This window comes from Astyanax mexicanus, chromosome 19 (assembly GCF_023375975.1).
Source record: "Astyanax mexicanus isolate ESR-SI-001 chromosome 19, AstMex3_surface, whole genome shotgun sequence".
In the NCBI taxonomy this organism is placed as follows: domain Eukaryota; kingdom Metazoa; phylum Chordata; class Actinopteri; order Characiformes; family Acestrorhamphidae; genus Astyanax; species Astyanax mexicanus.
In genome coordinates, this window is record NC_064426.1 from 32,432,501 (window position 1) to 32,642,500 (window position 210,000).

General features: G+C 38.5%; 6 protein-coding genes and 1 non-coding gene across 7 annotated transcripts in view; 4 read left to right on the forward strand and 3 right to left on the reverse strand.

Moving 5' to 3' along the window:
• The window catches only part of helz (helicase with zinc finger), a 77,590-nt gene extending 30,588 nt beyond the window's left edge, over positions 1–47,002 (reverse strand). The window contains exons 1-21 of the mRNA XM_022673172.2: positions 46,912–47,002; positions 39,912–40,118; positions 39,387–39,423; positions 38,579–38,703; positions 37,604–37,660; positions 36,970–37,018; positions 36,735–36,810; positions 34,056–34,254; positions 31,841–31,948; positions 28,473–28,773; positions 27,258–27,525; positions 22,311–22,650; positions 19,573–19,703; positions 17,844–18,023; positions 16,580–16,681; positions 16,249–16,427; positions 12,624–12,742; positions 9,359–9,504; positions 7,412–7,559; positions 7,073–7,256; positions 2,799–3,027 (exon numbers count right to left, since the gene is read on the reverse strand). Coding sequence (XP_022528893.2) covers positions 2,799–3,027; positions 7,073–7,256; positions 7,412–7,559; positions 9,359–9,504; positions 12,624–12,742; positions 16,249–16,427; positions 16,580–16,681; positions 17,844–18,023; positions 19,573–19,703; positions 22,311–22,650; positions 27,258–27,525; positions 28,473–28,773; positions 31,841–31,948; positions 34,056–34,254; positions 36,735–36,810; positions 36,970–37,018; positions 37,604–37,660; positions 38,579–38,703; positions 39,387–39,423; positions 39,912–40,100 — 3,167 coding nt within the window. The 5' untranslated portion in view covers positions 40,101–40,118; positions 46,912–47,002. The remainder of the gene's footprint in view (positions 1–2,798; positions 3,028–7,072; positions 7,257–7,411; positions 7,560–9,358; positions 9,505–12,623; positions 12,743–16,248; positions 16,428–16,579; positions 16,682–17,843; positions 18,024–19,572; positions 19,704–22,310; positions 22,651–27,257; positions 27,526–28,472; positions 28,774–31,840; positions 31,949–34,055; positions 34,255–36,734; positions 36,811–36,969; positions 37,019–37,603; positions 37,661–38,578; positions 38,704–39,386; positions 39,424–39,911; positions 40,119–46,911) is intronic.
• Positions 47,003–49,877: 2,875 nt separating this feature from the next.
• trnag-acc (transfer RNA glycine (anticodon ACC)) lies at positions 49,878–49,949 on the reverse strand. The gene has a single exon. It is a non-coding gene; the product is annotated as a tRNA-Gly (tRNA).
• A 9,250-nt stretch (positions 49,950–59,199) lies between these two features.
• pitpnc1a (phosphatidylinositol transfer protein cytoplasmic 1a) lies at positions 59,200–161,170 on the forward strand. Its single transcript, XM_022673167.2, has 9 exons — positions 59,200–59,921; positions 112,244–112,392; positions 123,843–123,931; positions 125,089–125,096; positions 141,691–141,762; positions 147,489–147,584; positions 154,332–154,487; positions 156,070–156,133; positions 159,095–161,170. The coding sequence occupies exons 1-9, from the start codon at positions 59,874–59,876 to the stop codon at positions 159,406–159,408; spliced, it is 996 nt and encodes a 331-aa protein (XP_022528888.1). The 5' UTR covers positions 59,200–59,873; the 3' UTR covers positions 159,409–161,170.
• A 1,418-nt stretch (positions 161,171–162,588) lies between these two features.
• On the forward strand, positions 162,589–168,209 carry dxo (decapping exoribonuclease). The gene is made up of 6 exons (XM_022673158.2): positions 162,589–163,463; positions 164,513–164,739; positions 164,866–165,085; positions 166,299–166,434; positions 167,258–167,352; positions 167,443–168,209. Exons 1-6 carry the CDS (start codon positions 163,030–163,032, stop codon positions 167,576–167,578), a joined length of 1,248 nt encoding a protein of 415 aa, XP_022528879.1. The 5' UTR covers positions 162,589–163,029; the 3' UTR covers positions 167,579–168,209.
• A 1,814-nt stretch (positions 168,210–170,023) lies between these two features.
• On the reverse strand, positions 170,024–185,290 carry LOC103021541 (peroxisomal membrane protein PMP34). Its single transcript, XM_022673163.2, has 9 exons — positions 185,024–185,290; positions 182,677–182,737; positions 180,944–181,010; positions 180,217–180,371; positions 179,551–179,667; positions 178,256–178,401; positions 175,692–175,787; positions 174,578–174,660; positions 170,024–174,104 (listed from the first exon to the last, which is right to left on the reverse strand). The coding sequence occupies exons 1-9, from the start codon at positions 185,096–185,098 to the stop codon at positions 173,957–173,959; spliced, it is 948 nt and encodes a 315-aa protein (XP_022528884.1). The 5' UTR covers positions 185,099–185,290; the 3' UTR covers positions 170,024–173,956.
• A 2,477-nt stretch (positions 185,291–187,767) lies between these two features.
• On the forward strand, positions 187,768–193,292 carry anks4b (ankyrin repeat and sterile alpha motif domain containing 4B). The gene is made up of 2 exons (XM_022673153.1): positions 187,768–188,065; positions 191,716–193,292. Exons 1-2 carry the CDS (start codon positions 187,905–187,907, stop codon positions 192,839–192,841), a joined length of 1,287 nt encoding a protein of 428 aa, XP_022528874.1. The 5' UTR covers positions 187,768–187,904; the 3' UTR covers positions 192,842–193,292.
• A 5,052-nt stretch (positions 193,293–198,344) lies between these two features.
• On the forward strand, positions 198,345–209,838 carry si:ch211-256e16.3 (kelch-like protein 20). Its single transcript, XM_022673142.2, has 11 exons — positions 198,345–198,432; positions 201,222–201,508; positions 202,809–203,135; positions 204,186–204,329; positions 205,485–205,671; positions 205,875–206,021; positions 206,246–206,374; positions 207,229–207,405; positions 207,506–207,652; positions 207,753–207,918; positions 209,046–209,838. The coding sequence occupies exons 2-11, from the start codon at positions 201,239–201,241 to the stop codon at positions 209,215–209,217; spliced, it is 1,866 nt and encodes a 621-aa protein (XP_022528863.1). The 5' UTR covers positions 198,345–198,432; positions 201,222–201,238; the 3' UTR covers positions 209,218–209,838.
• The last annotated feature ends 162 nt before the right edge of the window (positions 209,839–210,000 follow it).

Below are 210,000 nucleotides of genomic sequence, written 5' to 3' on the forward strand. Positions count from 1 at the left end.
TTGTTCCCATATTCTAAAGTATGCATATCAGTTGATCTCGCATTTCCTTTATGTCGTCCCATGTCTGTCTGTTTGAACGTGTTCATGGCAGCTCGTGGTGTGGCGCAGATTTATGTTCAGTTAGCCAAGAAACGCTATTCCAGCAAGCTAGCTAACGAGCCAGATGCTACTTTCCTCTGCTTCATTTTCCTCCAAACTGTCGAAACAGCGTTACTGTGCTGAAGGTTTTTTTTTAGATCTCAGATCTTTCTCTCTTATACACACACAGGTAATGGCACATTTCCGCAGCTACACTTTATTTAGTTAATTTCCTTCATTTAAGCTCACAGGTAAACTCAGTAACACAGCACATTACAATATTCTCATTTAAAAAGCACTAAAACTGCCCTGAGGAATTAATAATTAATATTAATCCTAGATTTTTTTTTATTAATTATTAGATGAACTGAAATAAATATGCTTTCCCCTCAAGTAAATAGAAAGTGTGAAAGAGCCTGTTAAGTAGCAGGATTCATTATGGATCATTATAGATACTTTATTTGAAAGTACCAAGCAGTCATACAATGAGAAAAAATAAATGCTGTATAGAAAAAACAAGATGCATTAAGATGCACTGATAATTTTATAAATCACATCTCAAACCTTTGAATAATAATCCAAGCGAAAGGTGCCTAGAGACAACCACCCCTAGTTAATAAACTCTGTTGGATATCGCAGAATTGATGTGAATGAGAATCCCTGTTAGTGATGATCCTAAACAGGGATTCACAAAAAAAATTACGTTTTCCGGAAAAAAAAAAAAAATCTAAATGACAATGTGTTTATCCAGAAAAAACGATGATACAATAAGATAAATTGCACATCCCTACTTGAATGAGAACCTGTATAAAAGCTTGGTCTTGTGTCTCAGTTTTGATGAAAATACGGACACAAAATCTCAAATCTTGCTGCCAGTCAGCAGCAAGTGCAAGTATCTTCACACCATCTCCCTCCCACGGCACCCTGGGAAAAGGTGCCAAAGGCGTTCATGTTTTCCTCGCTAGCTCCTGACGCTAAAGGGCTCAGTGTGAGGCAGGCTGTAGCGTGCCAGGCCAGGCTAAAAGCTGGGACGGAAGCTGAGAACACGCGGCCCTCTTATGGCTGATGCCACGGCACAGACTGGTGCCAAAAAACACCCTGCAGTGGGAGGAAAACACTCGAGAGCTGCCCGCCCGCACTGCCCCGCCAGCTCCAGCTTCCTGCTCTGGCTGCCCAATAATTACCACAAACAATAAATCATTAACAACCAAATTGCTAGAATCCTGAGGGTTCCTCCAGAGATGTTGGGGAACTACAGAGAAACAGCATCCTGCTCTGCCTGCCCAATAATTAACCACGATTAATAAATTACTATTAATAATATCCTAATTAATAAACTGAGTAATAATTAAACTCACAAGCTGTACTAAGAATAAATAAGCCTGCTTACAAAAAAGTGTAGATAAAGCAGTACAATCAGTTGAGTGCTGATTTGTTTCTTTGTTCATATAAACAATTCTAGCCAAATACAGCTCTGGAAAAAAAATGAAGAGACCATTTTAGATCTTTGTTTGAGTAAAATGAACATTGTTGTTTTAGTCTATAAACTACGGACATAATGTCTCCAAAATTCCAAATAAAATTATTATTATTTAGAGCATTTATTTGCAGAAAATAAGAAATGGCAGAAATAACAAAAAAGATGCAGAGCTTTCAGACCTCAAATAATGCAAAGAAAACAAGTTTAGATTCATAAAGTTTTAAGAGTTCAGAAATCAATATTTGGTGGAATAACCCTGGATTTTACAGTTTTCACACATCTTGGCATGTTCTCCTCCACCAGTCTAACACATTGCTTTTAGATAACCTTATTTCACTCCTGGTGCACACCGCGGAGCTTTAGCTCTCCCTCGTGTAACAGTCAATATAACTCTAGATACGGGTTTTGGAGGAGTTTAGAATTGCTGTATTTCTCTTCTCCTTTTGCCTGTACTCTTAACGTTGTGTAGATTCAGCCTGCTGAATTTGGCAACCCAAATAAGTTTCGCGGCTGGGGAGGGGTTGGCGGAGCAGACTACTCTCTGTGGTGTTTTGAAATTGGACTGCTGTAGCCATTTCACACACTCGCTCATTTTTTTGAACATAATTTTTAAGTGGTCTCTTATTTTACCGATTCAGAATCTAAAGTGGTCAAAAACTGAAAAGTGAATTTCCAGAGAACTTCTGAGAGCTTGCTGGAGTTTCCTGCTCCAGCTGACCAAAAATTAACCCAATTAATAAATGACTATTAATAGTATCCCAATTAATAAGCTGGGTGCCAATTAATTCCGCATATTTTGCTTTCCTCAAAAAGCTAGCTGGGAAAAGGGTGCAGATCATTTAGGCCAATTAGCTTAATGCCAGCTGCATCGCAATCAGCTGCTTCTTAGTTACCAAACAGCACATCACATGACCCCTTCAATCACTCACAGGACTTTTCAGTATGGGCCCTGTGAGCTTGCGTACTGATCAATGGCAGACGATCAGGGAGAAGCCTCCGCACAGGTGTTCAGGCAGCTTGACAAATCACAGCCGCCCCTGTGCCAACAGTGTGCTGTGATTATTAATCAAAATACACTAATCGCTTGCACTCGCAATTAATAACGGCAATCATAATACTGCTCAAAAAACAGCAGCAGTTACGCAGCGTTATCAGAAACACACTCCAATCACTCCAGTCGTTACTCATCTATAGAAATTGATTCAGCTTCTACACCGGCTGATTGATCACATCTGATTACCTGCAGCGGCCCACTGAGCACAGAGCGATGGGGTCTCCCACGACGGCCACCAGGGACTGGGCGCGTGTGATGGCAGTGTTGAGGAGCTTGTAGTTGGACAGGAAGCCGTAGTCCAGGTCCTCCGTGGAGTCCTCCACCAGCTGCTCCTTCCTCTTGATGGCGGTCTGCTTGTGCTTGCAGGTGTGACGAGTGCGAACCGTGCTCAGGAACAGCACTCGGAACTGCTTACCTATAGAAATACACATTTTTATTTTAACGGAGTAGTATCAAACAGTAGAGATGGGTATTATGGGTGAATTACTGAACATAAATTTTATACAGAATATTAAAGTAAACAAAAAGAGTAGGGACGGCAATATTAATTTATTAAATTAATGTTTAAGATCACCAAAAAAAATACCACAATACATTAGAAACTTTTTTTTACATGTGAAAAATATAAAAGTAAATAAATATATCTTTAAAAAAAGTAGAAAAAGTTGAAATGCTTTGTTTAAAAATATAAAACAATTTAAAAGCCACAACAGTTAGATTAGTTTTAACAATAGATAATAGGTTATGAAATGTATTTTTTTTTCCTGAAATGAAATGTAATGGAATGTTAGTGATGTGTTGATTTTTTTTTATCTATTTTTTTATGCAAACTGTAACATGTATTTCATAATGACAACGATGTATTGAATTACCCAGTCATATGAGATACACAAAACACAATATTGATGAAAATTAACATTCATGGTAACCAAAATATTGCTGATGTGTAAAGCATATCATTAAAAAATGCTGCACTAAAGAGAAAGAAAAAAAAAAGACATTGCTGTATATATTTAGACTGCACCATATTGGAAAAATTGTACATTGCAAATGTCTTTTTTTGACGATATATCACAATATTGAACAATTCAGTGCCCATGACATCATTTGCCATGTCCCTACCCGCGTGCTGTCTCGCGTCCGGACTGATCAAGAGCTGAGTCAGCGTTGAGAGCTCAAAACCCGAGAAAACAGCAAAACAGCAGTAATCTGCTCTTTAATCAGGCATTTAAATGAGTTTTAAAAGAGGGTTTTACTGGTATTAAAAGCGTAAATACTGCTGTAACTGGAAATATCTGCACAAAACTGTGCTGGACTGGGGTGCACAGCTTTCCACCTGTGCATGTACAAGCACCTTCCCAACCATGTGGATGGAGGCCATGCAGGTTACCTCGTGTTTATTCCTATACTCCCACCCCTTTCCCTTGCACTTCTTAGGCAGCAGCAGACAATCACTTACACAGACACAGAGACAGTGCTGTGTATCTACTTCTTGTGTCAAGAATGAAAAACTATTGAGCACGCGCACATCGTGATGACTATGCTTAAATATATCGTGCAGCCCTAGCTCTGATATATAATTAGCGATATTATAAAGTACAGGAGCATAGACAGTATGCATCTTTCTAATTTGCCTGTAACACTGCACAGCCTGCGATGTGACTATTGTGTATATCGTCGCTGTCCTATGAAAAACACTTATCTCCATTTTTGTCGATTTTCAGTTTAGTACATAACTTGAACAGACAAACTGTCTTTTACACTGTGTCAAAATTTCTTGATGAACGGACCAATAGAAACTCTTCAAAATTACCTGAAATAAACTGTTTTTACATTGACTTCCAATGAAAGTTTACAAGGTTTTTTCCCTCTCCTGTAAAGTTGCTGTTTTGGAGATAAGTGTTTTTCATTGGACAGCGACGATATACTGTAGTTGAATTTCAGAGCCTGAGTTTGTTGTCAGTTTTATTAGATATGCAACGAATTTGACTTTGCCCTCATCACTTCAAGACAAAAGCAGAGTATTTTATCATCACTGCTGGGAAAGAGCACCTGAGGACCCGCACTCATTCAAAAGGCAATTTCAGCCCCAATAGTGCAGGTAGTCAAACATCTCATCAATTATGCACAAATCAATCTAGCTCTTCAACCAGCGCTGCTCCTGCACGCATGTGAAAACTCAAATAGTACTTAAAGGGTTTGAAGCCATCCCTCCCTCCCCCTCTCTTTCTCTCTCTCCCTCACCTCAGCTCTTAACTCTGGTGTAACATCACTGATTTTATTTAGCTGTGCTGTGCTGTGCTCAGATACTCAGCATCAAAACATTGTGTTGTTTGTGGCAGCACTGATGAGAAACCTGTAAAATCCTTATGTCACCATTTGGCATCATTTAGACTGCCATCTGCAGCATTGACCACATACTTAAGCTAACTTGCAATACAAGTTAAAAAAAGGAATAGGCAATTATAGAGAAAATTGCACAAAATTAATTTATTTATTTTTGTTATCTCCAAATGCAGCAAAACAGACAAGATATGCCTTTTTATCCAACTGTGCTGCTTCTTTTTTTTTTTTAGCTTTGATGCCTCAAGGCAAGTTAAGACACAATTAGCACTATGAACCATGTCAATAAAAAAAAAAAAAAAAAAAAAAAAAAAGAGTAAATTAGGCCCAATCCCATTTAAAGCAGCACTAGGTAAGATTTCCTTGATTTTTGATCTTTTTAAAGAAGTGAAATTGCAGCTTGAAACTCACTGCAGCGCTGCATTGAGGTGTAATAGGAGGAATAGCGGTGCTCTCGTGTCTCGTGGGCCGGAGCTCCTCTGAGCTCAAACCAGACTCTGTAAGTTTTCCGAGGCGGCCGCGACCAACGCTCGCGAGAACTGCGACCTGCTTTCCGACCTTTAGTTCTACAGTTCTACAAGAACTACTGGTTCATTCTTTACAAACTAACATACATACACTCTGGCAGAAGCTGGAAAGGGACTGAATGTGTCTGTGAAAGCCAGAAAACGAGAAAGAGAAACTAATCCGCCTGAAACATTTATTACACTCTACAACTGTAGGGGGAGCCCACAAGCACAAAATCTCAATCCTACCTAGTGGAAATTTAACCCCTTGACCCTACCACTTACCGCTCTGTTTTGCGAAGTGCAAGCCAAGGGGTAGGGGTGTCCCAATCCTTGTTATGCTGGAGGGGTAGGTTAGGGGGAAGGAATAGGGCTTGTTAGCCCTTCATACAGAGATATTCAGATGCACCCTTCAAACCAAGGGGTATGAGAATTACTGGTACCTCCAAATATAAGCATTTGCCTGGTTAAAAGTGTTGATTAGCAATATTACACCATTGTTATTTCATTTTGTTTGCGTTTTGTGCCATATGAGCAATATATTGGCCAGTTTATGGCATCGACAATGTTCGTAACTTGAGCAACAAACTTAAATCAGTTTCTTCATATAAAGGACTTTCAGAAAATAAAGTATTTTAGCTGGTGATTTTTTTTCCAGTTATTTATATCTGTAACCTATATCACTATAGTTTAATGTGTAGTTTCAATGTTTTATGGCCGAATTCTTCATACCAAGCATTAAAAAAATTATCACTAGTAGTTTGTCTCAGTAGCTAGCTAGCCAACTTTCCCATTCCACCTTAAATGGTGCAACAAAAAGATCGGGACTATAGCATTTAAGGCAAAAGAGAAAAAGTAAAAGCTAATCAAAGCTAATTTCTGCCCAATCACAGAGGAATTAAGAAATGGACAATAATAATTAATTTCTGCACCATCTCACCCCTTTCTGAATAAATACAATGCCTTAAAAGCGACTTAAAAAACAGCTAGGTTACTGAACTTTAGCTTGAAGGGTTGTCCCAATTCTTAGGGTGAAGGGTTACACTCAAAAAGAAGGGGAAAGGGGTATGTGGTAGAGCAAAGGGGTGAAATTGAATTGGGCCCAAGTGTCCATTACTTTACATTACATTACAAACAAGTTTTAATAACAAGTCACCTGTTGCACAGAGTGGTGCCATAGAATAAATCATTCATATATTTATCACCAACACAAAGCAAGACTGGTTTGCTAAATAAGGTCACACCAATCTGCGGAATCCTGGCTCCATGATGACGCTTGGTGCTTGGACCCCATCAATTACCAATTTTAATTAAATAAGTTTGTCTGTTTTTTCCATAGAAATCAACATGTTGCATATTAACCTCATATGAAACTTTAATATTAGCTGAACATTTCATTTCTTCAGTTCATCTTCGGTTATAAAACATACTGAAGAAAGATTGTGAGAAACATGAAGGGCACGTTTATCATAATTTTTGTTTAGCAAATTTAGCCAGAAGGTGAAAAGTTTGCATGTATTTCGCTATGTTAAGCACAACACTATGAAGTTTCAATTTATTAATGGCATTCAAGTAAGGCAAGACTTGCTCTGCAGGGGTCTCCACACTTACCCTGAACATTGAGCACTCTCTCCACGCTGACCTCGTGCATGCGCTTCTTGCGGAGTTCAGCACGGATGCGGAAGACCTGGTCCGCGTAGGGAGACACCACGCCGATACTGCCCTCGTCCAGTTTGCCCCAGGCCACTGGCCACTTCTTCCTCATTTCCTCCACACGCTCCACAATCTCAAACACCTACACACACAAAAAGCTGTTCTTGTAGGCATATGCTTAAAGAGTTTACGTTTAAACTATATATATGATTAAATATAGCGATTAAATATATGATTAAATATAGCGAGAGAACATTTCTCAGCATGACCGTATCAGGCCGGTGAGTGGGACGCTACCTCGGCATTGTTGTAGTAGGCCGTGCTGTTCTTCTCCTGCACATCCTCCCCACGGGCCGTGAAGAAGGTCAGAGGGTAGAAGTCCTTGTGAGGCGGCTGCTTGCCGCTGGCCATCAGCTTTCCCTCGTAAAACAGCTCCGACGTATAGCTGCAGCCGCCGGGAAAAAACTACACAGTCAGTCTTGGTGGCTTCATAAAGGTCATTTAACAAGCTTACATCCCTTTTTTTCTCAGCTATTCAGAACACATTTAACTACAGCTACAGGCTTCACTTACCCACTACTGCCCTTTAAACAGGTCTGCCACAGATAATAGACTACGTACTACACAATTTATTATTATAAGATAAGAGTCAATCAAATGTGATGGCCTTCAGTACAATTAATGAGCTCTGTAAAAACCAAATTCTTAAGTTTTTTAAATTAAAGTGCAAGGAAAAATTAAAAAAATTATTTAACAGGGCAGTACTCGAGACAGGGGCTTTTAAACCCTCAGGCAAACGATTTGTAAAAAATGAAAGAAATATCAGCATCAATTTCACACCTTATGCGTGATTTACCTTTCTCATTAAACACACAAAAATAAAACCTGCCACAGCACAAACTATGTTGATTTTATGCTAAAAGATTCATCCTAAACAGATGCTACGTGAATTTCGCGACAGATGACACTCAAGGTATTCATTTTAATTAACATTTCAGCATCCAATGCGCACCGATCAAGGACAGTTTGCTAATATTCATCTTCATTAAAACTTCCAAAAACAATGAAACACTCAGAAGATATGAGAATGTAATGAAAAAAAAATAAAAACATTCACTGTGAATCTGTTCACACCTGGCACTAAAATAGAGAGTCCTGAATGATTCAATTACAAGTGTCTAGCACAAAGTCCCAGAAAGCAAAGCATTAACACATTAATCACATCACTGACCCCACTGAAACATCTTAAAATAATAATAACAATAATAATAATAATAATAATAATAATAATAATAATAAAAATGCATTTCCTGAACATGGTTATACATCTTTTAACCAATAAATTTCCACAAGTTTTTCATGACTTTTCAATGCCTTCATTGCACATTTTCACGACCATACAATTTTTAAAACATCAGTGCAGACATGGAGAATAAAATCAAAAATCAACTAAAATTATATTCAAAATGAATTAAGTATAGTAGGCTTAAAATTGTGTAGGGCTAAATTACTGAATTAACTCTGAGCTGACGCATTTGCTCTATAGCTCAAAATAGATTTTCTCCATCAATAAACAGAAACACATTTGATATGTAGACCAAATTTCCATCACTTTTCCAAAACGTTTACAGGGCTGGAAATTGCTCTTTACAAATTCCATGACTTTTCCAGGATTTTTTTGACTGTATGAACCCCCCATGAAGCAAATACACAGCCGAATGGGTGGAATAAGGGATGTAAAAACAACAAACAAATAAAGTGCAGGTCAGTATTGCTGTGGATTAGAGTTAGAATTAGTTTACATGAAGTTTACATTCTCACCCAAAACGCATACTAATGTGCTAATGCCAGGGGTGAACAGGGAGTATGAGCAAGATATAAGAATAAGGAGGCAAATCTGTCCATCTATGGAGCTAAAGCTCCAGAAGAATGAACTACACACTGCTGTGTTTTGTCTCTACTCACTCTTAGCACAAATCACTGGGAGGAGAGCCAGGGGACTTGTGACAAAATGTGTTAAAGCGGATACTTGTAGTGAGTGTTTCACTCTGTGTGTGTGTGTGTGTGTGTGTCAGTTAGAGATGACTATAGGTAGAGAGAGACAGAGAGAGAGAGAGAGAGATGTAGTGTTGTTTGTGTGTGTGTTTATGAACATGTGTTGTCTCAGCACAGCAGCACGCCCCTGGCGCTGTGTTTGCATGTCTGCCTCCTCAGGAAGAGTGATGTGAAAAAGTTCACACCTACTTGATGATTGCCTCATGGGAGCGGTAGTTTTCACACAGCAGGATCCTACAGGGGTACTCCGAAGGATAGTGCTCGTACAGCCGGTCCAGCAGGGACACATGCAGGTTCCTCTCCCGCGCAAACTCGCTGTACACAAACGGACTCAGCTGGAGACGAGAAGGGAAATACAGACAGATTAAGTCAGACAGATTAAGTACCGGCTATTGTTCACTAAAGCTTTAAAAGCACTAAAGCGCTGTCTCGATCAATCATTTTAGAAGCTAATTTTAGAACTAATCTCTTCATTTTGAAGACGTACTAATATCATAACTGAGAAACAGAAAAAAAAAGTCAGACAAAGGAGATGAGAATTAATGTGGACAATAGAACAATAGTAATCCATTAATAGTCAATCAAAGAGTCCAAAAGACTACAATAAAGCCTATAAAGACTTATAAAAACTATTTAAAAACACACACGCACACACTACTTGGAACTGTACGAAGTATAATATATATATATTTCTTTCTTTTGTGTCAGAATTTCATGATGTGGCACCAAGTGGTCCAGCAGTCTAAAGCGCTGCCACTATGAGCAGGAGGTCGCAGGTTCGAACCCCCGCTCATGCAGCTTTACCATCAAGCTGCCGGCGCTCAGAGGGAGCAAAATTGGCCCTTCTCCCTCTGGTGGGTAGATGGTGCTCTCTCCACACATCACTCTTAGGGTGATGTCAGCAGCACAGGGCTTCTGTGAGCTGATGTACCGGAACCGAAAAGAAGCGGTGGCTGACTTCACATGTATCAGAGGAAGCATGTGTTAGTCTTCACCCTCCTGGTGTGTTGGGGCATCACTAGTGTGATGGGGGGAGTCCTAATGAGTGGGTTGGGTAATTGGCCATGTAAATCGGGGAGAAAATTGAAAAAAAATTAAATTAAATTACAAAAAAAAAAAGAATTTTAATGATGTACAGACGAATAGAAAGGCTCAATAATAACTTGGCATACTGACCACTGACTAATTCTGGGGTACTTTGTTTTTCTATAATTACAGACTACAGTCCTTCTGTGCACGCTTTAGCCCAATTCCATTTCTCTTTTGTACCCCTGGTTTCGAGTCAAACACTTGAGGTAAAATCCTCCCCCTTAAGAATCGTGAAAACCCTTCAAGCACATGATCTATAGCAGCGAAGAGCTAGAGTTCAGCGACCTAGCAGCTAGCTAACTAGTTCACTTTAGGGCTTTGTACTAGTGCACCTCAAAAAAATAAAATAAAATAAAATAAAAAGAAGAATATAATTGTAAAGCTACTTTATTTCAGTAATTCAGTTCAACATATGAATCCAATGAATAACCCAAAAATCAATGTTTCAGAAAATGAGAATATTATATAAGACCAATTGGTACTTTTGGCAGTGTGGTAGTCCTGCTGGAAAATGAAATCCACATCTACATAAACGTTAAGGGTCAGCAGAGGGAAGCATGAAGTGCTGTAAGATTTTGTGGGAAAACACTGAACTGACTTTAGACTTAAAATAACACAGTGGATCAACACCAGCAGATGACATGACTCGAAACAAACCATCACTGATTGTGGAAACATCTCACTAAACCTCAAGCAGCTAGGACTTGTCAATGATGGTTTATAGATGCATTTCATCTGCTAGTGTTGGTCCATTATGTAACTGCAACTGTAACTACACATTGAACTATGGGAATAGTGCTCATCATTTTTATCAAGGAAAATACTTTATTTCTGGGTTTCTTTAGTCGCTTGTGCCTGTTTAAACGGTCATATAGTCCTAACACTTCACATCACCAGGCCACCCAAAAAATAATAGCTGCTCTATATTGGTCTTGTGGGGTCCTGATCTTTGAAATACAGGGTAAAAGGATGCAACTAAATTATGTATCATTTTGTATATACCGTTACTGTGCATTTGTTTCTCTGAACACTCAATGGAAGTAACTCTATTAACCGTTACAGCCTTACCATTCCACGCGCCACAATTTCACAATACTATATAGTTCTATACAAACCTAACATTTAGATCTTCAGTGAAGTCTCCAAACTATTCAATACTTTTTTACTACTTTTCCAGTTAGTACTCCACTACAGTCTACCTTCATACTGTACTGAAGTGTTGCAGAGCCTCCAAATTATCCAGTTGGAGATGGTCTGAGGCAGAGGCATATGAGAGGTAAGAGCTGAATAATTAAGGCTGGGGGGAAGTGAGGGAGGATATGAGGATTTTATCTAAAGGGCAGTTCATTAGCAGACTGTTTGCTGCCCAGTGTCTGCTGGGACAGACATACCCCCCACCTCCCCCAAATCTGCCATTCAGGAAGCTAAGGGTGAATGCAATATCCATGAATCTAATATCACTGATAGCCTTAAATTTGTAATGACAGCAATAGTGTTCGTCCAATCCACGGAAAAAAACAAAAAAAAAAGCTTCATCATTTTCATTTTTCTTCTATTCTCATAGAAGTGTGTTCATTTTAATTTCAAACTCCTTAAACTCAATTTCTTTGTGATAACTTTGCATTTATTGTGATTTTCTAAGCATTTACTACTGCAGACTAATAGTTTAAATGTTCTGTATATGATTATCCACTCACACTGTAGGTTAGCAAACCACTGCTAGCATAGCTACTGCTAAAGAAACCACACTGTGATCACCTTTAACAAACATTCAAACAATGTGTACAGACATCTTCACCCCATACCCCTTCCTTTCTGCTATCTGTTGCTCTTAATGTAAATAAATATAATTGATTTACAGTTTTTAGGAGAGAAATCTGTGTAGGTTATAATGAGACACCCTTGTTCCTTACTATTGTCGCTTAAAGTTCGACATATAGTCTTTAAAATACGGTAAATTAAAAATTAGCTACATCTGTCACTAAATTCAATATATATATATATAAGCTATTGACTGATGCTACCCAGCTAGGAAATATCTGAGTTCCATTTTTCCAGTATCAATCTAATATTTAAAGAACATTTTTATTAATACATTAATTCTCATTTTCAAGAAGTTTCCAAGAAACTGAAAACTGTCTCTAAACTTCCAGTTTAGAAAAATGCAAAAACGCAAAATGCAAACAGCACTGATCACCACAATACAGACGACAGGTGCAGACAGACAGGATGGGCTGCAGTGCTTGTCATGTCATGTCACAAGGGATTCTTGATTCTAAACTGCTTTACTGGTCACATCCAAACATGGAGGGACCATTTCTGGGATAAATCCATTCTCTGACCATCACACCATCCATCACTGTACCTGCATGTGATCTCCAGCCAGGACAATGCGTGTGCTCTTACTGGCCAGCGCCAGCGGCATGATGGTCTCACACTCCATGGCCTGGGCAGCCTCGTCCAACAGGATGTGTGTGAAGAGCCCTTTGGATAGATGGAAAGACACACACACACACACACACATCATATGAAATATTCATTAAAGAGCGCTTCACAGGAGTGGACATTAATAATCCATAACTGCTGCCCATGAGCACTTACACACACACACAAGTGTACATATACATAATCATTTCACCAAGCTGTTATTAACCCAAACAACTCTTGATCAAACATTTCTGCAGGAGACACTCATCTACGCTGGGAATCACATGGCTAAAGACATTCATTTCAAATTTACCTTATATGTAAAATATATTTCTGTAGACTGTTTGGGAAAAGTCATGTATGATATGCATTTCTTTTTTTCTTGCTTTTACACAACATGTCAAAAGTTGAGTTGATGTAAAAAAAAAAATGTCCACATGACTGGGCAGCGTAAACAAGCCTTTACACATCTTTACTAGAAAAGAACAGACCATTTTAATAAATTCTATCTCTGAAAACATTGTCCTTTTAGAAGGTTTTAGAGCTGTAAAACTGACTCTGGTTGGAGGCAGCAAGGCGTTCTCAGCTGCAGTGCTGTTAGCCAATTAGAAGCGATATATTTGCATGTATAAATATTCATGAGCAAGAGCCAAAACCTGTCTTTCTTCAGAGAACTCTAATTCGGCGATTTAAAGCAGGGCTAAACAGAAACACCTGAGCACTTCTGTTTTTTCACAAAAAAACAGCTCACATGGCATTCATTCATATTAGAGACCACAACTAGACTGTTTAAAATGAATGAAAGAAAACAAAAAAAAAACGATAGAATGAGACCTTTAAAAGAGCCATTATCTGAGCATCAGCATTTTCTGCTCCTTCCCCTAAGCCACTACTAAAGGGCACACTTTACACATGCATTTCAGGACAAGCTGAGAGATCCACAACTGACAATGAAATAAATTGGAATAACCTTGTAGATGAACACGGTAGAGTAATATTAGGACTGTGCACTGGCAAGAACCAGGGGATATGATATCTGTATTATTTTTATAGTTGTGATTCAACTTGTCCTGCCTTCTGCCCGATGCCGGCTGGGATAGGCTCCGGCCCCATCCCCGTGACCCTTAACGGATAAACCGGTTGACAATGAATGAATGAATGAATGATTCAACTTGTTGCGATACTGTAGGTAAGATGATTTTGCAGTTTTTCTCTCATAGTAAAGAAAAAAAAGCTGGCGCACAAGTGAAACAACTGAAATGTCAGGTGTAACCAGCTATTCTTTTGGGCAATCATTTGAGATTGGGTCCCCCAGGATACGTTAATGCTCCAACTGAAAGGGTCTGCAATTATTACATAGGAGATTACAGAGTCGCAGAGAACTTTACATAACCAAAGCAAAATTGACTGTTATGTGCAGCTTTGATTGTTTTTTTCAAGCATGACGTGACATGACTAATGCTACCCACTACTTTGCTAACAAGGACCCTAATCAGAAGTGCTGCCTGAGGCTTTGAGTGTTCCCGTATTGTGTCTGAACTGCCCTGTGGAGCGAACAAGTCCGCAAGAACTTGAGTTGAGTGAAAGTTTCACCATGTAGAGTCATCCTTCTAAACAGAGAAGCGCAGAACTTGTTTTCTTGCTTCCGAAGTCGATCTACAGTCACTTCACCCTGTGTACACTCTGCCGCCCACACCGTGCCGTCCCCTGTGCTTCCACAGCACCGGTGCCATAGAAAAAAATAATCCTACACTGAGTAGGTGATATGCCACTGTGCTTTCTCCACCTCTGGCTAATACCGCAACTCCAAGAGCTTGTTTCAGTCATGTTTCTCCAGCAGCTCTGACTCTTCCTCAGCGGTTAAAGGACGAAAAAAAAAAAAAGCAACAGCAATAGAAAGAGAGAGAAAACGGAGGGGGGAGAGGACGGGAAAAGAGCCGACAGTATAAGCTAATGATGCTGAGCGTGTTAGACAGGCAAGCTGGGTCTCTTAGCAACAGATGATTCTGCAAGCAGACACATACAAGGCAGGAATTAGCCTCTCCTAATAAACTGTTACAGACCCCAATGCTTCTGCTTTTTTTTCTGCCTTACTCTTTAAGCTAGAGGGGACTTCTGCTGTGTGCCTTTTTTTGGTGAGCATCTCTGTTATAGGTTTCGGGTCGGTACAAAATGTAGTAGCAGTGTAAGAAAAAAAAAAGAGAAAATCACAGACTTAACCACATTCATTTAAGTGCAAGTATGAAAAGAAGCTCCAGCATCCAGCTGGATGAATCACACGAATCAATACATATGTATCAGCCGCACATTTTCTCTCTAAATGTGTCAGTAGGCAGCAATATATGAATATATGAACTGCTACCGATGTGCTGTGTGCATGCACGTGTGCACAGTCATGGTAACAAGTTTATATATACACACACACACACACACTTGAATGTCATGGAAATAATGAGCTAATTAAATTTTTTTGGGCAGAATAAGGGTAAAATATACGCTGTCCACACTGTTGTAGTGAACACTAAAGCAGAGACCAAGACTTTTAGAAGTCCAAACAAAGATTTCTAGTAACTGAATCAGATACAAAAGGAAGATATATAGTAGTCATATTTATGTAGTCAAGTTAAAACTTAAGACTTTTTGGAGATCTAAGTCAAACCAAATCAAATCTTTACAAAGACTTTTAGTAGCAGTCTCTCAGTCAAAACCAAGACTTTTAGTAGAGTCTCAGCCAAAACCAAGACTTTTAGTAGTAGAGTCTCAGTCAAAACCAAGACTTTTAGTAGTAGAGTCTCAGCCAAAACCAAGACTTTTAGTAGTAGAGTCTCAGCCAAAACCAAGACTTTTAGTAGTAGAGTCTCAGCCAAAACCAAGACTTTTAGTAGTAGAGTCTCAGCCAAAACCAAGACATTTGGTAGTAGAGTCTCAGTCAAAACCAAGACTTTTAGTAGCAGAGTCTCAGTCAAAACCAAGACTTTTAGTAGTAGAGTCTCAGTCAAAACCAAGACCTTTAGTAGTAGAGTCTCAGTCAAAACCAAGACTTAGTAGTCAAATCAGAGTCAAACCTCCATTTTTGGAGGTCTAGGTCAAAATCAAAACTTTTAGTTGTGGAATAAGGTCAATACCGTTATATTTTTAGTAGTTGAGTCAAAACCAAGACTTTTTTGAGGTCTGAGCAATTTTTTTAATTGTTTAGAGTCAGAACCAAAACCTTTAATATTCAAATTACTCAAAAAGTCAAAAAGTCTCCGCCAAAACCAACACTTTTAGCAGTCAAATCAGAGTCAAAACCAAGAGTTTTATTGGTCAGATTATAGTCTGGTGTTTTCCACTTTGTGTGGAAGTTACCCATTCCACACCTGTAGTGTGGGGTTGTGTGATTGCTTCATTATGTAACATAACTGTGTCAATTTATCGCGTAACATCCCTGTCCATCAGTATATCCTAATAAAACCACACATAGATGCTAAAATGAGTTAGATGCTAAAATGCGTAAATCAAGCCACCTCGTGCATGACGTTCTTGTGTGTGAAAAACAAACAAATCTGCATGTATGCCCTCACCAGGTTCCAGATCAAGCTGACAGAGGTACTGGGAGGTGCTGAGGGTTACTACCACCACACGGTGGCGCTCTATGTCCTGCCGAGTGGGCATCTGGAAGGTGAAGTAAGCTCCAGAGATCAGGCAATACTGCTGCACCACGGGGTGCACAGTCTTTACCCAGCGGTTCCTAAAGTAAACCCTGCATACACACACAAACAACAGAGAGGAAGCTTATTAACATACATATATGAAAAACATGGTTCAGTGGCTGGCAAAGGTACTGCAGATCTTCGTCTACCATGAAGAACATTGTTATGAATACTATGAATACTAGCTCCTGTGGGGGGCTACCTGAGAGGTCTCGCGTGTGGATTGCCTGCCTCCACGTATGGATGAAGGTAGTCTTTTATGTACAGATCAGCGGCGCTGTTTGAATGGGTGCAGATGAGGACCCTGAAAATACACAGAACACTGCATTAATAAACTCAAAATCAAACACTCAAACATAACTCACCGTCTAATCAGAGAATTTATATACAGTACCGGCCAACACTTTGGACACAGCACTTTTTTACTTAATTTAATATATGCTTTTTTCTTTGTTTTTAAAACTATGAAGAAACACACATGCAATTATGAAGTAATCAAAAAAAAAAGTGCAGTGCCAGTGCAAGGTGTGAAAGCCATCTGCTCCAGGTGCCACATGTAGGGTTGTGTGATTGGTTAATTTTGTAACCTGACTGATGGAAAGGGAAGTAACATGATTAGTTAAAACAGTGTATCCAATTAAACCACACTTTGATCAGACTGGAGCGAGTGTACTGCCGTAAGCTAAGCTTTCTGGAGTCTCAGCAAAAACCAAGACTTAGACCCCGAAAAATTCTGAGTTTCGACTACTGTGTCGAAATCTAAATTTTAGTTGTGGAATTAGTCAAAACCAAGACTTTTAGTAACTGAATTAGAGTCAAAACCAATATTTTCAGTAGTTGAGTCAAAAACAAGACTTTCAGTAGTCGAGGTCTAGGTCAAAATCTAAAATTTGGATAGTATTTGCAGTGAGTGTGAGTACTGAATGATAAACGCTCGTCTTGTAATATAGGGAAGTGTGAAATTAAGCCACAGATCAAAGTGCGTTACACCTGTGTTTAAAATAAATGTTTTCTTTTTAAAATCATTTCCTACATTTAAAATATCAAAACTATGAAGAAAAAATGCAATTAACAAGCAAACAAGTATGAAACAAACTAAATTCTGTTTTATGCTTTAGATTCTTTAAAGGAGCACCATTTACTTTGATGCCAACTTTGCCCACTCTTGGTTGATTCTCTTAGTCGGCTTCATGAGACAGAACCTGAAATGGATCTACATCTGTATTAAAGAAGTTCCAGAGGTGCTGAGCTCTTGTTAACTGCTATTTCTTCAGTTTGTGCTTTAACTCCTCCCAAACCACACTTTTTGTCTGCTACCTAACTGCATGCGTGTTCATTCATAGTTGAAATTGTTCATATTAATCTGCAATGCAATAAATAATACAAAAATGTGTGTTTTGACTGGTACTACAAGGATGGTAAATGTTTTAAAAGCTAATTTTGGGTAAAATAAAGTGAGTACTCACCGCGAGTCGGGCTGCTTGAGGATGTGCTTGACAGCCTGGGCTAATGTGAAGGTCTTGCCAGTGCCGTAGGGTCCGATGATCAGCACAGGGGGGAGGTTGATGGAGAGGGGTGTGGTGATGGCCAATATGGCTTCCTTCTGCTTGGCGTTCAGACGAGGGTCCAGCTGCTCGTCCCATTGCCTGCAGCAAGAAAGAGATTTTAGATTTTTTTAAGTGTATATGCACCATTATTGCTTCGTGAATAATAAGAAGCTGTATTTAATAGGGGTGTATGGATGCACTCTCACAATTCGATTCATGACTGGATTTATGATTTAAGTTTCTCTGATATTTGGAACACAATTTTGTAGATTACTTAACTGTAAAAGCAATACCAAATTCACCCTATGTAAATGCTCTATGTATAATATTTCTTGTAATATAAGTGCTTTTTATTATTAAGTATAATTAGTAATGATTTAAGCCTAAACAAAAGTACTGTGCTGTTTAATGTCTTAATTAATCACAAGTGATCTACGGTAAAAGTACCATTGTACAAGAGGTCTAAGCTAAACACAGTAGTGAACAGTTGTTAAGTTAACGTAAATACTCTACATTAATAGATTTTTCTTGCATCTTAACTGAAGTATTCACATTTTGGTGACTTTAATTCAATTTATCTGCAATTAAAATTAATAGATCTTGTTTTCACTCTAATATTAACTGATGAACGGGCCCATTTTCATACATAGGGCACACAGGATTATATGGCACATTAAGAAACCCTACTACCCTATTAGGGATGCCTACATCGAAATAAACAAGGGTGTCGCTGTGTTTTCCTGATGTACTCAGCCAACACCTTATTCTACTGTCACTTATTTCTACTGTCATAAAACATTATTTTAGTGTCGCTAACAATGTTGTAAATCTGCGAGAAAAAAACTGTGTGGCGTGTGCACTTCCGTAGCGTGATGGCTATTTTTCTCAACTATTTATGTTGTACACTACTTAGGGAGCCTAATTCTAAGTGAACAAGGATGTCCAAAAATAGGGGTTTTGCAGCAAAAAAAAAAACTAAAAAAAAATAAAATAAAAAAAGTAAAACAAGCTAAAGCTTAACGAGCGCTGGATAATAATCTACATCTAGAAACTGTTTATTTGGGTGATTGAAGCAATTAGATTCCTCCCAACTGGAAAGAGATGCTGCTGTTGACTAAGTTAAACCCAGTTACACTACATGGACCTTATTCAACCACTTAATTCTTTAGACCAACACATCCCCAACCTCACTTACATTCACGTACCTTTACCCATGATTGGGTATTCACATATTCACTTTACAGAACCATATTTGTTACATATACATAATTATTATTATTATTAATAATAATAATAATAATAATAATAATAATAATAACAATAACAATAACAATAACAATAACAATAACAATAACAATAATATCTATCTATCTATCTATCTATGTATTGTTTATTTACAGTAAGCTTAGATTTTAAATTTTTGACTAAAATAGCTGATAGTAGAGGCAACTACGCTAAGTATTACTACACAAGGCTTCTGACTACTGTAGCCATAATGCTCCGACAATCTATGAAGCGGTGTGGCCTAAGTCATACTAAAACTTTGACAGATTTTTGAGTGTATCACATATCAGTTTAAGATCAGTAAGTTCAACCAGAATTACACCCTCCAAAATCTTTTGCTGCTTTCGGCTTGTAAAGGCCTTACCTGTTGGGGCTCCAGGGGATTGTGGGGGTGAGGCCGGTGTCGGGAAAGAGGATACTGTTGTCTCGGAGGCGATCCAAAGCATAGTGCATTTCACACAGCGGCAGCCTGTTAAGCTGGAACTGTAGCTCCACCTAGAAGAACACACAGGAAGCTGATTAACACTATTTCTACACGTGCTGGTGTTCCTCGGCCTGCTGCGTCTTTGTGTTCCTGTACTGTATCCCCGTCAAACCCATGTCTAGATCTGTGAGGAACTGAAAAAGAGCAATCATCTCCGATTCAAGCTCATTTATACACATCGTCATAGTCTGTTCAACGAGCTCACTAGCATAAGCAAACCCACAAACACTCCCCAGCCAGAGGCTCATACATAAACCGGCACGCATTATAATCCACTAATGAGCCTTTTCAAATTACGCCAGGCAGCCGTGAAGGATACTACGGGGATTCCGCGCGACAAAGCGGCTCGTTTCTCTAGCCTTAACGCTACTTAAGTACAGTTAGCGGATGCGTGAAGCTTGAAGCTGCTGGAGTGAATGAGATCTCTCTGCTGCCTTTAAGGAAGAGGCCACGGGTAATTTAGGACAGAGCCTGTTGTTTGGAGGCCGAGCTGCCAGGCGTAGAGGGCTCGCCTGTGACTAAAGAGCCCTGGGACTCTGCCATCACAATTCAATTAGTGCTTCAAGCGAGGCCGGCTGCTTCTGGAGAGGCAGCAGAGCTTAGATTCGCAATGCCAAAATGTGCCTTAAATGCATGATCTGCACTTAAAAATAAGCAGCAAAGAAGGGAGATTAAACGGTTTATACAAGGAAAATTCATTTTCATTGTCTTTTAAACCAAAGGGGACCATGTTGATGCTCCCCCCACTGATTACCACTGTGTTAGAACAGCAGAGTCATTTAAGGTCCTCAAACTCAGACTGAAGACTCACCTTTTCAAAGAGTTCCTAAACTAACAATTTTCTTTTAGGCGTCTAAAAACAATCAAAACTCTCTTGATTCTAGTCTCTACATCGGGGTATTTAATTAGAATTCCGTATGGTCCAGTTAGAGAAATTTACTTGTGTTATAATAACTTGTGTTATAATTATGACTATATCCTGTCAGGTTGTTTGGACTATGATGAAAAAAATAAGTAATAATAATAATAATAATAATAAAATGCCTCTCCGGCCAGATTTTGTATACATTCCTCGCCTGTCTCTCTGTCGCGCTGGGCGTGACTTTAGCTTCCACCTGTTCTCGTTTTTCCACCAGTTCTTCGGCTTCCTCTCCTCATAAAGGCGTTTTTTTCATGGGCGCGTCCCAATTCAACAGCAGGAGCCAGATGGACCACGACCCTGACAACACGGGTTCGATTCCGCGTGATGAGCAGTGTTTTTTTTCTTCTCCTTGCCGCGTCTACACAGATCTATTTGGCAGAGGAGAGCGTTTGGTGATCTTACCCCACACGTGATTGGTCTGTGAGTTTACTGCGTCGCAAAGAACGTATACAGTTAAATACTTCTCAGTAGGTTTGGGTTCGCATTGGACAACGTTTGTCCGCCGATAAGTGACCTCTGCTCTACATATTAGGATTGGATATTTTCGAAGTAAAAAAAAAAAAAAAAAAAAAAGGATGTCTGCTAAATACCCGACCAGAAAAAATAAATGAATAATAATTATAATAATAATAATGATAATAATAATAGCTGTACAGGAATAAAATAGTTCAAAAATAGTACAGAATGTAACCTTTCCATTTGTTTCTTTATCATAGTGCTGGCAGTATAGATTAAACTTCCTAAAACTCTGGATACGAGTACACTATAAAATAGATTTTAAATATATTAATACTGTAGACTGAAGTATAATATTAAAGCACACTGAATTAAAATGTATTTGTTAACTGGAGAAAGAAAGGAACTGTGGTTGATTTTAATACTGTAATGCCTCTAATGTCTTCAGAAAAACATTGTAAATTGATATTAAACATGTGTCTGACTTGTGCAACAAAGCTTTTGAAAAATCTCTTTTAAATACTTAATACATTAACACAGCTTCCTTTTTAAACACTATAAATGGACCTGAATTACTTAAAGTTGTTGGCATATCTTTTTTTTCTAAGGTCTATTGTTTACGTTCTTCAGCTGTTTTTCTGTTAATGAAGTCTGAAGTAGCCCAGCACTACTTTACCATATAACTTGCTGCCTTCCTTTGTCTAAACTCCAGTAATATGTTATCCTGAGACCATTCTCTAGTCCCAATATGACTTTAATTTAAATGTAGTAATTTCCTAAAGCTGAGTGGCATGTTTTAACATACTCAGTGCTTGGAAAAGGCTGTTTCTTTGGATCTATAGTCACAAAGCACCTCTACACATCTCCACTTTCCATTCCTGTCAAGTTGAATGAATATCTCTCTGCTGAGTTCTGTAATAGTGATTTTATAACAATTTGAATCAGCAGCAAAAGCAATCATTTTATTGTGAACGTTGTAGAAAGGCTGCTGTGTATGACATCCATGTGACGTGTCTTTTCTACGTTTCTAGCCCTACAGCCCTACACTGAACCTTACATGGGTTAGGGTTAAAATATTTAATATAAAAAAGGCCCTCAACATGCCTTGTAAAGCTGCATAACATGTCAATCATTCAGGACGCCAAACTCTTTGGATGTGTATCCCCCAAAGGATGATTAGCTTGCTCACAAATCCTACTGACAGACTGACGTTTGAGTGGCATCCTAATCAGTCCCTTACCTGTAGCTCCCTGTCAGGGGCCAGACCGAGCTCATCACAGCATTCTTTGCAGATTCGCAGGAAGATGTAGTCCTTAGTCTTCTCCTCGATCAGAGCCTCGTAGACACGCTCCTTGCTGCTGGTGGGATGGCCTTGGCCCACCCGTTCCCGGCTCGCTGGCAGCAGGAGCACAGAATTCACCTTGGTCATGACCAACCTTCCCGCCAGCGTGTCCTCTGACAACGTCTCCGTCAGTTTGAAACGGGCAAATAGTTGCCCATTTTGAGCATACTTGGCGCCCCCAGAGATGCCAGTCAGCATGAAACTGGACACAAGCTGTAGATTCACCTTGATGTTAAACCTGGAAAGACAAAATCATAGGCTATTAGTATTGTGCTGCTGAAATACACATCATATACAGATGTTTGGGAACATCCCCGAAGAACATGCTAATGCAAATAAACAGCTTGTCTAGTGCTTGTAAAGAAGGAGAGTAGAGGACAAGCTGGGGATGAGTTGGGAAGGAGCTGGGGACAAGTTGGAGATGAATTAGAGAGCTGGTGTAGAGTGGAGCTGTGGACCAGTTAGACAGATGTTGAAAGAAGAGGATGGGTTCGGGTGTTGGGGACGAGTTGGAGGAGAGCTGGGGACGAGTTGGAGGAGTTTTGGCGAAAGCTGGGGACGAGTTGGAGGAGAGCTGGGGACGAGTTGGAGGAGTTGGAGAAGAGCTGAGACGAGTTGGAGGAGAGCTGGGCACGAGTTTGAGGTAAGCTGGACAGCTAGGGTTAGGTTCAGCTTTAGAAGAGTTGGAGAGGAGATGAGAGTTCGGGAGTTGTGGATGAGTTGTAGAGCTAGGGACGAGTTAGAGGAAAGCTGGGGAAGAGTTGGAGGAGAGCTGAGGACGAGTTGTAGAGCTAGGGATGAGTTAGAGGACAGCTGTAGACAAGTTGAATGGGAGCTGGGAACGAGTTGGTGTGGACCTGAAGATGTGTTTGTGGGGAGCTGGGGACGAGTTTGTTGGGAGCTGGGGACGAGTTAAACAAGTTGGTGGAGAGCTGGGAACTAGTTTGTGGGGAGCTGGGGACGAGTTAAGACAAGTTGGTGGAAAGCTGGGAACGAGTTTGTGGGGAGCTGGGGACGAGTTTGTGGGGAGCTGGGGACGAGTTGGTGGGTAGCTGGGTACAAGTTATACAAGTTGGTGGAGAGCTGGGAACAAGTTTGTGGGCAGCTGGGAACGAGTTTGTGGGGAGCTGGGAACGAGTTTGTGGGGAGCTGGGAACGAGTTTGTGGGGAGCTGGGAACGAGTTTGTGGGGAGCTGGGAACGAGTTGGTTAACGAGTTGGAGAAGAGTTGAAAAAAGAGGATGAAATCAGTAGCTGGGGATGAGGTGTAGAGCTAGGGAAAAGTTGGGGAGAATTTGGAGAGAAGGGCATAAGTTGGGGAGGAATGGATTTGAGTTGGGGAGGATTTAGGGAGAAGTTGGTGACCTGGGGACGGTTTGGGGCGAGTTGGACCGGAGTTAAAAGAAGGGGATGGGTTTAGTAGTTGGGTATGAGTTATAGAGCTGGAGACAAGTTGGAGAGAAGGGGAGGATTTGGAGTGATGGAGATGAGTTGGGGAGGATTTGGTGAGCTGGGGATGGTTTGGGGAGGAGTTGATGCTGAATGCACCTAAATCCTCACAGAAATGCTTCAAAACCATGGACAGTAGAGACAGTTCCCCAAACAAACGCAGAAAAAAACACAAACCATAAACAAGCAAGTATCTCAATACTTTTGCCATATTGTGTACTAACATCCATCACATGGTTAGACTGCAGCTGCCATCCAAACATACAAAAACATAAAGCAAACAAAAGACCAAAGGGTCCATGGTAAAAGCTGGTGACTGCTGTTCTCCTTATTCGTTGTGGCATTCCTGTCACAGAACGTCAAAATACCTAGCTCCCAGCAGCCTGGCATGTTCTAAATGCCATACCTCATCTGTGCTCCAGTGACGGCTCAGCAAAGCCTGCACAATGCCATTGGAAAAAAAACAGGCACATTTCAACTCAAAGTGACTGACATTCATGCTGCATATTTTTGGCGTGCAAGAGCAGATCTCCTGTGCTACGCTGCTACATCTCTGCTGTCCAACAACTGACGTCCACATTCCTGTAGAGCGATTTTCCCTACAATAACATAACCGTAACTATGTAGAGACCCCTGGCAACAGGAAAAATCACTAATACAGAAGGGGTCCTGCTGTTAAAAGGACCAATCACGACCTCTAGTGGTTAAGACTGGGAGAAAGTCTTCTCCACTCATTAGAACTTAACAAAATAATGAGAATGGGATCAATAAGCAGTTTTGTCCTAAGAAAAAACTGCATCTCTTTAAACCATAAGCATATTTAATTATACACTTCTATGCATGTGTGCAAAACAGCTTAGTGTATTATTACAAACTATTTATCCTCACAAGAACACACCAGATGCAAGAAAACAAATGCATAAAGAAACAAGAATTTAATTTGCATTGTGAGGAAAATAGTTGAGGTACTTTGAAGGCATAAGCTTGCTTCACATTTCCCATGAAAAAGCTACAAAACCGGAATATACAGAGCGTATGGAGATTAAAAGCTTACAAATATTTGAATCTGAATATATTTGAATTGGATTTGTAACATAAAATATTCCAAAAGTCGAGTAAGTCCTAGATTTTGTTTTTTGTTTTTTTAGACTTTGTGTTCTGAACTTGAGGTGAACTAAATCTGCTGTTGAAAAGAAACAGATTTCAAATTAATTTAATATTTTCAGATAAAAAAAAAAATCAGATACATCAAAGATTTAGATAAATCAAATTGACAACATATTGAATGTTTAATGTTTGGCCTTAAATATATCTGAAATCCGAATTAAATAGATTTTAATTTACAAACTGAAATATATATATATTTTTAACAGCATTGTTCATACGTTTAAAACACAAAAAAAATACATTTACTATTTATAATTAACCCATTAAGTATTTCAAGTTTATTTAAAAGTCAAGCAAACTTAAATATTAAATGTGCATTTTGTATGTTTGAATTATGTCAGCTGTGTACATAATTAATATCATGGCATGTTGGATCATTTATTTCCTTGTATTTTTATAAGGATACATCAAATATTTGGCAACTGGGAGGGTAGAAAAAAAATTAAATATTTTTTTTTTCTTTCCTTTCTGTTTCCTCCATAAGTCCTGTTCCTGATTTTGCCCAGCCTGGCTCTCCACTGCCCTCTGTGATACATTCCTGCTCTGCAACCCTGAACTGAATAACATCAACACTGAGCATATACCCATCACACCTACTCACACTCAGAACCTCTCTCTACATGAGCTATAGCTCTCCATTATCTTTCTGTACAGTTGATTTTGTTCTGTTATTTGTTTTTACTTTCTGGGTCGACCAGAGGGGGGGGGGGGTGTTCCTCTTCCTCTTCCTCTTGGTTCATCTTAATATAAGGAAGTTTTCCTTCTCTTGCCACTGTTGGAATCACTGTGGTGCTTCCTCATTAGAGGCTTGAACCGGTTTCTCTGTAAAGCTGCTTTGTGACATTTGCTGTAAAAAGCATGGTGTAGATAAATTTGAATAACAAATATTGTAACTAAAACTCTGAAGGAGTGTCAGCAATTAGCAGATACACCTACTCTCAAAAGGAGAGCTTTGTAAATGCCTTCCTGGATACAAATGTAAAAATGCAAATTTGTTGAATTTACAGTAATTATTCTAATATTGCTGTTTTACAGAGAACACTTACTGCCCAGGTAAGGAGCTTTCTTGTTTGTATATTTGTAGGTGTCCAAAGCCTTTGCACAGCATTCCTAGACTATTTTGGTGACCAAAGTAGCAGGTGTGAAAGGGGCTGCGAACCACGGATCTTCTGAACCATGGCCCGGTTCGCCTGCAGTGTGAAAGCGCTTTTCTGGATGGTTCGAACTTTCGGACCAGGTACAGGAAGCTGAGCAGGCGTTCCTCAACAACGGCAGCAGAAGAAGAAAAATAACCAACTACTGACTGCAGCCTGTGTGAAGGCGGAGTTGGACGTCCAGGGCGTCCAGTCCCACCCAGTTTGTCCACGACACGTCTTGTCAGTCTCGCAAGCTTGTAGTGTAACACAGTATTTAAGCCGGACGACGTGGCACATTATATTTAAAGTCCGCTAACTGCCCTGTACATTGTTTACTTTCGTTCAGAGGCGGAGCTAAGACATGATGCTGACAAAGTGGGTGGGACTGGACGGCATGACGCTAACAAAGTGGGCGGAGTTGGACGTCCAGTGCGTTCCTGCAGGCTGCAGTCAGTACCTTCTCAAAATAACCGGAAAGCAGGAAAAATGAGTTTGAACTAACAGAGTACTGTGCCTGAAGTTGCTGCTGCTGCTGGTATAAAAACCACAATAGCAGCACTACTATGGAGACGAAATGAATCTGTTCATTCATTTTATCCTTATACTGGAAAGGCTTTCCACTGAATGAAACACCCGCTGAATTGTCAACACATGTCGCAACGCATGTCCTTCTAACCAATCAGCGTCAAGTTAAGGAAAACGCATCAATACGTAAGTGATGATATCAGGATGTAGGAGTATCACAAAAAGGTGTTTGGTGCGCTCCCTAAACTGCAGTGTGAAAACAAAAATAAGCAGACCAAATACATACAATGTAGCAAACACATGAACCTTTGTTCGGACCATGGTCCGGACTTTCAGGTGTGAAAGCACTCTTGGTGTACTTGTTTTTTGTGTGCTTGTTTCGGTGTACTTGTTTTTTGCTACTTTCTTCTTTCTCCAGCTGGACCGTTTTTGTTGATGTGACTTAATAATATGTTACATTATTAACCTTTCTTTGTCAAACCATTATGTTTTGTCTGGAAAAAAAGCTCAATAAAAATTGTCAAATCATAAAAAACAGAGCTTCCATGATAATGGTAAAATGTGCTCACTTGCTGACTTCCTTGTACTGAGCGATCTCCTCGATGTAGAGCAGGTCGTGGAGGCGGGCCTGGTAGTTATCACGGGTGAGGGACTTGTCCAGCACAGACTGAGTGAACAGCTGGTCAGCAGACAGTGGGATCTGATAGCGGCTCAGCAGACTTCGCTCCAGCTCCATGTTCTCACCAGGAACAAACTCCACGATGGTCTTACAGGACGAGTCCCAGCGCTTTGCTGTCATCAGGAGTTGCTGGCGGGCCTGCATTAAATGCTCCAGGTCTGCAGGGGGCGCAAGAGTGTCAACAAGAATTACACACTGCTTACATCACTAACACAATAATCTACTAACCTACTAAACTTCTCTACTGGAATGTAAAACACATAAAAAATGTCACAATGCAGGAATTCCTGACATCAGTACATACCTTTTAGTAATATTTGATTAAAAAAAAAAATCCATAAGGTAAAAGATGGTGCCAACAACAATTTCCATTGTCCAAAAAAATGAGAAAAAAAAAGATGTTCATTTTCTAAATGAAAGTCAGTCAACAAATTCTCTACATGAAATGAACTTAAGTTATAAAAAAAAATCAGCACTTTCAAATAAATGTTTTCTTTATTCTTAAATATTCATATTTCAGTTCTATTATATTTATAGGCAGGACAATTTACATCTTTTGCTACTTTTTCATGCAGATAGTTAAATTTCACATATATCATGTTATTTCTCATCTAATTAAACAATTTTATCATATAACTATTTTTGAATGTTTTAAATATACAATGAGCAATTATACATAATTTTTTATTTATTTTATGTCCGCTTAGAAAAAAGAAAAAAGAAAAAAAAATCTAATAACCAACCAAGACTTTCCCCTTTTGTAACTAAAAGCCAATTTCTACACCGTAGGGTGTAGTCTATGCGCCCCTCCCTGGAAATGTAACTATGGGTCACGTGACAGGGACTTTCACAGCTGTGATTGGCCCTCCAGGCCCTGCGTTCCCGCCTACATATTCCCGCCTTTGCAGTTAAAACTGCAGAGCCGCTGATACACGAACACAGAAGTATAAACAAGCTCCACCATGGCGTAGGTAAGTTGTGCTTCAGAATAGTTGAACACAGTTGAGGAACAACACAGTAAAATAGTTCAAGGCTCAATCCTCTAAAAAAAGTGCTGCCTTCCCTTTAAAACTTAAGGAGAAAAAAAAAAGAATAACAGAAATACCTTCAATAGATGCCGCGTCCACCATCACTCTCTGCATCAACACAGGTTCTGAACCAAAGTCAAAGACCACCGTCTGCCGGAAGGTCCCGAAGATCTCTGTGTTGAAGGCCACTTCCACGGTGTAGAGGCAGTGATCCATGCCGTTCTGCACGAGACCCGCTCCGCTCCACTCCTGACAACCGCTCTCACACCCCTCCTGCTGCACCTGGCTGGACGTGTCCCCCGCTGACACGGCCATGATGGAGAAGTGTGGCCGGTTGGCGTCGTAGAGCAGGGCGATCCGGTGCAGGGTTCGGGCAGGCTGGGAATACACAACAAGTACATGATTTTTGAATCCATATTTTTTTTAGCACTGATTTATTAAAATAAGGCCTGCAACTAATGATTATTTTGGTAGTTGTCTAATCTGCCATTATCTTTATGATTAGATAATTAGTCAGCGATCATTTCTGCTTTGCCCTTAATCTCTGTTTGCGGTTCTAGCTTTCTCTGTCTTTACTTCAAATCGATAGAAACAGCTAAACATGGGATTTAAATGTCCTTCAAATGTCCAGAACATTGTCCTTTAAAGTGTAAAGTGCTGACATTTAACGAGGATATAAGTAATTTGTTGTGTTTGGGCAAGTTTGGAGACAGAGTTGAGTGTAAACTGCAAGTCTCCCCAATCCTTTGTGTAGTGCTGCAAATGAATGAATGAATGATTTGATTAATTAATTCGTAGACAATGAACATTTATAATTGGCACTGTCAATTACATCGACCAATCGTTGCAGCCCTAATGAAAACAAAATATTTCATTTGATTTATTTGTGATCTTTGTGACTGAATTAAAATTTTTGCACTAAATCTATATCCATTATTCTGATGGACAGGTTTTTATGCATTTGAGTTGGAAAATCCCATTATGTCCCAAAACCACAAGTTTAGACACCTTCTCATTCAAGGTTTTCCTTTATTTATACCTTTATTTAATGTATTTTCAACATTGTAGATTAATATAAAAAAACATGAAAATAATTAAAGGGACACATTAATCCCATAACCTAAACCTCAAACTGAGATGGTGATTTGAGGTGATTTAATTGGGATGAGCTGGAGATTCACAGCGTGAAGGAAAAGCAGTAACTATTGTTCAGCACCTCCAGGAACTCCTTCAAGATGCTGAGAAAACTATTTCAGGTGACTCTCCCTCATGAGGACACGGAGATTAAAATACCAAGAGTGTGCAGATCTGTCCTCAAAGATAAATGTGGCTACAGTAGTTTAACACTTTCTGGTTACAGAATAATTAGGAAGGTGTTCCTGTATAGCTTTGTCTTTAGTATTAACTTTACATTGATGATAAAAAAAAAAACACATGAGAATGAGAAGAGGTGTCAGAACTTTTGACTGGTACTGTACATGTATAATATCGAATTGCGGCATCAGCTCAGAATTCCCAAACTGGTAATATTTGCACTTAATCAACTTTTGCTACAACAGGTTCATGAAAAGTTTTCATTTGGGTTATAAAAAAAAAAAAAAACTAATTTTACTGAAAATTCTGAGTTCTACAGTATACTGAGTTCTACAGTATCAGCAGATCCCCGTCTCCCTGTTCCTTTAACAGCATTTTTTTATTGAGCTTTACATCAACTTTATTCACAAGGTATTATCAGCTATCATTATTGACCCAGATATTCTATATTACTGCATTCGCATGCAGAATAACTCAACAGTGCTTCTTTTACAAACACAGACTTTTTAAACCATTTGCGAACACCACGTCAAACAAAACCTTCCAGACTAGCAACAGTCAACAGTTTGTGAACTTAATCGCATGAATGCTCAAACCAACAGACAAGGAAACGCAGGGTGAAGATTATAAGGATTCATTGTTGGTATAGTAGGCCTGCCTGAGCTCACGTTCCTGCTCTTCCTCTGCTCGCTGTGACTGTAGCTGCTGCAGTTAACTCCAAACCACTAAAGGAGCACTATTAAACTGTCCCTCTCTGACCACCAATGTCTGTACAGCAGGCAGTTTAGACTTGCCTATGGTAGATCATTAATTAATTGTCAAGGAAAGCAAATCCACAGTAAAAAAGGCAAAAATTCCTTCAGACAAAAGCAGATCAAATTAATATAAAAACATTCTGGCTAGTAATGTGGCATTATTATATATTTTTTAATATAATTTCATTTTCAACGGGATGAGAGTTCTCTAAAGAACCATGTGCGTAATTAAGGTGTGGGAGACAGCATTTACACCTGGCCACTTCATGTGACTAGTAGAAACAATAAAACAAATCCATATCAAACTATATTTGTTCGTATTGTACTGTAGTTACTGTGAAAATTTAAGGGTATTTTTTGTATTAAAAAAAAATAAAAAAAAAATACTACTACTTTTTTGCTACTCAATGTAAAAAGAATAAAAATATTTTTAAAACCCATTCTTATTTTCCATCCCTTCTCTAGATGAGGCAACATTAGAAATACACAGACACTATTTGGCAACTAAATTTAAGTCACAGCACTGAATCATATTGATAATTTCTTTAAAAAGCACAAAAATACTTTTAGACAAATACAATTATGCATCAAAAAAACATTAAATTAAGCTAGATTAACTTAAAAAACGGGCAAAAACAGTGTCATTACTCAAATGTTAAATTCCATTTTGGCCAAAATTTTCATTTTAGTGCATTCCTACCCAATTATAATTTTACTCAGAAACTGTTCATACCATAACATGTTATATCACAGACTTCTGGTGAAATCTGACAAAAAATGTCCTGCATTTTTTTAATATATATCTATCACAATAAGAACCTGTACTACAAACAGGCTGAGGCAGAGCTTCAAGGCAGTGTTTTCTTACTTGAACTGTGTGGTGGTACATACATCAAAGTAATCTGAGTAGGTTTATCCTCCAAATCTGCCTACTGCAATCCCCCAGACCAATTTCCACACTCAAGCAAACAGTGTCCTAAAGCCACGGAAATAGGCAAGCTGTTTTTTTTTTTTTTTTCTCCTGAACAACCACTGTGTCTTGGGTGTGACTTCACTTGCATTTTTGTGTGATTTGGCCATATCCAGATATAATCCTGACACTCAATATGAATCCAAATGACCAGATGTAAAGGGGGTTTAATAATGTTTTATCACTGTTCAGGGACCAGGTTAAGCCCAAAATATATTTATTAAGCTTCAGACACTTAAATACGCATTACATATACTGGGTGCATTCGCACTTAAGGTAAAAAACCTTTTTAATTCTGCTGGGGACATCACTCATCCTTACTTCAGGCTCAAACTGAGATAAAGTGCTCACAAGTCAGTCAATTTAACAAAGTGTGTGCCATGATGGATAATTCTAAAGCACTTACCTTGCAGTAAAGTGAGAATGTCCAGGAATGAGAAGACTTTTTGGTGTTGACAGTGACTGACAGATCTGAGCTATGTTCCACTGTAACTCCATCCACACAGTCATTGAGCTACAAGGATATCAGAGACAAAAAGGACAAAAAAAATCAATACAGGAACATTAACTCTCACTGTGCGACACCAACACATCATCTTAAATGGCAACAGTGCTAACAGAGTCTGTCCACATTGATCACACAGGATCTGACTGCATTTCTTTAAAGAATTGACATTAGCCATAGCGGTTGCATACAGTAGCAGTTCAGATCACAGCCCTGGCACCAATTTTAAAATGTAGACGGTACATTAACATGTACATTAACATCACTTAGGACATTTTCACACCTGTAGCTTGTTTCTCTGGTCTGAATCAGTTGATGAGTTTGTTTACTTGGAGAGTTCTCTCCCTCTGTTTAGTCTGGTTTCACACAGACTTAAATGTATACGCACCAAAATACGCACCAATAAACCACGCAAGCAGGCTGTGCCCTGTGACTGGTCAGAGCTGTCTGGCATGGGAGTAAATATCAGTGGTGTGCAGTGAGGACCTTCTAACCCTTCAGAGAAAGGGTGACAATAAGTGCATGTAAATAATTACATAATTTTTTAATCAGGAAATATATATTATAGTTATTGTAAGTGTATGGACTAAAATAAAAAAACAGCAATTAATTCAAAGCATTAGTCTGTGTTTTTTATTTGATACAGGATTTTTATATGACTGACAGCTGTTTTAACCAATCAAAGCTTTTTAAAATGGCTTCTGCTCACATGTCTGCTTGGACCCTTCTCCTGATTTTGAGAAGGGTGTAGTAATGAGTCATAGGACAATCTAACCAGTCAGATTGATGATTTTCACTCCGGGGGCGGGGCCATGAATGTCTAACCCCTTCTCAGTGCTCTGCTGAAGGGGTACGCGCTGATTAGTCGTAAAACAGCGTGTATCCTGTCTTATTTAAGTAGCTAGTAGGTGGATTTGATTTGCAGAAGGGGTACCCACTATATTCACTGCACGCCACTGGTAAATATAATATACGGAAAAAGAAGATTCTGTGTTCCAGCGTGAATATCTGTTCTTTAACACTGAAATGCTACGCTTTCAAACACAGTGTTTCTTCGTAAAGCGCAGATGTAAACATAGTAAACTGAGTCACACGGCTGTGAGCAGTGAAAGCAGAACAGACCGCGCGTGCACGGACACAGCATTTATTTCTAGTTATGGTAATCAGCGTTATCTGGCTAATATATCAGTTTAAACTGCGCCTTATCAGCCGTTTATCCAAAATAAATGGACTACATTTAATAGCTGGGTCGGATTGTTGATCGCTGTTATAACTAATACATTTTTTTCTTTGTTGAACTTTGATCCGATCCACTCCATATTCTCCACAGTCTGGGTTGCCAGGTAGAGAACAAAATCGCAGTCAGTCGAACTATGTGCTATAGCCTCAGCATCCTTCTAAAAAGCAGCATGACCAGAGAGAGTAAAACGAAAGTAAATATTGGCAAGGTGTTTGCTAAATTTAAATAGATTGAGACAGATTGGAGCCCAGAAGGACTACAAGACATCAAAGATGCCAAGCTGGCTAATTTTCTCCTAAAACACAAAGCTAATCACTGAGCTTCAGCTAAGATTAGTTAACTCAACCACTATTGGGAATGAGCATTTTAATTCATTTCATTACATTCAAGAACTCGCATTAATGAAAGGTAGTAAGTATACGAGATAGGTAACGTAATCCACACTAGTACTAATTAACAGAGTCATGCTACACACTGCTCATTAAATCAGTCAAAACAGAGGAGCAGATGGACCACAGCTGTCTACTATCTAGAAAGCTGCAACCAGCGTGACAAAAATATGTGGCAGAAACCGAAAGTTGGACTGTGCATACAGCCTTTTTTTTTGGTAACGAAGACCTCTGCATCTGTGGAGGTCGGAGCAGGGCAGACAACTCTCTCTGGTGTTTTGAAATTGTTCTGCTGTAGCCATTTTACACACTTGCTGCCATTTAGTACATACTGTACTTCAACTAATACACATTTAATTAGGAAATATGCAATAATATATTCCCACAAACATAAGATAATATAGTTGCAAGAAAAATTGACTTGCATGACAATAAACGATCTAATGAACTGTAATGAGCAATAACTAGTCTTTGCTGCACAGCATACCACTTTCTCTGGAGAGAGGGAGTTGATCCACTTTTCTATGAGCGCCTCCATGTAGTTCTCAGTGTAGTGCTTCCCTTCCTGCTGCTGCTTCAGCCGGATGAGTCTGGAGGCATAGCGCCGCTGCCACTCCGTCAGCTCCTCCTGAGAATGGGCTGATGTGCACTGAGCCCCGTATCGACACAGGCCCTGCTCCAGAAACCTACAGGGAGATAAGAGGGGTACATTAAAGCTCAACCATCAACAATCCAATAATATTACAAGTTACATCCTTCATTACAATAGTTTTTGGGGACTACGTATTTTTCCAGAAAATCGTATTACACACTTTTTTTCTAATTTTTCCCATTTTCCCCCCAATGTACACGACCAATTACCCAACCCACTCACTAGGACTCCCCCTATCACTAGTAATGCCCCAACACACCAGGAGGGCGAGGACTAACACATGCTTCCTCCGATACATGTGAAGTCAGCCATCGCTTCTTTTCGAGCTGCTGCTGATGCAGCGTTGCCGAGCAGCCAGCGCGCTTGCGACTCGGCTCCGGTACATCAGCTCACAGAGGCCCTGTGCTGCAGACATCACTCTAGGAGTGATGTAGGGAGAGAGCACCATCTACTCACCCGGAGGGAGCAGGGCGAATTTTGCTCCCTCTGAGCGCCGGCAGCTTGATGGTAAAGCTGCATGAGCGGGGGTTCAAACCTGCGACCTCCTGCTCATAGTGGTAGCGCTTTAGACCGCTGGACCACTCGGCACCGTATTACACACTTTTAAAGAGTAATGCATTCTTAATTATTATGTGTATCCAGATATTGAAATTGTAATAAAAAAAAAAGAAAAAATGTGAGTTACACAGTGTGAGAGCATGTGCCGTTCTGTGCTGTGCTGTTATTATACATTTCTGGCAATCACACCAAGCTCAGAAAACTGGACTGTGTTGTAAAAGAGTTTTTAGGTCACCAGCACAGCCACTTTTACCTGGCACACACAGGACTCCCATTAACGATTTCTCCTCAAATAAGTAATTAAACGTTAAGCCAAAATGTTCCCAAACTAAAGCAGGTGAATGCAGCTTTTAAACCAAGTCATTTCTTCTCATCTTCCGAACTTTCTGGCAGAAAATCTTTGGGAAAACAGCCACCAGACTCGTAAAAAGTGGTCAACTGCCACAATCTGCTCTGGGTATTCATGGCTACGGAGTTACTGATAAGTTGGTCACTAAGTATTTCAAGTCTCACCTCTGATCGTGAGAAGAGAACAGAGAGATGAGACTGGATTACACACTGGTGATGCCCACTCTGATTTAATTAAAACACAGAAATAAATCTATTGAACAATACTGCTGTTTCACCACTGATTTTCCTGAATCGATTAGATTCTGAATTACATGGGTCCAATTTGATTTGATTTCCAATTCAATATCTATTAATTTAGGGTTATTTCATGTACATTAACAGGTCTTGTTTGGAAACTAATGTTGGAATTTTACAAGCACAAAGCCTGGTTTTGCAAAATCACCACTGGCAACATAGAATATCAATGGCATTTAACATTTAGGGATGCAGTAGGGATGCTCTTTATTTTGAAAAAATTGCTGTTATAAATTTATTTATTATTTCATATACTGTTTTGTCTGAGCTTTAAAATGTAGATCATACCCTCAATAGTTTAAGTGTTTTTCCACACATGTAAAGGGACCTGATGAATATGGCTTTGCAACTGATGTCCGATGTTGGGGTAGCAATGCTAACATCACAGTAGTGATGCTGAGCAAGGCAAGTGGCCAGTGCAGGTGCTTGAAGATTCACATTTATGCTGGAAAAACAGGCTAATTAATGACTGATTCAACAATAGACAGTAGATAACTCAAATCGTGATCAATTTGAAAGCGAAAATTGATTGAATAAATATTGAGGTTAGCAATAATTATTGAGACCATGCTCATACACTATATGACAAGTTGTAACCGGTCTAGTTATGTTGCAGTCCTGCTCCTGAATCTATTGCCAAAGAAAGTCTCATTTAGCCACTTTAATTTACGATGCAAAGTTTTTTAGGTTTAAACTAGTGATGGACAATATGGCCACAATTTTGATTGCCACAAATATGATCACAATTGATTTGTATTGTGGTAAAATATGACATCATTTCTATATTTAAATATCATCCAATTTAACCTCTCTCTAATGAAATGTGCAGTTAGATCAGTGTTATTCAAGCACTGATGATATCCTTGAAAATTAATAAAAATTGATATACTACCTCTAGCTGAAACCCTGCATAAAAATGTAGGCAAAAATATAACGGATCAGATCTGGTTCTTGAAATTTTAACCACTTCAAATTCCATAACAAAAAATCGATTTATTAAAGAGAAAATTACACAAGATGTCAGCTCCTATATCCTTCGTTAAAATGCTTAATCCTTTGGAACCCTTTAAATCCTGTATGTAGGCTCACACTGTTTTATTACTATTATCAACTATATCCCTTTAATAGACCCTTAAATAAAACCTTGTGGTACTCCACAAAATCATGACTTACAGCTATACAGTAGCTGTATTATTATTATTTTTTTATTTTATTTTATTTATTTTGCTTTAACATTAATAACAATCCTCAATTCAGGGTCTAAGGGGTTAAAACATAAAAACAAGAGCAGGTCAGAGAGGTCAGGTGTACCTTTTGCACAGAGTGTACTCCTCACTGCTAGTGACTCCTCGAGGTGGAGGACGGAACTGCCACCCCTCCAGAACATCTGCTCCGAGCGCCATGCGGACGGAGCCCCAGAAAGAGAAAGAGGAAGAGAGCGAGAGAGACATAGAAAAAGCACGTCAGTGTATACGCCCCAGACCAGAGCTGAAAACGGACTTCTGATTTTTGTTGTGCAACTAAAATGGCCTGAGAGGAAACTCACCCTCCTCGCTCTCCTCCGGCAGCTGCGTCGTCATCTTACTGTTTATGGCCTGCCAGTCAAACAAGCTTCATGACTCAAACTCATATTTCACACAAAATTTCCCCCAAAACACCCACAGTGCTTCACTAAACTGACAAAACACCCAATTCTAACACTGCGTTAGATAGTAACGTCTCTCTCTGCAGGACTGAAATGAAAGCGGAGAGAAAACATCACAGCACTCAGTCTGAGACTTGTTTAGACATGCCTCATTTGGCAGAGTCTAATCTCTAGTACAGGATGCAGATATGTAATGAACAGGGCTGGGTATCACTACTGGATGACTTTTTAAATCAGTTGAATTCTGATTCAACAAAGTGCCAAACAGAGTTTGAATTGATTCTGTATCAAATCATGTAGCGATATTTAATTTACAACAACAGGATATGAAAATATATGTTCAAAAAAAACTAAAAGTTGTAACTGCACAAGTAACACCTTTATTAAACAATTACTAAACACATAAATAAACCCAAATTAGTTATTCATTTTTCATATAATTATTTCAGCTTTGCTGCTTTTTCAAAATAAGCTCATTTCAAAGCTAGATCTGCACACAAACAAACACAGGAACTAAAGTAGCGTAAAAACCTACCTCAATTTCAGATAGAAGTATTTTCAGTCTCGTCATATCCTTAGCCATCATTCCATTCTTAAACAGAAACAGGACCAGATTTAGTTTTACTTATTAAACACCTTTTGTTTTTAATATACTATTTTAAACATTTTTAGAAACTTTTAGAAACATAACATTATTTTCATCACCATTATTTTATTACATTTCTAAAAATAAAAAAAGAACATTAATTTTATGTGAAAACTTATAAAACTTATTTAAAACTTATTAAATAAATAAAGGTTTTCTGATTCAGGAATGCACAGACAGTAGAAAATTATACAAACCCATTGTCTAGCCAATATTTAGTTTGTTATTTTATATAGTGGGAAATTCTTAACTTTCCCAAACCGTTATGGACTTTCATCTCAAAACTTTTTAAAAAGTATTGTATTTTATTGTATTGTATGAAGTATTTTAGGTGTTAATTTTGTCTCATTTTACCTGCATATACCTACTCAGATGTAAAATAGTATGTGATCTTTGTTGTTGCATTATTTTTTTTCTAAATTCTTTCTCAGCTGTATCTTTGTAATGTGTGCAACATGTGCTTTGAATTGTTCTGTAAAATGCAAATCCTATTTCAATAATATCTCATGCATTACTTCACAAACTAGAGATCCTCTGCCATCTTTTCTATTCATAAACTTCTATAAATTCTGCTTTAGTACCAAATCACGATTACACTTAGCTTTTGACATCACCTGTTTAAAATACCATCATTATGTAGTTGGACAATTATAAGCCCTGTATTCCAACTGTATTTGGAATGTGTAGCAGGCCTGGCATGTAGGAATAGATGTATATTAATAAATACAATGAATTTCACCTCAAACGAGAGGACTGATATGTTATGATAATAATTTTATTCACTGACCTGCTAATAATTCCTACTGTTGGTTTAGTAGTGAATCTTGGATTATAAAAAAACAAAAGGTTTATTGTTTTATTTACCAGCGGTTCTCCATACAGAGCTTTGGAGAGAATGCTAAAGACCTCCTGTAGACTTCCATCCAGCAACATGTTCTGAAGTCCAGCTCGAAAACTTCCCTCTGCCTTCCCCAACTCTTCAGCAAGCACTAAACACACAAACAAAGAAACAGGATTACATATGAACATCTAGCCTTGAAGATTAAATTATATATTCTTTCTCATATTTATTATTCCACTGATGTAATATCAGCTTTCTAAATAAAGTGAAATAAAAATGTCTTAGTGTCTGTTCTTGAAAAATTACAAGTTTGCCAGCATTCACAAATAATTAATGGGTAATAAAATAGTTGCCCCTTGAGGTTGGTATTAGAGATGGACTAATAAGTGGTTTTGAGTTGCTTTTAATCACTGATCAAGTTCCTATGCTCTGCAATGTCTTTCAATATATAACAATCTACATATTTGTAAATCAACTACAGTTAAACCTTGTCCAAAAGCAAGCACCAGTAGTGGAGCTTATTGTAGTTAGTGGTGTTTGTTAGCCCTGCTGTGTTTTAATACTCACTGTACTGGGCTAAGTGATGTACTCTTAAGAGGGATATCTGGTTAATGGTTTTACTGCAAGTGTTCTGAATCTAAAAATGCATTATCGTGCTTGCCCAACACGTTATCCTGCAGCAACGTCCTAAATATGGATCATGTACACTGCCTAAGAGCGCCTAAATTATTGGGCCAGAAATATAAAAATGGGGATGAAAATCAACCAATACACAAAACTGTGCCTTCCACAAGGAAGATTTTTTGTCATTTTTGAAAAATGTGCACTCACCATGCTTACAGTCTTCATCAGCTTGATCATACTCCTTCTGTAAAAGTAAGAAACACCAAAAGTTACATTTTAGCTTAGCAATGGCCAATTCCAATTTATATTCCACAGACTTTTCTACCCAGTGTTTATCATTCTTTAACAAAGCTGACTCAAATTAATCCTCTTAATTATGAAGCACTGGAAAAAGAAAGCTTTAAACTATGTTCTGGCGCTCTAAGAACGGACGCCAAGTCTTTGCTCTGGCTTACTCAGTCAACATAAGGAAACATTCAGCATCTGAACTAATACCAGCTGCTAAATTATAAATGAGCAAATAAATAAATCAATTAATAAACAAATTTCCAAATATCAAGCATAAATGTACGTGAATCTCTTATGTAAATCTAAGGCATTGTCAATGTGCGCAGGACCAGCAAGCTTCTAAACATAAAAGGCATTCCTCAAAAGCACATAGTCCTTTCTTCAACCAATGAAAAATCCACAGTAGTAATCTTGGGCCATGGAGCTGGCACACCAGGAGCTCACCAGCTGGAGCAGGCCTGCAATCCGGTAGAGCAGAGCACGCTTGCGGAGGAGGGCCGTGTTGGGGGTGGGGGGACACGGCCCCAAGGCCAGCAGGGCCTCCGTGCTGTGGGCCACCGCCGTCTCATACTCCCGCCTCACTAATGATCCAATGGCTTCTTCACATGACTTCTGTGGTCTCCTGTCCTCCATGACTCTGGGACAGAGTGTCTGAGGAAGAGATTATAGGTTAGAGAGGAGGAAAAAAGGAGAGATGTCTAAATTCAGTTCAGCTATGCCACAGACCTGCACAGTTTGGTGGTGTTACTCTAAACTCTATAAAAGTAAGTTCTACAAGTTCTTAAAAGAGTCACGTCATCAGCTTTGTGGGCTTCATTTATCTGACATCACGAGACATATACATATACATATACACTAGGGGTGGGCGATATGGCTCTAAAATAATATCACGATATACTTGGCCATATAGGAAAACAGAAAAATAATGAATTAATTTCAGGAATATAGTATAAGAGTATAACAGCATAATCATAATGTGGCAAAATAAACACACACACACACACACACACACACACACACACACACACACACACACACACACACACACACACACATATACATATATATATATATATAAATATATATATATACACATGTTATGTAAACTATACATTCACCATACACTTATTTATACAGGACTGGGTTTTGAGTGAAAGCAAGTTGGAGTGGAAATGCTTATAAATATCACATGTGCCAATATTTTAAACAAACATTTACACCTGGGTCACTTTATTCAATAATTCAGGATTGTAATAGTCCAAACTAGTGCTGTTCGATAACTGGAAAAAAGTGACTTTGCTATACGTTTTCTTTTTGCAATATGTATATATCGCAATATAAAAACAAAAGTTATGGCATTAAAATGCATTGTGTATGCAAATTTGGAGTAAAAGTATATTGGGTAGAATTTTTTTAAACTTCAGTTGGGCAATATCAATATTTTATCATATCTTAAAAAAGGTTACGAAAATGTACAAATATCGAAGATATCAGTGCTTAAAGAACTCTGACCCAACTGTATCTCTCATTACAGAGTGCATAAAAAATCCTGTTTAACTGAATGAAGTGCAGCAAAAATGTATTATTTTGCACATTTTGTAGTATTTGAATAGCACATCTTCCACTGCATGATTAGGTACATCAAGGGAGGTAGCTATCACATTCATATAAATATTAAAATTATATCATTTCTACCAAAATTAAGAAATATATTGTAATAGATTTTGGCTCTATCGTTCAGCCCTAGTGTAAATTAAACAATTATTATAGTATTTGTGCAGGTTTTGGTTAATATTGACACGTTCACTTTTCACTTGCTTTTCAAAGAAATTGTTACTGTTTGGTATAATTCAACATTATTATTAATTCTTTTACTTAATTCTGGTTTCCCAATATAATGATGAAAACATTAATCGGGGTAAATATAATCTGCCTCTGGTAGATATGTCACAGAAAATGAGAATAATCTTTAAAAATATTCTATTCTTTTTGATACCGAGCAGCAAAAAAAAATAGTCGTATGATTTTATTTTACACTGCACATGATATTGCACACCCTTTGCAACGGTGATGCACACTGTGATGGTGATATATTGTTCAGCCCTAGTCCAAAATACAAGTGTAAAAACAACCAAGAAGAATATAAAACAGAAAAATATCTGATCATTTTAACAAACTACTCCAGAAGGTGATAAACATATGAGACACATTTGAGCCTCTCAATGATAGGTTTATCATACCAAAACCCCATGCAGTATGTCACAGGTCACATGATCTGTCTGCACATGTCAAAGCTTTTAACTTGCCTCAAGTTTAAAGAAACACACACAACATAATGTAAAACTTCAAATTATTTTTTAAGTCAACCATCTTTAAAAGAACAGAAAGAGGCTGAACAAACAAAAAAGCCTTATAGCCACAATCCCTGACTGGCATAATAATAATAATAATAATAATAATAATAATAATAATAATAATAATAATAATAATAGATTGACTTAATTGTATATTAACACTGTAGCCAACAAAAATGCTAACGCAATAACCTGATAAAAATGTATAAAACAGCAACAAATACACAAATATATAATCTGTGAGATTTTTCTCTTAAGTCATATAAATCAGAAATTTTTCCCCCTTCACACTTATATTATTAATGTCACAGTATACAGCTGATGAGACGCCTCGAGGCCTCATGGTGGTAGGTGCCTTGGACAAAAGACTGAAGTTGTTTTTCCTGTTGGAGTTTCAGATGGAGTGTTACCGTGCCTCTCCAGCTATTCTTCCATACTTCCCTGCTTGGAACAGCTCAATCACGGATGCTTTACAAATCACACTCCCATTACCTACCACAACAGAACATCAACATCACCCTATTCATATATCTATTCAGTGTTGTTTAACAACTGGTTTGCATACGCACCTGTGGGCCAACAAGACTGAAACTCAAAACTATTGTTATATTTGTCTTACCGGCTTAAAATTATGCCTCACACAGAATTGCAATTGTTGAAGCAAAAAACTATTTTTTTTTTAAATACTAAATTCATTTTTTGTAGATTTTCAACTGTTTTTTTATAGGTAAAATGAAGTTCCCAGCAAGCACAAAGATATCAATTTTTTTTTAGACACCAAAGTGCAAAGAGTTAGCTAGAAACAGCCAATGTGCCTGCAACACTGATATTCAGTACCTCGATATACAGGCATGTAGAGAGTGTATCGTCCAGGCCTAGACCAACAAACCAGAACATCTAAAATCAGTGCCAATTACACCAAAAATAGAAAAGACCAAAAATAAAAAATATAAACATTTTTAAAAATGTTAATAATTTTTTAGGAAAAAAAGTACTACTAATTTAGCTTTTGAACTATTCTATAAACATTTACCTGAAACACCCAGAGTACTCGCAGTCACACGCAGAAAAGTGCAGAAAAGTGTACAATAACCATTCTGCAAGAGGTCCAGCTTTATTTTATGGGAAATAATGGTATTAAAAAAAAAAACAGTATTCACCAATCACCAGTATCTGCAACACTGATACTGAATATTACAGTGTACCTACATCACAACATACCAGTACAGACAGTATATCATCCATGACTAAAACAATAAGCTAAAAGAACGTGGCTATTTATTTAATTAATTCTAATCACACCAAAAAGGGAACAATAGCAACTTAGCAAGCACCCAGATAACTGTCAGCTTCTGACTGACGCTAAAGTTCAGAAGACTTGTTAGAAACATCCATTCTGCAAGAGGTACAACTCCACTTATGAATGACAGGTTAAAACTATAGGTTATAAGGTTAAAAATAAATTAATGTCTCATGCCACTGATATAAAAAAAGCATAATCATGCATTTACGCCTTTAAATAGTTTTTAAAAAGTTTAATAAATGAGACAGAATAAAATAAAATAAAATAAAGTTTTTAAACAAAGGGCACTATAATATGGGCAACACTGAGGTCAGCTTAAATGACCGGGACAAGCCAACACTTATCAAAACCTCCAACACTGATATCCAACACCACAGTGTATCAATATCACAATATACCAGTACAGAAAGTGTAATGTCCATAATTCCAACATAAACAAGCCATAAGGTGGCTATCTAATCAACACTGATCACACCAAAAAAGGCAACACAAGAGACTTAGAAAAATATAAACAGCCTATGTCTGGATTCCGGGTCAGTTAATAATAGATGTCCCGTCTGAGTGCATGTGTAAGTGTGTGTTGCATGTCCATCAAGTGAGAGGAGGAGAAATAACTGCCGTTACAGTGGGCTTTATTGTAGCAGGACACAGAAAAGGAGAATCCACTTCAAGAATTCAGATCAAGGAACTGAACAACAACACTAGTCCAGAATCACCATACACACCAGCTAGCTCACAACTACAACCACACACAACAGCCCCGCTGATTTACACACTTCCAAACTTCTATTTGTGCTGTAACTTCACTGTCCATCAATTATATGGCAAGGTGCTTTAGCAAAAAAAAACACACACACAGTGTAACTTTTGTTTTAAATGTTTAACTTGTGTAGTATAAAGTATATATTTTAAAAAGCAGGACCTTTGTAATGCTACTTCACTAGAAATATCAGATATTTGAATCCATTTAGACTAATCCGAACAGGACAGCCTATGCTTAATGAAATGTTGACCAGTCACATGAAACCACTGATTTCCATGCATCTCCCTCTATCTTTTCCAATATTGCATTTTTACTATTAAACGTTCTTACCATTTACTATGAAAAGATGCAGATATCAATAATTACTGTTTACTAGTAGGAACTGTTATTTAAGATATCTACATTAAACTGTGACTAGTAAAAAAATAATAATAATCAAGCTCCACATATCCGTGTTGAAGTTCTTTAGTACAAATGCTGACTCGAGCCATGAGCATTATATTAATATTCAAAATTTCAATGTCTGAATACTCCAAATACATAAATTTTTTGTTAGTGCATTAGTAGTAGACAGTCTAGTAGCTAGAGTGTAAAATTCCTTAGATCTGTGGATCTAATATCGCTAGTAAAGAATGATCTCCGGAATGAGACCTACTACTACTAAAAACAGCATTAATGAGATTTATTTGAGATTTCCTAGTTAAAACTAAGTTAGGACAGGTTGTGTCATTTTAGTCTCAAAAGGCCTTTAGCCATATAGGAGTTCCCCTTTTGAGTCTGGCCTATTTTCATGTGGTGCTGATCTGGCTTTAAAGTTGTTTTCTTGAACACTAGCCAGCTAGGTTAGCTAGATAGTAAGATTTAGAGTTATATCTCCCACCTCAGTGAAACGGGTCTGGACCCAAATTCTTGTAATTTATAAGGGTGCTTTGGCACAGTCAGTGCTGGTTCACAAACAAAAACAAAAAATAGATAATTGATAGGTATGCAACTAATGATCATTTTGGTTGTCAACTAACCTGATTTTTTTTTTCCAATTAGTCAACAATTATTTTTGTCACGCTCCACATCTCTGCTTCCTGTGAGCTCACTTCCAACATGTGTTTAAACTCTTTCACAATAGGACACAGGTTCCTATAACTATTTGAAAACACTAGCTAAAAGATATGTAACAGTAATACATTTATTAAATGCATTTAAAAATACAAATGCAAGTAATCTTTAAAACCTGAGATTTTTAAATCTCAGTCTGCTCTAGTGTCTGTGGCAAGGTTACAGTGTACACATTTGGTCTGGCTAGTTTAGTGAACAGACAAGCTAAAGAACTTTCTTACATCCCGTCATCATTAGTTCTATGGGCTGAGTCTCTGTATACTTCACATTAATCGTTCGTTTGTAGAACACTGTCAGCTGGGCAAGTTGCTTTTGTCAACTTCATCTAAAAGTGTGTCTTTTGGTAAAACTGGATCATTGTTCAGTAGAGCATGACTGAGACCACCACTTTTTGTTGGACCCAATTCTTGGTCATTCTGGTCCAGATTGTGGTTTGCATCTACTCTAAAGGTCTCTGCCAAGGTTCCAGTGTTTGTTATCCAGTTTATACATTTGGTCTGGTCAGTTTTGTGAGCTGACCAGGTAAAGAACTTTCTTACATCCTGTGTTGTCAGCTATATGGGCCTGTCAGACTCGGCAGGTTGCTTTTCCAGGTTCCTTAACATTCTCTAAATGGTCTAAAGGGCTGAACCATGTAAAAAATATATTTTTTTCCATCCTGGCCTGCAGAAAACTGGGTCATGGTTGAGTAGAACTTGACTGAGCCCCATCTCTTTTGTTTGATCTAAATTTTTGGTCATTTGGTCCAGATTGTGATTTTGCACATAATATATGTTTGGTTCAGACCAAAGTGAAAAAAGGGAAGGCATGACGGTCTAAACCCTAAAAGTCTAAAAAGTTAGTCATGCATTAGAGTTTATCAGAGATATTGGCCATGGCTTTTAGGATCTAGTCTTTTATTCAGAACATTGTGTGAACAAAATACAGATAAAGATTTTGGCTCCCTCAAATTTGCTTTAAAACGATAGAAACAGCAATGAAACATGATAGTTTTTTTAAAATGCTCTTTGTGGTTCAGAAGATATTTAAACTAACCTAGTTAGCAGCTAGTTAGATCGTTGCAGTTACAAGCGAACGATTAGTCGAGAGTGAAATTTGCAGTTATTCGAATATTCGATGGAGCCTTAAAATAACGGAGAACCTAGTTAGCTAGTTATACACAGTTCCTCCACTTTTTCCGCTTCCCCTCGGAGCCCTAACGAGCTACATAACCTAGCTCCGGTTAGATAAGCTATAGCTAGACCGCAGCCCTGCTCCAGCTTTGGCTTAGCTGGCGTTAACTAAGCTAGGTTAGCAAACAAGTTAGCTTAGCTAGCTAACCGCTATAACCGAGGCGTCGCTGGCTGGTCGGTGGGTCTGCGGGCTGGAGCAGGCGGGAGCTGGCTGGTTCTCACGGCCTTGAGAAGCCACCGACGCCCCCGTGTCTAGTTAAGCTAGCTAGCTAACCTACCTAAGTTAGCTCGGTCGAATTCACACAGCGCCAAACACAAAGCCTCAAAATGTAGCATGGCTAGACGACATGTACAAAATGTACAATCTCTACACGCCGTTAAAACGCTTAAACACAAAACTAACAGAGCAGCGACGTAAACGCAAGGCTTGTAGGGCAGCGGAGTCAGCCAGCAGACATGTAGGCTAAAAGGCTAACAAGTTAGCCAGCTAGCACCGTTAGCGGCTGAGCTAACGCATATAGTACCCTGGCTGCCTGGCTCCGCTGCTCGCAGGGTCGCGGCCGAGGCCCTTATTGTGCCGCGGAAGGCTGCTCCGCAGCACCGCAGCGCCCGCTCCGGCTCAGTCTCACCCACAACCGGCCACCCCCCGCCATTTCGCCCAGGAACCGAGGCAAGTCAGCGGCTCCTCGCGTCCGAAAGACGCACGAATAAAAAGGTGTAGGAGGAAGTCTGCGCTTACCTAGCTTTACTTTCTACGCCATCTTGGATCCACTTGTCAGCCTATCGCACGGCATGATGGTCAAATAGTTCTGCGCCCGGGGGGTGTTCTGTCGAGTTGTGCTACCCATCGATTTGTGCTACTTAGCGGCTCTGCGCATGCGTCAATTCTCCCGCTTAAAAAAAATCCTGATAATATATATATATATATATATATATATATATATATATATATATATATATATATATATATATATTTTTTTTTTACAACCGTGTAAAAATCGTTTTGTTCTCTCAATGGACACACCCTCACCCTCCGAGATGCCCTATTAACGTTATTATATTTTTTATAGTTTTACCCTATTCTGCACTACTAGTTTATTTATTGTCCACTGTTTCACAAATTCGTTAAATTTGCACTGCTAAATTATGATATACTTGCGTACTTGCACTGTCTATACGGCTGACATCAGTTCAGTTTTCTTCTTAATATGCACAACAACTAGTGTACACTATACTGTGTTTACCTACACTACCTCCATTACACACACTAAAAGACTCCACTTTTATACCTTTTTTTTATTTATTTTTTATTGTATATATCTATCTGACAAATAAATATAAACAAATATATAATAATACAAATATAACAAAAAAAACTTCTAAGCACCTATATTGCCTTAATTTTATCCTGATAGAGCGATACCCTGATAGAGAGGATATTCGAATATCATATTGACACTTTTACAGCGAGCATACTCCATTTTTTTGTTTGTTTTTTTTTCCCTTTAAATACACTAGGGTAGCACGATTTGACAAGGTAGCACAATTCGACAGAACACCGGCTTCCTGGAACTGCCACCAACACAACACAGCTAAAAGCTAGCTGACAGCACAAGCTCTGGAGTTCTGGCTTATGGAAGCAGCTTGTTTTAATTAAACACAGATAGTTAATTTTTCTCCACACTCGTGTATTATCTGGAATAAGCAAGATATTTAGAGCAGGGGTGACAGTTTGTACATTAAAGGGCGAATATGTATTATATTTAGTGTACTAGTGTAGCTAGCTAGTTAACTAACTAGGTTAGGTAGGTAAAGTTAACTCATAAACTGAACATTTAAAGGACTTGTCAGCAGATATTAGTTAACTAGCTAGTTAGCTAGCTAAGATTTAGAAAACATGTAAAGCTTAATAAGCACTTATATCTCTTTCAGAGCCGTATACCTAATTAACCTCTATGTAATTAAGCAGTAGATGCTCTGCACTGCCACTGGGTTTGATGGAGCTTCTCATCTTTATGTGAATCAAACTGATCTTATAAGAAGAATGAGCTGCTCCTGTCCTGCCTTTAGCACTGCTAACTTTCCACTGTTTTCTGCTACATAACACAGTACTATACTTTTACTTTCAGTACTTCAGTACTACATTTTACAGTAAACCATTTGCAATACTTATGTACAAAGAAATGTTAAAGACTTTAGTACTTCCACTTAAGTCTGAGGCCTAAACAACACTTCAACTTCTACTCAAGTCTCTTTTTTGACAAAACACTTCATTGTATATCATTAACCTAGTTCAGTAGAAAATGATTATAATATACCCGCATGATCCATTTATATTGTTTGAGTTTAAGTCTAGAATTAATAGAGTGATGCTGTGCATCTTGACATACCTTCTTTCATTCTTTATCATCAATTTCCATCTGTATGTCTCTTTTCCATGCTATTTTTATTTTTCCTGTCTGATGATTCCCATTACAATATTTCATTAAAATATTATATAAATAGGATATCTGTCCTCTGTCAGAGGAATATTCCAGAACTATTCGTTTTAAGTACAGACAACTGAGGCTAATTGTCAAGCTTTTTTTCTGAGCTTTTTGTGTAGATATTTATAACAATGTTTAGTATGAATATAAACTTTTTTACCAGTTTCTTCAAATCTGTATAGCATGTTTTTTTCATCATATAGATCTATCACTTTGCTTAATCCTTTATTCACCCAAAGTTTGAATCTATTTTTGAAAATATGATTTCCCCATATTGGCCTAAAAGCTGACATGCTACCTCAGTATGCCTGGACAACACTCCAAACTTTAATAGTATTTTTGACAAATGGTTTACGGCCTATGGTTTATCTTTTAGTAAATGAACCAGTGGTCTTGAATAAAGAAAAGATGAAGTAGCAACTCTGAGTTGCCCAATAATACCAGTATAAATTTGGATTTGAGGACCTCCCCTGTCACATGGAAGACACAGCATGGTAAATCGAAGTCTAGGCTGCCTCTTATTCCAAATTAATTTCATAATAATCTTCTTTATTTATTTAAACAGATGTGATGGTGGATTAAGTAGAATAGAAAAAGAAAAGGAAACTGTGGTAGAACATTCGTTTTAATAATTTTAATATGTCCAATTAAAGAGATAGGAAGATTACTTAGGAAGAAGTGATGCCGATACGGATGTTAAGATGGGATCATAATTTTGTGACACAATTTTATCTATATGTGGTGTCATTTTTATTCCCAGGTAAGTGAAGCGATTTGGTAATTTCCCAAAAGGGGAATTATCAGGTGGATTGCTCCTTTCAGGTTCACTTACATACAGAATGTTAGATTTACTGCTGTTAACTGTCCCTAAATGTGCTATACTGCAGGGTGGAGCCATAAATGAAAGAGATGAATTTACAAACAAAACCAAAACAAATTTAATTTATTTTACTTTATTATAAGTCTATTTTTTTATTTTTGTGACCCAGACATTTAATGCCATTTATACCTTTGTTTAGTTATGTTTAGTGAGTTTTTAATATATATGTTAATATGAAAAGTGACAAATTTAGCATCATGTGGCAACAGGCCGTAGGAACTTGTGTTTATAACGGCATAAACACCAGTACATGTGTGGATATAATGAAGAGAGTTCAGATTACTGTGTTTAGAGACATGCAGAGGTTTTAGTAGTTTAGGCCATTTAGTCAGGAAGTTCTGCGTTGGCCGGGATTCGAACCCAGGTCAGCTGCTTGGTAGGCAGCTATGCTCACCACTACACCACCAACGCTGGAGAACATCTGAAGTAGAAAACCTACTAAATAAACACTGTGATCTGTAGTGGCGGTAAAATCACTGGCTGCGTCTGAAGTTGCATACTTCCATACTAAATAGTATGCGTGAAACGTCACGCGTGACGTCATACAATGTTCTATATCATGTAGTAGAAAACGTGGCCATCCCGCAGGGTTTATAGGGGTGTCGGACTCCACTACGTGTGATTGGAGGATACGGGCGTCGATCCCGTTGCCTCTCGCATGCTAAACGAGCGCTCTACCATTTGAGCTAATCCCCCATATATCCATGCAATGGACTTCAACAGCCATATAAAGCTGCGGGATGGCCACATGTTCTACTGCATAACAAAACGTTAAGTATGACATCACGCGTGACGTTTCTGCCTGAGAGCTTGTTCGTATTCTCTCCCAGATAGCACAAGGACGTTGAATCAACATGAATTTTTGTATCTGTAACGCATTGACAGAAACGTCAGATCTGATTTATTTGTAAATTATAGTAAAAGGTGCGATTGGAGGATGCGGGCGTCGATCCCACTACCTCTCGCTTGCTAAGTGAGCGCTCTACCATTTCAGCTAGTCCCCCAATGTGCACCACGGCTGAAGGGAGCTATTTATAAATCTCAGGCTGAAACATCACGCGTGACGTCATACAATGTTCTATATCATGCAGTAGAAAACATGGCCAAGCCTCAGCGTTTATAGGGGTGTTGGACTCCACTACATGCGATTGGAGGATACGGGCGTCGATCCCATTGCCTCTCGCATGCTAAACGAGCGCTCTACCATTTGAGCTAATCCCCCATATGTCCATGCAATGGACTTCAACAGCCATATAAAGCTGCGGTATGGCCACGTGTTCTACTGCATAACAAAATGTTAAGGATGACGTCACGCGTGACGTTTCTGCCTGAGAGCTTGTTCATATTCTCTCCCAGATAGCACAAGGACGTTGAATCAACATTAATTTTTGTATCTCTAACGCATTGACAGAAACGTCAGATCTGATTTATTTGTAAATGATAGTAAAAGGTGCGATTGGAGGATGCGGGCGTCGATCCCGCTACCTCTCGCTTGCTAAGTGAGTGCTCTACCATTTGAGATAATCCCCCGACGTGCACCACGGCTGAAGGGAGCTATTTATAATTTTAAGGCTGAAACGTCATACAATGTTCTATATCATGCAGTAGAAAACGTGGCCAACCCGCAGCGTTTATAGGGGTGTTGGACTCCACTACGTGTGATTGGAGGATACGGGCGTCGATCCCGTTGCCTCTCGCATGCAAAACGAGCGCTCTACCATTTGAGCTAATCCCCCATATATCCATGCAATGGACTTCAACAGCCATATAAAGCTGCGGGATGGCCACGTGTTCTACTGCATAACAGAACGTTAAGTATGACGTCACGCATGACGTTTAAGCTTGAGAGCCTGTTTGTATTCTCTCCCAGATAGCACAAGGATGTTGAATAAACGTTTAAATGTACCAAACGTTATCCCAGATAGAACCTTTTGTTGTTGTTGTTTTGTTTTTTGGGGGGTGAGTGTGAGTGAGCTGTGGACCAGCATTAACACAGCACCATAAACACAACCACAGCACAGCTCACCAGAACAACACCCACCTCAACCCCCAGTCCCTTTACCTATTCTCTATCCCCTCCCTTCCTAAAATGTAGTGTAATCATTGAAATGACAGAAACAGAAAATTTAACTAAACTACAATTGCTAATACTACACTAGAAATTACAAAACCAACGCCACACAAAATGCTTAGCGCCCGTTCTCTCGCTAATATGGCCCTATGTTCAGCCCAAAGTTCCTGTCTCCTCTTTTCCCTTCTGAACAGTTCAAATACATTTAACACAGGCGCCTCTTCTCTGGGCTTTTCCCTCGCTCTCTCCTCCCGCTGATACAGTTCCTCAGCAGTAGAGGGCTGGCTACTCTTCCTCAGCGCCATAGACATAATGGCCATAGTTGACAGCATGATGAGATTTTCCTCTGCTTTATAAACGCTATGTAGGTGAAGTCTCTGAGATGATCGCGTCTGTACGAGCTGATATTTATAGACATGCGCTGCGGTGACGTCACTCGCGGTTCCATGACGTCACAACTTGGACGGGGCAGCCGTCTATGTAATCTACCCAAGATGGCGGCGCGTTAACACGCAGCGGCCGCCCCGGGTCCGTTAAATGGTACATCGGACACCCGTGCACATGTTCTACCACCGCCAGACCCTGCTACAGTGGAGAAATCAGCCAGAAAACACGCTACCGGACGAAGTTCTGCAGACGCTACTTGAGCTTAGCCTGCTAAGAGACCCAGGCCGCCAGCCCGCGGTGTTTCCTGACGCCGGAGCCCAGCAGAAGTGCCATCGCAAGCGGTGCGAGCGTAAGCAGAAGCGCGGAAAGAGAGCCGGGAACCGCGCAAGGCTAAGGGCTAGTCCTAGCCGGCCGGCTATACCATCGCTCTTTCTGGCAAACGTCTGTTCCCTTGACAATAAACTGGACTACATCCGACTCCAGCGAACAACCCAGCGTGAGTTCAGAGACTGCTGTGTTTTGGTTTTTGTGGAATCGTGGCTGAACGACAACATTCCGGACAGCGCCATTCAGCTAGACGGGCTAACCGCGTTCAGAGCGGATAGGAGCGCGGCTCTATCCGGGAAGACCCGCGGTGGAGGCGTGTGTGTTTACATCAACACGGAATGGTGTAACAACGCTGTGACTGTCGCCAAACACTGCTCTCCGCTGGTGGAGTTCCTGATAGTCAAGTGCAGACCTTTTTATTTAGTACGGGAGTTCTCCGCCGTGCTAATAGCTGCTGTCTACATCCCACCCAGCGCTAGCATTGGTGCTAATGCTAAAGAGGCTCTGTGTGAACTCTATCGGTCTATCAGCGATCTGCAGAACAAACACCCAGACGGACTGTTTATTATCGCCGGAGATTTCAACCACGCAAATCTCAAGTCAGTGCTCCCTAAATTCTATCAACATGTGGACCTTGCAACGAGAGGAGCGAGCGCGCTGGATCTTGTTTACACAAACATCCCCAGCGCGTACCGGGCGGAGCCCCGCCCCCACCTCGCTTTCTCGGATCACATGTGTGTTTGGCTGACTCCAACATACACACCACTCATCAGACGCTCCAGACCAGTTCAGAAGCAGGTGAAAACCTGGCCGGCAGGCTCCATCTCTGCCCTTCAGGACTGTTTTGAGTGCACTGCATGGGACATGTTCAGGGAGGCTGCTACAGAAGGCAATCGCGCCATCAGAGAGGCAAAGCGCGCACACGCCCAGAGAATCCACAGCCACTTCAAGGACACGGTGACGCGCGGCATATGTGGCAGGGCATCCAGGCAATCACCAACTACAGGACAATCCCACCGTCCTGTGAACGTGATGCCTCCCTCCCTGATGCCCTGAACAACTTTTATGCACGGTTTGAGGCACAAAACAACACGATGGCGAGAAAGACCATGCCCAAGCCGGCCGAGCAGGTGTTGTGCCTGACTGCAGTGGATGTGAGAAACACTCTGCGCAGAGTCAACCCACGAAAAGCTGCAGGACCAGACAACATCCCCGGCAGAGTGCTCAGGGAGTGCGCAGACCAGCTGACAGATGTTCTCACGGACATCTTCAACATCTCCCTGTGCAGCGCCACTGTCCCAACGTGCCTCAAGTCCACCACCATCGTTCCTGTGCCGAAGAAGTCCACAGTGTCCTGCCTCAATGACTACCGTCCCGTTGCACTTACACCCATCATCATGAAGTGCTTTGAGAGGCTAGTCATGAGGAACATCAAGACACGACTGCCCTCTTCACTGGAACCCCTGCAGTTTGCGTATCGTCCCAATCGCTCCACGGACGATGCCATCACCACCACCCTTCATCTCTCCCTCATCCACCTGGAGAAGAAGGACACTTACGTCAGAATGCTGTTTATAGACTTCAGTTCAGCATTCAACACCATCATCCCACAGAACCTCATCAGGAAGCTAAGCTCGCTCGGCCTCAACACCCCCCTCTGCAACTGGATCCTGGACTTTCTGACGGGGAGACCCCAGTCAGTCCGGTTCGGGGGCAGCACCTCCAGCACCATCACACTGAACACTGGGGCCCCCCAGGGCAGTGTCCTGAGTCCTCTGCTGTTCACCCTGCTGACTCATGACTGTGCTGCAAAACACAGTTCTAACAGCTTTATCAAGTTCGCCGATGATACAACCGTGCTGGGTCTCATCACCAAAGGCGACGAGTCAGCATACAGAGAGGAGGTGCAGCGGCTGACAGACTGGTGTACAGTCAACAACCTTCACCTGAATGTGGACAAGACAAAGGAAATGGTTGTTGACTTCAGGAGAGCACAACACACCCACTCTCCACTCAACATCGACGGGTCCTCTGTGGAGATTGTTAAGAGCACCAAGTTCCTTGGTGTCCACTTAGCAGATAACCTCACCTGGACCCTGAACACCAGCTCTACAGCCAAGAAAGCCCAGCAGCGTCTCTACTTCCTCCGAAAGCTGAGAAAGGCCCGTCTCCCTCCACCCATCCTCACACTCTTCTATAGAGGGACCATTGAGAGCATCCTGAGCAGCTGCATCACTGCCTGGTTTGGGACCTGCACCGTCTCTGACCGCAAGACCCTCCAGCGTATTGTGAGGACAGCTGAGAGGATCATTGGCGTCTCTCTCCCCTCCATCACGGACATTTACACCACCCGCAGCATCCGCAAAGCAACCAGCATTGTGAATGACCCCACCCATCCCTCACACAAACTGTTCTCCCTCCTGCCTTCGGGAAGAAGGTACCGCAGCATCTGGTCCAGCACGACCAGATTCTGCAACAGCTTCTACCCCCAAGCCATCAGACTCCTCAACTGCAGAGACTGAACTGATGGTTTTTCTGTACATGCACACACACATGCTCCCCTTGTCCGCGTGGGTTTCTCAGGTTTCCTCCCACGCGGACACGGGGAGCATGTGCAAACTCCACACAGAAAGATCCCGGTCGCCCCAGCCGGGAATCTAACCCAGGCCGTCTTGCTGTGAGTTGACAGCACTATACCATTATGTTTTACTTTTAATAATATTATAATATTACTAATAAGGATTTAGGAGTTGGTATATTTTCTGACACTAACTTTATTTCTGTACACCCAACCTTGAAATTCTTTTGGTAACAGACATTTAGATAATTAAATAATTCAATAATTGTATACATATCATGATTATAATAATATGGTAGCAGTATTTAAAAGGTGATAGATTGTATTTCTTATTATCTTTTTTCTTCCAATCCATCGCAGGGCAGACAGACACAGACGGACAGACAGACACGGTCACTCACACACTCACACCCAGGTGCAATTTCAACCAATATCCAATTAGCCGGAATGTGCCGTCTCTGGATATTGGTTGAAATTGCCCCTGGGTGTGAGTGTGTGAGTGACCGTGTCTGTCTGTCCGTCTGTGTCTGTCTGCCCTGCGATGGATTGGAAGCCTGTCCAGGGTAGGATATGTCCCAGTTAAGAAGTGAATAAATTACACTAAATTTGCAAATTCATGTTGTAAGTAAAATGGAGAAAAAAATGCTTGAATATTGTGTATTTAAGATTTAATGACATTTATATATTTACAATGTTAGTAAACAGCTGTGCTACTTTCCTTCAGTATTAGTATATGAGGAGTTTAATATAATCTGTGCAGCAGCATGTTTGTGTGAACACTCCCTTTAGTTTACTGTTGATCAGTGAAGCATTAGCTGTAAATATGGAGCCACCTTCAGCCAGGTAACACATGGTTGCGAATATGAAGCCAAACAAATCTGGAGTCGCTGAATATCGAGGATAGAAAGAAACAATTATTTTCTTAACATGATGACCCCCTGATGTCCCCTATTTTTGGTCAGATCTATAATACACAATGAAAATGTCAAATTCATCATTTGTGAAGGTGAAAATTGTTAAAATATAAGTTATGTAAAGACATGGTATGATATTTACTGAATAAATCAGTTTCAGTTAAGCTTTCAATTAGTGTAAAAATGTAATGGTTGTTGAACAAATTATAATTGACTATACTTAAAATTATTTAAGTGTTTACCATGTATACATATTTTTATGAAACACTAAACATTGCAATGAAACCGATGTCCTTTTTTTTTCAAATACATCAAACTGACTTTTTTTCAATATAGAAAACAGCAGAGCCTGGACAGCTCTGATCTTCACGGTGGCAAAGTCATTCCATTTGAAGATATTTCCAAGCTCTTTTATCCTTTATGTGGTGAATGACAGTCTGTGTCATACTTCTTTTTTCTACTGTTAAATCTCTCTGTCGTTAATAATTGATCTAAGCTCTCCATCCTTATGACAACTTTACCATCAAGGATAAAATAATATGTCTTTCCTATTGTCAAATATATGCTGTAGTAAATGTCTGATCTTATGCCGGATTATAGTAATTTTGTCTGTAGACACAGAATTGGAAGGAAAGGAAAATTTATTTAAAAGGTACACTGGTACTTTCTTGTTGATCAGTAATGAGTGCAAGGGTTTTATATTGATACATTCAAAGATCAATTTATAAGTTTCAGGAAACAGATTTAAATTTAAATTTAGGCCAATAGTAACTCTGGTTTATAAATAAGAGGACATTTGGCAGCACGCTGGTTGTCCAACAGAAGTTCATGATTCTACAGCAAAGAAAGATTCATGAAGATCAAAAAAGGTTGGAAAGTGTTACAAAGCAATTTCTAAAGATGTAGGGTTCCATTGAACTACAATCAGAACCTTTCTAAATAAATTTGGCATTTTTTGTTTAAATGTAAGGAATACATTGTAAGATTCAAGGAACAATTTCTGAATTGAAGAAACAGATTATTAAATCAAAGGAACACATTGTTATTGTGAGGGAAAGGATTTTAAAATTCAGGGAACAATTTATTAAATCAAAGATACAGACTGTTACAAGGAGAAATATGGTGTGAAATGGACTTGGGGTGTAATAAAACATGGTAACAACTATTCAACAAAAATAGAAAAATGGGTATAAATCTTGGCCAGTGTAACGATTATTAATTACAAGTTACAAGATACAAAAATGGACAAATCTGAAAATCATAAGAAGATTCAACTTTTTATTTTTCTTAAAATTCTGTTTGTGAACGGCTGAAATGAAAAACTATATTATTGAAATAAATGGATTAAAACATGTTTCTTCTTTACTATACTGAATGGAAAAAATCAATTATAAATAAGTTTTATACTCAATTTTCTATTTGATATGATCAGAAAATTAAACTGCTAAACGTTACACTGATCAAAACCTAGCCATTAATTTTTCTCCATTCAGTATAGTAAAGAAGAAATGGGTTTTCATCCAAATTTTCAATTATTGATTTTTTTATTTCAGCCATTCACAAACAGAATAAAAAAATAAATAAAAGTTGAATCTTCTCTAGATTTTCAGATTTGTCCTTTTTTTGTCTTGTAACACAAATCGTATTTGCAAAATGCAAAAATGGGAAAATCAGAAAATAAAAAAATCATGAAATTCCGAAAGTGAGGGGCAGAGATAAAAAAAATAATAAAATTGGGACAATGAATAAAACGTATTTCTTGTACACTGCACTACATCAAAAAAAATAAATAAAAGGAATAATCAGCTTTTGAATCCCATTTTCTATTTTTGCATTTAGACTCTAACGGTCAGAAAACATACCTGTCAAGTCTCCCGTTTTGGCCGGGAAACTACCGTATTTTACTCTACTTTCCCGCCTTCCTCCCGTATTAGTATTTTCCCGTAAATTTCCCGTATTATATTAAAATTTTCAAAACTTTATTATTGAGGAGACAGGGCACTGACCGCTCTGTGTCTCTTAACCAATCGTGGTGCCGGTTCAAGGAGAAAGTCCCGCCTTTCAGGAGAAACAGCCAATCAGCTTGAGCTTGCTGGTTTTGCGGAGCGCAAAGGAGGGTCAGTGTGGGGAAGACCCCCCGCCCCCCGCTGTGAGTTCAGGCGGCTAGTCGGAGCAGCTGATGGATATACGGAGATTTTTCTTAAAGAAAGGTAACGGTAGGCTAATCATGGAAACTGTGATGAGATTTTTCTGATAGCTGGTTAAAAATACTCGTCTCCGAATCAAAACCCACAGATTAAATCTTTTAAAAATAAAAAACTACAGCTTGTGACTCAGCTTAACTAGAAATGTCGAGAGGTTAACTGAAATTAACTGAACTGATCAGGGGTGGAGTGATCAAAAGAAAGAAGTATTAATTAAAAAATATTAATTGTGTAGTCCCCTTAGGACAAATTTTTACTGATGGAACATATCTAGTCCACGTCCTTTTTGTAAAAGCTCATGATACTATTTTTAGGTCACCAACAGTCATTTTGCAGAATTTGTGCACCCTTTGTTAAATAAAAAATGTATTAAATAAAAAAAAATCATATAAAAGAGTACATTTATGCCAAAAAAGACATTTTTTTTTTTTAAAGAAAAGGGATACTGAACCTACGTTGGGCTGGTGGGACTGCTTTAAGCGGACGGAGGAAAATATCCCTTATTTGTAAATCTAAAACTTGACAGGTATGTCAGAAAATTGAATTAATAAACGTTACCTTAACATACAGTTCACTATTACACTACATTACACTGCAGTGGAGAATGGGGGAGTATGGCGTCGTCTGGCGTTTTTTACAGGTACTGCAGCAATCAGGAGCAGCAGCTCTCACATCCATCCAGAGTTGCCAGGTTCGCGGTTTTCCCGCAAAATTACCGCGGCCGCCAATACGGCGGGCAAACGTGTAAAAGTTGACACTAAAACCAATCTTTCTTGGATGATTGATTACAACAATACGAATTCGTTCATTTATTCATAAAGGAGAAGAGCGGAAGAGAGAGAAAGAAAGAGAGAGAAGAATAGAAATGAGTATGTATAAATCAGTTCTTCTTTTTTTTGCTAATTATGCTACTATTAAATGTTGACTGGGTTATAAAAGAACTAAAAAACACTAATGTTACAATATTATTAATTACTTTAAGATAGCTAGCAATATTAATAATGTCTATTTTAATCTCTTAAAAACAATATACTAAGTCGTGCGCTCTTAGTTGTTTTTACATTTGCTTCAAACGTGTGACAGACATGTATTTTGGGCTAGTTTAAGCTTCTGAAGGGCGAGTTTTAGACTGACTTTGGGCTGGATGTTTTCATTGGACCTGGCAACCCTGAGCAGCGTGTATTGGATAGAGCAGCTCTCCCATCCATCCACACAAACACACACACACACACAAACCAACCACACAGTGCGAGCATCCCAGCACACTTCCCAGGAGGACGGGCTGCTGTTCCCGCGTGCACTCGCTGCGGGGCCGCGGAATGGGGATTATTTAACTCGCGCGAATTAAAAGGGAACTCCGCGTGCTGCTGCTGAGTTCGCCTGTGTGCGCGCGCTGCTGCATTTACTCTGAAATGTTGCTAGCGCCGCCGCTGTGTCTGGATTGGGACAGGTAGAGGCTCGGTCCGTACAGTCCGTACTATTCGTACAGTTCGTAGTCATGAGAAGGAGCGCAGAGTGGAGTCCAGACTGGGAGACAGCTGCTGTGAAGGGGTTTGAAAGATGACTCAAACTGTCCTTATATCAGAAAAAAACGGATTTTTCACGCTGTGTGTGAACGGAGAATCCTAGCTAACGTTACTTTTTTTTCAGCTGAACGGGAGCGTGCAGTTCGCTGTAATTAACAGCAACTGTGTGAGGATTTAGGACTTTGGGACTTGTTTGACTGTTCTAACGTGTTGTTTTTATTTTTGGAGAATAAATGTCTGAACTGATTTGAGTACAGCAGCACCATCCAGCCGGAGAACTCATTCATCACTTACGAAGTGCAGGAAGCGTGCTGCTGTGGAGAGGACCATGTTGATGAAGGAGTACAGGATATGTATGCCACTCACAGTGGAGGAGGTAAGCTAAACTAGATAAACTAGTTAACTATCTAATGTGTGTGTTCTTAGCTAGTTAAAAAAGCTACCTTACTAGCTAACTCTAGCTCATTGACTGATGTAAAAACACTTTTCTGAGATTTTAAACTGATTTAAAAGCCTTATGTGTGTTGAACTGAACTTGTATATTTTATATTTTCTTTATTTTTAAGCCTATGTGGTCCTGTATTAGCTCTAACTTAGTAAATTTGGGAGATGGATTGTTAAATTAAGGAAAGAGTTGATTTAATAAAAATAGAGATTGTCAATTGAGTGTTAAATTGGGAGAGGTAAGATATCTAGCTTAGCCAGAGCCTGTAAACTGCTTTAAAAGCCTTATTTGTGTAGAACTGATTTCTTTTTATATTCTCTCTTATTTTAAGCCTGTGTGGTCCTGTATTAGCTGTAGGGGGGGGGGGGGGGATTGTCAATTGAGTGTTAAATTAAAGGAGAGATATGGTTAGTTAACTAATGCTAGGTTAGCTATACCATTCATAGTGGGAGAGGTAGCTAAGATATCTAGCTAACCTAGGTTAGCTAGCTAGCTAACTACTAGTTAACTGGCTAACCTAGTTATCTAGCTAATGTCTATGACTGATAAACAAATTATCTGAGCTTGTAAACTGCTTGAAATTCTTATGTGTAGAATTTTTAGAACTTTAGAATGGAATATTTTAATCATATTTTAATAATTAAACCTGTGTTGCCCTTTCCCAACTATAGCTAACTAACTAGCTAGCGTTAGCTAACTAATGTTTGTTCTTATCTAACGTTAGCTGCTGTCTAACTGACGGATAAAACCACTTTTACGACCTTGTAAACTGCTTTTAAAGCCTTATATGTGCAGAACTGATATTTTAACATTTTCTGTCATGGATTGTTAAATTGAAGGAGACATGGTTTGTCAGTCACAGTGGAGGAGGTAAAATAGCTAGCTAACTAATCTAACAAGTAGCTAACTAGCTAATTTATGATCTTAATTAGCTAGGTAACTAACTGGCTGATAAAACACATTTTCTGAGCTTGTAAACTGCTTTAAAGGCCTTAGCTATATGTAAACTGAACTGATATTTTAATATTCTCTGTCAGGGATTGTTAAATTAAGGGAGACATATGGTATGCCATTCACAGTGGATAAGGTAAGATAGCTAACTAATCTGTGCTTGTAAATGGCTTTAAAGGCCTTGGCGATATGTAAAATATTTTATACTTATATTTTAGTGTTTTATGTCATTTTTAAACCCTATCTGGTCCTGCACCAGCTATACCTTAATTTGAGGGGAAGACATATTCATTCGATAGTTAATATAACTACTAGTTAGCTAACCTAACTACTTAATTGACTAGATAGTTAATGTTTTTTACTCAACTAGCTTAGATAAATGATGGATAAAAACACATTTCTGAGCTTGTAAACCTATTTAAAACCTTTGATGTATGTAAAAGTAAACTTATATTTTCATAGTCTCTGACATTTTTAAGCCTGTGTTTTTCCTATGCTAGGTACAACCTAAATTGAGGAAACAATTCATTAAATTGAGGGAGGCAATGATTAAATCATAATACAGATTAGCAAATAATTCTTAATTTATTAAATTGAAGGGGAGGTATGGTATGTCAGTCATAGTGAAGGAGTTAAGCTAACTAACCACCTCATCCAGAGAGAGCATGACCAATTGTGTACTCTCTCGGACTCCGGCTGCTGATGGCAAGCAGAAGAATGACCCAGGATTTAAACCAGCAATCCTCAGATCACAGTGACAGCTCCTATAAGTATGAATTTAACTTATTTTTTAAGATTATCTGTTTTACTTACTGGACCAACCTGACTCAAATCAAACATAACATTTGCTATGCTGGTCAATAGCTTGTTTACCAGTTTACAGTGTTTTTGGCCACCAAAGACCAATTTAGACCATCTAAAACCAGCAAAAACTGGTTATGAGCTGGATTTTACAACAGGGATGTGTTTGCCTCTCTCTCTCTCTCTCTCTCTCTCTCTTTATTAAGGTAATGGACTAGAACGTTATAGTGGTGATTATAGGCTTTAAAGCTGCTGCTCCTCCTATAGGTTTATATGTGCCTTTCCTTAATCACAGGTCTCAACACGGACCCACAACATAAACAGTCATTATTACCTACCTTGCTAGTTCAAAACAGGCAAATACCTCTCTTTAAGGCTTAACTTTATGACTTGAAGTGAAACTCTTTAGCCAGACTGAAATCCACATGGTGGTGCTGTTGGAACTTCATGAGGTACCCAGTGCAAATTTGGATGAAAGTGACATTTTGGCCAGTCACTGTGGCTTCAGGATGCTGCCCAGTTTACGTACCAAAGTGAGTATAGCGTAACTGGGAGGCAGAAAGTTTTGTCCACAGGCTCCATGTGAGCAACACATATGGATACCCACCAGGGTCAAGTGATGGGACTGGGAGGGGTTAAACATGGGCCCCATCTGGGATGTTCGCTGCACGTGGGTCCAATAGACAAGACCCATGTAAGATTAGGGAAGGCCGTAGTGATTTAACCTGTATGGGTCTCCGAAACAACACAGTTAACACCACTTAGAGCCCATGTTTCATCTATGTGTGAGTCCCACAGGAGTGTTTTGGCTAAATGGTCAGCCTCAGTAAGTTTGTTGAAAGAGAAAACAGATCTGTCAGATAGTTTGGTCTTGTTTGTTGTGCTTAGCATCAATTTTTAAAGGCGCCCAATGTTTTTTTTTTTTTTTTTTGCAGATGTTGTGGATGTGTTTGTGTGTTTCTGGGTTAAAATACCTATTCGATTCTAAGCATTTTTAAATTGTTTGTGTGAGTGTGTGAGTGGATCCATTCCAAAAGGAGTAGAATATGTTAAGTTATAGGGTGTCTCGATAATTAATGAATGTTAGTTAATGATTAATGTATCACTTAAATAGTGTAAGCCAGCAAATAGAATACTTATGCAGTATAAGACCACATATGAAAGTGACACAATTCTGTGTCTAATTTGGGAAGATCAGACTTGAAAATCCACACAATCCAGAAATATAACACATTTTTGTCACAATAAGGCAAAAAAACAGATTTAAACCATTTCAGTCTATTAATTTGAACATACTTCAAAAAGCACAGCCTGTGCTAACCGCTAAATAGGCAAGCTTAAACAGGGTGACCTTTTAACAAAGATGTTCCGTGTGTATCAAACCACATCATCTTCCCATAAACTGTAGTCTGAATATAAAACTAATTGTGTAAATGCGAATTAAAGCCTCATGAAACTGAGCTTAATTGTATTACTTGATTGATTTGTTGTTTATCTGTCAGCATTAGCCAAATTAGTTCTCTATCTGATCTGATCAGATGTACCTGTTATTCTGTGCTTGGGAAAAAATCTTTCTGGAACTGTTTGAATATGTGAATGTAATTCTTTCTAAGGAAAGTTCAGTTTTCCACTCAAAACTTCTTAGCTGCTTAATGTGCTTTTGAGTGATGTCTTTTTTGAGTGAAAGATGATGTGACTGTTTTTTTTGGCTCTGAAATAACCTCAGCAATGGCAACAGATCTCCTGCAACATTTCTCATAAAATGAGCAAAACTGGCAGCCGTTTCAGAATTACAATAGCTTTCTTCTCTTGCAAGCCATCTGCTGAGTGACACCACAGATGTACTGTGTTTTTGGTGTGTGTGTAGCCTGTTAAAACACATCATTGTGAATGAATAATGCAATTTTGTGGTAATCAAGGGTATTAATAGGTTGGTGGGTTTACCCTCCACCCTTTTTTGTTGGTTGCAAAAATACATAAATGTACTTATTTTGCTTAAACCTTGTATCTTAATTTTTGTAATATTTCTCTTTCCGTTATTGAATCTGAGTTGTCCTTTATTGTTAATTTTGGCACTTTTGTGATGAATGAATGGTATATATCTTTTTACTTTTTCTGTAATTCTCCTGTAAATTTTGGTTTCTCTTTGTGACAGCAACACCATACAACCTCATGCAGTATTATTATTTTATTATAATCAAGCTTTTTCACAAACTATTTTTGAGAATAATTGTGTAATATACACTGACATAGGTAATGGGAGTTTTGCCATGTCTCTTTTATACATAATTATACTTTATTCCTATCCAAAGATAAAATTTGCAAATTGGAATTATGCTTAGAAGTAGAAAAGATATAGAACACAGTAGTTCAAAAGAAGGTGTCTTCTCACCTTAAAAGCGTAGTTCTGCTGTTAGCTAGCATGTGGCGCAGTTTTACTGACAATATTGCCGCTTTTGAAGCTCCGCAGTTGACTGATATGGTGATCCACCAACCACAATGATTTTCTTTAGTACCTTTCCCTACTCATGCCACATTTACACTCCTCTTGCACAAGCTGATTGGCTCTATGTTAAGCTGTGTGATCTTTAACGTAGAGACTCTTTGTTAAACATTAAAAAACTCTCCTCAAACCTTCTTATAACTGGTTTATCACATGCAAATTCTCTGTCCCGAAAGAGTGTTGTTCTCATCCCTTTCAGGATTAAAGCTCTTTTGGTCCCATTTCAATGTTTTGTAGTTCCCAGGACAGTGGGGAGATGTTAGTCTGGAGCTCTGTTAAATATTGGAATTGTTTTGAAAACTATGATACTGTGTTTTATGATCGCTGTTAAATAAGCCCCAATGATAATACGCTTTTTGCATTTGAAAGTTTTTAATTATGTGTAATTTAAACACAGCGTGAATAATGCCACTGACTTGTAAGTACTTCTGTGTGATTGCCTGTGTGGTTAATTAGCTCAGGCGTGCTTTTTTTAGCATCATGTAAATAGAATAAGCTAAACCTAATATTATTGTCAGTGAGATGTTTAATGCATCCTGAGCCTGAAATCCCACGAGGCTGAGATGTAATGGAGTCATTATAAAACAATTACCATGTTTATAGTGTGTGTTGTGTGAATGTCACGGATAGGTCTAATGCATGATAGCCTGGACAGGCTGTTTGTAAATTTTATGGAGGCTTGACCTGCCTGGCAACAGCACTGTGGAAATGCAGTTTATTGCACGCGCGTGTGTTATGAAATAGCAGAGGACATAATATCAGGCACAAAATGTCCAAAGAGGACTTCAGTAACAGTACTATAAATCCCAGTTCTATAAAATCATAAGTTTATATTATGATCCATATCGATATTCGAAAACTGTTGAAATTCAGAGCTTCATTATAGAAAAATGCAACGATATTGTTGAGCATTCTATTCTAAATCCTAAATTTATGTAAAAAGAAATCTGTAATGTTTTTATGTCTTTGGTCTCACAGGCAAGTTGTAATGAATGAGTGCTTAGATGCTTATGTAGTTGAGCCCTTCCAATGAATAACCATATGTCGTTTTCTTAACAATTGTTAGTTACTTTATTTTAAAAACCTTTACAGTAGGTCTAAATAAAGCACATTTAGTTGTTTTGTTTTTTTTTACTCTAAGGCTTCAAATGTTTTGTGGGTTAAAGTGCACATTTCGTAACCACACATGTTTTCCTTTATCTAGAGCAGTTTACAGTATTCTGCTATTTCGAGGGTTAACTTAAGGTTTAATTAAGAATAGATCCCCCTGCTTTACATGGAGTAGCTGAGTTGTTGGCGTGTGTTAGCGTAGTTAGTGCCCAAAGTAGTTGTTTGCAAGCTAAATAATGTTGATGATGTGCTGAACTTGGTATGATCTGTACTCTGTTTTGGCTAGTATTCTTGTCACATTTATTTTCTGTTCTTTCTAAAGAAACAATTTAAAATTGTGTTTTTTTTTTTTCATCCTTTATTCGTCACTGGTGTGTGCCTTCTCTCTTACAGCAGTTCCAGGGATATCGGTATTGTCGTAGCTTCGGTTCATCCCCACTCTGAGATCTGGTACTTTTTTAATAGAAATGTAAAGCGTTTATTGATTAAAATACATTAACTATAGTGTTACTGTAAAATTGGGTATGAATGTGTTCTGGGTGTGTGTTCAATCAAGGATTCAAGGAGATTTTTATTGTCATTTGCATCACATGTGGTACATGAGGTGGAACGAAATTGTGATCTCACGATCCAGTATACACCCAGGAGCAATTGTTAAAATAGATAAATATAGATAAGATAAAATAAAATAAAAATAAGAACACAATAAAATAGAATAGAACAAAATAGACATCAAGATAAATACACAAAAAATAGGGAGAGTAGGCAGGTAAAGTAAATAAATATATATTTCATTATAACACAGAAAAAACATGCTTCCAACAGTTATTGGTCTCATCAAAAAAAATCTGCATCTTGCACATTTGTGGCATTATTAACCTAAGGTTTTGTGGTTGTGAATCATTACTTTTTAAAGCGAACCTGTAATGACACTACACTGATTTGCTTTCTATTCTCTATACAAACATCATAATACTCCCATGTTCTTTAGAAATAGGGAAGTGTGTGGCCTCTCAGGTCAAGTGAGTTGAAAAAAAGTGGTTTTAAAGCCAGCAGCCTTTCGTGTAGTACCTTTAATTACTGTATGACAGACAGCCAGGCCAAGGACTGTAAGTAACTTCAGCTCAAGCTGTTGGTTTGTGTTGTGTAACTTAAGGGTCTGCACATCATGCAGTTTTTCTGTGCTTTTACACCGTCAAGGTTAAGCTTTCAGTCAGTGTGGTACAGCGCATAATTAATGTTGTTTATGATTGATCATTTTATTTCTTTGTAGGCAACCCAGGTCTAGGTTTGACAGAGTATTAAAGAAATTCCGCAAAATGGGATTAGGGCTCTTAGAATTAAGTCGAGTTGTTTATTAGTGATTTACAAGAGTAACATTTGCCTGATGTCTTTTTTTTTTTTTTTTGCGCTCACATTTCCAGCATTTGTTCTAATTATTAAATAAAGTATCTATCTATCTATCTATCTGTCTGTCTGTCTGTAGCTACTCTCTGTTAGTTTAGAGCATATCCACATTTTTAAGTATAAGATATGTAACCTGTGGTTTAATTGACATTTGCCAGTGCACTGTCTGCAATAAACTATAACTATAATCCATAGCATATAACATAAATAGTAATTTAAATTTATCGACTAATCCAAAAGAAAATATTGCTAGATTAGCCCACCAAAATGATCAAGATTTACAGCCTTACTGTAAATGCCATCAACTTCCTTTCTGTTTTTTTTTTTTTTTTTTTTTTTTTTTTTTTTACAAAATATTCTGGTATTTAAAGAAGTGTAATGCAATTCTTTTTTTTCAATTTCTATCATCTGTCCTTCTGTTTGGTCTGGTAGTAGGATATGCACTTTGAACCACCCCTTAAGAAAACCACACTTTACACATGCATTTCTGGACTTTTGATAGACTAAGTATTGCCACTGTAAGCAGGCGAACTGAGGTTGTAAAGTAAAATTCCAAGATTTATCAGTATGACTCTGTTCTGCAGTGTTCTGCAGTTTTCACAAGCCTCGCCTGCCCAAATCCCCAAAGTTACATAGTGCAGTTAGCATCATCATGCCAAGCAAAGATAGAGACACTACCCTCCTTATTACAGGGCAGAGGAGCATTACTGTGGTTTTGAATCCGGTCTGGGTCCTAGTGAGTGGGTGGATTATGTGTTTAACTATATTGGGGAGAAAAATTTAGTTACTGGTAGGGTTGTGCGATATGGAAAAAAATCTGATCACGATATAGTTTTCCATATCAGCTTATATCGATATGTGTCACAATATGAATCAAATTACTTTCTGTTACACTTAAAGGTTTCTTTTTACTCATAAGTGGCAGATGTATGGCCCTTTAAACAAGTACAAGGGACAAATATATAAACTAAAAATACTGCAATAGCACTTGGATTTTTAATAAAAATATATTTAATCAAATGATTATTCCCCTCCCTAAATGCAGGCAGCTACATAAAGCAAAATACAATAGTATATCACAGTGTTCATTTTGACAGGTGATTTTGATTTAGTTTTAGTCTTTAGGGCTGTTCTGGGCTGCTGTGCCTGTTTGCAGCGCTACTTAAACGGGAAATAGAAAATAAAGTTTATCGAATCCTATCGTCCGGCTTATCATAGCTATCGCGATATGTATTTTCCTCGATAACTATCGATATCGTTTTATCACCCAGCACTAGTTACTGGTATTTGAGAAAAAAAAAAGAATTTATATTACCAAGAAGTATATGATTTCCTGACGATTAGTCATTGCTTGTGTGTGTAAGAGACGTCCAGGAAGTGATGAATTCAATAAAATCAGATGGCCCTGAGAAGAATACTAAAGTCTTCAAGTTGTCCTGATCCAGATCCTATTCAACAGAGATGAGGCCACTAGTTAAGGTCTCAGATTGAAAAGATCCATTAACCAGGCCCATCAGCCTGGCAGATTGGTTTGACTCTACTTGAACTGAACCCCAGCTTGAATAAACTTTTCTCTTTCTTCCCCTAATTGCAGTCCCTGCTGCTGTTGAGAAAGGGGAAAGTCAGCTTGTACCACTTTGTAGCCATGGCTACACTTTGTTCTAATAAGGCCAGGAAGCTGCAGAAAGCCTCTGTTTGCTTGTTACTGCAAGGCGGGTACTTTACCAAGACTGTTTCTGATCTGACTGAACAAATTGATAGACAGTATTAGTAGTGTGGTGACATTTACATGATGCTCTCTGTATTAAGATGTCTGTATATAATTGACTTTAATTATTATTAATCATATAGTTTGATCTGATTATTTGTTGTGTGCTTAACATATACAGCTTTGTCTTTGGATGCACAGTGTCTACGTAGCGATTAATTTTTACAGATTGGAAAAGTGTTGGCTCTTTTTAAATGTTACAGTGATCGAAAATACACTAGAAATATGCAATTAGGATTGTAAGCAAAGTTAGCAATTACCTGGGAGTAGCCACTTATCACCACCTATAGCAACTAGGGTTGTCACGATACCAAAATTTTGACTTCGATACCGATACCAACTGTAGTATCACGATTCTCGATACCAAAACGATACTTGGAAGAAAAAAAAAAAAGATAAAAATATCTGAACATAAAATGAACACTGAACAATCGGTGCAAACGTTTTTATTCTAAAATGAAACATTTGAACAAAAAACAAGTTTCATTATTATAACCTTAACTATAACATAATTATCTAAACACTTCCTAAAAACTAAAACTAAAACCAGAGGTAATGGTAGCCTGACTATGTGAACCTGACGGGCGGGCAGAAGTTAAGTTCTGATTAAGGAAAATAAATAGACAGAAGAACATTACAATGTTATGTTCATTTCAACACTCACTGCTCCGTTTTATTAACCAACCGTTTACCGATTTTAATAAGCCCATGTTCAGTGTAACGATCAAGCAGGCTACGTGAATGACCACAGATTTGCGATGGAAACGCGAAAACGTGAACATCTTAAGTTCATGTTTCACAGCCAATGGGATAATGGAGAAATAGAGAAAACCACGGGTCCAAAACAAAACTCCTGCACACTCCTCTCCGTGTTAACGTGATTTATTGGCAGTCGCTAGTAAATCTTAGTAAAGCTACAGACAGAGTGTATCTTGACTAACTCCACAAACCTGTCGACTTCTCAGCTCTTTGTAGAGATCAGGGTGCTTGTCTGCTAAATGAATGAGCGAAATATGATCAGAATTATGTTAAATAACACAGTAACATAGAAGCATAGATCTATTATTTAATTAAAATGATTTTTAAGAACAGCTAAACACAGTGCTGCAGGTCAAACGCGGAGGCACGTGCGAGAGACAGAGAGAGACACAGAGAAAGAGACACAGCGAGAGTGAGAGAGAAAGAGATTTGCGTGTTCTGATGTGAGCTACTCACAGGTAAAGGTTCTCTTTTATCTCCTCGTGCTCATATTCTAGTCCCACACATAATTCTGCAGCTCCCTCAGTGTTTTCTGTCGTATTTTGGGGCTAGCGCGAGCGCTTACAACTAACACCGCCACGAGGTGCCGCCGCGCTTGTGCCGAATCCGCTACTGAATCCGACTCCCGCTTCGCGGACAGAATCGGCACAACAGCCCCCGCTGTACAACTGCGGGAGTGAAAACAGCGCTAATAAATAAAGTAGTTTAGTTTCACTTTCAGTTTTCGTTATTTTCGTTATTTTATTTACAAATAAAAATATAAATAAAAAACAGATGCCTACATCTCAGACTATTTTCCCACACTTCACTCCTCGCGCCCGTTTTGTCCACAAGTCGCGGACGAGAGACATCTGTTATTTTAGCCGTCGCCATTCTACACTCGCTGCTGCTCTGCTGGCTTGCGCGTGAATCGATTCATTTGTTCAGAACACTAAGTTTATCTGAATCCTGCCACACCGACTGCTGCGGTGTGAATCAGTTTTCTTATGAACTGAATCAAATCGCGCCTACTAATTTGACTCATTTGAAGCTACTGACTGGGCTATATACAGTATCGAAAGCATCGAACGCTAAAGAACCGAATCGTTTGTGATGACGTAGTATCGAAAAAGAATCGAACCTTCGGTACACCACACCGTGCAACTCTAATAGCAACCACCTAAAGCAGCAACCTAGCTTCACCTCAGCAACCACCTCAACACCCTAAAAACACCTAGCACCAGATAGCAACACCATGTATACCACTAGCAGTACCACCACTGCCACATAGCAACAGCTTAGCAACTGCCTGGAAGCTGTGCAGACCCTCTGTTTTTCTTTGAAATGCTTTAAACGTAGATGGTTTTTATTTCCACTCTTATTATTTTTATTATTTTCTAATCTTTCCATACTATTATGGAAAGTGTAGACCATAACACTACTAAGCATTTAGCAGTATGTTACAGTAAGCTATATGTTCATTGTGAAAAGTACATGCAGCATCAATTGTACAGTATTTGGTTTTCACACACATACTCAATGCTGGTATGTTTAGAGCTGTGTCAAAAGTTCACGGCAAACAATAAACAAATTCTGTAATAAGTTAGTGACCCTCTGTGAGATCGTTATTTGGAAGGATCAATATTAATGAGGGCCATAAAAAAAAAACACAACAATATATTGTCCAGCCCACTAACCTTTATTCTAGTGGCTAAAGGTTGCATAACTCAGAGAGCTCTTGTATTACAGTGCAGCTGCTACCTGTTTCATAACCCACTAGGTTTGCCACCCTCGTATATCATTTTTTAGGGATCATCAGCAATGCCCCGGTCACTTAGGTGGACAGGGGTCAGCTGGGCAGCTGTGGGTCATGCAGTGGGTGGGGATGCATTTGTTCAGCGCTTCACTGAGGAAAAAGTTCTTGAGTAGCAGCATCTGTGTGCTGTCAGCAGCCCCACAGTCTCTCTGAACAGCTGACAAATCGATTTCAATTACCCTCGCGTCACACTTTGCCAGGCTGCACTCCGGCTGCTGTGCACACACTGCTCGGCAAGAGCTGTTCCATGTCACTTTCACATGAACTCCAGATTGAAATGCTCTATGACCCATGATGAAAGGCTGCCACTTGGCAAAACGTTCTCTGGGGGATTTGAAAAACCAAATAGGTGCTTGTTTTGTTGGAAATTTGAACTCTGGGACCTTATTTCATTTAATTATGATTCTGTTAAAAAAAAAACAACAATTCAGTGCTTCTGCAAATTTCATCCCGATTTCATCATGATTTGATGTATATGGTTGTCACTGTATATGAGTAAGCAAATTGAAGTTGTAAAGTGTTATTTCTGACCTTGCACACTGTCCACTGTGCTCATGGCAAGGTCTGATTGATGGGACATTCCCTTTTTGAGCCCAAACGGAGGCCCTAACCAGTATTAGGACTCCTGTATTAGTAGTGGGTAAGTGTAAATCATAGTGTTGTCTTCTGGCTGTAAAGTCTGTACAGCATTTGACAAAGAGGGTCACGTTTTATCCTCTAGCCAGCTTATCTCTACTCACAAGCACTGTCCCCTGTCATACCAGATTCCTGCTGAAGTGTCTGTGTTGAAACCTTCTCTACCCGGGCTCGGTTAAGAACTGGTGACCGAGGCCTTGCTCAGCATTCCCACTGCCTTTTGGAAGCGCCTCCTCTCACAGGTGGTGTTGTCAGCATGGTGTTTTCATCACGGACTGAATCTTGCCTACTCGGACATCTGTTGCTTTTGTCTGCAGGGAGATGCTGTCCATCCCTGGCTGACAAAACCGTGATAATGAAGGCTGGCTTGACCTTGTTCCTGTGGTCAGGCTGATTGAGTGAGCCCTGCATTCCCTGCATGCTGGCAGGAAGAAACGAAGGGGACCAGTGGCCTTTAGCGTTGTTTGAAAATATGCCACCATCTCTCTCCGTCTGCTCTCACGTCACCTCACGACTCAATCGTTACATATCTCCAATGCAGGCACAAAAAAAGGGCAGCCGGTCAATGGAGGTTGTTAACGTGCTGCAGTCCTAAAGGAGGAGTAGTGAAAACGGCCTGTTTAGGCTAGCATGGTAAATTGATCCATCGCTACCACTGTGGACAGTTTATTTTTTTGACGTGGGTCTTTTTCTTTTGGGTTTAGAAAAAAAACTTTTCGTTTTGCAGAGTATTTCATGTCATTCAGTACTCTAGGTCTACATTTACATTGACAATTCAAGGTATCCTCTTACAACCTTCAACCTTCATGTATCCTGTGTCTGTTTGGTGCATTGGTTGAGCCCATCCTTAGAAATGAATGGAAAGCTACGCAAGGTGCAGTGCACACAAAACTGTAGGGGCAGTGCAGGCACTGAGCTGCTTCAAAACTCTGGCGCTCGGCGTGACTAGTTTCCACCCACTCTCATCTTTCTGCTCGTTCTCAGACTCCTTATATCCTTATAACGGCAGTTATAGCTGGGGCAGTGGTAGAGTTATTGGACTGCGAGCCTGACGACCCAGGTTGGATCCCGCATGAGGAACGATGTGTTTTTTTTTTTTTTTTTTTTTTTTTTTTTCCCCTTCCAAAATCACCTCCACCATGTGGCCCACAACGTGAAGACATGGAAAATATCTGGCCAAACTTAATTGCCGAACCCTGCTGTAGACCCTGCATTGTTCTGACAAATAAATAGCAACATCTCTCGAGCTGACCATCAGTGAGTCACGCACTGCGGAAGGAACACACTTACAAGCTGGTGTGTGCGACACAGAGCAACATGATGGCACTTGTATTGTTTACCAAAAACAAAGCTGAGTTAGCTCTGTTTTTCATTTCTTTGCAGAACCAGCACTGTGCAATCCCAGGGCTAACCCCCTAGATTGAAGCACCCACCGAGGGTGAGTCCACTTGGAGGAGAAAGGCTTTCTCTTAATCAGTCCGGTCTTAATTAAGCATCTAGTAAAAGCTCTGGGACACCTCCACTGGGCATGCTGAATGCCATCAGCAGGACTCCCCTTGAAGTACACTACATACACTTAGCATCACATTAATACAGCAGACGCAGAGAGTCCGTGTGAGAGAGAGGAGCAAGGGCAATCACAAGGCTAAATTTTACCCAGACCACAAAGCTGCAAATTTGATGACGTTAATTTGGCATTAGAGTCGACTCTCTGATTGAGCCACTTCATTAGCTGGCCTTGTATGGGATGGCACAAGGCCACAATGGACCCTCAAGCACATGCCAAGAGCAGGCTGACTCATCACCTTCAGCAAGGGAACACTTGCTTAGCCTTGCACCAGCTTGATTGTCAGTTTAGTACTGACATGTGTCAGGAAGTCTAGCAGGCATTGTGCTTGTTTGCTCTTTGGCTTGATTAGTCATGAACATCAGGTATGAATGCTAATCTGCTGCCTGAAGGACAACATGAGATGGCAATAAGTAATAGGCATTTTCCTTTTCATCACAGTCACTTAGTGCCCACCGCCTGGTCTGAAATCAGTGGTGGTTAGTACATACAGTGACTAAGTTTGAGTACTATTCAAAAAGAAATTCTGACATGTTTCCAATTTCAGAATAAGAAGAAATGGTTCACCCTGCATGGTCAGTATCTTTAAATGATTGGAATTTGTATCATGATTGATTGAACATTTTACCTTGATTGAAATCAGTAAATAACTGACAGCATTTTTCGTGGGCACAAGCTGCTGGCGTTGCTAGTCTATCCATGTTGGCAGTGATGTTCGTAAAGTAAAGTAACTGTTACTGTGGCATTTTTATAATTACCAGCCTCATTCAACATTGAAGTAAGAAAATTTGATTAGGCCAGTAAATGGTTTACTAACATTGCACTAGCAGTGTTTGCATACTGGCCAGCAACACTACTTTGGCATTAGCAAATCAGCTACTGGCTTCATCCAATGCTACCATATTTATCTATCACAACCACAGCATTAGTATGCCAGGTTAGCATGCCACCTACCAGCCTTGCCCAACAATGCTACCATGGTGTTGGTGCACCATCTACTAGCATTCCATTCTTAAGCAAGGAAAGCCCCTTAGAACCACTTTTCCCCAGACCCTAATCTACACCATGGATTGCCCAGGATGTTCTTTAAAGAAATACATTTTATTTTAGTCTTGTCTTGATATTTTAAGGAAAGAGTGAAAAAATACCCCAAACTGGCTTTCCCTAGACTAAGACAGGAAACGAGTGATATTCACAACACTGGTGAAGCATCCTATTGACAGTTAGCAATTTTGCTGTATTTTTCTGTGTAATTCCATGTAACATATATACACCACCACAATGAAATTGAACAAAATATCACCACCGTTTTAGCCTGTCTACAATTTCCAATGACAGAAATTACCCCACATTTCCCCGGGGCTTCCACAATCTATATTCGCATCAAATCATCTCGGGTCCACATTCCACTCGCAGTAGCTACAAGCAAAAGAGAGAATCTACAAGAACACAATGTTCAAATTGCACAACAGTGTGTGTTTAGGTTTCGCAGATATGCCATTAGATTAGATTAGATTGCTGCTCTTCAAGCTGTGCTGTGATATATTTGGCTTCACGCAGCCATAAATGCGGCCCACCTACATTTGCAACCCGTGTTTTCCTGTCAGCCTGCCAGGAAGTTCCCTGCACTGAAGGTTTTAGGGTAAATGCTTCTTGACGGGAGACGCAGAGGGATGACATGGACTTCCATGCATAGGACCAACTGCAGCTGATGGAAACTGCCTGGAACCCCCCACAAACCCTACCTCTTTTAGCTTTAGCTAACCTTCTTAACCTCTGCAAACCAGTTTGTAGACCCAGACTTCCAATCCTAGCTTCCTATTTTAAAAACAGCTTGAGCTGGCAAAAGTGATGTTAATGTTCAAAACATATCATAATTCTTTATATAAAACCATTTTCACCCTTTTCTTTTATCTTTCTTTATATTAAAGATGTATAGACATGCCTAATGTTAAGATCTAAACATAGTCTGAACCGAACTGTGAGTTTTTATGTGTCACTACTCTCTTGTTGTCCATGTGCATCCGTTTAAATGCACACTATGAAGAATTGGAACTTCTTGCTCTTGAACTTGAACTAGAGTTGGGATGTCTGATTTGTGCTTTGAGTCACCAGTAAAGGAGCTGAGAGAAACAGTGCTGTCATTTAAAGACAACAAAGCATGTAGGCTGATGTTGTACAGCAATATTATCAGATTATACACAAATATGACTCAGATAAAGCAGTATTAAACACTGAATTTACGTGTTTTCCTGCCACTTTACCAGAATTACACACTGCACCGAGGTCATGTTAACAACAATACCGATGCTATTTTAAAATCTGCAGAACCTGCATTACATATATAAAAGAAACTGATCTTGGATCAAAAACCCGGACTACTTATAGCATCCTGAGTAAATTGCTTCCAATCAGGATGCCTCTGCTAACAATCTCTGCTGTCTTCCCATCCCCAGACAGTCAGACCTGCCTAATGATTTGTCTCTCAGCTGCCCAATTAGTCACAGTAATGGCTTGTGTCCTTAGCCTGTGTTGAGCAGCCACTTTGTTTGATAAGTGGATTTTATTAGAAGCTTGTTTGCACCTGATGAAAAGCTCAGACTACCTTTATGAATATTCATCCTCATAGGGGAGTTTGTGGTGTTTCACTTTGCTCTTTTTGATGGTCGAGTAATAAATGGGAATCGAGAGCCTGTCAGCAGGAGCAGAATCTTGAGCGATGCTTTGGCTTATTTTCATGGCGCACCATCCTTTGGAACCGTGTCCATGGAGCTTTACATTCAGACCTCGTGCTGTGAGGTACAAAGTGATTGTTGTCATTAGCATTGATTGGGTTCCTTCCATTGGCCCCTTATTATTTCATGCATATGTTACCACACCTGGTGTGTGCGTGTATGTGCATGAAAGAACACTGTAATCAGTAGCTTACTAATGCTCACTCACTAACCTAGGAAGTTTTTGATATTTGCAACCAACACAGAGCATTCACTTTCTGTTCTTTTAAAATTTTTAAAGTTTTACACTATAGTAATTCTGCTGCTCTGACAATATCTTAGTCGCACAGGAAATACTGTATGCTGCAGTAATACATTTATTGCTTGAAGAAGGTGTGAAACTACTAACTTCACTCCCTTTTAAAAGGCTCTCAGTAGTTGTGCCTCTTCAATGTACTCATCAGATATTTTGCCCAGTTTGACAGACTTTGAGAGGGTGTATATTACTGGACTCCTTAAATTAGAATGGAAGTGGGTGGGCTGTTTGTCAGTCAGCCACCATCTTCTTGATTTAAAGTGGTGTTGGGACTGAGAAACCAAGTCTGCTATGGACTGAAACTGTATCGTCTTTACCAATTAATCTTGTCTCTGTCTGTGATCTAACAATGGTCACGTTCAGTTTTGGATGCCTTGTGATGAGTACTTCCATCCTGCCTTTGCCTATGTGTTGATCTGGGGAGCCATTGCATATGACCCTTGTTGGTCATCTTTTGTAGTGATACGAGAGACAATAACCGCTCAGGAATATGGGCAGGACATTCTGCAGCCACATGTGATTCCTCTTTTGGCCGTCTTTTCAACTGCCATTTTTTAACACACAGCAAGCATATCATGATACACTGATCCGAATTCCTGTGACAATTTAACGCAAGTTAAATTGAATTGATGAACAGATGTCACAGGAATTCGGATCAGTGTATCATGATATGATTTGCTAATGAAAGTCCTATGTCTTTACAGGGCCTTGTTGATGTATTTGTCTACAGGCAATAAACATCGTACACCAGTGTATTATTATCTGTGTGGTCATAAATCCTAAATGCCTTTGAATACGTCCATAAGACAGTATTCACAAAGTTGGTGATGGCCTTGTAGAACTAAATTGAGCCGTCGTGTTGGATCATCCCGCTGTCGAGATTAATTTTCACAAGGTGTGTTAGCGAAGTCCTACAGTGCGCCGTCACAGAGTTTTCCATCCATTTTTTTTTTTATGTGTCAGCAGGAGATTAGAACCGGGGTCACGGTCAGGAACTGGGTCAGAGCAGGACAGAAATAGCAGGCTGTTTCATGGCTGAGGGAGCTGCATGCTGATAATACTACATTATAGACAGGAAAATGGCATTCGGCCCTGACCCGAGTCATAAGCCTCTCAGCGGTGCAGCTTCTACGTTCATTTTTAAAACGCCTTTGTCTGCTGATCTGGAATCAGCTTAGAGCTAGAAACACAATATATATCCGTCTTTAAAAGAAATAGTAGCAGCCAGATGAAAGTCTTGGGTTTCAGTCCTATTTGGAATTAAGATGAAAGTTACCAGAAACAATAAATGTTTAATTTTTTTCCCATTTTCTCCTCAATTTACACAGCCAATTACCCAACCCACTCATTAGGACTCCCCCCATCACTAGTGATGCCCCAACGCCAGGAGGGTAAAGACTAACACATGCCTCCCAATACATGTGAAGTCAGCCAGAGCCTCTTTTCAAACTCTTGCGAGGCCAATTGTGCTCTCTCAGGGCTCCGGTAGCTGATGGCAAGGAAGAAGGTGATGTTTAAACAGGTATCTATGTGCGCATGTGAAAAGTTTCAGGGCCAGATTCGTTCATGGAGTGTTACCTCAGTTGACAGCTTGTAAGCATCCACTTCTGTGTAAGTTGTGAGGTTCTATCTTGTGAGTGAGGTTGAATACATGCCAGGAAAGTGCAGTAAATGAAATTATTGACTGGCTAGAATTGTGTGCAAACAGGCAACATTATCGGGGACCAAAAGTGGTCCTTTTATAGCATCGCTAAAAGAAGCCTTTGAAGCAAATGTAGCATGACACATTGCAAAACGTAGCAGGTGCTATTTGGCATTTTTTCCATATCTGTGGCTTGACTTTGAACTTGTTGCCTTTTGATGCTGGTGATCAGAAGCTTAACAGGACAAACCAGTTCTGGATGTGTACTGGTGGCCTGCCTTTAAATGCAGCCATGCCATCAAGAATAACAGTATAGCATTGGTGGTAATTCCCGTTCCTTGGTAACAGCGTTCCTGTAGGATTTCAGCAGATCTCCGCTTGACAGACAGGCAGCTCTATATTTGCACCGCTCGCTTCTCTGCATCTGCCTTTGCCGGGAAACTGACAGTGTTTCGGAAACACAGCGAGCATGACGCAAGGCTCGCTGGCCTAGGAGCTAATGCTGTCCCAGTGGAGCAGCCCAGATGCCAGTCTGCTTCCGCTCATGCTGCTGCCTTGTCCATAAAGACAGAACATTGTGGAGCATACATTCTCGATGAAGCCGTGCTTCTGTATTCATTATCATCACAGCTGGTCGCTCAGGCGATGGGACATGTTGGGAGCTGTGAGTCCCCACAATACAGCTTTATAAGGGCCAGAATATGATTGTGTTGTAATCTTCTGGGTATTGAGAAAAGTACCTGAGACAAAACTAAACTGTGTAGAAAGTATCAGGGCCTATTTGGATAAGATTAGTTTTACATAGGAAGGTGGATTAGTGTAGCTTTACTACAGGACTGTAAAATATATTACCGATTTGAACGGGATAAGAAATCTCGGCATAAATGACAAAGATGGGAGTGGCTACTTGATTTATACACTGCAGTCACCCATGGAAACATGACGACAACCAGTGTTAGAACACACTTGTAGTAATAATTGAGTCCTTTATTCTAATGAATTTAAGTGCTGTATATCGTTTGCCACTGACTTGATGGACCTGAGGTGTTTGTGCCATGCAAAACAAAATTTAACCCCCTGAATGCAACAGCAAAGCCACAACAACTGTGATTATTTATCCATATACTGATTCATATGAATTTTTACAGCCAGAAAGTTTTCCAGAAGGTGAAAGGTTATTGAACCTTTACAGATGCAAGAACATTCAGTCCATGAAACATCACATGTGGTTTTCAAATTGGACTGAAATTATTGAGAACTTGGAGGTAAGCGCAGCGACTTAATTCTGATACCTCAGCTCACAGACGCCTTGTGCTGATCGACATCACCCTTTGGAGTGATGGGGGGGGGGAAGAGCGCCATCTGCCAGCCCCAGAGAGAGCAATGCCAATTGTGCTCTCTCAGGGCTATGGTAGCTGATGGCAAGCTACAGGAACAGGATTCGAACTGGCGATCTCCTGATCATAGTATATTTCTGCACTAAAATGTAGTAATTCTCATTTGTAAAAGTTGGGTTTAATGTCACTTTGAAATAAAGTTGAATATTATTTTGTCATATTTTTTGAAGAATAACAGAAAACATACTTAAATGTGATATATCATGATGTATATCGTTATTGTATATTGTATATCGTTACCAGCACTAGTTATGAGGTTAATTTACTCTTCCTTGAGGGAAATTACTCTTCCTTTTTCACCCCCCCCCTCTCTCTCTCTCTCTCTCTCTCTCTCTCTCACACACACACACAGCAGCTGTTGACTTCAGTCTGTTTATGTAGTGAGACTCATTACAGGCAGCACACAGCAGGTCAGAGTGCTGGAGTTGACTGGTGGAAGCTGGACTGCTCTGCTGACAGGCTCTCTCTCTCTCCTGCTCTGAACGAATCATTTAAGGAGGCGAGGGGGGGTTTGGGGGAGGGGGGGTAGTTGCAGTAAACACCTAAACTGTTATTAAATCAAGACTAAATGTTGGTCGCGTTTGATGATGGAGAGATCAGTCTAATAAAGTTGTGAATGCTCCAATTTCTAATTGACTGTCAGATCACGAGCTCTGCTACGTCTGAACGCTATCTCACTGAAGCTTTCCAGCAAATTCTTCTCATCACGCTCCTCGCCCGGCCCTGAGAATGCAGCACAGTTATCAGTACCTTATTAAAGTCTGAGAGAGAGAGAAAAAGAGAGAGAGAATGGGCTGATAACAGGACAGAAGTGATCAAGTGAAGAAAACAGACTCTCAGGATAAGGAGCTTTATTCTACCTGTCTTTTCTCTCTCTATCTCTTTCTGTTTTATTCTCTCTCTCACATACTCTTGTGGTGTCTCTCTCGCTCCTTCACTGTCACACTCTTTCTGTTTCTCTCTCTCATGCCTTTGCTCTTACACTCACTCTTTCCTTTTCCCTCTCACACCCGTGCTTTCTTTTTCATCCTCACTTCTCTCACTTTTTTTTCTCACAGTTGACATCACACTTTCTATATGGCTATGTTTGTCTCTCACCCTCTTTCTTTATCCTTGTCTCCTTCACTCTTACTATTCCTCTTTTTTCTATTTCTCTTCTGTCTCACTCCTTTTCTATTTCTCTTTCTCACCCTCACTTTCTCTCACTACTTCTCTTTTACTGTTGACCTTACATCTTTCTTTCTCTCTATCGCTGTCTCTCTTTCTCTCTCTTCTGTCACTGTCACCATCTTACTGTCTATATCTCTTTCTCTTTTTTTTTACGATTGCTCTCTTGCACTATTGCTCTCTCTCAATCTGTTTCTCTCTCTCTCTTATCCCTTTTTCCCTTTTCTCTTACTCTATCATACTTTCTCTTACTCTCACTCTGTCTCTTTCTCTTTCTCACACGCATGCTTACACTCAAACTCTCTCGCTATTGCTCTCTGTCTCTCTTCCTTTCCCTATTTTCTTTTTCCTTGTTCTCGTCAGCACTCTCTCTTTCTTGTTCTTACTCTCGAATGTTGTGTATCTATTTCCCTTTTTCCATCTCTTTTTTTCACTCTCTGTTTTGCTTTTCTTTTTTCCTGTCTCTTTCTCACATACAATTTTTTTTTGTTTCTGTTTCTATTTTTTCCTCATCTTTCTTTCTCCCACTATTGCTCTCTTGCACTGTTGCTCTCTCTCAATCTGTTTCTCTCTCTCTTATCCTTTTTCTTTTTCTCTTACTCTCTCATGCTTTCTCTTACTCTCATTCTGTCTCTTTCTCACACACATGCTTACACTCCCTATTGCTCTCTTTCTCTCTCATCCTTTACCTATTCCCTTGTTCTCATCTACACTCTCTCTGTTTCTTGCTCTTGCTCTCGAACGCTGTGTATCTATTTCCCTTTTTCCATATCTTTTTTTCACTCACTGTTTTTGCTTTTCTTTTTTCCTGTCTCTTTCTCACATATTCTTTTCTCTCTCTGTTTCTGTTACTTTTTCTTTCTTTCTCCCACTATTGCTCTCTTGCCCTATTGCTCTCTCTTAATCTGTTTCTCTCTCTTCTCCATTTTTCTCTTACTCTCACTTTCTCTTTCTTTCACACATGTTCACAATCACACTTTCTCGCTATTGCTCTCTTTCTCTCTCTCATCCTATTATCATTCTTGCTCTTGCATGCTGTGTATCTATTTCCTTTTTTCCATCACTTTCTCTCACTCTATCTGTGTTTTCCTTTTTTTCCTGTCTCTTTCTCACACTAATTTTTCTCTCTGTTTTTGTTTCATTTTTCTTTTGATGTATTTCTCTCTCTTTCTCCTTGATAAAGGGAAATTATATGGTTTAGCATGCCGAGTGAACAAGTGTGTTTGGAGGACAAGGGGCTGGTGCAGTGAGTGACGGGGGGGGCGTGGCCAGAGCTTTGTGGGGTGAGGTTGATGACAGTAAGGGTACTGAGTCAGTGTGCCCTGTCTCAGTAGTATTATTAGGGTCGGAGAATATAGAGCACACCATTCCCCACAGTGAGCTCACATTTCATTCCAGCTTGGTCCCTGTAAAAGCCCCTCCATAAGCACAGCGACCTTTCCCCTGTCTGGATTTAGTGCAGGGCAGCACATAGCCCTCCGTGTATTCTGGGCTTAAAGCTGACCGTCATGCTTCACTTTATGATGGGGGGCACTAGAGGCACTGTAGGACAGACACTGGGTAGCAGTTTTTGAGCAGCAGCTACTATCCTCCTATAGCCCTGTACAGCTTGTATTTGTCAGCTGGAAAACAGACAGTTTTTGAAAAGGCTTTAAACAGGATGAACTGATACCATGTGTGATAAGGGCTGCTAAATGTTTTATTTTACGTAAGGATTTACTTTAACCTCTTTAAGCTCTCTCTGCTGGGATTATGTGTGTTTTAAACACTTTGTGCATTAAACAATGCACAGTTGATGCAGCAAATTGCTTGTCTGATCATTGATTATAAACAAAGTGCAAAATTCAGAAGTTCTGATGTGGTGGTGGTTTGGTGCTCTCACAGTTTTTTGGGTCATCAGGAAGACCCATTGATCCAGCAGCTCAGACAACCTTATCTTTGACTGCTGTCTGGGTCACAAAAAACTGCTCTGAGGAAAAATAGTTGGAAGTGCACATGGCTCTTTTTTTTTTTTTCCTTTCTTTTTATCTTACTCTCTCTTGCTCTGACGTTCTCTCTCTCTCTGAGATGCTTTCATCAAAAGAGTTCTTATCCTCCCACTCTGACCTTTCATTGTTACACACTTCGAATTTTCTCCCTTTATATATCCACTCTGACTGCGTGTCCTTCTGCAATTTCCGTGGCCAGTGTACCATTTCCTTACAGTGTACATTCTGTAGTAAACTGTGCTCATTCTGAATCTCCACAATTTCCAATGTCTCGCTTTAAGGTGAGATAAGACTCAATATTGGGTACACGAGAAAAAGAAATTCACAAAATACAAAACTGCAACTGGATTTTTAGTGATCGTCTTGTAATAAATGTCAGGTTTTGTTCAAGATTATTAATTATGTGCGATATATCATGTGCAGTTAAATATAGAACATTATGCGTGTACTGCAGCTGGTTTAACCATAAACCCAACAGCCCATCTCTTCAGACCTTAGAACTATTGTCAGAATCCCCCCAGTGATGATTTTCTATTCACTTCCAAAATCCACCTTGAGGCTTCAATACAGACCTGGCAACCTATGACCGAATCTCAACGCGTGCCAGCGATTCCACGTTGCTCTGCAGTTCAAACCATCAAGTCGGGAATGTGTGGATTAACCATGGATTAACCAGCCCTGCTGTTTGTTGCTCAAAATGAACAAGCATTTAATTCCTGGCAAGAAATATTATGCACTTTTAATCTTGTAAGATCTAATGAAATTAAAAGGTTCAATAGAGTCAAGTGGCAGGATGACCTTTTTTATTCAAACTACTTTTGCCATGCAAAGCTTTACTTACACAGCTCTGGAAAACATTAAGAGACCACTTCAGTTTCTGAATCAGTTTCTCTGATTTTGCTATTTGTAGGTACATGTTTGTGTTAAATGAACATTGTGGTTTTATTCTATAATCTATGGACAACATTTTCCCCAAATTCCAAATAAAAAATATTGTCATTTAGAGCATTTATTTGCAGAAAATTAGAAATGGCTGAAATAAAAAAAAAAAGACACAAAGCTTTCAGACCTTAAATAATGCAAAGAAAACAAGTTCATGTTCATCAAGTTTTAAAAGTTCAGAAATCAATATTTGGTGGAATAAACCAGAATTTTAATCACAGTTTATGTATCCTGGCATGTTCTCCTCCACCAGTCTTACACACTGCTTTTGAAAAACTTTATGCAACTCCTGGTGCAAAAATTCAGGCAGTTTAGCTTAGTTTGTTGGCTTGTGATCATCCATCTTCGTCTTGATTATATTCCAGAGGTTTTCTAATTGGTAAAATCAAAGAAACTCATCATTCTTATTTTATTCCAGAGCTGTACTTAACAATACCCTTAACGTTGCAACTATACAGCCCCAAGATTTAATCACTGAAGTGGCCAGCATGCTCATAGCAAGGCAATGTGCTTTAGCAGATTTAGAGCAAGTACTAATAGTGGTTACCATATAAATGGGACGTTTCATTTCTCAGTCTACAATGTGACGTGTCTGCTGTGAATTCATCATAGTGGTACCTAATGTTTCATGCTTATTTGCTATAGAGTGTAATTTAAGTTAACCAAATGCATTTATTAGAAGGTGTGTCCACAAACATTTGAACATACAGAATAGTTTATATCCAGATACCATATAGGTATGAAACCGGTGTTAATTCCAGGTGTGAACAGGCTCAGAAACACATTTCCTTCTACCTACAGATTTCATGGAGATTATCGCTATCATCTGTAAATTCCCCCAGTCCTATGTCCTATATCATGCCTGTCCTGCCACTCTTCTACACTGCTATCTACAGACACCAGTAACACCCTCCCTTAATGCGGAACAGAAAGCATAAGTGATACAGCTAGATCTTACATAAAGCCTGCTGCAGTGCAGCACTTGAGTTATTTTGCCCTTCATGGGAGCAAGAGGTGTGCTGAGAGGGCTCTCCCTCTGTGCTGGGTTTCGTGAAGTTGTATAATGCAGTGCATTATGCGCAGTCTCGTATGCCAGGCTCAGCTCACTGAACTGGGTGATTGAATAATATCATGAAAAATGGAAATTGATGGAAAATGAATCAGGTGACAGCTTTTCTCTTAAATGCATAGCTCTGAGAACGAGGTAGTGGCAGCATAACAATACTCCTAACAACCTTTCATTGCGTCTGGGTTGGACCCTCAGTGTAATAGACTTCTGAGGTAATTTCAAAATGTGAATGGGTTAAAAATAGTCTGGAAACACATTGTTTCAAATATGGCTTGCCCAGAGGGAACGCTACAAGATTATAGCCAAAAGCCATTTCATAACATTTTGGTATTATGTAATAAGATTAATCTGTGTTCTGTTTTTTTTTTCCATCTCCTCTCTCAGCACAGGGCTTTTCCAGTGTTGCCCTATTTGGTAAAGGTGGGTGAAGGGAAGATATGAAATATGAAAGTTTTTTTATTTTTTATTGTTGATCAACTTAATTTAACACTAAAATAACAAAACTGAAACTAAACCAATGAGCCAAGCCTAATGTGACACTAGTGTTGCCATGTTTTCCTTCTAATCCTTGAGGTCTCTAAGCTGGGTGGTGGTGGGGGTAGCTAACTAAGTTAAGTAAAGCTAAGCTAAGTAAACAAAACTGTAATTATATATTTATATATATATATATATATATATATATATATACATATATATGTATATATATGTATATATATATATATATATATATATATATATATATATATATATATATATATATATATATACGTATACATGTGTGTGTGTGTGTGTATATATATATATATATATATATATATATATATATATATATATATATATATATATATATGTATATGTATATTTTTTACTTTTAAAGTCAAACAAGCTCTGGATGTTAATCTACACAGATTTTATTTAGATGACTAAAACGCTTCAGTTTATTTACAGTAAGTTTAGATTTCCAGATTTCTACTAAGGCTGGGTGCAGCAGCATTAGCGGCTAACTGCTAGCACTACCTGCAGTTGGCGCTAGTAAATGCCGCCTGACAGCGCTACACTAAGAACCCTGAGTGTTCCTGATAAGCCAGAGGCGAGCGGGCTACAGTCCGATATATGTACTTTCCTCTAAACATCAAAATAGCTAGCTCTTAACATGGTTAGCGTATACTGTGGTTAGCGGCTGCTAGCTGCTAGGGTTAGCAGCAGTCTACAGGCCAACTATACTCACCTATGAACGGTGAAAAGGCTAGCGGTTAGTGGCTAATGCTAATACTCATACTGCCTCAGTCTCAGTGCTGGAGTACTTTATACATAATGTGCACTGGATTATAAGACACACTGATCATTTTGGGGAAAATTTAAGGATTGCGTCTTTGTAGTGTAAATAGTACAGTAACTTAAAACTTGTCAGTTTTTCTTAGCAGTTATGATAGTGTGGTAAAGGAAAGTTCTGCCCAAACCATAGATTTATTATTCAGCATTAATCCTTGTGCAGAAACTGTTTTGATTAGTTTGGCCACAGATTGCATTTAGCATATTTTTCTGGTGTCCCACATGGTTTTATTTTAGGACCTATGAAACTCCCAGAAAGGCCCCCATCAGAGTCTGTACTGGGATCAGGACAGGTTGAACACGGGTCTCATCACCCTAGAGTCCACTGATTCATTTAGAATCAAAGATAAACAAATATCTATGCAATGAATCATAACCAAGAAGGCACAACCTTCCCCATGTTTAAGCTAGTGATGGGACGATACACTTTTTTCAGCTCCGATCCGATACCGATATAAAACTGATATAAGATTGCCGATACCGATACAAATACAGATACTTTTAGTTTATTAATAGTACTATGATTTAAGGTTAAATAATGAGGCTGAAACAGACCACACAGCCCTTTTAAGATTATCCACAGGTGTATTTAATGTAAATGCATTCAAAAGTCATTTATTTGACACACTTCATATGCAATTACACAATAGTTTCCTTTCAAATAAAATGTTTGAATTTTTATTAAATATAAAAAAAAGTAAAATATTAAATACGTTAAATATTAAATTCAGGGCATTTTTTGCAACGGTTGTGCAGGAGACTTTTATTTTGACAGGTAGCGTAGAGGATTAGCTGCAATAGCTAACTGCTAACTGGCGATGCTAACTGTATTTCCGAGCTAAATTAATCACTGTTTTTTAATAACAGATTGATTTCTTAGTGCTGGTTAGGGTTGGTAGGATCTGTGGTTTGATATTAGATGTGGATTATGGCTGTAGTTCACTTAAGATAGTTATTTATTACATTCACAATGCCGGAATGATTTTGCTAGCTAGGCTAACAGACTGCAGATCTTAATGGAGATGGCTAACGGCTAAGTGGCAATGCTATAACTGTATTTCCGAACTAAATTAATGTCTGTTTTTTAATAACAGATGTGTGTGTTTGTGCTGGTTAGTGTTTGTAGATGCTGTGGTTTTATAGGATATGTGGATTATGAATATAGTTTACTCCAGTCTGTAGTTCATACCTTCACAACACCGGAATGCAGCTGCTGTCAGTTCAGTGCTAGCTAGGCTAACAGACTGCTGGTGTTAATCTGTTTACCTCTCAGATGCTGACTTTACGTGTACCGTTCTGCTGTACAGCGTTTCCAAAGTGAAAACTCTCCAGATAATGGACTTTTTTTGTAGATAAACAGCTAAAGTTACTCAGTCAGCCGCAGACTGAAGCTGCTGGGGGTTCAGGGTAACTGGTAAACGTTATGGCGGATTTATAGTTCAGCTCAAGCTTTGGACTGGAATATGGATCGGTAAGTGGATCGGCAGCGCCCGCCCGATATCCGATTCGTCGGATTACGTCAATATCGGCCCCGATACCGATATTGTATCGGATCGGTCCCATCTCTAGTTTAAGCCCAGAGCACAAACTGTTCCAGTGCTCAACGTTTCAAGGCTAACTCTGACAGTATGTAATTAATGACCTGTGGACAATGTTGCAGAGTCCAGCTGCAAGGCCCTCAGGCCACAAGACATTTCACATATGTCTGCAAGGTTCTACCATCTGGAGATCACTGAAGAGACAGCACAGGCAGCATCTGTGCAGGCTTCTTTTTTGGGATTGCCCAGAAATGCTCAAGGACCTTTTGGTAGAGTCTTCCTAGAGGAGCTTCTGATGCCCTGGAGCTTTGTTTTAGCTTCATTAACTCCCAAACTCTAGTAGGAGGTGCTCTGAATAAAGGTCTTGGTCCAGTCCATATATACAAACATAAGAACTACTTGATAGAGGTTTAAATGTAGTCTGTGATGCTTGGCAAAGAAGATGAGGGTGCACAGAGTTTGAGGTCAAATAAGGGTGTCTTTTTTTCTTGAGGTGATGGTCCATGAGATTTATTAGAAGTCTATTAGAAGTCTATTAGAAGTCTATTAGAAGTCTATTAGAAGTCTATTAGAAGTCTATTAGAAGTCTATTAGAAGTCTATTAGAAGTCTAACAAAGACAGCCATTAAAGGATGTGCAAAATGCTTGTTGGGACATCAAAACATTAAATTATTAAACTATACATAAATGATACAATTCAAAATCTGTATTCTCTCAAAGAGGCTTATTATTATTATTATTATTATTAACATTTCCCCTGAAAGTTTGATTTTTATGCTTCCTATTGATGAGAAGGAGTCTTGTATAGTATATTGTTTTTTTCAAAAAGTGCAATAATATTCTTACAGGAAGCATCTGAACAAAACTATAGTGTCCAAAACATTCCCATAGGTATGCATTTAATTGCCTGTAAACTTTTAAAAACCTCTCTATAGTGGTACATTTTTTGAGCTACATACTTGAAATTTGGCACAATCGTGGAACCAGTAGCGTGAAAAAGTAGTGTTTTCATGTTTTATACATTTTGAACCTAATTTTTTAGTACATGGAGGAGCTTTTGGACCAACCTGGTCATATGTTTTCACACCCCACACTTTAGCATAAAGCTTGTAGACAGAGCTGTATTAGTCAAACACAATTATATTCTACAACCAGCAAGCAATACCTTACCAACTAACAGGTAAAAAGGAACAACATTAGCAATTACCTAGTAGCAACCAACGCTTTAACACATAATAACCGGCTAGCAACACCGCGGCATCCATTAGCTAAAGTACACACCTTTTATTACCACCTTAGCAACTGCCTAGCATCGCCTTAGATTTTACCCATCAACACCTCAGTACCTTAGCACATCTATATGATAGCATCATCTCAGCGGCAACCACCTGACAACACCTTAGGAACCAGCACCTATACCACAGCAGCAGTTTAGCAGCCACCTATTAATGCCTTAGCAAATAACAGCTATACCATAACCAACACCAGCACCTTAGCAACCCACACCTATACCATAACAAATGCTTACCATCATCTTAGCAACCATCAAGCAGCTCCTCAAATGCTTAGCATTTAGCATCACCCTAGCAACCATCTAGCAGCACCTTAGCAACCAATACTTATATCATAGCAGTGCCTTAACAACCACCTAGAAAGACCTTAGCTGCTAAAACTAAACTAAAAAGAATTTTACAAAGTACTTAGCAACACCCACATTGTTGGTTGCTACCAATTTACCAACAATATATGATAGCAGCACCATAGCAACCACCTAGCACTACATCAGAAACCGCACCAAATTAACTATTTACCAGTTTATCCCATTTTTAATTTGATTAAATTATTATTGAAAATGGCCAAATAAACAAAGCTGAATAAATAATCAGCCGTGTATTGGTGATGTCATGGGAAAGTAGGCACAGTAATCTCAGAAACAGGCATGGTAATTGATCTTGCTGTGGATTAAGGCTTGCTTATTGGTGGCTTAGAGAGGATAGGGCGTCTCTGTTTTGCAGTAGGCTGCTAATCCCTCTGTTAACATCTGCCCTGAGTCAGCGCCTTCACCTGCTGTCATGTATGCGTTTCACTGTCGAAACTGGCCTCAGACCAGTGACAAAGAACCTGAAATGTGCCTGATCAGTACTGACATCTGCTCTAGTGTTCGTTCTACACTCTGCTAAAGAACATCATGACACAACCAGTGAACACATGTCAACAGATACTACCACCTTTAAGTGTGAGACTAAGCGTTGAGAGATTGCATCCCCAAGACATAATCTTTATACGAGAAGTAAATGTGCAACTAGTATATTTTAACTCATTTTGCGGCATTGCTCTTGGTTAATTTTGTGGTGAGCTTTGGACACAGAGTAAAGAACATTAGTCTATTTAAAAAAAAATGAAGAGGTGCCAAATTTCTGTGAGAAAGAGACAATGATGTAATCATAAAGCAGCATTTGGCAGCCAAAAATGTTTAGCACATTAAATAACTTTTAACTTTATAAACAAACCATGTGACCAGATAAAAACAAATCCACAGCTCCTTATGAAGTCTTTGAGTTAAACATATGCATATAAGAGCAGCATTATGCAAGAAGTGTAGTGTTAAGTGTGAAGTGTAATTTATACTTTAAACCATGCCTAAAGGACACACTTTACATGTGCATTTCTGGACAAGCTGAGAGATACAGAACTGTTGCTTAAAGGGAAAGAAATATGTGTACTTATGTTCTAGAGTAATGTTACTGAATTCTACAAAAATATGACTAAGATAACAACACAAAGTTATTTTGCATGCTTTACCAAGCAGTGCTGCGAGCCCAAAGCAGCAGTTATAAAGTTGCTATTCTCTCTATTACAAGTCAGTGGAGCATCGCAGTGATTTTAAAGCTGTTTTTCTAAGTTTACATACACATCTCCAAATATTTTTTCTGCAGTTTTTCCTCAGGTGCTGTGAGTTTGTTTTGGATTACCACCTAGAAAACCTGTCTGGTCCATTTATGCTCATGCTGGAACCACCAGAACAATCCTTGAGGATATATCATTAAGCATTCTGAAAAATTCATTGGCTTTCATCAGTGATATCCTTGTCTTTCCCTCTGTGATATATTTCATTCTGATCCTAATGCGTCAAGATTAGGTCCAATTAGCAGGCTACAAAGTGAATTAGAATAAATCCATCCTCCTGCCCCTGGGTAATGGTGCTTCCAGTACCTTTACCCTTGAATATCTCCTCTGTCAAGGAAGGTTTCACACATCCTGCTGATGAAATGAGGTCGTCACGTACCGAGATACGCGCCGTCTTTCGCCTGTTTGAAATCGAATCCTCGTGAACACGCATGAAGAGAACCAATAAATGCATGGAGTGGTCCTCATCTAATATGGATCATATTGATTCTTATGGAAGTCCATAAGGTCCATCGCTTCCCTTACTTGATGCGCTTCTCTCTCTGGGGGTCGGTTGACTTTAGCGAAAGGATGGCGCCATTTCGCTGTGTTTTTACCACTCCTCTGGGTCCTATTTTGTCTTTCATTTTCTCACTCTTTCCTTCTCTGAATGCCATTAAAGGTGTGAGTGCTGAAGGAGAGAGGGAGAGTGGTTTAGAATGTACAGCTCCAGAAAGATGATAACCATGATGAGCTCATCTCGCCTCTCTCCGCCTCAGTTCCAGAGGTGAAATAGGAATATCAGGAGACTTGCTGAAGCATTTCTATGCACTTACAGATGCTGACCCTGTTGAGGTCTCTGCACGTGAAGTCATTTGGCGGATGTTGATAATATTTATAATGTGTTGATGGGGCGACTCTGGCCTAAATGGTATATGGTTGAGAAGCGGAGTGTGGATGGTTGGTGGGTTGATTCCATGAAATAAAGCTAGGAAAACTTGTAGTCTATAGGCTAGAAGACTGGCCAGGGTCACCAGTTCAATCCCCTGAACTGACAGGACATTATAGAACTGTTCTTAAAGTAACAGCATTTTCTCTTTCTTCTAAATTCACACCTTAGGGACAGCCAGGTCACCCATTTGATCCCCTAAACTGACTTTAAACAAGGCATCTAGGGGCACATATGGGTCCTTTATAAGGACTGTCTTGTAAAGACTCCTCAGTAGCCGTTGATCACACACATGAAAAATTCCATTGAAACTTCACAGTGACTTTGTGTGAAAGTCACATGATGTGCTTTTTTAAATACATTTTGATAATACCTTTACATTCAATGTTTAAATTATTTTTTTCCCTACATTGCAAATTAATACTGAAATCATCCACAATATGAAAGAACACATAATGAGTCATGTAGTACATTTAAAGTGTTAAATAAACCATAATACTTTTTAGTAAGCATTTAGGTGGCTCTTATTTGGGGTTTTGTTAACTTGTGGTTTCTGAGGCTGGTAACTCTGATAACTCTTGTTCTTAATTTCCTGGGGCGCTCCTAATGATAGCCAGTTTCATCATAACGTTTTGGTGGTCTTTGCAACAGATTTTTTTTTCTTTACTTAGTTGAGTTGTTTTTGCCATAACATGGATTAGAACATAATTTAAATAGAGCTATTCACTGTATACCAACACTTAGGGGTGTGCCATATTGTATTGTACACGATAATATCGCCAACATTTTTGAATATTGTGAACAATATTATAACCCTAAAAATATTGTGCCATATCACCCACCCCTAATCACATCAGGGTACTATTTTTTTTTTTTACTGTTTTAGCAAAAGAAAAATTTACACTGTTCTTATTTTCCATTATATATCTACTAGAGACTAGAGAGATTATATCTGTCCAGCGTTGTTTATTTTATTTTAATCCTGGATATATGGGGATATTTGGAGTGCATTATTAGTATCATGACATTCTGTTACAAACCTGATCAAATTCTTGTATCTCAGGTAGGGGTGTAACATAAATCGTATGCAATAATACATTAAAATGTTTATTTTGTTGCAGTAGTGTATTCCTGAAAAAAAATCATTAATTTATATTGCCAAGAGTATCTTTATCGCGAAAATACCATGAAATATTGTGATATGGGCCATTTCGCCCACCCCTACCAACACTACCTATTCTCAACTTTACAACTAATGGTATAATTAACTTGGTGGTAATTAACTTTAGACAAGTTCAGCACAGCTGTTAACTGAAAGACATTCCAGATGACCCTTACCTCATAAAGCTGACTGAGAAACTCCAGCCAAGATGTGCAAAACATTTAAGCAGGAATCTAAAATATAAAACATATTCTTGTTTTTTGTTCTGTTTTTCATCATAGTTGGGTGATTTAGTATCTACAATGCATAACTTTTTTTTTTTTTTTAATAATGCAAACAACTAAAAAAATAGGGTGTGTCCAAACTTTGATTGGAAATGCATGATAATTGTAAAAAAAATATATATATACTTTTTAAAACAAACTCTTCTCTGAAGTTTGTGGCTTATTTTTCCACCATTTTCACCCAATATTTGTGATGGTGTCTTTTTTTCTTCTTTGCACTGTACGTGTGACTGGTATTGTAGGTAACTGAGGACCACAACATTATTTCAAATGTTGACTACAGTTCTTTCTTGCTGTATATACAGAGGGACCTCAGATGCAACCTAGGCATCTGGATGTGGCCATTGTATGGGAGTGTAATTTACTGTATTTAAGTCCAAGACAGCATAAATTAGCTTAACCCAATCTCTTTGGGTGGGTTAGAATGCCCTCCTAGAATAGTGGGATATCATTTGTGGAAATAAATTTGGAAATAGATTTGATGGGTTTAGTACCCAAGTGTTAAGAAGCCAAGCATTTGGAGTTCCAATATACTTTTAACTGTATGTATTGCACACAGCTATTATGGGTCATTTTCTCTCAATCAGAAACCAATTTCACTTCATTTCATTGTGAGCCCAGGATTCTTTCGATGCCTGCCATGCCTTTGATTGTGAAGGTGTTGATAAAAATACATCATCAGTTTTATTTCTTTCTCATAACCACACTCGCGTGAACGGCAGTGGAGTGGGCCCAAGCATGGATAGTCCATGTAAAAAGTGGATTGTTTTCCTTTCAGTGGGAAAGTCAATAAATTCGATCTTAGGCCTTAAAATAAACATGCTTCCTGCAAGGCCAGGGGATGGCGACTGGTGCGCGGGCCGCGCTGCCTGGCTGCTGCCAGAGTTAATGACTTCATTAGAGTCTGAGTGCAAGGCCACTTGGAGCAGGGGAGCGCTGGCCTCTCCGTCTCCGCGCCCGCGCTGAAATGAAATTAAAATGCATGCGGAGTCCAGCGCTGCTCGCTTCCTCTTCTGGGGTTACACACTAACGAGAGAGAGCGTGCAGGATCACTTGTAGAACCTTATGTAAGAATTGTGTTTGCTCTCAGCCTCCGCAGTCCCTCATTTAAAGCTCTGCGGAGACATCCACCAGACACTGCGAGATCTCGCTTTTTTCCCTCATTTCTATTCAATTAAAGCTGCTTTATTGGCCTGGCAAATGACTGTGCACATGTATTATTAATGCTCGGGTCACAGAGTTGAAGAACCGCGTAGTAACAAACAATAGCAGGCAATAGTAGAAAAAGCTGCAATGTGATACAAATAGCAAGTATAATTACTGATACTACAGCCGCACACATTCCTGAAACATTCTGCGCCCTATCCTACACCCTGCACAAGGTGAGTAGTAGGTGTGGGCGATGTGGCCCTAAAGTAATATCACAATATTTCATGGTATTTTCGCGATATTTATACTCTTGGCGATATGACAAAAAACTGAATAAAAAAAATATATTCCAAGAATACAATACTGCAACAAAATAAGAAATTGATACTAATAATGCGCTCCAAATATCTTTATATACCCAGGATTAGAGTAAAATAAATGAAACTGGACAGATATAATCTGTTCTTGTAGATATATAATGGGAAATAAGAACAGAGTAAATTTTTCTAAAAACAGCAAAGAAGTAGTACCCTGATGTGATGATAATCAATATTTTAGAGTATAATATTGTTCCCAATTTTTTTAAATGTTGGTGATATTAACACGTATGATACGATATTGCAAACCCCTAGTGCGTAGCGATGTTAATTGCTATTTTACAAACCAACAACAGTCTATTTTCACGGCTTGCACGTGCACCATTTAATAGCAACGGTAGTTTAAAAAATACAGTGGCGTGAAAAAGTAATTTCCCCATACAGATTTCTTTTGTTTTTGCTTTTTTTGTCATACTGATAATATCAGACGAAGAAAACCTGATTAAATATAAAAAGCACTTTTTATTAAACTACCCAAACCAGTTTAGCCCTGTGTGAAAATGTATACAGTGTATTTGCCCCTAAACCCAATAACTTGGTTGTGCCAGTCCTGGCGCCAGCAACAACTGCTTCAATCAAGCTTTACCGACAACTGGCAATGAGTTTTTCATCTCTGCGGAAGACTTTTTGGTCCACTCTTCTTGTTTGTGTGCTTTGGATCATCGTCCTGCTGCAGAACCCAAGTATGTAGTAAGCTTAAGCTGACAAACAGATGGCCGGATATGTGCTTTAGGATGGTCTGGTAAAAAGCATAATTCCTGGTTCCTGGATCTATTACAGCAAGTTGTCCAGGTCCAGGTCCAGGCCCAGGAGCAGTAAAGCAGCCGTAGACCGTCACACTACCACCACCATGTTTTAAACATTTTCCTACATGCTTTAACAAATCTACATAAAGCAGGGTTTTTTTTGGCATACTAACGATATAGAGCTCATCTTGTCCTTATTAAAGATGAAGGAAGCATTAGCAAGATTTGATTTTTAGGTATTTTAAAGTAAAACGGCTATAAAATGCTTTAATGCCAGAATTGTTGAACACTGGGGCATTTTGGCACTTTGCATCTGGTTATTTCTGACACTTTCTAGTTATTTATTCAACAGTCTCGGTTTTGAATGTGCAAATGAGCCTCCTGCTCAAGCTGGAGATTTTTTTTCTGTTACATACCCAACACCAGCCAGCTTCATATTCACACAGAGGGTGATTGAATAGAACAGGCAGTATTTTTCCACACGGACTCGGACGTCAGTAAGTGCACTTGTGCGTGTGAAGTGAATGCTGTCTGGTACCACCGATACCACAGTGCACTAGGGGAGCATGGAGCGCACAAGTGGCGCAAAACCCACTACTCAGGCTACTTAATCCCACTGAGATTTTGTGGCACTGTTCACTCCCTCGGTTAACTCTGCCAAAGCGTAGCGCGTAGCTTAAGAATCAACAAACCGTGTCTCATTCTCATGGATTTTACCCAGAAGTGTTCTTCACAGCCTACCTGCGACTGAGGCCGAGTGGCGAAGTTGCCGTGTACGATTGCCATGCAACAAGCCCTCAGAAGCAAGGCGGCTGCAGAAGGCTGTAATCCAACAGATGACACTTGCTGTGGCTCTCTTTGAAACTCATCACTTTTAAATCACCTTAAATGAAAATGAGCGAGTCCGGTTAAAAGGTGCAGGGAGCTTACCAGTAGATGTTTTTTTCTTTTTTGTCATTGCTGCCACAAATGGACCAAAATCACATTCAAACTCCCAATGTATTCGTTAAGAAGTGTCACAAAATGAGTTTCTGACACTAGCGGGAACAAAGAGAATTGCTTTCCCGATCTGGAGCACACAAGCCATTTCTCTGGAGTCTCTTAGTGAATCTTCCTTATGAGTGCTTGCCTCCCTCTCATTTATCAAACAGCAGTAGAGCATGAAGTGGCTGCAGTAATGCTCTCATTCTAATACTCGTACTTACTATACTTGAACTGACACAGTTTGTTTGACTTTAGTATGAAAGCTTTTTGTTGGAGATCTTTGTGGCATGCAAAGATTTGTATTTACTGTGTGTTTTAAATGCTGAGTTTACAATACAGTTTTACTCCCAATTTGAAAATCACTGGCTGATTTTTGGGGATCACCAGCAAAAAGTCAAAGCAGTGTTCGCTCGGTCGCTGTCTTCAAGAGCTCACTGAGTAAGTGTCAGTGCCTTGCAAGAGATACAATTGAATTGCCGCCTTAAGAGTGATGCATCAATGCCTTTATACACACATCGTAGACACATGCACGCACACACATATACACACACACATGCACTGGAAAAGCAGTTTCTCACTCACACACACACAGGCAGATACACATTCCTCGCTGTTTGTGCTGTCTGCAAGACTCTGATAGAGATAATGATAAGAAAAAGCAATTGTATTGTAATTTTTGACAGAAAATATTTGTGGTTGTTTGGTCACTTGTGCAGCCATATTGCTGGTGATTTCTTATAACTCTGTTTGGAGTGTGATCATAAAAATTCTTAGTTTGGAGGGTGTATCCCTAACACTTCACCCTACCCCGTAAAACGTGTAACACTGAGGAATAGGGCAAAAGGGTAAAAAAATAAAATGAAATTGGACCTTGGGCTAGTGTGGTTAAATTTGTTGTTACTCTGAAAAGTCGATGGCAGGTTTACACTGCACAATTTTAGCTAGTTGTCCACAGTTTTTTAGAGCATTGGTTTGGCTTTTGGTCATCCATACAAAAGTCTCAGAGGCTGCATCTATCTCGGGCGATGCCTCTGTCTGTGTGTATGTGTGTGTGAATTGTTGAAAAATGTGCTTCGAAAGCTCACTGAGTGATTGTCAGTGCCATGAAAAAACACAGACCCTATCAAATATCTAGCAAGTTTAATACCTGGACCTGTCAGTGTTGTGACTGGAAGCTAGTGCAGCAACTGAATGCAGCCCATGAGAGCTGTAAAGCAAAAGTTTCAGCACCCTACATGGGCAATGTAGGGTTATTCTTTTACCTACTGCACTATTTCCTCACTTCCACACACGCACACTCTAGATATCTGGATATCTACATCTGTGCAATATTTGTCTATAGTGTAAAGTTATTATGTGTATTGTTATTGAGTATACTGTGTATATTGTTGTATACTGTAAAGGTATCTGTATGTCTTATTTTATATTATATATATATATTTTTATTCTTCTTCTTGTAAATTGTTCTCTGCACATTGGTGGGAATCTGCTCCCAAGTTTTTCACTCACATGTACACCTGTACTCTGTGACGTGACAAAAATCTTGAATCGATGCTTTAGAATTCTTACCCTTTGGTAAGTGTCACAATCAATTACCGAACAGATAAGAGTCGTGCAGATCGGGTGTGTGTTTACTAATACGTTTATTGAGTTGAAAAATAACGTAATGACAAGTGTTTCCAAAAAGCTGTTGTATTTTACAAAATTACAAGTTAGTTTTAGGTAGTTTATGAGTCATAGGCACAGCTAGTCGATAACTGAACAACTGATTTGTGTACAAACTTCAGTAGTTTTACCAAAACACATTTAACACCAAAACTCCTCCCAGTACTAGAGTTGCACCAATAATAATTGCCACACGCTGAGCACATTTGCATTTTCCATTCCACACTAGTTGATTTCAGTCTGACAAACTGCAGATGTGGTTGACTTCCTACTGTAAATACATTTGATTTACATCTGGTCACTTCACTCTATTGGGATTAAATCCTGATCAGATATAAACAGCCCACGTCTTTTTCAGACGGGGTTTTAACTGAGTTTAACATTCAGAAATAGATACATTTGAATTGCTGCCTTAAGAGTGATGCATCAATGCCTTTATACACACCTCGTAGACACATGCACACACACACAGGCAGATACACACACACAGGCAGATACACACTCCTCGCTGTTTGCGCTGTTTGCTTCACTCCATTGAGCTGTGTTATGTGGTGTTTTAGTGCTGAGGCTGCACTCTCTCTCTGGCTGTGCAGCAGTGATGGATGGGCTGGAGATAGCAGAGCTATGTGCTGGGGAAAGCTCCAATCAGCCTGGCTGACACAGGCAGCATTTTCTGGGGAGGAAAAGGGCACCTTGCCAGGGCCCACCACTTCCTCAGACCCCTCCATCCCCCCACATACACACACCTCCTGCATCAATCCCCTTTTCCCTCGTGTCAGTGCGTTTTGTAATACTGCAGTACACCAACAGCAAATCGTTCCCCACAGACACACACACACACACACACACACACACAAACACACAAACGTGTTCAGAGAAAATGTTACCCACCCAGTCTGCTTCCCCGGATACTACAAACTAATGCTGCTAATGCTGCATCTACTTCTAATACTACTAAAATGCAGCTTTAAATGCTTAATAACATGAATATACCGAAACTCATAAGAGCGTATTGCGTCCCTCGACTTTTGGCATGCTCCAAGGAAGCTAAAGAACATAGCACTGACCTGCAAGATATGTGTGTGGTGTCCCCTGCAAACAGTCCCAATCACAATTTTGCCAATCACAATTACCACCCACTGCTCTGTCCACTGTGAGTGCTAATGCGGTCAGTGACAAAATATTGAGTCGATGAATGTTAAATAGCCTCGCAACTTTGGAAATGGATTGCCCCATCCATCTGGCACCCACTATCAGTCCTCACGTGAACGCTGATATTATAATCATTTATGTTGCCTTGCCATGAGCATGCTGGCCAGTATTTAGCCTCACTCATAAGATAACACCTTTTTACAAAAACTTTTACAGGTGTGGGAATGCCAAATTTTGGTCAGTGCCAAAATCAAAATCAAATACGTAGTCTGAATGCACTCTCCTTCCTTTTTTTTATTATTTACCTTTTTTTCCCCGGGTAAAGACTAGCACATGTTTAAGACTAGAAGACTAGCCACTGCCTCTTTTCAAACTGCTGCTGATGCAGCATTGCCGAGTATCATTACAGCGCACTCTGAGGAAAGCGCAGCAACTCTGTTCCGATACATCAGCTCACAGATGCCTTGTGCTGATCGACATCACCCTAGGAGTGATGAGGGCAACAAGCTCAATCTACTCACCCAGAGAGAGCAAGTCTAATTGTGCTCTCTCAGGGTTCTGGCAGCTGATGGCAAACTGCATGACCGGGATTCGAATATAGTGGCAGCTCTTTAGACCGCTGGACCACACGGCACCCTAGTACACTGCTTCTACAGGACAATGCTCATCCATAAACTGCTGCTGTTTCAAGAGCTTGCCTTGAAGCCAGCTGTATTGACAGAAACATATCCCTGATTTTAAAATGTGTGGGGATGCTTTTAGTCGTGCAATCTCTGAACCTTAACCCCAAAATCGGCAGTTTTCAGTTTCTAGTTTTTGAGTCATGAGTCATACTTTTATTTTAAAATCCATGCAGGATTTTGTTGTCAAATGTCCAATGTGGAACAGGCACCGAGTGGTCCAGAGAACTAAAGCGATGCCACTATGAGCAGGAGGTTGCAGGTTCGAACCGCGGCTCATGCAGCTTTGCCATCAAGCAGCCGGCGCTCAGAGGGAGCAAAATTGGCCCTGCTCGCTCCAGGTGGGTAGATGGTGCTCTCTCCCCACATCACTCCTATGGTGATGTCTGCAGCACAGGGCGTCTGTGAGCTGATGTATACGAACCAAGTCGCTGCGCTTGCCTTCAAGTGCACTGGCTGCTCGGTAATGCTGCATCAGCAGCAGCTCGAAAAGAAGCGGTGGCTGACTTCACATGTATCGGAGGAAGCATGTGTTAGTCTTCGCCTCCTGGTGTGTTGGTGCATTACTAGTGATGGGAAGAGTCCTGATGAGTGGTAATTGGTCGTGTAAATTGGGGAGAAAATGGGAACAATTAGAACTAAATTTATAGTTAGAAGTGCAATGTGAGGTGCAGTTTGTACAATGCCACATCACCCTTGCTTTTGTACGTAAATAAGGTCCTACAACCTGTGGCTCTACCTATTCTGAGTGTACACTCTGGTGCACTTTTTTCAACAGGACAGTGCTCGTCCACATGCTTCTGCTATCTCAAGAGCTTGCCTTGAAGACCCAGATACTAGTATTCATACTATTATGCCATAGCCGACTGCAATGCCAGACCTATCCCTGAATGAAAATGTGTGGGATGTTATTGGACATGCCGTCAATTAGGGCTGTGAATCTTTGGGAGTCCCACAATTCAATTCAGAATCGATTCTTGGGGTCACGATTCGATTTTTTTTTCAGATTCTTTCAAATCGGTTGGATTTCTTTTTCTTCATCCTCCATACTTTAGCGACGCAACAACAAACACCGTAACACGACACAACTCGCCCCTCTGTAGCCTAATAGGGAGAGGCAGTAAGAGCAAAAACTCTCGCAACACTACTCCTACTGTCCCGTGGAGCTCAGCTACTGTCCTGCGGAGCTCTTTAACAGTTAAAAAGCTCCACAGGACAGTTAAAGAGCTCCGCGCGACAGTAGCTGAACTCCGCGGCACAGTTAAAAAGCTTCGCACGACAGTAGCTTCACCCGCAAAAAAAAACAAAAAACGATTTTTTTGAAAATTGAGAATCGATTCTGAATCGTTTAATGTTAGAAACGCGATTCGAGCTTGAATCAATTTTTTTCCTGCACCGCTTCCGTCAATGCTCCACCCCTACCGCTAAATCTGCAGGATTATCACATATTTATTTATATTTATTTATGGCATTTAGCTAACGTTCCTATTCAGAGTGACTTGCATGGTTATTCCTATTACAGGTGGAGGTGTGCCAATGTAGTGTTGGGAGTCTTGCCCAAGGACTCTTATTGTTGTAGCACAACATAGTTATCCATACCTGGAATTTAACCCCAGTCTCCCACATGGTAGCACCCTGGCATTTGGTGGTGTTATCCACTGCACCACACCAACTATATTGCATTCCACATGCATATGTAGATCAGAAAACATGACCAAGTGTTGTCCATGTCAATCCAAATTGTTAGGCATTTGTTGTTCCCTGTAACCTTTCTTTCTTCCAAATAGCATAACAACCCGACACTTGCTTCTGAGTGCAGCTATTTTTGCTACAGTTTCTTTGACAAAGAATTTATATAATGTAATCTTTAGGATGCAATGCTGTCTGGATGCTGAAGACAGTCTGAGCGTGAAAATGAATACCTTGTGAATGCGTACCGCAGGACCCAGTATTAAAATGGCTCATAGCACATAATTGTTCTTGTCAATCAGGTTTGAGTTATTTTCCTCGTCTCCATGGTCACAGGAACCCTCGACCACTGTAATTAGCTGCACTGGGGCTGAATAAGAATGTGGCAATCTACTGTTGTTTTATGATTATAGTCTGTATACTGTGATGAATGTGTGCGTGGGCACAGAATGGTCATTTTATAGCATTTTTCCTTTTCTCTCTGAATCTGCTGATGCTCAGTCTTTTTTGTGTTTTACCTAATTGTTTCTTTCTTTTGAAATTTTTATCTTTATTTCAAGATATTCATAAATAGACCAGGCAGTGCCCACTTTCAGCTTGTAATGGATTTTGTCTGTGTTCATGTACGTGCCTCTTTTAATCAATTCAATTTTTAAATGTAATGAATTTGGCTGTTTTGATAGTTCACAATTATAAATGGACATCATTTGTATCTGTCTGTAATGTAAATGTAATGTTTTTAAGATGGCACACATGCACATATACACTAGGGCTGCAACAATTAGTTTAGGTTTTAAGAATCCGCCACTACTAGTTTGTTTTGTCTGTGATTTATAGGGGTGGGGGAAATTTTCGATTCTTGGATGCATCTCCATTCGGATGGGGACAATTCTGAATCGATTTACAAATAGCAAAAGTCCCGGCAGCATGTTGTTATGCATTTTGCTTAACTGATTCGCATTTTGACTTCCTAGTAAGCTTGTACGATTGCATGCTCTAAAGTAATCCGCTACTGAAATCCACTCTTAATTTACCTCCAAACTCAAAACACCCCCCCCCCCCCCCCCAAGTATTGGGACAGTGAGGTCAGTCCCTTTACTTCTGCTGAAGACATTTGAGTTTGACATTAAAAGATTAATATTAGAAAAAGATCAACATTTCAGTTTTTTTCAGCTATATACATCTAAATCTGATGCAGAGTTCAGAACATAGCACCTTTTGTCTGAACTTTCCCATTTTACCTATTATGTTGGGTTTTATCTGTGCAGATTGTGCATTAATAGCTAGAGGAGCAACCTAAATGAAACCCAGAGAGCTGTCAATGGGTGAAAAACAAGCAACTGTAAAGCTGAGAGAAGATGGAAATTAATCAGAACCATTGCACAAATATTGTTCATACCCAGAACAACAGTTTGGAGTGTACTGAAGAAGAAAGTCATCACTGGTGTACTGGTGAACTAACAGATGATAAACAGGTAGACCAAAGATAACTGCAGCAGTTGATGACAGAAACACTGTGAGTCCTGTAAAGAAAAACCCTAAAACAACTGTTAGTGACATCAGCAACAACCTCCAGATGGTAATAGTGAAGGTATCACTGTCTATTGTTCACAGTATTTGATTAATTAAAATAACTATGCTCATTTTAAGACAATAGAAATAGTATGAAAAAGCCTGTATAAATAGCTGGATTCATTATGGATCATTACTGAAATGTACAAAAGTACAAAAGTTAAAAGTACAAAGTCATGCAATGAGGAAAAAGAAATCAAGTATGGAAGAAAAAGATTCCATCACAGAATTGTAATCAAATCCAATTGTAAGATGCCTATAGATTCCCACCCCTATCGATATATATCAAGGTTTTTATCTTAACTTTTTAACATCCTCACTTCACCTGATATAACAGGTAAAACAGTTACAATGTTATGGCTGCCTTGTCTCTGTATGTATACCAAGGCTGTTCAGGTTAATATGAAGGTTTTTCAGGACAGTCCACTGAATAACAAGAATCCTGAAGGTAAAGTGGAGCAGAGCTTTAGGCTTTTTTTCACGCCAGAAGATAAAATGAAACTTTCATCTGTCGCTGTGAAAAATAACCGAAGGCTCTGTCATCACAGATGGAGCCTTTATTACACAGAAGCAAACCCAATCTGGAAATACCCGGAGATGTAACTGATATCACAGAGAAATGTGTCCTTTAAAGACTCTCTGGTGCCCTCTCTTTTTTCTGTCATTTGCTGGAACTGCTGATTGAAGATTATGGGTGAGCAAATCTCCGTCAAAACACTGAGCCGTGACAGCAGCACAGCTCTCACGCTGTCGTTTATTTTTTTCCTCTCTCTCTTCAGCCTGGCTGAGCTGTCTGTTATGACTGACCCATTTGCTCTTTTGGCTAATGTTTTGTCTAAATGCGCTGACCACGTCTGATCTGCAAAGTGAGAAATAAAACGTTATTCGTTGAAGCGGAATGAGGTGCTGCAGCTGCAAGGACTTTCTGAGGACGTTGGTATTCAGCGGTGTGATCCTGTATTGATTCAGCTTCTGAATGCTTGTCTAGACAGATGGGCTTTTAAGGGATGGTAGATGGTAGAGTTTTTAGAAGCTGAAAACAACAGGAAGAGTGTCAATAACAGATTTGACTTTGTGGATTGTATAAAACGTCTACCAGTTATGGGCTGTTACATGTGTTATCAGAGAGCTTCGAGATTTACGGTATGGACAAAAAAAAAAGTGATATCCCAATATTGATGTGAAACACAATAAATTAAAAGAAATTAGGAGTTCAAAATTTACGGCGCTTGGTTTGGCTGCAGTGGATCAATTTCCTAGACTAAGAAGTAGTTTGGTGTGAGGTTTAATGTGGACCCCTGCCTCGCTCTGCTTCCAGCCTAGTTATATCACACATGAAACTATATCTTGTGTGCAGCATGAGGAGCTCTCTCTGTTGTTGTACAAGTTAATACACTTTAAATGTGTGTTTTAAACATTATCACAGCTCCTACTAGGTGTTTATTGTTAAAAGTCATATTGCATTGACCATAAAAATACACAATATCTCACAGCTTTAATAGAGCTGCTGCTCTCTTTCCATCGAGGACCGAATTCTGCTTCAACTGTGTTGTGTGAAATCTGACGACCTCATTTGTTCTGTCCCTTGTATTTGTCATTACTGCTGCTCTCTTTACATTGGGAAAACATTTTGTGGTTGCTATGGTGTTGCTTGGCAATTTCTGTGGTATTCCAAGTGGTTGTTGAAGTGTTTTAAAGTGTTTATCTGCTTCAAAGGGTTCTATTCTATGTGCAACACTTCTGTTGTATGCATTTGGACATCTTTGTCAGCAATACATGCAACTTAATGTAGCTTAATTGTTTCATTAGAATGGGTCTCCACTAGTGCTGGGCGGTATACTGGTTCATACTGGTATACCAGAGAGGAAATTAAAACCGGTATGCACTTTCCACATACTGCTAGAGGCGCTGCAGATCGCTGTATAGAACAGCACCGCAAAAGAAGCATACTGGCACACCTCACTAGCTAATGCTAGCCAGTTAGCATAACAATCTAACCCACTAAAGTTATAGTAGCTCAGTCTCGCTCTGTCCTGCCTAAAGAGAAATGAGAACAGAACTTTATCTGAGGAGCTCCTGCTGCTGTTCCTCAGTGTATGATTGTTAAAACAGCAGCAAACAGCTATTATTCACTCAGAAAAGAGACACAGCTTGGAAAAAAGTTCCTTTTGTCCCCCAGACAAGTCCAGAATTGGTCCTGGGTGCAGAATTAAGTGATTAAACTTCCTAGAACTCTGGAGATGATGTGCAAATAAACTTAAAGAGCAATAACTATGGCCCTGTTTTAAATATATTATTATTGTAGCGTTAACACTAAATTTAATTTATTTGTTAATATAAAAAAGAAGAAAGGAAACTGTGGCTGATTTTAATACTGTAATACCTCTAATGGCTTCAAGAATAACATACTGTAAATTGATATTAAACTTGTGTATTACTTGTGCAATAGAGCTTTTGAGAAATATCTCTTTTGCATACTTAAACATTGAGTATTTAAGTCCATTGATGGTGTTTATGGAACTATTTAAAATATTTCGTTTTGAAAACTAAGTTTTTTTTAATTTATATATTGTGTAATTTTGTGTGACAAAGTAAACCCTATACTAAGCAAAGCCTTAATTTAAAGCCTTAATGCTTTATAACAGTAGAGTACTGACCTATATAAAAGCCCAGTCATGCAAAATACATTAATAAATAAATAAAATAATAATAATAATAATTGTAAAAAATTGTCAGAATCATAAACAATACTGTGATATACTTTTTTTTTATAATGATCTTGTGTGATTTTACTTTTTTTTATATATTTTTTTTACTATACTATTTTTGTTCGTGTAGCCCCAGCAGTAGTGTCCATAACCATTTGGCCATTTAGTGTCTTAGTGTATTTTACCAGTTGTCAGATGGAGCATATGCTCAGTACTTAACTCCCAATTTTTAGGTTGTCAGGATTGACCGACTTCTCCGTATTTGCTCTAAATAAAGAAAGAGTGAGAGATATGTGAGACAACGGGAGAGAGAGAGAGAGAGAGAGAGAGAGAGAGGTTTCTCAGAATCAACAAAGCCTCAGTTTACTCTCCCCATCACAGTCAGAGCAGCCCTGGAGAGCACTCAGAGAAAAGCTGAGCAGGAGCACTTAGTCTCTGGTGTTATGTAACTCTATTGCCTTAAAACACACAGCAGCAGCAGCAGCACCAAGCCCAGACGTCCTGCTGGCATCAGAGCCTGCCTCAGAAGAACAAAAGAGAAGAACAAAATACTTCACATTCTGCTAAACACAGATTTTACACACTAACTTTTAATCTACTTTGACATCTTTAAGGGAGCTTTCAGGCCTACCTTGTTAAGTCTGGACCTTTTAGACTTTTTGGACTTTTTATTTTTTTCTAAACCAAAATAGCTGATCTGCAAAACACATTCTGGACCAAAAGCCTGGGTCTTGGCCTTGATTCAATTCAATATCAATTCAATTCAATTCAGTTTATTGTCATTATACTTATACAGGGTTGTACAGTAAAACGAAACACTTAGGCTAGATCTCCAGTGCAGAAAAAAAAAAAAGTAGGACAGAGTATATAGTGCACAGACGATAGGTACAGAGGAGAAGCGCAAAACAAAACACACAGTGTAGGGGCAAAAAATACATGGGAAACAAAACACTTTTTAGGGCAAAAGTACAGGGGACACAGACAATAGATACAATAAGATTATTTGTTTGATTATGCTGGTGATTTCTGTATCTACTGTAACTGTTGATTTACCATTATTTCTAAACAGAAATAAAAGCAATTAGAAGGATATCTGATGCACTCATTCTGTTGCGTGACACCTGGCTTGTCACAATAACTATTTTTGTTTGGATGATATAAGGAAAATAACAGTTCGCAATCTCGTAAAAGAGTAATTTATTTTTACACATTGAAATCGAAATAATACAATTATTTAAAAGTCGAGAATAAAAGACACCTATACAATGAAACCAATGGAGTCAAATACTGGCAAAAATACCAAAATTTGGCACAACACCTAGGCGCTTTTCAACGCACACCTTTCTACAAAACAATCAGTGTCGAGAATAGGGACGCAAAGCCCACATAGTTCTTCAGTGTACTCACTAAACTACTGTGTGAAATTTAACAGAAATAGCATGAAAAGCATGTACACTGATCAGAACTTTGGTCTAGACTTTCAGGTATAAATAATTGTTCCCCAAATACAGTACTGAGAGAGAGAGATCAATGTTTAATAACTTTCATAAACATTTAAGTTAAACAACCGTTAAACTCCGGTTGTTTGGTATTAGGTATATGGTGATATGGTAATCCACTTCCATAAAAAAGAAGAAAGCAAAGCTTGCAAAAGTAAAAAAAAAAAAAGATTGCAAATAAAATCGGTCATTTTCAGGCCTGGTAGAATCCCAAAGCTGATCCAATCAAATAAAAAGTGTCAGCATCTTTCATCTTTGAGAGAGCAGAGACAGTCTCCTCTCTCATATTTGACAAAAAACAAATCCACAAATATTTCTGTCCATCCTTCCAAATATGATTTGACAACTCAACACTGTGGGTGTGAAAGGATGTGGAGCTGATCGTGAAGCTCTTACTGGGAGACAAAAAGAATTTCAATTCCAAGGCAATGCAAGTTTATTTAAAGAGCACCTTTCACCTTTCAAAATCTGCCTCAGAGCTGCAGGAGGAGGAAGAAACCTTGGGAGAAACCAAGACTCACATTTAAGGTGGGACCATCCTACCACTGCTCAACAGCTTTAAAATTAAATTTAAAAAGTCTTTATACATCCACATAGGTTTTATATATTCAGGAGAATAGCAGCACCACTAATGGAAGCAGTTAGAGTTCATGTAAGCTTGGATGTAATCAGTAGTGGAGAGTGAGATGGATGATGAGCAGCTGATCTGTGGTGGGTGGGTGATGGAGAAAAAACGACTTCTGAAACTTCAATCAGTCTGGCCGGACAGGGGACATGAGATCCTGAGGGTCCAACATCCATCGGTAAATACAGGAAGAAGGTCCTGTGATAGTGTATAATTCTGTGCAGTTTAACATGGGGCAGCAGCAGAGATGACATTTATTCATGGCTGTAGTAAAAATCTGAACACTATACCAGATATCCAGGTAAACACCTGGAAATGAAAGTCGTATGGAAATTTAGGTGTGATGTCATTCCCAGCTCAGCGATTCATATTTCAAGGTAAATGGACCTTAGCATTAAACTCCAAATTTAAGAAATGACTGTTCAGTTTCTGCTTATTATACATACATTGTATTTCCAGAAGTATTTGCCCACCCATCCAAATAATTCCATGGCCACAAGTGTATTAAATCAAGCAGCTAGTCATGCAGCTGTTTGCGTTTACAATCATTTGTGAAAGAGTGGATCGCTCTCAGGAGCTCAGTGAGAGATTCTGTCAACAACAAATTGTACTTTTATTAAGTTTTCAACATTGAGAGATTCTGTCAAAAGCAAATAGTGCTTTTCCTTAGGTTCTTAACTGACTGACTCCTTAACCCCCCTATTCCCCTATACACTCCTAACCTTTTGTCCCTCACGCTTGTCTCTCACATATCTCTACTTTGTTTACCATAAGTTGATAGAGACACCCCCAATGATGACCCCTACCCTGCTTCCCCCTGCTGTGTTCAAAGCAAAGTTTCTACTGTATGTAAAGTCCTACTGAAAAGTCAGTCAGACAGTAACAGACAGACAAGTCAGATGGACTAGTCAGGCAGACACAGAGAGGGACCATCGACCAACTAAGCTGTGCCCATGTAGATTTTCTGTCTGCACGAGAATAAACTCAAGTCAACTCTCAAGCTGTCTCCTGAATCCGACTCATGCCGAAGTCAACTCTCAAGCTGTCTCCTGAATCCGACTCATGCCGAAGTCAACTCTCAAGCTGTCTCCTGACTCCTGAATTGGACTCCTAATTCCTGAAGGTCAAATTTTTAACAACTTGGTGCCGTGGCCCGGATGGCATATTTCTAACAACTTCTGACTCCTGATTCCTGAAAGCCGGATTTCTAACATCAGTGAACTTCAGCATGGTAGTAATTTTCCCCAGTCAACAGTGGAAGCGACTGAAAACAGAAGAAACTCAATCTGTCAGTTCAAGTAGAGCGTACAGAGCTTCATGGAACGGGTTTCCATGACCGAGCAGCTCCATCCAAGCCTTACGTCACCAAACGCTTTGTCAATGTAGTGCATATTCCACCCAATATAAACACAGATAGCTTTTCCTGTTGCTCAGCTTTGTTGTTTGTTTTTCCTCGACAAATGTGACTCTCGTCAAAAATAGCCGACCCGCACCTCTCTCTTCCCTTTGATTTGGCTCTCTAGGAGTCCACCCCGTACCTGCACACCTCTCATCTCCCTCCACATCTGTCCAGCGCTCACAAAGAGAAAGAGGCGCCATGAATTATTCACCAGCACTTTAACCTCTGCGCCGCTTCCACTCGCGCCTCTTTACCCCGCATTTCGTTTGCTTACTGACGGGGAACAATGGGGGCAATACCTCATTAATCAAACAAAGAGCTAGCATGGAGAAAGCAGCCTGCAACAAATGAAAAAGGTTGAGGTGAACAGAGCACGGCCGTGACACGATCACCTGCAGATACTGTAATTCAGAGCTATTAGAGAGCATGAAGCTCAGAAGAACCCACAATGGGAAACCTAGATGTTATAAATGGTGTCGCTATTCCCAAATGCAAAGGATTTTGAGCAGTTTGGGTGGAAAAATAAAAAGGAAATAAAATCAATAAATAAAATAATAAATATAAAAAAATAGTACTTGTGGTAGTACTACTAATGGTTGTTGTCCTTGATTTTGCTTTCCTTTTATCAAATTTCAAAGTGTAGTGGAGCATCGGGAGTTTAAAGGCGAGAATTGCCAATCCCATTACCTCATCTTACAAACATACTTAAGAGGATACCATTACACTGATTGCTCTCTGGGTGAGGTCGAAGGCTAATGCTTGTCTGTTTCAGTTCCCATGGCTGTAGATAGCTGTGGCATTGCAGGAAATCAAACTCAAAATTAATCTCTTGACAACAGAGCAAACCCTTAGACAGTTGCGCCACTCTGAAGGCTCATTTATTTCCTCATAATGTGCGAAAATGAAACGTCCTTTTCAAACTTTCTTTATGTTGGTGTAGTCGTTAAACAGTGAGTGGTTGAGACAAAAGATTCAAAATCAAGCAAACATGGAGGCAATGGAGGGAGACAATGGTGTAAACGGCTGTTGACTCAGTTGAGAAGTTTTTGTTGTTAGAAAAGTTTCACTGGAATTATTGACACTACCCTACACTGTCTCCATGGTTTCCAGCGGTAATATTCTGTTCACCCATATCCATAAGTGCTCAGTTATGATCAACATTAAGTATGGCTCAGGATGAACTGTCGTACTTTGTGTTTGTGTAATCTATATATATATTAGGGGTGTTATGATTCTCTAAAGCCTTGATTTGATTTTATTTCCGATTTTAGGGTTACGATTCGATTCTCTCTTTTTTTTTTCTTTTTTTTTTACAGCAGAGAGGCCTATGCCAGTTTTAGATTAGTCTATGGTCAGTCTATGGTTTGATTCATCAAATTTACAATATCTTATTTCAAAAGGTGGGCTTGATATAAGTGATGCAAAGTGATACAAGTGATCTGTAATTCACCACATTAGGCACTAATGGTCAAATTTAAATAATTTAATTAAGATATATATTTAATGCCATCTAGTGGTTTTTTTGGTAGCAGCAGTGTGCACTATTAAAACAGCAATGTGCAACATAAAATAAATAATAAAAAATACAGGAACAGTCATGTACAAAATATTAGAACAACTAGACCCTTAACAAACTGAACTCTATCCTACTATAACAGTTAAACATGAAAAATAAGACTTTAAGATGTTTTCGGTCCCTGAGAATGACAAGTTTTTTTCTTTAACAAAGATATATTATTAACTTTATCTGAGAGAAAGATGCTCCTTAAGGTACCAAAACTATTAACATATTTGAGGCTAGACAAAACAACTGTTTTGCACCACAATGCATGTTTTAAAAGTACTTTTTAGCATACTAGGAGCAATTGGTGCACACATTCTTACCAGAACATACGTATGGTCAGTTAAACTGAACATCAGCTTTTCTGTCATGTTTAACAGATTGCCAAATTAGCTAGCAGACTGAGAACTTTAACTTTTACCATATAAACAAACACAGCAGGGATTTACATGGAGGTGATCACTGTAGAATTAACAAACATTTTTCCAAAAAACATCTCAACAGCAAGGATAAGCACTATTCTACCTCAGGACTGCAGACACTGCTGGTGGCCATCTTCCACAAAGGCCTGGTCCTCTCACAGTCCTATATGAGAGCCCAGTCTTGACCTCCACGCAATCCAGGCTCTGGAGTGGCTGGTCGATACTTTTGCTGATTTTCCTACATGGGAAATCATTCTGAGGCTCACCTTTCATGACTTTTTGTTGGGGGAGGTAATGGTGGTTCGTGTGCTGCTGTTCGGCTCTCCAGGTTAACCCCATTTAACCTGCATCTCAGCAGATGTTGCAGAGGCAGGTCTTTGAAGGTGAAAGTGGAGATTGGATGACTCTCAGAGCTTTGGCTGCTCTGCTAGTGTATAGTGTAGGCATTACCCTGAGGGGAATATTTATATTTAGTAGAACATAGTATGACTAGGTGTGTTTTATTAAGCCTATCTATGCATTGTGTAATCTGAGGGCAGACAGTTGAGGATAGGTTGACTACACCAGTTATATGATCTGAAATCTGGCATATGCAGTTCTGGAAAAAAATAAGAGACCACTTAAAAATTATGAGTTTCTTTGATTTTACCAAATTGAAAACCTCTGGAATATAATCAAGAGGAAGATGGATGATCACAAGCCATCAAACCAAACTGAACTGATTGAATTTTTGCACCAGGAGTGGCATAAAGTTATCCAAAGGCAGTGTGTAAAACTGGTGGAGGAGAACATGCCAAGATGCATGAAAACTGTGATTAAAACAAGGGTTATTCCATCAAATATTGGTTTCTGAACTCTTATGAACTCTTTATGAATATGAACTTGTCTTCTTTGCATTATTTGAGGTTTGAAAGTTCTGCATCTTTTCTTGTTTTAGCCATTTCTCATTTTCTGCAAATAAAGAAATGTCTGTACTTTATATAAAAATAAATAAAACAGCAATGTTCATTTTACACAAACATATACCTATAAATAGCAAAGTCAGAGAAACTGATTTAATTCACCCATCTGAGTGCAGGGTACCAGCCTGTATGAGTTAAAATACATTAGTCATTTTACAGTTAATTTTTTTTTTCACTTATTCGTCCAAACACCAAGCATGCTTTTTTTTTTTTTTTTTTTTTTAGAATTTCCGGCCAAATTATTATAAGATTCAGTGCACCCATAATTTAGGAACCACAATGTGTAATTGGTTAAAAACATGGTATAGAGAATGTCCGTACAATATTGCTTGTAATACGTGAACAGTGATTGTAAAGATGTGTTTTGCCTCTGTTTCCAGTACAGGATTGGTCAGCTGTATATGATCAGCAAGCACAGCCATGAGCAGAGTGAGCGAGGTGAAGGAGTGGAGGTGGTGCAGAATGAGCCTTTTGAGGATCCCACCCACGGGTCTGGCCAGTTCACTGAGAAACGGGTCTATCTCAACAGGTGAGTATCACTACGGTTCATTTACACAAACCACCAGTGCTACCCCCTCCAGGTTAACAAGCAGACTACTCTTACACTTTCTCCTTGCTTACGATTCTGTCTGGGGACTTAATTTCATTTAATTTTGTGTTATTTGTTACATTTTCCTTTCCTTCTATAGTTACAGATCTTTATGTCTGGCTATATATACATACATGTATATAGTTCTGGCTATATACACACACACACACACACACACGTCTCTAGGTAAAGGTTTGTAATTATAGATAGGAACGATCAGTGTTTTAGGCAGAAAACCACTTTTTTGATTACTACACTGTCCCTTTTTTTTTTTTTTTTTTTTCAAACTTTAATGGAAGAAACTCTAAAAGCCTGCAGTTCTAACTGGATGTTAAAACAAGTGAGTGGCTGCAGCTGTTCTTCAGCTCTGGAGTTCCATCTAGCAGTTGAACAAGTTACTAAAGCTTTCTGTGATCAAACAGCCCCAACAGTGCTTCACACAGCCAATATGTGTAACTCCCCAATATGATCTAAATGGCTCTCAAGATTGTCTAATTAGAGAAACATCAGCAGATTGCCTATCATGTCTGTTCAAACTTTGGGGGAAAAATAGGGTTTTATTATGAACAGCTGGAGCTAGAGAGAGCAAAAGCGACCACATTCTCTCTGGGTAGATGGCACTCTAGTTACTAGTGTTTTGGTTGTACTTTAAGGCTCTTGTGTGTTTAAACTTGCATTTTTATGTGTTTTGGTCTTATCTAGATAATAACCTGATATTTAAGATGCATGAAGTGACCAGGTGTGAATAGATACGTGGTATACAGTACAAAACTGATCTGAAAACTGCACATGCACAGGCCTGAAGCACCTTCCTAACTTGTGAACCCTCTCAAACAAAGTGTCCTCATTCGTCTGGCTGAACGGATTCTTTGCTTAGCACACAAAAGCAATGTGCCTATGGCCTTCACAAGCATGCTTTTCTCAGCAGCCCTCCTGAAAGTCGAGACCATTATAGCACAGTGCAGCTGAGATCTATCACCGCTCTCCTTGCTGAGTTTTTCACCACAATTGTCCTCATGGAGAGGGCAGAGAGGTCATTAAGAGCTGTAAAGAGATCTACAGCCGTGAGGGTGCCCTCATATTCACCCCTGTGCCAACCTCAGGATGATATTAAAGCAGGAAAAGGGGCATCAATTGCTCTGTTAGATGCAGAGTTTTCCCATCAATCAAAGTAAGATTCAGCTCATAGCTTTTCTGAGCAACTAGGTACAGAACAGAGATATTCAACAGAAAAAAGATGGTATATTATTATAAAGCCTCTGTGACAAACTCTGTTTATTCTTTAAAGGTTTAAAAGTAAATGAATCTTATTTTACACATTAACCCCTTGGAGTCTGAGCCTTTTCAGACACTTCACAGTCTGACATGCCTTGACATTTTTTTAAATTATATCTCCCTTAATAATTTGTTCCTAAAGTGCTACACATGAGTTTATTTAGCATAAACTTAGCTACATAGTTGTAAATGTGTCATTAATCTTCTTTTTAATTAATGAAATCAGTTCCAAACCCAAAGGTGCTGAAACAATGTAACAGAAATACATTATAAATGTTTCTGAATCATGGCTATATATTGGTAGCATATTGTTAATTATTGTTGTTTCTCTCATATAGCAGTTTTCCTTCAAAAGAACTCTTCTTTTACTGGTTTCTGCACCAGTTCCATTCAGGCTTATTACCGTGGTGCTTTTTAGTGAACCAGCCCGTGTTTCCAACAGTTTTTAGTTGAACAAAAGGACTCGCCCACAGATGTCGTCACGGTTCGCACTGAAGAACCTAGTGTTGTTTGGTTCCCGCTACGAACGAACATTCCTAGTTTCAGAACCTACTTTTGTTGGTGGAAACGCGACAAATGGTTCAAAATTAGGTTTGCGAACAGAACGGTGCGGATCCACGCTCATTTTTTTTTCCCCCTTTCATTGTAAATGTATACTAGGGGTGTGATGAGACACTCATCTCACGAGATGAGAGGAGACGAGACACGATACGAGATTTTTAAATAATGAAAAAAAAAAATAATAATAAAAAAATGAAGAATAACTTGAAAACTTGTTGTATTTGACAAAATCAAATAGCAAACTCAACAGACTGGTTTCTCTCACAAATTGAGTCTATAAAAATAGAAACAATATGAATAAAAAATAATAACTTTTAATAGCCATTAATAACTATTTCCCAGTCACTAGCAATTGTGTGTGCTGTAATTGTAATATAGCTCACCGTAGCTCTAGACGTCCAAACATCGGTTGTTATGGCGATGCTTTCTGCCTTTTTTAGACTCTGTTTAATCACAGCCTTTGTAGAGATTTGGGACCACCATGCGTGCAAAATGCGCACATGTTGGTATGGTGTATTCGGTTCCAAAGTGTGGAGGAGTCGTCTGAACCCTTTATTTTCTACAACTGAAAAAGGTCTCATTGTATAGTATTAGCCGCGGTATGATCTTCATATGGTTTGTGTCTTGTCGGTCCCTCTGTTACCGTTTATTGTTTCCACTGGGAAGCCAAAATGCAGCCAGACATACAACTTAAACATAGTGGGAGCATCTTCTATGCGAAAGCCCAAATTTTCCTCTTCTGCTGAGAGCTGCTCTCACTGCTCAGCCACCACACTCGCTGCCATTGCTGCTGTGTTGCCAGATCTCTCTTCAAAAGTCCACACTAAACTGATTTTTTTTTCTGGCGAGACAGGTTCAAGCTTGACGAGAAATATCGTCACGTTTTAATCTCGTCACACCCCTAATGTATACTGAAGTCATTCAAACTATGAAGGAACCATGTAGTAACTTAAAAGTGTTAAACAAACCTACTTATCTTGTGCAACAGAGGTAACTCTTGTTTTTCCATTCCTGTGGTGGTCCTGATGAGAGCCAGTTTCATCATAACATTTTTGATGGTTTTGCAACTGTGTTTTAGGATATTTTTTCAAGTTTGTATTGATTGACCTTTATTTCTAAAAGTCTTTTTTTTTTTCTTTACTTAGTTGAGTATTTTCTTGCCATAACATGGATTAGAACATTACTCAAACAGGGCTATTCACTGTATACCAACTCTACCTCTTCACAACTTCACAACTGATTCTCTCAAACACATTAAAAGAAGAAGCAATTTTAGTAATTAACTCTTGACAAGTTCAGCACAGCTGTTAACTTTGTTTTTTTTTATGCAGCATTGTTTGCAATGGCAGAGTTGTTTGTCTTCCTTTATTTATAGTAAAGTATGGAACATAGCAGCCAGTGTTTCTGATGTAACCTACAGCAGCTGTCACCTACAGCACAGTGTCACCAAGCCAGAGGAAAAGAAGCTGTTCAGGCTGCTATTCAAACAAAAAGAGAGAAAAACATCAAAGACTAAAACAAAGAGCTGACAAAGTGAACGAGTGTGATGTGATGGACAGCTGAGCTTGAAAGGACAGCCTTTTATCCCTCAGCTTCCCTCCAGAACTGCAACTGTGTTTTTAGCCAGTGAAAAGACTCGCTCTCTAAAGCCAGCCAAGCTCAGTCGGGGTTGGTGGGTCCTGCTGGAGTGTTCAGCCCACGCTCAGGATGGGAGCTCTCCCCAGCGAGTCCCTGTGCTGTTTAAGTGAAGCGAGGAAGAACATGGACACAGACCCAAACGTTCAGTGATGGAGACGGGATGCCTTCTAGGGGCCACTGCACTATGAGAAACTGAAAGATAGTATGGTTTTGTTTGTGTTCACTCAGGCCATTACGTATTTTTGGCAGTGACATAAAATTTGTCATTCTTCCTCGAGATCGGAAAGACCATCAGATTGCTGGTTCGAATCCTGGTCATGCAGTTTGCCTTCAGCTGCCAAAACCCAGAGAGAGCACAAATGGCCTTGCTCTCTATGGGTGGGTTGAGGGCACTTTTTCCTCTAATCGCTCCTAGGGTGATGTTGATCAGCACAAGGCGTCTGTGAGCTGATGTATTAGAACAAGTCTCTGTGCTTTCCTCCGAGTGCGCTGTGATGCTACTCTGCAATGATGCATAAGCAGCAGCTCGAAAAGAGACGGTGTCTTACTTCACATGCATCAGAGGAGTACTAGTGATGGGGAATATACAGCTGGCTAGCAGTTGATTTGGATAGGACAATTGGCCAGATTAATTGAAAGAATAATGGGAGAAAATTACAAATAAAAATGTAAAAAATAATAATGTAAGTTAAGAATAACATACAGAAATGAATACATCATAGCAAACAACAAGACTTAGTAATCTAAGTAATCTAGCTTGGAAAAAGTCTAAGCATTTTTCTTGTAATATCTTCCAAGCGTGCTCAGACTAGCTGTTAGCATTGCAGCTAAAATTAAGCTAAATACAAACACTACAAACAATAAAACTTACTCTAATCTAATCTTCCCAGCCCTCTACAACTTTCATAAAAAATGCAGCTAATATCCACTTACACTTTACACAGTTTAAATACCCCGTCATAAAGTGCATTTGTACTAATTTGGGGTCTGGGGGTTATAATTTTGTTTATTATCATGATTATTAGTCTGTTAATGCTTTAGGGTAATTGTGAAATGTTGTGATCCCGTGATATGTCCTGAGATGTTTATCATATCATATATGAAAATTGTTATGCTTAATAATAGACGCTTTTTTTTCTCTCTCTCTCACTGATGATTTTTAACATGTCTGTAAAACGTATCCAACCATTTGCGAGTTCCTACAAATGAGCTCCATTGAGGGCGGAGCATGAATCGCCCAATTAGCTCTATATTTTCCATGGACAGTTGGTGAAAAATCCTGCAGCACCGTGACTGAAGAGGCATTTAGTGTAAGTCTGTGATGTAGCATTTTGTTCTGGTGCCTTTACTTCAGCTCCTTCAGCAGTGGATCAATCAGATACCTTCTTATGTTCCTAATCCTCTTTTTAAAGCGCTGCTAGACCACGACGGAGCCGGGCCTGCTGTTCATCAAAAAAATCATCACTGCTCATTTCTGTCTGACTGATATTGGGCTAACTGGATAAGAGGATTGGTGGTGGGGGGATGAAAGGCATGCAGATTGGGAAGAACAGAGGAACATATGCAAATTGCGAGACGGAGGGAACTTGGGAGAAAACAAAAGGAAAGCTGTGAGATAAAAAGAGCGAGGAAGGAGAGGGTGGCAGCAGCCTGGAGAAGAGTGTGGGAGGAGAGGCGGGTGAGGTCGGGCTTGTAGAAGACGTGTTTAATTTTGTTTTGGCTCTGAGGAGCTGTACCTGCGTTTTTGCCCACCGGCCAAATGCCTGCCTTGTGTGTGTGCGTGTCCCCAGCACACCAACAAGACCAACAAATATCAACTGGTGCTGAGTGGAATGGCATTTTAGGCTATATAGAAAGCAGTGGTGTGCAGTAAGGACCTTCTAAACCTTCAGAGCAGGGGTGCCGATACGTGCATGTACATCATTACATTATATTTTATCAGGAAATATATATTATAGTTATTGTAAGTGTAAGCATACATTTCATATATTAACTAAAATAAAAAAACAGCAACTAATTCAAAGCATTAGTCTGCATTTTTCAGTTGCTATAGGACCCATATCTGACTGACAGCGGTACTAAGCAATCAAAGTTTTCTAAAATGGCTTCTGCCCCTGCGTCTGCGTGGCCATTCTACTGATTTTGAGAATGGTGTAGTAATGAGTCTATAAGCAAAGTCGTAGGACAATGTAACCAATCAGATTCATGATTTTCACTAGATTTTCACTAGACAGATATTGTGTCGTATCTAATTAAAAAGCCTTTTTTAAAGCTGCCCTGCAATGTGAAACTAATTCACAATAACAGGCCACCTGACTGGTGAGTTTTTGTGTGTACTTAATCTTTTGGCTGCTCTGGTGTGCTGTAAGCATACATATGAGTGATCTTTGTTGAAGGGCTGTACTTGTAGGCAAATTAAGCATTAATTGTTGGGTCTGTTATATACTTTTGTGGTGTGTAGCTGTATTTGTGGGCTGTTAATGTGTACTAAGTTCATATAACTAAGTCAAGACAGATGAATATTACAATAACTACATATTCTCTATGTGTAGGTCGGGGTGTAGGGTGCTGCAGAAAGAGTACCCACTATATTAACTGCCTGCCACTGATAGAATGACTTATCTTATTTCTGCAGATGTGTTTTTCTTTATACTTTATTTTTAATCCTCCTTTCATCCTGTTCTTTTTATGTTCAGAAAAGTTATTATTTGGTTGGTGGGACATTTTCTCAACTCTTCAGTGACACTGGCATGGTGATGGTGGGTTGTTCGGGTATAAGTGGATCAGACACAGCAGTGCTGCTGGAGTTTTTAAACACTGTCCACAAACTGTTTGTTCTATAAGTTACTCCTAAATGGCTTCTCTACCATGTAGATAAATTCAAGTCAGAATCTGATTCTGTTTCTGCACAGTTTGTGTTGGTCATCCTTCATCATTTAAGACCTTCATCAGTGGGCACCGGGTGCTACATGGGATACATACGAGAGATATTTTGACATGGTGGTAACTATAAATACAAAAAGCATCTTAGACTTATTAGACATCGATTTTATTCCTAGTCAGTTAGGATTTTTTGTCAGTTTGTAATGGAAGAATCCTAATATAAACAGAAACAGATGGTTTCAGATTATATATAAAAAAAATAACAAGGTTTTATCACAAAACACGCTCCACTCCGAGGCCAAAGAAGAACTGCAGCAATAACACAGTAGCTCATTTCCATAACACAATACCAGCTAATCATAGCAAGTAACGTAATTGATGAAGTTCAGACCCCCCTGGTTTTATGCCGGCAGTAAATGCAGGTTTACTCAGCTCCACTTTTACCACTGATTTGCATCTTTATAGGCTCCCCGTGACGCATGCCCATCCAGCGCTGCTTCACAGGTGTGCAGAGAATCGTACACTGGCTGAAATACGAGAAACCTGAATAAATGTTCTCGTGCTCTCGCTCTCGCTGGATTGGAGCCCAGATCGATCCCTCTGCATCAGCTGTATTTGGGACGCAGCGGGAGGGCGGCACTGACACCATTTATAGTCGCCAAATTCATCTGAATGTAAATTTCTCTCTTCATCTTCCTGCTTTACAACAGAGCCGCACTCCACCCCCCTCTAAACTCAGTCAGACAGACTGCGCTGGGATTAACTCCCTCACGCTCTGAGGGTTTATCCTGGGTGCGGCGTTTGATTATAGGTTAATGCACTACAAAAATATGAGCTTTGGTTTTGGTTTTGCATAAATGAGAGCCGAGATGATGGTCTAGTTTTAGATACTCGTCAAAAGTAAAGTGTTTTAATTAGAAATCTTGGTTATATCTCTTCGCAGTTTTAGTATTGTTGTTCAGATTTTATTAAAGATTTTTTGTTGAGTCAACTTATTCTGATTGTGTTTTAAATTGTATTTAATAAACTGTTCAATGCATCATCAAACATGAATCTACAAATGCTCTAAATATAAAAACAATGACAGAAATTATGAGGGCTTTTCTAAATATAATATTTGGGAATATTTGAATATTTCAAGATTCTTTTGTAAGTTGTTCATAGAAAAACTTAATCTTAACGGTCAATTCATAAATTAATTTTGACAAAGAGTAAGGGACAGTTTGTCTGTTTAAATAATATAAACTAAAGACTGACAAAAATTGAGATACTTGTTTTTCATTGGACAGCAACAAAATGGACCATTTAAGAGGGTTAGCTTCTATACTTATTAGAAAAATGTTTTTTTTCCATAGTATAAAATGAAAGAAAATACTCTTAAATGCACTTTTATACTGAACTTTTATACTATAGAAAAAAGTTTAATTGAACATTTGATTAATTGATTTGTAAAAATGTTTTTGCATTGACTTTTATTACAGTTAAGAAATGTGCTTTTTTGGAGATAGGAGTTTTTCGTTTTACAGCGACAATTTAATTTTTAATTGATTAATTCCTGTCCTGTCTAATTTACCAAGATTAATTGTTATAAACCCCGGAATATTGGACAATTAAAATGTCTTGTACTGCAACGTTTTGTTAAATAAAATGCAGCATAAAAGACTATAGTTACATACTTACAAATGACCTTAGAAAACCATTTAAAAAGTCTCATAATAAATTAATTGACTTTTTTCCAGACAATTGCTTTCAAGAACATTTCTCATACTTTTAGGTGTTTTATTTGTGTTTTTGCCTAGGAATTTAACATGCAGTACTTTGTTTGATATTGGCTGCATTAAATTTAATTTTGTTTTAAACTTTTCTTTGTTTTTGTGTTGTTCATAGAGCTGATATAAACAGTCGTTTTTCTTTTTTAGAAAAAGGGGAAAAGCTTTATTTTCTTATTATTTCTACATTGCCAGTGTTGCAGCAGTTGGTATTTTCTGTGCCGACTGTGCAGCAGTTTTTACTATAAAAACACAGATAAGACTAAGATCAGGTTTGGAATAAAAAACAGATTACAGCAGTTAATCTTAAGCTGACGGATGGGCAGTCTGGTCCTGAATCAGTGTAAATGAGCCGTTTCTCCCCGGAGGAACCGTTAGCCATCTCTCACAGATGCTATTAGCCGGCCTTTATTACTGTTCTTGCAGCTCATAGAACAGCAGATTGAGCTGATAGTTCTCTTTTCCCTTCTCATTTACAGGTGAGGAATAGATCAGCAGCCTTTATATGGTTCAATGGGAAATGGGAAATTTAAATCACACCTTATTTCTTCTTTTATAGTCACGCTTTAATGCTGCGGCTCGATTTCAGCTGTGAATCTGAATTAAAGTTTAGAAGCTAATGCTCTGCTGGGGTGCCTAGAGTTGTTCTACTTTTTACACATCTAATTATCTTTTTATCTTTTTTTTTTTTTTTTTTTTGGACTAACAATGAATGTTTATTTTCTGGATTATTTTAATACATAAGGCAGACCGGATTATAAGGCACTAGTTAGAAGTGAGAATAGTTAGTAAGAATGCCATGTCTCCCTTTTAGTTCAGCAGGTCTCGCCGCTGGGGGCGCCTAAGTAAACAAAATTGTAATTCTAAAAAAAAAAAAAAAAAAAAAACTTTTCTTTCAAAGTCAAACGAGCGCTAGATATTAATCTACACAGATTTTTCTCCTGATAACTTTTTATTTGAGTAAATGGTTCCGGTTTATTTACAGGAAGCTTAGAATTCCAGTATTTTGTCTAAGAATGAGCGCTAGCCGTGGTTAGCGAGCGCTTAGCCAGCAGTGGTTAGCAGTGCTAGCTAGCCACGGTTTGCGCTAGTAAATGCCGCCTGATAGCGGTAGACTGAGGAACCCTGAGGGTTCCGATAACCCAGAGCCCAGGGTAACCTATCAACTAGCGGCTCGTCCCATGTAGCTTGTTTTAACACAGTAAACATGCAGACTACAGTCCTATATACTATCTCTAAATGGCGAAAGAGCTAGTGCTGTGATTAGCAGCTAATGCTTCACTCTACTGAAAATCCCTTATAACACTGTACTTCAGCTGAGTGACTTTACTGCTCCTTACAACCTGACCATAGAATTCATACATAAGGCACACTGTCGTTTTTTGGAAATATTAAAGGATTTTAAGTGCGACTTTAAAAAAAAAAACACCTCCTTGATTAAAGATGGTAAATATTTCAAAATGCCTAGTTCAATGTTCAATCCAGAAAATGCAACAATCGCTTGTTTTTGATTAAACCTCCTGTCATAATTAGAACAGACAAAAACTGTTCCTCACTCTTTGGCAAAATTTCTTTATTGAACAAACCAATAGAAAGTCTCTAAAATGACCTGAAATAAACTTTTTTTTGCATTGACTTTTATTACAGTTAAGAAAGGTGCTGTTTTGGAGACTGGAGTTTTTCATTTTACAGCGACAATTTAATTTTGAATTGATTAATTCCTGTCCTGTCTAATTTACCAAGATTAATTGTTAAAAACACAGAATATTGGACAATTAAAATGTCTTGTACTGTTTTTGTTAAATAAAATGCAGTATAAAAGACTATAGTTACATATTTACAAATGATCTGAAAAAAAAACATTAAAAAGTCTCTTAATAAATTAATTGACATTTTTTTGTTCCAGAGAATTGCTTTCAAGAACATTTCTCATACTTTTAGGTGTTTTATTTGTTTTTTTGCCTAGCGATTTTAAGTGCGACTTCCAAAAAAAAAAAAACTCCTTAAAGATGGTAAATATTTCAAAATGCCAAATTCAGTGTTCAGTCCATAAAATGCAACATTTGCTTGATTTTGATTAACCATCCTGTTATGTTCTAGGTCAAATTGACCTGTTTTAAAGTTTAAAAATCTAGGAAAATAAGTTTTAATAAGTATTTTTTTTTTCAGTATAAAACTTCTTCTGCTTGCCTTAATTAGTAAAATCATCAAGTAATATGAAAATGGTTCATCTCACATATTTGCAACCACCCGCTGCAAAAACTAAAACAGAATTGCAATGTTATGTTTCAATGTTGTGTAAAACGATTGTGCTTTATATGTTGGTCTCTGAAAAGTAATTATTTTTATATATATTTTTTATGAAAAACGAGTGAATTTTCCTAATTTAACCATAACCTGTTAGAGGTTAGGAACACCATTGCATTAAAATATTGATAGAATAATTAGTAGTGGAGTTATTAATGAAATATTCACACTGCTTGTCAGAATTTTTCTTTAGATAATTAAACATGCACCAAGTCAAATTGTCCCAGGAACACCATTGTTGTTCCTGAAAAGTGAACTTAAGACGAGGGTTAACTATTCTTCTCCTGCTCACAAAACCAAATGCATTCACACTGACAAGCCACAGGAAAAAGCTTGGGGACACACACTTGTATAAGTTGTTAGCTAGGTTGAATTATTATTGGAGTTGATGCAAGGTCCAATAGTGGATACCAGATGGGTGGGATGTTTAATTTCTGAACTTGTTCAGGAGTTTAACATTCCTTGATGATCCACAGAGTCACATGTGTACTGGGAATACATCATAGAAGTCTAATATTACCATCCACAGTGGACAGCACAGTGCAGTGGGTGGTAATGATTGTTACCGGTGGCATATGTCTAAAATTGTCTGTGCTAACAGATAAGTGACTGGCAGAAATCACTCACTTCCACATTCAACGCAGGAGACCCCAAATGCATATTCTGCAGGTCAGTGTGGCATTGTTTAGCTCCCAAAATTCGTGGGACACAATAGTAGTCGCACATGCCGTGACTGCCGTAACTGGCAGGTCAATAAACATCAATCTTAGACACAGTAGCAGAAACAGTTAAGCCATTGTGATGGTTAAGTTGAAAGTATAACCAAATGAGAATCGGAAATGATAAAATACAAGAAATATGGAGAATATGTACCAACAAATATAAATGTTAGTCTCAATGGGTCTCTATTGATGTTTTCATAATACCTCTCTGTCTCTCTCTCTCTCTCTTTTCTAGCAAGCTGCCCAGCTGGGCACGAGCCGTGGTTCCCAAGATCTTCTATGTGACAGAAAAGGCCTGGAACTATTATCCTTACACCATCACTGGTAAGTAACCTATGTAACTGTCATCAGTTACACACAAAAAAGAAGTTAGAACAACATATATGTTAAAAAAAAAAAAAAAACAATCCTCATTCATAGAGATCAGAGCCTGCACTTGTGTGCTCAAACAGCTGCCCAACTGTGTTGCATAGATGACCAAAGAGTAAACAGACTTTCCTATAAGAACTTTGGCCTCCATCTTGGACTACATTTGAAAGTGACTCAAATATACAGCTTTGGAAAAAAATAAGTTATCACTTCAGTTTCTAAATCAGTTTCTCTGATTTTGCTATGTATCGGTATATGTTTGTGTAAAATGAACATAGTTGTTTTATTCTGTAAACTACGAACAACATGCCGCCAAAATTTCAAATACAAATATTGTCATTTAGAGCATTTATTTGCAGAAAATGAGAAATGGCTCAAATAACAAAAAAGATGCAGAGCTTTTAGACCTCAAATAATGCAAAGAAAACAAGTTCATATTCATAAAGTTTTAAGAGTTAAGAAATCAATATTTGATGGAATAACCCTGGTTTTTAATCATGGCATTTTTTTTGGCATGTTCTCCTCCACCAGTCTTACACACTGCTTTTGGATAACTTTATGCCACTCCTGGTGCAAAAATTCAAGCAGTTCAGCTTGATTTGATGGCTTGTGATCATCCATCTTCCTCTTGATTATATTCCAGAGGTTTTCAATTTGGTAAAATCAAAGAAACTCAACATTTTTGAGTGGTCTCCTATTTTTTTTTTACAGAGCTGTATATATCGCATATATCGTTATATCACAATACAATTCTTTACTTCACAGCATCTGTGTTACTGAAGAGTCCTAAATGTAAATTCCAGGAATTATAGATTTATTGGTGTCAGTTTCACTGAATTTTGCTACCAATATTCTTCAGTGCAGGTTTACCCCACAACAAGTCCAGGGTCATGCTTTTTTGGCATCAGCAGCCAGAGCCCGAGAGAGCACAGTTGGCCCCGCTCTCTCTGGGTGGGATTTCAATTCTCTCTCATCCCTCCTATTGTGATTCTGGCTGGACTTGCCTTGTATTTAGCTTCCTTCAGCTGATGTGGTTTTAATATGGGTTTCATCTCTCTCTTTCTCTCTCTTTCTTTCTCTGACTCCGTGCTGTACGTGCCTGTGGATCCCAGAGTACACGGTGAGTACTGTACTTTTCTTTAGAAAATTGTCAATGGTTGTTCGTGTGCGACCTTGAGCTGTCTGTGGTCATCCCAGGCTCTCTAGTTCTCTTAATACACCATAATAGACTACTGCCTTTTTATGGAACCTGGCATACAATATATGCACAAAAGTATTGAGACACCAAGAAATCAATGCAGAATGTGGACAGATGGCTCTCCATAATAAACATTGTGTAAAAAAAAAAATGAGTCTTTATGCTTTAATCTCTGCAAGGATAGAATTAAATATATTTAACTGTGAATGGACAGAATGGACAGTCATATTTGATGGTTTAGCTTAAACCAAAAATTTCATTTCTGACTGTATTGGTTGTTTTATGGTGTATTAGGGCTGCAAATATTAGTCGATTTAACCATCAATGTTATTTATTTAAATTTGTTGACTACAAATTTCATTGTCGACTAGTCGTTAATTTGTAACAGTACTGCATTACACAAAGTGCTGGGAACAGAAGCACAATGGGAGATGGGTAAATGGTTACACTTAGCTTAGTCTATGTCTTTAAACGTGGAACGTACTGATATTTAATTATCAAGTATTTAATCTATTGTATTTTTGGGCACTTTTAAACAACATCCAGACATTTAAATGCCTTTTATATCTCATGTTTAGCTGTTTCTATCGTTTTTATAGATGGAGGACATGGGAGAAAGAATTGTTGACTATTCGACTAATCGAAAAAAATAGTCATTAGTTGCAGCCCTATTGTTTTTTTGGATCCCTATTAGCTGCTATTCTTCCTGGGGTCTGACACACAAATAATAAATAAATAAATCTTAATACTTATAAGCACACAACAAGATGAAAAGATATATACAGAATTATGTGTACCGTTTTTTTTTTTTTTTTTTTCTTCGGACTATAAGGCGCACTTAAAATCCTTTAATTGTCCCAAAAAATGTCAGTGCACCCTATAATTTGGTTCCCCTTTATGTACAAATTTACCAGTCAGGTATTAAGAAGCAGTAAAGTCAGGTCGCTGAAGTACAGTGTTATAAGGATGATTTTTTTTTTTTGTGTGAATTTTCGCCCGCACTTAGGCTGGGAGCAGCAGTGTTAGCATTAGCCACTAACGACAGCGCTATCTCTTTGGCCATTCAGAAGCGCTGTGTACCGAGTTAAAACCAGCTACGTGGGACGAACCGCTAGCTGATAGCACCCTGGGTTATCGGAACACTCTGGGTTCTTCAGCCACTAGTGCTGCGGTTAGCGGCTAATGCTAATGCTGCTGCACCCAGCCTTAGTGCTGGAGAAACTGCACTGAAAACTCACCCTTAGCAAAATATTGGAAATCTAAGCCTTCTGTAAATAAACTGAAGTGCTTTACTCACCCAAATAAACGTTTTTTAGGAGACATCCAGTGCTTGTTTGACTTTACAATATTCTTGAAATTTACAATATTATTATATATTTGTATATATGTACACACAAAAACAACTAATTCACAAAACAACTAATCAGAACAATGAAAATAAAAATAAATGAGTCTAATAAATTGTCGCCTCTTTACTACTTTGCTAAAATCTTGCTAGCCCACCTAGAAACTCATTTCACTGTTCATCTTAACTGTTAAAAACTTTACTGATCTTTAGTTTTGGTTAGATAAGTGTATTTTGCTGTCAGTTTTATGCAGTACGTCAGGTAAGTAATTCCACTGTTTAATAGCTCTGTAGATTACTGCTCTACACATGTTCGAATAGGCTTTTGTGTTTTATATCTTGTGGTATTGGTTTCTCTCTCTGTATCACATCTATTAGTCAGCATTATGTTGCTCAGTCTTCTCCTTGTGTGGCTCAGTGCTCTGCTGCGTGTGTTTGTGCATGTGGTCGATGGCTGTGTTTAATGAAAAAAGAAAAGCAGGTTCCCCAGAGTTCACACAGTGTGTTCACGCTCAGTGTTGAGTTCTGTCTTGCTGAAGGGGAAGCTTCTTTCCTAGCGATTAAGTGTGGCACACGGTCATGCTTTTTGGACTGTGTGTGTGGTCGTGTGTGTGGTCGTGTGCACGTATCGCACAGCTAAGGCCACCGCCATTCCATCACTGCAGTGCCTCAGCAACAGCGTCCTCAAGGCCAGGCTGATGATTTAATGTTTCACACACAATTCCACACAGAATGATTTTCAATTACGTGGCATTATTGTAGCACAGAGAAGGTGAAGACTCTCAATTTCTACTGTTCTTTTTGAATTTATTTGCTGTGTTATTTACATTTGATGTGAATAAACAAAGCAAGAAGCACTAAGTGCTTTATGGTGCTTGAGCAAAAACATGTTATGTGCTTTAGGGCAGGAAAGCTGGATATTTAAATTGTGGACTGCATACATAAATGGAACAGCATTAACCATTAATTCAAGAATAGAAAGCATAAGAAATAGTTATGAGTCATTATGGTTGCACATTGGAACACAATGTACATTTACTGTATGTTTAATCCCTTTTATATTTGTTTAATATTACGTTTTCTTCTATTTTTTTTTCCGCTGTCAGAATTTCACTGCTTGAATTGTCTTGAATTGCAATTTTCAGCATAACACCATTTCAAGTCAATTTTGCAAATCAGGCTTGTGTATAGCATTCTGATTGGATACACGTTTTTCATGTAGTCATGGAGAACATTAGATTATTTAATATTAGGAATGAACATAATGCCAAAGTGCACATCCACCTAGTATAATTCTGCTGCACTGATACACACCAAATGCACTGCTTTCTAGTCATTCCTTCCATGTACTCCCATTCAATCCCATTCATTTTCACCCTACCAAATCCCAATCTTCTCTTTGTCTGACACCATCCAAACTGTTTGTGCCTCTTCAGCACAGGTCCCCAACTTCTAACACATAGCTCTACTGACCCACAGTAGACTGTTTGTTGATATTTCTTCCCTCATTCCTCCCATTCACTCCTATTCATTTTTGCACATGCCCAAGCCATAGAGTTTCTGTGTTTCAACAGAAACCAAATGTCCTGTTCTGTCCACTATACTGAATCAGGACGGATATATAAGTTATAGTCTAAAGCTATATTGACCCATACTCCTCTGTTTGCTATTTTGTTGTCCTCTCAACCATCCCATTTATTTTTAGCAAAATGCCAAAGATAAAGAATTGGTGTTTCGTTTGCAACACATCCATCAAACTGTTTGTACACCTTCAGGCAGCTCCCCGAAGCTCAACTCCACAGCCATACAGACCCACACTCATCTGTTTGTTGTTATTTCATTCCTTGACCCTCCCCCCCATTCAGCTGCTTAACCAGTATGTGTGTTCTTCAGGAAATTCATATTTTCAACTTATGAATGAACAATGAATTAATTAATTTATTTATGTGCCACTCACCATGCAATTTATTATTAGGAAGACCTGAACACACCTACTCATTCATTCCATTATCAGCCAGTCATGGAGCAGCAATGCATAAAATCTTTCAGATATGTGGCAGCACCATCAGGAATGTTCACCTCAACCTCCAGAGAATGGTGGGGAAAAAAAAATATGATCTCAGCCATGATGATTGATTGGTTGGTGCCGGGCAGGCTTGTTTGAGTATTGCTAGAAGTGCTGATATCCTGGGATTCTGCAGTACAACAATCTTCCAACCTACTGAAAGAAATGTCTTGTTGATGGGCTAGATCAATGTAGACTGGCCAGACTGGTTTAAAATTGCAGAAAGGCTGTGGAAAGGCTTAATTATGGTGGCCATAAAAGCTTATAAAAGAATGCACATGTCAAACATTGAGCAGATGACCAAGTAGGGTTTCACTTTTGTCAGCCAAGAACAGAAAGCTGAGGCTGCATTTTAAGGCAGTTACACACTGGAAACTGTGTGCCCTGTATGGCTTGTATTCTGCAGTGTATTTTTATTATTGCTGACCATGTGTATCCCTTAATGGCCAGTCATATCTTGCATATTTGGAACCCAAGAGATGGCAGAAGTTGTTGGCAAACTGACTCAAGGGCTTTTATTGGTGCTAATTTATCTTGGTCAGCTTCCTGAATCTGGGCAATGAGGGCCCGAGGTGCAGAGATGCCTTCACTGGGGCTTTTCTGTCCTGGTCAGCATGGTGTTTCTGGACCCTAAGGGTCTTTGCCCAGTGTGGCTGTAGTCACTTAACTGTAGTGCTTCTTAGGTTCGTGTTGCCTCAGCCTTCCTCTCACCATCAGCATATTTCTCGAGTGAAGGCTGAGGCAGGGTCTTCATGCCGGACCATTCAGAAAGTGTGCATTCAGAAAAGGTTTGGGTACTGGTTGCAGGACCTTATGGTGCTGGTCAACATGGTGTGTCTGGACCATAAGTGGCTTGGAGAGGGCTTTCTTGGTTGGTGTGAAATAAGGAAACCAAGCCTGGAATGCTTTGGCAGTCTGCAGACCGCCACCACAAATATATATTGGACAGAAAAGCATATAATATAATAGAAGGAGTGAGTATAGAGCACTGTTTCTCTTTTTCTACCTTTTCAGTCACTTCTCTACTCCTTCCCAGTGCTGAAGACCGTTAAGTGGCTGCTCTCCAATGTCCTGAAGCAGAGTGACAGTGCTTTTATTGCGTTCTGAATTGGACCGATGTCACATATTTAACACTAGCGCTTGGCACAAGTAATCAACTGAGTGCTTGTTGAGTCAAATTCACAATTTGATTTAGTGGCACTCGAAACAAATAAAAAACGTGTTTCACATGAATCGCAAAATTAGAATCCGGAGCACGCCAGGCTTCCTCTCCATTATTTCCATTCATTTATCTGTATGGTATGTGAGGCAGGCACGGATAGACTAAGAGATGTTCACCATGTAGTGACATGCAGAGTTAGGGCTCTGGCATGAAGCCTGGTTTTTCCCAGGCTGACACATGTGACAGATCAGTAATTACAATGCGGTGTCTGAGCAGCTTTAAACAAATCTGTTCAACATGAGTGTAGTACCTAGAGATTTCTCCATAAGGCCTACCAGCATTTGACTTCATAACTCATAACAACACTCATCTTCAAACAAATAGCTGTAGTCGTTAGACGAAAATGTCTGATTGCTATACTACTATTCAGAAAGAAGATAAATGTTGAAAAATTTAGACTGGTATACAGCTCTTGAAAAAAATACGAGACCACTTAAAAGTTAGAAAAATTAAAAACCTCTGGAATATAATTAAAAGGAAGATGAATGATCACAAGCCATCAAACCAAGCTGAACTACTTGTATTTTTGCTCCAGAAGTGACATAAAGTTACCCAAAAGCAGTATGTAAGACTGGTGGAGGAGAACATGCCAAGATGCATGAAGATACGTGATTAAGAATATCTGACATCACTGCATTTTTACTTTTTGTAATTATAGCCATTTCTCTTTTTCTGCAAATAAATGTTCTAAATGACAATATTTTTATTTATAATTTGGGTGAAATAATAATGATAATTTTACTCAAACATATACCTATAAATAGCAAAATCAGAGAAACTGATTCAGTGTTCTCTTAATTTTTCCCCATGCAAAGAAATCACTATCCTACCTTTTTTTTTATGCTAATGATTTGACTTATAGTTACTTAATTTCAAGATGGTGGCACCTGGAAAAACTACATTATGGTACTGTGTGTATAAACAGTGTTTTTTTTTTTATTATTAAACTACCTGTACACTTTTTCAGTGCCTCGTTTTAAATGTCTGGGCCCTCTGAATTCTATAGTTGAATTGTGGAGGTACTTTGGGCTTGTTAATGGTGTAATAATATCGACTTCTTTGCATGGACAATGCTATGCCCAGACAGACAGACAGACGGACCTTATTTTTCTACTTCATGTTTATATAACACATGTAAAATAGGGGGGAAACATGCCTCAAATGTGGAAAATAAGCTTTGCCTGAAGCTGTGGTTGTTACAGCTTCAGGCCTTAGCACATTCGAGACGCCCGCATGGCATAGAGATGCTCAGAGAGATGCTCCCAGTGTACATTTCTAAACCACACCAGAAGCACTGTGGTGTAATTCTGCTGTGTGGAACTGCGCTGGGCTGAGGAGGTAACTGCATTAGCATAATCAGCATTAAGTCTGGGCATGAGAGGAGAGGAGCTCTATTGAATCTAATGCAGGTTGAAGAGGGCATGAGGAGTGTGGCAAGCTTTAAAGGACAATAAAAAAGCAATGATTTTGCAGTAGAGATGATTCTGCGAAGGCTAATCGTTAAAAAGTAGTGATGAACTGAAAATAATGTTTTTGATTGAAACATTTGGCTGAATATTTTGCAGGTTTGCATTTATTTGACTACTTTTTCATCATTGCATAAATTAAATAGTCTAAATGCCTTTCTAAGAAAAGGCAATTACAAAACAACTATTTCTAAATAAAGTAAAAGTAGTGGTTAAATTGAAAGTGGGCGTTTTAAAATATTAATGATTATATTTATATTAAACAATAATATCATAACTTAGTCATTCAAAGTCCTTTTGACCAAATTTGAGAAACAAACCAGTTTATTTGTGCTATGATTTAACATACATAATCCATATAATGAAACGTGTAATTACTGGGGAACGTTATCATCTAACTTGGTTTTTGTACTTTTTGACATTTTATTTTTGCAAAAGTAGTAATTTTATTATTATTTGTCTCTGAGTGGTATTATAAATTCTTAAAAAGCCTTAAATTATTTTCCCCATACCTGCAGATATCCTAGTATTGCATACTAAACATTCTAACATCCCAGCAAACATAAAAAAGCAGAGTACAGTGTTTCTACTGCATATATTTATCAGTGATTGCCCACACAATTTTCTGAGCTGGATTACTCGCTGATGGTTGATGACAGGCTCACAAGTCCCAGTGTGAGCTCAGTCTTTACACAGCACTGTGGCTATAGAGAGACTAGGCAGTCTTGTCTGTTGCTTGCTTTAAGTACACTGACATTTTTTTGCCTCAGTTTTGTGTCTTGAGATCGAGTAAAGTGCCACAACTGCTGAAAACAATCCCAATGTAAAACATGATGATTTGACCTAAAATAAATGAGTCAGTAAAATTGGTTTGTTTGTCAAATATTTGGTGCATCCCTGTTACAAAAAAAAGATAATGTGGGACTCTCACGTGCATCACAGGAGGCATGCCCTAGACATCACCCTTCAAATGTTGGGAGCATTGTTAGTTATAGATGGGATTCAAATTAAATTGGCAATTGTCCATTTAGAATAAGGAAAACATTGGGGTAACATTATTTTTTTCAACTGCAGCCTAGGCTTTACAATGCAGCTACTTTGTTCTGTGTGGTTTTGTTTTCTTAGACCTTTTAAACTTCTTAAAACTTTTAAAGAAAATAAGGAGGAGATGCCAAAAAGGGATCTTTGCACAATTCTGTATTGGAAAACAACTAAGAACATGTCATTTGATTGTTTATTTAAAAACTGTTTTTATTAGTGTGCAGTGTTAATTTTTTCCAACATCTTCTGATAAAACGGTCTCCAAAATAAAGCCTATTTTAGCCAGGTTCACACTGCAGGATTTATTTTTTTTCGAAGGAAAGTACATCAACTTGGTTACGATACATCAGCCCACAGATGCGTTGTGCTGATCAACATCACCCTTTGGAGTGATGTGGGGAGAGAGCACCTCAACCCTCCCAGAGAGAGCAAGGCCAGTTGTGCTCCTTCTCAGGGCTCCGACAGCAGCCGATGGCAAGCTGCATGACCGGGATTCGACCACTCGGACCCACGCTACAGGAGTTTGATCATGATTTTCAAGATACAGACATGGAGATTTTGGAGAGATCGGAAAGCTCTGGTCGGTTAGCAAATCCCCCCCCCAAAAAAAAGATAAGCACTTCACATAGATATGTGATTGTTGATTCCTCACAAGCCTCTGACAGATATCTAACAAGGTTTAATATCTGCACTAGCTCACAAAAAATATAAATCTATTAGCGCAATAAGTGTTGTGACTAGAAGTTAGTGCAACAATTTGCTTCAACCAATGAGTTTGCGAGATACAGGGTGAGGCTTTGCAGCCTATGCTTTAAAACGCAACTAGATTGTTCTGTCTGTTTTGTTGTTTAGTGAAGTCCATTTTTATTGTTGGGCTCTTTAAAAATTGAGAGATTAATCATTAAAGTAATCGTTAGACCATCTGATTACTAAGATAATTGATAGTGACAGCTTTAATAGCAAGTGAGGATTTCAAATCAATGTGATGTACAGTCGCACTGCTATCTCGGTCTGCCAGCTGTGTCCTTTGCTCTCTTTCTTTCTCTCTCTCTCTCTTTTTCTTCCCCCCTCTCTCTTCCCATTTGAACCTCCCTTCAGTCTCACAAATCATCAGGCCTCGAGCCTTAGGTGGGCAAAGCTGGTAACAAATTACCGAGCATTAATTACTAACACGATCCTTCCCGTCCCCGTCCCCCCCCCTTTTCTCTGCAGCGTTCCCCTCTTCTTGTGCACTAATGCCGTCATTGATCTCTCGCCTTCCGCTCTTTTGCCGCACCCCATCCCTCTTTCCAAGCGTTACATAATCCCAGCCCTATTGATCTCCATAGCGATTGCCGGAGCTGGAGTTAATCTAATCGGGGCACGGTGTGTTGGGTCTACAGGGGACTCCTGCAGCCCCAGGCCTCGCGCTGAGGAGAAAAAGGTGGTGGGGGGAGGAAATGTGCGGGGATGGAGGCGAGGAGCGAGCCAGTAAGTGTGGAGAACAGTGGGGCTGTAAATCCAACAGGCTGGAAAATAGCTCATCATTACAGCTGGCTGCCCCACACCAGGCCGATAATATGCAGCCGTCGCGAGAGACGGCGACCCATCCTGTGAACATAACGGCGCCGAGTTGTTAAACAGCGGCCCAGCAGAACTGTACTGGTCCTGAAACCCTCCTGCTGCAAGCTTTAAGCCATCTCAGCTCGAGCTTTTCAGTCTAGAGTGAAGTCGTGTCGAGTTACTTCTCAGAATTCATCACAGGCTGGAGAGAAAAATGTTGTTTTTGTTGTTTTCCCTCAGCAGGAGGAGACGCTTGCCTTCTAGCTGTCCATATGCTCTCGATATGCTTACTGCATCCCAACCATCTGCTCCAAATTTGTCCTTAGACCTTTCAAAGTCTGCTGCCGTTGCACTGCCTGCCTCTCCGTGATGCTTTATATTTATAGGTCATGGTAGATTAGTCGAGGTAGGTTTAGTATAGAAGGAGGAGGTGCCAAGAAGAGATCTTCAGTCTTCACAATTCTGTCTGTACTGGAAAATGAAGTAGAACATTTTTATTTAATGTTTTATTTAAGCATCATTTTTATTAATGAACTGTGTGTCTGTTTTTTTTTATAATCATCTTTTGTTGATTAAATGTCTCCAATATAAAGCCTATTTTAGTTAAATTAGAAATCCAATGGCAGGTTCACCCCTGCAGGCACATAACTGAATTAGTTCCATTGGCTACCAGTTGATGATCGCATCAAATTCAAAGCTCTTACAATCGCCTACAAGGTGATGACAGAACAGGCTCCTTCCTACCTGCACTCGCTCCTGAAGGCTTACGCTACCTCCCAGCCGCTGCGCTCCTCCAATGAACGTCGCCTCGCTTTGCCAAACATTCACACAAAGCAATCCAGACTGTTCTCATACAGAGTTCCCCAATGGTGGAACAAACTACCTTCCACTACCAGATCAGGAGAATCTCTCGCTATCTTTAAGAAACTCCTGAAGACAGAACTCTTCAAAGAGCACTTACTCTCTTAACACCTCTAACTTACTAACTAACTACTTCTAACCTCATTTCCTTCTTCCCCTCCTTCACTCCTCTATCCTATTATTCCCCTTGACCTCCTTTTATCCCTATCCAAAGATGTTTTTACCTTTAAACTTATTTTACATTGTACTTGACTATTGTAAGTCGCTTTGGACAAAAGCGTCTGCCAAATGTAATGTAATGTAATGTAATGTAATGTAATGTAATGTTATCCTGACGTAAAGGTTTTTATCATTTTACATAATGACCAACATTCAACCTAGAGCTGGGCGATATGGGAAAAAATCTTATCACGATATAGTTTTCCATATCAGTCGATATCGATATGTATCACGATATAAATCAAATCACTTTGTGTCACACTTAAAGGTTTGTTTTTATTAGTGAGAGAATAAGGGAGTGATGGAAGTTTTATCACAATATTTTTTTCTGTATCTCCATAATTATTAGGGCTGGCCCGAATAGCATTTTTTGAGCTCCGGATATTTGGCAGTAATTGGTAGCGAATATTCCAATATTAGTTTTAAAAAAAAACAAATTAATCATGAACGCGAGCCAGAACCCGAGCTTGAACGTCAGCCTGACTCAGGCGCTGCATGAACTCGGGCTTTTTTCCAATTTTTTCCAATTTTCCATGACTGAAAAAAAAACTTGGGCTATAAGCTCAATATTAAATATTTCGTTTGTTTAGAAATTATTTTATATTCTTAAACCATGTTAAATTATATTAGATTAGTAGGGCTGGCCCGAATAGCGTTTTTTGAGCTCAGAATATTGGGCACTGATTGGCAGCCAATATTGGAATATTTGTTTTTAAAAAGACGGATTAAAAACTGATTAAAGTAAAACAAAAATTGCAACTCGGCCCCTTTAATTCACCACAAAGTTTTCCAAGACCCAGCCGGAAAAAAAAGATTTCCCACCTTTTCCTCAGCTGGGTCGGGCTCAAAAAATGATTTGTGATAGGCTGTTTTTTGGTTTGTTTGTTTAAGCACTTAGGCTTTTGTACTGCTGCAGTGCAATATTTAGATTTTATATTCTGAAATTCGTTAGGTTTTATTTCTTTTAGCATTTTGAACTTTTTTTCCAATTTCAAATTTATTTTTTTCTGTTCGTTATGTTCTATCGGTCCTTGCGTTTTTTGTAGTTGAAGTTGAATTTAATATTGAAGTTCAATATTTCTAATTTATATTTTGAAATTCGTTAGATTATATTTATTATTGTATTTTGAGCTCACTTTAGTTGGTTATTTTCCAAATTCATATCTATTTTTCTGTTATTATTAAATGTTATTAGCTTATTAGCTTAGCTTGTCATTTAGCATACAGAACTTCTCACGGATTTTTAATGAATGTTGATTTATTAATTTAAAAGCTGTACCTTATTAAAAGTATTTTAAGCCAGACAGACACTGTGTGATTTTTTAATGAGTTTATCTGCACTTTTAAATGGTTTGTCCTGTAGGAAACGCACACGATTTGTATGCTGACACTGTTGTCTGACTGAGGAGCTGCTTTCCGTCAAATGCAGCCTGTAGGCAGGAAAAAATCCAGCCAGAACCGACCATATCATGAGCCAGTTTTAAAGCCAGTAATTTAGTAGAGCATTAAACTACAAATCTGAGATGTACCTGCTGTACTTCTTAATCTCTGCCCCCAAAACGGTCCATTAACTTGCTTGACAGACGCGTCAAATCCCCCGCGAGCACGCGCGGCGCACAGCGCACCGATTAATTCATGCGTTGAGCTTTAAACGCGCAGCTGAGCTGTAATTGGGGAAATATCACAAAAATCACAGTGTGATTTGTTACATTAAAAAAAAGACCATTTTCTTCCGCCTAATCTGAGAGGAAAGCGGTGTTCTCGACCGGCCCGAGTTCATGCAGCGCCTGAGTCAGGCTGGCGTTCAAGCTCGGGTTCGGGCTCGGGTTCAGGCAGATAATCTAAATGATAAATGATTTTGTGTTTTTACACTTGGGCCATAAGCTCAATATTAAAAAGTTCGTTTGTTTAGAAATTATTTTATATCCTTAAACCATGTTAAATTATATTAGATTAGAGGAAAGTCATTTAGACATCATTCTTAAGGTGTTTTTGTCCTGTTACCGCTCCGCAAAAAAACCTCTTCCTTTAATCCGCGCCCCACATACACATTTTTGCAGCACCTGCCCCGAGGTCCTAATATAAATTGAATTAATTACATTTAGTGCTTAAAATTTACTTAAAATTTATTTAAAACGTGCTGAACAGTGCGGCCGTTTATTCCCAAAGTACAAACACTATGGTTGTTTGCGTGTGTCGGGCCATACTCCACTATTCTTTAGGGTTTTTTGTTGCATGCATGAGAATAACTATTACAATTTTCTTAACTATTTATTAATTTGCTCCAGCGTCTTCTGGATTGATTACACGTTGTGTTTTCGTTGTTTGCCGCGCCACTTAGACGGAAATGGAAATGAATGTTTATCGAATTCTATTGCACAGGCTTATCATCGTCATCGAGGGAAAAATTATCGCGAAACAAATCAATATCGTTATATCGCCCAGCACTAATTCAACCTGAAATTAACGTCTAATGACGTTGGTGGCCAGCTGGGACACTACAGGATTTTAATGCTGATTTTCAAGTTGCAGACTTGAAAAAAAAAAATGTTTTTGGAGGGATCTGCACACAATCTTTACATTCTGTCTGTACTGGAAAATGAAGTAGAACATTTTTATTTAAGAACAATTTTTATTAATGAACTGTGTGTCTGAGTTTTTTTTTATAATCATCTTTTGTTGATTAAATGTCTCCAATATAAAGCCTATTTCAGTTAAATTAGAAATCTACTGGCAGGTTCACCCCTACAGGCACATAACTGAATTAGTTAGACGTTTTCCTGACGTTAAGGTTTTGTCATCTCACGTCATGAACAACATTGAACCTACAATTGAAGTCTATTGACGTTGGTGGCCAGCTGGGGTATGTACAGGATTGTAATATAGATTTTCATGTTGCAGTCTTAAAAAAAGGCTTGTTTTTTTCGGAGATCGGAAACCCAAGGTCAGAGACAGGGCTGCTTTTGTTTAGCACTTGCTTGGAGTGAACCAATACAGAGCTATATAATCACCAGTGCCTCACAAGCCCCTGAGAGACATCTTTCAAATACCTGCAACCAATTAGTGTGCAATGTACAAAGTGATGAGAAGAAAGTGGAGGGTTGAGTTTTACTAACCGGTCTTTTTACATTGTCTCTTCCATATTTAAATATGTTGTGGACATCAATTTTGGTAGAATTTTGATGCCCGTATCAAATTCAAAGCTCTTACAATCGCCTACAAGGTAATGACAGAACAGCTCCTTCCTACCTGCACTGATTACTCCTGAAGGCTTACGCTACCTCCCAGCCGCTGCGCTCCTCCAATGAACGTCGCCTCGCTTTACCAAACAAACATTCACACAAAGCAATCCAGACTGTTCTCATACAGAGTTCCCCAATGGTGGAACAAACTACCTTCTACTACCAGATCAGGAGAATCTCTCACTATCTTTAATAAACTCCTGAAGACAGAGCTCTTTAAAGAGCACTTACTCTCCTTACACCTCTAACTAACTACCTTCTACTACCAGATCAGGAGAATCTCTCACAATCTTTAATAAACTCCTGAAGACAGAGCTCTTCAAAGAGCACGTACTCTCCTAACACCTCTAACACACCAACTACTTCTAACCTCATTTCCTTCTTCCCCTCCTTCACTCCTCTATCCCTTTATTTCCCTTTGACCTCCTTTAAGCCCTATCTAAAGATGTTTTACCTTTTTCTATTACTTTTGAACTTGACTATTGTAAGTCGCTTTGGACAAAGCATCTGCCAAATGTAATGTAATGTAATGTAGAATTGCTCAGCATCCCATCAGTTCTTGTGAGTGTTTCGTGAAACGCATGACACCAATTGATTTTATAAATCACGAGTAGGTGTCACTGATAAGTTCTGATAAGTGTGTGGAGTACAGTGATCTGATGACTCAAAGTCTTGCAGCCCTTTCTTAGCTTTCTATAGGTGAGCCATCAACTGTTCAATGTACAGCTTGATTTAGGGCATGTCAGTGTGTCTTTGCTATCATATTTTTGTTTTGAAGTACATCTTGCATGGCTCGAAACATGCAAAAAGTATATACTAATTCTCTTAATAAAATCTTAATAAAGCTTAACATGAAATAAACCAATCAGCATGTCACTTACCATTCCCTTTAACAGGAAGGTGTGCTCGGATTTTGGCATGTTGCTATTTCAATGGTGCACTGTCCAAACCTTCTTAGCTGGTGTTGGCAAGATAGCAATGAGCTTCTGACTGTTGGCATCTAACTAGGTTGTTTTCAGTGAGTGGCGCACCTGTGTTTTCCGTTGCCAAGATAGCAATAAGCCAGAAATTTACCTGAATACACCCCACATCATGACCACACCTATTGGCGTAGATGCAGTATATTCGTTTCCATTGAAACAAAATTGGAATAAACTTGCCCTTCTCAGATTCCTTTTCTAGCTCCACTTTTTTATTAGTATTCTTTTCCCTCATGTTCCAGGAGTTTTTTCCAGGTGTCTAGTCTTGTTGATTTGTAGCCACTCTTGCTTGTTCATCAAGCTCTGTTTCAAAACTTCTGTGATTGCTGTGTTTCTATCGGTTGATTCATGTTCAGTGTTCTGTTTAGTCCTGACTTATTTTCTTCCTGTTAACTTCCAGATTACAGTGTTTGTTTGTTTTTTTGTTTTTTTTTTTTTGTTTTTTGCTTTTGTGAGATGCACTGAATGCACAAATCAAGGAATGCACAACAAAATATGAACCTGGATGAAATAACAGAGAAGTATTTGCATGTGTTCAAAACACAGGATAAAAACCTGCTGAACTGTTTAAGATAGAAACGATATTTTTAACAAAACATAGGAAAATAGCTGTGTATAAGGGTCACTATTGGGGACACTAGATTGGTTTAAGATGTGTTAATTAAAAAAAAAGTGGAAATGGAATAAAATAATGACTTAATTTATTGTTTATATGATTATGTTTATTGCATCACCTCCAGATGAACAATGCAGTGTTATTGAAAGATAATCCACCAATGTATACTGATAGCCAGCTAATATGGGTGTAATACTGTATGTATCAGTGACTGTGTTGATGCACAGTGGTCTATAGAAAACAGCACTGGAATGCCTCTGGAATGCACGTTGCTCTCCGTGGTCCTGAAGCAGGACATCGTTGCCTTGGTGATGTCACTGCATTCAATAATATTTTATCTGACAGTTATTTATTTGAAAGATTATTGGAAAAGGTTTCCTATTGTTTTCTGAGAAAATGGTAAAATTGAGATAATTTGAGCCTGTAAATATTAACAAAATATTTTTTGACAAAATAGTTGCTCCTCACGTCGTTGTTGCTGATACTGGCAAACCTGGTGCTTTAATTATTCTTCACATTTATTCTTCACATACACAGGCTTCTTTTGTGTGTTTTGACTGTTTTGATTAGACTGAATAGAGATGAGGGCAATATTTCTGTCCTTGTCTTACTAGACTTAAGCGCTGATTTTGAAACTGGTCTTTTCAAATTAATCTGCTGGTAGTTCCCAAAACTCGGCTGAGATTTGGAGAGGCTGCTTTCAGCCATTATAGCCCAAAGCTTTGGGAAGCTCTTCTGCATTTTCAAAAGGTTTGTATTAGCATTTTCATAGGGTAAACATTATTATTTTGTAATTTTTGCTTTTCAATTCATATATTGTATATTGTATGATGAGATGACTGCAATGTTTTTTTTTCTTTCTGTTTTGTGGGTTGCATTTGTGCATTGAAAGCAGGGGTGTGCCATATTGTATCGTACACAATAATATCACCAATATTTTTAGAATATCGTGAACAATATTATACCCTGAAATATTGTGCCATAACACCCCTCCCTAATTATCGCATCAGGGTTCCTTTTTTTTTTTTTTTTGCTGCTTTTAGCAAAATAAAAATCCACACTGTTCTCATTTCCCATTATATATCTACTAGAGACAGATTATATCTGTCCAGTATAATTTATTTTACTTTAATAATCCTGGATATATGGAGATATTTGGAGTGCATTATTATTAGTATCATGCCATCATTCTGGATCATTGATTCTGTTACAAATCTGATAAAATTCTTGTATTTTTTAAGTATCTCAGTAAGGGGTGTGCCATATCTTATCGTATGCAATAATACAATTTAATTTTCATTTGGCTGCAGTACTGTATTCTTTTATTCAGTGTTTTGTCATATCCACAAGAGTATTGCTATTGCAAAAATACCATGAATATTGTGATATTATTTTAGGGCCATATCACCCACACCTAATGGAAAAATAAAGATTATTATTGTTATAATTATTTCTATTATTCTCAGACAGGTTTAAGGGTGTTAAACCATTGCTGTGAGGGTTTAATCATATTCAGTCATTCAGATTTTAATGTCCTATTAATCACAAACAGCACTCAGCATCATCTTTAAATGTATTCTGTAAAGCTCTATCTTGCCAGGGAATGCAGCTTCACTGGTTGCTTTATAAACCCCCACACACACCCCTGACACGTGTTATTAAAGCATGGCGGTGGTCCCTTTCTATTGGTAATGCTTTTTTGTGGAGATCACAGAAGCTCTTTGTATGTATTAGAACACCTGTGTCAGCAAAACAGCTGTAAAGCAGTTAAATCCACTTTATACAAAAGGTGTCTGGATACTTTTGAACATATTGTGTATAAAAAAAAGTGTTGCTTGTGTTTAATCTTCCACAGCTTGAAAGTAATCTGCACTGTAATTATTCTGTTCATTTGTTTCTGCTTTGTTTTCTCTACAGTGCTCTTTCTTGCCAAAGTTCTCCATCCACATAGAGACAAAGTATGAGGACAACAATGGTAGCAATGACAATGTAAGTAAGTCCAAGTGGTATTTGTGTGAGTGTGTGTGTGTGTGTAGGAAGGAGGTTGGGGTGTGATACGTCTTCTAGAAAATCGGCATCACATGAGGATACACACACATACAGTGGCATGCAAACATTTGGACATCAGACACAGCAGTGCTGCTGGAGTTTTTAAACACCTCAGTGTCACTGCTGGACAGAGAACAGTCCACCAACCAGAAATATCCAAATAACACAGCTTTTCAGAACATAATACTGAGTCAAACATGGTGGTGGTAGTGTGGTGATCTGGAGCTGCTTTGCTGCTTCAGGACCTGGACAAATGTATTTAATTGATGAAATCTTGATTTCTGCTCTCTACCAGAACATCCTGAAGGAGAATACATGTCCATCAGCTTGTTACCTCAAGCTCAGGCTTACTTGGGTTCTGCAGCAGGACAATGATCCAAGTCACACAAGCAAGTCCACCATTGAATGGCTCAGAGTGGTCTAGACAAAATCTAATTGATTGAGATGCTGTGGCATGATCTTAGGCTGTTCATGCCGGAAAACCTTCTAGTGTGAGTGAATCAAAACAATTCAAAAAAGAAGAGTGGTCCGAAATTCCCCCACAGAGATGTGAAAGACTCCTTGACAGGGTGACGCAACCAATTTATATCACTTATAGCCAAGTTGGTGTGGATATTTTTTCTTAATAAATGAAATGATATTTGTATTTACTTGGGTTATATTTTTCCAGTTATGGCATGGTTACTTTGATTACTGATTTCTGATTACTCCTTTAAACAGTAACTAAGTTACTTTATGGATTACTTTATTTTAAAACTAAGTTATTTTCAAGTTACTTTATTAGTTACTTTCAGCAGCTACCAACAACCCCACCGACAACAGCACTCTAAATAGGCAGTTTAAGACGCCCTATCCTGTTTAAAAAGTGCCATAGTGTGGGTGTGAGAGACAGAGTGAGAGAAACATCAGTAGAGTAAGATTTAGAGCTGAATAAAGTCTTTCTCAGCTCTTTATCTGGGGGAAATAGGCTACTTTATATGCTTTAGTTGCTCCGCTCTGCTCCACTCTGCCAGTGTATCACTATCTTTGTTCACTGTTCACTGATTCACTGAGCTTATGACTCCCCGTAGCCTGAAGAGGGACCTGGTGCTGTCCCCTGCTTAATAGCACTTTAATGAAAAGCAAATGAAACCCCTTTTAACACGGTTTGAGATATGAAATATTAGCTCATTAAATATTGAAAAAATCCGACTTCGGATCGTAATGTTTTTCTTCGCCCTTATTTTAATATTTGTTAGTTTTTTTCTTCTTTGCCATTGCTATGGAAACCGTCTCAGGCAGGAGATGTGAGTGGATGTGTAGCGGAGTCTGGGAATTATTCATTACGCTTTTTCCTCGTCCTGAAGTGAGTTTCGGCAGAACTGCTCTTTCCGATAGGCCTGGCCTACTTCCAGCCTGAGACGTACAGTCACTAATAAAGGTGTTGAACTGTCTGGACTGTGTGTTCCTCACACTCATGTAAGGAACACCTCACCTTCTGTACACTGGCTATATAAGGACATGTATTATTTATTATTATTCATCAGGCACACACCTCTGGATTGTGGTTCACACAGTAGTTTTACATCATTGATGTTCGTTAGACATGAGGACTTTTGTTGTCTTTAATAGCCTTGAATCTCGTTCTGTATTTGACATCTTTGTAGTGTCCTGCTCTGACTATTGTAGCTGGTGGAATTATCACAATTATTGCATAATTACCTAACCACAATTATTGGAGTTGGTCACAATTATTTATATGGGCTGCAATTATTTTTTCAATAAGGCTGAAGGGACAAACCACTAATGGCCACTGCATCTGCTGAATAGTTTACTGAAACATCCTAGATTTGATAAGGCTAGATATGGCTCCTTATACTGATCATCCCTGCCTGTACTGTTTACTTGAGGCATGGGTTTTAGTAAAATAATAAAAATATGAAATAAAATGAAAAAAAATTAATTATTTTTCACACTGAAAGGCGCACTTAAAATCCTTAAAAATTTGAATTAGGAAAGCCACTCTGCTAAAATGCAGTGTTATACAGCGTGCCGAGCATACAGTTTGAGTTTAGTTCCTCAGCTCCAAAACTGGAGCAGTATTCGCATTACCCCACTCAGAGATGAGTATATCGGACTGTAGCCTGCTGTTAACCCCGGCTAGCACTGCTGGAGCAGCATTAGCACTATTCGCAAACCATGCTAGCTCTTTTGCCACCCAGAAGAGAGTTAAAATTACTTCAGGTATTACAATTTCAAGTGGTGCATTTAATGCCGGTGGAAAAACACAGTGGCCTATCGTAAACATCTAATCGGGGGAGACAACTAGGATTAACGAAGAGCTAGCTAACATTAGCAGCAAACTAGCCTGGCTAACGTACTAGCTAAAGCGTGCTAGCTGATGTTACCAGGGATAGAACTAAGGTTAGCAGAATGCTAGCTAACATTAGCATCAAGCTAGCTCACATACTAACTTTAGCTATCTTAAACGAGCTAGCTAATGTTACCAGGGATAGAACTAAGGTTAGCAGAATGCTAGCTAACATTAGCAGCGAGTTAGCTAACATACTAATGTGAGCAGCAAGCTAACTAACATTAGCATCAAGCTAGCTCACATACTAACTTTAGCTATCTTAAACTAGCTAGCTAACGTTACCAGGGATAGAACTAAGGTTAATGGAGAACTAGATAACATTAGCAACGAGTTAGCTAACATACTAACGTTAGCAGAAATTGTCTTAAATTTACTGTAAAATTACTTTAGATATTACATTTTCAGGTGGTGCATTTAGGCCTAATACCGGTGGAAAAACACAGCGGCCTAGCGTAAACATTTAATCCAGGGAGACAACTAAGATTAACGGAGAGCTAGCTAACAGCTAACATTAGTGGTGAGCTAGCTAACATACTAACGTAAGCAGCAAGCTAACTAACATTAGCATCAAGCTAGCTCACATGCTAACTTTAGCTAGCTTAAACGAGCTAGCCAACGTTACCAGGGATAGAACTAAGGTTAGTGGAGAACTAGCTAACATTAGCGACGAGTTAGCTACCTAACATGCTAACGTTAACAGAAAGTTATCTAACGTTACAGGGGAGAGAATTAAAAGGATTATGACTACATTTCTGGGTCTTAAATATATTTATTAAGGTCTTAAAAAAGCATTAAATTGTGATCTTTTCATTTTTTTATCATCTTTTATCACAATCTACTCAGTGCCATCAGCCACTGCATGTCCTGCTTTGAACTGTGTTTATGTTAAGCTAGGCTCTCAGCGTTGAATTGAAGGTCATGGCTGTGTGTGATATAAAGGCTGTACGTGTGGGAACAGCGTGTTCTCTGGCGGTAGAGCTGCTCTTTATTACTGCAGCTTTATTTCTCACGCTCTGCGCTCTGTGTGTGTGTGTGTGGTCGATAAGTGCAACCTTGTAATATGAGCTAGATTAAAGAGATTAGAGGTAAGGATGTTTAGTGGGATTAAGGTGCAGTAAATTACTGTCGTTTATGTTTATCCTATTGTTACTCCCTTGATTACTCTACTTATCTTGTCTATATCTCTCTCTTTCTCTCTCTCTCCTATATAATCTATACAGCTCCCCTAATAGAAGTTTATTCACCTCCTTCCTGTCAGTCAGCCCTGTTTGCACATCCTTGGCCTTGGTCTCCTTAATACAGAGTGACCCTTCTCTCCATTTTTTCTCTCCATTAAGCCAAGATCGTTCATCCTTTCGTTACATTTCTCTCAGCCTCTAGACCCCTTTTAATACACTGGTACACTCTATTCTTTGCAGTTTCTGTATTAATATATGTTTTTTTTTTTACTCTGACCCCAGCGTCTCGCTGTTGATCTGTATTGATAACGGGCTCCAGTGGCTCAGAGCGTCTGTCGGTTGCTGCTGCTGCTGTTGCTGTTGCTGTTGATGGGTGAAGAGAGCAGGGAGAGCAGAGTTCTCGCCGGTTCTTTGGTGCAGAGGCACGCTCTCAAACCATTAAAGCTTTTGTGAGGCTGAGAACACTCAGGAGGCTCAACATGAGCGAGAGCAGGAGTGAGAAATCTCCAGCTTATGCAATAGAGTAGACTTGTATCTACTTACACCGTCTTGCACAGCTGCTCATTCGGAAACCCACAGCTCCTCCTAGTGGTGGGAAAAGTGTTAAGACTACTAGTACTACTAGTACTTCTTTTTTCCTTTAATGCTACGATGATGAGCATCTAAACTACCTTGTACACATAAACAGTAACCCAGAACTTTCCTGGATATTATTTTTGACAGCTCTATATGTGTATCTTTTGATGTAATTTAAAAAAAAAATTGATTTTGTCACAGTCTAAGGCAGGGTTTTTCAACCTGTGGTGCCGTGGATCACCAGAGGGCTGTGAAGTAACCTCTAGTGGTCCACAGGTCTGTCCTCAAGAGGAGGAGACAGTAGTCTGTAGTGTGCCGGTGTCTGCACTTTAAGGGTGTACTCACACAACACATTCTGCCCACTCCCCGCTGGCCTGCACTCACACTGCGTTTAAACAATGCGTGCCCGAGCACGCTTACCTCACTCACTGCTCAGTGGGCTTACCGGTGTTGTGCCGAATTCATCACCCCCACCAGGAAATGCACCCCCTTTCAGGAGCGCGCAAAAAACTGAGATAATTCACTTTAACTTACTTAGAAATACATGCCCGGCACGGCACGGATTGCCTAGTGCGAGTACACCCTAAATCATGAACGAGTAGGTGAGAAAAACGAGACACTTGTATGTTTAATACTGTTCTTGTAGGATTTACAGCTAAAAGGGGAACTTTGGCTTCGCTGTTTCTTTTACATATTTACACATTTTTAATGATTTGAAATAAAATTGGCCATTTTTTTTTTAAAGGTCTTATTTAATCGTTTTTTTTTTTCATTGATTTTAAACAGTCTAGTAATGTCGTGAGCTTTTTTTTTTTTTTTTTTTTTGTAAAAAAAATTCTCCAGTGTTTCTGTACATACACACAGACATATCGCCTTTTATTTTATTTTATTTATTTTATATTTTAGAAAGAACAAGAAAAAGTGGATTTTAGTGGAATGAGACCCTTAAGCAATTGTTTCCGGCTCCAATTTGCACGTTTTCACAAGAAATAAAATACGCACACAATAGCAAATAAGCCTTGAGTTGGAAAAGATTGAGAACCTCTTATCTAAAGCAGATCTAACAGAATAACATAATTGAGTCTGTATCAGCATTGGGCACAATGTAAAACAACTAAATCCATACATTAAATGAAGGTAAATGTGGCTTCTGTTGTTGATTTACTTCAACATAGTTTAGCAAGGCACAAAGCAATATATTGCACAACAGTATACAATATATAAAAGTTTACTTTTTATTCAATCAAAACAGTGGGATCTGAGGACAACGCTGCAGTCTAGTGGGCAGAGTTTAAACCCAACACAAAATTAACCACTGTCTACCACCAATCTTACGTTAACTATTAATTAATAAATCGATACTGCGTTTGAAAATGTATGGAGTTTTTCAAGACAAAATATCACAATACTTCAATATAATCAAATTTCTCTCACAACCTGATTGGTGAAATGTGAATGCTGATTTTGAAGCCAGTAGTCCACGCTCCTGTACAGGTGCACTGCTGCTGCTCTGCTGCTCTACTGAAAGACTGTTCCTCACCCTCCTCTTTCTGCTCCAGATCTTTGATGGGGAACCGAGAGACGAGGACACCGAAATGTGTTTCATCGACATTGCGTATGATGAGATCCCCGAGCGCTACTACAAAGAGTCAGAGGTAAGAGAGCAGACTGCCTCAGTGTTCAGTGCCTTTCAGATAGTGCTGACTGGATTTATATAGAGAGTGATGTGGATTTGGTTCTAGACAAATCAGCAGAGTGGTTCTGTGGTAATGTGTATTCTAGGTTGGATTTTGGCTTTTCTCTCTCTCTCTATTTCTTACTTTCTCTGCTTGTGTTTATTCACATGTAGGTGAGGGCACCCTTACAATTTCCTTGTTTAAACCACAGTTTCCTTGTGGTTTAAACAGTCCTTCACATTTTCAAATATTCTAATAGAGCTGTTACTGGAACTTAAGAAGCCCCACAGTTTCCCTAAATTATTACAGATCTCACAGAACCAGATAAATTTAAGGTTTTTTTAATATGGGAATGTAAAATTGGATCTACTCTGGTCACACTGGGCACGCATTTTGTAAACAGAACCCAGTTAATGTTGGCGAGGTGTTCATTTCATGAATGCTGTTAGTTAGTACACCAGTGAAGACTTTCTTCTTCAGAAATATTCCAAATGGTTACACTGGCTATGGCCAATATTCAAGCACAGTCTGCACAGACAAAACCCAAATCTGAAACTGATCATAGACATATGGCGCTGTTTATTGTATGTATGAATAATCAATGTTTTAGGACACACCTGGGCAACATAACACACCTGACAGTCACGTTACAAAAAATGGATTGGTTCAGATAAAAGGTGCTTCTTCAAAATCTTCTAAATCCAAATGAAAATACCTAGAGATAAAAGCTACATTTTTTATTATGTTTTTCTCATTGTCTCAAATTTATAACAAAAATAAAGGGATGGGCCTCACTGCTCCAAAAAATTTGGAGGGAACTGTATATCATCACTTTTCATTGAAAAACAGGTATCTCCCAAACAGCAACTTTAAAGGAGAGAGAAAAAAAAAACATTCTAAATCTTCAATGGATGTCAATGTAAAAAGAGTTTATTTCAGGTCATTTTTTAAGTATTTTTATTGATCCGTTCATTATGACATTTTGGCACAATATAAGGGACAGTTTGTCTGTTCAAATTATCTAGTAAACTAAAAAATAGCAATACTTCTTTTTCATTGGACAGCACTGATATGTGAAAGTATGTCAGGCAGTACTACAAAACATGGCCACCAGTCTATTTGAGGCTAATGTACGGCTCGATACAGTTTGAGGCAAGTGCCTACAGTTTGCTCTAAACTTCCATTACTCGTGAGCTACATTAGCCTCGCTGAATCAATTCATCCTCCGAGGCACACTGTAATGATTTGTCACTCTGTAGTCGCGTCTCGGCCATTTCATGTTCATTTTTGGGCGCAACATGTTTGTTTCTCCCAGAAGCAGAAAAGCGAGACGTGAGCGTTTTGGCCTTGATATTAAATTAGTTTCTCTATAATGGGTTGCTGGTTCTCATCTAGCGGAACATGTGTCCCTGTCATTTCAGACACTGGTGGGAGGAAGGTGTTGCTGCTGCTGTTCATTGCTATAAGTGCGCACACACACATACACACACACACACACACAGAACCCTCAGATCTGGCTGCCACAACATCTTTATCAACTGGCTTCTGAAGACAGCTATCCCATAGCTTTACAGGCTGCCTGTCTCTCTCTCCCTGTATCTCTCTGAGTGAATGGATGGCTGTCTTGGCTCTTGCTCAGGCAGCACTCTGTTCTTGCCGAGGCTGTGAGAGCACTGATCGATTATTAGAGTCTGTGGGGAAAGCGTCACTTCTCTTCTGTAATCTGGTGATGAAGTGATCACTCAAGTCCTGCCATACTCCCCAGACACACCCTAGTCTTACCAACAAACACTCAGCTGTATCCTTTATCAGACAAAACACCTTCTTTGTTAGTGGTGCTGAGTCTGACATTTTAAACATATTAATATATTGCAGTAAACACCTTGCTTCTATGGGTGCTTTCACACCTGAAAGTCTGGACCGTGGTCCGAACCAAGGTTCATGTGTTTGATACATTGTATATAGTTGGTCCGCTTATTTTAGTTTTCACACTGCAGTTTAGGGAGTTATGGAGCGCACCAAAGACCTTTGTGTGATAGTCCCACATCCTTTTATCATCACTTACGTATCGATGCGTTTTCCTTAACTTGAGGCTGATTGGTTTTAGAAGGACATGCGTCTGACGTTGGCGTGTTGACTATTCAGCAGGTGGTTCTTTCGGCGGGAAGACTTTCCAGGATAAGGATAAAATGAATAAAGAGATTCATTTCGTCTCCATAGTAGTGCTGCTATTGTGGTTTTTATACCAGCAGCAGCAGCAACTTCAGTCACTTTTCACATGTTCATCGTACCAAATTTCGATTAAACATTTCGTCTCCTCCTCGCCCCATTGCTTCCACGCCTCATTTTTCCTGCTTTTCCGCTTATATTTCTTCTTCTGCTGCCGTTGTTGAGGAACGCCTGCTCAGCTTCCTGTAATTAGTCTGAAAGTTTGAACCATCCAGAAAAGCAATTTCACACTGCAGGCAAACCGGACCATGGTTCAGAAGATCCGGACCGAGACCACCTCTCTTGGTTGGACCAAAATCGGGTTCTTTGGTCCGGACCGTGGTTTGCGGCAACTTTCACACCTGCTACTTATGTTCGGACCAAACTGAAAAGTCCAAAAGTCCAGAACAAATGAGGCAGGTGTGAAAGCACCTTCAGTCAAGTAGTACAGTAAAGGCATCCTGAGCAGAAAAGGAAGTTACTCTGTGGGCATGCGGGTTAGTCCCGCCCTGTGGATATTTCCCAAGAGACAAAGCAGAGACCAACCACACAGAACTGTGCATGCAACATGACAGAGTGCAGGACGAGTGCAGTTTACCTCCCAACCCCAATAAAAAATTAAATATTTTATGCATAAAATTGCAAAAGTATTGACATTTGGAGACAGTCATTTATGATGCTAAAAGTCAGGCTCAGACTTCCCAAGTCTCCCGGAAGTTGCAGGAATCTACTGCATATTATATAAAAAAACGACACCCTGATACAGACTTTTTTACCCAATCATGTATGTGAAAAAGAAAAAGACAGGGAGAAAAAGGGCATCCCCTCGTGCATATTCATGAAGCACATGCAAAACAGAGAGGGTTCTGATTGGCCTGTTCTTTACAAAGAGTCTGTGAGTCAGCCAATCTGTTTTTAGTGTGGGCGGGCAGTGTTATTTTCACCTCCTGGACGGGATGCGGGATGCGTTTAGTGAGTAAGAGAAAGGAACATCACGGCTCCCATCAAAACTCATTTCACGTCTGACTACTCTAAAGTATATCCATGTCTGGTAAAAGTAAAAAACAATGAAAGTCTTGCCCACTGTACAGTTTGTAATAGTGATTTTAGACTAAATTATTGCAAAAGGCAAAGTTCTATTAAAGTTCTATTATCCTGGGGGGGTCCAGGTCCGAGGGTACCTGCAACTTCGGATGTTTTTACATTACATTACATTACATTACATTACATTTGGCAGACGCTTTTGTCCAAAGCGACTTACAATAGTCAAGTACAATGTAAAATAAGTTTAAAGGAAAAACATCTTTGGATAGGGATAAAAGGAGGACAAAGGGGAATAATAGGATAGAGGAGTGAAGGAGAGGAAGAAGGAAATGAGGTTAGAAGTAGTTAGTGTGTTAGAGGTGTTAAGAGAGTAAGTGCTCTTTGAAGAGCTCTGTCTTCAGGAGTTTCTTAAAGATAGCGAGAGATTCTCCTGATCTGGTAGTGGAGGGTAGTTTGTTCCACCATTGGGGAACTCTGTATGAGAACAGTCTGGATTGCTTTGTGTGAATGTTTGGCAAAGCGAGGCGACGTTCACTGGAGGAGCGCAGCGGCCGGGAGGTAGCGTAAGCCTTCAGGAGCGAGTGCAGGTAGGAAGGAGCCTGTTCTGACATCACCTTGTAGGCGATTGTAAGAGTTTTGAATTTGATGCGAGCATCAACTGGTAGCCAATGGAGCTCAATGAGCAGCGGGGTGACATGTGCCCGTTTTGGCTGGTTGAAGACCAGACGTGCTGCTGCGTTCTGGATCATCTGGAGTGGTTTTACTACACAGGCCGGGAGGCCAGTTAGCAGGGCATTGCAGTAGTCGAGGCGTGAGATGACGACCGCTTGCACCAGGAGTTGGGTGGCCTGTTGCGTCAGGAACGGTCTAATTTTTCGGATGTTATAGAGCGCAAAGCGGCAGGACCGAGCAACTGAGGCCACATGGTGCGTGAAGGAGAGTTGGTCATCAACCATAACACCCAGGTTCCTAGCAACCTTTGTCGGTGAGAGAGAGAGAGAGTCGATACTTATAGAGAATTTGTGTTGAAAAGATGGTTTTGCTGGTATAACCAGAAGTTCAGTCTTTGAGAGATTTAATTGAAGGTGATGCTCCCTCATCCATGAGGATATGTCAGAGAGACACTGCGAAATCCGTGCAGAGATTGAGTGATCTTCAGGTGAGAAGATCAGAGTTGGATCTGTTTGCAGAGTTGGAGCCAGTTTGCTGTGATTGATGTGACAGCGGGGCTTGACAGGGTTGAAGTTGAGATGCTAATGGGTAATCGGCCTTCTAAATTAAGATTTTTAAAAAGTTATGAATTTGCTAGTAATTCATTGACTTACTTACTATTTACATACTAAGCAAATGCTGTTAAAGATCACAGTTTCCCCTCAGAAAAAAAACTGGACTATTTCTTAAAGTGTATTTTAATTACTTAATAATTATTATTAAGTGTATTAAGTGTTTCATAATCTTAAACTAGCTGTATTTATTTGTTAATTAATTTTCTTAGAGAGAGTAAAGCCTTTTAAAGAAGCCCTGAATGAAAAGCTGACGTCAGTTGGCCTGTGCTGCTGCCAGGTATTAGCTCATAAGAGCGTTAATGAAAAGTGGTAAACAGAGGTGGACAGAGTGAATGGGGTTTGAGCCAGTCTGCCTGTATGTGAAAACATAATTCAATAAAAGAGTGAATCAGTAAAAGAGCTCATTAAATGCTCTATTTACTGTAGTGTTTAGGAAGCAGCGAACACTTCTGCTTTCAGTAAAATTGCGTTTACTTGTACCCAGAATCTGCACATGCAATCCTCTGACTATAGCTGTACTATAGTAATTTATCTACATTTGGGTTGAGGACACTGTGCCAAAAAAAAGGAATGCCAGGTTTGAACGGCTATTGATTTTGACTGTCAGTTGCGATCGGCTTACCCTGGTGTGAATGGTACCTGAGATGCATCTGTGCAAATTGTAGTCAACTTTTAAACAATGTGCTTTAGACCAGATTTGCAAAAATCTGTTTTTTTCTTCTTTTTTACTGCTGTCCGACTATCAAAATTCAAGTATATTTATAAGTACAATTATAAGTATGCACTATAACTATTTTTATACACAAGGCACACCGGATTATAACGTCCATTTTAAGCTGCACTTGTTAGAAACAAGTGCAGGGGTGTCGCTATGTTTCCCTTCTAATTCAGCAGGTCTCGCCCCCCAGTGGAAAAACTGTAAAGCTAAGCTAAGTTAAGTCAATTCCTAAAAAAAACATTTTCTGACGAGTCAAACAAGTCAAATGAGTGCTGGATGTTAGTCTACACAGATTTCTCTCCTGAAAACTGTTTATTTGGGTGAGTAAAGCACTTCCGTTTATTTACAGTAAGCTTAGATTGCTTGATTTCCAATAAAGCTGGAGCATTAGTATTAGTAGCTAACCGCTAATGCTGCGTAACTGCCGCCCGACAACGCTACACTGAGGAACCTTAAGTGTTCTGGTAAACCATTCTAATATTAGCTAGCGGTTCATCCCACATAGCTTGTTTTAACACATTAAACGTGCAATAATTAGCTAGCCTGGGTTAGCAGCAGGTTGCCGGCTAATAATACTCACCTCTGGCTAGCACTGCTAGTAATGCTAATGCTGCTCCAGCAGTGCTAGCCTGGGTTAGCAGCAGGCTACAGGCTATTGCTTAGCGGGTAATGCTAATACTGCTGGAGAACTAAACTGAAACTCCTGTATAAAGCTGTACTTTAGCAGATTGGCTTAACTGCTCCTTACAACATTGACCAGTGAAATTCATATAAAAGGTGCACTGGATTAAAAGGAGCACTGACAATTTTTGGGAAAATTAAAAAAAAGTATTTTAAGTGCGCTTTATAGTGGGCTGGTAGGCTGAACATAAGTGTAGCCTAACTGTGTTTACCCTCTAAGACATTTGTTTACAAAGAATGTAAAGATTTTTTTTCTTGCCTCCTAAAACTGCATTGTTCACATTTTAACCAGCTGGAATTTGATTGGCAGTGCAGTGTGACGCACTTTCCTATTAAAGGCAATCTGTCTTCCCAAACATGCGAGTCGCTCTCATTAGCTTAAAAGAAAATGTTTGATTAATAGCAGCCTGCGAGATGAAGATAAAGAGGGACCTCTTATTGTGCCTCTCCACGAGTCGTCCCGCAAAACGCCTTCCGATGAGCGCTGCCATTAATTATAGATCAGAGACTGACGTAAGGCCTCATTGTCATTCAGAGTGTATGGATGGTCCCTTCATTGCTCAAGGAGACTGTAATGGATGGTGATATGCTGTGAGATACATCATTAAAGAAACTCTCCAAATGCACGTCCAAATAGAGTACAGATGCAGCCTGAATGCAGAACGAGAACCAGGCTGAGGCTCGTGAGGGGAAGTGTCTGTATCGATCCTGAGGGTATGGGGTGGGGGGTAGACTCCTGGGTGGGAATCGTTACTGAGCTGTTTTTTGCCCACTGTTCTACCCCTCCAGGACCTGCGCTACTTTAAGTCGGAGAAAACAGCACGAGGCTTGCTGCAGGAGGGCTGGAGGGACACGCAGGACCCAATCATGTGCTCTTATAAGCTGGTGACTGTGAAGTTCGAGGTGTGGGGGCTGCAGACGCGCGTGGAGCAGTTCGTCCACAAGGTGGTTCTTTTATTTGTTTCTTCCTTTTGTTTGACCAAATGTTTATACAATTTTTTTTATATAATTCAAAAGTTATCTATTTTAGTGAATCAGTTCAGAATGTGAAACTCATATATTATATAGATGTATTACACACAGAGTGATCTATTTTAAGAGTTTATTTCTTTTATTGTTTATGATTGTCTTACAGACAATAAAAACCCAAAAATCAGTGTCTCTGAAAATTAGAATATTATATAAGACCAATTGATACTTTTAGCAATGCGGGCATTAGGCTAAGTCCTGCTGGAAAATGAAATCCGCATTAACACTGCACAGAAAAACACTGCACTGACTTTGGACTTGATAGAACACAGTGGATCAACACCAGCAGATGACATGTCTCTCCAAACAAACCATCACTGATTGTAGAAACTTCACACTAGACCTCAAGCAGCTTGAACTGTGTGTATCTCCACTCTTCCTCCAGACTCTGATACTATGTTTTTCAAATGAAATGCAAAATTAACTTATGTTTAACACTGATTTTTGGGTTTTCATTGGCTGTAAGCCATAATCATTCACAATAAAATTAATAAAAGCTTAAAATATTTCACTCTGTGTGTGATACATCTATATAATATGAGTTTCACATTTTGAACTGAATTACTGAAATAAAGCAACTTTTTAATTTTTTTTTTTTGTAGATGCACTAATATATAGCTTTATTGCCTTTATTGTGTGTGTGCGCCAGAAACCCCCCTAAATTAATTTTACCCTTCCGTAATTTACAAAAACCAGCCCACTGGAGGCAGCTCTAATCAAATGTTGTGCCACTACTAAGTAAAATGTGATGCTGACTTCAGGAGGATGTAGTTGTTGTTGATATTGGAGTGCAGTTCATCATATTCAGACTCTGTACCAGAGTCAGCAGAAGAGGAACTCAATCTCATCAAACTGCATAGTGATGAAACAAAAGACATGGATGCTCACGGGGCCCCGCACTAGGCTATAAGCTAACACTAGCTGACGTTAGATTTTACCATCTCTTCTCTGCAATATCAGGAGCTAAACAGCACATCAGAATGTGCGCATGTGCACATGTGAGACGTTTCAGGGACAGATTCGTTCACATTGCACAAAGATACAGCTCACTTACATTTGTAAATGTGTACCATCAAGCGGTTTTACTCTGTGTTTATTTAAGACCATGCCTGTAATCATTTACATATCTGCCGGAGATGCATATCTAACTGCATGCTGTGTTTTGCATCCGTTTGAGGGGCTTTATTATTTTTTGTCAGTAAGTTTATTACCATACATGAGCGTAAATACAGAGACATGAAGTGTACCAGTGTTTACAACACTTCAACGTCCTCCTTTTACTTGTTTCATTACTTCCCTCACTTCAGTGTCTCTCAGCACTATTTGCCCTTGCCCGAGGATGCTTTTCCTCCATTATACCCAACTATCCATTAGTCATATAGACGCGAGTAGACGCATATATTAATCATTACCATCGTCCTTGTGTTTATGTTGCTGTGACCTCATGAAGACTCACTTCATGACTAGTTGTTCTGTCTCTCTGTCTTTGCCTCATCAGGTGATAAGGGACGTCCTGTCTCTGGGACACAGACAGGCCTTCGCCTGGGTGGACGAGTGGATTGGTAGGTACTTTAGACTTCAGACTAATCTGTGTTTATTTCAAGGTTTTGCTTCTAGGCATTGTTGTTTTTGTTGGATATTATTTGTTATGTTTATTTAAAGGGATAATAGTAACAATATTCAGACAATATTCAGCCTCCCATATACAGCTCTGGAAAAAACTAAGAGACCACTTAAAAATGATGAGTTTCCTTGATTTTACCAAATTGAAAACCTCTGGAATATAATCAAGAGGAAGATTGATGATCACAAGCTATCAAACCAAGCTGAACTGCTTGAATTTTTGCAAAAAAGTTATCCAAAAGCAGTGTGTAAGACTGGTGGAGGAGAACATGCCAAGATGCATAAAAACTGTGATTAAAAACCAGGGTTATTCCACCAAATATTGATTTCTGAACTCTTAAAACTTTATAATTATGAACTTGTTTTCTTTGCATTATTTGAGGTCTGAAAGCTCTGCATCTTTTATGTTTTTTCAGCCATTTCTTAACAGATTCTTAAAAAAAAAAAACTCCTACAACAAACAGAGTCTTATTTTGAAGTGTGGTTGGTGTAGTGGATAACAACAGCACCCTCATTGTGGCAGACTAGGGTTTGTCTAGGGAGTTATATATAAAATATATATATATATATATATATATATATATATATATATATATAAATAAGGAGACCAGCTGTTTAAAAATAAAATAGTAGTAGTAGTAAATCTTTATCTTATCTTTATGTTGGAATCTGTTTATGAATAAAGTCCTGCCCTTCAACAAAAAGAACCAATAAGCTAGTCGGGGAGGATGAGCGCGCTAAAGGAGAATCTTCTTTTCGATGTGGTGATCAACGCAAGCACAGTAGCTGTAATAAACCAAAAAAAGCACATTTTTGGGGCATTATTGAGCCACAAGCTTTAAACTATTCTAGAGTTTTTTCCAATAAAAAAAAAGGCTGAAGTACTGTTTAGTGAAAAACAACAAAAAATAAACAATGCCCATATGCTAACCAGCGTAACAACACCTTCCAACAACGGTCAGAAATTACATTTGACATGTCTATACAGCCTGGTAATGTAAACATAGCAATGGACCAAACAGAATAAAATAATTCAATTCTTTTGCTTGGTACTTTTAGCAGAATGCTGTCTGAGTGTATCCAGAAACTTTATATTGGGCAATTAAATGAACATGGCAAACACACAAATTCCCCAGAATACTAATATTTATCAGATATACACCAGGTTCCTTTGTAAACTCAAATAAATTTTGTGTGTTTAGTAATGTGTGTTTTATTGTAGCTCTTTTTGTGGGCCTCAACGTATCCATGTTTATGTACTTACAGCCCAATGCCCAGTAAGAGATTTTTCAGTTGTTTTTTCAGTTAACTCTTCAGCCATGTCATGCTACAAAGGCTTTGCTGCAGATGCTTTGGTCTAGTCAGATTAATCTGAAGGTTCTTACTGTTTCAGGTTGAAATCTATGAGCTGGGATGGATTTTTTTTTCCCCCCTGTATAGGATTTGCTCTCTCTTGAAATTATGTGTGAAATGATGGTGTTTAACAAGCAGACACACGCAATGTCTTTAAAGTAGGCTTGTGTAAACAGCACAGCCCTGAGCTCCTCTCCCGCTGAGAGAGGATGCACCAGCACTGTTTCAGACGCATCTTTGATCAGAAGAAGAAAAGTGGGAGTTTGAACCAGTGAATGAGCTTAGGAACCGAATCTCATTCTCAGAAGAGCGTGCTGTGATCAGTATTATTACACCATATGTTCAGCTACTGTGCAGTGAGTGATGGTCATGCTACTGATGCACGTGAATGTCTTCTCTAGAGAAACTCACTCAACAAATCATTGGCTGGAGATCCTTAATTTTGATTAAGGATACTAAACAGTGACAGAATTAAAGACAGAATTAAAAACACTTTGAGGATTTTGTTTGATTCAAAATTGACATATAAGTTTTATTACAAAGCTGGCAAATAAGAAGCCAATTTTTTCTCAGACAGAGACGTTTGTTTGAGCTGGATTTCTCAGGTCATTTTCACACTAGCACTATTTGGTCTGGTTAAAAAGGACTCTGGTTTGTTTGTACCCTTAGTGCTGTTTGATTGAGTAGATGTGAAAACAGTAATCGCACTCTGGTACGGATCAAAACAACCTGTTCAAGACCACTTCCTGTAGCAGACAAACTCTAAAGTGGTTTGCTTGTGTTGAAAACATGATCCGGTCTCGATATGACCCAGCTATTAAATATAATTCTTTTATTTGATCTAATATGCTGATAAAACGCAGTTTATTCTGATATATTAGCCAGATAATGCTAATTAACACAGTTATGAACAAACACTGTCTCTGCTGCTCCATGCTGTTTACATGCACAGTGTGTCCTGCATTCACTGCTCGCAGCTGCACAACTCTGTGTAGCACTTACTATGTGTAAATCTGTGCTGCATGTCCTATTGAAAATACTGTGTTTGAAAGCCCAATTATTTGCAGCTATGCGCAGATATTTAATCTAGAACACAGAATCTTCTCACTATATTTACGTTCTTGCTTCCGCAGCAGATAGCTCTGACCAATGAGAGGACAGAATATGCTCGCATGGTTTACTGGTGCATATTTTGCTGCGTTTAGGTTTATGTCTGTGTGAAACTAGACCAACAGACGGAGAAAATGTTCCATGCAAACTAAATTATCAACTGATTCAGACCTTAGAAATGAAGTAAAGGTGTGAAAATGCCCTTAGCCAATGGTGTTGCAGGACAGATGTTCGTCAGAGGTTGTAATGTGCAAAACATTTAGTCTTGAATATGATTCATCATTCTAACCACACAAGTTTATGATTTGACTTCTTCCGACAAGCTTTTCTTCGAAGTGTTCTTCAAGGTTTTTGTGGTTTCAATGATTCATTCTTTCTTTTCACGTCTCTGACTCCTTTCTCAAATGACTAAGAGTTCTTTTCTTCTCTTTTCAAAGATATGACCATGGAGGAAGTGAGAGAGTACGAACGTGCCACTCAGGAGGCCACCAATAAAAAGCTGGGCACTTTCCCCCCGGCCATCTCCATCAGCGAGACGCCTCTCCCGGGCTGCGGCCGCAGCGGGCCTTCCAGCGCCCCGTCCACCCCGCTGTCCACCGAGGCTCCGGACTTTCTCCCTGTGCCCAAAGACAGACCCCGAAAGAAATCAGCCCCGGAGACCCTCACGCTGCCGGACACATCCAGGAGGAACTCCGGCTACAGGCTGCCCAGCCTCTTCTCCTGGGGTTCCAGTTCTGCCCAGCCTGAATGAGCCCAACGAAAGATCCCAACAGGCCCAAGATCACAGATACAGGAATGTGTCCAGTAGACACAAAAAACACGGCGAGCCATTCAGTCTCTGCTCTGAGAGGGAGGTTATAGATGCTTACAAGCACTCACAAAAGAAACAATGACTTTCTAACCCTTCCAACCTCCGACTGTACACAGGAACTCCAAGCCAAGACCGAGACCACCAGTCCTACAGTCGGCCCAAAGAGCACACCACCTTTCCAAGCCAAAAGCGTCCCAGTCCACAGTTCTCAGTTCTTGCACTCAGGAGTTGTTGCATTGACTCAAAGATCAGGTTTTGAAATCGGTAGAGTTTCCTAGCTTCTGTAGTTCAGACTGTTTAAAAGTGTCTCAGACCAAGTTTTCCATTGCTGTTCTGAGGAAAACTTGTATATCTCTGATACTCCAACACTACTATAACACATTCTCAACTCGCGTTAATGTATCACTACCTTTTCTCCAAGCAACTCTGGAATATTTCTAATGAGATTTTCACTTAGTGTAAAAAAAAACACAAAAAACCAGACACCGCTGGGATTCTCATAATAAAACTAAAATTTAGGAAGATTGAAGTGATGCAGATTTGAATTGATGATAATGATTTCTTTTTACTGGAACACAATCTGTTCTCCTTGTAAAGTGAATTTCAGAAAAGGATGGACCAGTTTCCAGTGCTTTGTTTCACTGTTCTTGTGTTAAGACCTAGTTGTGTTTTTTCAGTTTTTTTCTGTTTTGGCTGAAATAGGCCTGAGAATCCTAGGAACCCTCATTATCGACCTCATGGAACAATTCTGAGAAAATCTTGTACTTTTTATCCTAGCAGCTCTGAAATATTTCTATTGGAATGTTCATTGTGTGATGATAAAAGAAACAGAACTGAAAATATAAGTTGATATGAAAAATTTGAGGTTTTCAGTTGACTATTGATTTACTTGTACTGGAACACAATTGCTCCACTTCTATAAATTTCCTACAAGGACGTTTTTCAGTGTTCCTGAAGTTTGAGAAGTGTTTTGTTTTACTGTTCAAGTGTTCTTGATGTGGTCTTCTGTTTAATTTTTGTTTTTTCGTTGAATAAGTCTCAAAATCATCAGAAACATCCGACATTACCGACCCACTTTATGGGTGGATTACGTCTGCTGTGTTCAGGGTCTTACTGAACATATGGTTCTAGTAGCTGTAGGACAGTTTATACTAATAATGTATAGCTTCCTTACACCTCACATATATGTTTCTGGCTTTGACTAGTTGCTCTCCAGATCTGAAGACTCTTAATCCTGCTTATAGTGTCTCAGTCTATTGCTGGAATTATGGACTGCCATGCTTCTGTCTGTATGTGTACAGTTACAACCCTACAGTTTCCATCATGATCATTTGTTGATTTAAGTAGTATTCTACCATTTGACTGATTGTACTGGCTATATTTTCTATGATATTTCCATGGTTCGCTGGCATGTGATGCATTGCAGTGTATGAATAGTACGCAGATTTCTCAAGGAATGCCTTTAAGGATCTCTGGATTGCTGTATAAAATGTAATAGAAGTGCTTGCTGCTGGACGATGTTGTACTTTGTAAATGAAAAGGCTCTTTATTATTCTTGCTAGCTCACACCTGCCTGTTCTTTCCTAATACGGTTCCACTCCTTTCTGTGGGACACAATCATCAAGCTGATCAGATAAAGAAATCATGTTTCCTGATGTTGACCATTCGCCATTGTAAAAATAATAAAGCTATTTCTCTCTGCTGCTGCTGCTGTAATTAATTTACTTCAGTTCATTTTACATTTACTGGATATACAGTACACTGACATGCCACATATCATGGGACAGGAATTAGTATAATGTCCAACTACTTTGGCTGTGTCCCATAGAAGATAAAGAACATTGCTCATACCTGCAGGATAAGTGTGTGGGGTCTCCTGCATTGAACGTGGATGTGATGGTGTCTGCCAGAGTTGCTTACCCATTCTCACGGACAACTCTAGCCAGATGCTGCCAGTCACGATCATTACCTCTCACTGCACTCACTGTCCACAGTTGTATCCATTCTGTAATCATATTTGATGTCTGTTTGGGGTCATTGTCTTGTTGGAAGACCCACGTAAATTCAAAGCTGTTAGCTGATTGTTGGTTATGTTCAGATTTGAATTAAGGTTAGGTCAAGATTAAATCAATTTCCAATATTGATTTACAATTGACATTGCAGTTTATCCCAAGATTCGCTTCTAAAGAGAAGAGATCAACGGTAGGTTTTTTTTTTCTCAGGCAGGGATTAAGCCAAATCTCCATTGAAAGAGATATAGTAGTTGAAGATGTTTAATCCCTGTCCTGGAAACGGACCTATGGAGTCCATGAATAGTGATAATCCCTGCCTGACATATCATCCCTAAGTGTATGATGTACACCATCTAGTGGAGGAAGATTTTTAAGGCTTGGTTCTGTGACAGTAAAGACCAGGGATGCCAGTGACTGGGGCGGTTACAGGTGTTTATTCTTAACTAACAGCGGCAAGAACACATAATTCCACTTGTTTATTAAGTGAGTCAGATTTTAAACAACTGATAAGATGTGCTTCTGCTTGGGATTTGTTGATAACACAGGCCATTACTAGTGCATCTAAATAAAATGAATATCATTAAAAAGTTACTAAAAAAATTTGAGTAATTCAGTTCAAAAAGACCAATTGGTTCTTTTGGCAGTGTACCAAGTCCTGCTGGAAAATTAAATCCGCATCTCTATATATTCTATATAAAATAATAAAAATGTACAAAAAAAGATTGAATGAGAAAGTGTGTCCCAACATTTGACTGGTATTGTTGTTATATCAGCCAAAAAAGTAAATTCACATCCTTTAAAGAGAAAACCGTAATTTTAAAACGAAGCGTGACTAAAAGTGCCTATAAACCTTTGGGTGTATGCAGGCTTTTATTTTGAAAGCAAGTGCAAAACTTAGAATTTACTTACTACATATCATTGTAACTTTAAATGAATTGTATTTTGCATGTATTTGTTCGTTTATATATTTATTTATTTTGTTAGTTAATTAACTGTCTAATTAGTTAACTAGTCCGTTAATCTATATAACGTTCGCTACCTAAGCTAACATTAGTTTAGTTATAATAAGCAGGGGTGCCCAAACGTTTATATGCACGATGGCTTTTATTTTGAAATACAGGCAACGCCTCCAAAATCAAAACAGCTATCTGGCTAACAGTTCTTATGTTGCCCACTTTTAGTACTTTATACACATTACAGTGGGGTTTCTTTAATATTATAGTTATATATGTTTTGCCTAACGTTTTTTCACCTGTAATTGTCGGTAACTTTAGCTGAAATGAAGAAAACGGCTCGCTAGCAACGTTAGCTAACCTAGCTAATTGGGGTAACTGCATTCATTTTGCTAGCTAAGTTAGCTTAGCTAGGTTAACTAGCCAGCTAAGCTAACGCTAAATACATAAGTAACCAGCAGCTCGGTGGTTATTTAGATTGTTTTAAATGGAAATGTTAGCGTTATTTAATATAATTTGTGATAATTAGCGCGTTAGGTGGCTGCACTCATTATCTAGCTAAGTTATAGTGTCAACACCAACAAATAACGTTACACATGGAGCGCCGCCGCGACAGACCCCGGCACTCCGGCTCTCAGAGCGGGGCCAGCAGTCACTCTAAAGCCGACAGAGACCGGAGCGAAGGCCGCTACGCTCATAAGCGGGTTCGGTCCGCTGAGGACCCGCCGGGCTCTCTCCCGCAGAGCCTCAGCACCCGCCGGCAGCTGTACGAGCGCGACTTCCCCGTGTATAAACAGCCCGTGGAGGTGGGAGTCTTCTCCCTGGACTCTAAACGCAACTTCTTCAACGACTCCAGGAAACTGCGGTACTATGTAGACCCGGGGAAAAGCCCGAACTTCAGCCTGAGGGACGGGTATCGAGACCGCTACGTGAAGAGGGACGATGGTGTGAAGGAGAAGCTGGATCATATTCTGCGGTGGATCCTGGAGAACAGGGAGAGACTGCAGTCAGTACATTCAGCCCCAGACTGGTAAGAATATCTGCAGGGTTTGTTATGTTGGCTCTTAAAGAACCAGAGGTAACGTTACATATAACATTTTACAATAAATGTTTTATCTGCTTTATTGTGCTGTCCAGATCATAACATATAACAACATAGACATTGTTCTGTACATAATCATTCTTGTTTCTGCTCTCTGGCGCATAGTATGATCTCAATTGGCCACAAGGTGGCGCTCTAAATCTTTTTAACAGTGCTGTATGTTTGTATACATGCAGTTTATAGAAATATGTTTGAGTAAAATGAACATTAAATAACAAAAACGATGCAGAGCTTTTAGACTCTAAATAATGCAAAGATGCATCTTGGCATGTTCTCCTCCACCAGTCTTATACACTTGTTTTGGATAACTTTATGCCACTCCTGGTGCAAGAATTCATGCAGTTTAGTTTGGTTAGATGGTCTGTGGTTAACCATCTTCCTTCTGATTATATTTCAGTGGTTTTCAATTTGGTAAAATCAAAGAAACTCATTGTTTTTAGTGGTCTTTTATTTTTTTTCAGAGCTATATATATTATGGTTAAATGGTTTTTCATATTGTCAATGTAATAGAAGTCATATAGAAATTGTATTTTCATTTTTGCCATTTTCACTTTCACAGGATGAAATGGGCCAATATATGTATATAGGCAACATTTTATTTAAGAAAATGTACATGCTTTTATACCGATCTACAAATAAGGTCCTTTTTTCTGTGATAAAATACCATTTTAGATATAGCTGATCATTTAACACAGGATTAATGGGCCAATAGAAATGCACATATACATATACATACATTTTTGGCTAAATACATTTCTATTGGCCCATTTATTCTGTCAATGTGAAAATGGCAAAAATTAGTATACCAGGGGTTTCTATTACATTGACGATATGAAGAACCATTTAAGCAGCCCTAGAAAGAACTGTTTATCATATTAAAATGGGTCTTTATTCAGAACTATTGCCTTTTCTAAAGAACCTGTGTGAAGCTGTGTGCTGTCTGTGTAGAAAATATTGAACCTAACATTAATTTCCAGTGCGCTAGGTGTAGACTTTATCACATGGCGAGGGCACTTAACCAAGCTGTTGACCACTCCGTATGAGACTCAGGAGGGATGGCTGCTGGCCGTGTCCAGGTTCAGAGGCACTCTTTACATCAGCGAAGTGGAGACGGAGGCGGCGCGAGTGAGCCGAGAGAACCGCACGGGGAGACACGAGGAGATGATGTACTGGGGTTATAAGTTTGAGCAGTACCTCTGCGCAGGTATTATAACAGTGTCTTTCAATGAGGATTTTTTAGTACTAGATGATAATGTACCTAACAAGCTATTGAAGCCTATACATCACTATCATGCATCATCTAACTGCTGTAATGTTTACTGATATACAGATGATGTGAGTAGTGTTCCAGATGGAGGTGGAGTGGTCAACACCAATGAGGCGTTCTGCACTGTGGTCCAGACCCGTCTGTCCGACCATAAGCTTCTCTTCTCTGGGGAGGTGGACTGTCGAGACAAAGACCCCAAAGCACCTCCAGCTCCAGCCTGCTACGTTGAACTTAAGACATCTGCTGAAATCTGTACCCCCAAACAGCGCAGTAACTTCCACAGGTCAGTCTTTAGATGGAACTTTAAACTATTGACTTACTTTTTTCACAAAATTAATTATAAAACATACAATTAAAGCCCTGCAGTGGGAGACTGTATTTATCTAGGGATGATTTAGTAACATACCTGTCAAGTTTTAGATTTAAAAATAAGGGATATTTTCCTCTGTCCGCTTAAAGTCGTCCCACCAGCCCAATGAAGGTTCAGTATCCCTTACATTTTAAGACAGGTTTAAAAAAATATATAAAATAACCACATGTGAACCACTTACACACTACAATTAGATTATCAGGATCTGAAATGTTGTGGACATTCCTACATATGTCATTCTTTAATACAGCCAAATTAAAAACCCTTTTCTAGATATTTTAGACATGTATTTTTTGGCATAAATGCACTCTTTTATATAATATATTTTTTATTTATATAATAGATTTAAAATTGAACAAAGGGTGCACAAATTCTGCAAAATGACTGTAGGTGACCTACAAATAGTATTATGAGCTTTTACTAAAAGGACACGGACCAGATATATTCCATCAGTAAAAATTAGTCCTAAGGGGCCTACACAATTAATAATTTTTAATTAATACTTCTTAATACACCCCTTCTTCTTAATACATACATACTTAATACACCCCTGATCAGTTCAGTTAATTTCGGTCCTCTCCACATTTCTAGTTAAACTGAGTCACAAGCTGTAATTTTTTTTATTTTAAAAGGTTTAATCTGTGTGTTTTATTTCAGAGACAAGTATTTTTAAGCAGCTATTAGAAAAATCTCATCACAGTTTACATGATTAGCCTACCGTTACCTTTCTTTTAGAAAAATCGCTGAATATCCAGATATGTTTTAACATCAGCTGCTCCGACTAGCTGCCTGAACTCACAGGGACGGGGGGCTTCCCCACACTGACCCTCCTTTGCAAGCTGATTGGCTGTTTCTCCTGAAAGGCAGGACTTTCTCCTTGAACCGGCTCCACGATTGGTTAAGAGACACAGAGCGGTCAGTGCCCTGTCTCCTCAATAATATATATTTTTTAATTGTAATATAATACGGGAAATTTACGGGAAAATACTAATATGGGAGGACGGCGGGAAAGAGGAGTAAAATACGGTAGTTTCCCAGCCAAAACGGGAGACTTGACAGGTATGTTTAGTAATCAGAGTTCAGTAGATTGATTTTTATATTTTGTATGTATATATTTCTGTTATAGATACAAGCTGCTGAAATGGTGGGCACAGTCTTTTCTACCTGGAGTTCCACGAATAGTCGCCGGCTTTCGAGACCAGGATGGAGTTGTAGTTTCTTTAGAGACATTCCACATCTCCAAAATATCCCAACTCATTAAGGTGAGTTTGCATTAATCAAATAAAGGTAGTCTGACAGGACATATATCATGGGACAGGAACTAGTGTCAGGTCTGCTATGATAAACATTTTTATTAGTATTATGAAGTGGACCAGAAGTAGGTGATAAGCAGTATTTGTGATCCTTTAAGACAATATTTTAGACCACTGGTGTATATAATGCTTTAAAGCAGGGGTCGGCAATTAAGTTTGGCTAAGGGCCAGGTTTTTTCCAAGCCATTACGTGGCGGGCCACAAAAAAAAAAATCTGTTTTGGAAAATGAAGTGTAATGGGATGGAGTGCTGTAGAGTAGTTGCCCTCCAGCCCACCCAATTGTAGAACAGTTGATCTTAAAGCAGGTAAAACCAAGAAGAAATGAAAAATAAATGAATAAACACACAGCTCCTCACACGGGATTGAACCCGTGTCGCCAGGGTCAAAATTGGCCCTTCTTGGCCTATTGCCAACCCCTGCTGTAGAGTAATAATACATTTACACAATAATAAACTTTGTTTTAGTAAGAATTTTAACATAAAAGTTAGAAAAGAGGTGGTGGCTGACTTCACATTTGTCGGAGGAGGCATGTGTTAATCTTCACTAGGGGCATCACTAGTGATAGGGGGAGTCCTAATATATGAGTTGGGTATTTGGTCATGTAAATTGGGGAAAAATTGGGGAAAGAATTTAAAATAAAATGAATATAAAGATGTACAATACTGATTATTCCATTTTGAAAATTGTATAAATAATAAAACATTATTGTGAAATTAAGCCATAGAACTTGATTTCCTTCCCTGTTATATATGTAATCATACTTTCTTACAGAATGAGCACAACTGCTGGAGGCCAACAGTCTGCATGAACTTCTGCAGTGACTTCCTGTCCTTTGTAAAATCTGTTGTGAAAGATGATGATCCAAGGTAAGAAGTATTGCTTTTTATCTAGATTAAACAAATCTAATGGTCTTATAGAAATATGTTCTGGGCTTACCTAACATTATTGTCTTACAGGTTGGTGTACCTGTTTGCTTGGGAGCCACACAGAGACGTGAGCTACTCTGTACACAGAGACTCTGAATACAACTTCCTACCAGACTGGTATGTGAAGGAAATGACAAACCACCATGCTCCAAAGAAGCGCCACTGACCAAGCAGTTACATTATAGGTTCTCTGTGTGTTTGATTAAACTGCTTGTGCCTTCATATGGATGAAGAAGTGACAGATTATGGAATGAAATGAAATGGAATGGAATAGACTTGACCTTGACCAATGAAAATGGTATGGGATGGATTTTGGAATTTTACCTCTCAATTTTAAATGTATTATTTGAACCACCAGGCTGATAGAGTGGGCACGGTAAGGCATGATAAGATATTGTATGAATTGAAATGGTTTACATTTATTGTTTTTTTAAATAGTTTGCTAAGATTTTATGTAAGCTGTTATCAGTCATATCACTGTAGCAGCAACAATATTATCAGAATTAATTCCACTTTCAAGGACTAAGAACAAACCAAACCAAGGGGGAAATGCTACAAGTTTACAAACACTATTTCAGACTTTAGCTATGGGAGTATATGATCCCCTTAGCTACAAAAACTGTTTCATCTCTGCCATGCATGAATTTTCAGTGGGAATCAGTACAAAATATTTCATTCTAAGCTATTTTAGTCAATTTCTATTGGTCCATCATTCAAAATTGAATTGACAACTATCAGATTCAAATGATGTTAAAGAGCGAAGAGGGAAAGAATAAAAATAAAGACTCATGACTTTACTCATGCTTTTTTTTTTGCTTTTTTTTTATAATGATCTGATTTGCTGGAGTGATGCATGTACAGAACTAGGTAAAGGTTTGGACATACCTTTTCATTCAATGTTTGTCTTTTTTTATTAATTTTTATTCATCACATTGTAGATTAATATTAAAGACATAATAAATTAAGGGACACCTATTAAATTATGCAGTTAACAGTAAAACGTGTTTGTCCTCCACAATCCCCTGATCTAAACCTGAGCTGGTGCTTCACAGCATGAAGGAAAAGCAGCAACTATTGTTCAGAACCTCCAGGAACTCCTTCAAGACGCTGAGAAAACTATTCCAGGAGACTCTGAGACTAAAATACCAAGAGTGTGCAGATCTGTCCTTGAAGATAAATCTGGTTAAACAAACATAGTCTGGTTTGTTTAACATTTTTTGTTTACACAGTAATTCCACACACGTTCCTGTATAGCTTTAATACAGTCTTTAATATTAAATTTACAATGTGAAAACCATAAAAAGAAAGAAAACAAACTGAATGCGAGACATGAATGGAAATTATTTTTTGTATGATTATTGTACAGTGTAAATATACTTAGTATAGTGTGGGCTTTCAGTGATATTAGCTGTTTATTTTCTGGGGTAAAATAGGTGTACAAAATGATTTAATGCAAATGTTTTAATGTTTTGAGATTTTCCTAAATCAGCACAGGATCAAATTGATACCTACAGGGAGTGATGCCTACACAGATATACATACATCCACGTACAGCATTAATAAAATGGTATTAAATACATACTTACTTTTGATTTAGTGTCCCATAACGTCCTGTAATTAAATCACATTCCCTTGCTCTGAGCACACTGGCCGGCATTCTACAGTTGCCATAACAGTGTATTTACAAATCGTCGCTGTCCAATGAAAAACAAGCATCTCCATTATTGTCGTTCTTTAGTTTACTACATAATTTGAACAGACAAGCTGTCCCTTACACTGTGTTAAAATTTCTTGATAAACGGACCAATAGAAATACTTCATAATGACCTGAAATAAACTCTTGAAAAATTGAAAGTTTAGAAGGTTTTTTCTCCTTCATGTAAAGTTGCTCTTTTGGAGATACTTGATTTTCATTGGACAGCAACAATTTGCACATACACTGTAATGCCAAAAGTTATGGGTTAGCATTTCTCTGGAATGATTGAGCTCCATCCAACACTTTTAGGATGAGGTGGAACGGTGATCAATCAGCATCCTGACCTTACAAATGCTTATATAACTAAATGCAATCAGATCTTCACAGCAATGTTCTAACATCTGTGAAAAAGTCTTCTGAGGACAGCAGAGACAGTTACTAAATTAACTACTACTAAATTAAACTCCGGGATCATACCCTTTTTAACCAATCAATTTCCTTGATTTTTCATGACTTTTCCTTGAGTTCAAGACACATTTTCATGACCATACTTTTTTTTGTGCAGACACGGACAATAAAACCAAAAACCAACTAAAACTATAATAAAAATTGATTATAGTAGGTCTAAAATGAATCAGACAAAATGTTAGATTAGTGAATTAACTGAACTGACATATTTGTTAGCTCAAAACAGATTTTCTCCATCGAAAATCTGAAACACAAAAGATATTTTTATTTTTCCAAATTTATCAAGGTCTGGAAATTTCTTTTTTTAAATTCCATGACTTTTCCAGGTTTTTCATGAGCATACGAACCCTGTAAACTAATCAAAGATCCCAGATGTTAAGTGATGTAAATGTGTAAAAATTGCTTGTATGAAGAACAAATAAGAAAGAACAACACAACAACAAGAGCTGATGTTTAATATAAGTATATGCTATGCCCGATTTAATTTCTTCATGCCAAAAAAATTGTACATCCCAGTAAATTAGTTACAAAATAAGTTGTTCAAGTAGAAACTAAATTATATTAGAATGTAAACTAGTTTCAGTTGTACTAAGAGCTGTGATTGGCTAAACACAGTATTGTGGACGGCTGTGGGGGAAAAAACAAAAACAATAGTTGCATAGACGTGAAGAAACGCTGTTATGAAAAGTGATATCAGTTGATGTTTATATTTATGGAAACTTTACCTTAAAATTATTAAATGTGCGCATACAAAAAAAGGTTTCTTTTAATATGTTAATGATAAAAAATAGTAATTTTATAAATTAATAAAGGTGCTCATTAAAAAAAAAAATGAATCAGCATCACACATTTGTTAGACATATACATTAACAGCTCTAATGCCATAAGTTCATAAACTAATACGCCAATAACCTTTACGCCAATATTCCACTTAAATCAAGCATTAAAAATAAGCACATACTTTAGGCTATGTTCACACAGCAGCTGAAATTGTCTTTTTCACCATATATAAAACAGATTTGTTGTTATGTGGTTTTAAGAACAACAACAAAAAAAAACATTTAATCAGAATTTTCAATACTGATTTGGGGAACTTCAATACATCTAATTCATGTCCAACTGAGGCTGCAACTAATGATTATTTTGATAGATAATCTGATTTTTTTTTTTTTTTTTTTGATTAGTCAACAATTATTCTGCTATGTTCACCATCTCTAAAAACAATAAAAACAGCTGAATATAAGATTTAAAATGCATTTAAATGTGTAGCTGTATTGTGTTAATGTGGAAAGTACTGATATTTAGTGAGTAAATGTGTAATCTGTTGTGTTTGGGCATTTTTGCAGAGAGACTTTGTTGAGTGTAAGTGAGCCATTTACCCATCTCCCATTGTGCTTCTGTCCCCAGCACTCTGTGTAATGACGTACTGTTACAAATTAACAATTAGTCGACAAATTTAAACAATCGACATTGTCGATTATATCGACTAATCGTTGCAGCCGTTAATCCAACACAAATCAGATATGCAGCAATGAGACTCAGGCTAAGTAGCAAGATCTGAATCTGAGGAGAATGGAAAATAGAAAACAGCGATGACTGAGGGGTTTATAATAGTGGGAGTAAGATTAGAGATTTATATTCTGACTCCCGTTTCTGTTCCAATTATATTAAAATGCCTCAAGCCAATTTTCAGAGATAAGCCCAGCTATCAGTTACTAAAACTCCTTCATAGCTCATCTATGATTCTGTCGAGGATGAAACCGAAACTTCACGTGAAGCGCTGCTCGTTTGTCTACAAATAACAATGTCGATTATGAAGATTTGTTGACTCAAAATTTTGTACAGGAAGCAGAGCTAAAGGGCATTAAAGAAATAATCATTTACTTTTCTGAAAAATAATGGATAGTTATAGCCCTTTTTAAACTTTTTCTAGGCATTAAGATCTCACATTTAGCAGGTTCTATGGTTTTGAAGTGGGAACATGAACAGGAGCCGTAACCACAAGAAGCAGCAATGGAGATCATGGCAGAAATAATCGATGACTTATCGACTAATCGGAAACATAATCGCTAGATGAGTCTCTTTTTACTGTCTAAAGATAAAAAAAAACTTGTTGCAACAATTTAGACGGCTAATCCAAAAAAAAATGTGAGTTTAGTCAACTATTAAAATAATAGATAATTATCTAGTTTCAGCTCTATCAGTAACACAGCACAAACTGTTCAGACGTGTGTGATAGGGGTCAAATTAGAGAAGGGGTCAAAGAGATAGTGTAAACAGCCTAAACAAACATCGGATTTAGGCCACTTTCACCCGGTGGATAAACTTAACTGAAGACCATCTGATGCTTCACATACTCAAAAAACACCAGCAGAGCTTCTACCATCAGTGCTTATTTTCCCTTTACTGCTCAAACCAACGTATTCATATTCATTAAAACTGCATCACAATCATGTAAACATCTAATTAAAGTATCTAATTAGTCAGTGCAGCTGTTTAATTAACACTCACTCATCTCAGAGGACGGAGTTAGAATCTCTCCTTTCACGCTGGATACATATGTGCTCCTCACTACCCTTCAAAAATGCAAGGACGTTTGATTTTACACAAACTGATCACAGAAAACTGAACAGTAAATCTTCTGACTGTCTGAACATAAAAAAATAAGACACTGTAGTTCTTAAGGAAAATAAAAGTGGGGTAAAAAACACAAAAACAACTTGTGTAGATGATAAAACACTGCTGTCAGTAACACAGGATATGCATGATTAAAAAGAAAATACAAAAAAACAACAAAGAAACACTTAAGAACTTGATGTAAGGGGTGAGTTTCCCATAAACGATTAAGGAAAAAGAACAGTCTGTTCTGCAAGTGGATACTGTAAAGAAAAGATGAGCTCAAAGAAACTCTTTGTTGGTTGTCTCTTTCCCTCCGAGACAATGCGACTAGTCAAACCCCAAAAACATAGATTTGACTTTAAATTAATATGCCTTTTTTAATTAAGCAGAAAACAAATAATTATGCTCTGATAACCTGTTGTTTTTGTATCCACAACTAGGCCTGTCACAATAACTATTTTTGTCTGGATTATATATTGTCCCTAAAATAACGTGTTATGTAATGTCTAATATTGCTGACCTATGACCGCAGCATAGCATTGCCAATATTACACATTATGGCACGAGCTTGAGTGTATTATTGCTTAAATAGAACAGGATTGGAATTTTAGAAAGTTAGTTGAAAAGGCTGTATTCTGAAAAAGAAGTGTTTTTGTCAGTTGATGATAACATGTCATAAGATTGTAACAATGTTGTGGATAAAACATACAGTGCAACCTTTTGGATGTGCAACGTTGTATGAATGTGGAACAGGTTGTGAGAACTTTGTGTGTTTGCTGGGTAACTGTTTAAATACAACATTATTTTACTGATTCTGAAATCTGATTGTGCTGTATTTTGCGACAGCTGAACATTCCTTAGCCAAACATACATATATATATATGATCTTATAAATCAACTAAAATATGTATTAATGCCACAGACTATTCAAACATAGTATTAATATTGCTGTTATTATTATTATTATTATTATCATTATCATTATGTGCATATATATATATATATATATATATATATATATATATATATATATATATATATATATATATATATATATATATATGTATTATACTTATCGTTATTTGTCCACAATATTATCATGGGCCAGTTTTACAGATTTAAAAAAGCATGTATATCAATATATGTTTCTTTCACACAGTCTGAAACTGACTGACTGTGATGCGTAAAATTTTCAGATGCGTTAAAATCAATCAAACTATATCTTCCCTCATTAATAAGCGCTTGTGTGGAGAAGGGACATAAAGAGAGGAAAAGCAGACACGGAGCAGAGAAAAAGAAAGAGTGGAAATATGAGGACTGTGGAGATTCTAGCCCTATTTACAGAACATAGAAGGTAAATAATAAAGGTGTGATGGTTCAACTACATTAAAATCTGGCAAATAAATTCACATAGTACTTGGTCCTGGCACACTAGCAGTTTCTGAAGAGAAAAACATGCTTATTAATTAGCAAACATTCATAGGAACTAGTTAATGAAGTATTTAGCATTACAGATCTTTTGGGAAACTCACCCCAGAGCAGTTAGAGGCAAAACTGTTTAAATCAGAAGACACTGGAGTAAACTAATGATAAGAGACTTGCAGGGTTTGAGGCGAGATTTGCGAGGCGTATCTACAGAGACCCGCACTGGCAGGCAGGTGCCGCTGGGCGTGGAGTGTGCCTGAGTGCGGTGAGAGAGGTAGTCAGGGACAGCAGGCTGTACCCGGTTAGATTCAGGACTTTACTAAGGCCACACACATCTCAGTGCTTCAGTTTCTTATTGATGCCCATCATTCTGAAGGTAACCGCTGCAATCTTCTCGTACACCACGAACATGAGGGCGGCGGTCAGGACCGTCTGCAGGAGCTTGGCCTCCAGACCTTTGTACAAGCCTATTACTCCATTCCTCCTGGAAAAGAGAGATAAGAACAAGGACAGGGACCGGGGTGTTCCTCTTCAATTCCTTCATGTTTTATTACAGTGTTTAAATCTGTATCCACATGCATTTGATAAGATTGGAATATTTTGAGAAACAATTCAGGGCCTCAAGGTCTTATATTTCACTAGTTTGTGAAAGGTGAGATTACAGAGGTTACAGAGACCAGAAAAAAAAAAAAAAAACCTTTATTGAATATTTTTAATATCTACACTAAGTGTTCACTCACCCATCCAATTCACTAGTGTTGTATTCAAGACCAAGACTTTTACAGTAAAACAACATATAAATAACAAGGCAGCGGCCATTTTGCATCAGTTTCTCACTGGATAACACACAGCTTGAGGTGCAACAATTTATCTGTTTATACTGTAAAAACATATGTTAGAGTTTTTATTCCAGTAAATGTGTTCTAAGTGCACTAAGGATTACAGAAACAGACTTACTTGATTCTGTCCATTAATAAATCCACCACATTGCGCACGCTGCCCATTAGACCCCCTTTCTCATGTGATTTGTACTGACCAAACTGAAAAAGAGAAACACAGTGGCATAGATTGGTCATTCTAACTTTAAATAAATAGCACCTTAAAATAAATAAAATTAATTAAAATTTATAAGTATATAAAGGTGTTAAAAAAACAAAAAGAACCTGAAAAAGACTACTTAAGATATATAAAAAGTATAATAAATAAAAAATAAATATGCTTTTAGTTTAAAAAAAATCATATCATGTGTGGTTTATAATGGCTGGTTAAAAATATTTCTCAGGGGTAATCTGATGATTTATATATATATATATATATATATATATATATATATATATATATATATATATATATATATATATATATATATATATATATATATATATATATATTTAACGTATGAACTAAAAAAAAGGAACACTTTACAATAAGAGTCACATATAACAGTACTTATGACAGTAATAAACACTGCTAAGACATTAAACATTACTTAATTTCAATTCTTAAGAATGTTGTAAATAATACAAAAATTGAGGCATTAATTAAAATGTAATTCTTAATAATGTAGTAAATAAACTAGTGACAATAATTAGTAAATTATGTTAATTAATGTACATTTACTGTAAAAGTAGTATTCTGGTTTAAAATGTAAAAAAATGGCGGCATGTAGTGGTGGGTAATACTTAACAATATTTTATCAAATTGGGATCAATTTTCTTATTGTTATTTTTTAAACATATCCAGGATATAATCAGTGCCGAAAGAACACTGACTCAGCTGTACTTGAATGATGTGTAACAAAAACTAAATAAAAATCACTCTACCATAATGGGAGAGTATTTGAATAGCATTTTTTAAGAATCTGCCTCTTATGGTGCATTCTGTCTTTGCGGTAAATATCATGTATTGTGAAAATGTCTTTAAATATGGTGATATAATATTATATAATATAGTTTTTACCATATCGCCCAGCTCTTAAGGCATATAAGAGAAAACATTGTGGGGATTTAGACTGATTGTTATAGATGTGTTACACCCCACCCCAACTATAGATAAGATAAAGAGGATTCACCCTCAGAATGGCCTGGACGGTCTGCAGTGGATATGTGGCTGTTGTTGCGATGGCTTTGGCGATGGCCCCGATGAGGAAGATCTCAACTGATGACACCTGTCAAACAACAAAGCACACTTTAAAATTACTATATTTACTATAACTCAAATAAATTAAGCCTGTTTTATGTAAAAATTGGATATTTCCAAACATTACTCTGAGTTTAACATTTGTGGGCACAAATACATTCAAACAGAGATCTTTGAGTTGAACCAAATTATAATAACTGAGTTTAGGCTGTTGTCATTGGCAGCTTCTTTTTCATTGGCTTCTGGCACAATCTATTTGAATACTTTGTGTTCTGGTTCAGTTGGTAGTATAATTTTGTAAATATAATATTTCAGGACAGTTCAGGAAAATCCTAATTGTATATATTTATTTACAGCTCTGGAAAAAGACCACTTCAGTTTCTCAATCAGTTTCTTTGATTTTGCTATTTATATATTTATGTTTGAGTAAAATGAACATTGTTTAATTCTATAAACTACAGACAACATTTCTCCCAAATTCCAAATAAAAATATTGTCATTTAGAGCATTTATTTGCAGAAAATGAGAAATGGCTGAAATAACAAAAAAGATTCAGAGCTTTCAGACCTCAAATAATGCAAAGAAAACAAGTTCATATTTATAAAGTTTTAAGAGTTTATAAATTAATATTTGATGGAATAACCCTGTTTTTTAATCACAGTTTTCATGCATCTTGGCATCATGTTCTCCTCCACCAGTCTTACACACTGCTTTTGGATAACTTTATGCCTTTACTCCTGGTGCAAAAATTCAAGAAGTTCAGTTTGGTTTGATGGCTTGTGATCATCCATCTTCCTCTTGATTATATTCCAGAGGTTTTTAATTTGGTAAAATCAAAGAAACTCATCATTTTAAGTGGTCTCTTATTTTTTTTGTCAGAGCTGTATATATATGTATATATAGTTCACTGTACCTAAAATTTATAATGCATGAACCTAAAGGTTTCATGTATTATATGGGTTACAACAAAGTTTTAGTTTAGTGAACTTATTGGGTTTTACAGTGTACAGATTAGCAATTCTCAGCTAAGAATAAAAAAAAAAATCCCTGAATAACAGTCAACAATCGATGGCCTGAGCCAAAAACACACTGACCCAGTGTTCTCTAACAGACCTGTGTAGGAGTCTCTACAGAGCCTGTCCTCTATTTGCAGTGTTCTAGAAAGCTCTCCTCAGGTTACTCTCGTTCATTTGGCTAATTTGCTCTAATTATCCAACAGTATGAACCCAACTGCTAAAACTAGCAAATGTTTGTGTTTGCCTGGGGAAGGTGGAGTCAGTGTGTCATGACCTTAAGCATCATAAAAATACTACTAAAGCCTGATTCAGGTGAGAGGTGACAGAGATAAGAGCAAGAACAAAAGTTTGTACAAAAAAAATAAATACGCTAACTTGCGTAATCTAGGTTCTTTAAAAAAACATTTAAAAAAAAACCTACATGTAGCCTCCTAGCATATATACTGCACATTATATGGAAAGGAATATTGAGACACCTGATCATTCACTGTTTCTTCTGAAATCAAGAGCGTTTTCAAAAGAGATTATACTGCCTTTGCTGGAGTAACTGTCTCTGCTGTCCAGGGAAGGCTTCCTACTAGATTTTTATGAGATTTTGATGAGAATTTGATTGCATTCAGCACCATGCCGAGTGTTAGTGAGGCCAGGAAGGTATTAGATGATTACCACCCCAACTCATCCCAAACGTATTGATAGATTTTAGCAATACTTTTCTACATGAAGTAGACTAGCTGTGTGTGTGTGTGTGTGTGTGCGTGCATTTCTACACCTGTGTCAGCAATAAAGGGAGAAATCTGGTGTGAAACGGACTTGGGGTGTAGTGAAACATAATAACAAGTTCAAACTTTTGTCAAAGAGCCCACCTCTATTCCATACCAGCATCTTGAAATACAAGGCTTTTAGCTGATGCTCCCAACAGGCTTAGAATGCTAGTGATGGGGCATAGCCTGTGCAAAGGAATCATTATTTTTACACCCTTAACAAGCTCAGAGTAGCTCCACACTTTAGTGGTAGAATTCTGAGGCACTGGGGTAGTTCTCCGGGTGTCTTGAAATTAAGTCACAATAAGTCAAATTAATTTCAAAGCATAAATTAATAGATAGGATAAAGGAAGAGATGCATGAATTCCAGCTCTTCTGCATTTCCACTAAACAAATTTACAGTAAAGTACATTCCCCTAACCTATCTATTCATTTGTAGAACTACCTCAAGGTACTGTGTGTATTTTCCATGTTTCACACCAGATTTCTCCTTTAAAGTAGCTGAATGCATTCTTTAGAAGAGGCATGTTAAAAGAGGTAACTCTGAACTTTTACACCTTTTTTTATCTTTTTGAAAATACAAGCCCCTACAATTGTATTTGTGGAAGTGAGAGATTAATGTCTACAGCTTTATCTCTTAAATTTTATTACAGACATTTCCTAGTGAACTAATCTAATCACAATGAGTGTTATCACTTATAAAACAGTAAAGAGCTCACCCGTCTTCCGCCTCGCCCTGCCTTCCTCTTCATGGCCTCGTAGAACATGAACTGCACCGCTGGGTTGAACACCAGCACCAGGGACGGGAGCGTGCCGTTCCACAGAGTTCCCACTCCCTCGTTAGCGATGATCTGGGAGAAGGCATCTTGGAGAAGAGGACAAAGTGGAGATCTTTTAATACAACTTTAAAATGTAAAAAAAAACTCTAAATTGATCTATTTTGTCCAAATATGGGTTGTGTAAAGCTCTCTATAATGCTGTCAACAGTAGCTATCGAGCTATTTGCATTTATTCAGAACAAAGTCCCAATCCCATTTCTCATTTGTACCCCTGCACCTTTTGAATGTTTTTGAATGTTACTCTTTCGCTTGGAATGGGAAATTACTACTAACACTCTATGCTCTTTATGAAGTAAAGTTCTATGATACTTAGAAACTACATTTAGACTAAATTTTAAATTTCACTCCTTGGCTCTACCACTTAAGCCCTATCCGGACGGGATTAGTTTTTCTTTTATTTTCTCTTTTATGGGGGTCCTCTGTGATCTTATTCCCAACTGGATTGATACTGTATGTGTTTTTCTCAGATGTTCTCAGATTACAGGCTGAATTACCTACTGTTTTTCTCTGAATTCCGTGGTCATTCAGTAATTTTATTAGCTATCTAAATTTTACATTCCACCATGTTACAGCAGACAGCAGAGGCAACATCACTTAAGGAAATGGAATGGAAAAATGAAAGGAAATTAAAGATAATAAACTAATTGTAGCTCCCAATCACAGTGGAATTAAGCAATGGACAGTAATAATTAATTGCTGCCCTAAAATGCCCTAAAAAGTCCAGAAGCAAGGTTCTTGAAGGTTGTGCCTATTCTCAAGAGAAGGATTTCACCCTTTTCTCTGGTAACTTTGTTCAAAGGGGAAGAGTTAGGCTCAAAAACAAGGGGTAGGGGTATGAAAAAGAAATGGGATCAGGCCTTTATACAGAAATAATGATAACGCAATGATAACTGAAATTTTGGGTGTTCTTTGATCACTTGTGCAGCCGTCTTGCCACTGATTTATAACTGAAAACATCTGAAAAAAAAACTCAGTTTGGTGGCCGTGTAGCCTTAACTCTTCACCCTACCCCTCTTATATATATATATATATATATATATATATATATATAGAGTTAAAAAAAACTCAGTTTTTTTTTTCTTGCAGACACAGCACAGAAAGTAATTCTACTGACTGTCTATACCTCAGTGGAGGCGTGAATATGTAAGGTGTTCTTCAGTGCTCTTCGGACTGACCAAAAATGCCCTTGTAGTGGGTCTGGTGAAGCTCCTCGTTCCGGAATTTGGCTCCCTGAAGCTTCAGCCTAGTGTTCACCACCCACATCGGCGTCGTCAGGAGCACGTTTACAGCCCCTTGAGCAGCAGACACAACAACACTGAGTTACAGAGGTTAAATGCATTATGTTTCAGCTTTCTTGGTTTATTTGTGAGCTTTCATTATGCAGCAAACAACTAAGCTGTTAAGACATTCTGGTAGATTCCAAACTGTGTTTATTAAGTTTTTTTCATATGGCAGGAATCGTTAGCTGCGTCCCAAAGCCTACAGCTGAGGTTGGATGCAAAATGAAAAATCCTTTATATGTATAGCTGTGAAATGCTGTCGAGAATGCAGAAATGCTGTTTGGAGCAATCTGAAGGACGCGGCTGATGTATCCTTCATGTCTATCAGTTACCCACAATTAGCAGAACAGTAAAATAGCACCATGGAGCATCCAGAACAGAGTTTGTTTTATAATGTTTGTTAAGATGTTGAGGTTTGAGCCACATTAAACTTTTCAACTTTCAAAAAATTTCAAGTATGTGACCAACAGGCTACTGAGAAGGAGATTTAAAGGACAGACAGTTCTACCGAGAAGACTTTGAAACGCAGCTATAGAGAATATTCTGTATGCCGTTTCCCACCTGAGATGAAGCCCATGACGAGGTCCTTTCCAGGTCTGGACTGCCGTTTGTCGTGGATCATCACTTTCTTCAGGAAGTTGAAAGTGTAGAAGTAGACAAAGTTAGAACAGCAGAGGCTGGAGATGACCGGAAACCAGCCTCGATACAGAGACATTCTGCAAAGTCAAAGAGGAACCAGTAAAACAGTGAGAATTAGTGATCTTGATTACTTGAGTGTGCATGTAGTTCTTTTATTATGTAATTGTGGGATTTCCTAGGGAGTCTATACAAATCACACAATGCCACAAAACCTCAGCACTTTATTACAGGATTGTAACTCCTCTATCAGTGCATGATACAGGGGTTACACTTTAATATATCACATTATACTGTGATAATGTAAACAAGAGATGTATTGCAAAGGTTTATATCCAATTTTATGAAAAGACACCATCGTATTTTAATATTTTGTGAAATCAAAACAACACCACTATCTATAGGCGGGTTTTAAACACAACACTTAATGAACCAAAGTTTGCCATAATTAAAAATCAATACTGTGTTTTTGAGAATTAAGATTTTAGTATTGCAAAACTAAATATTACAATATTTCAATATATCAACATTTTCTTACATGACTAGAACTGATATTTCCAACGTCTGTACTCGAGGTGTAAGATTATAATTATAATATTTAGGTCAATGTATTGTATTATTGAGCTATGATACAGTAATACAGAGTACTTACATCCCCTCTTCCTTTGCTATCTCAGAGAGAATGACAGGAGTGGATTTGGACTTCCGGTTCTCGTCCACTGAATCACAGCAGCAAACAGCGAATAAACAAAACTCAATTAATACTCAATAATATTAAGTTCATTTAGATATTCTAGGTCCAGAAAATACAATAATAAACACAGGGTTCACTGAAAAGCCCAGTTTATTCAACTTCACCCTTTTACCTAATTGTAGAAGATTGGGCAACACATGTTTGGTGTCCAAAGTCTGCTTATATTGTCTTCTACTAAAGTTAGGAGGCTAACATAATAAAATGATAAAGTTCTAACTTCTACTCAGACGGGATTAGTTTTATACAGGGAGGTGAGGTAATATAGCTATTAACAGAGGATCTCTGATTCAGTCCCGCTACTGTGCACTCTTATATCAATCAGTAAAATGCTTTTATCTATTATAGCGCAAGCCACGAAAATAAGCCCATGAAGTTTCAATAATAGAAATGTTTACTTTTTATCCAATCAAAAAATTTGAATTTTTATGACATAGTATAACACCGATATCTAGTGGATGGGGTTTAAACAGAACACTAAATGAACCACTGTCTGACACCAATCTTTACAAGGAAACTAACAAATAATATTTAAGTTTTCATAAACCGATACAGCATTGCAAAACTAAATATTATGTACTGAAGTTTTGCAGACGTATCTTTTTAAGCCCGTTTACATGCACTCCATAATCTGATTACTGCAGAACATCAGAGTAATCAGTAATCAACACATTTACATGAATTTGTGTATTCAGATAATGGGACAACTCAGACTTTACATAAGTATTTTTTCTTTTTGCAGTTTTTGCTTTGCAACCAGCCAATAAACTCAAAGAATAAGACGTAACGTAAACATCAGCTGGGTAGCCTGAATAAATTCGGCTGGCTATACTGCTAACCAGAGCTGATTAGCGCTGCTGACCAGGGCTAGCTATGTTGTTAACTGTGGCTAGCGCTAACCCTGGAATACTGGAGTTCTAAGCTTACTGTAAATAAACGGAAGCCCTTTATTCACCCAAATTAAGAATTTTCAGAAATCTGTGTAGATTAACATCCAGTGCTCGTTTGACTTTTTTTTTTTTGAATTACAGTTTTGTTTACTTTACTTTTACTCCCATTAGAAGGGAAACATGGGGACACTCTTGCTCACTTCAATGTAGGCTTCTTACTAGTGTCCTTTAATGTGCCTTATAATCCAGGGCACCTTATGTATAAAAATAGACCAGAAAATAGACGTTCATTAATAATGCACCTTATAGTCTAAAAAATACGGTAATCAGATCACTGCAGTAATAAGTAGCCACCTTAGTATCCACAAATAAATAAAGGCTCTATGGAGGACCGCCATACTCGTTTTGAGGGACTGCCGAAGAAGCAGTAACAACTGTAATTTTGAACAGATTTTTGAGTGCATGTAAACGCACTCAGTGATGAGTAACTAGAGTTGCCACTCCTGCCTCTATAATTTATAAAGGGATTTCTTATCCCACTTGAGTCAGTCATTATAGATAAAATCCACCTGCCAAGTCAATAGGTTACATACCCTCACAGAAACTCTGTGTCAATTCAATTATGTAAATGTATTTTTCAGTGAACAATTCCTTTAAACAACAGTAAAGATGAACTCACAATCCTCAGGAGCAAAGTCCCAGTTTTGTTAAACCCGCTAATCAGTAAACAGTGCATCAACTCACCCTGAAGCCTGATCCTGGCTGTGTCCAGCGGAAAGAACACAGTCATTGCGGTCACGCTGCCCTGTGAACAGCAGAATAGTTGATCACTAAGTGGTCAATAAGGAAAATGAATTCTAGGATCTCAGATTAAGTTTTATTTATTTAAGAAGTACATGATCCTTGACTCATTAAGAATTATTTAATAAAAATAAAGGTGAAGTTTGCAACAACAAGGTTATACCTTAGTACTCTATGTATGGTGTCCTAAAATGAATGAATGTATGAATATTACAGACTCTGTGAGCATTCATGTAAAAGTAAGAAACATAAATCTACACAAACAAACATATAGAGCAGTGAAGATGATCTATGTAATCTCATACTCTATGTCCAAATGTCTGAAGACACATCACACAATCTTTTTAACTGCCATTAATATAATGTATGTAATTTGTTTGCTATGCTATTATTTTAACAAAACATAAAAAAAAACATAAATTATATTTATGGCAGTTAAAATCTTTGTTCTACAATTATATAATAGGGAGTTTCATGAGAAAAGGGAACCTTTATACCCCTGTAACCCCTGCATTACATTCTATCAGCAGGGCATTATACACTCATTAGGCAATATATTTGGTATGCCTGTACATCTAATCATTCATGCTAATCTTTAATTAGCCAGTCATGTGGCAACAGTACAATGCATAAAACCTGGACATACACTGAATATTTGGCAACCGAAAATATTAGTCCAAAAATGGCAAAAACACTAATTGACTCATGTTTCAGTGTTTTATCTAACAAAGAATATTTTATGAAGTACACTCTACTTTTAGACTTTTTAATTGCTTTAGACTATTTAATAAACTGCTGGTTTGAAGCCTGATCATGTAGTTTGCTATCAGCTGCCGGAGCCCCGAGAGAGCACAATTGGCCTCGCTCTCTCTGGGTGGGTAGATGGCACTCGGAACCAAGTCACTGCGCTTTCCTCCGAGAGTGCTGTGATGCTACTTAGTAATGCTGCATTATCAGTAGCAGTTGGAAAAGAGGCGGGGGCTGACTTCACATGTATCAGAGGAGGCATGTGCTAGTCTTCACCCTCCTTGTATTGTGGCATCACTAGTGATGGGGGATATACAGCTGAGTAACAGCTAAAGAGCAGCTGAATGGGTGGGAAAATTAGCCTAAATAAATTAGGAGAAAATGGGCTACAACAGCAAACGATCACACTGGGTTCCTGCTCTGTCAGTCAAGAACAGGAAGCTGAGGCTGCAGTGCACACAAGCTCACCAAAACTGGACAGTCATTGCAGGTCAACAAGCTTAGTTGTGCTGGTCATGCTGTTCAATCAGCTTGGTCATGCTGGTCAATAAGCTTAGTTGTAGAGGTCATGCTGTTTGACAAGTATGATCAAGCTTGGGTATAATGATTGAGTATGCCTGTAGAAAAGCTAGACCATCAAACGGAAATTGAAAAACATAGATACACTATACTGGTTTAGAGCTGAGCTGGTCAACAAGCATGATTGGTTATACTAGTTGTTTACCTTGGTAAGGTTCGTGATCACGCTTGTAGGTCATCTGAACCATAAAACCCAAATAAAAAAAGACATAGATACAACCCTATACTGGTTAAGAGCTAAGCTGATCAACCAGCTTAACCAGCTTGATCAGCTTGAGCTGGGCAGGTTTTTTTTTTTGTCAGCAATGTGTGCACTGTAAAGTAGATTCATTTGCTTAAAAAACAAGGTTTGAGGATTCTTTAAAACATATATTGTATAAGTTGAAGAGTGGCGTGGTGCTAGTGATAACCTGATCAAACTTACAGTTAAACTTCAATTACTTGATAGTACTACAGTGAGGAAAATAAGTATAACACCCTGTGACTTCTTCGTCTTGCAAGTTCTCCCACATAGAAATCATGGAGGAGTCTGAAATATTTATCTTAGGTGCATGTCCACTGGTCCACTGTGAGAGACATAATAATTTTTTTTTTTTTAATCTGGAAATCACAATGTATGATTTTTTTAATCATTTATTTGTAGATACTCACTGTATCTACACTGCCTGGCCAAAAAAAACTTTTAAGAGTTCAGAAATCTTAGCATGCATCTCGGCATGTTCTCCTCCACCAGTCTTGCACACTGCTTTTGGATAACTTTATGCCTTCACTCCTGGTGCAAAAATTCAAGCATTTCAGCTTGATTTGATGGCTTGTTATCATCCATCTTCCTCTTTATTATATTCCAGAGGTTTTTAATTAGGTCAAATTAAAGAAACGTATTCTTTTTAAGTGCTAACGTTATCTTATTTTATTCCAGAGCTGTGTATAACTTATTAGTTAGGATAAAGCTGTGAGGTCTTACCATGGCTCCGGCCACAGCGTGCACCAGAGTTTCATAAGACAGAAGCGCCTCCGCCGCTCCGCCGCTCCCCGACATTCCCGCTCAGCGTCTCTCAGCAGCGCTCAGGAACCGGGAAAATACAGGCTATAAAGAGCTCAGACTGGTTCAACCAAATCCCAGCAGATTCAGATAAATACAGCCTGGATTTCACAGGATTTCCACCACTGACAACACAAACACAACCCCGGCTCTGCAGATTCACCGATTCACTGTGTGTGACTACACTGCGGAGTATCTGATACAGAGGAGATCACCCACTTCATAATGTGTTCAGGATTCGTTTGACCACTAGAGGGCGCTACCGAGAGAGTCCAAAACAAATGGGTTCCTATGGAGCAATTAAACAAAATCAGACTTTATTAATATTTAGTAACTTTCATACCGACCAAATATTATCATTTTGTCAAAACAGGACAATATTATCACATGTTTCAGTGCTAAAAGAAAAAACATGTATTTTAAAGCTTTTAATCTCTAGTTATAAACGTTTTAAATTCATAGCTCTAAGTTTTTTTATTATTATTATTAATTTCCACAAAACATCATAATACAAACAAGGACATCCAAGATCATTAAAACATACAACCGCAGTGATCCAGCGGAGTAAGCGCTGCCACTGTGATCGGGAGGTCGCTGGTTCGAATCCTGTTTATGTAGCTTGCCATCAGCTACCAGAGCCCTGAGACAGCACAATTGGCCTTGCTCTCTCTGGGTGGGTAGATGGCACTCTCCCTTCATCACTCCAAATGGTGATGTGGATCAGCACAAGGCATCTGTGAGCTGGTGTATCGAGTCGCTGCACTTTCCTCGGAGCACGCTGAGATGCTACTCAGCAATGCTGCATCAGCAGCAGTTCAAAAAGAAGCAGTTCACATGTATCGGAGGAAGCATGTGCTAGTCTTCACTCTCCTGGTGTTGGGGCATCACTAGTGATAGGGGAGGGGAGGGGAGTCCTAATGAGTGGGTTGGGTAATTGGCCTTGTAAATTGGGGAGAAAATAGGATTTTTTTTTAATAAATTCATATAAAAAAAAAACATACAACCGAAAAGGTAAAAGCTAAACAAAACATTTATGCTGACAACACATCTCACCCATAAACCAGCAAATTTAACTCCTTTGTGTGCTTTATAGTGGACACAAGAGCTCTGACTATTAACTTCATCATAAGCTGACCAAGCTTTTTATAAACTGGCCTTATAAACTGCCTAAACCCAGTTTACTGAAGAATAACATAAATATATAAGTATATTTTTTAACAAAATGCATCATTATACTTTCTAAAATGAAATTGTAAAAGAAGTAGAAATACTTAGTTACTGTACTTAAGTACTAAAATGCTGTATATGGAGTATTTTGTTTCTCATACTTCCTCTTTTACTTTTTAAAATTTCATTACTCATTACAATTATAAAAATGTTAGGAATCGTTACAAACCAACATTTCCACTAAAGCCAGAGCTGTAGATGCTCTGCACTGTCATCGCATTTGTTGAAGTGAATAACTACTATTTATTACTATAGATTTTAGCCTTTTAGCTCCCTTTACCCTCATTTATTTTGGACTCACGCGTTCTGCCTTTACGGGTTCGCAGCAATTCTCTGATATAATATAAATTATGGTAGGGAGTGAGAAGGCTCTTAATAAAGCAGCTGTGGCAGAGTATCTGGAGTATTTCCGCGTGTTTAAGAGGAATGCCAATCTGAATGAGCCGAGATCTCCCCCTGCTGGATCGGTGTTTTATACAGCTCTGGAAAAAATTAAGAGACCACTTCAGTTTCTCTGATTTTACTATTTATAGGTATATGTTTGAGTAAAATGAACATTGTTGTTTTATTCTATAAACTATGGACAACATTTCTCCCAAATTCTAAATAAAAATATTGTCATTTAGAGAATTCATTTGCAGAAAATGAGAAATGGCTGAAATAACAAAAAACATGCAGAGCTTTCAGACCTCAAATAATGCAAAAAAAAAAAGTTCATATTCATAAAGACAGTTTTCATGCATCTTGGCATGTTCTCCTCCACCAGTCTTAAACATTGCTTTTGGATAGCTTTATGCCACTCCTGGTGCATAAAAAATCAAGCAGTTCAGCTTGATTTGATGGCTTGTGATCATCCATCTTTCTCGTGACAGTCCTCTATTTCTATTTCTATGTACATCATTATTTGTAAGTCGCTTTGGATGAAAGCGTCCACTAAATGTAATGTAATGTAATTTAATGTAAGAAGCACATGCTGCACAGTGCATTGATGGTGTAGGATTGATACTGGGCTTTTACCTCCTTTATAGTACTCATCATCATATTGCATATTTGCACTCCTTCAGCTGGACTATTTCAGTTGAACTCCCTTGAACTGTTTGTATATATTGTTTCTAAATCGAACCTTGCAGTTACCTTGCACATGAATGTATTATTTATTTGTTTTCCTTATATCATATTCTTAGGAGAGCACACTGAACCTTGTTGTATTTGTGCAATGACAATAAAAGTATTCGTATTCGTGTAATAATGAAACTGAAATATCGGTTAACATAGTATAAGAAAATGATTCGGAACAGAGGACAAAATAAGCAACGATTATCTGTATGACCTGTTTCCTCTCAGCAATCGAGCATCACAATCTCTTCACAAACCCAAACCCACAGCAGATGCTGGACTTTGCTTTAGTTTTATGGCTCTGACTGGGTGGTAATGACGCACCGACTGGAAAATTCAGCCACACTAATTTCTGAGCTGAGAGAGAACAGGAATTGAAGGATCTAACCATGTTTTTCTGAAGCTGTCTGCTCAATTATAGTTCTCTATTTTGTTCAGAGCGAGCTTTGTTTGTCTAACCATGTCTAGGTATCATAAATCAGCCATCGATGGCTATTTGGATCTTTTAAAGGAGGCCACCAAAAAAGATCTGAACACTCGGGACGAAGATGGCATGACACCAACCCTGTGGGCGGCTTACCATGGACGACTGGAGGCTCTTCAGCTTATCTGCAGCAGAGGGTAAGCTTTATTTTATACACTTTTATAAAAAAAAGACATTTATAATGTTTTTGGAATAATGGCAACGATAAAAAAAAAAAAAAGCCGGCACTTTTAAGATGTAAAAAACATACTTTTCTTACCAATATACAAATATTCTTACTGATAAACTACTGAGAAGTATTTAATTTCGGCGAAGTGTTTGTTTTAAGCGACGTAATTTTTCTTTGCGTCCCAGGTTACACTACTCTGCCGTTCATATCTGTGCAATGTAAAGCGCAGCGATTTACAGATATAAATAGAAAATAGTCGACGCGAATCTGTGGAAAGTTAATTTGTGTGAACTGTAATATTTTTTTACAAACGCAAAAAATAAGTAAATTATATTTCCCCAGCTATTTTGTTTTATTAATTTTTTTTATGTAAACTAAAATTGTCAATAACGTAACAATTTTTGTTACATATGGAAGCCCATTCCCGCCACCTAAAAAAAAAAAAAAATCCAGCAAAATGTTTTTTTATTATTATTAAGTAAACTGCTATCTCAATATTTTGAGATACTAAGTCAATATTTTGAGATACTATCTCAATATTTTGAGATACTATCTCAATATTTTGAGATACTAAGTCAATATTTTGAGATACTAAGTCAATATTTTGAGATACTAAGTCAATATTTTGAGATACTATCTCAATATTTTGAGATACTAAGTCAATATTTTGAGATACTATCTCAATATTTTGAGATACTAAGTCAATATTTTGAGATACTAAGTCAATATTTTGAGATACTATCTCAATATTTTGAGATACTAAGTCAATATTTTGATATACTATCTCAATATTTTGAGATACTAAGTCAATATTTTGAGATACTATCTCAATATTTTGAGATACTAAGTCAATATTTTGAGATACTAAGTCAATATTTTGAGATACTATCTCAATATTTTGAGATACTAAGTCAATATTTTGAGATACTATCTCAATATTTTGAGATACTAAGTCAATATTTTGAGATACTAAGTCAATATTTTGAGATACTATCTCAATATTTTGAGATACTAAGTCAATATTTTGAGATACTAAGTCAATATTTTGAGATACTAAGTCAATATTTTGAGATACTAAGTCAATATTTTGAGATACTAGTAGGCTGTACAGAGACAGAAGCAGGTGAGACAAAGATGCAAAATGGATACCATCATTGAGGACTACTTCAGACGTGGATTCACAAATCATGAAATATTGGAACTTTTAGAGGAATCACACAATATCAAAATAAGCCTCCGGATCTTGGACGAGGCTGAAGTTAGCTTCTTATTCGCCAGTGTCTTATTCAGATTTCCTTTCCACCTTAAATGCTGGCTGAACATTCATGCGGCCGCCTGTAGATGGCGCATTTTAACAGTAAAAAACAGCATGTAAGCAAAGTGCTGTGCAAACGCTCTGAATAAAGGGGAGAACACAATGCGAGGGACAGAGTTTAACTCTGAGTGAAATATAATGTAAATAAAATTAAATATGAATTAAAACGTTATTGCTCTCACTTTTGGCCTAATTCCCAGGTCATTATCTACAGGTGGCCGCATGTATATTCAGCCAGCATTTAAGGTATCTCAAAATATTGACTTAGTATCTCAAAATATTGACTTAGTATCTCAAAATATTGAGATAGTATCTCAAAATATTGACTTAGTATCTCAAAATATTGACTTAGTATCTCAAAATATTGAGATAGTATCTCAAAATATTGACTTAGTATCTCAAAATATTGACTTAGTATCTCAAAATATTGAGATAGTATCTCAAAATATTGACTTAGTATCTCAAAATATTGAGATAGTATCTCAAAATATTGAGATAGCAATTTACTTAATAATAATAAAAAAAAATTGCTGGAGTATTTTTATTTTTTAGGTGGCGGGAATGGGCTTCCATAGTTACAATGTGGGGTGCTCTAAAACAAAAAATGTGAACAGTGGAAACTGAGCATTTAATGAGAAATTAACCGACTCCTACCTGTTTATTCTTCTCACACATATGCAGTTTTATGTGTGTTCCATTTAAAGCACAATTTTTTTTTCCAACAGCATATTGTTTTATTTGGAATTTATATCATTTGGAAATGAGGATTTCACTGGATCCTATTTTATTTAAATTAATTTAACATTTGAAATACTTTTTATTTTTAATGTCTTTATCTTTATATAAATTTGCAAACTTGCAACTTGAATCACATCTTGTTGAGTACAGCCAAACCACTGCTGTTCTTTTTTACCACTTTACATATCAGGCTACTTTACAGAGAGCAAAGGTAGCCTACATGTAATTACTCCTTATCCCTTTTAAAAGAATGTAAACTCAGTGCGCTTGCGGTCTATAAACCTTACAGACAGTAATATGTTGTGGGTGTCTTGGTCAATTACCAAATAAACATTATTTTACTACCAAAAATGCAGCAAGTGTCAGTGATGGCCATTGTTCTCTTTTCAGTCTTGGTATTCCCATTAGGGATGCCAAGCGTTTAATGAGGCAAGTGAATTATGTAAATGTAAAACAATAGCGCTTTTCATCCTCCTGTAGCTTGTCCAATATTAAGACTTCCACTAAGCAAGGAAAATATGTTACACATTCTTTGATGCATTCATATTTTGATATCATACAGCATGTATATATTAAATTTATTTATTTCAGAACCATTCCTAATACCTAATTTAAACTCAGAAAAAAGCATTTGTGGTATTAGGACAATCAACTGTTGTTGGGAACTAAGAGAAGATATTTCGCACCAAGATAAGATGTTGCAGATATTGTAGACAGAATCTACACGCAGACCTTTGCCCTTAATGGTTACAGATTAACCCGCGATACTCAGTGTTATTATATTATGTTAGCTACAATAAAGTAGATAGTAAATATGTTTAAAAGCTACAATAAAACGGAGCAGACGGCAGAGCAATGGAATAAATGTTGCTGTTTTAACAAAACATTGTACCTCCAAAATAGTTCATTTAAAAATGTTTAACGTTAAAATAGTTCACAAAAAAGAACTCATTTGACAAAGACATGTTTTGTGCCGAAGTCTTTTTTGTTACTTTTTGGACTGTAGGTTACAAGTAATGGTGGTATTTTAATGTCGCGTTTTGAATAACAGTAATAATACAGGATGCCTTCTTTTTGGAAACTTAACTTTTAACTAAATATTTGTTCACCTCCCTATATAAAATGAAAGTATGATTTATCCATTCAGTTTAAATATCTTATATTTAATCCTTTATGTAATGTCAGGATATGCATACATGTTTTCCAATAATTCACCTGGAATTTCCGGAATGCTTTGCCAGTTTATTCCACAAGGAAAAATATGTCAAACTAAGTTCCATCTGGGCAAAAGCTCTGTAAAGTTTTGTAGTGGTTCATTAACTCTCTTCAAAAGTTTTAAAAGTTGAACTTGAAGAACGGAAAAGTTGTTTTATTGCGTTCGATCCTCCTTGGAATGTTAAAAGAAAAATATCAGATCAAGATAATAATATTAATATTAATTTTGGAATCTTAAACATCTTAAATGAGAAGGTTATTGTTAGATCTTTTCAGGTAAATAAAATTTACCATGGTAGCCTATTTAAGACTGTAGCCCTTAATGATCATCTTTTTTGTTGTTGTTTCAGTGGAGATCCCAACCTGAGTGACATCTGGGGGAACACACCGCTACACCACGCGGCCGCCAATGGACATATGCACGTCCTGAGCTTCTTGGTCAACTTCGGAGCCAATCTCTTCGCTCTGGACAATGACTTTCACACTCCTATGGACGTTGCCGCATCTCGGGACCAGATGAATTGCGTTCGTTTTCTGGACAGCGCCGCCTCCAACCAGACCAGCCAGAATGCCAAACGGGTGGCTCAGCTGAAGAAGCAGGCTGTGAAAGATGCAGAAGTCAGGGTGAAACAGTGCGAGAAGGTCAAGAAGAGGCACCAGAGTAAGATGGACAAGATGTACCGCGGCGGTGGTTCTGTGTCTGGCGTGTCCGAAGCGAGCGCCGCCACCATGACCAGCGGCAACGAGCAGTTCTCCAAGCTTATTGCTGCAGATAAAACTGGGTCCATCTCCTCGACGATCAAAGGAACTTTGCAGCGCAAATTTGGGAAGAAGGACAAGGGAACTGTGAGCAAACAAGGAGACAGCAACGTCATATTCGTAAAGCAGGAGAATGGGAACGCGGAGAAGCCGGATTTTGTGGACGTCTTTAACGAAAATGAAGAAAATGAAGAGGATGAGGACGGAATGGGAGGTTTTAACGATGATGAAGAAGATGAAGAAGGTGCCGGTCAAGCAAAAGAGTCCATTTTCAAAAGGCCTGGCCTTGGGAACATGGTTTTCCGAAGGAATTTCTCCATGGAAATGGGCATGGAACCAGATGAATTTCCAAGCGGCGACACTGAGGACCTCGGCTTCCTCATCCGCAAGGAGGTGTTTGATGCAGAAGAAGATGGACTGGAGGATTATTCAAAGGAGGATTCTCAGCTGCCCTGGAACGAAGAAGAGATCGGATTGGACGAGGATGAAGAGGAGACTTCGCCCCTGGACGCGTTCCTCAGCTCCATAAACCTGCTGGACTTTGCGCCCGTGTTCGTCCGTGAGAAGTTAGACCTGGAAGCACTAATGCTCTGCTCAGACGACGACCTCAAAAGCATCCGAATCCAGTTAGGACCTCGCAAAAAAGTTCTGGATGCAGCAGCTAGAAGGAAAGCAGTAATGGAGCAGCCTGGGGTCATGAAGGACACCTTTCTGTAACGCCAGGATATACAAATAAACGAACATTTACACAATAATTAATCCGAAACCCTCTGAATTATTTAATTATCGGTTCTTCATAGCATATGGGTGTCAAACTTGGTACCATCTGGACCAAAGCTCCACAGAATGTAGTATTAACTTCTCCTAATTTAACAGATCTCAATCAGCTCATCATCTACTTTATTTTCATAAAGACATAAAAAAAAAAAAACCTGCAAGCTCCCTGAAGCTATACTCAGAACTTCATAAAAAGTCAAAAGCTATTTCTAACATCAACATTGTAACGTTTTTTTGCAACATTGTCAAAAAATAAAGAGAGAGCCACAGCTTTCCTAGCAGTCTTTATGGAATGAACCTGGTTTGAGACCCTTGCTGTACACTGTGTGCTATATTGATTTAATGTCCTGTAATGTTTTTGATTTTGACAAATAAACACGATATAAAGTTTTGGGACAGCTTCTTCATTGATTATTCTAAAATTAAGGGTATTAACAAAGAATTTGCCCTGGTTTTGAAAGAATATCTGTCCAGGGAAGGCATTGTACAAAACTACGCACGAAATACATAAAATAAACAGACCAGTAGAAATGCTCCAACAATCATTCCTTTTTAAAGATACGATTTCTTGTTTAAAATATTAACAACATTTAAGACTTAAGATCTAATTATTTACAATTATCTTTACAGCTACTCATTTTTGGGTTTAATGTCTATAAATAATAGCTGAAATAAGTCTTGAGAGTCTTGTACAGCATCACACAGATGGTTTGAAAATGCATAATAATGCAGTGCCTAAAGCATGCAGCAGAATGCCCAAAAGCGCACAAAATACATAAAAGTGCAAAGAATGCGTAAACGGTAACAATATTACGCACTGAATGGGTACAAGCGCACTGAATGCATAAAAGCGCACATAATGCGTAATTACGCACCGATTGCGTAAAAGCGCACAGAATGCGCACTGTAAAAAATGTCCATAGAATTTACGGTGAAAAACTGTCAAACCATGACAGTAAAAGACTGTAAACGCTAAAAAGGCTAAATACTGTTTCGGTAACAACAAAATACCGTAAATTCATATATCATCCAATACACTAATTTTTACACATTTTCTCTGTAAAAAATACATTATTTCAACGTAAAATTCTCTTGCACTGTGTTTATAACAGAAATTTTCCGTATTTTTGGATAACTGGTAAAACCGTAATTTCTACATTATTTTTTTGTGAATAATACATTTTTTCTTTGTTAAATATACAAGCCATTATTACATTTCCGTATTATTTAGATAACAGCCAAAACCGTAATTTCTACATTATTTTTTTGTGAATAATACATTTTTTCTTTGTTAAATATACAAGCCATTATTACATTTCCGTATTATTTAGATAACAGCCAAAACCGTAATTTCTACATTATTTTTTTGTGAATAATACATTTTTTCTTTGTTAAATATACAAGCCATTATTACATTTCCGTATTATTTAGATAACAGCCAAAACCGTAATTTCTACATTCATTTTTTGTGATTAATATTTTTTTTTACTGTTAAATACACAAGCCATTAATAAATGTCCATATTATTTGGATAGCGGCAAAAACTGTAATTTCTACATTTATTTGTCATGAATAATATTCTTTTCACCATTGAATACTGTAAAAAATGTCCGTGAAAATTACAGTGAAAAACTGTGAAATGGCAACAGAAATAAACCGTAAAGCAAGAACTAGCTTATTGTTGTAGAATAAACATTGAATTACCATAAATTAAAAAACTGACATGGCAATGGTAATAGATTGTAATATTAAAAACAGCATATTACTGTATAATCACTGAGAAAAAAATGTAAAATTTACGGTAAAATACTGGCAGCTGTGGTTGCCAGAATTTCACCGTAAAATAAACGGTTGCCAAGAATTGTACTGTAATATCTTCTACATGGCAACCGTTTATTTTACAGTAAAATTCTGGCAACCACAGCTGCCAGTATTTCACCGTAAAATAAACAGTTGCAAATGTATAAGATATTACAGTTTAATTCTTGTCAACAGTAAATTTCACATTCATAAACCGTTTTGTTTACAGTATATTCTTGTGAAAAAAAGTATATTACATTGAAGGAGAAGGATATTATTAGGGCATTGTATATAATGAGTTTGTTTGCTCCTGGATTTTATTGATATCCGCAGGGTCTGAATGGGATGTAACGCAGCTGTCTATGGGGCGTGGTTATGTTAATTAGATGTTTAGTTTAGAGAAGTCACCATGATGTAGTTTCATAGCGGTTTTATCCACCTGGCTGGGTTTTACACTATGAGTATATAAGTGATTTTACTCTCCGAGCACATCTCTGTGCTGTAAGTGAGCAGTAGTCCAGTTAATGAAATGATTTTGATAAAGATCATGCTGTTTAAAACTGTATGTTGTTAACAACACACATTTACAGCGAGAATCAAAATTATTGCACAACCACATACCAAGTGTTTTAACAAAAATTGACCATAAAATAGGACAATAAATGCTGTGGAATGGATAGTTTTTCACCGTAAATTTGACAAGAATTTTTTTTACAGTAGGCTTTTTACAATGTAATATACTTTTTTTTTACAAGAATATACTGTAAACAAAACGGTTTATGAATGTGAAATTCACTGTTGAAAAGAATTAAACTGTAATATCTTATACATTTACAACTGTTTATTTTACGGTGAAATACTGGCAGCTGTGGTTGCCAGAATTTTACCGTAAAATAAACGGTTGCCATGTAAAAGATATTACAGTATAATTCTTGGCAACTGTTTATTTTACGGTAAAATTCTGGCAACCACAGCTGCCAGTATTTTACCGTAAATTTTACGGTGTTTTTTTTTACAGTGCGTAATTACGCACGGAATGCGCAAAAGCGTGCAGAATGCCTTAGAACGCATAAATACACATACAATGCATACTGTATATTATACACCCTATACAAAGAAAACATTTAAGGTGTAAATTATTTACAACATATTAATATATTTCAACTCTGGAAAGATCAAGACTTAAGACTATTCTTATTAATAAGAATAATAGAATGTAAGAAGAAAAAATCGTGAATTCAGTTTACTTAAAAACAGTGTCTGACCTCTCCATGAATGTTGGGATAATTAATAAGTCATCATGCACTCTTTGAACCTCTTCAAGTGTCTCTTTGGGCATCCCCCAAGTGTCCTTTTGGGCATCTTTAAATGTCCTTTTGGACATATCCAGGTGTTCTTTCGGACATCTCTAAGTGATCTTTGGGTATGTACAAGTGCCTATTGGGCATCTCCAAGTGGTCTGTTGGGCATCTCCAAGTGTCCTTTTGGGCATCTACAAGAGTCCTTTTGATCCTCTCCAAGTGACCTTTTAAACATCTCTAAGTGATCTTTGGACATCTCCAAGTGACCTTTGGGCATCTCCAAGTGTCCTTTTGGACATCTCCAAGTGTCCTTTTGAACATCTCCAAGTGTCTCTTTAGGAATCTCCAAGTGTTCTTTTGGGCATCTCAAAGTGTCTCTTTGGGCATCTCCAAGTGTCCTTTTGGACATCTCCAAGTGTCCTTTTGGGCATCTCCAAGTGTCTTTTGAACATTTCCAACTCTCCTTTTGGGCATCTCCAAATGTTTTTTTGGGCATCTCCAAGTGTCCCTTTGGGCATCTCCAAGTGTCCTTTTGGGCATCTCCAATTGTCCTTTTAAATATTTCCAAGTTACCTGTTGGGCATCTCTAAGTGTCCTCTTGGGCATCTCCAAATGTCCTTTTAGGAATCTCCAAGTGATCTTTTGGCATCTCCAAGTGTCCTGTTAGGCACATCTAAGTGTCATTTTGGGCATCTCCAGTTGTTATTTTGGACATCTCTAAGTGATCTTTGGGCATCTCCAATTGTCCTTTTGGGCATCTCTAAGTGTCCTTTTGAATCTTTCCAAGTGACCTTTTGGGCATCTCCAAGTGTACTTTTAAACATCTCCAAGTGATCTTTGGACATCTCCAAGTGTCCCTTCGGGCATTCTCCAAGCATCCATTTGGGCATCTCCAAGTGTCCGTTTCGTTATCCTCAATTGTCCTTTTGGGCATCTCTAAGTGTCCTTTTGAGCATCTCTAAGTGTCCTATTGGGTATTTCCAAATGTCTCTTTGGGCATCTCTAAGTGTCCTTTTGAGCATCTCTAAGTGTCCTATTGGGTATTTCCAAATGTCTCTTTGGCCATCTCCAAGTTTCCCTTTGGGCATCTCCAATTGTCCCTTTGGGCATCCCTAAGTGTCCTTTTGGGCATCTCCAAGTGACCTTTTGGGCATCTCCAAGTGTCCCTTTGGACATCCCCAAATGTCCTTTTAGGCATCTCCAAGTGACATTTTGGGCATCTCCAAGTGTCTTTTTTGACATCTCCAAGTGATAGTTATTTCCTTTAATAAATAGAATTATCATTAAGAATCTATGTTTTATATTTCCTCAGGTTATCTTTCGCTGATATTAAAGCAGAAACAAAAGAAATCTGTATGGGTATAAATACAGCTCTGGAAAAAAAAGAGATCATTTAAAAATTATGAGTTTCTTTAATGTTACCAATTAGAAAACCTCTGGAATATAATCAAGAGGAAGATGGATGATCACAAGCCACCAAACCAAACTGAACCGCTTGAATTTTTGCACTAGGAGTGGCATAAAGTTATCCAAAAGCAGTGTGTAAGACTGGTGGAGGAGAACATGCCAAGGAGAACATGCCATTAACAAACTGCAGACTGTGCAGAATGCAGCTGCCCGCTTACTAACCTCAACTCGTCTGCACCAACATATCACACCCATACTCAAAAACCTACACTGGCTGCCTGTGTCATATCGAATCACATATAAGGTACTACTACTCACATACAAAGCTCTGCATAACACTGCTCCGGTTTACCTTTCTGAACTTTTAATCCAATACTGCCCGTCCCGCTGCCTGCGCTCAGCGAGCTCTGGTTTACTCACTGTACCAAAATCCAGCCTGCGAACTCTGGGTGATCGAGCTTTCTCCTCTTCTGCCCCACGATTGTGGAATCAGCTCCCCAGTAAGGAAAGGCGCTATATAAATAAAATATTATTATTATTATTATTATTATTATTATTATTATTATTATTATTATTATTATTATTATTATTATTATTAAAACTTTATGAATCTGAACTTGTTTTATTTGCATTATTTGAGGTCTGAAAGTTCTGCATCTTTATTTCAGCAATTTCTCATTTTCTGCAAATAAACGCTCTAAATGACAATATTTCTATTTGGAATTTGAGAGAAATGTTGTCCGCAGTTTATAGAATAAAACAACGATGTTAATTTTAATCAAATATATACCTATAAAAAGCAAAATCAGAGAAACTGATTCAGAAACTGAAGTGGTCTCTTAATTTTTTCCCTGAGCTGCAGTTCAGCAGATTCTGTGAGCGCGCGGCGCTGTGGAGCGCTGGGTCCGCGCGCTCCGCTCTCCTCACTCACAGAGGAAGACATGGCGTCACGACTCACAAACAGTTCGAGGTCGAGATGTGAGGTTTAGTCTGTGTTTTTCTGAATAACGGGATGGGTTTAAGGTAAGACGCGGCTGTGGGGACATGGCTCTGTTTGTGGCAGTGTTTTCTTGTGCTTGGGGATTTCTTTGGGAGTAAAATAAGGGATTTAATCGATGATAAAGGCGATAATGTTCAGCTGAGCTTCATTATTACAGTTCAGTTAAAGCCCCTCCTGTCCTGCACCCGCAGCTTAACCACACACACAGACCCTCACATCCACTAACCCGGTCTATCAGCGCGGTTACCCCTCCATTATATTACTACTGTTTAGTTTATAAAGGGTTTTAATTCTGTCAGGAGTAGCTTCTGCCTCCTGCAGTTAATAGTGTAATAATATCCTGCAGCTCGGTCTGTTTACGGTACACGCCCATGGGCTGGCATGTAAGTTAGCTAGATAAGCCCCTGACTGTGGATAGGAGCACACTGTACATTATAATATACTGTGTTTAATGCTTTTAATTAAATACAAATATCACTGTCTAAATATACACAATCTACATTAATGCTGTTCAATCACATGTAACTCTATCTGTGTAAAAATGTAAGAATATTTGGCATCTAAAAACATGATCTATTTCGCTCGAAATTGACTGTTTTAGATGTTTCGTATGATCCGCAGCTGTCTTTTCAACGTTAAATCAATGTTGCTGTTATAGTTGACTCAACGTTAAATCAATATTGATATTATGCTTGAATCAACGTTGGATTTGGTCAGAGGTGGAAAAAGTACTGAAAAATTGTAATTAAGTAAAAGTACCTTTACTTTGCTAAAATTCTACTCAATTAAAAGTAAAAGTACCCATCTCAAAATCTACTCGGGTAAAAGTAAAAAGTACTCAATTTAAAATTTACTTAAAAGTTAAATAATTAAATTAAGTAAATTAAGTAAAAGTTAAATAATTACTTTTAATTATTTGATGTAAAAAAGTACAACAAATCATAAATAAAATATTTTTAATGAACTATTATTTCACATAATAATTTGGACCTTTCCGGCAGTATTTGTTCAGACCACCTCATAAAACATTTTCAAGAACAAGTGGCATAGGTGTCTATGATAATTTTTTCTCTTTACTGTTAAAAGGTTATGGTCATATAGGTGACTATAAACTGTATTTTTATAGTTTTACAGTTCTTTATTATTTTTTAACTTGCCATTGCTATGTGTTAACTGCTATTTACATGTTTTTTTTTTTTTTTACATATTAGCAGATTGTTTAATGTTTCCAATAAAACTTAAGGAATTATCATTAAAAACATGAAATCATTCAAAAAAGAATGTTGATCGGCGCATGTGCAGTGCCCTAAAGAAGCACATATCGATGGGTAGTATAACTAAATGTACTTGATTAAATTGTATGGAAGAGTATGCCCTGATGAAAAAAATAACAATTTTATTTTTATTCGCTCTCTCTCTCTCTCTGAGTATACATTTCTAAAAAGTAGGAACTGTACAACTACAAATAAAAAAACTTTAATTACTAAAAGCAGCGAAAACTAAAAAACTTACATCGCTGTAGTAAAGCTGAGTATAAAGAATGTTACCCACCCATACTAATCTGATTCAACATCTGATCTCAAAAACACTAAAACAGTAAAACTAATAGAACATGAACATTCTCCCAGGTATGGTGAAGAATTGGTGACAAATTAAAAATCATTTACTGTTAATGGAAGTAAAACCACTTTTCATTCCTCCATCCAACCGTTTTTTGAAATTGTATGATGATGAAATGTAAAATGCTAATTTAAAAGGCAGAAGGTTGAGGACATTAGGTTGATTCAATATCGAATTTTTATGTTTGCACAACTATTTCACATTAAATGTTGTTTCAACATTGAAACAACAATAGACATGACTTCAACCACATTTTAATGTTGAAGGTCAGTTGTGTGCCAGCTGGGTCTATTTATTGATGTTCAAGTGCTAACAGTACTAACAGTACTAATGCTATATATTCAGTCAAAAGTTTGGACACACCTCTTCTTTCTTTTTTTTAATGATTTTTTTACATTGTAAATTTAATATTGAAGACATCAAAGCTATGCAGAAACATGTGTAATTATTTTGTAAACTAAAAAACATGTATTTTTTACGACAGATCTTCACAATCTTTGTTTTTTAATCTCTGTGTCTTCATGAGGGAGAATCACCTGGAATAGTTTTCTCAGCGTCTTGAAGGAAGGAGTTCCTGGAGGTGCTGAGAAATAGTTGCTGCTTTTCCTTCATGATGTGAAGCTCAAGCTCATCCCAAATTGCCATTTTATTTGATCAGGTTTAGGTCAGGAGATTGTGGAGGACAAACACTTTATGTACTGTTTACTTCATAATTCTACATAAGTGTTCCTTAATTGTTTTCGTGTTTAAACCTTTGACTATATATCGTATAGTTTTTTCGTTTGCGATACATTATTAATATGTTGCATCGAATATTGTTAATTTTACTGAAATATAGGTGCTCTAAACTCCCTAAAACTCATCCTTCAATTTGACTAGCTAAAGGTACTAATTCATTGCTCCATGCAAAGGATAGGGTAAAAACCTGTGATGGTGGTCACCAATAAATCCATAATTCCTGGTATTTGCTTATTTATGTATTTAGTATTTTATCCTCTTCAGTAACACAGATGTGAGAAAATGTGTAGAGAATTGTCTTGTGATATATCGAGTATCGCAGAATCACTCTATTGTTATGTCATTGTTGTCTCACTGACAAACCACTGGTCAAGTCAGAAAGCAAATATATCTGTTTAAAATGATGATTTTCTCATGCAAAAAAATGCAAAAATAAATTGTGATGCTCTTGCAGGCTGATATAGTGTCAGAATGGAAATTATGGCTGTGAACATGCTGACTGCTTCCCCTCCTACGGCCACGCTGCCCCCATCACCGTGTTCAGAAGACCCTGTCCTGCCACTAGGGAGTCTGGACAGTGAAGACTATGTGTTTGTAGAGCCTCGTCATCCCAACAAGGTGCTGGAGGGACTGAACAGCCTGCGGCTTAATAACGCCTTCTGTGATGTTACTCTCTGCTGTGGAGGGCAGGAGTTCCCCTGTCACCGCATAGTGCTGGCCTCCTTCAGCTCCTACTTTCAGGTAAAGACCTGTTCCTGAACCTGAGTATTTGTATAGAATCTTGTTGTGTTTTACTTTGGTGCCAGAAGAGTATGAATTAAAGCAGGCATCAGTTATCTACACACAGTTCAGTTAGTTTCTCCTCCAGACAATGAACTTGACTGTAATCAGTGTAATCAGTTTGTGTAAGCAGTAATGGTTTAGTGAAAGTCTGTGCAGGAATTAGTCATATCAGGGGGGATAAGCTGAAAGTGCTGGTGAGGTTTCCTGACTAGGTGATAGGATAAATAGCACCTGCAGGTCCTACACCAACATCAAACAAGACAGGAGGGTGGTCCAGTAGTTATATTCAGTTTAAAGTGCCTGGACACGATATAAAAGGTAGTTCATGAGTCTAAGCTGTCCTAGGAATAGTAGTCTGGCCAGGAGGAAACATAGACATGAGGGCTCCTTTATACATAATTCTGAAGGAAAATCAGTATATAATAGTAGTAGTATATAGTTTATTACTTTATAATTCAGATGACAATTGTTAAACATTTCAAATCTACAGCATAAAAGTAATGACCTCATAAAAATGTAGACTTTACATAGTGCTGGCTATGGCAAATAAATAGGCTAAAACACTTCCAAGTTTACAGAGTCTGGTGAGGTATTAGCAGTTTTATTTAGCAACGTAAACATATCAAAACCTGTGACCTTATAATAATATAAAAAATAATATAAAACAATTCCAATATTTACATTATAATCGTGACTTTAATAATGATTAATCGCAGAATTTTGTTGTAATTAATACCTTCATATAAATGGGTGACAGTACTATATGAATGTAATTCTGTTTTGTCAGTCTTTGTCAAACATTTATCATTTTACCACCTTTAAAAGCTTAAGTCTTAAGAAGAAGTAAAAGTGAGATTAATTGTGATTATTTTAAAAATTAGTGCTCTCCTCCAAGCATGTTTAGCTGTACATTAATGTTGTATTGGTGGCAGTTTGAAAACATGTAGTCATCAGACAGAGGGAACCTTCTTAGTACTATGGGTGTAAGAAAGTCTTGATTTATTGGGAAAAAAACTTTGATTTTTAATTAATGATTTACACTCAAAGATTTACAGATAGACTTTGTTTCATTTGAAGCCAGATTTATTAATACATCTGTCTTTAGGTTCCACTGTTCTGATTGGATCAAAATTAAACTTTCTATTACTATTTCTATTATAACACAGTATCACAGTAACCAGCACTGCAAGCATCTTGACAGCAAGGGATTGGGAATAAATGCATTTTTTACTTCAGTCACTGTTCTCTCCTCTTGCAGGCAATGTTCTCCACTGACCTCATGGAGTCGCGGCAAGAGCGGGTGGCCATTAATGGTGTGGAGCCGCAGATGATCGGCATGCTGGTCAGCTATGCCTACACGGCGGAGGTGGTGATATCGAGGGCCAACGTGCAGGCCCTGCTTGCTGCTGCTAACCTTCTGGATGTGATGGCTGTGCGAGAGGCCTGCTGCAGGTTCATGGAGAGGCAGATGGATGAGATTAACTGTGTGGGTATCCACTGCTTTGCCGAGGCTCACTCGTGTAAGGAACTGGAGCAGCGCAGCATGGAGTACATCCAGCAGCACTTCAGCAATGTCTGCCAGCAGGTGAGATACAGTAAGAGTACATACCATAGACATTTCACCTGTCGTGATAAATCTGGAGATCTGGTGAGCCACAAAAGTAGTGCAGTCTGGGGAAGAACTGGCTTGTGTGGGTGAGCATTGTCCTGCTGAAAAATGCCAATTGGAAGTCTTGCTATGAGGGGTAACATACAGTATGGCTACATTCACATTACAAGCCACATTGCTCAAATCCGATTTTTTGCTCAGATCAGATTTGGATATCCTGACGATTCACATTCACAAATGTAAGTGAGCTGTATCTGTGTGTAATGTGAACAAATCTGTCCCTGAAACATCTCACATGCGCACATTAATATGTGTATAAATATCACCTTCTTTACCACCAACAAAAAACGTCATATTTAAGAGACGACTCTTAGCTTTATAAAGGGAAATGGAGGCATCAGCAGCTCATATGTGAAGCATCTTTTGCTGGAGTGGAGAGTAAACAGCTGGTCTGAAGTACATGCTCAGGTTGAGGAGGTGAAAAAAGGCCAGGCGGTGTGCTTTTGCTGTTTTTGCAGCTATAGCTGCACAGCTGCACCAAGAGATGTGTTGTGGGTACGAGAGAGAAGAACGTAGCGCATGCATAAAAGCAGAAAGACGCATTAATTCCGATTTGACTGTTCACATTCATGTTGCATGTCCATTAATCGGATACGTACCTAATTTAGGACCACATATGAAAGTGACTCAAATTTGATTTGAAAACATTGGATTTGGCATTTTCACACAGCCATGAAAAAATCAGATCTGAGCCACATTGAGCAAAACATCTGATTGAGTCACGTCAGCTTGGTAATGTGAACGTAGCCGAAGTGGCCAGGGGATGTCCTGCACATATCGCTGGGCTGTTAGTGTCCCTTATATCACTGCTAAAAGGTATAATGAACTGAACTGAAGGTAAAGCTAGCTTTTAGCCTAGTGCGGCTCCCCATATGCTTCTCTTGTATTACTTTCTGTCACAAATGTATTTATTCAGCTGTGCCAACTAAGCCAAAAAGGCTTAATTTTGATGTTTGGCTCTTGCAGGAGGAGTTTCTTTCTCTGTGTGCTGATAAACTCACTGAAATCATCTCCAGTGATCACCTCAATGTGCCAAAGGAGGAGACAGTGTTTGAGGCTGCCATGCTGTGGTTAGAGAAGAGCGCCTCCCGCAGGCAGAGCTTTGAAAAGGTGAGCTAATATAGAATTGGACCACAATTGCTCATAGTTGCATCATTAATGGAAGTTTATGTAGAGTTATTGACTATGAGGATCAGACTTGATTATTATGTCTGTAGTAAGAGGTACACATATAGGTTTATTTATAGGCGTCCTTGTGCTTTACAAGTACTATATTTTTTGCACTATAAGGCGCACCATTTTATAAGGCGCACCATCAGTGAAAGTCTATTTTCTGCTCTATTTTCATACATAAGTCGTAAAGTAAAGCTAAGCTAGGTAAAAGAACTGTAATAAAAAAGACTTTCATTTAAATTCAAAGGAGAGCTAGATGTTAATCTACACAGATTATTTTATCTGATTATTTTTTGTAAACTTAGATTCGCAAATTTCTCCAGCACTAAGGCTGGAGCATTAGCATAAGTGGCTAACCGTTAGCTGGTAATGCTAATGCTGCTCCAGCAGTGCTTACCAGGGTTAGCATCAGGCTACAGGCCGATAATACTCAGTCTCTGAACATTTAGCGGCTAATGTGGTTAGCGGATAATGCTAATGCTACTCTAGCCCTGTTGCTGGAGAACTAAACTGAAACTCTTGTAAAACACTTCAGTGGAGGGGGTTTACTGCTACTTAATACCTGACTGATAGAATTCATACATAAGGCACACTGGATTAAAATGCGTGCTGACGATTTTTGGGAAAATGAAATAATTTTAAGTGTTACTTATAGTGTGAAAAACAGTACTATATATAGTGCAGGTTAATGAAGAGAGGCAGTGTTAGGATGTATGTCTGCTTTGTCACTGTGGAGTAGAATGTATTATGTTAAGTCCACAAGTCCAGACAGCTCAGCTGACCAGGAGGCTCGCCTGAGGCAGATCAGCTCAGCTGTCTCTCATTTAGAGTAAGGATATGTGGGGGATATATGGGGGATTACCCCCTCAGTGTTTAGCGTGATGAACTTATTTTGTGCAAGGTCACCTGATCCAAACCTGTTATAGGGGCATGTTCACATGTTCATTTGTGAGCTTAAAATACTCTTTAAAACAGAACATGTGTTAGAATTATGTGTTGCTTCATATTCTCGATGACTTGTCTGGATGTATTGATTAACAATGTAGGGGGAATTAAAGTTTAAACTTTTGACTGGTATTGTATCTTGTGTAGGTGCTCGAACACATCCGGTTGCCCCTGATCAGCCCCTACTACATTCACGATGTGATTGAGTCTCTGGATGTGGTGAAAGAATCTCTGAAGTGCCAGAAACTGATCTCAGAAGCCAAGGACTACCTCCTGCTCCAGGACCGCAGAGGAGAACTCTACAGTCCCAGAGCCCGACCTCGGAGAGCCACAGGTACAGAAAACCCATCCACATATAAATCATGCCGAACTCTTATTTAATACCCTTGATTTGAGAAGAAGCAATGAATCAGCAGGTGTTCAGTTGCTTTGTCCATAAAGTGTGTATGTCTTGTTTATGATACATTAGTCCAGTTCAGAGCTGTATGAAGAGATCAGTGTGAGGCTCAGTGTGGGCTGATCTGTCTGTTGTTATAGGCACAGCTGAGGTAATAGTGACAGTTGGAGGGGAGGATGATAAGGTGGTGCTGCGGAGCGTGGAGAGCTTTGACCCGTTAACCAGTCAGTGGAAAAGCCTGGCTTGCCTTCCCTTTGCTGTCAGCAAGCATGGCCTAGTGGTGTCAGGTAGGTGCTTATTTATTTATAATTACTTTATTAGTCAATTGTTAATGTGCTAAATGATTGTTGCTATGACAGAACTTCTAGCGTAGTCATGATCATACTGTACTAACCTTGTGGTAAACTTAATCCAGAGTTACTTATTATTAATTATTTCTTATTCTGAACTGTTCATTGGAACACTTTGCTGTTGTCAGTGTTGTTAGGTGTTCTGACTTGTGTGTGAACAGGTTGTATGCTGTATCTGGCTGGTGGTGAATTCCCAGATGGCTCAGCCAGCAGAGAAATGTGGCGTTACGACCCCTGCTTTGACTCCTGGTTAGAGATGGCACCCATGAATGTGGCGAGATCAGAATTAGGTGAGGCTGAAATGTGGTCATAGTTTTTTCTGATGAATACATGGAGGACCATAAGTCTATCACATTGGAATAAAAATAACTTGTAATAAAAGCCCTGTTATATTGCCTTTAGAATTAAACACATAGATCGTTTTTTATAGTGGGCTTATAAACAGAGATTTGACAGAGCCCTGTTTTCAGCAAGGGTTTATTTCTAAATAGCAGTTGGCAGCAGGAAGGAGCAGTCAGTGGCAGCTGCCAGTGGGTCAATGGCAGCCACTAATCAGGCAATATCATCCGCCAGCCGGTCAATGACAGCCAGCAGTCTGTAATGGCAGCCACCAGTCGGCCAATGGCAGCTGCCAACTGACTTCATTGCTAGTTTTGGTTTATTGTCAGACACAACTCACAACTCAAGCCTACCGCTATATCAATTGATTGATTGCTCATCCCAGCTGCCAGTTAGACATTTTCATACACCCACAGTAGGTGGCAGCCATTGGTAGTTCCATCGTACTACCAGTAGCAATTGACTGCCGCTCCTCACTGCTCCTCACTGCTGCCAACTGCCTTTAAGAGATTAATCCCCTCTCCCTGTTTTAATTGCCTGGCACAGTGTGCAGTTATCTGATTATTTAAATAGATGGGCTAGCTTTTAGCCTAGCACAGATACCCACTTACTTTTCTGAACACTGCACACTTGAGCTCAGCTGCTGCAAACGCTGGTACAGGCAGAGCAACATTCACAGACGTGGTAAAAAAAAAAAAAAACTGTTTTGTGTTAATATGAGACCATTTAACACTGGACATGTTGAACTGAGCAAAAAGAAACTCAGCTAACTGGTCACTAACTGGGTTTGAACTCTCCCCCACAGGTCTGGTGATGCTGGACGGGTATGTGTTTGCAGTAGGAGGCTGGGAGGGCCGCTCTCGTCTGGACTCGGTAGAGTGCTACAATCCTCACACTAATACCTGGCAGTTTGTGGAGTCTGTCAAAATGGCGGTTACTAGTCCTGCTGTGGTTGCACTGGATGGACTGCTTTACGTCACTGGTGGTGTATTCAGTTCAAACCTATCAGATGTTCTTTTGCATTTAGAACCTCTTGTCTTTGAGCTGTAAGGCATACTGACGTATATACTCCCAAACTGTAGGAGGCGCTGTTCTGGAAGACGGAGATGGAACTGACCTAGCGCAGGTATACAACCCTAAGACTCGTGTTTGGACAGAGGTCGCCCCCATGCAGATTGCACGCTCTGGGTCTGCAGCCTGCACCCTGAGGGGCAAGATCTATGTGATAGGTAAAAAGGAAAATGCTGTATAGTTAGTTTACTTTAGCACTATTTTGTTTTTATCACTTCCTGCATGGAGTTTCACTGACATTTTCCTTTTTCTGTCAAGGTGGTTGGCACGCCTCCACAGAAAATACTGATAAAGTGGAATGCTATGACCCCAAGAGCAACAAGTGGACCATGTGTGCTCCAATGAAGGAACGGCGCTATCGGCCTGGAGTCGCTGTTGTGGATGGGAAAATCTATGTGTTAGGAGGAGAAGAGGGCTGGGACAGGTTAGACATGTTGCTTGTTATACTGTAGCGCTACCATACAACTGAAATTTAGTGCATCTGCTGTTTTCGTTGACCAGCTGATTGATAGCAGCAGCAGTAGCACCATAACATGAGATATAATCACACAGGGAGGTATACAGGTTCCTTATGGCATTCTGCAGCGCATTTATCCAACAATGTTGTAGCTGGGCCTGTAGATCCTGCTCTACACTCATAGATTGCTGAAGTTCACATTCCAGGTTGTCCCATAAATGCTTGGATGGCAATAAAACTGGCAACTAGGCCAGTATTGTAAAAAAAAAAATTGCAATCTGGCAGACACATTCCTAGAAAACCCTTTCTGTTTGTGGGAGAGCATTATTCTGCTGAAAAATGCCAGTTGGAACCCCTGACATGACAGGAAACACATGTGAACGCTAGATGTTCTGTACGCATTACTTGAATGTTAATGTCTCTTCTCTCACTACTAGGGGTTTAAAGTACTCACCATTAAGCTTCCATACTTAAACCAGACTTTCGTTATATCAAAAATAGAACCTTGATTTGATGCTAAGGAGGATTTGATTTCAATCTTTATCAGACCAAGTTTCTTGTCAGTTTTCAGTGATGTGCTTGCTTCCTCTCACGGTTTGTCAACTGGCTAAAATGACGTTGAGTATATCATAGAGGCATGCTTAGCAGTCAGCGATCTCTCACCAAGAGTTACACTACCCAAAAGTTGCCTCTGAGTGCCTTTTTATAGGTTCAATGGGGAGCAATTTTATGAGCTCTTGTGGCAAAATCCTGTATCTGTTCAGACCACACCTGTAAATGTTTATAATTGCATGCTGAGTTTTGACTGGTCTGGGGGTGACTTAATTATTTATTTAATGATTTTCTTGTTTTTTTTTTGTTTATTTGTTTTTTTTGCATACCATATTCAGCATCAGCCAATAACTGGTATTCCTTAAATCTTAAGTCTTAAATTCAGATCTGCTGTGATGTGATTTTGCTCTGTTTTTTCAAAATAACTATCAATGAATTTTAGTCTAAAATGAACTAATTTAAGAAATGTTGAAAAATAAGATTCACCCTGTTGTGTGAACAAAGTCTAAATATAATTTATATAAACACTTCTCATTTCTCAGGTACCATGACACCATCGAGCGGTACTGTGAAGATACTGATAGCTGGGAAATCGTGGGCGAGATGCCCACCAGTCGTAGCTGGCTGAGCTGCGTGTCGCTACAGCTGAGGAAAGACACCCACGCCGCCAGCCATCCCGGTACTGCCTCCGAGACAGAGTTCCCCGTGGACTGAGGCCATCAGGTGCCTTTGTGCATTAAAGCCTTGTGCTCCATGTGCCTACCACACCCAGCAAACACTGCGTCTGAGTGTGCCTGAGAGAAGGCCGGGAGGGCTGCTCTTGAAGTGCTCGCCAGATGTAGTTTTCAGTTTGCCGCTTGGCTGTGGAAAACGGGACACGCCAACCCACTGACCGGTCTTAAAGAACTAGTTGTGTGGTAATCTGTCCTCTGGGTCCCTTTTGTGACGGTGGATGGATAGAAATCAGTGGTTTTGTGTAAGGGTGTGTGTGTACCCTCAGTCATGTACATCATCTCCCTGTGAAAATCTGTGAAAAAAAGCCTCTACAGGGCTTCATGTGTTAGCGCTGAGCACCTCATGATTGTGGAGTAACGATGTGGTTTTGACCTTAACAGTCGTGAAGTATTTTTGTAACCCGTTTTGAATGGTGTTTTTTGTATTTATTAGTTTTTTTCAATGTTAGACATTGTATGGAAATAAGTTATCTAGAAAGCACTTCCAATTGAGACTAATACATGATCTAAATGTAAGAATTACATTATATCATTGGTGTCACACAAGAACCATGGCAACTGTACAGAAGAAGAAAAAATAACAGTAGATATGAAGATCAAATGCCAAATTTAATCAAAAATAGAGAAAAAAAACTTTCAGTGGAAGTTAATTTAAAAGAATATTAATTCCAAGTAATTTTGGAGCAATTCTATTGTTCAGTTTATCATGAAATTCCAATATGATTGATAGCACTAAAATAATTTCTCAGACATAAACCTTGTA

Excerpts from the sequence above, each read along its gene's own strand:
- pitpnc1a (XM_022673167.2), top strand. The coding sequence starts at position 59,874 with ATGTTGATGAAGGAGTACAGGATATGTATGCCACTCACAGTGGAGGAG. Across the intron at positions 112,393-123,842 it reads AAACGGGTCTATCTCAACAG|CAAGCTGCCCAGCTGGGCAC; the intron begins GTGAGTATCACT and ends TCTCTTTTCTAG. Across the intron at positions 147,585-154,331 it reads GCTACTACAAAGAGTCAGAG|GACCTGCGCTACTTTAAGTC; the intron begins GTAAGAGAGCAG and ends CTACCCCTCCAG.
- dxo (XM_022673158.2), top strand. The coding sequence starts at position 163,030 with ATGGAGCGCCGCCGCGACAGACCCCGGCACTCCGGCTCTCAGAGCGGG. Across the intron at positions 163,464-164,512 it reads GTACATTCAGCCCCAGACTG|TGCGCTAGGTGTAGACTTTA; the intron begins GTAAGAATATCT and ends ATTAATTTCCAG. Across the intron at positions 166,435-167,257 it reads AAATATCCCAACTCATTAAG|AATGAGCACAACTGCTGGAG; the intron begins GTGAGTTTGCAT and ends ACTTTCTTACAG.
- LOC103021541 (XM_022673163.2), bottom strand. The coding sequence starts at position 185,098 with ATGTCGGGGAGCGGCGGAGCGGCGGAGGCGCTTCTGTCTTATGAAACT. Across the intron at positions 181,011-182,676 it reads AGCCAGGATCAGGCTTCAGG|TGGACGAGAACCGGAAGTCC; the intron begins GTGAGTTGATGC and ends GCTGTGATTCAG. Across the intron at positions 174,661-175,691 it reads CCGTCCAGGCCATTCTGAGG|TTTGGTCAGTACAAATCACA; the intron begins GTGAATCCTCTT and ends TCTCTTTTTCAG.
- anks4b (XM_022673153.1), top strand. The coding sequence starts at position 187,905 with ATGTCTAGGTATCATAAATCAGCCATCGATGGCTATTTGGATCTTTTA. Across the intron at positions 188,066-191,715 it reads CAGCTTATCTGCAGCAGAGG|TGGAGATCCCAACCTGAGTG; the intron begins GTAAGCTTTATT and ends TTGTTGTTTCAG.
- si:ch211-256e16.3 (XM_022673142.2), top strand. The coding sequence starts at position 201,239 with ATGGAAATTATGGCTGTGAACATGCTGACTGCTTCCCCTCCTACGGCC. Across the intron at positions 205,672-205,874 it reads CCGACCTCGGAGAGCCACAG|GCACAGCTGAGGTAATAGTG; the intron begins GTACAGAAAACC and ends CTGTTGTTATAG. Across the intron at positions 207,919-209,045 it reads GGAGAAGAGGGCTGGGACAG|GTACCATGACACCATCGAGC; the intron begins GTTAGACATGTT and ends CTCATTTCTCAG.